Genomic DNA, 288,358 nt, shown 5'->3' on the forward strand with positions numbered 1-288,358 from the left:
CCCTATTCCTAGGGCATACTTGGAAAAACTTTCTAAAAGACATTTTCCTTTAAGAAAAGTATATGTGGTTTCATGGGGGGGACGGGATGTGGGGGGGTTTCTTAATGATTTTCTCTCATGTACTTGACTATCACATGCTCTGACACCTAATTATCTGGCTTTTGAAAACAGCTTTTATTTATAGGGCAGTAAAACAGTGACAAGTTCAACTATGATATCCAATTAAGCAAATATTTTGCTTTGATCCACTGAAGATAATGGAAAAATTTAGGTTTTTTTCTTCTATTATAACTTCTTTTCATCAGTTTCTTGACAAGCAATATCATTAATCTGATGATTTTTTTAATACTGGGATGATAACACTGAATTTTAGAAACAGTTAAACTTTTAAGAAGTGTACACAATTGGATTCTCTTACATGCTCCAATTTTATTCCCACATATTCTGTATTTCATGGCTTTGCTTTTTACTGCCTTCATTATGAGTTAAATATACAGTCAGATTTGTATGGAATTAATATCTAAGTTGCTGCTCCTAACAATTGATCACAATTCATTTTAAATTAGTGAATTCATTTAAATGAATTAATTGGGTCATTATTTATATACAGTTGATTCCAAATTTTATTGAGAATAATGTAATAAAAGATTTGGCCTTGAGAATTATGGCAGCTCCATAACTTAGGACAGAGATGGCCCATTGTCTCTCTTCATATTGCAGCCCCATAATTTCTTCAATTACTACTACTACATAGAAAAATCAACGTGGTAATTAGTGGTCGGCAAGTAAACAAGGGAGGTTGAGTTGCACAGCCCAGAAACAATTGCGTTTTATCATGTGGCAAAAGATATATATAGTTAGAGTGAGGGTAATGTAAAAATATTAACCCAACCCAGGACAGAAGCCAACACTCCTTCAAGAAAACTTTACTTTCCCTTCATCTGACCTCCCTCAGCCTTCCTGATTACTCCAGCTTTCTACAGTTCCCCTTGGCTCTGTATTTATAAGGCATTTACTATAATGTTCTTTAGCCTACATAAGTTGGCCTTTATTTTTCTCCCAAATAAACTCTTTAAGAACAAATACTAAGGACTTCCCTGGTGGCTCAGTAGTTAAGACTTCACCTTCTAATGCAGGGGTGTGGGTTCAATCCCTGGTTGGGGAGTTAAGATCCCACATGCCTTGCAGCCAAAAAACTAAAACAGAAGCAATATTGTAACAAATTCAGTGAAGATTTTAAAAATTGTCCACATCAAAAAAATCTTTAAAAAATAAACAAACATCATTTAAAAATATTTTCTTCTATCTCTTACAGTCAAGCTCAGCTACATGTAGGCAAAGGTAACAGCCAAATAATCTAATAATCAGCATGTTGTGGCAATGGAACAGGCTCTAGAGACCCCCAACTTTGTCAGATGTTGACCCTTTAGTTGCTGGATTGTGAGAACAATTAGGAGGTGCGTGAGTTGGGGCTGGAGTAGTCAAGGACAGTCACAAATCATGTTGGCAGTATTTCAATATCTTAGGTGGACTTTTAACCCTAGATATGAAAAAAGTATTATTGTTATTAGAACTCAGATATCAGACGTCAGCAGCCTGTGACTACAGTCATGACTTCTTTTGATGTTCAAATCATTATGACACAATCCCCCCATGTTGCAAGCCTGCAAAAGCTCAGACTTTTACTATGTTCTTCTCCTCAAATGTCTTTGGACATGTTCAGGCTGGCTGATAGGCTTAGTTCCATGGATTCCCTCCAGGTTGTGGTTGCCCATTGCAGCTAGCTATTGGCTTCAGACTGCTGTACTTCTCCTCTGTAGTCACTAGAAAACTTACTTTTAGACAGCTGTTATGTCCTTTGCACTTTTAGCTTAAGGTGTAGGCCAGGCCTTCCTCATAATTCCACACACTAATGGCTGAAGGCAGCTTCTAGTGCTTATAAGACTTCACAAAAAGTTAAAGGAGACATGGAGAAATTAAAATCTGGAAAATGATATGATTCTTCCCAAAGTCCATTAGCTGTGGACCTCTTCAGTTGAATCTCCAATGGGTCCCTCTCCTTATCTCTGGCTTATTGTAAGGGCCAACCACATCTAATAGGTAGGTTTGAATGAGGTTCTTCTCAAAACCTAGAACTCAATTCTCTAAAGTCAAAGAAAGGAAAGTCCTTTTTTATTCACCTCCAGAGCTGGTATGTCTATCCCTTCAGTGACCTCTTCCTATCCAACTGTAAGACCATTTCTAGCCTCTGCAGTTTTCTGAGTTGAGACCACTTAGTTCTGGATCACCCCACAAGCAGAATGCCAGAAGTCCATTCCAAGGTTAACCTGGGCCCAGCCTTGTTAAAGCCCCTTTTAAAGCTTATTCTACAGCCTGAAAGGGAGAGAAGATAAGGGCTGAACATACCTTCTGCCTTATTATGGTATTTCCCAATTTCCTGTTAGCAAATATTGAGCAAGAGCACATGTGTGCACATCTCAAGAGAGAAAATAGCTTTTGATTTAGGAGAGTTTAAATCCTGATCTGGGAACACAATATAATAAGCAGATGTTGTGATTTACATAATTTTGCAAAATTATGCTCATTTTACAACACCCTAATAAACAGAACAAGATATCTGAGTCTGAAGTGTCTGTACTCGAATTCCTTCATGACCTTCCTTTCTTCTCTAAAATAATAGGAAGACAGTAATCTAAGACGAAAATAACTAAGAACATCCATCAGATTGACCCCTCATAGAAGAAATGGACTGTTTATATCAGTTAAAGTGGATTTCCCAGCTTCTAAACCAACCTTCCAAGAAAATCTTGAGATCTACTCTTTACCTGATATTTTGTAACATTGATGAATTTGATGTTATTTTAAAAAGGTAGAATTACAGAGAAAATTATTAATAGACTTTTTTTTTCTCCCTGAGTAAATGTAACATGGAACTGTGGTGTTTATGAGATATAGATGCCCCTCCCCCCACACCAAAATGTTAAAAAGCATGGAGGTGGTACAATCAAAATAGGAGTTAGAGGGCAGTTGTGAACGGGTACTATTGGGCTTTGTGTGTAGGCAGTGTGACAAGCCTGTGCTGTTTTAATGCCCAAGATGTATTTTATCACACGTATCAGAATAATATTTACAGATATTAATAGGTGTTCCTACTCTTGAAATTCTTTAATTCTTTCCTTCTCTCTTGGGCACCAGGGACAGCTTTCTGTAGGTACTGCCTTTGGGGAAATGACAGACATCTTGGGAATAAGGAATAATTGGCCAGCTTTGATTCTGTAGAACCCACAATAGAAAAAAAACAGTCTGGAAATCAAATATTTCATTTGTAAGAGGCAGGATTTTTGATATTAAAAAAATAAATATGTAGATTTCAAAGAGCCAAATCTTGGAAGACTATATACAGAGTTTTTATTTACTTGTTTTTATTAACAGCTAAAACAAAAGGCAAAGAGAACCTGGAAACTATGGATTGGTGCTTAAAATTTCTGCCCAATCTGTATATCTTCTTTGGAGACATGTCTGTTTAGATCTTCTGCCCATTTTTCGATTGGGTTGTTTGTTTATTTTGTTATTGAGCTGCATGAACTGCTTGTAAATTTTGGAGATTAATCCTTTGTCAGTTGCTTCATTTGCAAATATTTTCTCCCATTCTGAGGGTTCTCTTTTGGTCTTGTTTATGGTTTCCTTTGCTGTGCAAAAACTTTGCAGTTTCATTAGGTCTCATTTGTTTATTTTTGTTTTTATTTCCATTTCTCTCGGAGGTGGGTCAGAAAGGATCTTGCTGTGATTTATGTCATAGAGTGTCCTGCCTATGTTTTCCTCTAAGTGTTTGATAGTGTCTGGCCTTACATTTAGGTCTTTAATCCATTTTGAGTTTATTTTTGTATATGGTGTTAGGGAGTGTTCTAATTTCATACATTTACATGTAGCTGTCCACTTTTCCCAGCACCACTTATTGAAGAGGCTGTCTTTTCTCCACTGTATATTCTTGCCTCCTTTATCAAAGATAAGGTGACCATATGTGCATGGGTTTATCTCTGGGCTTTCTATCCTGTTCCATTGATCTATCTTTCTGTTTTTGTGCCAGTACCATACTGTCTTGATTACTGTAGCTTTGTAGTATAGTCTGAAGTCAGGGAGCCTGATTCTTCCAGCTCCATTTTTTGTTCTCAAGATTGCTTTGGCTATTTGCCGTCTTTCATGTTTCCATACAAATTATGAATTTTTTTGTTCTATTTCTGTGAAAAATGCCAGTGGTATTTTGATAGGGATTGCATTGAATCTGTAGTATAGTCATTTTCACAATGTTGATTCTTCCAATCCAAGAACATAGTATATCTCTCCACCTATTTGTATCGTCTTTAATTTGTTTCATCAGTGTCTTATAATTTTCTGCATACAGGTCTTTTTTCTGCATACAGGTCTTTTGTCTCTTTAGGTAGGTTTATTCCTAGATATTTTATTCTTTTTGTTGCACTGGTAAATGGGAGTGTTTTCTTAATTTCACTTTCATATTTTTCAACATTAGTGTATAGAAGTGCCAGAGATTTCTGTGCATTATTTTGTATCCTGCTATTTTACCAAATTCATTGATTAGCACTAGTAGTTTTCTGGTAGCATCTTTAGGATTCTCTATGTATATCAAAGAAGATATACAGATTGCCCACAAACACATGAAAGAATGCTCAACATCTTAATCATTAGAGAAATGCAAATCAAAACTACAATGAGATATCATCTCACACCAGTCAGAATGGCCATCATCAAAAAATCTAGAAACAATAAATGCTGGGGAGTGTGTGGAGAAAAGGGAACACTCTTACACTGTTGGTGGGAATGCAAATTGATACAGCCACTACGGAGAACAGTATGGAAGTTCCTTAAAAAACTAAAAATAGAATTACTATATGACCCAGCAATCCCACTACTGGGCATATACCCTGAGAAAACCATAATTCAAAAAGAATCATGTACCAAAATGTTCATTGCAGCTTTATTTACGATAGCCAGGACATGGAAGCAATGTAAGTATCCATCAATAGATGAATGGATAAAGAAGATGTGGCACATATATACAATGGAATACTACTCAGCCATAAAAAGAAACAAAATTGAGATATTTGTAGTGAGGTGGATGGACTTAGAGTCTGTCATACAGAGTGAAGTAAGTCAGAAAGAGAAAAACAAATACCGTATGCTAACACATATATATAGAATCTAAGAAAAAAAGGTCATGAAGAACCTAGGGGTAAGACGGGAATAAAGACAAGACCTACTAGAGAATGGACTTGAAGATATGGGGAGGGGGAAGGGTAAGCTGTGACAAAGTGAGAGAGTAGCATGGACATATATACACTTCCAAATGTAAAATAGATAGCTAGTGGGAAGCAGCCGCATAGCACAGGGAGATCAGCTCAGTGCTTTGTGACCACCTAGAGGGGTGGGATAAGGAGGGTGGGAGAGAGGGAGATGCAAGAGATATGGGAACATATGTATATGTATAACTGATTCACTTTGTTACAAATGAGAAACTAACACACCATTGTAAAGAAATTACACTCCAATAAAAGTGTAAAAAAAAAAAAAGGAATCTGCCTGCCAATGCAGGGGACACGGTTTCGAGCCCTGTTCTGGGAATACCCCACATGTTGCCGAGCAACTAATCCTGTGCGCCACACTACTGAGCCTGCACTCTAGAGCCCATGCTCCACAACAGGAGAAGCCACTGCGATGAGAAGCCTGCACACCGCAACAAAGAATAGCCCCTGCTTGCCACAACTAGAGAAAGCCTGTGTGCAGCAATGAAGACCAAACACAGCCAAGTATTAAAAAAAAAAAAGTAAATAAAACAAACATTTTGCGATAATAGAAGATCTGATATGGATGGATATTATGCAATTAGTGTTAATTTTCTCAGATGTGAAAATGGTACTGTGTTAGGAAGGACAAAATCCTCATTCTTAGTTGATGTGCTCTGGAGTACTTAGAGGTGAGGGGTCAGGACAATCTACAGCTAAATCTCAAACAGTTCAGCAAGAGAATAACAAGAGTTTGAGAGAGACAAAGCAAATGTGGCAACATAGTAACGACTGGTTGAACATTGGTGAAGAGTGAACAAGCATTCATTAAGCTATCATCTCAACTTTTCTGTATGTATGCCAACTTTCAAAATAAAGTTGGAAAAATAAAATAAAACAAAACAAAACAAAAATTTCTGCCCAAAAGTGACATAAAAACATGTCCGTTCACATCCCATTGGCCAAAGTAAGTCATGTGGTCTTGTAAAATGGGCATAATTTTGTAGAATAATGCAAATTATAATATTTAATCTTTATGTTCTATAATAGCTTGATCTATAGATTCAGTGAAATCCCAATCAAAATCCTGGAAGGTTATTTTTCAGATTTCAACAAACTGATTCTAAAGTTTATATGGGGAGGCAAAAGACTCAGAATAGCTGAGATGATGTTGAAATAGAAGAACAAAATTGAAGGATTGACACTTCTCAACTTCAAGACTTACTATAACAGTACAATAAGCAATACAGTATTGTATTGGCAAAAGAGTAGACAAATCAATGGAACAGAATAGAGAGCACAGAAATAGGCCTATATAAATATAGTCAATGGAAATTTGACAAAAAAGCAAAGACAATACAATAGAGAAAAGACAACCTCTTCAACAAATAGTACTGGGAAAGCTGCATATCCACATACAAAAAAGGAAGGTAGACACATACTCTACACTCTTCACAAAAATTAACTCAAAATGACCTAAATGTAAAACAAATAAAAAGAAACCTAAAAAATTCCTAGAATATAACATGGAATATCTAGATGACCTTGGATGTGGCAATTACTTTTTAGATACAACACTAAAGGCATGATCCATGAAAGAAATAATTGATAAGCTGGAATTCACTGAAATTTAAAATTTCTACTCTGCCAAAGACACTAAGAGAATAAAAAGACAAGCCACACATTGGGGGAAAATATTTGCAAAAGACATATTTGTTAAAGGACTGTTATCCAAAATATAAAAGAATTCTTAAAACTAAAAAACAAGAAAATGAACAACCTGATTAAAAAATGAGCCAAAAACCGTAATAGAGATCTCACCAGAGAAATTATACAGATTGCAAATAAGCATATGAAAAAATGCTCCATATCTTATGTCATCAGTGAAATGCAAATTAAAACAATGAGATACTATTAAACAGCTATTAGAATGGCCAAAACAGTTGGCAGCATCAAATGCTGGTGAAGACATGGAGCAGAAGAAACTCTCATTCATTGCTGCTGGGAATGCAAAACAGTACAGCTACATTAGAAGACAGTTTGGCTGTTTCTTAGAAAACCAAACATACTCTTACCATATGATCCAGCAATTGCTTTTCTGGTATTTGCCCAGAGGAATTAAAAACTTATGTCTACACATAAATCTGTACACAGATGTTTATAGTAGCTTTGTTCATGATTGCTAAAACATGGAAGCAATCAAGATGTCTTTCAGTAGGTGAATGGATAGCCCAGACAATGGAATATTATTCAGCACTAATAAGAAATGAGCTGTCAATCCATGAAAAGACATGCAAGAAACCTAAATGCCTTTTACTAAGTAAAAGAAGCCAGTCTGAAAAGGCTACATTTTTCATGATTCTGCCTATATGACATTGTGAGAGGAAGAAGGGATGACTAGGCAGAGCACAAAAGATTTTTAGGGCAGTGAAAATACTCTGTGATACTAATAATGGACACGTCATTATAAACCCATTGAATGTGGGTGGACCTTAATGATTAACTATAGACTTTAGATGATAGTGTTGTATTAATGTAGGTTCATTAAGTGTAACAAATGTACCACTCTGATGGAGATGTTGATAATGGGGGAGGCTATGTAAGTGTGGGAAAAGGGACTATATGGGAAATCTTATTTTCTGCTCATTGTTGCTGTGAACTTAAAATTGCTCTGAAAAATAAATTCTATTTTTTAAAAATTACATTTAAATGATCCTCCATAGAGAAGAGAAAGAACCACTGACTGATTGTTTGATTCCCCCCACCCCCCACCCCCCCACACACTCAACACACTTATAACTCAGACACAATGCTTTCTACATGTATTGTATGTCTGACAGGTCGTGGGATTGCTGACGAAGCCACAGCCTGTGAGATACTTCCACAGAGAAATTTCTGGCTGGAACCACATCCAGTCAGCTTCTTTTTCTCTGTTTTAGTCAAGAAGGAAACAACCTGACAAAAAAGGAAAAAAAAAATCATGAAGTCAGAATGACAGGCAAGGAATGAAAGAATCAGGCCAGTTGTGATGAATGAAATGCCCTACTTTTGAGTTTCCATGTAAGAAACACTTAAAATTGATTTTCATTATTTCTTCCAATATTCTTAGCCACTACTGTCTATTTTCTGTGACAGGTTGGATGTCCCATCTCATTCAAATCTCCCTCCCTCTTTTCTCTCCTTCCTTTCCCATTTGGTTAACACTGGCTGTCCTTTAAATATATTTAAATGTTCTTTAATGCAGTCTAAAAAATAACCTATTTGCATATTAATCCAGCAACTACAGAAGATGTCAAAATGTCTACGATGCCTGAGTTTAGCACTGAATATAACACAGACATTTGAATCTTAGACCATGGTAAAATGTGAAGTGACATTTCACAGAAGGAGAAAGCTATTTTTACCTTAGTGTATAGAGATCTCTTTTCAGGATTGTTGCTGTGTCCCAAGGCTTCCCAGATGTGTCCTGGAATCCTGTCAGATGAGGGACCCACCCACTGGAAACATTTCAGGAAGTCAGTCAGCCACTCCCTGGGGCCTTCCTAATGACTGGTCCCCTGTCCAAACTGGTTAACTTAGTTAGACGCAAGGTATACGGCTAATCTAGTAATAATAATTAGACCAATGTCATGGGTTTGATTTTCTTGTTTATTTTCTCGCAGAAGAATCATTTCCAACTCCTTATCTACTTACTTGAAAATATGCACTATTGGCCTAAGGAGAGAAACTAATGCAGTGGGGATATAGATATACAAACTACCTGTTGTCTCTCCCTTCTGGGATACAATGCAATTTTAGTATGTGAGGTGGATTAAGGATGTCTTCTTCATATGTAAGTGTTAGTTTTAATTTAATAGGATGGGAATAGAAGAAGAATTTGCAACAAGATCTGACTCACTTCAGCTGCTGCTGTGCAGTGATGTCAATGACCGTCCATTGCAGTTGTATTCCTGATCATTAAATGTGATCAGTAAGGGTCAGTCAGACTTTTCACTGGACAATGTCAGTGGATCCACATTCTCCTCTAGGAGCACTGGTTGGGTCATCTGCTTCAGCAGGGCTGCAGACTGTGATGTGTGCCTTCTCTTTCTTCAGTAACAGGAGGTTGTTTCCTGTTCGGCAGGCCTTTCTAACTCTTCCAGAGCATGAGCTTGACTCTCCCCCTGCTTCTAGAGTCAACCCTGCTGAAATGCTCCTCTGAAAACCCTTAGACCTTGAGAAGTGGCACAATCTATAAATTAATGTTACCTCCCTTTTTCAGTGACGGTAATATGGCATTTCTCCATGTCTGGACACTTTCATCTGTATCATGAATGGTTAGATTCTAAGTCAAGAGCAGACACAACCCAAAACAATTAACAAATTTCCTCCCTTCAGCTTCTCTGAAACCCTCATAGCAGGAAGTACTTGTCAGGCACTGATCAACATTGGCAAGGAGGATTTGCTGACTCAGGTTTGTGTTCTCTCACATTGCATTCCTCTTGGTGAACTGTCGTCACTCTGTCTGCGACCTGGACTTATTGTTAGAGAGCATTATGGCCAAGACTTGTATCTCAGGGATACAAGGTTACTTTTGAGAGGTCTTCATCAATCTGTTAGCTTTATATACCAGAAAAAAAATCTTTGTTCTGTAGTCATAAAACTTCTGACACAACCACATCACTTAATGATATTTACAGTCAACCATTAAGAGAATCATTGAAGGAGTTCTAATGCCTAGTCTTATGCAAGGTTGAGTCAGGCTAGTGAGTCAAAGGTAAAATAAGAATCAGGAAGTCTAGGGCTTGCTGAATCTGTCACAAATTTCTTTGTGTCTCACTTTTGTAAACTGAGTGATGCATATAATAATTAAGGAATCAGACAAGATGTTGGACTTTTCAGGTCTCTTCCTTAAAAAGATTCAGGTACTTGTAAACATAAGGTATGATTGTGTTTGCATCTTGTCTTATTAACAGGCCCACCACCAAATCCTATCTGATCTCATCGGCCATTTGCCTTCAGTAATAGCTTTACTGCAAGTTGGTACCTTCACCTGCTCTATACCCCTGTGGACCTTTTGAGGAGAAGGCAACCATAGATGTTAGAAACACCAGTCCACCTTTCTCCTTCTCCCACATTTTCATTAAATTAAACAAGAATTTCAAAAGAAGGCCTTTACACAAGCTCTTAAACTATCTGTTTAAATAATTTATTTGATGTTTAGTTTAACCTGATTTCACTTGCTCAAATAATAACGATGGAGGGGTGGGAATAAGGTGTGAAAAAGTATGAAGTTGAAGTTTGGAGGCAAAAATGAGAGAACAGAAGCTTTAGCTTGCTTCATCTATTTGACAAGCTTCTACAACTGCTGGAAAGGCTATCATATCTCTAGGGAACACTGAATTTAAAAATGTCAGTCAGCTTTTCAGTGGGACCAGTCTCTAGAGCGGTGCTATACAATCGGATAGTTACTAACCACACGTGATTATTTAAATTAAAACTTTAAACTTAGAATTAAAAATTCAGTTCCTTAATTGCACTAGTGATATTTCAAGTACTCAACAGACACACGTGGTTTTGTGGTTACAGAACTGAACAGAAAGTTCTTTTGGACAGTGTTGTTCTAGAGAACTTGAGAATCAGGGCTTTCACTTGGATGATAAGTACATCTTAGATAAGTGCCCAAAACTTTCTCTAGAAATATTTTTTTTCTTGAGGTTTTTCTGACAATATTTTTATTTTATTTTATTTTTTTAACTGATCAGGTATTTGTGATTATAAAACATGGGAAAGAAACGTTTTCTCATCAAATTGATAATAGAAATGGGAAAGAGAAAAGTGCTGACATTAATGGAACACCTCTTATGTGTGTTAGACATTGTGCTAGGTGTATTAAAAATCACCTCACACACATGAAAATCACCCCACTTATTATTTTTTTCCATTGGCATGAGAGAACTTTATTTTACTCTAATTATACATAATCACATTATTGATACTCATTGAAATTAGATGCATTGCTATAATGCTGTTAAGGTTTGAGGAAGGAAAGACAAGTGTGTTTTGTATATTTTTTTATTTTTATTATTATATTTTTTGATATCCATCAGAGAAATCCTAAGGAAATACAATTTTGGAATGACCCTCATATACCCAAACAATGGGGTGAATATCTTGATACATACAAACCAGAATTGTTTACATCACATAGTTTTTGTATTAAAGGAAGTAATTTTGGAGATTAAAGACCTGGTGTAAAGAAATAAAGTGTTAAGTGCTACAACTTTCTCTTGTAAACCAGTGAATTACTGAATATCTAATAGTTGAATACTCAGTATGAATATCAAAATATTTTCATGCCAGAAACTTTTGAAACCTGATCAAAAGAAAATCACCCCACTTATACACAGCAGAACTATGAGAGAGGTTTTACAAGTACCTCCATTTTTATAGATGGAGAGAAGACACAAGTCCTACGGTTAATGGTGGAAGAAAAGAAGTACAAATTCAGCTTTGTCTGACAGCAAAGTTAGCCCCCCTAACCAATACACCCACATACACACACACAACACACAATCAGTTTTTATCTTAAACTAAATATTACCCTCATTGTAGTACTAGTACTAAAGTACATAGTACTTTCCAGATCCTAAGTGTGAAGTATTAAATTTGCTTTACATGGCTTGTATGGACCTAAGAACTGAATTTAAAAGAACTGCTATCAAAGCAGGAATTGAACAAGTTTGCCATGATTAAAACTCCCTTTTCCATTTGCAAAATCCTCCCTTCAGGATAAGATGAGAAACATTCAGCGTAAAATGCATGTAGATTAATATAGTCTTCAAAGAGACTGGAGTGAGAAAGATGTAAAAGGGAAAACAGCAAAAAAATAAATGAAAAAATAAAAATCAGCTGTTTGCTCTAATTTCCTGGTAGTGAGGAGCTACCCTGTACTTGTCATGCACAGCTTGAGAAATTCAGTCCTCAAATAAACCAGTTAGGACACACAGGGAAGAAAGACCAACACATCTCAGATGTGTGCGCAGACTCACTTAATTCCAAATGATTAAATGGTTGAGATGAAAAGAGAAACATGTAGCTTGTCCAGCCTATTCTTGTGAAAAAGGTAATGAGAGATCCTTTTGCCATAAGATGTCAGGCCATAGCTCACCAAGAAAGATTTATTTCTGCCGTAGCAGAGAGTTTTTACAGAGTCTGGATGTACCCTGTTTGATTGCTCCGAAGCTCTATTTATCCGGGAGGTATTAGAGCATAATGGTTGATGACCCTGACTCTGGAGCCGGACAGATTTGGGTTTGAATCATGACTCCACTCTATACTAATTGTATGGGCTTGGATAAGTCACTCAACTTCTTTAATCTTTGGTCCTTCTCCTCCAAGGATAGAGAGCTCCCACCTCTCAGGGTGGTGGTAGAAACCAAGTGGGATGCCGCATATATAACACTTGGCACTCTGGCTGCATAAAATACTCAGGGTTAGTTATTTTTATTATTATTATTAGTAGTAGTAAGTCATTCTTATTGAGACTGAACTGCCTCATTTAGCTAGAACTCACTAATCTTATTTGTCCCCCAGGATTTATAAAGAAGAAACCTACTGTACTATATGGTAACCAGTCCAGCACATCAATCAGATCTAGTTCTTTCAACCATTCCACACATGACAAGATTTTCTAATGTGATACTCTTCTGGGTAGTATTTGTACTCATCTCTTGTACATTAATAATTAATATTCATTTAGAAAATGTGATTCTTAAAGTGGAAGCATTTTAGATACAGTGAGACAATGGGATTACTTCCTGGAATTTAGATCGGACACCTTTGTTAATAACAAGTAAGTTTACTTCATTTCCTTTAAAAGTTAGGCATGAGAGAACTTTCCCATTAAGGAAGATGAAGTAGACATACTTTTCTTTATTCCTCCCATTAGGTAGGATTAAAAATAATGGACATAATATATAAAATAAATATAAACAGACTCTGAAAGATGGAGAGAAGTAAGTAGATCAACAAGGGAACATTGGACCCAAAGAATGATGGAGTGGTGAGTTCCCTGGGTTTCTTTTTTTGCATTTATATATCTCAGATTGAGTTCTAGACAAGCTGACAACCCAGAAACGCCAATGGGTGCACACCATAAAAAGCCCCAGTAAAAGACCTCTCTCTCTAGTTAAAGGACAGGGATGACAACAAGGGACCCCTCCCACATAGCTTTAGTCTTCTTGGACTGTAATAACAAAATTCCAGAGTCTGGGTGCTTAAACAAGCAGACTTTATTTCTCACAGTTCCGAAGTCCGGAATTCTGAGATCAGCATTCTAGCATGGTCAGGTTCTGGTGAGGTCCCTCTTCCTGGCTTGCAGAGGGTTGCCTTCTTGCTGTGTTATCACATGGTGGAGAGAGACGGGAACAATCTCTCTGGTGTCTCTTTAGATAAGGACACTAATCCCAACAGCCTGGGTCCCTTGTCCTTGGTCTAAGTACCTCCCAAAGGCCCCATCTCCAAATGTCATCACATTGAGGGTTAGAGTTTCAACATATACATTTTGGAGGGACACAAAATTGGGTTCTTGTCAGGGGAGACCTAGTGGAGAGTCAAAACCTTTACTATACCCAGCAATATTTAGGCCACTTCCACTTTGTGGTGTCAGCAGAGACAGCTTGGGAACCAGTAATGACACATCTTTACCCCTCTCAGCCATGGAGATATCATGCAGTGAATGTAAATGATATTAATACATCAATTAAAAAACAGACATTGGACATAATCAACCAACAGGATCTAAGTAATATTTGTAAAGTGCTTCACTCAACAAGAACAGATAAACATTATTTTCAAATGCCCACAGAACATACATCAAGTCAGACCATATACTGCACCACAAAACAAATCTCAAAAAATTTAAAAGAATTAAAATCATCCACAGTGTATACTCTGACCATGAAAAAAAACCCTAGAAATCAATAACAAAAAGATAACAGGAAAATCTCTAAAGACTTGGGAACTAAACAAGAAATTTCTGAATAATGTGTCAATAAGAAGTCTCAAGTAAAATAAAAAGTATATTGAACTGAATTAAAATGAAAATACAGGGCTTCCCTGGTGGCGCAGTGGTTGAGAGCCCACCTGCTGATGCAGCGGACACGGGTTCATGCCCCGGTCCGGGAAGATCCCACATGCCGCGGAGCGGCTGGGCCTGTGAGCCATGGCCGCTGAGCCTGTGCTCTGCAATGGGAGAGGCCACAACAGTGAGAGGCCCGCGTACCACAAAAAAAAAAAGAAAAGAAAAGAAAATACAACTTATCAAAATTTGTGAGACACAGCTAAAGCAGTACTGAAAGGAAAAATTTTATCCTTAAATACTTAAATAAGGGAAGAGGAAAATATCTCAAATCAACAGTTTAGGCACACATTAAGGGAGGCAAATAAATAAATTTAAAGCAAGAAGAAAGAAGGAAATATCAATAATAAGGATAAGAGCAGAAATCAATGAAATTGGAAACAGGAAACCCATAGACAAAACCATTAAATAAAGACCTTTTTTGTTTGAAAAGATGATAAAATTGACAAATCTGTAGCAAGACTGACAAAGAAAGAAAAAGAGAATACATAAATTACCAATATCAGGAATGAAACTGAGGACATAATTACAGACTATTAAGACATTAAAAGGACAATAAGAGATTGCTACAACCATATCTCTACAAACATATTTGATACCTAGATGAAATCTACCAATTCCTCAAAAAACACAAACTACTATGACTCACCAATATGAAATGGATATTTTGAATAGCCCTATAACTATTAGGAAAATAGAAATTGTAATTGAACAGCTACCCCAAAAGAAATCCATGGGCCCATATGGTTTTAGTGGAGGATTTTATCAAATATTAAATGAAGAATTAACATGAATTTTATAATCTCTTCCAGAAACAAATGAAGAGGGAATGTCTTATTTTATGAGACCAGTATTAACCTGACAAAGACAGCACAAAAAAGAAAACTATATGAAAATAAAAGAGAACAACATCTCTCATGAAGTTAAACAAAAAATCCTTAATAAAATATCAGAAAATTGAATCCAATGATTTGACTAGGTGGGATTTATTTCAAGTATGCCATACTCTTTCCTTCACCAATTCATAGCCTCAGTTCCCTCATACTTCCCTTACTCCCTCCTTGAAAATCTATTCTTAAGCAAAGGCTGAAACCAGTAATGTACTTTGGAGGCTGCATTTAGTCTCTTTTGTTTATGGTCCCTAGCTCAACTGTCATTTCAGCTGTATCTTTGATTCAGGAAGAAATGGTTTGGCTCCCTTGACAAAGGGGAACTCAGGTATAAGTTAAGCAGAGAGAGATGAGTTTTGAGCAAGGGTCCCTCATCCCTTGAGACTCTGGGACTGTCCATTTCAGGTGGCTGGTTCTATTTGAAGAGCCAGGATTATGGAGTCTCCATATTGGCATTCAGAACCTTCTGGGGGCTATGATTTGTCACTTTTAATTGCTGAGTCTATGATACTTAAAATTGCTTTAATATTGTGGTTTGAAATCCATCTGGATTACCTATTCTTTTTAGTCACTTCCACAGCCAAGCTTATGCTTCATAACTGACTTCTGTTGCTAGTACATGGAGGCTTATAAGAAGGCCACAGTTAAAGATAGAGTCAAGCGGAGGGTGTGACTGATGTGGTGAAGTAGGAAGACCCTGAGCTCACTTTCTCCCATGAGCTCACCAAATTTACAGCTATTCGTAGAACTATCTATAAGAACAATCTGAAGACTAGCAGAAAATATTTTCCACAATTAAAGATATGAAGAAAGAACCACAACAAGATGGGTTGGAGGGGCAGAGACACAGTATAATCAAGACCCACACCCCTGGGTAGGTGAAACACAACAGGAGAATAATCACAATTGCAGGGGTCTCCCCAAGGAGTGAGACGTCCATTCCATGAAGTTCCTTAGCTCAGGGGTCCTGAAGTAGGAAGACAAGACTCCAGAACATCTGGCTTTGATGGCCAGTGGGGCTTGCATACAGGAGAGCTGGAGGGCTGTGGGAAACAGAGATTCTGTTCTTAAAAGGCATGCAGAAATCTCACACGATCCAGGTCCCAGTACAGAGGAAACAATATGAAAATAGCCTGGGTTACACCAACTTTCTGACCTTGGGGAGCTTCCTGGAGAGACATCAGGAAACTAAGAATCCCCATGAGGCCATGGATGCTGGTAGCTGTCATTTACGGGGCTACTTCTACCATAAGGACATTGGTGCTGGCAAGCTCCTTTTAGGACTGCTTCCTCTAGCCTGCCAATTCTAAGGGCTTACCTAGCCACCAGCAGACTGGCTTCAATCCTGGGACCCTGCAGTCAGCCAGATGGGACCCAGCCCCACCCACCAACAGGCCAGCAACCACTGCATACACACATGGAAGCAACCTAAGTTTCCATCAACAGATTGAATGGATAAAGAAGTTGTGGTATACATATTCAATGGAATATTACTCAACCATAAAAAGAGTGAGGCCTTGTCATTTGTGAAAACATAGATGGACCTAGAGGGTATTATGCTAAGGGAAAAAGCCAGAGAAAGACAAATACAGCATAATCTCACTTATATGTGAATCTAAAAAACAAAACAAATAAACTAAATGAAAACACACTCACAGAGAACAAATGGGTGGTTGCTAGAAGGGAGGGGAGTGAGAGGTGACAGAAATAGTTGAAGGGGATTAAGAGTTATATACCTCCAGTTATATAATTAGTAAATCACAGGGCTGTAATATACAGCATAAGGAATAAGGTCAATAATATTGTAGTAACTCTTTATGGGGACAGATAATCACTAGACTTAGCTTGGGGATCATTTCATAATGTATGTAAATGACAAATTATTATGGAGTACACCTGAAACTACTATAATATTGTATCAACTATGTTTCAATTAAAACATTTTAAATAATAAATAAATAGATAAATAAACATAGAATCTGGGGGAAATTCTTCTACTCCTTCACTCTGCCTCGTCATTTTTGCAGGCAACATCATGTGATCATTTCATCCTTAGGTGAGATGCATCTCCTAGATTTAAAAAGCAGAAAAAATTCAATAGCCTCACTCTTTGAAGAGGTGACAGTCACTCCAGTGTGACATTTTTTCTTCAAAGACTGAGCTGTTACCTCAGGCTGCCAAGAGTCCTCCTACCAAGAAAAGTGATGGCAGTTGAGTACCTCACGCTCAGCCCTGAAGCACACATCTGCTCATTCTCCCCAAGTACCAAACCCAGCACCTTGTCCTGTCTCTGGTTCATTACGTAGTAAATGGAAATCTGCTTTCATCATCTTTTTCTCTGAGAAGAGAGACAGTCTTTGGGCAGGCTGACTTGAAACTAATGGGATTGTCGTATACTTCTTCCTCGTCAGGAGACAGAGTCAAATTATTGTTTTTTCCAACTCCCTATGCTTAAAAAAAGAAAAGCAAAACTATAAGATAAATAAGCAAATAAAACAATATAACCTATGTAGATAAAACAAAATTCATGTGGTGGTTGGGGGATTTGTGTGTAATTTGTATGTCTCAGTCCTCTATTCTAAACTGAAGAATAATCAGGATTGACTCCAGGCTTTGAAGAGTGAGGGCAGGGTGATCTGGGGAGGGTCACTGTATGACCTCCAGGAGCATAGAGGAAGGAGACGTCTCTGAGGTTCTGGTAGGGCTGCAGGCAACGATAAGGGGAGATCACCTGCGGAGTTTCCTCTGAACCCTGAATGCACATTTCTTAAGGCAAGACAAAGGAAATGCATCACATCTCAGTTTTGAAAATATCTGAGGTTTGGATTTCAAAGCCCTAAAGTTTTTATTTAATTTTATTTTTTTAATATTCAGTTTTCTTAATATGGACAGTTTTTCCCCCTAGAGAACCTAGGTTCCAGTAGCATGAGGCAGAAAAAGACTTCTTTAGAGGGTTATTTCTGCTCTTTTCACCTAGAACAGGGCAACAGAGATTGGGGGGAGGAGGTGGTGGCAGGTCACGTGTAATTCTGATTATTGGACTGATGATATAACAGGCAGGTCCAAGCAGGCATTTTGGGGCTCACAGGTAGAGGTCTCTCGTGGCATCTCACCTGAGTGGCTTGCTGGAAACTTTATCCCCTCCTCTGAGTGCTGTGTTAAGTAATAACCAGGAGCTTGGATGATCACTTCCAGCCATCAAACCCTGACCAGGTGTTTTTTCCTTTTACCATCTGTCTTTGCAGCCTCATCCCCATCTTTTTTGGTGTTCTGCATTCCTTGAATTGACAGGTAGTTTATATATGATATTACAGATAATTTGTTTTGGGGTCTGATCTCAGCTTAAAATTTTGGTTAGCATCTTCTTATATCACCATTTTGGTTGTTTATAGAGGTGATCTTTATTTCAGAATTGCACATACATACTTACATATAATAAATAGGTTCTGACTAATAACACAAGTAATTTTACATCTAATAAGTCTGAGTACTTATTCTGAGTACTCCATGCTCAGAAATGTGGCATCCTTAAAATGTGTCATTGTAGAAGAAGCAGAAGCCTGCACAACTTGAGGATTTTTTTTTTTTTTTAGCCCTCTAAACCACAGCAAGGAAATTTATTTAAAATAATTTATTTTTTTGGTATATACCTTCTAGTTTATACAGTGCTTTCATGTATAGTATATTGACTGTTTTCCCTGAAAAAATCATTGTGGGAGGCAGGATATGTTTACTCATAATTATTAATAAAGAAACTGAGTCTCAGAAATTAAATAGCTAGTCTATGGTTACATTGCTGGAAACTGCCTAGCATACCCAGCTTTGATTCCCCAGGCCAGCTTCTCATTCTGTCACATCTCTTCTACCTTCTTACAGGCATAGACTGTCAATGCATAACTGAAATCAGTTTGGGGGCCATATGGAAGGAAAGGAAGCATAGATCCCTATTATTGCCTTCATTGAATAACTGCTTATGTCTGTGTCCCCTTCCATGTTCCCTGAAGAAAAAGGGAAAAGAAAAAAAAAGGATAGCATTTTATTCATCTCGTGCATGACACACAGTAGGTACTATAAGTATAGAGTTTGGGATTGTAGCCCAGATTCTTTATTACATTAAAAGATTTTAAAAATTAATATATGAATACATACTCATTATAAAAAAAATTCAAGCTACAGACAAGATATATAGAATAAAAATTTACAATCTTTTCTCCATTAAAAAAATACCAGTATAATGTTCCATAGTATGGATGAAACATGATTTAACCATTGAGCTTGCCACCATTTTTTCCTATGTGACAAAAAATGCAGTACATGTGCATTGTGTGACATGCACACACATTTGTGACATTCTCATGTCACAAGAATGTGACATTCCCATGCATTTGTCTTTGTGTACATGTACAAGTATTTTGGTAGATTTCTACAACCAGAATTTCAGGATCAAATAATAAATTCATAAGTAACATTGACAAATAATATAAATTGCCTCTTGAAAAGCTATATCCATTTACAATACCACTCACTTCTCATATCCCTGTGAACACTGGATTTTGTCAGTCTTTAAAACTTCTGTCAATGTAGTCTTGTCTTTCACAGCAATTTTTCCTAAGACCTTAAGCAATGTTTTTATTTTATCCTGTAAGCAAAATCTATAAACTGGGTTTATACATCAAACTTCAGAACAGTATGAAGCTCAAAGAGGGAATGAACGTGAAATGTGATTGTTGCATATTTTCATGGAAACTCAGACTAGAATCACATTCATAAATGTGGCCTAAAGCACTGTTTTCAATAACTCAAAGATGAAATTCTTCCTCTTCCAAGGCTGTTTGTGGGATATAGATTGTAAAGCTTTTAGAAGCATGAAGACCTCACATGTCCCATCTCCATGCCATAGACACACACTCATTAACACAGCATTATGGAGCAGGTGCTGAAGTGGGACTGTGACATCTGACTCAGTTTACTCCGGTTTCTTGTGTGCCCTAGGAATAAGCCCCCATTGTCCATGTGGAGTTTGCTGAGCACTGAGAGTACTCTTGAGAGTTCTTAATAGGACAATGTAGTCCTCTCTGAGAAATGCCAGAGTAGGCTAAAAATGCTGATGTTAGATGAGTACTTCTGCTTCTTATCTGAAAATATTGGTGTTATGTGACCATAGTCATGAGTGGGGCACCATAGCTTGCCCTGAAATTTAATTTAGAAGCCTTCTATGCTGCATAGGATCCTGACGTTCTGCTTCTGCAAAGAGGAAGAAGTGGGGTAAGGGATGTTGACATGTATTTTTAGTATGTATGGTCCACTATTTTGGATTTTTCATGGAGGGAATTTTCTAGCTGTGACTCGATGTGACAGATGGGACTGTGGCTCTAGCCCATTCTCTGACTCGGGTGGATGCAGGGAATGCCCTCTATTATTGCTCATTGAAGAGGCTAACACAAGACAAGTTCTTTTTGTTTTAGCCAATCAGCAGTTATTTATGCAGCATATCTTTTGTGATCAATCCTGTGCTAGATGTGGAAATTAAAGGAAAAATTAAGAAACAACCACTGCCCCAGACTATTTTGCACAAAACAGTTGGTAAACTCTTTAAAATTTTGCTAGAGTGGCTGGTATAGGTCAGAGTTGTTCTTCATCTCCTCTCTCTGGTATTACCATAGCTACCACTCTAGTTTAATTTAGAATTGATTTTCTTAAGTCTGTCGACTCTGTTTGTAGCTTCCTTTTACTCTAAAATATATACACTGCTGCAATATTAATCTGTATGTAACTTCTGTTCCAAAGGCTTCAAAGGCTACCCAGTTACCCACAGTTTAAAGTCCAAATTCTTAACACCTTTAATTCAAGGGTATGCATTATGTGATTCTCACCACACTTTCTAGTTCTTACCTTTTACTACTTTTGTCCTCCAGTTTGTTACTCTTTCCATGTTATCTTCCTTGCAGTTCTACCAACACTTTCCCTCTCATTTTTCTGGAGAGTCCTTACCTGAAGGCTCATCAAAAACATTGTCATTTTCATGAAGCCTTTCTTGATTATTTAAATAGCAATTCTTCCTCCCATTTCTATATTCCTACAGCACTTGGTTTGCAAGTCTCGTGATACCTAAACTCATGCTGCCCTTATGTATAGGCAATGGCGGAGGGTAAATACCCAAAGGGAAAAATAGAGTGTTCTTCTTTGTGTCTTCTTCCCAACAGCAGTGATTGGTATATTCTAAAGAGGAATCTTAAATAAATTAATCGTTTTTAAACTGTAAAAATACAGAAGAGAGAGCTATCATTATAAGTTGAGGTAATTAGAATAGATGTAAACATGAGATTGGATTTTTCAGAATTCCTTATGTGGTCAGCCATCCAGTTTCCCTGTCTGGGAAACCCTGTGGGGTTGTGTTTGAAGTTATTTGAAGTCTTTCTTAAGAATGCTTGGAGACAAGGTAGCCAAAACCTTATTCTACTAAATGTGGCACTTAGTATTACAGCGTACTGGATGGGATCTGTTTGCAATTTGTTTTAGGCCTCAGCACAACTGTATAACATTTTTTGGGTTCATTTAATACAGTGGGGTTTCTCATTTTCAAAGAGACTCACTAAAAATATCAAGCTATTAAGTGTCTACAAGGTGATTGTGTGGTTGTAATTACAAATGTTCTCATGGTAGACATTTAGACAAAGGACCATTCCCACCTTCACAGATCAGATTTTGCTTTTAGCTTTTCCTCCCAGATATAACTATGTTAAGTTTCAACTTTGTCTTTTTCAGAAAAAAAAAAAAAAAGTTCCCATAACATTTACTATTTGTGAAGAGGAGACTTGATGGACTTGAGGGAAGGTTACAGCTTCATATGAACTCCCAGGAGATTTCTCCTCTTCTCCAGTGCACCAAGTTTCAGAGAGGACAACTGTGAACTTCCCATATACTCAAGGGTAGGCATTTTCCAGAATGTTCCCAATGCTGCCCAGAACATTGCTCAAATCAGCAGGAGCAGAAGGCAAGTTAGGGAAAATAACAACATCCAGATGAACCTCTGGATGTCCCTATAAGCCAGGGCACTTGGAGACAGCACAGATTCCTAGTGCACTTCAAGCACACCCCTGCCTCAGGGCCTTTGTATTGCACTTCCTTGTACCTAGAATACGGAGTATTCTAGGTAGAAGGAATCTACCTAGATACTCGGTAATCTACCTAGAATATACAGATACCTGTGTAGTTAACGTTCTCACTTCATTCTGCTCTCTGCTCTGATGTGATCTTATCAGCCAGTGCTTTCCTGACTGACCCAAATAAATTGGCATCCCACTTCCCATCCTACCCTACTTCCAGAATCTCACACTTTATCCCATTTGTCCTGCTTAATTCCTCTTCACAGTACTTACTGCCACTTGACATAATATATATTTACTTTTATTTTTTAATTCTGGATCTCCACCTATTAGAAGCTACACTCCAGAAATGCAGGTTTGTTTGTTTGTTTTCAAATTACTGTACCCCTAGTGTTTTGAACAATACCTGGCACATATTAGGCACTAAATATTTATGTACTGAATGAAAAAACTGTTCTTTAAGGCACGGGAAAATAATATAGCTTTAGTGTTCAAGAAGATCTTAGAAATTTTTTAGTGAAAACCTTTCTCTTTGCAGAGGGAGAAACTGAAGATCAGAGAGGTGGTGTGACCCCCTGAGGCAACACAGTGATCAGTGGTAAAGCTGGTACCTACCCTACAGACCAGACTTCCTCCGGACCACACCCTGCCCCACATGGTTATCCCAACTCCACATGAGGTGCTCTCTCTCATTTTAAACCTTTTGACAAGGAAAATGAAAAGCCAGCTTCCTTTTAAGGAAATATAATCAAGACAGGTGTCGGGGGTTTGTTTATTTGCTAGGACAAAGAGCGAGTCCCACATAATTGAGGACCCAAGGATAAACCTTCTGTATCTCCTCAGTGTATTTAACATACAGTGTTGTTGTTATTGTAACCGAGCAATTGAACAAGCAGGAAACATACTGAGAAAACAATATCCTTCACTGCTTAATAATGGCATATCATTTTGTAAAATGGAATGTTGCAGCATGGTGGCAGCTGATGCCATTTGTTCTTAATGGTGACATTCTGTGCAGTGTAACAACACATCACACATAGTTAACAGATGCTGAGCCCCTCCTAACAGGTTGATAGAAAAGTTTACCAAGAAACATACACTATTCTGAATGGTTTGATCAGATCCGCTCAAACACAAGAAGTTGTGAATGTTTTACAAAATGGCGTTCATTTTACAAAATGATGTATCACATTTTCTTTGGAACTGGAATCAAATTAACCCAGCCCCCTCAGCCCTGATGATGCCTCTGTGAAGCTAGACACATGTGAATTCCTGCATAAACTTTCTCCTTCCTTTTTGTGGTTCTTGGGGACATTTCTGTGCCTGTGATTACCCCCTTCCCTCTTTGTACCAATTCATGTCTTTTCTGTTCTTCACAACCCTATTCAAACTTACATTTGACAGTTGTTTTCCTCAGACTAATTCATAATTCCTTTACATTGCTCCTGCATCCCATTCTCACACGTTCTGTAGCTACTGTGTTCATACTGCGTTCATCCCTATTCTTGTTTGTGAGTGTTCTTTGCTGTCATGTGAGTGCGGAAGGATAAAAGGAAAGGATAAGATAGTGTCCTTCTCTCCAGGAGCTGACAAGCTTCTTGTAAGGGAAGTCTAACAGTCATGAATCAATTAAAGGACAACTAATTGTAAATAGTGTAACATTGATGAGGTGTTTCCCTGTCATGCATGGGAAGGCATATGGTTTTGTAGAAAAAACATGAAATTTGCTGTCTAAATCTGGATTTAAACTTTCTCCCACTACTAGTTGTACAACCTTGGACAAGTTACTTATTCTGAGAAATTAATCTTGGCCTCAGCCCAAGGACCCTTGTTACTGTTGTGCCTCTAGTTGGATCCAGGTTCTCCAGGAGCAGGAGCCGCAGGAGCTTTCCCAATTCTTGTTACCACTGGGTATCCCATGGGGATAATGATGAAAAAGAAACAATTGTCTATCAAGAGTAACCTGAAGGGCACCAGGAAATCCTCCATATTTACAAAAGTTTTTCTCTAGTCAACCCGTGAAAATGTACCCTTAGATATTGATTCCTTCAACCTAGGCACTTTCACCTTTTTGAGAATCCTCTTTTAAAATAAATATGTCCTTGAGTTTTAGAGACTTTTTCTATACACATTACAGGTAGATATACCCATAGCTTGAGGCTTGTTGCCTACTGAGTACTGGAAGTAAGGGATGGGAGTTGGATGATCCAGAAAGGCAAGGAAAAGAAAGTCACTTCTGGTTAAAACAGTTTCTCTCTTTTGCATTCACAATTTTGTTCAAAACTCTTCCTACATATAGGAATTGTTTACAGAGCCACATGACTTGCTTTAATGTCCTTAATTAGGGTGAACAAGAAAAAAAAAATTCTTATGTGTATTTGGGGCTTTGAATTCTTTATTACAGGAACTTTTATTTTTTTAAGTAATTTTTCTTAGAAAGGGTTTAGTACTTTTTCCAAGTTTTAGAAATGTCAGCCTTGCTCAAATGCAATCCTTAATCGACACATGACAGAATCACTTCTAAATATTTACTGAGAGGCCACCTCAGAAAATAACTGGTTACTCTCAACACAAGTTTTGTAAATGATCCAAGACAATCTGCTTTTTCCCTCTGTAAAAGTGTGGGTTTAATACAACACGAGGGATAATGGGGTTCAGTCTAGTATAAAACCAGCACAGGCAAAAGAGCCTGATGCTTTGTTACCAGGAAGAAAATCCTGTCAATCCTGATGATTAAAGTAAACTGAAGATCCACATTTTCACATTGGTGAAATGGCTTATCTGCCTGCTCCTATCATTCTCCACAAGTGTTAGAGTGTGGGCTGAACTGGGAATCAGATGTTTGAAAAGAAAGACACAAATGCAATTTTCTTCTATTGTCGAAATTTCATTGCAAATCTCCCCAAAACAGGTATTGTCCCTGCTGGAGCCAGAAGCCCAATTATCATTTCTAGGGAACAAGAACAGAAGGGCTCAAATCACAGTCCTTTTCCAAACACACCCTCTTTACTTTACCTTGTGTTCTCTACTCTGAAGTTTTTCCCATCATCAACATCTAACATAGTTATTGGGGGCATGAGAGTGCTTGGCTGGGCCCACTATGGTCTAGGAATTTTAAAAAAATGGATCAGCTGGTTGTACATTTAAATAATGCTATATTATTCAGATGCTGTAAAATTTTCACAGCACTCCCAAATGCCTTATGTCATGTATTCCTCCCAGTTGCTCTGTGAGTTAGCCAGGACAGGAAAAAAATGACAGAATGTGGAAGACTGTGAGTAGAGATCATTGTCTTTTCTCCACCTCTCCCCTCTTATTATTATTGAGGAGCCTGAGACAGAGAAGGGAAGTAACCTGTCTGGAGTCACACAGACAGGACTAAAATCAGGTCTCCCAACTCTCAGTCCAGGCTGTTACTGTTGAAATATGAGAGAGGCAAGCAGAAAAACAGGCAGGTGACATATGTATGTAAATAAATTATGTTGATTTGTGGTTAAAGGAAAAAGGAGCTTACTTCAGAAATATCACAGCCTGAGTGGCTTAAACAGCAAATATTTATTTCTCATAGTTCTGGAGGTTGGGAAGTCCAAGATCAGGGAATTGACATATCCAGTGTCTGGTGAGGGCCTGCTTCCTGCCTGTAGAAGGCTCTCTTTTTGTTGCAGCTCTTTCCTGACCTCATCTAATCTCAATTACCTCCCATAGGTCTCACCTCTTAATATCATCACACTTGGGGGTAGGGTTTCAACATTAAATTTGGGAGGGGGCAGGGTAGAACACACATTCAGTCCATAACAGCGACTTCAGAATCTCAGATGAGGAAGGTGAGGGTAGCTTTATATTCTGAAAAAAATTGCCAAATGTTTTTAATCCACATACTCCTCCCCCACTGTAGAGAAAAAAGCGTTTAATCCTTCTGCATTTTAAATGTCTATCCCCAAACATGTAAGGAAAAATGCATGCAGATGTGTGTGGCAGTGGGAGGCAGACTCATGTAAACACCCACTGATCATGCAGTCACAAAGTTGCTGGGTAACTGAGCAGCTCCTTGATGCTAAATTGACTCTATTTAAGGTAGGTGGAGGATCCACCTCCTGGCTCTCCTGGGAGTTTGGGAAAGACAAGACATAATATTTTCCCAGTATTCTCTTTGATTCCTCCTCTCTATGAGCACTTTTCAGTGTAGACTCTGGGTTTCCCCCTTGGCAGACAACACATACCACGTGGAGAATGATGATGTCTGCAGTGAATTGGATTCTTTTATTGGCCATTTACTAGCTCTATAACCTTGTGCAAGTTACTGTCCCAGTTTGTCTTACTTTTTTAATCTGGAAATTTTGGAAGGTAATATTGGGTTGGCCAAAAAGTTCGTTCGTGTTTGTCTATAAGCTATTCCTGAAAACCTGAACAAACTTTTTGGCCAACCCAATACCTTCCTCATTGGGTGGCTTTGAAGAATAAATATGTTAGGTATGTGTAGTGGACATTTGTCATATTTTCTGGCTCCCCAGAACTTTTTAAAACCTTCACTATGTTTGGGGAATGTGCAACCTTATTAGTCCTTCCTCCTAGAGAAGAAGCTAAGAACTCATGTCCCAGTCTTCATGGAAACAAAATCACAAGCTCTATCACTAAACTGTATTCTTGAGACTGATTTAGAAAAGAGTAACTTGAGGGAAGAGGTTACAGTGGGTTCAACTATTTGTTGGCAGGGTTGGTTACTGAGCCTGTCTTTGTGGGTCACTGGTGACTTTAAAATCAAATTTCTGGCCTAAAATTGATATCAGTGCAGGTGATATTTATGGTTTCTGGTGGCTCTTATCAGATAACATATTGGTTAACCTAATATATTCTCTTTTTAACACTGGGTTGAATTATATTTGCCTTGTTCCCTGAAAATGTGTATAGGAGTGTGTGTGTATGTGTGTTCCCTTCTAGAGTCCAGAGACCAGTCCATTTGGATTTATATCAGAGAGTATGATGTTGGAGACTTTCATTGTTTGATTTTACCCAAAAGGAGTCTTAAGAGTCTTTGACTTAAACTGACTGTCTCTGTGGACTTGCCAATTTGGGGTTTCATTTTCTTAATCACTGCAAATTGGATTTTGGTCTCCTTTCCCATGCTGACTTTCAAGGTTTTGAGGCTTTTTTTCTAGAATGATTAGTGTGTATATTCTAATTTGGATCCTTGAATCTACCATTTCACTAAAATTTCTTTATGTGTTTTATAGCTCCAGTGCCAGGACAGTCTCAATTCCCTGGTTCCATCTGCACAGACTTTAATCCCATTGGGGTAAAATCTTCTGTTCTTCTTGGGACCCCTTGATTCAAGTCTATAATAGTGAGCTTTAGGAAGAAATTTGCCTTTATAGACAACTGTGATAATCAAAGCAGTTCAGATCCTACTTGTATGTGAGACAAATATTTCCCTGGCCACCAACCTGGTGCCACTCAAGGTGGTATAGATAATACATCATTCAGTTTAAGTACCTTTTCACATGCTGAACCCTGGAAGTATAAGATGATAAAGCACAGTCTCTGTCTGCCCTCAAAGAGGTCATGGTCTGAAAGGAGAGACACATAAACAAACTAATAATGCAGTGATAGGATGCAGAGGTCTAACCCTGAAGTGCAGGTGTAAAAAGAGGTCAGTAAAGGCTCTCTGGAGAAAATTTTTGAATGTAAGCTTAAAAATAAATAGACATTTGCTAAGAGAAGAAGGGTAGCAAAGATATGTCAGGGAGGTAGAGTTGGAGAGACCAGTATTACTCAAAATGAACAAATATGAAGTGACCTATTTAGCTAGGAAACTACAAGCAGTGCTCAGGATTAAAGCAGAAGGCAGGGAGTGGTCACAGAGGCTAGGGAGTTGATAAGATGATCGTGTAAAGGAGGAAAAGTTTTCCTTTATCCTGATCCTCTTAGAGTTCCTGACTGGGTCTGAAAATTAAACTGACAGGAGAGAAAGCATACAAATTTATTATATAAGTTTTACATGACCCAAGAGTCTTCATAAGGAAATGAAGACCCAAAGAAATGGTTAAACCTGAGTGTTTTTATGTAGGTTTGATGACCAGTGGAAAGTTGAAGAAATATATGGTAGGGCAAAGAGTATGAGCTAAGTGTAATAAATTCAGGAAAACTTAACAAAGCTTGTTTGTTCAGATTTCTCTCCGTGTCTCTTTGTCCTCAGAGATGTTTCCACTGGGGAAAAAATGCACAACCATAAGTTGAGAGTTATGTTTTTTTGGGAACCTTACTGAGGGCTATAGCCTAGGAGACAGCCTTTCGGATAGCTCTGAGGAACTGTTCCAAAGAAGTAAGGGAGGATCCAGGATATACAGGAGTTTTTGCTGAAAAAAAAAAATGTAGCTGAACATCAAAAGGTTATTGCTAATCACAAAATACATAAACCTCAACTTAATGATTTTAGTGCTTTTCTGTATATGGGAAGATGCAAGAGTCTGTGTTCATTGAAATTATTCCTTTGATGTCTTAACTATCTAGGGCCAGTAACCTGTTTTTCTCCATCCTGCATCCCCCTCAGGACACCACTGGGGTGGCTGAAGTGGCTGTTGGCTGAAACATTATTTACTGAAATGGCAGGCAACATTTTTTGTCCACAGTGCCTCCTCTTGGTCATAAATTCAACCAAGGTTTGGGAAGCATTTTATGACCAATTTGTCCCACTGCAATAGGAAAGCTCATTCTTAGACCAGGTGAGGATTCTGTTGATAACTCAATATGTTAATTTTTGGATTAGGCCCTTTTTGATAACCTAAAATTCTCTGGGTCACCTGTCTTACTAAGTCTATTATGATCCAGGAAATGTTTTCCCTTGATGCTTCTTCCCATGGTTAGAGTTACAGTACTAAGATTATTCTATCTACATAGAATACATGATTGACTGTCTCAGGACATTTAGCCATCTATAATTTTGTTGGAGACCTAGTTACACATTTGATAATGCAAGAGACACCAATCTTATAAAATAGACAGAATGTAAGTAATATACTTAATAACATTAATAAAGTCATAGTATAGCAGAGCGAGGCACAAGGCATAAATAATTTGAAAACAACGAGAGGTCAAATTAAAACAATTATTAGTATAACTAGTTGCAATCTGGTTGGTTAAGCCATCACATCAACAGGGGAGCCAGCTGGAGAAGCCAAATTCTGGATAGATCAGGTAGAGAGAAAAACATAAATGTTTCATCACTGTTTACAAAGTATACTTTATCAAATTGTAGGTCACAGTTAATGTAAGAGGAAAGATTTTTCTGGAAAACAAAGATTAAAAGCCAGTATATTTCAGAAAAAAAGTCATAAAATTATAAATCATATTTATCAGTTCTTTAGTCTCATGTAATTTATTAATCAATATTTATTCATTCAACCAAAGTGACAATAAAAGACCTTTAAGGCAAATAATGATCATTTAGAAGGCAGAGAAACTCACACTCTGTTATCAAAAGTAGGTCAACATTCTAAGAAAACGTTGTTCTCTTAACAGAAAGAGAAAACCAAACTCTAGTCCTGCACCAGCCCACCCTCAATAACAAAACTCATTTACCTAATTAAATTCAATCCAAATCCAGCCTGACCAGGAATAAAACTCAGGACTCCCTTTCTACAAACCTTCCTCAACTTTCTGCATCTATATTAGTTTATCTCTTATTTTTCTTTCCCATTTAGAAATAACCAGCTTTAGGACAAAATCACTTTCTTTCCCCTTAACAAAATGCATTTCCATTCCTCCTACCTTCTTTTGCTGAAAACATACGTTCTACTTTCTTTGAATACTGAAATGTTTCTCTTATTATCCCTGTAGCTTTAATTACATATATTATAATTTTAACCCTTAAAAATCTTAATGTCTAGTGAAACCTGAGAAGTGAGTAATTCTGAACTGTTTGTCATGCCAGCATTTCCTGATTGTCAAAATAAGCGTATTCCATAACCTCTAGAAATGTATATCTTCTCATAGCAAAATTTCTTTCCTCAATGTGATACAAAATATATGTCTAATAAACCCAAACATTTTTAGTTTCCCTCTCATAAGAAGACAAGAGGAGGTAAACTTAGACCTGTTTAACAGTTAATGTTCCAGTATTTTATCCTATTCAAAATAATCTGGATATTCAATAAATTCCATAACTTAACTTAACTTAGCAAAACTCTTAAGTTTCAGGTTGCCAAAATTCTGGAGAAACTATTTTGGATAGACATACCCAAAATATAATTATTCTTAAAAAGTTCACCTGAAAAACTCTTATCTCATTTACCTCTATTTTATAACTTATGAAAATATCATCATACAATTTTTTTTTTTTCTAACAAACTCTGCAACAGAAATAACATAAACTTACTGACCCTCAGTAAACCTAGGTATAATACAGGTAACATCATACTGATGACTCCAAAGACATGCTCTCACCAATTAAACCAAAACGTAAGCTAACTTTAATACATATGTATAATGTACACACAGAGACAAACAGACATAACTAGAGATCTCGTAGCTTCACTTTAAAACTTAGGTATTACACTATAAACTTTCTAGTTCATAAATAACTATTGCAATAAGTTAAATGTATTTGCTCAGATGACTAAAGCTTTATTATTTGTGGAAAAGACTTTTAATATTTGTGTTTCTCCTTGGCAAACCCTTAAGGAGGCTATGAATTAGATTTTGGGTGAGGGAGTATTTCCAGGGTTTCAGTTTAAAAAGGTCTCCCCGCCCCCTCCTTTTTTTCTTTTGGTTTCAGGTTCTTAGGCTCAGTCTCAAGTCATTGTGGGCTATATTTACATTTCTGATTTGTAGAGATTTGCAAGACAAAGACAGTTACTTTTAATTCCCCAAAGAACTAGTCTACTTCCTAAATAAAATTAAAAGATTGATTTGCCCAACTACATTTTCTTTAATTTGCTTTTTTGTATCAGTGAGAAGATTTGCAACTAAACTGAAAATCAAGAGTTCTAAGTTCTAGAACTTTAGGGTTCAATTTATCATGCCTTCAAAAGTTTGCACAAGGCATTCAACAAAGTCTCTTTTTCTGGGGGAGTCAGTTAAACCCAGAGCAGAAAAATCTCTATTATTGTTTTTATCAGCCCCTGAATATTATATCCCAGTTTTTATTTCATATTGTGTGGGCTCATGTAACCCTATTGATTTCCTTTAGTATGTTTAATTAATATCACCTGAGGGGCAGATTTATATACCCTGTCTTTTTTTTTTTTTTTTTTTTTTTGCAGTACGCGGGCCTCTCACTGTTGTGACCTCTCCCATTGCGGAGCACAGGCTCCGGACGCGCAGGCTCAGCGGCCATGGCTCACGGGCCCAGCCGCTCCGCGGCATGTGGGATCTTCCCGGACCGGGGCACGAACCCGTGTCCCCTGCATCGGCAGGCGGACTCTCAACCACTGCGTCACCAGGGAAGCCCTATACCCTGTCTTATAATGCGAGGCAGGAGAAGCATTCCCCAGTGAGACATAATGTCTATTCCACAATATAGTTAGACAAAAATAATATAACCACTTTACATTTAAATATACCATTTTTTATAAACTTTCATCTCAATTCGATCAACTTTTATACCTCTAACTTTAGTTTCCACTAAGACCCCATCAACAAGCCTTAGTCTTACAAGGAGTCCCAGAAGCTTTCCTTTTAATCTATTTAATCTATTTTTGTATAAAGGCTTTGGGGTCCCCAGTGAGGAGTTAAGCCAAGGCACTCAGGCCCTTTTCTTAATCTTTTAACTTGGTTAATTGGCCTAACTATTGCCCCAAACAATTTCTGTCTAGGTTCTTCAGTGTAATTTTCTTCCAGCTTAATATGCATATTATATACATATATATGTATATGTAAAATATATATTATATATAAAGGGGTAAATAGAGCAGACTTGTTTGGGGTCCTTTAATGTTAGGGACTGATAAGGGGTCCCTTTAGCCCATCTAACCTTAGGTAGTTTTGTATCAAAATCTTTTGTTTTAATCCTTTTAATATCTGTTTTATTTATCCCATTTCTTAATAGCCATCTAAAGATTTCTATCCTGTTAGGATGAGTCCCTTTAAAATTTTCACCTTTTTGGGAAGAAGTCTCTTGATTTTTCCCTCAGCTTCTTCTTAATCAACCTAATTAACAATTAATCTGATGTTTTATTAGAATGTGTGAGACCCATTGAGGGAAAGCCCAGACCACAAATAAGGCTTCTCAAACCGTTTTTTTGTTTGTTTGTTTGTTTGTTTGTTTTAGACTGAGGGAGTTCTCATGTTAGCCACTATATATATCGACCTTCTATTTATATATATATATATATTTTTTTTTTTCTTCTTTTTTTTTTTGTGGTATGCGGGCCTCTCACTGTTGTGGCCTCTCCCGTTGCGGAGCACAGGCTCCGGACGCACAGGCTAAGCGGCCATGGCTCACGGGCCCAGCCGCTCCACGGTATGGGGGATCTTCCCGGACCGGGGCACGAACCCGTGTCCCCTGCATCGGCAGGCAGACTCTCAACCACTGCGCCACCAGGGAAGCTCAATATTTTGTTTTTTTATAAGTACCAGTAAAACAGCTGGTTATAATGAGAGCTCTCTAAAACTTTACCAGTTTAGAAGTTTCTCTAATTTAAAGGATCTATCATCTGGCCATTGATGGGTAGTATCTTAATAGTGACTCAAACCAAGAAAATGCAAAGGCATCCCCGCAAGAGAATACAAAGGATGTAGCCTTCACAAGATCTAGAAAGTTTTCTCCCCAAAATAGTCTTCTTAGTGTCTTTCAACTGAGAATAAACCACTGAGTTGTTGCAGCAAGGGGCACCCCTTCCAGGGCCCAAGAGTGAACTCTTACCTAACACTCAGAAATGAATTGTCCAAGGAGACACACGTGCTGACAAAGCAAGAGACTTTATTAGGAGGGGGAGCCCGGGCAGAGAGCAGCAGGGTAAAGGAACCCAGGAGAACTGCTCTGCCACATGGCTTACAGTCACTGGTTTTATGGTAATGGGGTTAGTTTCTGGGTTGTCTCTGGTCAGTCATTCTGACTCAGGGTCCCTCCTGGTGGTGCACGCATCACTCAGCCAAGATGGATCCCAGTAAGAAGGATTCTGGGAGGTTATTAGGCCATGTGGACTGGTGTTTCCTCTCTCCTTTTGACCTTTCCCAAATTCTTCCGGTTGGTGGTAACTTGTTAGTTCCATGTTCCTTACCAGGACCTTCTGTTGTAAGATAACTCATGCAAGGGGTTACCATCTTGCTTGGCCAAGGCGGGTGGTTTCAGTCAGTGGTCCCCCTCACAGAGTGTCTTTCAACTGAGCAAAATCTTTCCAGTGTCTTTCAACTGAGGATAACCCAGGTACCTCTTCTTGAAACTAAGTTTCAAGGAAAACCTACTCATCCAGAGAGTAGCTTAACACCACCAAATAAACTTAGGATCACCAGCCAATAACGGGAGATCCAAGACCCAGGAGAGACTCATCCAAATTTGTCTGGACTCTCTGAGAAGGTGGACAGGCACAAAAAGCCTCTGCTGGTACCAAAGGTCTGGTTCCTTGTAGAGTTCATCTGAAGGAAAGAAGTCTGCTCTCTGTCCCTTTGTTGGTCACCAAAATCATTGACTGGAAAAAAAAGTGCAATCTAAATGTTGAGAGTTATGTTTATTTGTGGACCTTACAGAGGACTATCACCCAGGAGACAGCCTCTCAGATAGCTCTGAGGAACTCTTCCAAAGAGGTAAGGGAGGAATCAGGACATATAGGAGTTTTTGCTGGGAAAAAAAAAAAAAAAAAAGTATCAAACATCAAAAGAATACTGTTAATCACAAAAAAACAGACATCTCAACTTCACGATTTTAGTGCTTTCTATGCTTGGGAAGATCCAAGAGTCTGGGCTCACTGAAATTACTACTTTGTTACGCATCTTAACTATCTAGCGCCAGTATCCTATTTTACTCCATCCTGAATTCCCCTCAGGGAACCACTGGGGTAGTTGCAGTGACTGATGGCTTGAAGGCTGGCAACATTTGCTGTTTGTTTGCTGAAATGGCAGGCAGAAATTTTTTGTCCACATAAGGATGTTCCTTTTCTTCAGGTATAGGGAGGGAGGGTACCTCTCACATGAGGGTTTTAACAATTGCTTCAGGGGAAGGTCAGAAAGTCCTTCCTACACATGCCATTTCTCAAATTCCTTCAGCCTGAAATATTCAGTATGCCAAGGAGCCGTATTTTGGTGTAGCATGCCCTGAAACCCATGAGAATGAGGGTCTTTTTTCTGATTGTGGGTACTGATACTGTGCTATGACTGTAGGCCTGAGAAATAGGCCAGGTTAGGATGGACAGGCTGAGGCGACGGGCAGAGTTAAGAGGAGGCAACCATAGCCTACTTCTTGCCCCTGAACTAGAGGTCGACCTTATTGAGAATAGCTTCTTTTCTATTCCACAGGTACCTCTCTAGACCTGGCTTACTGAGGATGAATCCCTTCCCACAGCAGGTATGACCCATTATCCACACCATGCCTTCTCTCCTTACTGAGATAAGAGACCCCTAGGGATAACCCACACCCAAGTCTTCAGCCCATTTGTGTGACTTTGCCTTTTATACCCTGGATAGCTTTTTTTCCTGTATTCTTTTACTCTGAGGATGCAAATATTCCTCATCATCCTTGGGGGCACAGGTGACAGTTCTACCACTAACATCAGCCACTTTCCCTGTAATCAATGTTCTGATCCCCACTCTTGACAGTGTCTCAATGATTTTTTCAGATTCTCTTATGACTGGTTTGAGGGTCTTCTAATACATTATACATTACCCACCCCCCCCCCCCATCTAGGGGATTTCTCTACAATTCATGTTACATTCTTGGCTTTTACATTTTATTAGGATCTGGGTAATCAAGTTTAATCCTCAGAATTTCAAGACTACCAGGGTAAAAATCAACTTTTCAATTATAACTGTGCTTTGACACTTGATTGAGTTCTCACTGAAGGAATGCCTTTGAAAAGAGATCTGGCTCATTATGATTGATAGATGGGTGGAGCTTCTCAGCAATCTACTTCCTTCAGATGTTAATGGAAGGACTGTTCTCTCCTTTCTAAGAATCACTGCCAGTAATTGAGATAATCAGACATTGCAAAGATGGGAGCTGTGAACAAATGATCTCCTGAATGATGGCAGTGGACAGCATGTGGCCTCAATACTTATACTGTGTGACCATGATCATAAAGCTTTCTCTTCTATTTTAAAACAGAAGAAACTATCATCAGTAGATAAAACTGGATTTAATAGCAAGCCACTACAAGCTCATGATTTTCTGAACTGAGTATTTTTCTAACGATAATGAGAAAAATAAATAGCCCAAGTTACTTTTATAGATTGTTCTACTTTGATACCATTTTGGAAAGCAGATCTCACAGAACAATCTAGTAAAATGGATATTGTTACAGGGGAAAATACCACTAAAACCCATCAACCCTAGAATCTTCACTCTTGGCTTAAAATTGGTCAATCCTTTCTGATTGCTTTCCTCATTTATTCCAGATTCCTCAAGGTTAACAGCTAGAAAGGTTATATTGTAATGACATTTAATTGGCATTTTAAATAATGAGTTCATAGTTTAGGTCAAGATGTTTCATAATGGTTGTAATTTGGAAGCAGGCAAAAGCAAATATTATTCTTAACTTGTGGGATAGTGGGCTGAGAACACTTTGTGTCTAAACAGCCTTTCTATGAAGTAGGAATAACAGCAGGAGTCACCATCCCCTCCTTTCTGTAACAATAAAAGACTTTCTACAAATGTTAATCAGGCTCCCAATGGTTCAAAGTTCGTTTAAGATCTTTCACAATTATTTCTAACTCTAGACTCTCCTTTTAAAAACTTTTGCATATTAATAGTAAGTATCCCCACACTTCTGGAGGATATAGTGTGTAAAGGTATGTTCTTTACATCATGAACTCATTGAAATATTAATCCTATACACAATTACAGTTACTATAGCAATCTCACATATGAGAAAATTGAGACTCAGGCATGCGAATAACTTATGCAGCATCAGCCACCGAGTATGTGTCTGAGCTATGATTCAAATGCAGTTCTCATGAACACAAAAGGCTCTTAATTCACAGAACAAGCTTCCATTTTCTAGCAGTACGTTAGTTAGTCTCTGCTATAGTGAGTGTTGCCTGATTTTTCTTAATTAATTTAGGTTTGTTGTCCCAGTAATTACCTTCAAAATCTATGTGCTTAAAAACCAGCTCTAGATTTTTGCCAGCAATTGACATTAAGCTCCTTGAAAACAACTGGATAATACTCTTCCCATGTTTTCTATCCTGGGCTTCATTTTCTCTTTAGTGAGTGTCCTGCACATTCTTGTTAGGACATAGTGTTCTTTAGAGGAAGAGACATACAAAATAGGTGTGGCAATCTCTGTCATTTACCAGTGTTATCTGATCTTAGTTGCTGCAGACAACTAAGATTGTAGCATTACCAGGTATTAGCAGGAACACTACAGGGATTTCTCCATAATTTGACTTGAAAAATCTGCTCAAGTTTATATTTAGATTGATTATCAATAGTAAAGTTAACATAAAGGTATCACACTCAATAACTGGTGTACAATAAATTTATTTAAAAACAAACATAAACCTGAATTTCATTCCTTCTCCAAAAACAACCCTTTCTGAATTAAGACAAATGTTTTTATCTTTTGAGCATATTTTTGTTAACAAGGAATGAATGTAATATTCAGTGGAATGCATTTAATTTATTTTTTTTTCCTTCAAGTTTGAAACACAGGTTGGAAAGGGCAATTGTCACAAGAGGGTTTTTATTTCCAGGACATTGTCTGTGCATTCATTTTAGGAATGTGATGGATCATGTGAAACATTAAAGTTTGTCTGACGGATAAGGTCTAGTGGGAACCCACAAAGCCATTCATGCAGAAATGCTCTGGAGACCTATTTAGACCAACCTTGAATACATTCTATTTCTTTTGTCTTTGCCAAGCTGCTCCTTTTTGAAGCCAGCCTTGCTGTTCTCAAAGAGCTTATTATTAAAATTGAGCTAAGTACAGCCCAGTTTTCACCATCTGTTAGAAGACGGATCACTGCTGGTGTGTTTACAAGCTACCTCATACATTCTTTATCACCAGCATATACTTTAGGAATAATATAGATATATCTTTTCTTGACTACTTTTATTAAAACCATATGGCATTCTGCTTGGTCAACATTTGGTGTAAAGAATCAAAAGGAAAAATATTTAAGTTTTTCCTGGTGACTGATATATATGTATCTTTACAATTTGTAAACAATAGCCAAACCGAGTGACTATCCTTGTGTTATCACAGCATTTTAGCATTTGTGTGTGGTGTCTGGGTTGTAGGGACCTCTTGGATCCACCCATATGATGCTTAGACATCAGTTTGATGAAAAGCTAGCCTACAATATCTATATATTTTGTTATTTTAACAAAAAATATTATGAGTAGTCAACTTTCATTTTTCCAGGAATGTGTTTACAAAAAAGAATATTCCAATCACATGTATAGTCTGCTTAATCAGAATTAACCATTTTATATTTAGATTATCAGTTTCCAAAGAAATGAGGTACAATGAAATCAATGTCCACTAAAATGCTGTGGAATATCACTGACAACATGATTAACATTCTAAAGACTTTCCAAAGCTTTAGGGTCATTCTAAACATAAATTTAATTACCGAGAATATTAGATAGAAAGAGGGAAGATGTGGCAGTTGGGTTTTATTTACTTATTTTATGACACATCCTGGAAGTTTTCTTTTTCCCTTAATGCATTCATCAGATCAAGTTTGTGACTTGATTGTAAAAGCTAAGTTACACAAGAACAAAATCAGATATTTGGTCTCTAGTTCAGGCAGAGATATTGGTGTGAGAAAAATTCAGATTTATCTTAAAATATAGGTGATTTGGAGCCCCTACAACAAAATGTCTTCTTTGATGGTCACAAGTGCTTATGAAAGATAGTAAATATAAAGTTTTCCAAGGACAAACACCAATGAAAACAACTGTTGCTGTTTTATGCATTATCCAGGAGGAAGAGAGAGATACCTTACAATAAGAAATGCTTCTGCTCTCCCCACCCTTACCTCTTACAATGCAATTTAATCAATATTTTAAGGGAACCAGTACCTATTCAGATGTTCAGTTTAAATACATGTTCTGTATAATGTGTTCAAAAGCCTAATGTATCTTTTGGAGTGACCATTCTTTGAATTATCCCAAGCCATTTTACTTCTAGCAATGACAATACTTCACTTTAACTTTAGAAGCATTTTCCCATCCTTGCTCTCGTTAGGTTTTGTAAATTATCTTGACACACTGTGGGATAGAGTTATAATTTCCATGCACTGGTGAAAAAGCAAGCAAACAAAAAATGAGTCTCTGAATTCAGTACAGGAAAGAAATAAGTGTTTGAGAATCCACTGGGTGAGAAAAAGGCATTTTGGCCAGCCAGAGAGAAATAATCACATCATTATCATTTTCTAAATGACCCAAAACAATGAAACAGCATTAAAATGCATTATACATGTGTCTTTTTCTTTAAGCTACATGTTGGGTTTGCTTTTTATTATTATTTTTTCAACAACATTTTAATGAGCAAATATATCAGACACTATTCTCTTCACTGGAATGGTCACCACCTGTGTTGCTGTTTCAGGTGGGAGAGCCCTATTATGGTCACTCATTCCACCCATGAGCACCAGCATGGGGATGCCTCTCCACCATTGCATTGAGGTCCAAGGTCCCCATTTAAATAAAGTTTTTTTAAAAAGAGGCTTAATTTTCCCTGTTGGAAATAGGGAAACGTCTTCTCATCCTTCTCTTTCGTTAGAGCATATACTTTAGAGAACTTGTAAGTTCTTTCTCTGTCTCTGAAATGTATGTAAAATTTTCTAGAAACCAAATAAGCCCCTTGCCAGCTTTATAACCCAGGAGTGTCTTTCTTAAGGGTCTGGGAGATATCTCTTTGAAAAGTAAACATCAACAGAGATAGTACCCCTACTTTTCAGTTGCTGTGGGATGGTAAGAGCCTAACTTCAGTGGGCACCGGGCTCCAAGTTGCAAAACTACCTCCTGTCAAAAAGATATGAGAAGTTTATTTTTCCTTTGTATAAATCAATTAAATAACATGGGTGGTCACTCCAATTACCAGGTAAATTTAGGGTAAGTTTGTGTGTAATAAATGGTACTGTTGTGTCCTCTTATTTGAGGACTAATTATTGTTTATCTAGAGACCATGTAGGTAGTAGGTTGTATTTACCTGGTTACAAATGGGTAAGACTTCTTTCTGTCTTGCAGTCTCTCAGAGAACTGCCTGTGATGTGCATGACATTCTGGTTTAATGCTTTTTCAATAAACTCTTTTCTCTACAACTTTTCTCGAGAGGTTTTCTGGGTTGGGAGAAAATTTTGTTTTAAATTAATAATTTCCCCAAATATTTAACTTGTAACTTTGGGGCTTTGTTAGGAAACATCCTCATTAGATGATAAAATAAGGTCGTGAGAAACAATTCAGGTCAGAGCAAGCACTATTCTCACTCCAACCAAAAGGGGACTCTTGGCTGACTGGGGGAAATTCTGGGTGGAGGCACTAATTCCCACTTAAGTGAAAATGGCAATACTGACTAGCAAGTTCTCCTCAATTCGACCCCTTCCCTGGACATTTAAAAAATGTCCCTTATAGATGACGGCTACTCAGTCTACTTGTCCAGGCAGTTACCAGACTGTGGACTCTATTCTAGGAAAACTCTCCTGGATTGGTTTCCAGACTTCTGGACATGTCCATCCAAGACTAGCACCTATTCCTCAAAACATTCCCTTCTTTACTCCACAATTGCTTTCAAATGGCTTTTCAAAGAGAGTTAATAGTCAATTAACCTGTTTCTAGCACAGGAATAGAGACACAGACATAGAGAACAGACGTGTGGACACAGGACGTGAAGGGGAGGGTGGGACGAATTGGGACATTAAGATTGACACATATATACTACCATATGTAAAATAGACAGCTAGTGGGAACCTGCTGTATAACACAGGGAGCCCAGCTCAGTGCTCTGTAATGACTAGATGTGTGGGATGGGGGAGTGGGAGAGAGATCCAAGAGGAAGGGTATATATGTATACATATAGCTGATTCACTTTGTTGTACAGCAGAAACTAACACAACATTGTAAAGCAATTATACTGCAATTTAAAAAAAAAGATGTTAAAAAAACCCCTCCAGAACTCAAACCCTTAACAGCATGATTTTTTGAGGCTTTACTTTTCAAAATTCAATAGGACCATGAAGATGGTGAGGTGGTGGTAGTGGTGGTGTTGGGGAGGATACGGTGATTTCTCCAAGTACAGATAAATAATAAACAAAATTAAACAACATTGAAGTGTGTATATTTCAAATATATTTGAATTTTCCAACACTTTTTCAAGTGCATTTAGTTTATTACTTCACATTACCTGCATCTGCACCTGTGCTTTGGAACAGAATTTGTGCCTTGTAATTCACCCAGTCGATACATCTTCCCCTCTATAATAGGGCATCTTGGATTCAATGTGATCCTCACAGATTTGGGCATTTCCTTGTCTTGATTCTCTACTACCCCCACCCCCAACAAAGTTACAGCTAAACATTAAAAGGCTCTGAATTATTTAAGCAACTTATATACTGCTTGTGTAAAGTTTCATTTTATTAAATGTTTCTCAGTGTGATTTTTAAATTACCTCCTTTGGCTCCAATGTAATTAACATCTAATAGGCAGGAGAATTTTCCCTTTTGGCATCTACCTCCAGGCTACTTAGCTTCTTCTGGGTTTTGCTTTGGTGTTTTCCCAACTGTAGAATGACACATTCTTCTTAATGTCTTCTCAGTGTCTTCAGTAGGGAACGAGTGATAGTCTTCAATCATGCCACTGTTGAATATTCACCTTGACCATTCTGTGTAATGCTTTTACCTTTTTTTCTACATGCTGTAGCATATACCAGTTATAATAATAATAATAGTGTTAATGTAATTTGCCATTTTCTGAGCTCTAACATTATACAAAGTACTGGAATAATTTTATTTACATTATTTTACACATAAAATGAAATAAAAAAGGTACTATTTGCATCTCTATTATCCAGAAAAGAAAACTGAGGGTGAGTAAGTTGAAGTAGCTTGCCCATGGTCACACTGACTCCAGAGCTGGACCTTTTAGTGATGTTGCTTTACTACTATAGAGTAGATAGTGTTTCTAATTAGTTACTAACCTTATTTTAAATGGATTCAAAATAGCGTAGTTCCTCTTTTAGGAACCAGGAAGCTTAATCAGTATTGCATGGTAATTAAGAACATAGCTTCATTGTCTGAAGGCCTGTGTTGGTTGTTTCTATTACTATTATGTTATTATTAACAAATGAGGGAGTTAAAGATACTCCTTAAGTTTGGTAAGGGAACATTTCCAGTCCAGGACGTGTGTGTTCCTAACACAACACACTCCTTCTGAAGATTTTTGTAACGGAAGCGACCATTTTGTTCTTTGGACACTGTTATTCACAAAACTATCCTAACAAACAAGGTTCATCTATGAACTCAAAATCAGTAGTTTGAAGAACAAAATGAATTCAGCTTGTCTAAAAAAGAGATCAATTTGTAACCAAAGTATGAAATGAGTTCAAAATAATATCATTGCAGAAACAGACCTATGATTTTGTGATAGTGAAATCCAACTATTCTGTCATTTTAGTTAACCCAATTGCCACCATAATTTTTGGTCTTCAGAACTCATTCCAGGGGTCTTGTATAGCAGCCCAAATAACAACCTCAAAGAATAAAATATTTAACTTCCCAGATATTGAACAATACTGAGTAATAATATTTAATAGGCTATTATTGGAATCTGACAGAAAAGGGATATCCATCAAAATGAAAAGATAAAAGGAAATTGGTATAGGTCATGAATACAAGAGATTGACAAACACTCAGGACCTTTATCTATTAGCTCTATGAAAAGTAACCCTGTCTGCCTAATATGGTGGCCACCCCTTAGCAAAATGCATGCTGGATTTGAACTTCAAGATCTCTTAAATACCTTATAGAGTTTTTGCTATACTTCATTTATAAACAGAAAACAACAAGCCTACTGGCCTGGAGAAAAGTTCATTTTTAGCAAGGCTGCTTTTTCATTCATGTATAATACAGTGCCCCAAGACTCTTCTAAACTTTTCCTGGTAGATATTTTCAGAACTATTTATCATGGTCACAACATGAAGTAGTTTCTGATTTATGGAGTGAGCTTCAGACTTTTGGTATTTCCTCTCTTAGCTTCAATCCATCAGAAAGCTGGTCTGCATCACATTTAACATTAATACAGCACTGTTGTTAATGCCCCAATACGCAGCACGCATAACAAGGAGGCCTCTGGAGGATACAGAATGCTCAGAATGTGAGATGGCAGTGTAAGCAGCCTAAACTGAAAGCTTTTTCAAATTTATAGGGTTTTTTTTTGTTTGTTTTTGGAGCAAAATAATGCATGCTGGCAAATTAGAAAAGCTAGAGATTTCATGTATAAATGGAGAATTATAGCAAAACTCTATGATTTTGTATTGTTTGAACAAAAGGCTTTTAGGAGATTTTGGTGAGAGAGAGGAGAGCTTCCTCAGGGGTCTGGGTCAATCAGACCATTTACCTCAATATCATTATAACCCCATTATCTGGCACAGGGCCTGCATGTTAAAGGTTCTGATAAAGACAGGTTGGGGAGGAGGAACCAAGATGGTGGAGTAGAAGGACATGCTCTCACTCCCTCTTGTGAGAACACCAGAATCACAACTAGCTGCTGGACAATCATCAACAGGAAGACACTGGAACTCACCAAAAAAGATACCCCATATCCAAAGACAAAGGAGAAGCCACAATGAGATGGTAGGAGGGGCACTATCACAATAAAATCAAATCCCATAACTGGTGGGTAGGTGACTCACAGACTGGGGAACACTTATACCACAGAAGCCCACCCACTGGAGTGAAGGTTCTGAGCCCCACGTCACGCTTCCCAACCTGGCGGTCTGGCAACGGGAGGAGGAATTCCTAAAGAATCAGACTTTGAAGCCTAGTGGGAATTGATTGCAGGACTTTGACAGGACTGGGGAAGCAGAAACTCCACTATTGGAGGGCACACACAAAGTAGTGTGTGCATCAGGACCCAGGGGAAGGAGTGACCCTGGGGGAGACTGAACCAGACCTACCTGCTAGTGTTGGAGGGTCACCTGCAGAGGTGGGGGGTGGGTGTGGCTCACTGTGGGGACAACACACTGGCAACAGAAATTCTGGGAGTACTCCTTGGCGTGAGCCCTCCTAGAGTCTGTCATTAGCCCCACCAAAGAGCCCAGGTAGGCTTCAGTGTTGGATTGTCTCAGGGCAAACCATCAACTGAGTGGTAACAAAGCCCCACTCACCAACAGTCAAGTGGATTAAAGTTTTACTGAGCTCTTCCCACCAGAGCAACAGTCAGCTCTACCCACCATCAGTCCCTCCCATCAAGCCTCTTAGATAGCCTCATTCACCAGAGGGCAGACAGCAGAAACAAGAACAACTACAATCCTGCAGCCTGCGGAACAAAAACCACATTCACAGAAAGATAGACAAGATGAAAAGGCAGAAGGCTATATACCAGATGAAGGAACAAGATAAAACCCCAGAAAAACAACTAAATAAAGTGGACATAGGCAACCTTCCAGAAAAAGAATTCAGAATAATGATAGTGAAGATGATCCAGGACCTCACAAAAAGAATAAAGACAAAGATCGAGAAGATGCAAGAAATGTTTAACAAAGACCTAGAAGAATTAAAGAACAAACAAACAGAGATGAACAATAAAATAACTGAAATGAAAACTACACTAGAAGGAATCAATAGCAGAATAACTGAGGCAGAAGAATGGATAAGTGACCTGGAAGACAGAACGGTGGAATTCATTGCTGTGGAACAGAATAAAGAAAAAAGAATGAAAAGAAATGAAGACAGCCTAAGAGACCTCTGGGACAACATTAAATACAAGAACATTCCCTTTATAGGGGTCCCAGAAGGAGAAGAGAGAGAGAAAGGGCCTGAGAAAATATTTGAAGAGATTATAGTAGAAAAATTCCCTAACATGGGAAAGGAAATAGTCACCCAAGTCCAGGAAGCACAGTGAGGCCCATACAGGATAAACCCAAGGAGAAACACACCGAGACACATAGTAATCAAATTGGCAAAAATTAAAGACAAAGAAAAATTATTGAAAGCAGCAAGGGAAAAATGACCAATAACATACAAGGGAACTCCCATAAGGTTAACAGCTGATTTCTCAGCAGAAATTATACAAGCCAGAAGGGAGTGACATGATATACTGAAAGTGATGAAAAGGAAGAACCTACAGCCAAGATTACTCTACCCGGCAATGATCTCATTCATTTTTAATGGAGAAATCAAAAGCTTTACAGACAAGCAAAAGCTAAGAGAATTAAGCACCACTAAACCAGCTCTACAACAAATGCTAAAGGAACTTATCTAAGTGGGAAACATAAGAGAAGAAAAGGATCTACAAAAACAAACCCAAAACAATTAAGAAAATGGTCATAGGAACATATATATATATATATATATATAGATAGATAGATAGATAGATAGATAGATAGATAGATAGGTAGATAGATAGATAGATAAATACCTTAAACGTGAATGGATTAAAAGCTCCAACCAAAAGACACAGGTTTGGTGAATGGATCCAAAACCAGGACCCATATATATGCTGTCTACAAGAGACCCAATTCTGACCTAGGGACACATACAGACTGAAAGTGAGGGGATGGAAAAAGATAGTCCATGCAAATGGAAATCAAAAGAAAGCTGGAGTAGCAATACTCATATCAGATAAAATAAACTTTAAAATAAAGAATGTTACAAGAGACAGGGAAGGACACTACATAATGACCAAGGGATCAATCCAAGAAGTAGATATAACAATTATAAATATATATGCACCCAACATAGGAGCACCGCAATACATAAGGCAACTGCTAACAGCTATAAAATAGGAAATCAACAGTAACATAATAATAGTTGAGGACTTTAACACCTCACTTACACCAATGGACAGATCATCCAAAAATAAGGAAACAGAAGCTTTAAATGACACAATAGACCAGATAGATTTAATTGATATTTATAGGACATTCAATCCAACAACAGCAGATTACACTTTCTTCTCCAGTGCACACGGAATACTCTCCAGGATAGATCACATCTTGGGTCACAAATCAAGCCACAGTAAATTTAATAAAATTGAAATCATATCAAGCATCTTTTCTGACCACAACACTATGAGATTAGAAATGAATTATAAGGAAACCAATGTAAAAAAACAAAAACAAAAACATGAAGGCTAAACAATATGTTACTAAATTACCAAGAGATCACTGAAGTAATCAAAGAGGAAATCAAAAAATACCTAGAGACAAAAGACAATGAAAACACGATGATCTAAAACCTATGAGATGCAGCAAAAGCAGTTCTAAGAGGGAAGTTTATAGCTATAGAAACCTACCTCAAGAAAAAAGGAAAATCTCAAATAAACAATCTAACCTTACACCTGAAGGAACTAGAGAAAGAAGAACAAACAAAGCCCAAAGAGCAGACGGAAAGAAATCCTAAAGATCAGAGCAGAAATAAATGAAATAGAAACAAAGAAGACAATAGCAAAGATCAATAAAACTAAAAGCTGGTACTTTGAGAAGAAAAACAAAATTGATAAAACATTAGCCAGACACATCAAGAAAAAGGAGAGGACTCAAATCAATAAAATTAGAAATGAAAGAGGAGAAGTTAAAACAGACACCACAGAAATACAAAGCATCCTAAGAGACTACTACAAGCAACTCTATGTCAATAAAATGGACAACCTGCAAGAAATGGACAAATTCTTAGAAATGTATAACCTTCCAAAACTGAACCAGGAAGAAACAGAAAATAGGAAGAGACCAATCACAAGTAATGAAATTGAAATTGTGATTAAGAATCTTCCAACAAACAAAAGTCCAGGACCAGATGACTTCAGCATCCAACAACATATTAAAATGATCATACAACATGATCAAGTGGGATTTATCCCAGAGATGCAAGGATTCTTCAATATACACAAATCAATGTGATACACCATATTTACAAATTGAAGAATAAAAACCATATGATCATTCTCAATAGATGCAGGAAAAGCTTTTGACAAAATTCAACAGCAATTTATGATAAAAACTCTCCAGAAAGTGTGCATAGAGGGAACCTACCTCAACATAATAAAGGCCATATACAACAAACCCACAGCAAACATCATTCTCAATGGTGAAAAACTGGAAGCATTTCCTCTAAGATCAGGAATGAGACAAGGATGTCCCCTCTTGCCACTATTATTCCACATAGTTTTGGAAGTCCTAGCCATGGCAATCAGAGAAGAAAAAGAAATAAAAGGAATCCAAATTTGAAAAGAAGAAGTAAAACTGTCACTGTTTGTAGATGACATGATACTATACACAGAAAATCCTAAAAATGCCACCAGAAAATTACGGGAGCTAATCAATGAATTTGGTAAAGTTGCAGGATACAAAATTAATGCAAATAAATCTCTTGCATTCCTATACACTAACAATGAAAAATCTGAAAGAGAAATTATGGAAACACTCCCATTTACCATTCCAACAAAAAGAATAAAATATCTAAGAAGAAACCTACCTAGGGAGACAAAAAACCTATATGCAGAAAACTAAGACACTGATGAAAGAAATTAAAGATGATTCCAACAAATGGAGAGATATACCATGTTCTTGGATTGGAAGAATCAATATTGTGAAAATGACTATACTACCCAAAGCAATCTACAGATTCAATGCAATCCCTAAAAAATTACCAATGGCATTTTTTAGAGAACTAGAATAAATTATCTTAAAATTTGTATGGAGACACAAAAGACCCCAAATAGGCAAAGTAGTCTTGAGGGAAAAAAACGCAGCTGGAGGAATCAGATTCCATGACTTCAGACTCTACTACCAAGCTACAGTAATCAAAACAATATGGTACTGGCACAAAAACAGAAACATAGATCAATGGAACAAGATAGAAAGCCAAGAGGTAAACCCATGCACCTATGATCATCTAATCTATGACAAAGGAGACAAGGTTATACAATGGAGAAAAGACAGTCTCTTCAATAAGTGGTGCTGGGAAAACTGGACAGCTACATGTAAAAGAATGAAGTTAGAACACTCCCTAACACCATACACAAAAATAAACTCAAAATGGATTCGAGAACTAAATGTAAGAGTGGACACTAAACAATTCTTAGAGGAAAACATAGGAAGAACACTCTCTGACATAAATCACAGCAAGATCTTTTTTGACCCACCTCCTAGAGTAATGGAGATAAAAACAAAAATAAACAAATGGGACCTAATGAAACTTCCAAGCTTTTGCACAGCAAAGGAAATCATAAACAAGGCGAAAAGACAACCCTCACAATGGGAGAAAATATTTGCCAATGGATCAATGGACAAAGGATTAATCTCCAAAACATATGAACAGCTCATGCAGCTCAATATTAAGGAAACAAAGAATCCAATCTAAAAATGTGCAGAAGACCTAAATAGGCATTTCTCCAAGGAAGACATACAGATGACCAAGAAGCACATGAAAAGCTGCTCAACGTCACTAATTATTAGAGAAATGAAAATCAAAACTACAATGAGGTATCATCTTACATCAGTTAGGATGGGCATCATCAGAAAATCTTCAAACAACAAATGCTGGAGAGGGTGTGGAGAAAAGGGAACCCTCTTTCACTGTTGGTGGGAATGTAAATTGACACAGCCACTATGGAGAACAGTATGGAGGTTCCTTAAAAAAGTAAAAATAGAATTACCATGTGATCTAGCAATCCCACTACTGGGCATAAACCCAGAAAAAAACATAATTCATAAAGACACATGTACCCAATGTTCATTGCAGCACTATTTACAATAGCCAGATCATGGAAACAACCTAAATGCCCATCAACAGACGAATGGATAAAGAAGCTGTGGTACATATATAAAATGGAATATTACTCAGCTCTAAAAAGGAACGAATTTGAATCATTTGTTGAGACGTGGATGGATCTAGAGACTGTCATACAGAGTGAAGTAAGTCAGAAAGAGAAAAATAAATATATTAACGCATGTATGTGGAACCTAGAATAATGGTACAGACGAACCTGTTTGCAGGGCAGAAGTTGAGACACAGATGTAGAGAACAAACGTATGGACACCAAGGGGAGGAAATTGCGGTGGAGTTGGGATGGTGGTGTGCTGAATTGTGCGATTGGGATTGACATGTATACACTCATGTGTATAAATTTGATGACTAATAAAAACCTGTAGTATAAAACAAACAAACAAACAAATACAACTAATACTAAACTTTCTTTGGGTTATTTGTATGGAAATATGTTCATATAGATGCTTCAGACATTATATGAAATTTCTAGAAATCTTATATATTCTGTATAATGTTTTAAGTCATAATTCTAGTTATTAATTTAAAATGTATTTCTCAGAAATAACTAAATTTCCTTGTCAATTGCATTATTATCAACCTTCATCAAATCTTTAACCGTGGTCATTTGTAAGTCTTTTGTCATTTACAGACAGTTCTGGATATACTCTGATGCTTTTGCAAAAATGTTCCTTCTTATAAAAGGGTTTCATCTTCAAGGAATTCATGGAAAAGACTCTGACAATTACAGGTTTCTGGTAACTGACCATACTGCTGAACTGAATGAATAAGCATTTTCAGAACTCTAATGGAAAACTGATGAATTCATAAAAATGCTAACAAAAGATCAAGATGAAAAAAAAAATAATTACATGGGACTGAGTGAACTGATGAGGATTATAATTTTGGGGACTTTCTGCTTGAATTAAAAAAAAAAAAGAGAGACAGGTTGGGTATAACTCAAAGTCACGTCCTTTTGTATTTGCTATACCCTCTAGAACCCTAATTTGTACCACACCACCATTTGACATCTGTGCTACTTTCCTATTTCCCATTTTTGGTAGGGGACCCATGTTATGTCCAAACTCTAGTTGAGGTTATTTTGGCTATAGAAAACCATGAAGCAAGTTATATATTTATAACTGGGTATAAATATACTTTCTGAAGCCTAGCCAAATGCTCGTCATGACATTGCATTACATCTCTGCACATGCTAGATACCAGATGCTCAGTAAATTTGCTGACAAGTAGAGACAGGTGTAATGAAAAAAAAAATGTGGGGCTGTCATGTAGATGCTAGAGTGTTTATAACAAATACTGCCCCCAAATCACTTGGTTATTTAACAAATGTTTACTGAGGACATACTATGTATCAGGCACTAGGCACTGAAACCTAGTCTTGACACTGGGAGCTCAGAGTCTATTGTAGTAACATCCAGATTAGCAAGTAATTATGAGCCAGGATGGTAGAAGCTGTGCTGGAACACCAGAGAACACAGAGGACAGAGCAAACAAATGTTGTGGGAATTTTGAAAGAGATGCATAGAAGGTGGCAAAAAAAAAATTGCATGGAATTGTTTACTTTTTATTAAAAAAAAAGTTTTTGTTGTACAGTATAACACACTTAAAAGTGTGCAGAAGAAAGATGTACTGCATAATGATTTATCACAATTTGAACATTCATGTAAAACAGTGCTTCTCAAACTATCTGTGGTAGACTATTTTTATCCTAATTCATCAGTTTAAAAATTGCAATTAAAGTGAAATACTAAAAAGGAATAGGAAAAATACAGATTTATAAAAAAATATACTTTTGTACCTCAACATAATAAAGGCCATATATGACAAACCCACAGCCAACATCATTCTCAATGGTGAAAAACTGAAAACATTTCCTCTAAGATCAGGAATAAGACAAGGTTGTCCACTGTCAACACTATTATTCAACATAGTTTTGGAAGTTTTAGCCACAGCAATCAGAGATGAAAAAGAAATAAAAGGAATCCAAATTAGAAAAGAAGTAAATCTGTCACTGTTTGCAGGTGACATGATACTATACAAAGAGAATCCTAAAGTTGCTAACAGAAAACTACTAGAGCTAATCAATGAATTTGGTAAAGTTGCAGGATACAAAATTAATGCACAGAAATCTCTTGTATTCCTATACACTAATGATGAAAAATCTGAAAGACAAATTAAGGAAACACACCCATTTACCATTGCAACAAAACGAATAAAAGACTTAGGAATAAGCCTACCTAAGGAGACAAAAGATCTGTATGCAGAAAACTATAAGACACTGATAAAAGAAATATGAAGTATTTCATATGAAATATGAAAGAAAGAAAGATGGTACAAACAGATGGAGAAATATACCATGTCCTTGGATTGGAAGAATCAACATTGTGAAAATGACTATACTACCTAAAGCAATCTACAGATTCAATGCAATCCCTATCAAAATACCAATGGCATTTTTCACAGAACTAGAATAAAAAAATTCACAATTTGTATGGAAACACAAAAGACCCCAAATAGCCAAAGCAATCTTGAGAAAGAAAAACGGAGCTGGAGGAATCAGTCTCCCAGACGTCACACTACACTACAAAGCTACAGTAATCAAGACAGTATGGGGGCTTCCCTGGTGGTGCAGTGGTTGAGGTCCACCTGCCAATGCAGGGGATACGGGTTCGTGCCGCAGTCCGGGAGGATCCCACATGCCGCGGAGCGGCTGGGCCCATGGACCATGGCTGCTGAGCCTGTGCTCCGCAACGGGAGAGGCCACACCAGTGAGAGGCCCGCATACCACAAAAACAACAACAACAACAAACCTAGTATGGTACGGGCACAAAAACGGAAATATAGATAAATGGAACAGGATAGAAAGGCCAGAGATAAACCCACGCACATACAGTCACCTTATTTTTGATAAAGGAGGCAAGAATATACAATGGAGAAACGACAGCCTCTTAAATAATTAGTACTGGGAAAACTGGACAGCTACATGAAAAGAATGAAATAAGACCACTCCCTAACACCATACACAAAAATAAACGCAAAATGGATTAAAGACCTAAACGTAAGGACAGACACTATAAAATTCTTAGAAGAAAACATAGGCAGGGGGTTTACCTGGTGGCGGAGTGGTTGAGAATCTGCCTGTTAATGCAGGGGACACAGGTTTGAGCCCTGGTCTGGGAGGATCCCACGTGCCATGGAGCAACTAGGCCCATGAGCCACAACTACTGAGCCTGTGCATCTGGAACCTGTGCTCCGCAATGGGAGAGGCCACGATAGTGAGAGGCCCACGCACCGTGATGAACAGTGGCCCCTGCCTGCAACAACTAGAGAAAGCCCTCGCACAGAAATGAAGACCCAACACAGCTAAAATAAATTAATTAATTAATAAACTCCTATCCCCAACATCTTCTTAAAAAAATTTTTTTAAAAAAAGCATAGACAGAACACCCTATGACATAAATCACAGAAAGATCCTTTTTGACCCACATCCTAGAGAAATGGAAATAAAAACAAAAATAAACAAATGGGACCTAATGAAATTTAAAAGCTTTTGCACAGCAAAGGAAACCATAAACAAGACCAAAAGACAACCCTCACAATGGGAGAAAATATTTGCAAACGAAGCAACTGACAAAGGATTAATCTCCAAAATTTACAAGCAGCTCATGCAGCTCAATATCCAAAAAACAAATAACACAATCCAAAAATGGTCAGAATACATAAATAGACATTTATCCAAAGAAGATATACAGATTGCCAACAAACACATGAAAGGATGCTCAACATCACTAATCATTAGAGAAATGCAAATCAAAACTACAATGAGATATCACCTCACACCAGTCAGAATGACCATCATCAAAAAATCTACAAACAATAAATGCTGGAGAGGGTGTGGAGAAAAGAGAACCCTCTCGTACTGTTAGTGGGAATGTAAGTTGATAGAGTCACTATGGAGAATGGTATGGAGGTTCCTTAAAAACTAAAAATAGAACTACCATATGACCTAGCAATCCCACTACTCGACATATACCCTGAAAAAGTCATAATTCAAAAAGAGTCATGTACCACAATGCTCATTGCAGCTCTATAATAGCGAGGACATGGAAGCAACCTAAGTGTCCATCAACAGGTGAGTGGATAAAGAAGATGTGGCACATATATACAGTGAAATATTACTCAGCCATAAAATGAAACAAAATTGAGTTATTTGTAGTGAGGTGAATGGACCTAGAGTCTGTCATACAGAGTGAAGTAAGTCAGAAAGAGAAAAACAAATACCGTATGCTAACCCATATATATGGAATCTAAAAAAAAAAAAAAAAAAAAAAAAAAAAATGGTTCTGAAGATCCTCGGGACAGGACAGGAATAAAGATGCACATGTAGAGAACGGACTTGAGGATATGGGGAGGGGGAAGGGTAAGCTTGAACGAAGTGAGAGAGTGGCATGGACTTATATATACTACCAAATGTAAAATAGATAGCTAGTGGGAAGTAGCCGCATAGTACAGGGAGATCAGATCAGTGCTTTGTGACCACCTAGAGGGGTGGGATAGGGAGGGTGGGAGGGAGACACAACAGGGAAGAAATATGGAGGTATATGTATATGTATAGTTGATTCATTTTGTTATAAAGCAGAAACTAACACACCATTGTAAAGCAATTATACTCCAATAAAGATGTTAAATATATATATATATATATATATATATATATATATATATATATATATATATACTTTTGCAAAACCAGTAAAGGTGAACTATTAGAAAAGTAAAAAAAATAATAATAAAAAAGACAAACACAAAATCTACATCCATCATAAAATTTTATTTACAGTTGACCCTTGAACAATTTGTGGGGTTAGGGGCACTACTGCCCACACAGTCAAAAATCCTAGTATAACTTTATAGTCCTTATAGTCTGTCCTCCACACCTGAGGTTCTACAACCATGGATTCAACCAACCTGGATGGTGCAGTACTGTAGTATGCATTTATTGAAAAAAATCCAGGTATATGTGGATCTGTGCAGTTCAAAACCATGTTCTTCAAGGGTCAACTGTATTTAATTATCCTTCAGTAGGAAGGAGCTTAGTGTTTTGGGATTTTGTTGCTTTTTTATTTTTTATTGAGGTATAATTTACATATAAAATTTTGTTAGTTTCAGGTATACAACATATGGATTCAATATACATATATATTATGAAATGATCATTACAATAAATCTAGTTAACATCTATCACCATACATAGTTCCTTTTTTTTGTGATTGGTGCTTTTAGGATCTACTCGGTCAACAATTTTCAAATATGTAATCCAGTACTAACTATAGCCACAATGACATCCCCATGACTATTTATTTTATAACTGGAAGTTTGCCCCTTTTGACCCCCTTCAAAAACCATAAAAATTACCTGGTCAAATAAAGATTCTGAAGGTTTGCTCTCAATTTCTCTACTTATCTCATGTGGATTCAAACACTAATGTTGGCAATTAGAGTTCAATTACTGAAAAAACTCAAAGGACCCAAAATGACAATGCTTGCAAATATACATTTTGTTACAGAAAAGGATACAAAGATACAATATGACTACAGCATCAAAGTAAGGCTGTCTCCCAGCAAGGCATCCAGAGAGGCCAGATAGAGGCTCCAGTTACCTTACCAATGCAGAGCCTTACTGGACACACTTTCTCTACTAGACCATCAATATGGATTATTTTGGATCAGGGAACCCAAAATGGAGTTTCAGCTGGTGCTTCTTATACTTGCTGGTTGTGTAGGCATATTCTTGCTATACAATCATTCCCAATAGCAGAGCCCTCCAGGTGCCACACTGAGACCAGGTACAAATCATCAATCTCAATGTTATCAACGAATAATGCTGACAAAATAGGACAAACTCGCCTTAAATTCCTCAGATCCATGTTTACAAAGCACTACTATTAATCAGTACATTTCATGCCTTGACCAGTGGTCAGTGCCTTGTATGTATGTTAGCAAAACAGCTCCGGCCAATTCCAGGCTTGCTGGAATTAAATTTCACAGCGTAATTCATAACAAACTGTTCATGGACTAGCGCTGCTTTACAGATCATACTTGGAGTGGCACTGATGTATGGATATCCAGGTCAGGAACTAGAACATGACCAGCATCTATTCTGAATTTATGATCATTGCTTTCTTGCCTTTCTTTATAGTTTCACATGATTTTTGTTACTGTGGTTTTGTTTTGTTTTTACATATCATTGGAATAATGAAGTCTATGTTATTTTATGTCTGGATTCTTTCATTCAAAATCATTTTGTAAGATTCACCCATGCTGTTAAATACAGTTGTAGTTTGCTCATTTTCACTGCAGTGGAAGCTGTGCCTTATTTATCCATTTGAATGCTGATGGACATTTGAGTTGTTTTCCATTTTTGACTATTAAGAATACTGCTGATATGATGACTTTTTATATGTTTTCACAATTCTCTTGGGCATATAACTAAAGTAAAACTGTGAGCTAATGGGTTATGCACATGTTCAGCTTTGGTGGTTACTGACAAATAGTATATCGAAGTGGTTGTACCAATTTACCCTCCCACCAGCAGTATAAAATTTCCTTTGCTTCAAATCCTTGCTAATGTTAGCATTGTTAATGTTTAAGTTTTGCCACCCTGGTGAGGGTGTAGTTGAATTTCACTGTGGTTTTAATTGATACTTCTCTGATTATGGAGGAAGTTGAACACCTTTTTATTCACTTTGACCATTGGGGTAGAGGCTTAACCTATTCAAGTCTCTTGCTTATTTTTCTATTGATGCTATTTTTCTTATTGATTTGTAGCAGTATTTTTTGTATTCTGGATATAAACCTTTCTTCAGATACATGTGTTACAAATATATTCTCCCAATTTGCAGATACTTTTTCACTCTTTTAAAGGTATATAACATTATCTGTCATTACTCACCTTGTCTATTGAAGTTTAGAGATCCCTATAAGCAGGACTTGAGACAAGGATTCAAAGGTAAGTTTTTGATTTGAGAGTTGATTCCAGGAAAATTCGTCAAGAATAAAAAAGTGAAAGAAGACTGCTAATTGAAAGTTTACTATCAAGCAATTTACCTTGAAATGTTAATCCCACTGAGGAATTCATGAATAAATGTAGAAAGTGTACATTAGAGTTATCACATCCAAGGGGTAAGCACATTAAGTATTTTATTTTAAATTCTGTGCATCTGGTATTGAGATACTCCCAGGGACAAATTACTTCTAGCCTGCCATGTGAGCAGATGTAATAACCCCAACAGTGCAAGAAAGTGAAGGAATGAAGGGGCTGGTAGTTGCCTGGTGTTCAATGAAGTGCTAAACGTGAGGTGGTATAGACAAAGCACCAATAGCACTTACTATACTTTCTAGCACTTATAGAATTTCTTTCTCTTGCCTTAGCATATTGGCTAGAACCTCTAGTCCATATTGGATAGAAGAAATGATAGTGGTCATCCTTGCATGGATCTTGATCTCAAAGGGAAGGCTTTCACTATTTTACCATTCACAATGATGTTTGATACAGATTTAGTATAAATACCCTTTACCAAATTAAAGAAGTTCTCTTCTATCCATAGTTTGTTTTTGAAATCACAAATGGATGTTAAATTATATCAGATATCTCTTGCATCTAATGTGATGATGGTATAATTTTTCTCATTTATTCTGTTAATGTGGTGAATTACACAGATTAATTTTTAAATGCTTAACTAACCTTGCATTCCTGGAATAAACCCACCTTGTTTGTTTTGGTTATTTTATATTACAGAATTCATTTTGCTCATATATAGTTTAGGAGTTTCACATTTGTATTCTTGTATGAGATTCGTTGTTCTTTTTTTTTTTTTTTATCAAGTTCTCTTATGAAAGTTATGTTGATTTTCTTAAACAATTGGGAAATGTTCCTTCTTTTTTTATTTTACTGAAGAATTTGTATATTTTTGACATTTTTCTTTCCTTTAATGTTTGGAAGAATTTGCTAGTAAATAGACTTTGCTGGCAAAGAAAGATCTAAACTGAGATGCATGAGTTAACCCTATTTCTGACTGTGAAGCAGCCAGAGTCATATCTATAGTAAACCAAAGGCCAAAACTATTTCTGAATAAAAGGTCATTGTTCATGAGTAAATGTCAAAATGCTAATCTTGTTTTGAGCTATTAATAACCTGTTGCATCTGTTTATAACCTACTCATGCTCTAAAATCTAGATATTCTCTTGTCTTGGAAAACACTTCATTATAACTCCAGTCCATACTTATCTGCTTTGAACTAATGTGCTATTGATGGAAATTTAACCTAATGACCTTTCTCGAATTGTTTTAATTTTTTTATATGGAGATATTTTAAATTTACAGATTCAATTTCTTTAATAGTTATATGAATATTCATACTTTTTGTTCTTTTTGCACCACCTTTGTCAAATAGTACTATTTAAGACATTTTTTTCATTTTATTTAAATTTTAAATTTTATTAACAAAGTAATTCATATTCACCTTTTTATTTTTTTGTTTTATTTTATTTTTTTTAACATCTTTATTGGGGTATAATTGCTTTACAATGGTGTGTTAGTTTCTGCTTTATAACAAAGTGAATCAGTTATACATATACATATATTCCCATATCTCTTCCCTCTTGCGTCTCCCTCCCTCCCACCCTCCCTATCACACCCCTCCATGTGGTCACAAAGCACCGAGCCGATATCCCTGTGCCATGCGGCTGCTTCCCACTAGCTATCTACCTTATGTTTGTTAGTGTGTACATGTCCATGATTCTCTCTCGCCCTGTCACAGCTCACCCTTCCCCTCCCCATATCCTCAAGTCCATTTTCCAGTAGGTCGGTGTCTTTATTCCTGTCTTACCCCTAGGTTCTTCATGACATATTGTTTTTCTTCTTAAATTCCATATATATGTGTTAGCATGCGGTATTTGTCTTTTTCTTTCTGATTTACTTCACTCTGTATGACAGACTCTAGCTCTATCCACCTCATTACAAATAGCTCAATTTCGTTTCTTTTTATGGCTGAGTAATATTCCATTGTATATATGTGCCACATCTTCTTTATCCATTCATACGATGATGGGCACTTAGGTTGTTTCCATCTCTGGGCTATTGTAAACAGAGCTGCAATGAACATTTTGGTACATGACTCTTTCTGAATTTTGGTTTTCTCAGGGTATATTCCCAGTAGTCAGATTGCTGGGTCATATGGTAGTTCTATTTGTAGTTTTTTAAGGAACCTCCATACTGTTCTCCATAGTGGCTGAAACAATTCACATTCCCACCAGCAGTGCAAGAGTGTTCCCTTTTCTCCACACCCTCTCCAGCATTTATTGTTTCTACATTTTTTGATGATGGCCATTCTGACTGGTGTGAGATGATATCTCATTGTAGTTTTGATTTGCATTTCTCTAATGATTAATGATGTTGAGCATTCGTTCATACGTTTGCTGGCAGTCTGTATATCTTCTTTGGAGAAATGTCTATTTAGGTCTTCTGCCCATTTTTGGTTTGGGTTGTTTGTTTTTTTGTTATTGAGCTGCATGAGCTGCTTGTAAATTTTGGAGATTAATCCTTTGTCAGTTGCTTCATTTGCAAATATTTTCTCCCATTCTGAGGGCTGCCTTTTGGTCTTGTTTATGGTTTCCTTTGCTGTGCAAAAGCTTTGAAGTTTCATTCGGTCCCATTTGTTTATTATTGTTTTTATTTCCATTACTCTAGGAGGTGGGTCAGAAAGGATCTTGCTGTGATTTATGTCATAGAGTGTTCTGCCTATGTTTTCCTCTAAGAGTTTGATAGTTTCTGGTCTTACATTTAGGTCTTTAATCCATTTTGAGCTTATTTCTGTGTATGGTGTTAGGGAGTGATCTACTCTCATACTTTTACATGTATCTGTCCATTTTTCCCAGCACCACTTATTGAAGAGGCTGTCCTTTCTCCACTGTACATTCCTGCCACTTTTATCAAACACAAGGTGTCCATATGTGCATGGGTTTATCTCTGGGCTTTCTATCCTTTTCCATTGATCTATCTTTCTGTTTTTGTGCCAGTACCATACTGTCTTGATTACTGTAGCTTTGTAGTATAGTCTGAAGTCAGGGAGCCTGATTCCTCCAGCTCCGTTTTTTTGTTCTCAAGATTGCTTTGGCTATTCGGGGTCTTTTGTGTTTCCATACAAATTGTGAAATTTTTTGTTCTACTTCTGTGAAAAATGCCAGTGGTAGTTTGATAGGGATTGCATTGAATCTATAGATTGCTTTGGGTAGTAGAGTCATTTTCACAATGTTGATTATTCCAATCCAAGAGCATGGTATATCTCTCCATCTATTTGTATCAGCTTGAATTTCTTTCATCAGTGTCTTATAATTTTCTGCATACAGGTCTTTTGTCTCCTTAGGCAGGTTTATTCCTAGATATTATTTTCTTTTGGTTGCAATGGTAAATGGGAGTGTTTTCTTGATTTCAATTTCAGATTTTTCATCATTAGTATAGAGGAATGCCAGAGATTTCTGTGCATTAATTTTGTATCCTGCTACTTTACCAAATTCATTGATTAGCTCTAGTCATTTTCTGGTAGCATCTTTAGGATTCTCTATGTATAGTATCATGTCATCTGCAAACAGTGACAGCCTTACTTCTTTTCTGATTTTGATTTCTTTTATTTCCGTTTCTTCTCTGATGGCTGTGGCTAAAACTTCCAAAACTATGTTGAATAAGAGTGGTGAGAGTGGGCAACCTTGTCTTGTTCCTGATCTTAGTGGAAATGCTTTCAGTTTTTCACCATTGAGGATGATGTTGGCTGTGGGCTTGTCATATATGGCCTTTATTATGTTGAGAAAAGTTCCCTCTATGCCTACTTTCTGCAGGGTTTTTATCATAAATGGGAGTTGAATTTTGTCAAAAGCTTTCTCTGCATCTATTGAGATGATCATGTGGTTTTTGTCTTTCAATTTGTTAATATGGTTTATCACATTGATAGATTTGCGTATATTGAAGAATCCTTGCATTCCTGGAATAAACCCAACTTGATCATGGTGTATGATCCTTTTAATGTGCTGTTTGATTCTCTTTGCTAGTATTTTGTTGAGGATTTTTGCATCTATGTTCATCAGTGATATTGGCCTGTAGTTTTCTTTCTTTGTGACATCCTTGTCTGGTTTTTGTATCAAGGTGATGGTGGCCTCGTAGAAGGAATTTGGAAGTGTTCCTTCCTCTGCTATATTTTGGAAGAGTTTGAGAAGGATAGGTGTTATCTCTTCTCTAAATGTTTGATAGAATTCGCCTGTGAAGCCATCTGGTCTTGGGCTTTTGTTTGTTGGAAGATTTTTAATCACAGTTTCAATTTCAGTGCTTGTGATTGGTCTGTTCATATTTTCTATTTCTTCCTGATTCAGTCTTGGCATGTTGTGCATTTCTAAGAATTTGTCCATTTCTTCCAGATTGTCCATTTTATTGGCATAGAGTTGCTTGTAGTCATCTCTCATGGTCTTTTTTATTTCTACAGTGTCAGTTGTTACTTCTCCTTTCTCATTTCTAATTTTATTGATTTGAGTCGTCTCCCTTTTTTTCTTGATGAGTCTGGCTAGTTGTTCATCTATTTTGTTTATCTTCTCAAAGAACCAGCTTTTAGTTTTATTGATCTTTGCTATTGTTTCCTTCATTTCTTTTTCATTTATTTCTGATCTGATTTTTATGATTCCTTTCCTTCTGCTAGCTTTCGGGTTTTTTTGTTCTTCTTTCTCTAATTGCTTGAGGTGCAAGGTTAGGTTGTTTATTCGAGATGTTTCCTGCTTCTTAAGGTGGGCTTGTATTGCTATAAACTTCCCCCTTAGAAGTGCTTTTGCTGAATCCCATAGGTTTTGGGTCGTTGTGTCTCCATTGTCATTTGTTTCTACGTATTTTTTAATTTCCTCTTTGATTTCTTCAGTGATCACTTCGTTATTAAGTAGTGTATTCTTAGCCTCCATGTGTTTGTATTTTTTACAGATCTTTTTCTGTAATTGATATCTGGTCTCATGGCGTTGTGGTCGGAAAAGATACTTGATACAATTTCAATTTTCTTAAATTTACCAAGGCTTGTTTTGTGACCCAAGATATGACCTATCTTGGAGAATGTTCCATGAGCACTTGAGAAAAATGTGTATTCTGTTGTTTTTGGATGGAGTGTCCTATAAATATGAATTAAGTCCATCTTTTTTAATGTATCATTTAAAGCTTGTGTTTCCTTATTTATTTTCATTTTGGATGATCTGTCCATGGGTGAAAGTGGGGTGTTAAAGTCCCCTACTATGAATTTGTTATTGTCGATTTCCCCTTTTATGGCTGTTAGTATTTGCCTTATGTATTGAGGTGCTCCTACGCTGGGTGGATACATATTTACAATTGTTATATCTTCTTCTTGAATCGATCCCTTGATCATTATGTAGTGTCCTTCTTTGTCTCTTCTAATAGTCCTTATTTTAAAGTCTATTTTGTCTGATATGAGAATTGCTACTCCAGCTTTCTTTTGGTTTCCGTTTGCATGGAATATCTTTTTCCATCCCCTTACTTTCAGTCTGTATGTGTCTCTAGGTCTGAAGCGGGTCTCTTGTAGACAGCATATATAAGGGTCTTGTTTTTGTATCCATTCAGCCAATCTGTGTCTTTTGGTGGGAGCATTTAGTCCATTTACATTTAAGGTAATTATCGATATGTATGTTCCTATTCCCATTTTCTAAATTGTTTTGGGCTTGTTATTATAGGTCTTTTCCTTCTCTTGTGTTTCTTGCCTAGAGAAGATCCTTTAGCATTTGTTGTAAAGCTGGTTTGGTGGTGCTGAACTCTCTCAACTTTTGCTTGTCTGTAAAGGTTTTGATTTCTCCATCAAATCTGAATGAGATCCTTGCTGGTTAGAGTAAGCTTGGTTGCAGGTTTTTCTCCTTCATCACTTTCAGTATGTCCTGCCACTCCCTTCTGGCCTGTAGGGTTTCTGCTGAGAGATCAGCTGTTAACCTTATGGGGATTCCGTTGTGTGTTCTTTGTTGTTTTTCCTTTGCTGCTTTTAATATGCTTTCTTTGTATTTAATTTTTGACAGTTTGATTAATATGTGTCTTGGTGTATTTCTCCTTGGATTTATCCTGTATGGGACTCTCTGTGCTTCCTGGACTTGATTAACTATTTCCTTTCCCATATTAGGGAAGTTTTCAACTATAATCTCTTCAAATATTTTCTCAGTCCCTTTCTTTTTCTCTTCTTCTTCTGGAAACCCTATAATTCGAATGTTGGTGCGTTTAATGTTGTCCCAGAGGTCTCTGAGGCTGTCCTCAGTTCTTTTCATTCTTTTTCCTTTATTCTGCTCTGCAATAGTTATTTCCACTATTTTATCTTCCAGGTCACTTATCCGTTCTTCTGCCTCAGTTATTCTGCTATTGATCCCATCTAGAGTACTTTTAATTTCATTTATTGTGTTGTTCATCATTGCTTGTTTCATCTTTAGTTCTTCTAGGTCCTTGTTAACTGTTTCTTGCATTTTGTCCATTCTATTTCCAAGATTTCGGATCATCCTTATTATTGTTATTCTGAATTCTTTTTCAGGTAGACTGCCTATTTCTTCTTCATTTGTTAGGTCTGGTGCATTTTTATCTTCCTCCTTTATCTGCTGTGTGTTTTTCTGTCTTCTCATTTTGCTTATCTTACTGTGTTTGGGGTCTCAAACAGTTCCCGCCATTTTTGATGTCTGTCTCCAGTGGCTAAGGTTGGTTCAGTGGGTTGTGTAGGCTTCCTGGTGGAGGGGACTAGTGCCTGTGTTCTGGTGGATGAGGCTGGATCTTGTCTCTCTAGTGGGCAGGTTCACGTCTGGTGGTGTGTTTTGGGGTGTCTGTGGCCTTATTATGATTTTAGGCAGCCTCTCTGCTAATGGGTGGTGTTGTGTTCCTGTTTTGCTAGTTGTTTGGCATAGGTTGTCCAGCACTGTAGCTTGCTGGTCGTTGAGCGAAGCTGGGTGCTGGTGTTAAGATGGAGGTCTCTGGGAGATTTTTGCCATTTGATATTATGTGTAGCTGGGAGGTCTCTTGTTGACCAGTGTAATGAAGTTGGCTCTCCCACCTCAGAGGCAGAGCCCTGACTCCTGGCTGGAGCACCAAGAGCCTTTCATCCACACGGCTCAGAATATAAGGGAGAAAAAGTAGAGAGAATTAGTAGAAGTATGAAGAAAGAAAGAAGGAAAGGAGGGAAGGAAGGAAGGAAAAAAGAAATAAAGAAGCAAAGAAGCAAAGAAGGAAAGAAGGCAAGAAGGAAAGAAAGGATGGAGGGAGGGAGGAAGGAAGGAAGGAGGGAAGGAAGGAAAAAAGACAGAAAGAAAGAAGATACAGTAAAATAAAATAAAGTATAATAAAGTTATTGAATTAAAAAATACTTATTTAGAAAAAAAAAAAAGGGACGGATAGAACCTTAGGACAAATGGTGGACACAGAGCTATACAGACAAAATCTTACACAGAAGCATACACATACACCCTCACCAAAAGAGGTAAAGGGGAAAAAATCATAAATCTTGCTCTCAGAGACCACCTCCTCAATTTGGGATGATTCGTTGTCTAAAGGAGGGAAGGAAGGAAGGAAAGAAAGAAAGGAAGGAAGGAAGGAAGGAAGGAAGGAAGGAAGGAAGGAAGGAAGGAAGGAAGGAAGGAAGGAATAAAGAAAGAAAGAAAGAAAGAAAGAAAGAAAGAAAGAAAGAAAGAAAGAAAGTAAAGTATAACAAAGTTATTAAAATTAATTATTAAGAAAAAAAATTTAAAAAAAAACATGGACGGATAGAACTCTAGGACAAATGGTGGAAGCAAAACTATACAGACAAGATCTCACACAGAAGCATACACATACACATTCACAAAAAGAGGAAAAGGGGAAAAAATCATAGATCTTGCTCTCGAAGCCCACCTCCTCAATTTGGGATGATTCGTTGTCTATTCATGTATTCCACAGATGCAGGGTACATCAAGTTGATTGTGGAGCTTTAATCCGCTGTTTCTGAGGTTGCTGGGAGAGATTTCCCTTTGTCTTCTTTGTTCTCACAGCTCACAGGGGCTCAGCTTTGGATTTAGCCCCGTCTCTGCGTGTAGGTCCCTGGAGGGCGTCTGTTTTTTGCTCAGACGGAACGGGGTTAAAGGAGCCGCTGATTCGGGGTCTCTGGCGCACTCAGGCCGAGGGGGAGGGAGGGGCACTGCGTGCGGGGTGGGCCTGCGGCGGCAGAGGCCAGAGTGACGTTGCAGCAGCCTGAGGCCTGCCGTGCGTTCTCCCAGGGAAGTTGTCCCTGGATCCCGGGAACCTGGCAGTGGTGGGCTGCACAGGCTCCGCGGAAGAGGGGTGTGGATAGTGACCTGTGTTCGCACACAGGCCCCTTGGTGGCGGCAGCAGCAGCCTTAGCGTCTCCTGCCAGTCCCTGGGGTCCGTGCTTTTAGCCGCGGCTCGCGCCCGTCTCTGGAGTTCCTTTAAGCAGCGCTCTTAAACTCCTCTCCTCGCGCACCAGGAAACAAAGAGGGAAGAAAAAGTCTCTTGCCTCTTCGGCAGGTGCAGACTTTTCCCGGACTCCCTCCCGGCTAGCCGTGGTGCACTAACCTCTTCAGGCTATGTTCAAGCCGCCAACCCCAGTCCTCTCCCTGCGCTCCGACCGAAACCAAAACCCGAGCCTCAGCTCGCAGCCCCGCCCGCCCCGGCGGCTGAGCAGACAAGCTTCTCGGGCTGGTGAGTGCCGGTCGGCACGGATCCCCCGTGCGGGAATCTCGCCGCTTTGCCCTCCGCACCCATTGCTGTGCACTCCTCCGCGGCGCCGAAGCTCCCCCCTCCGCCTCCCACAGTCTCCGCCCGCGAAGGGGCTTCCTAGTGTGTGGAAACTTTTCCTCCTTCACAGCTCCCTCCCACTGGGGCAGGTGCCGTCCCTATTCCTTTGTCTCTGTTTTTTTTTTCTTTTGCCCTACCCAGGTACGTGGGGAGTTTCTTGCCTTTTGGGAGGTCTGAGGTCTTCTGCCAGCCTTCAGTAGGTGTTCTGTAGGAGTTGTTCCACGTGTAGATGTATTTCTGGTGTATCTGTGGGGAGGAAGGTGATCTCCGCGTCTTACTCTTCCGCCATCTTCAAGGTCCCCCCACCTTTTTATTATGTTTGTAATAAAAATATCTCTACACTTCTAAAATTGTTTATTATTTCTTTTTTTCATTGGTGTCACTGGAGCTTTATCAAATTTGTTGGTCTTTTCAAAGAACCATATTTGGCCTTATTGATATTATTTTGTCCTTTTTATTTTATTGATTTATGCTATCTTTTTATTTTCTTCTACTTTTTGGGCTTTATTTTGCTTTACTCAACCCTCAGCCACTCAGAAGAAAAGTGGTCCCAAATATCAGGCGTTGCACTTTGGCCTGATAATTCCTTACTGTCTTGTTAGCATTTCAAAACATTCTGGCAAATGTGTGCAAATTTTAAGTCTTTACTCAGAGACAGAATTGGTACAAATTGTCGGATCTACTATTACCAAAAGTGGAAATCCCCCATTATTTATTTTTTGACATTGTGTCATCTTATGTTTTGTTTGTTCATTTGTTTCTGAAAATTTTCTCAGTGGCTCTTGGATAGAAACAAATTGTACACTTAAAACTGCATTAATCAACAAATCAAACCTCCTAGAGTCAATATAGAGTAGGGGACGGAACAAACCGTCAGGCTGTTAACTTCTTTATGGGCTTGCATCTGTTCTTATGCTCACCATTAAAGTTCAAGAGTACATCCAAAATGCACCAATAAATAAGTGCTCAGTGTGATGGGAGATAAAATATGTGGGGTGAAATAACATTTCTATGTGTTCCTCACTCCTTCCTTACCTTTCTTTTAACATTTCTTGAAGTACTCTTTTATACACCAGACTAAATTTTTAGACATAAGTCACCCTCTATAAACTATAAACAAGAGCTTCAAATACTTGTATATTAAACAAACAACCTCTGGGCTTAAATATGAGAGGAGAAGCTTCAGATGAATATTTACCAGATAAAAAGGCACCAAGACTGAAGTAAGGATAAAAGAGCATAGCTATGGATAGCGGAGGATGGGATTGAGAACTCTGTTTTAGCTTGGGCTCCTATAATGATATACCGTAAACAGAGTAGCTTGAACAACAGACATATATTTCTCACAGTTCTAGTGGCTGGGAAATCCAAGATCAAGGTGTCAGTTGATTCAGTTCCTGTTGATGACACTTTTCTTGGCTTGTGATAGCTGTCTTCTTGCTGTGTCTCACATGGTGGAGAGAGAAAGAAAGCACCTTCTGGTGCCTCTTTTTTATTTTTTTCTTTTTCTAGTGCCTCTTTTTATAAGGGCACTAATCCCCTGTGGGGGCCTCACCCTCATGACCTCATCTTAACATAATTACTTTCCAAACAACCCACCTCTAAATGTTATCACATTAGGGGCTTCAATATATGAATTTGGGGTCACAAACACAAACACCTCTCTATAAGAGAAACTGTGAGATATGCAAGAACCACCTGAGCTAGGGAGCTTCATGGAAGCTGAGTTAGCATGACTAGTCTCTACCATTAGCATCTGGTGAGACTGTCTTGCTGCCCTGGGCTTGCATGTTTTTTGTTCCTCTTGAAATAGTCTTGTCTGCATAGTATGATTCTGCCTTACCAGGGCACAGTGCATCTCCTGTGGATACCTCACATTCCTTAGAATGGGCATTTATAAGACTCCCCACAACCTCAGTAAAGGATAGGGATTTTTGCATCCTTTGATGGCTGTTGTTGGCATTAAAGTAAAATTCCATTCTTGATCAAATTGTGCCACCATAACTAATTTGGAAAAAATTGTAATAGTAGCAGCAAAACATACCACTTCCATTCTATATGTATATAGTTCATACTTTAGTGTTTATATATGGATACATATATATTCATAACTCAAAGTTTTTGCCGTTGCAGAATGGAATAGTTCAAGAGGGAAGATAGATACACACACACAAACACACACAGTCAGAGAAACGTCATTGGGTTAAATGTCCATCAATAGCACAGAAATTCAAAGCAGATGGGGTGGGATGGAGTTTTAAGGGAGTGTTTTTGCAAGGCATGATTTTATCTAGGTCTTGGGAAGGGGGTTCAGATGAGGGTTTCCATACCTTTCACTCCCTATCAGGGAGGAATATATTTCCAAGAAATATCCAGCAGAATTTCTCTTAGATCTTATTGAGGTACATGCCCTAGCCCTGCTGCCAGGCTTGGAAACTACCTACCAGTATTTTAGTGGATGTGGGCATTTCCAACAAGCAAAGAGGACAAGGGAAATTGTGACCAATAATGGAACCATCACATTTAGAAAGACTGATAAAGAAAATATGATCTTTTAATATTCCTCTAGGCTTTACAGTATTTTGAAGGTATCATATCACAGTCACAGAGAAGCAGGGGAAGAGAATGGTTTTGATATTAATGATGATATTAATCATAACACTAATTGCTTCCAGTAATCAACACCTACTGTGTACTAGTGACTGTAGTACTTAATATTCTGTACATGTATTATTTCATTTATTTCTTACCTCATAAGACAGAAAATATAATTCACCTCAGTTTATGGATAAGAAAACTGAGGCTTAGAAAGGTGAAGTAATTTATTCAATATCTCTCAAATGGAAAGGGATAAAATCACATTCAAACTCTAGTAATCTGTTTCCAGATTAGGAGTACCTAATGATTTACCTTTCTACCTCCCTGTGAAATAATTGCATACGTCCAATGAATCAATGGTTCTCTTCTCTTGAAAGGGTTGGAGTGTTCAGAATGGGGTATGGGGCCCATACTGACTATTTGAAGAACTGTTGTGTTTCCACAAGCTGTGTCTGACCCTCTTTATTGCCCAGCACAAGAACCTGGCAGAAGAAACAGAGATAATCTATGTGCAAATCAACTGCTGAGATTTGAGGGCCTCCTGAAGATCTGTAAGTTCTTCAAGGGTGTGAATTCTACCTTTCCTGTTCAAAGTAACATTCTCAGTGCCTAGCAGATCATGTGTTAGGCTTCGAACAAATATTTGTCATTATTACCAGTTGGTATTACTTCTGCTGACCTCATATTGCATGAAATGAAAGATGCAAGCATTTGATTTAAACTTTCTTTTTGTAGTATATTTAGAAATTGCTAGTGATTCTCAAAAAATATTACTAGAAACATAGTAAGTAAGCCAGTTAATAAATAAATTAGTTCACTAGGTCTCTATGTACCTTTTTTTGAGACAGATAGTTAAGATAGTTAAGACTTGATGGGGATAATAAGTGAGGTGGTTATGGAAGTAGAGAAGTATGAGGATGCTTATGGGTAGGGTACTATCCAGCAAGGGTGAATGTGGATAGAGCCTAATTGGGCACCTTGAAGCCTTGGGTTAGAAGGGAGAGATGTCATCAAGAGAAGAGGGAGTACAGTTATTTTATCAGTATTATTTCTGCCTGAACTCATTAAGATGTAGTAGGAAGAATTCCAGATAAAAGTATAGACCCTTAATTTTAGGTATCAGTAGTTTTTAAAAGACTTTGATGAGTTTTCCCACTGAACTAGAATTTCAATTATTCTGCTACATAAGAAGTTCATACCTACGACTCTAATATTCTATGATTCTGAGAGAATGATTGAATTTACCACTTCACAATAACCAGAGATAACAAATGTGTGACAGACACATAGATCACCATTCCTAGCCCTATTCCTGTTGCAGACATCACTTATTAAGTGCTACCTGCTCTCCCACTAAATCAGGATGTAGCCTCAGGAATTACTAACATAGCACTCCAAGAGGCCTCTACTTTATAATCTAAGTTGGCATATAGGGCAAAATATCACTGTCATCCCAGTTTCACAAGCGGTATTTCAATGCTGATATTATTATTTAAATATTTAGGGTACCATTTTAACTTTCTATTGCTATTGTAACAAATCACCACAAATTTAGTGGCTATAACAACACCAATTAATTACCTTGTAGTTCCGTAGGTCAGAACTCCTAAAATCAAGTTGTCAAACAGGGTTGTGTTCCTTCTGGAGACTCTAGAGGAGAATCCTTTCCTTTTCCAGCTTCTAGAGACCACCTGCACACATTGGACATGGCCCTTTCCTCCCTCTTCAAGGTTAGCAGTGAACATCTTCAAATCTCTCTGACTTCCACTTCCATCATCACATTTTCTTCTCTGACTCAGCATCCTTATTCTAATGACTCTCATAATTATACTGGGCCCACCAAGACAATCCAAGATAATCAGCCCATCTCACAATCCTTAACAATCACATCTGCAAAGTCCCCTTTTCTATCTAAGGTAACATATTCACAGGTTCTAAAGATTAGAACATGCACATCTTTGAGAAGACATTCTTTTTCTACCACAGGTGCTTAAAGTTTTTTCAAAGCACTTCTTTAATATGTTCTTTAGATCTCATTGTTTATTCTTTTAAATATCCTCAATAATGGAAATATATGCCCCATAACCAGCTAAATATCTTTTGTAATCACATTTGATAATCAAACTAAGCAAAATTTTGGATCAAAAATAGGGTTTACCTACAAAATAATGAGACAGATTTTCTTTTGGAGCTACTAATCTGGTTCTGAAAATATTTCATAAGGAGATGACCCAGAAATGTAGAAAAGAAAAATGCTATTAAAATAAGAATACAAAATTCCAAAATGGATGTTCTGAATGGCATAATCATGTGGATGTGTCTCTTACCAGTCCAAGCATAGTGCCTGAGTTTCGAGTGGTTGTACTGCTGTTCACTGTAACACCAGCACAGAGCCTGGTTCCTACAAACATGCCAAATGATTGCATGGATAAGATAATGGTATAGATACCCAAATATGTGTTCAAGTGAGTTGACAGATATAAAATTTTGTAAAAATGGAGGTATCTTAATACACATTCCAATATCCTAGGGAATGCCATATTGATATTCAAGCATGTAAATTCTATTATAACAGGGATTGCTTCATTTCTACTGTCTGCTTTGCTATTTTAATCAGATTTAACAGTAAGAAAAATATAGCATCCTTTGAAAGAAGGAATAATGAGTGCAGTTTTTGGTAATTTTAATCACTTGTTAGCTGCTTTCCTGAGAGCCCCATCTGCCCTTCTAGCCCATCTGCTAGTTGTTAACACTTAGTCAGTCACTTGACAAATCCAAAATATGAACTGAGATGGGAGTGGGAAAGTGAAATCATGGTTTCTGATGATTAAATGTGATTGACACACACACACACACACACACATGCACGCACGCACACACACCAAGATACTCCTATTCAGGCTCAGCTTGAGCGGGACCGGGAGCAAATTTGGTCCAGGAATATATGTCAGAACGGCTAAGGGAAGATGCACTGAGGCAGGTATTCATGGTTTTGCTAGGTATTAATTTGTTCAAGCATCAGCGTTTCTTTTTCATAGAAGCTGATGATCAAATTACTTTATTGTTTAATCATCATTACTATAAAAAAGAGACAAAATCTGCTCCAGTTTCCCAATGGAGGAAAATGTGGCTTTTGGAAACGTTAGACTGATTTACTTAACACCGATATTTATCAATATTCAGAACAAATTCTTTAATGGATCGCTTGAATGTATTCAGGAAGACTGTGGAGTCTTCTATTCAAATGGAACATAGTAACTAACCAGGTGAGTCTTTCTTATTTTAGAGCCAAGAAAACCAACATCTAGCAAGGTCAAGGGAGTTACTGTGGGACATTTATAATGATTATCAAACACTGTTTACACAGTAAGTATCCTTTTTTCTGGTGGAGTAGAGAACATCCTTCCAAATTACTCTCAAACCTTCTCCCACTCCAAGACTCTGAGCTATGGGAACTCCACCTGAGAGATTTTCACTTTAGTTTGAAATTTTTAATAATGAGATGGCTTGAACACAATCAATGATGAGATAATCTCTTTGAGGGCAACTCATTTTACTGGACAGTTTTAATTGTTCGAAGTCATTTATCTTTAGAGAAAACTTTTGCCATTTAAATCCAACTCATTACTTATTTGTTAAACGCAGTAGTATCAGTTAAAGTGAGTTGGACTTAGTTCGTGTCACTTCATAGAACAGAATAAAGTCTCTCAACTGGAAGGTGCTAGAAAGCAGAATTTGTCTTAGTATAAATAAGAAAGAGTTCAAAAAGTAGATTGCCAATAGGAGAATGTGTAAATGCTTCAAATAAAGTGACTAGAGTAATAGAGAAGATGTCTTTTGAGGAAAGATGTCTTTTACATTTCACCCAACTTAGATGTTAAAATAAGGAATTACCAAGCATCTACTATGTAAAGTGCACTGATAGATTGTGTGGAGTTTCAAAAAGGAGTGTACAACAAACTTTCTTTCTTAAAATGCTTCAGAAGCCAAAATATAAAAACATGAACATCTACTGTATTATAAGCCTTTTGGAGAATTCATGGTATTTAATTAAGAGGTTGGGATAACCACAAAGAGCAGGAAAAGTCAGAAAAAATGAGGAAAAAAATGAACGGTAAGAAAAAGAGAAATGGGTACCATGAAGCAGATTGAGTGTGGAAGTGTAAATATACACGCTATGATCAGAGGTAAGATTGTCCAGGTTACAGGGCTGTTTTAGAAGAGCTGTGGCTATAATACTGGAAAGGTGATTGTGAATAGATGTGTTATTGCTTGAAAGGCATATTTTGGAGGGTGAACTTTATTCTTACACAGTTGGGAACTATTTTGTGCCTTTACTTGGACAGATAAATAGTACGATGAAAATGGTACTGAAAGGAATAAATCAGGATGTGCTTGAATAATGAAAATCTGCAGGGAGCACAGTGAAATAGGCTGCACTCTTGGAGGAGAATGGAAGAGTTCTCATGGTGGGGAATATGCCGTAGGTCACTTCAACCACTCCAGGCATCAACAATTGCCTTAACACTCATTTAGCTACTTGTCTATGTCAAGTAATGAGAATTACCACTTTAAAGCCTTTAGCAACCTAGCAACCACAGAACCATAAGAGCGTTGTTTATCCTCTCCTTGTCCAGCCTAATCATACATGATTCTGTTGTTTCTTACACTGAATTGGAAAAAAAAATCTGTTGGAATACACAGTAATATTAAACTTTTCAAGCAGACAAGGTTATTAAATGACTTTTAGGTCATGAGAACTCGTTTTCATCACTAATTAGTGTCTGGAATTGTTAGAGGACATGTGTCTTGTCCCTGCACTATATTTAGAGACTTGGTAAATGTTACAAATACAGGAATACATATATATTTCTTTACAACCATCATACTTTCTGAGCATAGGTTAATAAATAGGATTTAGTTACATTTACAATTGCTGTGGAGGTACAAATGTCAGAAACGTTCACATAGCTTTCTAGTTTGGTCAAATCATAACCTTAACCATGATGTTACACTTTCTTTCTTAGAAAATATGTTCCACTTGTTTAATTTCATGTTAATTTTCCTATATTTATAACTTTCTCTCATAGATTGGGTGAGGGTAAACCTGGAATATGATAAATGGTAATGTTTTAGACTCCTGAGCCCTATTTTCCTCTACATGATCTGCTAGTAATATTAATGCCCTATTAAATACATTCCAGTACTATTCTGCAAAATCCAAATTAATTTTGCTATAATCTTTGTTTAATTACAGCATTTAACTTAAATCTTATAGTTGGCTATTCAAAGTGAAAGCTTGTTTGCTTTTAATTTAAAAAGGAAAGAGAATATTAATTGTGCAATTGACTTTTCTTCTGGCCATTGTGATTGCATAGTAAGGCAACTCATTGATGCGATTTCCAGGAAGGTCCAGCTGCCTAACCAGAAATTCTCTCCTACCTTCTTCTTATGATAGCTAAATTTTGGTATTAATCACTCATTAATTCTTTTATTCTTTCCATAGTAATTAAATGACTATTTTGGTCATTGTATGGGCCCAGCTCTTTACCAGGAATTTAGAGGTAGTGAGTATGGAGTAGCATACAACATGTATAAGAGAGAGACCCTAACATTGAGTGGCTCAAATCAAATAGCACTGTAGAAACACAAATTTCCATTTATCATAGAATGCAATGAGTTTTGTAATAGACATGTGATGAGAATAATGGTAGTGTAGAAGAAGAATTAGCTCACTCTGCCTAGGAGAGATTGGAAGACTCCTCAGAGAAGTGTGGGGCATTCAAGGGAAGAAAGGTCACTTGGAAGACATCATCAAGGTAAGAACACACAGATGTGGCAAAATTAGGAATATTCAATGACAGGTGACCGGCTCTTTATGGAGATGAAAATCAAAGGCAATGGAGTGGTGAGCAGGGGAAGTTCGCAAAACAGATAAAGTCCAGCTTGTGGATGTCTTGAATATAATGATTCAGTGAGTTTGTTTTTAGCTGAAAGAGGAAAAACATGCTTCTAGAAAGAAAGAGAGGAATCACAGGTGGGGCTAATTGAGGAATAGAATTGAGGAGTAATATAGTTCTGGTTATAAAAATGGAGGAAGGGAGACAGGAAGGAAAAATGTGAGGTGGAACAGAGATAAAGGTGAATTTTGAGATCATGATAATAGAGATTATTATTTAGCAATGTGTTTTTATACTCTTTAGTAGCCCTCTATCAAGAGGCAAAACCTCTTTGGGTATAACAGGAAGCTCTTTTTAGCAGTAGTTGAGACCAAAACTCTTAAGAATGGTGGGTGGGAAAACTAACTGCCTGGAGCAGCAAGGGTGACACGGAGCCCGGGATGGGGATGTGGCAGGGAAGTGAGAGAGGGACTTGGAAAGGAAATTTTAGGACCTGAAGGGTAAAATTCACCTCTTAAAAAACTTTTTAAAGAGCTGGAGCTGGTTCATAAGATAAAACAGTGTTTACCAAGTGCTTGGATAATCTATACATGAGTGTGTTTATTCTTGTCAGCTCCTCTGAAATGTGATTAGCCCATTAAGCACCACTGGATTACCCCACTAGAAGTCCGTCAGGATGTTTGGGCACTGAGAGAGTACAATAGCCCAGCTTGCCTTAACTGAGATTTCTATTCATACTGGGCCTTTAAAGTATTATAGTGTAATTAGGGAAGCTATTGCACAGATATTTTGGGATGCTGGTGTAACATATAGTTATAGAAATATGAGCAAACAGGATTTAAGAAACTCCAAGTGCACCCTACATCTTATTGGGAACCCCTGGAACTTCATTCAAATCCTCACTAACTAAACATTAGATTTTATATGGTATCAAGAGGGAGGAACAAGTTAGTATGAATAGGTTAATTGTGGTGAAATTTTGGCATGCTCTATATTTGCCACAAGGTATGAATTGGTATCCCAGTTTTGTCAATTGCAGTCCTTAATTTTTTTTTTTTATTTTGTACTAGATTTTTATTGGACTATAATTGCTTCACAATACTATGTTAGTTTCCATTGCACAACAAAGCAAATCAGCCATATGCATACATATGTCCCCATATCCCCTCCCTCTTTAGCCTCCCTCCCATCCTCCCTATCTCACCCCTCTAGGTCATCACAAAGCACCGAGCCAATCTCCCTGTACTATGCTGCTGCTTCTCAACAGCCAATTGTTTTACATTTGGTACTGTATATAAGTCGATGCTACTCTCAATTCGCCCGAGTTTTGCCCTCCCACTCCATGTCCCCAAGTCCATTTCCTATGTTTACCTCTTTACCCCTCTCTGGCAACTAGGTTCATCAGTACCATTTTTATTTTTTTTTGATTCCATATATATGCGTTAGCATACAGTATTTGTTTTTTATCTTTCTGACTTACTAAACTCTGTATGACAGACTCCAGGTCCATCCACCTTACTACAAATAACTCAATTTCGTTTATTTTTATGGCTGAGTAATATGCCATTGTATAAATGTGTCACATTTTCTTTATCCATTCATCTGTTGATGGACATTTAGATTGGTTCCATGTCCTGGTTATTGTAAATAGTGCTGCAGTGAACATTATGGTACCTGTCTCTTTTTGAATTATGGATTTCTCAGGGTATATGCCCAGTAGTGGGATTGCTGGGCATATGGTAGTTCTATTTTTAGTTTTTTAAGGAATCTCCATACTGTCTTCCATCGTGCTTGTATCAATTTACATTCCCACCAACAATGCAGGAGGTTTCCCTTTTCACCACACTCTTTCCAGCATTTACTGTTTCTAGATTTTTTGAAAATGGCCATTCTGACCAGCATGAGGTGATATCCCATTGCAATTTTGATTTGCATTTCTCTAATAATTAGTGATGTTGAATAGCTTTTCATGTGCCATGTGGTCCTCTATATGTCTTCCTTGGTGAAATGTCTACTTAGGTCTTCTGCCCATTTTTTAACTGGATTGTTTTTTTTTTTTTTTTTTTTTGATATTGAGCTCCATGAGCTCTTTGTATATTTTGGAGATTAATCCTTTATCTGTTGTTTGCAAATATTTTCTCCCATTCTGAGGGTTGTCTTTTTGTCTTGTTTATGGTTTCCTTTGCTGTGCAAAAGCTTTTAAGTTTAATTAAGTCCCATTTGTTTATTTTTGTTTTTATTTCCATTACTCTAGGAGGTGGATCAAAAAAGATCTTGCTGTGGTTTATTTCAAAGAGTGATTTTCCTATGTTTTCCTCTAATAATTTTATAGTGTCTGGTCCTACATTTAAGTCTTTAATCAATTTTGAGTTTATTTTTGTGTACGGTGTTAGGGAGTGTTCTAATTTCATTCTTTTACATGTAGCTGTCCAGTTTTCCCAGCACCACTTATTGAAGAGGCTGTCTATTCTCCATTGTATATTTTGGCCTCCTTTCTCATAGATTAGTTGACCATAGGTGCATGGGTTTATCTTTGAGCATTCTAGCTTGTACCATTGATCTATATTTGTTTTTTGTGCCAATACCATACTGTCTTGATTATTGTGGCTTTGTGCTGTAATTTGGAGCTGGGGAGTCTGATTCCTCCAACTCCGTTTTTCTTTCTGAAGATTGCTTTGGCTACTTGGAGTCTTTTGTGTTTCCATACAAATTTTAAAACTTTTTATTCTAATTCTGTGAAGAATACCATTGGTAGTTTGACAGGGATTGCACTTAATCTGTAGATTGCTTTGGGTAGTGTAGTTATTTTCACAATATTGATTCTTCCAATCCAAGAACATGGTATATTTCTCTAGCTGTTTATGTCATCTTTGATATCTTTCACCAGTGTTTTATAGTTTTCTGAGTACATGTCTTTCACCTCCTTAGGCAGGTTTATTCCTGGGTATTTTATTTTTTTTTTGTTGCAATGGTAAATGGGAGTGTTTGTTTAATTTCTTTTCCTGATTTTTTGTTGTTGTTATACAGGAATGCCAGAGATTTCTGTGCATTAATTTTGTATCCTTCAACCTTACCAAATTCATTGCTTAGTTCTAGTAGTTTTCTGGTGGTATCTTTAGGATTTTCTATGTATAGTATTATGTCATTGGCAAATAGTGACAGTTTTACTTCTTCTTTTCCAATTTGTATTCTTTTTATTTCTTTTTCTTCTCTGATTGCTGTGGCTAGGGCTTCCAAATCTATGTTGAATAAGAGTGGTGAGAGTGGGCTTCCTTGTCCCGTTCTTGATCTTAGTGGTAATGCTTTCAGGTTTTCACCTTTGAGTATGATGCTTGCTGTGGGTTTGTCATATACGGCCTTTATTATGTTGAGGTAGGTTCCCTCTCTGCCCATTTTTTGGAGAGTTTTTATCCTAAACGGGTGTTGAATTATGTCAAAATCTTCTTCTGCATCTATTGAGATGATCATATGGCTTTTATTCCTTAATTTTTTAATGTGTTGTATCACATTGATTGATTTGCATATATTGAAGAATCCTTGCATTCCTGGGGTAAACCCCACTTGATCATGTTGTATGATCCTTTAAATTTGTTGTTGGATTCTGTTTGCTAGTATTTTGTTGAGGATTTTTGCATCCATGTTCATCTGTGATATTGGTCTATGACTTTCTTTTTTTGTGATATCTTTTTCTGGTTTTGGTATCAGGGTGATGGTGTCTTTATAGAATGAATTTGGGTATGTTTCTCCCTCTGCAAATTTTTTGAAGAGTTTTAGAAGGATCAGTGTCAGCTCTTCTCTAAATGTTTGATAGAATTCACCTGTGAAGCCATCTGGTCCTGGGCTTTTGTTTGTTGGAAGATTTTTTATCACAGTCTCAATTTCAGTGCTTGTGTTGGTCTGTTCATATTTTCTGCTTCTTCCTGGTTCAGTCTTGGAAAGTTGTGCTTTTCTAAGGATTTGTCCATTTCTTCCAGGTTGTCCATTTTATTGCCATATAGTTGCTTGTGGTAATCTCTCATGATCCTTTTTATTTTTGCAGTGTCAGTTGTTACTTCTCCTTTTTCATTTCTAATTCTATTGATTTGAGTCTTCTCCCTTTTTTTATTGATGAGTCTGGCTAGTGGTTTATCAATATTGTTTATTTTCTCAGAGAACCAGCTTTAGTTCTATTGATCTTTGCTGTTGTTTTCTTCATTTCTGTTTCATTTATTTTTGCTCTGATCTTTATGATTTATTTCCTTCTACTGATTTTGGGTTTTCTTTGTTCTTCTTTCTGTAGTTGTTTTAAGTGTAGGGTTAGATTGCTTATTTGAGTTTTTTCTTGTTTCTTGAGGTGAGATTGTCTTGCTATAAACTTCCCTCTTAGAACTGCTTTTGCTGCATCTCATAGGTTTCGGTCATCTTGTTTTCATTGTCATTGTTTTCTATGTATTTCTATGTATTTCTTTATTTCTTCTTTGATTTCTTCAGTGATCTCTTGGTTATTTAGTAGCACACTCTTTAGCTTTCATGTATTTGTGTTTTCTACAGTATTTTTCCTGTAATTGATTTTCAATCTCATAGAGTTGTGGTCTGAAAAGATGTTTGATATGATTTCAATTTTCTTACATTCTCCAAGGCTTGATTTGTGACACAGGATGTGATCTATCCCGGAAAATGTTTCATGTGCACTTGAGAAGAAAGTGTATTCTGTCACTTTTGGGTGGAATGTTCTATAAAGATAAATTAGATCTGTCTGGACTATTGTGTGATTTAAAACTTGTGTTTCCTTATTTATTTTCTGTTTGGATGATCTGTCCATTCATGTAAGTGGGGTGTTAAAATCCCTTGCTGTTATTGTCTTACTGTTGATTTCTCCTTTCATGGTTGTTAGCATTTGCCTTATGTATTGAAGTGCTCCTATGTTAGGTGCATAAACATCTTTAATTTGTATATCTTCTTCTTGGATTGATCCTTTGATCATTATATAGTGTCCCTCCTTATCTCTTGTAACACTCTTTATTTTAATGTCTACTTTATCTGATGCAAGTATTGTTACTCCAGCTTTCTTTTGATTTCCATTTGCATAGAATATCTTTTCCATCCCTTCACTTTCAGCCTGTATGTGTCCCTAGGTCTGAAGTGGGTATCTTGTAGACAGCATATAGATGGGTTTTGTTTTTGTATCCATTCAGCCAGTCTGTGTCTTTTTGTTGGGGCATTTAATCCATTTACATTCAAGGTTATTATTGCTATGCATGTTCCTATTACCATTTTCTTAATTGTTTTGGGTTTGTTTTTTGGGTCTTTTTCTTCTCTTTTGATTCCTGCTTAGAGAAGTTTCTTTAACAATTTTTGTAAAGCTGATTTGGTGGTGCTGAATTCTCTTAGCATTTGTTTGTCTGAAAGGCTTTTGACTTTTCCGTTGAATCTGAATGAGATCTTTGCTGGGTAGAGTAATCTTGGCTGTAGGTTTTTCTCTTTCATCACTTTAAGTATATCCTGCCAGTTTCTGATGAAAAATCAGCTGATAACCTTGCGGGGATTCCCTTGTATGTTATTTTTTTTTCCCCTTGCTGCTCTTAATATTTGTCCTTTGAATTTATTTTTTGTTAATTTGATTAATATGTGTCTTGGAGTGTTTTTCCTAGGGTTTATCCTGTATGGGACTCTCTGTGCTTCCTGGAGTTGGGTGACTGTTTCCTTTCCCATGTTAGGGAAGTTTTCAACTATAGTCTCTTCAAATACTTTCTCAGACCCTTTCTTTTTCTCTTCCTCTTCTGGGACACCTATAATTCCAATGTTGGTGCATTTAGTGTCATCCCAGAGGTCTCTGAGATTGTCTTCAATTCTTTTCTTTCTTTTTTCTTTATTCTGCTCCTCAACAGTTATTTCTACCATTTCTTCCTCCTGTTCACTTATTCGTTCTTCTGCCTCTGTTATTGATTCCTTCTAGTGTATTTTTCATTTCAGTTATTGTGTTGTTCATCTCTCTTTGTTCTTCTATATCTTTATTAAACATTTCTTATATTTTCTCAATCTGTGCCTCCATTCTATTTCTGAGATTTTGGATCATGTTTACTACCATTATTCTGAATTCTTTTTCAGGTAGATTGCTTATTTCCTCTTCATTTATTTGGTCTTTTAGGTTTTTACCTTGCTCCTTCATCTGTGACATATTTTTTTGCCATCTCATTTTTTTTATTTTATATTTTTTTATGACTGGGATTGTGTTCCTGTCTTACTGATTGTTTGGCCTGAGGCTTCCAACACTGGGGTTTGCAGGCTATTGGGAGCTGGGTCTTGGTGCTGAGGTGAGGAACTCCATGAGATCTCCCTCCAATGAATATTCCTTGGGGTCTGAGGTTCTCTGTTAGTTCAGTGGTTTGGACTCGGAGCTCCCACCGCAGGAGCTTTGGCCCAACCCTGAGCTAGTGAACTAAGATCCTGCAAGCTGCCTGTGGTGGCAAAAAAAAAAAAAAAAAAAAAAAGAACCAGAAAACAAAAAACACAACAATAACAAAGTAAAAAATAAAATTAGACTAGGAAACTAACAGATATGTTAGGAAGAATATAAAAATAAAAAATATACATGAATCAACAACCAGATGGTACTTCAGTTCCACAATAGTAAAGAAGAGGAAGAGGGAAAAGAAAAATAAAAACAAAAATGAGGGGAAATGCCTCAGCTGTGGAGGGCAGGGCCTAAGCAAGGGTGAGGTTTGGGTGGTGGGTGGGGCAATGCTCAAGACCCACAAGGCTGGAAAAGGCCCTAGGGGCTATGTGGGCTTAGGCTTAGACTTATGAAACAGAAGGGGCCCAAGTGTGCCCCCCACCCCTGGTCTCAGAGGGCAGGGAACCTCACCTGGGAGCCCAGCAGGCTTCCTGGGCTTAAGTGGGTGGGACAAATGCCCTTCTCTCCTCTCCTGTTCCTCCAGTCTGGGGGGAGCTCTCCTGCCTTCCTCTCCTGATCTCCCCAGCCTCCTTCCTATGCTCCCAAGGACCTATATGGCCTGGAGGGGGCTTTGGAGGATGGGATACCAGCCTGGGAGCTCAGCAGTATCCCTGTGCCCGAGTGGGTGGGGCAATTGTCCTCTGTTCTTCTTCCACTCCTCCCAGAGGGCCTCTCCCACCTGCCTCACCTGTTCTTCCCTTGGCCTCCTTCCTATGCCCCCAAGGACACATGTGACCTGGATGGCGTTTTGGAGGTGTGGTACCGGCCTGGGGGTTCAGCAGCCTCCCCAGCCCGAGTGGGCCAGGTGATTGCACTCTGCTCCTCTCCTGCTCTTCCCAGAGAGTCCCTCCCCACTGCTTCTCCTGATCTCCCTGGCCTCAGGGACACCCTTCCTTTCTGGCTTCCACTTGTCCTTCCCCCTCAGTTCCCCTAAATCCTACCAGTTCACTTTGGAGTTCCTCCTGTCTCCATGGGCATGAGTCCCCCACCAGCAGCTAGCAGGTGCCCTAGTTGTGGGGAGACACTACCTCCCCATCTTCCCACACCGTCATCTTGACTCTGCCTCCCTAAAATTTTTTTGAAGTAGTAAGAACTATATAAGATAATGTCTGCCTCAGCTTTCACCCTCCATGGTGGGGTTACTTGATGCCTATAGTTTTCAGGCTTGACTTTCCTCTGATGTCTGAAAAAAACCTTTGTAAACATCAAAGAGTTGTACATGTATATAACACATTAATAGTAGTAGTAGTATCATTTTTGTTTGTGAAACAAGTGCCATGTCAAACACATATGTGCTAGAAATTATCAATCTCAGACTTAAATACAAGCAGAATTCACTCATATTCCATATTTCAAAAATCAAGTTTATTTTTATTATAAATGTAATGCCTGCTTATAATAGAGAGTTTACTACATAAAAAATAGACAAAAAGTCATGTTTCTGTCACTCAAAGCCAACACAATCTGATGTGTTTTTCTTTAGAGATTTCCTGTGAAAATGTGTAGTTTGTTTGTTTTACATGGTAGTGATCATACTTTACATCATGTTTAATATAACATTATAACATTTAAATGACTTTTTCATTTAACATTGTAACATAAGGATATTCTTGTGTTATTTTAACCCTCAAGAAACATCATTTTTAGTAACATAAAATTTTAACCACTGAATATGTTATAGTCTGCTTATGTCTCATAAAAAAATATTAAGGGTCTGTGATTTCTGCCATTTTAACTTGCTCTTTTGTGAGAGTCTTTTAATTTTTCTTAAGTTAGAGTATATCTGACTTTACCAGCACAAAACTCAGAATGAGGTGGAAAATTATGGGAAGGGTATGAAAAGAGAGACTCAATACAAACACTCTTGTCAAGTTATCTTGATAGTATAGAAGAATTTCTCTTATTAAGTGGAATTATCTAGATCAGTGAGTCTACACATTTTGTCTGTAAAGAACTAGATGGTAGACATTTCGATCTCTGCAGACCATATGGTCTTTTTGTAAAAGCAACCATGAATGATTTGTAAATGAATAGGTTTCATTTAAAAATAAAAATTCCAATAAAACTTTATTTATAAAAATAGGTATTGGTCTGAATTTGACTCCTGGGCAATAGTTTGCTGACCCTTCCTCCTGGTTATTGTTCTAGATATCTGTATTTTGAATGTGCCATATAGGTCTCAAAATGTGCACTTTATTGTTTAAGGACATAACTATGGTAAAGTACCTAGAGTGACAGTCTTGTTAATCACTTTCCCTACAGGAAAGCATATTACAGATAGAGGTATTCTTCCCATATTCATTCTATAATAACAAATACTTAAGTATGCTAGGTACAGTTGTAAGTGCATTAGATATACTTACTCAATGAAACTTTAATAAAACTATGGAGTTTGTTCAATGTGTTAGGTTCATTTATCTGATCCCTTTGATTCCTCGAAAATCTTTCATCCCTTGCTCCAATGTACATATTCTCTCCTCTTTTTTCGGAAACTAGGCTGTTGTTGGAGAGGATAGCATAAGTCATTTAAACCAACTGTAATGGTAATAGCATCAGGAAACAGTATCTCATGGCATAATTTTCCGTTAATGAGCGATTTGGAACAATCTTTCTTCGTCCCTAATTCTCACCTATAAAATGTGGGACGTGATGAGACGAGTGTTTTTTATGGCTCCCTGTGAATCAGAATAACCTTGGGGGGAATTTTTATCTCTACTTTTTGCATATCTTTAGGACTGAGATCTGGGTATCTATGCTTATTAAGCTTGAATGGATTCTCATCAAGTGGTCCCAGTGGTCCTCAACCTTGCTGCGTACTGCAGTCACCTAAGAAGCTTTATAGATTCTGATTCTTCAATCACACATCTAGAGATTCTCATTTCATTGGTTTGGGATTTGGTCTGGGCATGAGTACTTTTTAAATCTTCCCAGGCGATTTTCTTTTCTCAGTACTGATAATATATGATTTCACATAATTAACTCAAAATACACAGTGAAATATGGCATTTAGATTATGGATAACAGTGGTTATCCAAGGTCATGTTCAAGTTATTGTTTCTTCTGGGCATATCCAAACTTATCCAAATAGTTTTGAGAATGTTACATAACTTCAATCATTGTCTCTGGTCTGGAGCATGGGAATCTGCCTTCAAAACAGAGTCTTCAAGTGTTTATTACCTATACAAAACTTACGTACTGTTGATATAGTAGATCCAATATGAGCTAGGCCTTAAAAGATGTGTTGGAGTTATATAATAGCAGTTAAAATTTATTGAATGCTAGACACTGTTTCTAATGGTTTAAGTGTATTACCTCACTTAATCATGTCCCCCACCAAAAGAATATGAGTTAGGCACTTTTATTATTATCCTTATTTGACAGATAAGGAAACTGAGGCATGGGAACCTAAGCAACTTGCCCAAGATCACACAGATGGTAAGTGTCAGAGTCAAGATCCGGGGCCAGGTAGTCTACTCCAGACCTTATACACTAAACCACTTTTTCTCTAAACAAGAAGGAAGAGCACATCAATTCATGATGAATTACATATAAACGAAATTCATAAATGGCCTGGAAAGTAAGTATTTTTCTTGACATTTTGTTGAAAGGAGGAGAGAATTATGGTTCGGTCCCTAGGCATACAGCTGACCCTGGGGTGCCACTTAGGGATGGAGAAAACATGATAAAAAATTATAGTTCAAGCCCTGATCCTGAAGCCAGGCTTCCCAGGGATGAAGAGGTTAGCAGGTCTGTTGTGAAGGATCCCTGAGCCCAAGGAATATTTAACAAGACTATAGATTATCAAGAGGTTACTATTAACTATGTGACCTATATGACCTATTTGATACTCTTACAGTGGAATCCATCTGGGGGATCCAGATGTAAGCACAAAACCAGAGCAATTTAATTAACTACCCTTCCCACTCTCTTGTGAGGCTAGAATCAGGTAGACTTATGGTAAAGAAAATGTTTTCTTCAGAGAGTAGGAAGTCAATATTTGGTATTTTTTTTTTTTTAATTTTTTATCTTTTTAATATGTTTGTGTTTGTGTGTGTGTGTGTGTGTGTGCGCGCGTGCACTTACTTTCTGTTTCCCTTTTTTTTTTTTCTTTGCGGTACGCGGGCCTCTCACTGTTGTGTCTTCTCCCACTGCGGAACACAGTCTCCAGACGCGCAGGCTCAGCGGCCATGGCTCATGGGCCCAGCCGCTCCGTGGCATGTGGGATCCTCCCGGACCGGGGCACGAACCCGTGTCCCCTGCATCAGCAGGCGGACTTTCAACCACTGCACCACCAGGGAAGCCCTGGAGGTATTTTTAGCTTGAACAAATATTATATTTTTGTGGGCATTCTGGGCATGATCATGGGAAACAATGAAAGGCTGGTACAAGCAGGGCAGTAGCAGAGTATTGAAGATAGTAAGTGGGGCAGAACTGAAGCTGGTGGCAGAAGAGCTGCTGGGACTGTGTCAGCTGGATCAGCATTGCCTTCTTCCTGTGCTGTGTAGCAGCCTGCAGCAATGGCCACGGAATTAATCTCTGAACAGACAAATAAACCAAAGGTGAGACAGAACCAATAAGCTTGACAATGTTGCAGGGCACGATAAAACGTCCTCTAATTTGGTGGTTTGTAAGGACCGTTCCTTCTTGTATATTTTCACTGGCCTCTCAAATACACCCTTCTCAACACTGAAGAAAAAAGCTGTTGTAAAGTCCATATGAAACATGAAGCACATCAGACAGAAATTAGATAGCTAATGTGAAATTTGTGTTACTATTTAGCTGATCTTATCTAATAAGGACCTGTCAACAGGTGCTATCTGTAGCCATATATTGTTTTAAAATGTAGGTCTTGGGTTTCCCTGGTGACGCAGTGGTTAAGAGTCTGCCTGCTGATGCAGGGGACGTGGGTTCATGCCCCGGTCCAGGAGGATCCCACATGCCGCGGAGTGGCTAGGCCCGTGAGCCATGGCCGCTGAGCCTGTGCGTCCGGAACCTGTGCTCCGCAACGGAGAGGCCATAGCAGTGACAGGCCCACGTACCGCAAAAAAAAAAAAAAAAAAAAAAGTGGGTCTTATTATTCTAGTATGGTGAAGCCAACAGATCAGGAGAAAATTGCCATTGAAAAGGGAGTTACTAACAGTTCCCAAGAAGAGGGGGCACAGCATGCCATGCAGGACCGTACAAGGAGGCACCAGGATGGATCAGGAGGCAGAGGGAGCCAGGAAAAATTTGGGCAAGAGCCTTCACTGTGGTTTATGACAGAAGGAATGGGCCAGGCAAGGTAAGCTGACTATTTAGGGTTGACTAAATGAATAATTTCATCTGATTCCAGGGCATAGGGCATGCTCCTAGCTGCCTGATACCTGGCAGTGGGGTGACCAGGTCAGGGAATATTGGTCTAGCATATAAGAGCCCCATAGGGAAAGATGGGGGTTGGCTCTGGACTGGTTCATGTGCATATGAAAAGCATGCTCTGAGTGCAAGTTTACTATCTCTAGGAATTAGCTAGCCCTGGAACGAGCAGTCTCTACAGGATCATCAGGGCTCCAGATGGCAAAATATCAGAAAATATAGAAAATAGAAAGGCATGATTAGTACCTAAATGGTGGGTGCTTTATTTTAGGACTTAATGCTAACAATAACATTATTTGTTGAAAATGACTGAAACTATGAACACTACAGTTGAACCTGGCTTTTTTGCACGGATTTGAATCAATTTATAGAATGGATGGTTTGTCTTGTGTGCAAAAATGAGTAAGAAAGCAGAGTTGACCAACCACTATCCACATTTCAAGGCAACTGGGCTGCTCTTTGCTTTCCTTTGCATACAATAAAGTTGGGTGAACTTCGATACACTCCAGAAATCTAATTCATCCTACTGTATGCTCCAAGTTACCTCTGCCTGAGTTTCTTAATCATAAACACTTATTTTGAATATTAGAGTGCTGATGCAATATAGTTTGTTTTGCTCACAATATATTTTATTAATATCATAAACTAATTTTAAAGTCCTATAGAATTATTAAGAATCTGAAAGAGCCTCTTAATTTTTATGTATAATGCTCTACTGTACTCTAAGAGAAAATTTAAATGGTTAGAATGCTATTTAAAAAAAATGAATCCTCCAGTGTCTCAGGACACATCCTTTGAGAATATCAAGTGTCTACTATCTGTAGTTATACTATTCAGTTACTTTAAGAATTATTTGATAAAACAGACCACAATTATTATAATGTGGGTTTCCTTTTGAGAAATCCTAATTTGAATTGCATTACAAAAGAAATACATACTCTTTGTAGAAAATATTAACAAATAAAACAAACCTCAAAGATAATTACTTCTAAAAATTTGAAATGTATAGTTTTAGGTATAAAATATTTTTATTGAAAACTGAATCACCCCATGGGTGCCTATTATTTGTAACGTACTTTTTTTTTTTTTTTGCGGTACGAGGGCCTCTCACTGTTGTGGCCTCTTCCATTGCAGAGCACAGGCTCCGGACGCGCAGGCCCAGCGGCCATGGCTCACGGGCCCAGCCACTCCGCATACCCGCGTCCCCTGCATCGGCAGGCGGACTCTCAACCAGTGCGCCACCAGGGAAGTCCTGTAACTTACATATTTAATAAGTTGTCATGAATATATTGTTATATCTAAAAATTGTTACTACATAATAATGGCTAATATCCCATGATATGTTTACACTAAGGTTTATTTAAGCAATCCCCTATTGTAGGATATTTACATTATTAAATATGTTATTAATTTCCTTAAGTTATATTATTAGACCTGGGAATGATGAGTCAAAGAACATTCATGTTTTCAATTCTTTTAGTAAAAAATAATAATAATAATAACTCCCACAGAAATTGGTATAATTTACAGTCTCTTCACAAGTGTAGAAGTATCAGTTTGATAGTCAAGAAGTTATTCATTGTTTTCATTTACATTTATTCCATTACTTGTAAATGCTACCATTTTTTTCATGTGCCTATTTTTAGTTTGTATTAATTCATTGGTATAATGCCTGTCTGTATTTTACCCCTTTTGTTTTTTGGTGGGTTTATAATTTTTTATTTCTTAGGACTCACTATCTTTATAACACACTAACTGTAGTAAATTCTGATGCCCTGAATCACATACCCTTGACTTACCTCTGATTTTATCCATAGCTGTGGATAAGAGTGCTGTTCAAGGTCAGATTCTCTGACATGCCCATCATATCTATCTGCCTCCTGTTTTAGGGAATTCTCCAAAGTCTTGCAGACTAGTTGGATGGTGTGGGTTAATCCTCACCCAATGGGAGATGAGAGACAGTGAAGCAATCCTCCAGTCTCCCTACACTGGATGGTTAATTCTGGGAAGCATGTTGCGTTGCGTGCTTCTTAGAGGTCCCACTGGCTACCATGGCCTTCAGCAGTGACACTGATAATGTACCATTCTTTGTTTCCTCTTCTTTCCTGTTTCACTCTTCCCTGCTCTCTCATTCTTTCTTCTTGTCATTACCTCCTACATAAGCTACCTGCACTCAATCCTTGTCCCAGTCTCTGTGTCAAGGGACTATGAGGCTCTGGTATTAATTTTAAATTTCTCTGCAGCTTGGGCCAAGAAAATTTGTTTTTATCTAAATTGGCTTTTTACATCTGTTGATATTTTTTTCTCTAGGGCTCCAGATGTTCCTGTACATCTTGTACAAGTATATTAGTTTCTTCTTGTTGCTGTAACAAATTGCCATAAAACAAATTGGTTTAAAACAACACAAATTTGTTAGCTTCTAATTCTGGATGTCAGAAGTCCAAAATGGGTCTTACTGGGCTAAAACATAAGTGTTGACAGAGCAGTATTCTTTTCTGGAGGCTTGAGGAGAGAATCTAGTACCTGCCTTTTCATTTTATAGAGACCACATGTGTTTCTTGGCTGATGGCCCCTAACTCCATGTTCAAAGCCAATAGCATTTTCTAATCTTTAACTCTGACCCTCCTGCCTCCTTCCTATAAGGACCCTTCTTATAGGGGTTGTGTTTACTTTGATCACACCCATACAATCCAGAATAAATTCCCTACTTTAAGACCCTTCATCTAATTATAACTTCAAAGCCTCTTTTGTCATGTAAAGTGACATATTCAATGGTTCTGAGGATCAGAATGTGGACATCTTTGGGGAGCCGTTATTGTGACTACCATACCAAGGTATGCTGAAACTTTAATTCTTGGCATCAAATTATAGATTACAATTTGTGAAAATTTTCTGATTTGTGAATCTGTAATTGCCAAAATTTACTCTATGAATAGAGTTACTTCCAATGATATTCTTAGAGATCTTGGTTATTTCAACAAGCTCAGCAAAACGCCTGTCACTGTTTGTGGAACAAATGCTCTTCCTTATATGTGGGACTCTGCCCTAACGCCCAGGTCTGTGCTGGGGTGCCAGACCCTCCATTGTAGTCAGCATGTAGTTCTCATTTATAAACTGTGACAGTGGGAATGCTTAAAGTTCATCCTCTTTGGGGGGAAAATTAACATCTTCATTAGGGCCCAAATATACCATTATACTTTCTGAAAAACAAAATTCAGCCCTCTTTCTGGATGATTCATCTCAGAGTTTTTCAGCTTAAATATTTCATATCTACATTAGATGTACGTTAGTAATTGGCTTGGGTGGGATTTGAGGATCACTTGCTAGCTTAGCTTCTTAAAGAAAGTTAAAGTTTTTGATTTTATTTATTTTTTTATGTGAGATTTTTTTTGATATTATTTATGTTTTTACACAGCAGGTTCTTATTACTTATCTATTTTATACATATTAGTGTATATATGTCAATCCCAATCTCTCAATTCATCCTGCCACCACCCCCTGCCCCTGCTTTCCCACCTTGGTGTCCATATGTTTGTTCTCTACATCTCTTGTCTCTATTTCTGCCTTGAAAACCGGTTCATCCATACCATTTTTCTAGATTCCACATATATGCATTAATATACTATATTTGATTTTCTCTTTCTGCCTTACTTCACTCTTTATGACAGTCTCTAGGTCCATCCATGTGTCTACAAATGATCCAGTTTTGTATGTTTTATGGTGGAGTAGTAGTCCATTGTATATATGTACTTCTTTATCCATTCACCTGTCGATGGGCATTTAGGTTGTTTCCATGACCTGGCTATTGTAAATAGTGCTGCAACAAACATTGGGGTGCATGTGTCTTTTTGAAGTATGGTTTTCTCTGGGTATATGCCCAGTAGTGGGATTGCTGGGTCATATGGTAATTCTATTTTTAGTTTTTTAAGGAACCTCCGTACTGTTCTCCACAGTGGCTGTATCAATTTACATTCCCACTAACACTGCAAGAGTGTTCCCTTTTCTCCACACCCTCCCCAGCATTTATTATTTGTAGATTTTCTGATAATGCCCATTCTAACCTGTGTGAGGTGATACCCTATTGTAGTTTTGATTTGCTTTTCTCTAAAAATTAGTGATGTTGAGCAACTTTTCATGTGCCTCTTGGCCATCTGTATATCTTCTTTGGAGAAATATCTATTTAGGTCTTCAGCCTATTTTTTGACTGTTGTTTTTTTTTTTTAATATTGAGCTGCATGAGCTGTTTATATATTTTATTTTATTTATTTATATTTTTAACATCTTTATTGGATTATAATTGCTTTACAATTATGTGTTAGTTTCTGCTTTATAACAAAGTGAATCAGCTATAAATATACATATACCCCCATATCTCCTCCCTCTTGCATCTCCCTCCCACCCTCCCTATCCCACCCCTCTAGATCAGCACTGAGCTGATCTCCCTGTGCTACATTTTAGAGATTAATCCTTTGTCTGCTGATTTGTTTGCAAATATTTTTTTCCCATTCTGATGGTTGTCTTTTAGTCTTGTTTATGATTTCCTTTGTTGTGCAAAACTTTTAAGTTCCGTTAGGTCCCATTTGTTTATTTTTGCCTTTATTTCCATTCCTCTAGGAGCTGGGCCAAAAAAGATCTTGCTGTGATTTATGTCAAAGAGTGTTCTCCTATGTTTATCTCTAAGAGTTTTATAGTATCTGGTCTTACATTTAGGTCTTTAATCCATTTTGAGTTTATTTTTGTGTATAGTGTTAGGGAGTGTTCTAAATTCATTCTTTTACATGTACCTGTCCAGTTTTCCCAGCACCACTTATTGAAGAATCTGTCTTTTCTCCATTGTATTTCCTTGCCTCTTTTGTCATAGATTAGTTGACCGTAGGTATGGGGTTTATCTCTTGCTTTTCTATCCTGTTCCATTGATCTTTATTTCTGTTTTGTGCCAGTACCATATTGTCTTTTTTCCTTTTTTTTTCTTTTTGCGGTACGCGGGCCTCTCACTGTTGTGGCCTCTTCCATTGCAGAGCACAGGCTCTGGATGCGCAGGCTCAGCGGCCATGGCTCACGGGCCTAGCCTCTCCGCGGCATGTGGGATCCTCTAGGATCGGGGCATGAACCCGTGTCCCCTGCATCGGCAGGCGGACTCTCAACCACTGCGCCACCCGGAAGCCCCATATTGTCTTGATTAGTGTAGCTTTGTAGTATAGTCTGAAGTCAGGGAGTCTGATTCCTCCAGCTCCATTTTTTTCCCAAGATTGCTTTTGCTATACAGGGTCTTTTGTGTCTCCATACAAATTTTAAGATTTTTTTGTCCTAATTCGGTGAAGAATGCCATTGGTAATTTGATAGGGATTTAACTGAACAGTAGATTGCTTTAGATAGTATAGCCATTTTCATATTGATTCTTCCAATCCAAGAATATGATATTTCTCCATCTGTTTGTGTCATCTTTGATTTCCTTCATCAGTGTCTTATAGTTTTCTGAGTACAGGTCTTTTACCTCCTTAGGTGGGTTTACTCCTAGGTATTTTATTCTTTTTGTTGCAGTGGTGAATGGGATTGTTTCCTTAAGTTCTCTTTCAGATTTTTCATCATTAGTGTATAGGAATGCAAGAGATTTCTGCGTTTATTTAATATTCTGCAACTTTACCAAATAGACTGATTAGCTCTAGTAGTTTTCTGGTGGCATATTTAGGCTTCTCTATATATAATATCATGTCACCTGCAAACAGTGACAATTTTACTTCTTCTTTTCCAATTTTGATTACATTTATTTCTTTTTCTTCTCTGATTGTTGGGGCTCATACTTCCAAAACTATGTTGAAACAGAGTGGCAAGAGTGGACATCCTTGTCTCTTTCCTGATCTTAGAGGAAATGGTTTCAGTTTTTCACCATTGAGAATGATGTTTGCTGTGGGTTTAGTCATATATGGCCTTTATTATGTTGAGGTATGTTCTCTCTATGCCTACTTTCTGAAAAGTTTTTATCATAAATCAGTGTTGAATTTTGTCAAAAGCTTTTCCTGCATCTATTGAGATTATCATATTGTTTTTATCCTTCAATTTGTTAATATGGTGTGTCACATCGTCTTTTTTGTGTATATTGAAGAATCCTTGCATCCCTGGGATAAATCTCACTTAATCATGGTGTATGATCCTTTTAAAGTGGTGTTGGATGCTGTTTGCTAGTATTTTGTTGAGGATTTTTGCATCTACATTCATCACTGATATTGGTCTGTAATTTTCTTTTTTGCAGTATCTTTGTCAGGCTTATGGTGGCCTCATAAAATGAGTTAGGGAGTTTTCGTTCTTCAGCAAATTTTTAGGAAGAGTTTGAGAAGAATGGGTGTTAGCTCTTCTCTAAGTATTCAATAGAATTCACCTGTGAAGCCATCTGGTCCTGGACTTTTGTTTGTTGGAAGATTTTTAATCACAGTTTCAATTTCATTACTTGTGATTGGTCTGTTCATATTTTCTATTTCTTCCTGGTTCAGTCTTGGAAGGTTTTTTCTTCCTAAGCATTTGTCCATTTCTTCCAAGTTGTCCATTTTATTGGCATAGAGTTGCTTGTAACAGTCTCTTATGATCCTTTGTATTTCTGTGGTGTCCATTGTACCTTCTCCTTTTTCATTTCTAGATTTATTGATTTGAGTTCTCTCCCTCTTTTTCTTGATAAGTCTGGCTAAGGGTTTATCAATTTTATTTGTCTTCTCAAAGAACCAGCTTTTAGTTTTATTGATCTTTGTTATTGATTTCTTCATTTCTGTTTCATTTATTTCTGCTCTGACCTTTATAAATTCTTTCCTTCTGCTAACTTTGGATTTTGCTTGTTCTTCTTTCTCTAATTCCTTTAGGTGCAAAGGTAGATTGTTTATTTGAGATTTTTCTTGTTTCTTGAGGTAGGGTTGTATTGCTCTAAAATTCCCTCTTAGAACTGCTTTTGCTGCATCCCATAGGTTTTGGGCCCTCGTGTTTTCATTGTCATTTGTCTCTACGTATTTTTTGATTTCCTCTTTGATGTCTTCAGTGATCTCTTGGTTATTTACTAATGTATTGTTTAGCCTCCATGTGTTTGTGCTTTTTACATTTTTCTCCCTCTAATTGATTTCTAATTTCATAGTTCTGTTGTCAGAAAAGATGCTTGATATGACTTCAATTTTCTAAAATTTACCAAGGCTTGATTTACCCAGAATGTGATCTATCTTGGAAGATGTTCCATGTGCACTTGAGTGGAAAGTGTAATCTGCTGTTTTTCAATGGAATGCCTATAAATACCAACTAAACCTCTCTGGTCTATTTTGTCATTTAAATCTTGTGTTTCCTTATTAATTTTCTGTCTGGATGATCTGTCCATTGGTGTAAGTGAGGTGTTACAGTCCCTCATTATTACTGTGCTACTGTTGATTTCCTGTTTTATAGCTGTTAGCATTTGCCTTATGTATTGAGGTGCATCTATGTTGGGTGCATATATATTTATAATTGTTATGTCTTCTCCTTGGATTGATCACTTGAACATTATGTAGTGTCCTTCTTTTTCTCTTGTAACATTCTTTATTTTAAAGTCTATTTTATCTGATGAGTATTGCTATTTCTGCTTTCTTTTGATTTCCATTTGCATGGAATATCATTTTCCATCCCCTCACTTTCAGTCTGTATGTGTCCCTAGGTCTGAAGTGGGTCTCTTATAGGCAGCATGTACATAGGTCTTGTTTTTGTATCCATTCAGCAAGCCTGTGTTTTTGGTTGGATCATTTAATCCATTCACATTTAAGGTGATTATCGATATGTATGTTCCTATTACCATTTTCTTAATTCTTTTAGGTTTCTTTTTCTTTCTAGTGTGTTTCCCACTTAGAGGAGTTCCTTTACATTTGTTATAGAACTGGTTTGGTGGTGCTGAATTCTCTTAGCTTTTGCTTGTCTGTAAAGCTCTTGATTTCTCCATTGAATCTGAATGAGATCCTTGCTGGTAGAGTAACCTTGGTTGTTGGTTCTTCCCTTTCATCATTTTAAATATATTGTGCCACTCCCTTCTGGCTTGTAGATTTTCTGCTGAGAAAATCAGCTGTTAACCTTATGAGTGTTCCCTTGTATGTTGTCATTTTTCCCTTGTTGGTTTTAATAATTTTTCTTTGTCTTTAATTTTTTTCAATTTGCTTACTGTGTGTCTTGGTGTGTTTCTCCTTGGGTTTATCCTGCCTGGGACTCTGTGCTTTCTGGACTTGTGTGGCTATTTCCTTTCCCATGTTAGGGAAATTTTCATCTATAATCTCTTCAAATATTTTCTCAGGTCCTTTCTCTCTTCTCCTTCTGGGACCCCTATAATGCAAATGTTGGTGCATTTAATGTTGCCCCAGAGGTCTCTTAGGCTGTCTTCATTTCTTTTCATTCTTTTTTCTTTATTCTGCTCCATGGCAGTGAACTCCACCATTCTGTCTTCCAGGTCAGTTATCCGTTCTTCTACCTCAGTTATTCTGACCTTGATTCCTTCTAGTGTATTCTTCATTTCAGTTATTTTATGTTCATCTCTCTTTTTTGTTCTTTAATTCATCTAGGTCTTTGTTAAACATTTCTTGCATCTTCTCCATCTTTGCTTCAATTCTTTTCCCGAGGTCCTTGATCATATTCACTATCATTATTCTGAATTCTATTTCTGGAAAGTTGCCTATCTCCCTTCATTTAATTGTTTTCCTGAGGTTTTATCTGGTTTCTTCATCTGTTATATATTCCTCTGCCTTTTCATTTTGTCTGTCTTTCTGTGAATGTGTTTTTTTCTTCTACAGGCTTCAGCTTTGTAGTTCTTCTTGCTTCTGCTGTCTTCCCTCTGGTGGATGAGGCTATCTAAGAGGCTTGTGCAAGCTTCCTGATGGGAGGGGCTGGTGGTGGGTACAGCTGGTTGCTGCTCTGGTGGCCAGAGCTCAATAAAACTTTAATACACATTTCTGCTGATGGGTGGGGCTTGGTTCCCTCTCTGTTGGTTGTTTGGCCTGAGCTGACCCAGCACTGGAGACTAGAGGCTCTTTGGTGGAACTAATGGTGGACTCCGGGAAGGCTCATGCCAATGAGTATTTCCCAGAACCTTTGCTTCCAGTATCCTTGTCCCCATGGTGAGACACAGCCACCCCTTGCCTCTGCAGAAGACCCTCCAACACTAGCATGTAGGTCTAGTTCAATCTCCTATGGGATCACTGCTCCTTCCCCTGGGTTCTGATGCACACACTACTTTGTGTTTTCCCTCCAAGCATGCATTCTCTGTTTCCCCCAGTCCTGTTGAAGTCCTGCATTCACATCCCACTAGCCTTCAAAGTCTGATTCTCTGGGAATTCCTCCTCCCATTGCCAGACCCCCAGGTTGGGAGGCCTTACATTGGGCTCAATACCTTCACTGCAATGGGGGGACTTCTGTGATGTAATTGTTCTCCAGTTTGTGAGTCACCCACCCAAAGTTTATGGGATTTGATTTTATTGTGATTGTGCCCCTCTTCCCATCTCATTGCAACTTCTCATTTGTCTTTGGGTGTGGAATATCATTTTAGGTGAGTTCCAGTGTCTTCCTATCGATGATTGTTCAACAGTTAGTTGTGATCCTGGTACTCTCGCAAGAGGTAGTGATCACACGTCCTTCTACTCTGCCATCTTCTAAAGTTATTGATTTTATAAGGTTGGATTGTGTTCTGCCCTAGGCAGTACAGTAGGCTAAGTCTGTGTAATACTGAATTCAGTAACAAAGTTGAGTGGGCTGGAGTCTTAGGGAAAGAGCATCAAAGATAAGTTTGGAGTCTAGCTGTTGTACCCACTGGCTGTGTGTTCTTTGGTAATGTATTTAACCTCTCTGTACCTTACTTTTCTTGTCAAGTAATTTGAGAGGTACAATAATCTATTTCCTGAGGAAGGAGCAATCAGAAAATGCATGAAATAGTATGCACTATGTAGTCTATCATCTGACATAGTTGACGTTTTATAATAATTACTTGGCAATTCTCCCCTTTCCTTCTGACATCAGAATTTTTCCTTTTGTACTGTGTCATTTAAACTAACAGACAAAATGACATCATTTTTTTCCATTTAAAAATTGCTCTCACTTAAACTGTACTTACGTCTTAAGATAACAGCCATTTCTTGTTCCTTTTTCCCATTCATGGTAACATTTTCCAAAGAGTAGTCAGGACTTTCTGTCTCCAATTGTTCTTCTCTCTGTGTCTCTCTATTCCTACCTTAGTGAGGTACAATTTATGTATCATAAAATTTACCCATTTTGCATGAACAACTTGATGTTTAAAGTGAATAAATGTTCATGGAATGATGTTTTTGAGTGAGGGGTCCCTGAGATCAGGCTGAGGCTGAGACTTGCTTGACTTCTTTCTCTTTCTTACCCTGATTCTCCCACTCATTTACTGCTTTCTCCTGGGGACACTTACTTAATAAATCACTCCCACTTGAACCCTTGGCTCTGTGTCACCTTCCAGGAGAATGTAACCTTGACAGATGGCCAAATGTCAGAACTTGTCTCAGTCACAGTCAGGATTTATTTTCTAGGCTTGAAAGGAGCAGGCAGTCATCACAACAGATATGGAAGCAAAGTTAGAGTCTTGAATCAATGTGACATCCAGAGAGTCTTCTGGAGAGATAAGAAGACCAGGGTCTTCAGTGGGCGGTATGAACACTTACTCTGAACAGTGGTTGAAACAGATGACCACTGGCCATGTGTATTATCCAGACCCACCTTCTTTCCTTAGACCCATCACTTTTGTATCCTGGGGACAGGTTCTGTTATTCCATGTCTAGGTCACTGGTGTACTCTGCCCCTATCTTCCCAGGCACAACTTGTGTTTGTATTTGGGTCTTCTCCAAGGACCATATTTTGGCCATACCGGGGAGGGTCCTGGAGTTCTTAGATATTCTTCACTCAAATCCTCTTTCTTCCCCCAAGGCCTGTACTTCCTCACCTTGGACTTAAATGTTACTTACCTACTTTCAGATACCTTGAGAATAAGCTGTGAGATCTTCAGTTCAACCTTATATGAAAAAGTACACAAAGTGGAAGAGGAAGAGAACTTTTGGGAGAAGCACATCCATGAGGGAGGTGGAGAAAGAGTTTATACCCACATAGCATTTGGGCTGTACCCATCTCCATCACTTATGTGGGTATCCTAATTACAACTCAGTAGAGGTCAGGTAGGGGTGAGGTAGGTTTAGTAGGTTTTATTTATCATGCTGATAAAGCATATGTCTTTAAATCATTGTCAGTGAAATTGGATGGGTAGGTATTTAAAGAATAAACTTTAGTTTTATACAACACTTATTCATGGGAAAGAACTAATTCTATTAAGATTTTTACCATTTTTTGTCTGTTGAGTTGTACTTAAAAGTGTATTAGCCAGAGTTAACCCTTTAGGGATTTATATTTTTGATTCTCAGCACTGTTCTGTTTGCATTTGATAATTATTCATTACATCCTTATATTAGTCTGCCTGTATAAAAGTAGCATCTTGTATTCATAAATTGCCGACCTTTAGAGGCAGAGCCCTGTCTGCTAAGTCTCTGACTTGCCAGTTAATAATCATTTGTAAGAGTTTGTCAGCAAAATTGTTAAATTAATGACCGATCCATGTTACCTTAATTTAAACATCCTCCTGTCTGTAAACTCCCTCATTTGTAATGAATTATTTGGGGAGTTAATGGGGAAAGTGAATCAGATATAGCTCAGTGATATGGAGAGTGTTATTCTACTGTCCAGGCCATTCTGTTTACAGTTCAAAAAAGGCTACATGGGTGTATGGGTGGGGGTGTATCAGTGGCATGGCATGAGGGAAAAGGGCAGGCTGATAAAGGATACATCAGTGCTAGGTTGAATCACAGTCACTGGTTTTAATAAAGAATATGAACCAGAAATCTGCCAAGTACTTGGGCAGCGTCTTCCCTGATATTTTCTCTGTTGTGCCTTCAGATTACTGAGCAGTAGCTAATCCAGCTCTTCAGACCATCAGGAGAAAGGACATCCTCTTGTCTGGGTGGTCAGTGCCCAAGACATTTTCTTAACAGATTAGGGTTTAGCCATGATGTGCAAAGGATCCTCTGAGCTCCAAACCTCCTTCCCATGTCACAACATTTTTCTGGAGTCTATAGAGGATGTTGTGAAGGGACAGAAATCCCTGACAAGGCCAGAGCCAAAGGGAATGAGAGAATGTTTCTTGTCACTGCTGTTGTACAAATAAAGAGCCCTGTAACTCCAGTGTCCTCATTAGTGGTGCAGAATATCAGAAGGATCCCAGCTGCTTCCTCATGAGCCTTGGCACTGCCCTCCTCAAATGACAGGGGATGTTTTCTCCTGTTGTTTATTTGTGAAAGGCCTCAGCTCTCTCTGCTGGATGGCAGCCTCACTCTGTTTTGATGTTGTTTTTGTCATTACTTCTTTCTTCTTGGCAACCATTCCTGACACACAGACTCTGAGTGGTGCTAGGAAAAGAACATAGGTAAGACAGAGCAGAAATAAGACTCAATTTTTGATAATCAGGGGAAAATGGAAGAGGAGAGTCTATATTTTTGGTACCTCCTATGGGTTATATATGCTGACAGAATTTTTCATATGTTAACTAGTCTTTATAATAGTTATTATTTATCCCAATATTGTGAGCAAATAAGTACCATGGTAAGTACTTTGTCAATGAACTTACAACCCCAGGTCTTTCTGACTGTGAAGCCCCTACTTACTTACTGTTTCCTGCCATTTCTATGCTCATGTTTCATGCAATCTCAAGTAGAGGGATTCCCTGCCAGATTTGCAGGCAGCTTTGTGGTGGGAAGATTTGTGTTGTAGTGAGCAGCAGATGGGACCTAGAATTAGAAGACTTGGTTGGAATTCCAGCTCTGGCACTTACTAACTTTGTGGCATTGGATAAGATAAAGCAAGATAAATCTGAAAGCAATGGATGCATATAAGATAATCAGTAATTTAAAACAAGGTGCCTTGAATAAGTGAGTTAACATCCTTAGTTTCAGTGCCATCACTTGGAAGTTTTATTCCTGAGCAAACTGAGGTTCAGAGATGCTCATGTACTCATGTACTCAGCCCTTAGCCTTCAGCAGAACTGTCCAGAGAGAAAAATTTAAAGTTGACTTTCTCATTCTCCTTCCTTAATGGTGACATGCTCCTAAGGACCCAAAGACTCTTGTCTTTCTTTTCTCTTACAAGATTTTAGTTTTAGTTCTTTAATTTCCATTGAAATTTGACTTCTTCCAAGGATTATGTATTTTAACAAGGGTTATTGTAAGGAAAGACCTTAGTCTTTAGTCAGCGGGGAAGATGCTGTTAGGAGCAGCAGGCCCTTCTTAGTTTCCCCAAATCATTCCAGGGAATTCAGTACAATGTGAAGACTGAATCTTAATGGCCACTATTTTGATGTCATGCTGAGAACAACTGTCAGCTGAATAATGATAGTATCTAACACTTTTGTGGTGCTCACCATGCACCAGGGATTATTCTTGTGTGACACGTGTGAACTCATTTAATTTGCAGACAGTCCCATGATATGGGTACCAGTATTTATTCTCATTTTACAGAAGATGAAACTTAAGAATAGATAGGTTTAATAACTTGCTTAAAGTTGTGGAGTTAACAAGGGACAGAGGTAGGACTTTACCCAAGTAGCCCCAGTGTATACTGTTCACTGTCTACTCCTCAGTCTTAGAATAAACCAGGATAAATCATTGTATTGCAGTGTTTTATTTTTTATTTTTATCATCAACAGATAATAGAGATAGAAGCATTGAAGAAAACGATACTTGAAGGTGGGTAATCTTCCTTGAAAGAAACTGTAATACAGTATTAATTTATCCCTTTGTTCAACATCCATTCCAAAGAATATTAAGAATAAATATGTGGGGCTTCCCTGGTGGCACAGTGGTTAAGAATCCGCCTGCCGATGCAGGAGACACGGGTTCAAGCCCTGGTCCAGGAAGATCCCACATGCCGTGGAGCAACTAAGCCCATGTGCCACAACTACTGAAGCCTGTGCTCTAGAGCCCACGAGCCACAACTACTGAGCCCGTGTGCCCCAACTACTGCAGCCCGCATGCCTAGAGCTCATGCTCCACAACAAGAGAGGCCACTGCAATGAGAAGCCTGCACACTGCTATGAAGAGTAGCCCCCAGTTGCCGCAACTAGAGGAAGCCCACGCACAGCAACGAAGACCCAATGAAGCCAAAAATAAATAAATAATAAATAAATAAATAAAATTTAAAAAGAAAGAATAAATATGTGGTCCACAATCTCTTATTCATGACGACAAAATCCAAAATACTCCCAAACCCCAAAGTTTTCTTAAATTTGTGACAAAATGGTTTGATAGCCAAACCAGACCTGAACTTTAATGTGACTATTCATAGTTTTTATACCACTTAGTGTAAATATGTATATGTTTCACTGTAGAAAAAATTATTATGTTTGATTATGAGTTACTGTCCCAAATCAAACTTGGTATACTATGTAATATATAGTATATACAAAATACTGTCTTTCTAAAATTGAAAAACAGCCTTTGAAACATAAGTGACCCAAGCTCTTCAGGAAAGGGCCAGTGGATTTGTATAATATAGCATAAAAAATACTGATTAACAGAGCTAATTTCTTCCTGTGTGGTGCGGAGGAGGTTACAGTGTATTTTGTCCTTGCCTACAATGGAATGGGCTGGCTTGGAATCCCTAACTAGCTCTGATTGGAGAATGATGCTTACTCTCTACCATACCCAAATTCCCTGCATACCACAGTTCTTTCACAGGGCTGCAGCTTGAGATGGTAGATTGAAAACTTTGATAGCATCTATAGTAAAGTTGGCAAGATTCCCCTTCTTTGTAGCATAAAGCCATCTGTAAATCATCTGTTCTAGAAATATACTAGGGGTTGATGTCCATCTTGAGAATGTATAATTTGGACTTTTCCTTTTTGAAAATTGCTACATTTACCTCTACTTCCTGAGTTATTTCCTCTTTATTACTTTCATTTTTCCTTACTCCCTCTTTGTGTCTTACCACCTGCTTCCTACTCCTTCCTTCTCCCCACAATCTAGAAGGATGGGAAGAGATACTTGTCTCTAAGGAAGTCAGATAAAACCTGGAACACAAAGGTAAGGGGAGTCTAATGCCAGGACAGACCAGGGGCAGGAGGTAGGAGAAGAAGTTGCAACTAGGACATAAAAGGAGAGAGCATCATCCTTACCCCAGACTCCCTCTTAGCCTCCTATCATTTGAGCTTGTACCCCCATTCTCTTCCAGCAGAATGGAGACATAGACCTGGAATCACAGACACAGAAGCTGATCAGAGAAGTGGTATGAGCACAGGAGAGTTTGGCAGCTGCATGTTTGAGGGAAATTACTCACAGGTAATCATGGATGAAGAAACTTTCTGAATTTCCATGGAGAAAGAAGGATCCTGGTCAGAGGCAGAAAGCTGAGCACGATGCTTCTCTGGAATCCTCAAATCTGGTGTTCTTGAGGGGGCATATTCAACCCTTCCTCCACTGCCCTTCTTTATATTTCTGCATAAGCAACTTCCCAGAGAACCCCTCACTTATATGCATGTAGTTTCTTTATAGGTCCTGGTATACTTACTTCAATCATGTTGGCATTCAATGCCTTGCTTCATGCACAGGCAAGCATGTAGACATGTGTAGGTAAGTCTTGATTTTTATATCTGGCTTGTATAAAGCAGGGGCCACAGTTAGGAGAATGCATCTAGGTTATGAGCTCAGATATGCTTTTTCTGTGTAAGTTTGGGAAAAGTGAGTGGACTTTTTTTTGTTTTGTTTTTCAGGAGTACTCATGTGTTTAATGGCCTGTTTGCTTCATGTGTGGGTCTTCTTTTTGATAAGTACAACTTCTACTTAGGGATCATGGTCTGAAGAATGAGAGTGAGTAGTAAGCTAGAAATATGATATTTTAGTCTGTTTTTTTTTTTTTTCAGATGAACATGATAAGGAGACAGACAATGCCATAACATTATGGGTATAGATTGGCTTCCCTTATTAGCTGCAGTGATTTGGAAACCTGGATCCCAGGCTCTTAGCTGAAGTAACAGTACAAAAAAATATTTTGATATTTGCCATTTTACAATTCTTCAATTATTAATAAAGTTTTTCTTCTTTCAGTTTTATTTGTAAAATGGAAAAAGATATTTGACCTCCAAAAATTTGTTTTTCTTCTAATATTCTGAAATAAAGATCTTAGAACCTGATCTGTCAGTCATCTGGCAAGATTAGAACAAACCTCTACTCAATGTCTTCATCACTGTGGTGACCATATGCCTTGATTTGTTTGGGGGCAGTCCTGATTGATGTCTTTTGAGCTGGAATAATTATTAATTGATCCCCTTTTACTCTCCAAGAAGTCTCATTTTAAATGACAACTTACATGGTCATCCTACTGGTAGCAGACTTTGTTCCTAGTCAGACTCTTTTATATTCTTCACAAATATTATTCCCTAAAAAAAGGCAAATTGTGGATGCTTTACTGAGTCCTATATCCAATTTGGCTCCCTTTTCCTTCCTGCCAAGACAGGTGATAAATAAAACAAATGGCCTCTCAGGATCTGTTGTCAACTTTGCTCCTATCCAGCCCCATTTTGAGGTATTTTTTTTATTCCTGTCCCCATCACTCAGGCCTTGAAAGCTGATAGATTGCTGATTTCTTCCTTGAAACATGACATGATGAATAAGACTGCATACCGCAAGGGCCAAGGGAGAACTATAAGAAGGGACTGTCTTATACAATGGGAAATTATTTAACAAAGTTTGCATGAAGGAGAAATAGGGACCTTCATATAATATGATTTCAGAAGTTCAGGAAAATTATCTTCTCCACAGTTCTGATGGATGGATAGCTTTGAACATTTTTTTTTTTTTTTTCCGGTACGCGGGCCTCTCACTGTTGTGGCCTCTCCCGTTGCGGAGCACAGGCTCCGGACGCGCAGGCTCAGCGGCCATGTCTCACAGGCCTAGTCGCTCCGCGGCATGTGGGATCTTCCCGGACTGGGACACGAACTCGTGTCCCCTGCATCGGCAGGTGGACTCTCAACCACTGCGCCACCAAGGAAGCCCCATTTGAACATTTTTTGAACTGAGGACAAAACATTTACTTTGACAAAAAGAGAACTGGCTTAAATTATAAATGATTCTGTTGGAGAGAATTCAGTGACATCCAAATTGAACCTTTACCCACAGCAACCTAGGTTCCATAAACAGAAATAGAGGACTCATATCTGGGGAGGGCACAACTCCCCTGATAAAGAGACACATCTGAAGTATTGTGACCAACTCTGGGTTTATCATTATCCAGAAATACTAAAAATTCCAGCACAAATTTGGTACTGTTTAAAATATCATCTCTTTGTTAAGGTTTGTTTGTTTTAGTTTTCTAGTTTAGTAGTTAGGTTGCTTCCCTCTCATCACATAGCAGATCTCAGTAAAGTTTTGAAGCTCTTTCAGAGTTTTGAAGAAACAGTGAGAAGGTTTAGGGAAAGGAGGACTGAGAGAGGGTTGCCTCAGTTATGCTTTAGCGACAGATTTGGGTGGCCTAGGAGCAACAGTAGTGCCCAATCCAGTACACAGAACCTCCCACAATCACCTTGATGTGTTTTGCATCTATCCACTTTTCTCTGTATTCTCAATCCTAATAATAAATTTATTGAGCATTTTACATGTAATAACATTTAATTCTCATAAAAACTCTAGGAGGGAAATTCTATCCACATTTTATAGATTATGAAAGTGAAGCTTGGACAGGTTAAGCAAATTGAGCAAGATCACACAGCTAAGGGCTGGAGAGCCAGGATTCAAGCCCACGCTTATGCATTCCAAGTCCACACTCTTTTGTTTTTCTGCCTTTTGTTATTATTTATTTATTTTTCTATTAACTCTTTATTTTTACCTAGTTTCAGGCTTAAAAGTTGTAAGGAAAAAAATATCCTGTATGCCTTTCACCCAGGTTTCCCAAATGCTAACATTTTGGCATACCTATATTTGACTTACCATTTTTGTTCTCTCCATGTATTGCAGACATAATACCTCTTTTTCTAAATATTTTAGTGTGTTTTCTAAAAATAAGGAATTTGCTTATATAGCCATAGTACAATCATTAAAATCAGGACATTCATATTGTTACAATAATATTATCTAATCTGTAAACCTTACTCAGATTTTACTTTTTGTCTCAATAATGTCCTTTGTAGTTAAAGAAAATCCTGGATCATGTTTCACATTCAATTCTCGTATTTTTTCAGTTTCCTTTAATTTGGATCAGTTCCACAGTTTTTCTTTTTATTTCATGACATTAACTATTTAAAACTAATACAGGCCAGTTTATTTTGTAGAACGTCCTCCAATTTGGGTTTGTTTGATGTTTTCTCACAATTAAATTTAGGTTATGCATTTTGGACAGAAATAACACAGAAGTGATCTTGTGTTCTTAGTGTGTTACATCAGGAGACACCTGACATGGATCTGTCTCATTACTGCTGAAGTTAACTTTGATCACCTGAACAAGATCATGTCTTCTAGGTGATTCCACTATAAAGTTACCATTTTTGCCTGTATAATCAATAAATATCTTGTCAGAAGACACTTTGAGGCTCTAAAATTTTCTGACATTCCTCAAATTTCAATTGGGTAAAATTATTAGCATTCATTTATGAGTCTTGCCAGAATCAATTATTATCATGATGGATTCCAAATGTAAATTTTATAATTCCAGCATTCTTTCTAAATTTGTTAGTCATTCTACTATGAAAAGGAACCTTCTTTCACTTTCTCTTTCTTTTCTTCCCCTTCCTTTCTTCTGTCAGGGAGGAAGAAATTTTTCTTTATCCTTCTATGTTCTCTGGCTGGACCACAAGACATTAACAGGAGAAAAACAAATTTAATTTTGTATATATGGGACACCATAAGAATCTAAGGCTCAAAGGACAGTCAAGAAATTGAGGCTTATAAGCTCTTCTGAGTTTAGGAGAAGGGGGTGGGAGTCTAGAACTTCAAAGGGGACAAAAGATAATTCACAAGGAGATGAGGAAGCAAATGTTTGGTAAACAAATGTTTTCCATGCCATGTGGAGAGGTCCTTCTTATGTAAAACAAAGTTATATTTGGTAATAGCTCACTATCTGAATGCTTTTAGGCAGTTAAAGGGATGGTAAAAAGAAAAATTTCCCAAGTCTTCTGTCTCTTAAGAATAAGCAGCCTAAAATAATACTCATGCCAAAGAGACACATCTTTGGGTTGAAATTTTGTTCTCCTACACTTCCTTCTTCTCTTCTTTCCTCCCTTCTCTCCTTCCTTCCTTCCTTAATATTAAGATTATACTCATGAATTCTTATTTTATTTGAGTTACAATCCTTTTATATTCTTAAAAAAAATTTTGTTTGATGCTCAAATTGTCCCAGATTTGGTCAGAGCCCATTCAAGCCCATTCATAGTTTGTTGAAGCTCAGTGCAATGGAATAGGTGTTTTTGTCAAATCCCTATCCCTCTTTTGAGCACTTCCTTACTTTCAAGACATTCTAAGCTCATCTTGCATTTTCGCAGCCCCAGCCCTAAAATCTACCATTCTGCAGGAGGCCCTTGTTCTTATTGGAGAATGTATTTGAAACCTGTATTTGAGCATTAGGTTTGTAGAGTCTGGACTCATAACCATTGTGATGACTAAGCTCTCTTGTCTCTCTTCTATACTCTGATAGAACACTGAGGATGTCCTTGCCTCCACCCTACTCCACTCCAAGTTGTCTTACATGCTGTAGCATTAGTGTTGTTATTTTTGTTTTTTGGTCTTTTGTTTTGTTGTTTTCAAAATGCTGCTATGATCTTGTAAACTGTGTGCTTATAAGACCTTTTCATGGCATCCCATTGCAATGGAAACTTGAAAAATCCTTAACATGCCTCAGAAAACCAGCCTCTTCTCACACTGCTCTCTTCCTTACTGTCCATCTTTTAGGCTCTTTGTCTTTCTTTAAGTTCCCTGAAACTCCCATGTTACTTCCAGTTCAGGATTTGCCTGTGCTCATACCTCTGTCTGAAATGCTTCTACTCCCAACTCTCCACCTAGTCTCTAGTCCTCAGATCCCAGCTTAACTGTCAGTTCTTGTGACTTCAGTCACTCACCAGGCCCTGTTTCTTTATCTCAGTTTGTAATTATGTGATTAATACTGTGATGCTTTAATTAAAGTCTCTTCTCTACTCTCCATTGTAAACTCCATCCTTACCACTGCATCCCTAAACACTGGCACAGGGTCTGCCACGTAATAAGAGTTTCATATAAATTTGGTGATGAAGTATGTACTATCCACATAGAGGCATGGCTTGATTTAAGTATTTCTACATTGGAAATGCCCAAGTTTAGTTTATTTTTATTAATTTTTTGTAATTGTCTTGAAATAGCCATGTAGCTGTTATAATGAGTAGTTTCAGAAATATTTAAAAAATGTAATTTTAAAATTAATAAATAGAGGGAAATCTGATGTTGTGTGTTTTCAGTAATAAGGCAAAAGGAATTTAGCTTAAACAGGCTTTTGATTTGAAAGAGATTAATATTTTAAGTAACAGATCTTTGAGGAAACAATGAGTGGTTCTAAAATAAGGTTTGTAACGGACATAACTTCTCTCTCTCTCTTTTTGAAACATAGTCGATGATACTACTTTATCTGTCATTGATATTAGATTTTCAGAATTATTGTTAGAAAGATCCTAGTATTATTTTAAATCAGTAGCACTGTAAAATGGTATAATATTCTAAGCAACATCAGTGTCCAAAAATCATTGTGATCTCTCTAGCTGAATCATTTTTCCAATGAAAAAATGGTTATCAAGCTATGTCCATACTCTAAGACTCATTTGTTCATTCAGTCTGCTACCTTGCCCAGCATTATGACACAGGGTTGCTGTCAGTTCAGTTTTACCTTAAAACTATAGGAAGGGTAGGTAGTATGTTTGCACTACACTTTAAAAGACTTTTTAAAAAACATCTTATTCCAACACTATCCCTTTCTAAGGCTTTTTAATTTTCTTCTAGGCTAATTTTTAATAGACTAGCAATTCACAGGTGAGAAATAAAAACCCATATAAGAAGTGATTAAAATACAACAGAACATTATTCATTTTCACAATTATCCTGAATTCCCACGGCAAATTACCAAATTTTACAGTTTTGAAAAAGAGAAATGGAGATGAAGTGAGTAAAGAAAAATTTGCATTAGTGATGAAAGTCATACATGTGCATAATATCCATAAGAAATATAATTACTGTAGCCTTACTCATTGGCCAGTGGACATTTGTCTGCTATGCACACAGGTTCTGTGAAAAACCTGGATCATTAGCCAAATGAGGACATTTTATGGATTAGGAGTGTGCTGAGGCATTTGTTTCTAGGCATTGTGACCTCAGTCTTTAAAAAAGTTGGAATAAATTCACCCTGGGACTTGGACCTTCGAAGGAAGCCCTAAAGCGAAGATGGGGATGAATGTGGATTTTACTCAGTTCCTGGCTTAGAATTACTGTTACTTTCAGACACTTTTAAAAGAATTGTAGCAAAACAGTATGTGCTATGCATAGTAAAGTCCATAAAGTACACTAATATTATGAATAAAGCTCAATGAATTTTTACATATATACACTCAGGTATCTATAACCAGAAGAAGATAAGGAACATTTCTAATGCCCCAGAAGGCTCTTCATGCTCCCTTCCTTTTAGTAGCCCTCTTACCCTACCCCATTCCTATCCATAACTACTACTTTTTTTTCATATAATAAAATCATGCATTATACATCTTTTGTGTCCAGCTTCTTTCATTCAGTACACTGCCTATAAAATTGATTCATGTTGTTGAATGTATCAGTTTTTTTATTGTTATACAATATTCCATTTTATGGAAATATTACCATTTGTCCATTTTCTTATTGATTGACATTTGTATAACTTCCTGGTTTTTGGTTATTTAAAATAAAGCTATTATGAACATTATTGTACATGCCTTTTGGTGGCCAAATGTATTCATTTCTCTTGGATATATATCTAGGAGTAGAATTTCTATGACAAAGTATAAGTTAATATTTAGTTCAATAGATACTGAGGGTCTATAAAAATATATTTATACCATTTTACATACATGTAGACAATATGTGTAGTAATTCTAGTTACTACAATCCTTGACAGTATTTGGTATTGACAGTCATTTTAATTTTAGCCATTTGGTGTATAGATAAAGGGTTTTGGGGGGGTAACTTTTGGCTTTGGATTTTAACATAGTCTATGACTCTCTCATTTTAATCCTCAGATGTAGCATCTTATTTAGCTATCTTCATGTCTGGTCCTGGCCACCCTCTTTTATGGCAGTTTTCCTAATGTGCTCCAGTGTATGTTTATTTGGAACTTCATTCTACCTACAACACCACCCTGGCTTTATTTTTCTTATTATCTTTCTATGTACAAAAAGATTTTAGTTATTTGGATATACCTAAAAAATAAGGTAGGACAACTAAAATGTATAATAATCATAAACATTATCACTGCTCACTTCTTTAATTAAAAGGTCATGTAATTTTCATAGTTAAAAAACAGTCATTCCTCAGTATCTGTTGGTTCCATGATCCCCACAGATACCAAAATTAACAGATACTCAAGAACTTTATATAAAATGGCATAGTATTTGCATATCCTATGTGCAAAGTATAATTAAAGTATACGGGAGGATGTGCATAACCCGTGCACATCCTCCCGTATACTTTAAATCATTTCTAGATGATTTACTTATGATACCTAATACAATGTAAATAGTTGTATATACAATGTAAATGCAAGTTAAATCATTGCTGAGGCACAGCAAGTTCAAGTTTTGCTTCTTGGAACTTTCTGGATTTTTAAAAAATATTTAAAATCCACAGTTGGTTAAATTCCCAGTTGCAGAACCTGTGGATATGGAGGGTCAACTGTGTACAGAAAAAACACATAGAGAAAAAAAAGTGCTGCTCCATGCCATTACCACCTGCTCTTGACATGGTCAATTTGAGACAACTAGTAAGAATTAGGCTGATATTATTTATGCAGAGCTAAGTGGAATAGGAGATGGTCCTGAGATGATGGCTAGGCTTTGTGTTACTGATCCAAATGCTTACCCCATGAAAGGAGGTGGGAATATTTGTTATTTTCAGCTTTGGTAGTCAAGTTAGAAAAAAAATAGAAATTACAGTAAGAACTAAGTTAATTAGGATGTATAGGGAGTGGGAAATTTAATCAATTATAGTTCATGGGGAATCAAAAATTTTAACCAGATTAACACACTTTTGTCAAACTTTCCTGTGGGGCATTGCCTTTGTGTTCACATTTGTTTTCTGTCTCAGGAAGAAGAGCCTATTGAACGTGATTAATTTTGTCTCTGCAGACTGGGGAAATTAAAAGAGCCTTGGCGACATCTTAATGGCCATAAATTTTCAGTGTTCTGTACAAAAGATAGAGATAGAAAATGAAGAGTTCACACAGAATCTATAATGACTTGAGGATTTGCACTGGCTTTATGAAGTAAAATTGCTCCATTTGGTTTTCTTGCCTTCTGCTTCTTTCTCTAAACCTGCTGAATTGAAGAAAATACCAAGTCTGTTCACTCTGGTTATTACAGTTCTAATTAATTGAGGCTTTGCCATCACTTGCTAATAATTGTATTTTCCCAAAGTGGAAGGTAGACTGGAAAAAACATAGATGAAAATAATAAATATTACACACAAGAATACACAAAACTGCTACCTTATCATGACTTACTGAAGTTCACTTTATTAAGTAAAATCAACAAGTTTTGAACTAATCTTATCCTGGAACTAAAAGAATTGGTTTGACCAATGAAGTATATTGTTAAGAAAAAAAAATAGATATAGCCTCATCCACCAGAAGGCAGACAGCAGAAGCAAGAAGAACTACAATCCTGCAGCCTGCGGAACAAAAACCACATTCACAGAAAGATAGAAAATGTGAAAATGCAGAGGGCTATGTACCAGATGAAGAAACAAGATAAAACCCCAGAGAAACAACTAAAGGAAGGGGAGATAGGCAACCTTCCAGAAAAAATAATTCAGAATAATGATAGTGAACATGATCCAGGACCTCGGAAAAAGAATGAAGGCAAAGATCGAGAAGATGGAAGAAATGATTCACAAAGACCTAGAAGAATTAAAGAACAAATAAACAGAGATGAACAATACAATAACTGAAATGAAAACTACACTAGAAGGAATCAATAGGAGAATAACTGAGGCAGAAGAACAAATAAGTGACCTGGAAGACAGAATGGTGGAATTCACTGCTACAAAACAGAATAAAGAAAAAAGAATGAAAAGAAATGAAGACAGCCTAAGAGATCTATGGGACAATATTAAACACAAGAACATTTGCATTATAGGGGTCCCAGAAGGAGAAGAGAGAGAGAAAGGACCCAAGAAAATATTTGAAGAGATTATAGTTGAAAACTTCCCTAAGATGGGAAAGGAAATAGCCACCCAAGTCCAGGAAGTACACAGAGTCCCATACAGGATAAACCCAAGGAGAAACACACTGAGACACATAGTAATCAAACTGGCAAAAATTAAAGACAAAGAAAAACTTTTAAAAGCAGCGAGGGAAAAATGACCAATAACATATAAGGGAACTCCCATAAGGTTAACAGCTGATTTCTCAGCAGAAATTATACAAGCCAGAATGGAGTGGTATGGTATACTTAAAGTGATGAAAGAGAAGAACCTACAACCAAGATTACTCTAACTGGCAAAGATCTCATTCAGATAAAATGGAGAAGTAAAAGTTTACAGACAAGCAAAAGCTAAGAGAATTCAACACCATGAAACCAGCTCTACAACAAATGCTAAAGGAACTTCTCTAAGTGGGAAACACAAGAGAAGAAAAGAACTGACAAAAACAAACCCAAAACAATTAAGAAAATGGTCATAGGAATATACATATCGATAATTACCCTAAACGTGAATGGATTAAATGCTCCAACCAAAGGACACAGGCTTGCTGAATGGATCCAAAAACAGGACCCATATATATGCTGTCTACAAGAGACCCACTTCAGACCTAGGGACACATTCAGACTGAATGTGAGGGGATGGGAAAAGATATTCCATTCAAATGGAAATCAAAATAAAGCTGGAGTAGCAATACTCATATCAGATAAAATAGAGTTTAAAATAAAGAATGTTACAAGAGACAAGGAAGGACACTACATAATGATCAGGGAACAAATCCAAGAAAAATATATAACAATTATAAATATATATGCACCCAACATAGGAGCACCTCAATACATAAGTCAATTGCTAACAGCTATAAAAGAGGAAATTAACAGTAACACAATAACAGTGGGGGACTTTAACACCTCACTTACACCAATGGACAGATCATCCAAAATGAAAATAAATAAGGAAACAGAAACTTTAAAGGACACAATAGACCAGATACATTTAATTGATATTTGTAGGACATTCCATCGAAAAACAGCAGATTACACTTTCTTCTCAAGTGTGCACGGAACATTCTCCAGGATAGATCACATCTTGATTCACAAATCAAGCCACAGTAAATTTAAGAAAATTGAAGTCATATCAAGTATCTTTTCTGATCACAATGCTATGAGATTAGAAATGAATTACAGGGGGAAAAAAACATAAAAAGCACAAACACATGGAGGCTAAACAATACATTACTAAATAACCAAGAGATCACTGAAGAAATCAAAGGAGAAATCAAAAATACCTAGAGATAAATGACAATGAAAAAACAATGATCCAAAACCTATGGGATGCAGCAAAAACAGTTCTAAGAGGGAAGTTTATAGCTATACAAGCCTACCTCAAGAAACAAGAAAAATCTCAAATAAACAATTTAACCTTATACCTAAAGGAACTAGAGAAAGAAGAACAAACAAAACCCAAAGTTAGTGAAAGAAACCATAAAGATCAGAGCAGAAATAAATGAAATAGAAACAAAGAAAACATTAGCAAAGATCAATAAAACTAAAAACTGGTTCATTGAGAAGATAAAATTGATAAACCATTAGCCAGACTCACCAAGAAAAAGACGGAGAAGACTCAAATCAATAAAATTAGAAATGAAAAAGGACAAGTTACAGCAGACACTGCAGAAATACAAAGCATCCTAAGAGACTATGACAAGCAACTCTATGCCAATAAAATGGACAACCTGGAAGAAATGGACTAATACTTAGAAAGGTATAAACTTCCAAGACCGAACAAGGAAGAAATAGAAAATATGAATAGGCCAATTACAAGCAATGAACTTGAAACTATGATTAAAAATTTTCCAGCAAACAAAAGTCCAGGACCAGATGGCTTCACAGGTGAATTCTATCAAACATTTAGAGAAGAGCTAACACCCATCCTTCTCAAACTCTTCCAAAAAATTGCAGAGGCCACCATCACCCTGCTACCAAAATCAAAGACTAAAAAAAAAATGAAAATTACAGACCAATATCACTGATGAATATAGATGCCAAAATCCTCAACAGAATACTAGCAAACAGTATCCAACAACACATTAAAAGGATTATACACCAAGATCAAGTGGGATTTATCCCAGGGATGCAAGGATTCTTCAATATATACAAATCAATCAATGTGATACACCATATTAACAGATTGAAGAATAGAAACCATATGATCATCTCAATAGATGCAGAAAAACTTTTGACCAAATTCAACACCCATTTATGATAAAAACTCTCTAGAAAGTGGGCATAGAGGGAACTTACCTCAACATAATAAAAGCCATATATGAAAAACCCACAGCATACATCATTCTCGATGGTGAAAAACTGAATGCATTTCCTCTAAGATCAGGACAAAGAAAAGGATGTTCACTCTCACCACTATTATTCAACATAGTTTTGGAAGTCTTAGCCATGGCAATCAAGAAAAAAAAGAAATAAAAGTAATACAAATTGGAAAAGAAGAAGTAAAACGTTCACTCTTTGTAGATGACATGATACTATACATAGAGAATCCTAAAAATGCCACCAGAAAACTACTAGAGCTAATCCATGAATTTGGTAAAATAGCAGGATACAAAATTAATGCACATAAATCTCTTGCATTCCTGTACACTAATGATGAAAAATCTGAAAGAGAAATTAAGGACACACTCCCATTTACCATTGCAACAAAAAGAATAAAATACTTAGGAATAAACCTACCTAGGGAGACAAAAGATCTGTATGCAGAAAACTATAAGACACTCATGAAATAAATTAAAGATCATACCAACAGATGGAGAGATATACCATGTTCTTGGATTGGAAGAATCAATATTGTGAAAATGACTATCCTACCCAAAGTAATCTATAGATTCAATGTAATCCCTATCAAATTACCAATGGCATATTTTATGGAAGTAGAACAAAAAAATCTTAAAATTTGTATAGAGACACAAAAGACCCCAAATATCCAAAGCAGTCTTGAAGGAAAAAAATGGACGAGGAGGAATCAGACTCCAAGGCTCAGACTATACTATAAAGCTACAGCAATCAAAATAATATGGTACTGGCACAAAAACAGAATTTAGATCAATCGACCAAGATAGAAAGCCCAGAGATAAACCCACGCACCTATGGTCAACTAATCTATGACAAAGGAGGCAAGGATATACAATGGAGAAAAGACAGTCTCTTCAATAAGTGGTGCTAGGAAAACTGGACTGCTACATATAAAGAATGAAATTAAAACACTCCCTAACACCATACACAAAAATAAACTCAAAATGGCTTAGAGACCTAAATGTAAGACTGGACACTGTAAAACTCTTAGAGGAAAACATAAGAAGGACACTCTTTGACATAAATCACAGCAAGATCCTTTTTGATCCACATCCTAGAGAAATTGAAATAGAAACAAAAATAAACAAATGAGACCTAATGAAACATCAAAGCTTTTGCACAGCAAAGGAAACCATAAACAAGATGAAAAGACAGCCCTCACAATGGGAGAAAATATTTGCAAATGAATCAATGGAAAAAGGATTAATCTCCAAAACATATAAACAGCTCATGCAGCTCAATATTAAAAAAAACAAACAACCCATTCCAAAAATGGGCAGAAGACCTAAATAGACATTTCTCCAAGAAGACATACAGATGGTCAAGAAGCACATGAAAAGCTGATCAACATCACTAATTATTAGAGAAAAGCAAATCAAAACTACAGTGAGGTATCACTGCACACCAGTTAGAATGGGCATTATCAGAAAATCTACAAACAACAAATGCTGGAGCATGTGTGGAGAAAAGGGAACCTTCTTGTACTGTTGGTAGGAATGTACATTGATACAGCCACTATCGAGAACAGTATGGAGGTTCCTTAAAAAACTAAAAATAGAATTACCATATGATCCAGCAATCCCACTACTGGGCATATACCCAGAGAAAACCATAATTCATAAAGACACATGCACCACAATTTTTATTGCAACCCTATTTACAATAGCCAGGTCATGGAAGCAACCTAAATGCCCTTTGACAGACGAATGGATAAAACATATGTGGTACATATATGCAATGGAATATTACTCAGACAAAAAAAGGAACGAAAATGAGTCATTTGTTGAGACGTGGATGGATCTAGAGACTGTCATGCAGAGTGAAGTAAGTCAGAAAGAGAAAAACAAATATCGTATATTAACACATATATGTGGAACCTAGTAAAATGGTACAGATGAACTGGTTTGCAGGGCAGAAATTGAGACACAGACGTAGAGAACAAATGTATGGACACCAAGCGGGGAAAGCGGCAGGGTGGTGGGAGTGGTGGTGTGATGAATTTGGCGATTGGGATTGACATGTATACATTGATGTGTATAAAATTGATGACTAATAAAAACCTGTTGTAAAAAAAAATAAAAAAAATGATAAGTAAGTACTAGAGAGGTAATATACACCATGAGTAATATAATTAACACTGTTGTATGTTATATATGAAAGGTGTTAAGAGAGTAAATCCTAAGAGTTCTCATTACAAGGAAAACATTTTTTCTTTTTACTTTAGATGATGGAATGTTTACTAAACTTACTTTGGCAATAATTCCATGATGTATGTAAGTCAAATAATTATGCTGTGTAACTTAAACTTAAAACTTGTATGTCAATTATATCTCTATAAAAGTAGAAGGAAAAAAACAAATAAAAAACAAGAAGAAACAGGCAAAATCTCAAAAAAAAAAAAAAAAAAGAGAAAATAACATGAGATTTGAAGTCCAAAAGTCAGAGTCCAAATTCCAGAATGTGACATTGAGTATGATATTAACTTGTTTTGTGAACCAGTTTCTTCAGCCTCAAAATGAGAAATAGTAACAATACTACTTATTTTAAAGATTATTGTGATAATCAAATTGGACGATATACATAAAATTGTGTGTGACCTGTGAAACCCTATGACAACAAGAGACGTCATTATCGGGGTATAAAATGTAAAGAAACAGGAGTGCAAGTGGAGGTGGAATGGGTGGGGTTAGGGCACAGTGTCCTTACTGTGCTCATTTGACTGATCATATGTACAGAAATGAGATGATGTATCTTTTAGTAACTAGTGAGATGCTTAAAGTTTCCTTAAGCTATTTGATAGGAAGCAGTTGGGCTCATCTTCCCGATTTTATCCTAATTGTTTTTGTTATAATAAATAAACTGAAACTCACCAGTTTTATCTGATGAGGGAAATATTATCTTTAAGTTATCTGGTTAAATATAATTCAGGTGAGAAAAACTGTCCATCAGTGACTTGTTCCAAGGGCTGGGGGAAGTACCTCTATTATGCTTATAGCCTGAAACAGATTATCTGAGCTGTGCAGATTTCCAGAAGTAGAGAGAGGAGGATTTGGTTCACTGAGGAAAAAAACTGACCTGAAAGTCTCAAAATCTGGATTTAAGAAACAAGAAAGCAGGTGACATTGGCAAAGTGGCCTCTCTTCTTTGGACCTCATTCTTATGTGTGAAATAGGTGGGTGGTCCTCACATTCTCCACCCTTGTTTACTCCCCCAGTACATAGCCCTTATGATGTCATTGCTCTCCATTAAAATCTTCCAAGAAGGAATTTAAAGCCATTCACACTAAGATACAACTAACTGATGGGATTTCCCCTATAAAGGGGATGGAGGTTTTAAGCCTAAGGAATGAAGCACTAGCGGTAGATTTCCAGACATTAACCAAAAGGTGGGGGGATTATTTTGGAAGCTAAGAGGAACTTTCCAACATCTTACAATCATAACTTGTTGGTAGCTATGCTTTCTTCCTGTGTTGTCATGTGGCACAAGTGGAAAGATGAACAATAAGGTGGGAGAAGCAATGAGCCTGGGTAGCTAATCATAGTGTGCAGGACCTGTAGAGATGCCAAAAAAGGCAGATGAACACTAGGGAGAAAGAGCTCATCTTCCTGCCCTCCTTGTCTAGCTTGAGCCCCAAATCCCTCTCTATGCATTCCAGGATAGTTTATTTAGTCTAAATATCCCATATTTGAAGCTTACTGCACTTTGTAATTAAGCAGAATTATACAGTTCTGAAGGAGAAAAGGCTTGACTAAGTATGTTTAGTCTCTGGACCACTGGGGAGCTTGCTAGAAATGCAGAATCTCAGGCTCATTTCAGACCCACTGTATGAGAATCTGCATTTTAACAAGTTTCCTAGGTGATTTGTGTGGATATGAAGTCTTGAGGAAACACTGAATCCATATATTGTTACATTTATTCCCCAGTAATTAAAATTGCTGGTGTCATCAAAGGCTCTTTTCCCTAATTTAAGCGGTTCTTTTTGCAATGCTATTTTCATCCTCTAACTTCTAATATACAGTTGTCAGATCCCCCAGGCCTGCTCTGAATCTCTCTGGAGCCCAGCTATACATATTTAGTTCTTTTAATGTTTGCTTGTAAATCAAGCCCTGCATTCCCTTAATCAATCCAGCAACTCTCCCCTGAATTTGCAGCAATTTGTCAACATCTTTTGATATCTGAGGATCTCTAGACCTGAATGTAATTTTCTATGAGGGTACACAGATGTTTTTTACAGTATTTAAAAGTCCTTTAAGATATGTGACCAAGGCTAATAATCAAACAAAGTGAAGGCAGTGTATGTGCAAAGACTAAATCAATTAGAAACCCATTTGACAGTAGCATCATCATCATTATCATCATCGTCCTAACTACAACTCAAAAGATAGACAGTTCTTAAGCTCTTATCATGTGTATATTAGGTACTAAGGATATGAAGAGGTGTAAGACAGGAACCCATTCCATGGAAAGGTGTGAGTCTAGTTGGAGAAAAATATTTTTTCAATAAAATAAATAATAGAAATCTACAAAAGAGTATATACCATGTGCAAAATAAGTGGATGAGAAACAGTGGAGGAAGAGGAATTACTGTGGCCCAACACCCTTAGGAAACATTTCAGAGAGGCCTTAAGAACATGCAAATATCTAGATTAATGGAGAAAGGTAGAAAGGACAGCTGACAAGAGTAAATAAAGCAAAAGTATGATTCTAAACAAAACTTTGACTTTTTTTTTTTGTAGACTCTCCACTTGCTGTGTTCTGAGACTGAACATTTCTTTTCCTCTCTACATTTCCTGTATTCTCCAAGTGTTTTAGTAATCATATATTGTTTTAAAAGATAAAATAAATGATATGTATTTTATGAAGAAGAGGAGAAAATACATGGTTTATATTTCTTTACATCATACTATCTCTTTCATCCAAAAGAAGAAAAAAACTCAGCAAAATAGTGTGCACAGAGGAAAAAATGAAGTCTCCTTAAGCTTCCCTTCCATCCTGTTCAGTCTGGCTGCAGGAAGGGAGAGGAGAACAAATGGCCTCCAATGATGTTTTCTAGTAAAATAATTTGAAATAATATTCAGGATACCTCAGTTCTATAGCTGGTCCTGCTATGACCAAATTATATGATGTTGCATGTCACTTACTCTCTCAGATGCCAAATGGGGGTTGCATTATGATTGTCCCATATTCCCTAAAGACCTTTTTTGGGTGATAAGACCTTCATATGGACTTCCAATATCCCTGATTTAAATCTGTGATATACTGTTATCAAATGACCATATAATTTATTGTTCAAATCCAGACACCTAAGAGTGAAAGGGGCTTTTGTTAATATTTACACCAGAAAAACTGTTATCAACTGGGGCTGTACTGGCTCATCAAGCCTCTTAGTCACCCCAGCTGGTGCAGACCAGACCAGCACTAGAACTCTGTTTTGGGGGAAAGAGAAGGAATTCTTTGTCTACAAAGGAACAGATTGTTTGGCTTTGTGAAACAAATAATTTTATTCTCCAGTTTAAGCTCTTCTGTCCAAAAGCTGTGTTTTGTGTGAAAGACACATTAGTGCATGGAGTGAAACACGAGGATTTGCTAGATATAATGATTTTCTGGTCTCTCCTTCTCACCTCTGCTCTGGCAGGTTGAGTTAGAAATGTTCTCAAGGCCACCAAATAGATTGATGCATATTCTAATTCCTAATGCCTGCAGGGCAATAACTCAGGCCTTGTTCCTTCAGCTATAATAACAAGGTTTATTTTACTGCAGTTTGAAGGCTGTTCAGGACTGCAGTAGGAGAGCATGTCCCCTGACTCAAATAGGCTAAACATCTGTTAAGTTATTCCCCAACTTTCCCCTTAACTTTGCTTTATTGTTATTACCCTCAGGAGGCCACTAAGCAGGAATTTGTGAGAGGAAGAATGTGACATTTGTATCATTATTCACACATTTAGGCAGTTTATTATCTGGAATCTCATCACCCCACACTTCCCAAGGAACTTAATATGAAATAATATTAACATATTAAGCACATAATGTGAGGCTGCATTAATTAATATAATGTTCAGCTCTCCTGCAAATTGTGGTCCAACTGTGCTTCTTTTACTGAAATCAAACAGTATGAGAGGTAACATGGTTGTCCAGAGAGTGACTAGGCATAGAAGATGCCTAAAACAACCTTGCTCAGTGTGAAGAAAAACAGGAATGTGAAAGTTATCTTCTAGAATCAGAAATTCTCCCATGGAGAAAAGGAGTGCATTTGTATGAGTGATGATACAGAAGATAGAATGAAAGGAATATAAAACGTAACTTCCAGGCTAGTAGGCCTGAGGCCAGCCTATGCATATGGAGAGATGTTTCAGAAGAGGCTGTTTATTAGGATGTAGGAGTTTTGCACTGGGTTAGTGCAGATCTGTAAGGAATCTCTAAGTCTAGGATTCTGTAGTGATTTATATACTAACCTTAAGTTATCTAGTTCTCCTCAACTGGAAATGCACTTAAACCTATAGCACTTCCTTGTTACAATGTTAGGTTACTATTCTTACTCTCTACTGTGTAAAGTAGTACTTCATTTTAAATATTCAACAGTGATCCTTTTCAACTTTCAATAGTATTTCTTCTAGTTATAATTGTAATGAGTTTTTGCTTGCCTCCAAAACGTTCCTTTCCTTTTTCCTGAAAGAGATCTGATTTTACTCAGGTTTCTATCTCTTCTGTATTCAGCTATATTACTCAAGAAAATCTAACTCTACACTCTGTTTCAAAGATGAGCTCTGCTTAAAATAATCATGGTGATCTCTTGCCAGTCATTGGTCTAACAATGTACATATGACTCAGTTCTGGCCTGTGAGATTCAAGGAGAAAATGGTTGGAGACCTTTGTGAAGATTCTTGATCTTATGAGGAAGGAAAACAAGAGTTAGTTTCTCTCTCAGAAAGCAAATGAGGAAGCTTGGTCTCAGTGACTTCTGGCATCCATTATAAGGCCATGAAGAAATCTAGCTTGAAGAGAGTTCATATTGAGAGAAGGAAAGAATAACAGAAGTGCAGCTGGAGCCCCAGTTAGGCCAAATCAGAAAGCCACCTACCTCCGAACTTTCAGGAAGCCAATAAAGTTACTGTTTAAGCTAATTTCTACTGCTTGCATCTGAAAGCATCCTAACTGATAATCTGATCCTCTGGGATGAACAGTCGACCAGATCTTTTCCCTAGCTTCCCCTTCAGTAATCTCCCAAACAAACTGTGTGACCAAACTGTATGAACAAGATAGCATCTAGAGGAAGATTAGAGGAGTTGACAACAAGGCACACAAGCCTGCACACAGTGGGAGATGGTGATGACTCAGACATTCTATCTCAATGATTAACTGAGATGACCTCCCTTCTCTTCAAAAGTTTCACAGTTGATCAGAATCTTCAGAGGTGTTTTTTTGGGGATGCTGAGTCCACCATCTCCCCAGACTGCTGGCATTCTGATTAAAGACACCTTTCTTTTCTACCATTTATGAGTATGATTTTGTAAGCAGTGAGCAACATGTCCCAATTCATTCAATAACATACAGACCTTATTTGATTTCTATCAGTTTTTTCACTAATGTCTGTTTTTCTGTTCCAGGATCTTACCCAAGATTACACACTTCATTTAGTTACAATTTTTCTTCAGTTTCTTCCAATCTTGAAGAGTTCTTTAGTCTCTTTGTCTTTTAATATCCTGACATTTTTGGAAAGTGTTGATATTTATTTTTCATGATCATTGATCAAAGCTCTACTCAGTCTTGCCATTTTTGGTGTATTCATGAATGTAAGTTGTTCAGTATTCTTGATGTCTTTAGTAGTAATCTCTCCTGGAAACATTTTTCTTTACAAAAGGATGGCAATCATCACAGTATAAGAGTTCACTTAGAGAATATTTTTAGTGTTATAAACAAAAGGGATGCTGTCTTAATTAATTTTTAAGTCTTATTTCCAATGGTCTTTTTGAAGGTTTTCAGGATTTTTTTTTAAATTTTAGGCCACAAATGTCACACTCAGAGAATATATCTTAAACATTTACTATGAGCAAGGAATTGTACTTTTTGTGAAGACACAAAGGTGGTATGACATAGTCTCTGCTCTCAAGAAAAACAAAACATTGGGCTACATCTTCAGAGGACAGTAAACAGTGATCCTTAGGTTCCTTTTATTTGTTGTGGTCAAACCTACAAACTGTTTTCTTAATCAATATACATATCTGGGCCAGTTTTTTAGGGAAGAAATATTAGCTCAGAAAGGGGGAAGGGTGTCTTTCACCTCATTCTCGAAAAATATATAAAACAGAATAAGTATCTCCTGTGTCACCAGAACCAAGAAAAATTTGCCTATCATGGAAGATTTAAACAGATGAAAATTTCTCCATATATACTCTCCAAGGTTTGAAAAATGTAGTGTCTAATGGCTAGACTGTCAGATTTTCTTTAATGACCATTTACTATGTCATCCTCAAATTGTTGAAATAAGTATGGAATCAACATTATTATAGCCTTTGTAGAGCAAGATATTAATGAAATATAACATGAAATAATGTTGAGCATTCTAATGAATTCTAATTAAAATGAATATGCTATTTTCCTAGAAATAATTGTCAGTTTCTGAAGTTCAAAAAATATTGTAGTTACAGAAATTATAATTTGTTATGAAATAGCAAAAAATGTGTGTTCTTAATCTATAATGCCTTGTAGCCAATGGAGACAGCTTGGGTTGCTGCCATTAATTAAATGTAGGAGCATAGCTGAAGCATTTAATCAATCATAAAGCCACTTTAATGCACTGTATCACTCCAAAGCTGGAGCAGTTAGAGAAGCTGCACTGTAGGCCAGAATACAAATGTGGAACAATAAAAGGAGAAGCAAAAAAGAATGACTTCTTTCTGTGTCAGAGTCTTCATGTTTCAAAATGTATGAAATGGATAAAATTTTACATGCATTATATGAATCATTTTGGCTGCACAGATGTGAAAAAACAACTATCACTTGCAATATGTAGAGCTATGGCCACACGTGTAAGTGAGCATAAACAAGTGTAGTAGTTTGAGATAGAAAATAATAATAATGGATTTTTGAAGAACATTATTTTTAATGAATATTTTATGGTATGTCACTTCTCTTGAAAGTTACTTAATTCTTGCCCAAATGAGCATTTCTAATATCACTAATGTCACAGCTACAGCAAAGGAAAGAAGCTAGTGCCAGAAGAAGAAGGAAGAGGAGGAAAAGAAAGGAAGGCAGGGAAGAGAAGGAAAGGAAGAGGAAGAGGAAGGACTGAGGTGCTATGTAATTGGTATTTCAGATTTGATGTAAGAAAATGGTCAGTCCTGTGAATCACCATGTGACATGGAATGATCTGGGACCAAGAGAAGTAATGATGACATAGAATCATATGACCAAAGAAGATAGAGGGTTCATCTATTTGGATAGCTGGATGAAGGCTTTTCTTGGTCCATTCTAAGGAAGAATTATAGTTAATGTCATAACCATGTGGTATGCATCAATGATACTTTGTATTACATACATATATAACATGTTTGTCTCTCTATCTCTCTATCTTTCTATCTCTCTATATATAACTTTAGTTAAGAATTAAATTGTTTATATCACAATGTGTTCAATTAATTCCTTTGTCATCTTTGTAAAGTCTGGACCTACAAGAATCATTGAAGAGTTGCTGAGGAGACAATTTTGAAAGAGCTGGATCCAAATGACATCTGAAGTGGAAACTGTGGGTTCCAGAACTGGAAGAACAGGGAACTGTTACCCCTGATAATGGTCCCTTCTGTATCATCCTGCAGTATTTACTGCCAAAGTGTCTACCCATCTGTAGAACCAAACTGAAGGTAAGTCTGCGTTCTTAGTGCTTACGTGGAACCTTCTTACCTCCAGTTCTTCTTGCTCATCTTTTAGCCTTAGTGTTTTAGGATATATTTTAGTTCTTGATTAGTTTTTAACCACTTTATTGAGGTATTATTGACATACAAAAAGCTGTACATATACACGTATAAAACTTGATGAGTTTGGACAAAAGTACACATCTGTGAAACCATCACTACAATCTATTCCATAAACATACCCATCATCTCCAAAAGTTCCTTATTATTTTTCATGGATATTAGTTTCGATTGTTCAATGTTAGTCATAAAATAAGCACCTTTAAAATACTTAAAAAATCAACTCATCTGGTTTGAAGTTTTGAGCTGGTACTGAACATGATAAATGGCCACTGTTTTCAAGGAATTGATAGAAGGCAATGTTAATACATATGACATTACCTGATGTAAATGAATTGTGTAAGAGAGCATATAAGTGTAAATTGTGGGATAAAATTACTTTAACAGCTGAGAGAAGTTTGAAGGGAAAAGAGTCAATGAAACCTCAGGTGGTCAGGGGAAACTTCAGGGGAGAGGTAGGATTAAACCTGGGCCATCACGATGGGTTTGATTAATTAAAATAAATGGAAAGATTGACTGAGAGAATCCATAGAGATATCATGAGCTACAGAAGTTTCCCAAAGTTTCCTGTGAAACAACAGAGGGAATAGAGACTTTTAGGGGTGATAAGGAATGTTAAAGAAGATAATAATCTGAGCATAATTGCCACAGAGGCTACTCTTTTCTGAAAAATTTTAGATGAGTACTCATGGTATAGTGTCTGTTAATACATTTCTCTTGATGACACAGGGTAGTTATGCTGAAGAAAATTCCAACAGAATGGGACTGGGGGGACTGTTTTTTTAAGGCAAATTAAGGAATGGCTCTGAAGGCAAACAGTGTTTGAAGACAGTTGGGGTCACGGGGTTGGGCAAGGAGAAGGACTCAGACTGTAGAAGATGGACCCCTTCCTTTATGACAGGCTCTGGCCATCCACATGTATGTTGGCGATGGCTGTCTGTCTCCCAGTTTCTATCGTCTATCTTTTCCTTTTAGAATTAGAACCTCTAAATTTTAGCTGAATATGTGGCTGCCTAAATTAAAGACTAAAATTTCCAGATTTCCTTGCACTTAGGCATAGTCATTTGTATCAGTTTTGGACAACAAGTGTGAGAAAATTCACGTGTTAAATTTCTAGGTCATTCCCTTAATAGAGAGTGAGAGTAACCTCTATGTCCTCTTGTTCCCCTTTCCTATGGGCTGGAATGGGGTGTGATGATGAGCTCTCTTGGACCATGAGGACAAGGCAAAACCCTAGAAAGGGCAGAGCCACAAGGGTCTCCAACTCTGTGTGTCACCATTCTAGGCCTGGGCTAACAGACTTATATGTAAAAGGGAAATGCACTACTCTTTGACTTAAACCATTATATTTTGGGGGTCTCTTTCACTTAGTGATTTCTGACAAGAAGTCTATATTTTGGTATGTGCTTACTAAAGACCTCTTGATTACTTGAGTAAATTAGAGAAAGATTTTTCAATATGCATGCATACATTGTGATCTGATCACATATTCTTGTGAAGAATTTGATTTTTTTCTTGGCCTCAGACATAATTCACTCTGCATGAAGGATGGCAGCTTCATGATTCCATTTATATTTTTACCTTATTTATTCATGTTGATAGTGGAATAAGGTACAATAAATATATGGCTTGCTGCTTCATAGTGTTGTGTGTCACTGCTGTAGTTACTAGAGGAATATAGCTGCTTATTTTATAATCCTTATTTTGGAAGTTCTTTTGAAATTGGGTGTTAAAACATAGAAACACATAACTTCTTTACAAGGGTTATCATGTCTCTACTCTGAACTTTCAAAAGACCAGGAGAAAAGAAGTAATCATTTGCCAGTAGCTGTTGTGTGAGGTCATTCAAGTCAGCCAGGTCATCACAAATGGAGACACAAAGGTTTGTTCTCTGTTGGGTTTCATAATTTAATTTCTCTGAATTCACTGACACCAAATAACTGATGAGCACAACATTTTACAAGCTGTGGCACTGAAGTCAGAGAAGTTACAGGCCAGGGGTTCTCAAGGGAAAAAAGTACTTCTCAAAAGTGAGTTAGTGTTCACTCCTGCTTGGTTTCTTCTGCTTCTGCCACACTCCAATTCCAGAGTCATTTCTGACTGAGGCAAAGGATTAGCAACGGTGCAACCGTGTCCTTCCAGGTCAGCAGGGAAAGATTTTATGACAGCCCTGGACTCTGCAGAAGAGAAGTGTGGTCTCACTCAGCCACATAAAACCACAGTCTTTGAGCTAGTCAGGAGGGAAGAATGTCTGAGAGGGCAGTTCCTGGGTCATCAAATTTTATCAGAAGCAAGAGAAATGGCTATAAAAATAGTTTAATATTTAAAAAAGCAAAATTTCTAGAGTAAAACATTTTTCTTTTCCACTTTCATTCACTGAGTTAATAAATACAATTCTGTTTCTGTTTATTCCTTAACCTTTCTTCCTTTTCTATCTTCCACCATTTCTTCTTCCTCTTTCTGGAGAAATAGCACTTTTAAGGTCATAAGGGTTAAAATAATATGATATGAAGAAATCTAAATTCAGTAACTCAAGAGTGCCGTGGGTTAGAGGAGATAGGCAAGCTTGTCCAGGGAGCAGCTATCCTTTTAGAAGCAGCCCTGCTCAGTCATGACACCAGCAAGATTCCCAGCAAATATTCAGTGACATGCAAATATATCAAGCAGATCTACTAATTTATGTCCATGGGATTTGCAAATTTCACTATAATGTATTCTGAAAATTTTGCATTCTTTCCACAAGATATATTGAACCTCAGGCCCTGGGCTGTGATTGATCCTAATACTAGGGTAATATATTAGACTGTCACACAGTATCTGACAGGCTTTTATTATGCATTTTAAAAGGTTAGCATCCTGGATGAAAATCCTCAAAGGTCATTCCTGGAAAAATAATTTAGGCTTTGAAATTTGATGTGAAATTGAGAGTTGTTTCCACTCACAGTGTGGGAAATATCAAATACAAGGTGTTGGCTCCAGCTGCCTGCTTCAAGATTTGGGGTATCTGTTTGGAAAGAACTGCCCCAACTCAAGGTCATGAGATTCGTTCCCAAGTGGGAGACATTGATTTTCTTATTCCTGATCTATAGTTTTAGAATGCTTGTAACCTAGGCCAGCTTACTCCAAATAAATATCCTTGGAACCAAGAGGACTCCAGAGGAGTGTTGATATACCATATCACCATAGACATTCCTTTGAAAAATTAGGATGTCAGCAAAACTCTTAGATTTTCCCCATATTTCTACCCAATTCCTTCTTCTCTCAGGTCTTTATCAGATGTCCCAATCTTAGAAATTTCTGCAAAGGATACTGGTAATAACACAACTCTGACTGCTAATAGAGGTTTAATCAATGTCTTGAGGATTAAAAGTCCCAAACCTCAAAGGAATAAAACTGCAATGACTGAATAAAAGCTTATTTGGTTAATGTTTTGGGAGAGAAACCAGGACATGGGCCCCATAAATCAAATTGTTGACAGGCTTACATCTAGCCTGGTTGACCTATTTCCTCCCTTGGGGTAAAGAAAACAAAACACTGATAGAAGATTAAGAGTGCCAGCTGCATGAAGGGATATCCTATGTGTTAAAGTATACTTGGATGGCTATCCTGGGCCTCTTCTCAGAATAGTTGAGTTACTTTAGAAATAATATTTCCTTGTTGATTCAAAGGGGACATTAGGGTGGGTGATTTCATGTAGCACTTCAAAGTTGATCTTGTTTGCTTTGGTGTCCTATGGCATATAGAGAAATAAGTTTGGGAATGAGAATGATAGTAAACATAAAAGCCCTGGTGAACTTTCCCTAGTGTAAGCAACTGCATGAGAGAAAAGAAGATGTCTTATTCATGGATAGTTACAGGGAGATGTTGTCCACAACACGGTTGAAGTGATGACACTCTTCACTCAGTATTTTGGGCAGAGCTGATTCTAACTTTGTTCACTGGATATGGTTTTGTGGAACTGCTACGAAGTGTCATTCTTTGCAACAGACGACACTCCAGGTATATGGCAAAATTACACTGTTTTATTTGGGCATCATCCAAATTTTAGGAGGGTGAAATGAAATGATTTGGAAAAAATTAGATATTTTCCCCCACTCCATCAGGTACAAACTTATAAAAATAAAGTTGTTTGTTGGAAAATATATGTATCAGTGTCTTAGAATACTATGAGGAAACTTTTCAAATTATATATTGTCAACTTCAGTAAGAGAGAACTAACAGAAAACTAAGCAGCAATATTATCATTTCATCTAGAAGGGGAGAACGCCAGAGCCTACAGCTAGAGCTACCACTTTTAAGGTATAAAGGAAACCAGGCTCTCCTTCTGTGGTATGACATGAGAGGTGAAGGTAAGATCTCTTTTGGACCATAAGAATTTGTGAGTTACAGGATGTTAAGATTATAAGGATCCAACTGAGTTTCAATCATAGGATATTGGCATGACATTAAACACATGGAAATAAACCAGGAACACAGCTAGACACATTCAATCCATTTTTAACTTCCATTATTATTATTGTTACATCAACAAGATTTCTCTGTGCACATCTCATCCTTTGCAATTGCCATAATATTTTGTCATTATTTACTTATGTACCCTTCTCCTTACTTGACTGCAGATCCCTAAATGTAGGGACTGATCTTGAATAAGATAGCTCTTATCATTCTGTACTTATGTAAATTTGGATATTGGATATAAACAGGTAAAGCAAGTTTTATTTTGTATATGGAAATTTTCATCTGCAGATGTTTTTCTCCTTTCAGAGAAAGGTAGCAGTCATGGTAAACCTAATACTCCAGGTAAAATAGTAAGTAGGTTTTATCTCAAAACTAATCAAAACATCACTGCATACAGGTAAATGTGACTGTGGCAGCTCCTGAGATAGGTGCACCACTCCTTGTACCATGTGTTTCCTGAAGCTAAATGCTTCATTTGTTGGACTCCCTGTAGCTCAGATTGTTGTGATCTGATTCAGCCAAGCAGGTGCACCTGGATGAATCCTGGAAGGCAGATGTAAGCATCAGAACACAATGATGTGCAATTTTTTGTAAAGTACATTGGTGGAGTCCCTCATTTTTGTTGTTGTTGTTGTTTGTTTGTTTTGCAGTAGTTGTAGTGGAGGTTCTAGAGTTTTGGGTGTTAAGCAGTAGGTGGCACTATCAGTGGGATTCTCACTGAATACCTCTGTGATGTGGATGGGTATCTCTTTTTATTAAATTAAAGTATGAATAGATTCTGTCACCTGAAAGTAAGAACACTGACTCACAGAGTAATTGGGACCAGAAGTGGTTGCAGATAGCAGATTTACAAAGGAAAGGCAGTCTGGAATGAGCTCTCTGATTTAGATGGGGAAGGAGCCAGTTACTGTTATAGGGTGGGGCACTAGTATTATTCTGTGTCACCCAGTACAAAGTGTTATACTTGTTATCATTTGTGGCCACCAGAAATAAAAGAATGATTTGAACAGATTGAAAGAACCCTGCAATAAAACATAATAGAGAGCACAATTATAGTGGAAAATACTGTCTACTTCTAACTACATTGAAGAGGTTCAAGAGAAAAAAATTGTAGATTCAAGGTTTAAAATTCTAGACCAGTTAGAGAATCAGGGCATTTAAAAGCCCTACTTAAAACAATCTCCTATAGTTCCAGGGCTGATGTGTGCAAAAACAGTCACAGAATCTTATCATGTGGGTTGCTGAATTAAAACATAGATTAAATTCACAACTTCACTAGATCCTCAGATAAAAGGTAAAGCATTGGTTGGTAAAGAGTTGGACCCTGAAGGACTGGAATTGGAACATTTGGGAGAATTTGAACACCTCTGACTCCTCCAAATAGACTAAGCTATCAGAAATATTCCCTCTCTTCTGTTAGGTGAGGCCAACTGTGGTGCATGAAGACATTGTGTTGACTTCAACAGAAAATGATGCCAGGTCTCCTCCCGCCCCACTGGACTGCTCCATGTGGCATCTGGAGTTAGGTCCCCGTATGCTCTTGGGGATCAATTAAAAATCTAACCTAGATGTTGACTTATACATTTCCATATTTTACATCCACAAAAAATCTTGGGATATACATATGGGAATTGGTTGCAAGGGTGTTAGACAAGGGAAGGAGCAAAGCATTTTAGATCACGTTGAATTTGTCAATTTTGGTGTACATACAAGAGATTATGGATTTAATATACTAGAACAGACTAGCTCAAGTAACTGAAAGTGGATTTAATTATTTTCTTGGACTGTTGACTAAAACTGGATTCAGTAGTAACCTAAGCCAAAAGAAGCAAAGATGCCAGAAATGCCTTGTTTTAATGTACAGCAAGGAATCCAAAATCTTAAGAAGTCATGAAATTTTGGAGTGGCTTTATCATGTATGACTGGTCATTCTTCCAAAACATGTCCTGCAAGACAGCCTACATGATGTTTGTTATTGATGAGGGACACACCAGAGACTTTAAAGTACTTCACTGGTTGTCCTCTGTAAACTGGGATAAAAGTGGAAAATACAACCATTTAAATGGATTCCTGATTTCAGTGAGAATTCTGGGTACTCAGAGTAGCAGAGGCAAATTATTAGCTATTAATACACGGGAGCAAGATTACCATTGAAAGCAGCAAGGCCATAATCAGTAATCAGAATAATTTGATCCATGTGGAATTTTGACAATGGCTAATTGATCATGGGTTTCCTAGAAATGAAACAGGTAGACATTCTACTTGATCTGTACACCTGAAAAAAATAGTTCAGGGTTTAATGAATAGAAGCCTGACTTGAATCACACTGTAGACAGTTGCAGCCCTTCAACCAGCTTACAAACATGATCTAACACCATTTTAGTGAAGGGGAAGCTGGACATGCTTAAAGAAGATTCCTGTATATACATTCCAAGTATTTACTTCAAATTTTTCTCCTAACCGTCCTCAAATAGACCTGTGGCAAATTCAAAGTTAACTATACCTTGACTAGGAAATACCTACTATTTGGTATTATTAACACTGGCTCTATGAAAATACTACTCTCTAGTAACTCTGAACTGTACTGTGGTCTGAAGGTCAGAGTTGAGACTTATGACTATCAGGTGGTAAATAGAACTTAGACCTGACATTATCCCAGAGTAGGCCCAGGGTGTCCACAAACCCAATGTGTCAGAATAGCCTTCCTGCCCTTCATCCCACTTTGTCACTTATCCATCTTGCTTCTCATGCATCATGATAGTTTGTCTTCAGATCAAACAACTTTTCTTCTCAGAAGTTGCCAGTCTAACTTCATTGTCATCTTTCTTACACTTTGATCCTGTTACCCTTTGTTGCCTTGATTTCTGACCTTTATATAATTTACATCATAAAATTCCAGAATTCAGGGGATTAGGGAACTGAAGGAAGATACAAAGAAATGTTAAGCAGACAAAATCTGAATGATAAGATTATGAGACTATAGAGAATAATAATTTTTATCCTGAAACAATAGTCCTTTAAATATCTGAAGACAGCTTTCATTTTCCTGAGTCTTCTTTCCCCAGGTTGAACTGCCTCAATTGTTCCAAAGACTCTTTGTAAGGCCAAGTTTTGATTTATTTTTATTAATCTATTACTCCTTTTGTGGGTGGGCACCCATTTTTTATGTGAACAAGTTTACCAGTTATGCTAACATCAGCATGGGAAAAAAAACAAGATTATTCTCTCCCTGTTCTAATCTCTATATTTTTATTGAGTGTCCAGCTTTTTTTTTTTTTTTTCGGTATGCGGGCCTCTCACTGTTGCGGCCTCTCCCATTGCAGGCTCCAGACGTGCAGGCCCAGCGGCCATGGCTTACGGGCCTAGCTGCTCCATGGCATGTGGGATCTTCCCGGACCGGGGCATGAACCCATGTCCCCTGCATCGGCAGGCGGACTCTCAACCATTGCGCCACCAGGGAAGCCTGAGAGTCCAGCTTTATATTACCTTTTCTTCTTTTTTTCAGTAATGTTACACTTTGTACCTATTTTGTCCAGATGAAACTTCTAATGCTTTTTTACCTATATCTTCCTTTAGCATCCTTGTGTGGTTTTGAATTCCTTCTGCCCGACTAATATTGTTATCATCCATAGTTTTGCTTTAATCTATGGGATATACCCTTTATCAGAGTTAGTGGTAAATTCCCCCTACTCTGACCTCTCCTCCAGTTCTGGAATTATACCATGATTACTGGTTTACAACCTGAACTTGGCTCAATCTTCTGTCCACACCTGTATGATTCTGCTTTGCCTCTCTTCTGTCTGCACTCTATCTGCAATCTTACTTTACACCTATATCTTGGTACTAACATATACTTATTTTAGTTTTCTTGGGAAGATGTTTAGTTCCTCCTGATCCTGTCTGAACACTAACAAGAGAGTTCCCTGCCTTTTTCACCCCATAACTTTCAGAGAGTTATTTCGACATTTGACAGCTATTATGTTGGTAGTGTGTTTCTTTTATTTCTTCCTTTGACTTAGGTAGAACTCTATAGAGCATTTGAGACCCCTGAATCAATGGTCCAGATCTTAATTTTTCACTAACCTTGACAACCGTCTCATATTTTCCCTTCCTCATCTGGCCCAGAGCTAACATGCTTCTCCTTTTGCTGGAACATGAGGAACCTTGGTATTCTGTAGGCTGACAAGGTGAGACAAAAGTGAATACAGTCTGGCCTGATAGGGATGTTGTCAGATGCAATCAGCCCCACTAGAAGTATATTTGCTCAGAGAAGTGTGGTCCTGAATGCTCCTCCAGCTGCTGTCTTTCAGTCCCACAGCTGTACACTGGCTGCTCCAGGCTGGTGGTAGGGCTAGCAGAGCTTGGCTGTCATGGATATCTCAAGATAATTCAGAGAAAAAGCCCAGCAATCATTTAGCAGAGGGTATTATACAAGCAGACTTTCCCAACACCATAAAGCTGTAAACATAGTAGAAAATTAACAAATATGTATTGGAGGTCAGACAGGAGGCATTATGCCTTTGGAAAATTACCAAAATGTTGAATTATAGTTGCCCTATTTCTAAAAAAGGAGTGAGCAGTGTAAATGATTATTTATTTTGCAACATTATAACTTTAAAGCCCTTGTGTTGTGGAATCTGTGACTCACAGCTCCTTAAGGCCTATAGTATCAATGCTAAAATGGGAGACTATAAAATAATTGTACCAGTTAAACTTACCAGAATTTTCCAAATGCTCCAAAATATTTACTTCAGAAGACTACTCAACTATTTTAGAAAACATTGCTTAACATATCCAACTCCTAGTAAAATCAAAACAAAACAAAATAAAATTTTAGCAAGCATCACTCTACTCATGTCTTCAATGTCCACTCACCACCAAGTTTATAAGTTTACCAATTAAGGCACCTCCCAAGTTAGCCTCAACTCACCTTCCCTCTCTTACTCTTCACTAAGCAGTTTCAGCACAGCGAAGTTAACTCTAACACTGTAGAAAATGTAGAAGCAAAACCTAGTTCTGTCTCTCACTTTTCCATGGCCTTAGAAAAAGTGTCTCATATATTATCATCTATTAAACGGAGATACTGGTATTCTCCTGTTTCACCATTATAAGTATTAAATTTGATAATATGTAATATGTGTGGATTGACACAGTTGACTCCTAACAAGCGTTAGATCACTTTCTTGTGTATTCCTCATACAAATTTTCTTACTTCTGCCATACTCACTGCTCCTAGTGTTTGGAATGTTCACCCATTTTCTCTCTGCGTACCAGATTCTAATCAATTTTCAAAGACTAATTTAAGTTAGACTTGCTATGTCCCCTCTGGCCAGAGAAGTCTCTATATATCTTTTATCTCTGACCAGAAAAGTCCTTATATCTCTTTAGCACTTGTAAAACTAATAATTTATTTGCCCTTCACTGACCCATGTTATTAAGTAAAAACAGAATTTCTCATATGTATTTATATTGCCTGTACTTTCTAGTAAGTTTTCATGCCTAAAGGGAGATAGTGCAGTGTAGGTGAAAGAGCAAAAGCTCTGGCATGCAACAGACCTGATTTCTAGCTACAAAGTTCCTGAAAGATGACATGTTTACAGAGATAGACAGGCAGATAGGTAGATAAATGTTCTGCTTCCCCTATTACATACATATCTGGTTATTAATTGTAGATATGCAGTTTTCTTTATGTGTATAGGTAAGATTGAATAAAGAAGGTTATAGGTAAATCAAAAAGTTCTTGTAAAAGTCAAAAATGAACTAAGAAGAGGAAGTACTAGCTGCACCAGTAGTCCTTCAGAATAAGTGAGATGGTGTTTAATATGATGGATCAAACAAGAATCCCAAGAAAAGAACTGACTGCAGAAATTATTTCTTGAATCCTTTGGGTAGGTATCATCCTCTCCTGCCCTCACTCTTTGTATCTAATTCCACACCCAAAATATGTTCTAAATCTACTTTTCTCCATTTCCTCAGCCACCACTCTAAATGAAGCTGCTCCCTCAATCACCAGAATTATTGTGTAATCTCTTGTCTGATCTTTCCATTTCTATTCATTTCCCCGTAGAATACATTTTCAACACAGTGACTTTTAAAAAATATAAATCAAATTGTGTCACTACCCTAATAAATGTCTAATGGCTTCCCTTTGAAATAAAATACTTTAATCCTTCCATACAAATCTTTTTTTTAATAAAAGATAGTACTGGATGTGGATGTCTGGCACATAATTCTCTGGTAGAACAGGTCAGTGCTTGCGATTTAAGACATGTCCAGGGGGACAGTGGGAGGTTAGCCGATACTGCATTTTGCATTAAAAAAGAAGTGACATTCTAGGCACTCAACATGGAGGAAATTTTGTTTGAACATAAGCCATATGTGAATAGTTACCAAACCAGAATGACAAAGGGATTTCCACAAGCAGCCCTTTAACTTGGATATCCTGTCTCAAGTCCTTCCCACTCTGTCCCTCAGTCATGACTAGAAAGAAAGAAGCTGAGATTTTATTTATGTCTCGAAAAGGCAGGAATGAAAAAATAATGCAGTTTAGTGAAACTTTCGGGGGAATATGTATTGCTTTACCTTGTTTGTATAAAGCTTTCTATTAATTTCCCAGGGGAAAAGAAACCCTGTGAGAGCTGAAACCCTTTGGCTTGCTGAGTTTATAAACTGCTTTTATTTAACCTAAATAATCCCCGATAACATGCTAATGGTATCAGTTTGGATTCTGTGCACGCTTGTATCCCTCTCCCACTCTCCAAACAAGAAAAATCTTCTTTTTTAAATTTCATTTTTTAAATTTTTAACTTTTTATTTTAAATAATTTAAAAATGAGATGAAAATTTCAGTAACTATTCAGACAACTTCTATTTACCCTTTCTTTTTTAATTTTTGAATTTTATTTAATTTATTTTTTTATACAGCAGGTTCTTATTAGTCATCAATTTTATACACATCAGTGTATACATGTCAATCCAAATCGCCCAAATCATCACACCACCAACACAAACTCCCAAGGCTTTCCCCCTTGGTGTCCATACATTTGTTCTCTACATCTGTGTCTCAACTTCTGCCCTGCAAACTGGTTCATCTGTAACATTTTTCTAGGTTCCACATACATGCATTAATATATATTTGTTTTTCTCTTTCTGACTTACTTCACTCTGTATGACAGTCTCTAGATCCATCCACGTCTCAACAAATGACCCAATTTCATTCCTTTTTATGGCTGAGTAATATTACATTGTATATATGTACCACAGCTTCTTTATCCATTCGTCTGTCAATGGGCATTTAGGTTGCTTCCATGACCTGGCTATTGTAAATAGTGCTGCAATGAACATAGCAGTGCATGTGTCTTTCTGAATTATGGTTTTCTCTGGGTATATGCCCAGTAGTAGGATTGCTGGATCATATGGTAATTCTATTATTATTTTTTTAAGGAACCTCCATACTGTTCTCCATAGTGGCTGTATCAATTTACATTCCTACCAACAGTGCAAGAGGGTTCCCTTTTCTCCACACCCTCTCCAGCATTTGTTGTTTATAGATTTTCTGATGAGGCCCATTCTAACTGGTGTGAGGTGATACCTCACTGTAGTTTTGATTTACATTTCTCTAAGAGCAGCTTTTCAAGTGCTTCTTGGCCATATGTATGTCTTCCTTGGAGAAATGTCTATTTAGGTCTTCTGCACATTTTTAGATTGGGCTGTTTGTTTCTTTAATACTGAAATGCATGTGCTGTTTATATATTTTAGAGATTAATCCTTTGTCCGTTGATTCATATGCAAACATTTTCTCCCATTGTGAGGGTTGTCTTTTCGTCTTGTTTATGGTTTCCTTTGCTGTGCAAAAGCTTTTAAGTTTCATTAGGTCCCATTTGTTTATTTTTGTTTTTATCTCCATTACTCTAGGAGGTGGATCAAAGAAGATCTTGCTGTGATTTATGTCAGAGAGTGTTCTTCCTATGTTTTCCTCTAAGAGTTTTATAGTGTCCAGTCTTACATTTAGGTCTCTAATCCATTTTGAGTTTATTTTTGTGTATGGTGTTAGGGAGTGTTCTAATTTCATTCTTTTACATGTAGCTGTCCAGTTTTCTGAACACCACTTATTGAAGAGACTGTCTTTTCTCCATTGTATAACCATGCCTCCTTTGTCATAGATTAGTTGACCATAGGTCTGTGGTTTTATCTCTGGGCTTTCTATCTTGTTCCATTGATCTATGTTTCTGTTTTTGTGCCAGCACCATAATGTCTTGATTACTGTAGCTTTGTAGTATAGTCTGAAGTCAGGGATTCTGATTCCTCTAGCTCCATTTTTTCCCCTGCTTTGGCTATTCAGAGTCTTTTGTGTCTCCATACAAATTTTAAGATTATTTGTTCTAGTTCCGTAAAAAAAATGCCATTGGTAATTTGATAAGGATTGCATTGAATCAGTAGATTGCTTTGGGTAGTATAGTCATTTTCACAATATTGATTCTTCCAATACAAGAACATGGTATATCTCTCCATCTGTTGGTATCATCTTTAATTTCTTTCATCAGTGTCTTTTAGTTTGCTGCATACAGGTCTTTTGTATCCCCAGGTAGGTTTATTCCTAGGTATTTTATTCTTTTTGTTGTGATGGTAAATGGGAGTGTTTCCCTAATTTCTCTTACAGATTTTTCATCATTAGTGTCTAGGAATGCAAGAGATTTCTGTGCATTAATTTTGTATCCTGAAACTTTATTAAATTCATTGATTAGCTCTAGTAGTTTTCTGGTGGCATCTTTAGGATTCTGTATGTATAGTGTCATGTCATCTGCAAACGAACATATTTTTTGGTTGTCTCCTTCATTTTTTGATGGGTGAGGCTGTGTTCCTGTCCTACTGGTTGTTTTGTCTGAGGTATCCAGCACTGGGGTTTGCAGGCAGTTGGGTAGAGCTGTGTCTTCATGCCGAGATGTTAATCTCCAGGAGACCTCACTCCAATTAATATTCCCTGGTATCTGAAGTTCTCTGTTAGTCCAGTGGTTTCATCTTGGTGCTCCCACCACAGGAGCTCAGGCCTGACCCATGTCTGTGTACCTAAATCCCTCAAGCCGCACAGCAAGGCAAAAAAAAAAAAAAAAAAAAAGAGCCAAACAATAACAAAGAATAAAAAATAAAATAAAATTAGAAAAATAAAAATTATATTAGAAAAAATATAAATGAAACAAGAACAACAATAAAACAGAACCACAATAGCAAAGCAAAAAAAAAAGGGCTGGAAAAGTCCTTGACTGTGTGAGACAGTTTTAGGTGGTGATGGGGCTTAAGTGGGGTCAGTGCCTAGGGGGGGGCAGGGCCTAGGCTCAGGATCCTTGCTGCTCGAAAATGCAGTGGGGAAGGACCTAGTCAAGGGCAAGTTTTAGGTGGTGAGGGTTGGCTAGGCTCAGGACTCAGGCAGGCAGATAAGGCCTTGGGGGTTGTCGGGCAGGACTTTGGCTCAGAGTGGCCAAAGGGGGCCTCAGAGTTTGGAGCATCAGTCCCAGGACCCCAGCAGGTTCACTGGGACCTGAGTGGGTGGAAGAAATGCCGGCTGAGTTCCCTTCCGATCCTCTGATCCTCCAAAGGTCTCTTCCTGTCCCCGTTGATCCCCTAGTGGTGAGTGGGCCCCTCTGGGTGTGGGAAGCCCTCCCCTCCCCCAGTTTCCCCTCAGGGCCTCTGGTCCCATCTCTCCTCCACTTCTCCTCTGCACTCCTCCCCATGTCCTACCTGTTTCTTAGTGTTTCCTCCTGTCCCCTTAGGTGTCCGAGATCCCCCACCAGTGCCTGGTAGGTGTCCTAGTTGTGAGGATATGCGAACTCCATGTCCTCCTAATCCCCAAAATTCTTTCCTTGACAGAAATCCAGAATTCTTGGGATCTCAGTGACCCAACAATCCTACCAGGTCCCTTTCTAGGCCTTATTATCATTCACATTTAAAAATGGCTTCTCTTCTAGCCAGAACCTGTAACTTGGAATATCAACACAATATTTTATGGATGCACTATAATAAATAATGAGGGGAAAATGCAAGCACAGAGCTACCCTTCAAAGACCACAGGGTATAGGTAAACAAGCTGACTTATAGAAAGAGAGAAAAATGGATATAAAAAGAGAGAATTTCTTAATGAAATGTGGTCATGAGACCAGAATCACCAACTATATATTACTGAATGAATCCAACATTTCCTAATTAATTGTGTATATCTTTTTAAAGAAGTATAATTAAGAAATGAAGCATGAAAATAGTGTAGAACTGTCACTGTTGAAATAATCTTCCTTTTAAAAAAAATTACAGAATACTTTTGTACAATTTGTTTCATAAAGTTGACTAAATCATGTTGAAAGCAAAGCATATCAATAAATACTTTGAACTTGTATTATGTTTCCAATTCTGGGATAGAAAATAGAGTAAATAGAAGAGGAATAAAGGTATTTTCTTTGCTTTGCAGGAATTTGTTGTCTTGGAAAGAAAATATGTCTATAAAACAAGACAGGGTAGCATCAAATGCTAGAGTTTTCAGAATAGCCTTCAAATGCTCAGCATTTTACATTTGTTGGGAGTCATATTTATCTCAAATAACTTTCAAGGTCTTAGAAAAACACTAAGGTAGGAATGATGTTACTGTGGTGTTGTATCAAAATGTACCAGTCTGCTTCTGTTCAAGGACAGGTACAGTATGGCTCCTACAGCTATGGGTCCAGGCTCCTAAAAGGATCACACAGTTCCTTTCCACCATTTGCATCTAAAAGTATCTGTTCTGAAATATGTTGATTTGGAAGATTTATGCAATCATCTGATTTAAAAAATTGCAAATGTTTTTCATTTTCAGTGGGCTTTTAAAAAAGAATGTCAACTGAAAATTATTTTCATCCTATCTCCAGCAATTTTACTCACTATATCTAACTCTGATGGGAACCCCCAAGATGTGGTGTGAATGAAAACTTGACCTAGTTACATTATCATCTGTCTTTATGTCCCTTGTTCAGAAAAAGAAGGGATTTATAGCAGACAATATCTAAATTCCCTTCCTAATCCAAATTCCTCTCTTAAAATATCACATATTTGGGGCTTTCTCCAAATGTCTTAATGTTTTTTCATGTTTTTTTCATCCATTAATGTATTTTATAGTTATGGATATTCTCATCATTCCCTGTCTCTTAGACATAAAATTCTGAAAGATTCAGAAGATAGCAAGTGTGGTAACAAACTAACCATTCAGAGTTCAAAATAACACTAAAACATAAATCCAAATTCAAAACTCAAAAGGACTCTGTTTTTTAAATGAATAAGATAGAATCAATCAACCTATCATCTATCTATCTATCTATGTATCCACCTATATGACATACATACATATATCTTATGATTCTTACTTGCCTATATAAGAAAATTAACATTTTAAAAAATCTGAAGCAATTTGTCATTAAATATTTGGCTCCCCATCCCCCAATTTTCTGGTCATCTGTCTTCTTAACCTTCTCCCATATTTTTCAGCACATATACTCATTTCCTTAAATTTTTCCTTTCACTTAATGACATCATGCATGATCTACCAGTCTTTCATGCTAGAAATGTTCTAGCTTACTTTGATTACTTACTTTCTTGTTCAATTGCCATCAGATTCCACTGATTTTAGATCAGATCATCATTATCAGTGAAATCTTCTATATTCATAAGTAAATTCCACTACTAAGTAGTTCTAGGCCTTGCAAAATTGCTTAACTTCTCAGTGCACTGGCTTCCTCACTCTAAAATGTGGAAGGTTTTAGTATCTGCTCCATTAGATTAGGATGAAGAAAAGATGAGATGATGCAATAATATAGTTAGCAATGTCTCTGGCACATATTAAGGTCAATGCTAGCTATGATCATGTTACCATCATTTGCTGGACTATTTAAAATACCTTCCTTTATCATCTTCTTGGGATCAATGTTTGAATTGCAACTTTTCTTCCTGAGGGAAACCAGAATTATCTTTGTAAAATCAGTTTCTAATCAGCTACTATGATTTAAAATATTCAGCACTTTTCATTGTGTATAGAATAAACACTACACTCCTCACCAAGGTGTGGAGACTAATGGAAATGATGTAAACTAATGTTCCAGCATTACCTTCAGGTAAGGCTTTGCATCATAGATGATGCTGACTTGGACACATGACAGGCAAGACTCATAGTCTCTAAGGAACCCACACTCTGTGCTGTGACAGCACTGAGTCCTGATGTACCTTCTTGCCTCTGCTTTTTGCTCAGTCTTCCTTCTTCTTGTAACATCCACTTGCCTCCTTTGCATGTCTAGTGAATGTGAACTTGTCCTTCTAATGAGTTCCACTTATTCCATCCTTCCTTCTTTCCACCTATGCATGTGACCTCTTCATTTTGAAGCCTTTCCTATGATCCAAGTGTATGCAGTCTTTTGCCTATTAATGTTCCCACAGCACTTTATGTAGGTTTCTAATATGACACCGAACACACTGAAATGTTCTTGGTTGGTTATTTATGCATATGCTCTCCACCCTCCACTCGGCATTATAAAGTCACTGAGAACAATGGTATTGGCTAAGAGTGGGGTGAGAGTTGGGAGGGGATGGATCTAGGCTAAATACTGTTCCAAGTGTTTTACTTATGCTCTCATTTAATCCTTACCATGAGGCTATAAGGATTAATGAGCCTGAAGTAACTTTAGGAGGCAAAGTTACTTGTCACAATTATGGACTTTAAAAATGCAACATAGCTCTCAACTGAGGGTAATTGTGCTTTCAAAATCACTGAATGTACTAAACAAGTAAATATAGCTGTCTTTTGTTTTAATACTGATAATTTTGTTTATTTCTTATCTATTTTTTCCAGTCTTATTGAGATATAATTGGCATTCCATCTATAGATTCAATACAATTCTATAAAAATTCCAATGATATTTTTTACAGAAACTGAAAAAAATTCTAAAATTTGTATGAAACAACAAAAGACCCTGAATAGCCAGAGCAATCCTGAGAAAGAAGAGCTGGAGGCTTCATGTGTTCTGATTTCAAACTATATTACAAAGCTATAGTCATAAAAATATAGTCTATTTTTATGGTACTGGCATAAAAATAGACACACAGATCAATGGCACAGAATCAAGAGCCCAGAAAAAACCCTCACATATGTGGTCAATTAATATTTGATAAGGGAGCCAAGATTATTCAAATAAGAAAGGATAGTCTCCAATAAATGGTGTTGGGAGAACTGAATAGAAAAGCCTTTTGGATGATTCACATCCCTATTTGTCTCCACCAAGAATTGGCCTCTTTATCCTGATGATGAAAACTTACATTTAGAGTAACCCTCTGAACAGGGCACTGTTTCTCTATATCATCCCCAGAGGTCCAAGATTGCATATATCTTGGCTCTGGGCTACTTTGGAGGAAGACGTTAAAAATCTTTTATCATTAACCCCCTTTAACCAGAGAAGTTATACTTTTGTTTGTCATATGGATTGAGGTTCCTTGGGATTTAAAAAATAAACAAACTAAGCAGCTTAAAATGTTTTAAATTTGCTGATCTACAGCATCTTTAAACCCTAACATATTCCCCAGAGTAAACTTTCACCAAAAGCCTCCCACAAATAAGCAGTAGTTCAATTTTTACTTTAGCTCAAATTTAATTTGTCATGCCAAACTATTGTGAAAAGCAGAGAGGATAAAATCAAAGTGTTGCAGGATGAAGAACTTTTCCGAATTCCAGTTTCACTGAAGGTTGGCCTTGGAGCTCTGAAAACAATATCTGCAGGGCTGAGAGGAAGAAAACCCATTCACCCAGACCACAATTTTGATTTGAGAGATAACTGCATCTCAAACCCCATGGCTTTCTCCTAAGTGGGGCCACAACTGAATGCAGCCCTTGTAGCTTTCATGATGAAGAGGACCCACTCTCTGGGTCTATTTTTATGGTTTCCACTCCCTTTGCTGTGGAAAGTTTTTCTCCTTAATAAATCTGAATAAGTGTGCTATTTCCCATCCTCGATCTGAGGCTTGGTTCAGAAAGGAATTTTGCCTGTCTATGGGGCTGAGCTGCCCTGCAGACAGTGTCAGTAGGAAATGTCACCTGCTGATACCCTGCTGAGAAGCTAGTTCAGGCCAAAATGTGTTCAGCCCCTCCTCAGGGGCAGAGACATTGAAGTTAAAAGCTACAGCTGTGAAGAGATGGCGGTGAGCATGTTGGGCTTTCAAAAGAGCTCTGGCTGGGGATGAAAATCCTGCCTATGGTGACAGAATTTATTTTCTGAGCAAAAGGAGTTTTTAAGGACAAATAGAAAAGGAAATTGGAGTTGAAACTCCCCTGCCTCTATAATCCAACCCTATCTTACATGTCTAACCTTATTTTTCTTAATGTGTATCCTCATCTCTGATCTTTGCCCTGAGAGTCTGTATACATTTCATTCCTGTTTGAAGGGCCCCCACTCTTCCAACCTTTCTACCAGTAAGCTAAAGACTTGGTGGATATTTGTGCCTTGATTTTGTTGTTGGTGTTGTTTAGTTTAGTTTTTTTTTTTTTTTTTGCTTTCAGAGGCAAGGTTATTGATTTGTTCTGCTTTTAAACATCTACCGTCTTCAGGTCTTTCCTTTATTATTAATATTATTGTTTATGTTTTAATGTGAATGTTTATGGAGTCACATGGCCTAGGAGATATGAAACTACACAGTTCATGAAATTCATATTGTAGGACCCACTAGGTCCCTAAGTTGAAAATATAGCTGATAATGCACAATTGCTTGTTTGTTCCAGAGAACTGGTAGTTTATAGAATCTTCTTGTCAGCGTGGAAGAGACAGTTATTATTTTTCCAACTCCCTGAGATGATTAATGAATAAACTCTTTTGTATTTAAAAAAAGACTATCTTCACTTTATTAATGGGTGCAGATTTTGCTATTTTTTATGGCTGCATAATCTTCCATTGTGTATGTATACTACAATTTCTTTATTCATTCATCCACTGATAGACACATATGTTGTTCCCATATCTTGGCTATTGTAAGCAATGCTGCAATGAACGTGGGGGTTCATATATCTTTTAGAGTTAGTGTCTTTGCTTTATTCAAATAAATGCTCAGAAGTGGAATTGCTGGATCATATGGTAGTTTTAGTCTTACTTATTTGAGGAACTTCCATATTGTCTTCCATAGTTACTGCACCAATTACATTTCCACCAACAGTGCACAAGGGTTCTCTTTCCTCTACATCTTCACCAACACTTGTTATCTCTTATCTATTTGATACTAGTCATTCTAATAGATGTGAGGAGATATCTCATTGTGGTTTGATTTGTATTTATCCGATGATTAACTATGTAGAGCATCTTTTCTTGTACCTGTTGGCCATCTGTATATCTTCTTTGGAAAAATGTCTATTCAGATCCTCTGCATATTTTTAAATTGGTTTGTTTGGTTTTTGCTATTAAGTTGCATGAGTTCTTTCTATATTTTGGATATTACCCTCTTATCAGATATACAAAAATTCTCCCATTCAGTAGGTTTCCTTTTCATTTTGTTGATGGTTTTCTTCGCAGTGCAGAAGCTATTTAGTTTGATGTAGTTCTACTTGTTTATTTTTGTTTTTTACAGATTTGAGTTGATTTTCTAATAATGGAGATGGTTAAATATCTTTTAAGGAAGACTCAGTCTCTCACCCAGTTCTTTTTGTAATCAATACCTTAAATTTAACTGAGTGACTGGAATTTGCCAAAAAATGGGCAAAAGTAGAGAGGGGTATAGTGATGAATCTGAACCAATCTTGGTTAGGGTTCCAACAGTAAACATTCAGAGAAAGTCTCCACAGATAAATAGTGAGTACCAAGGACTTTGAGGAGTATGCAACATGGACTTAGTCAGAATGATTGGTGTTGCCAGCAGGACTCATGTTCTTGGAAGAAGGCATGAGAACAAGGATGGGATCCAGTTCCAAAGAAGTGAGGGTACATTTAGGGCCTCACAATAAGTACATATGCCCAGGGTAATGAAACAGAGACACATTTTTTAGGGCTAAAGTATAAGAAAGATTGTCATCACATTAGGAGTTTCCACATACTCACTACTTCTTCTCACTACTTCTACTACTTCTTGGCATTGTACAGTCCTAGAGAATACATGGTACAGTGACATATTTAATCTCACAAAAAAGAAAAATATTACAATTTGACTTTGATTAAACTAGTATTTCCTAGACTCATCTTTAGCCATGGATGCTGTGTGTGTGTGTGTGTGTGTGTGTGTGTATGAGATATAAATATTAACAGCTCATATAATTAATATGCAACTGAGTATATTATGGAAATGCTGATCTAGAAGATCTGTGTTTTACCTGCATTGTGGTCTGGACCTAAAATTCTCGCCCCTTAAGGGGATCTGAAAGTCTTCAGCTATTGCAGTGCTCAAGGGGCAAGAGACTTGTTACATAATTTGAGTTAAAGTTCAGAGATTGCAGTGTTCAAGGGGCAAGAGACTTGTTACATAACTTGAGTTAAAGTTCACATACAAGGTATTGACATACACTGAGAAAATATGAATAAGGGAATTAAAAGGTGATGGAGAGAAGGCAATATTTCTCTATTAATACATTGAATGGGGAAAGTTAGCAATTATAGTTGGATGTTGTAGGAAAGAGGAAACATGATTTTGAGCATGGAATGATGAGTATAAAATTGTACCACTTGTAATGCCAAATAGGACGGACTGGAAGAATAGGAGGTGGTAGGTTGAGGAGCCAAATGATACACTATTGCACTTATGAAGCATGGGATGATATTGGTCTAAACTTGGGTGATCATATTGTGAGTGGAACTGAATATAAGAAGGAATGAATATAAGACCGGATATTTTATCTATCATGACAGTTGAAAGAAAAAGAGAAATTAAAGACTATTTTGAGATATGGAGCCCCAGTGCTGGGAGAATTGTGGAGGTTCTCTAACAGAAATGATACTGTTCAGTGGGCTCCCAGGACATGAAAAGTCATATGTAAGGGATAAAAGGGCTGGTGGTGGAAACTTCTGTAAGAAGATCAGCAGAGATAAATAAGAATCTTATTAAATAAGTTCAGCATCACAAGCAAAATTAAATGTGTGTGCCATCTATATAAAAGTCACTTATAAATGATATTTGTTGGTTTAGATTTTTCAAGTTTATTTTTTTCTATGACAAATTATTTGTGTTGGCCACATGTCTATATCATGGAGTGAGAACTTTAGTCAGCTTCTTCTTTTGTATTTTAAAGTAAATATCTTTTTCTTTTATATCTTGGTAAAGGCCAAAGAAGAAATTTGGAAATTATTTTCAGAAATTCCTTCTACTTTTCTGGGGGTATGGTTTCAAAAATTTTAAAGGAATGTGCCATCTTACAGATCTTTAAACAACTAATGATTTTTTAATATAATTACATCCTACTTGCATAATTAATAAACTTAAAACTTATAAATATAACAAATTAGATTTTCCCAAATATTCAAACATTAATTGAGAACATAATTGTTCCAAATCTTAGTACATCAGATTTTCTTAAATGCTTTAAACTGCTTAAAATATTAAAAAAATGACTAGATAAAATATTTGAAAACCAATTTTAGAGGTGATAATGGAAATATAGCCATTTGATTTATTTGTCACAGAGTTTTGACAAGAGGGGCATCTATCAGATGAGTGGGGATTCTGTTCTACTGAAATACGTAGGGGCTTCCCAGGCACTGGCCAGAAAATCTGCACTCCAATGCCTTCTCCACACTGATAGTAGGCTCCAGAGGATATATTAAGTGAAATTTGTGCTATAAGAAGTCCCAAAAGTAGGGTGAAGATTTTTTTTTTTGAATTGAATTTAGTCAAATAATTGGCTAGTTAAGAGTTAACTTTTTCTGAACTGCTAAATATCTGATTATTTGCAGGTATACAGGTATTTCATTTTTTGTTAAAAGCAAATGGTCATTTGATTCACTGTTATTTAATTTATTTTTTTCCAGTTTTATTAAGATATAATTGACATATAGCACTATATAAATTTAAGGTGTACAGCATGATTTGGCTTATGTACATCATGAAATGATTATCACAATAAGTTTAGTGACCATCCTTCGTCTCATATAGATATAAAATTAAGGAAATAGAAAAAATATGTTTTCCTTGTGAGGAGAATTCTTAGGATTTATTCTCTTAACTTTCACATATAACATACACCAGTGTTAATTATATTTATCATGTTTCACATTACATTCCTAGTACTTTTTTATCTTGTAACTGGAAGTTTGTAACTTTTGACTACCTTCCTTCAAGTCCCCCTACCCCCACCTCTGGTAACCACAAATCTGATCTCTCTTTTTTTTTTTAATATATCTTTACTGGAGTATAATTGCTTTACAAAGTTGTGTTAGTTTCTGCTGTACAACAAAGTGAATCAGCTATATGGATACATATATCCTCATATCCTCTCCCTCTTAAGCCTTCCTATCCCACACCTCTAGGTTGTCACAAAGCATCGAGTTGATCTCCCTGTGCTATGCAGCAGCTTCCTACTAGCCATCCATTTTATATTTGGTAGTGCATATATGTCAATGTTGCTCTCTCAGTTCTTCCAGATTCCGCTTCCCCGCTGTGTCCTTGAGTCCATTCTCTACGTCTGCGTCTTTATTCCTGCCCTGACACTAGGTTAATCAGTACCATTTTTTTAGATTCCACATATATGCGTTAACATACGGTATTTGTTTTTCTCTTTCCAACTTACTTCACTCTGTATGACAGATTCTAGGTCCATCCACCTCATTACAAATAACTCAATTTTGCCCTTATTATGACTGAGTAATATTCCATTGTATATATGTGCCACATCTTCTTTATCCATTCATCTGTTGATGGATAGTTAGGTTGCTTCTATGTACTGGCTATTGTAAATAGTGCTGCAAGGAACATTGTGGTACATGTCTTTTTTTGAAATATGTTTTTCTCAGGGTATATGCCCAGTAGTGGGATTGCTGGGTCATATGGTAGTTCTATTTTTAGTTTTTTATGGAACCTCCATACTGTTCTCCATAGTGGCTGTATCAATGTATATTCCCACCAACAGTGCAGGAGGGTTCCCTTTTCTTCACAGCCCCTCCAGCATTTATAGTTTCTAGATTTTTTGATGATGGCCATTCTGACCGGTGTGAGGTGATACCTCAGTGTGGTTTTGAATTGCATTTTTCTAATGATTATTGATGCTGAGCACCTTTTCTTGTGCCTCTTGGACATCAGTATGTCTTCTTTGGAGAAATATCTATTTAGGTCTTCTACCCATTTCTTAACTGGATTGTTTGGGTTCTTTTGATATTGAACTTCATGAGCTGCTTGTATATTTGGAGATAAATCCTTTGTGAGTTGATTCATTTGCAAATATTTTCTCCCATTCTGAGGGTTGTCTTTTCATCTTGTTTATCATTTCCTTTGCTGTGCAAAAGCTTTTAAGTTTCATTAGGTCCCATATGTTTATTTTTGTTTTTAATTCCATTACTCTAGGAGGTGGGTCAGAAAGGATTTTGCTATGATTTATGTCATAGAGTGTTCTGTCTATGTTTTCCTGTAAGACTTTTATAATGTCTGGCCTTACATTTAGGTCTTTAAACCATTTTGAGTTTATTTTCATGTATGGTGTTCGGTGGTGTTCTAATTTCATTGTTTTACATGTAGCTATCCAGTTTTCCAAGCACCACTTATTGAAGAGGCTGTCTTTTCTCCATTGTACATTCTTGCCTCCTTTGTCAAAGATAAGGTGGCCATATGTGGGTGGGTTTATCTGTGGGCTTTCTATCCTGTTCCACTGATCTATATTTCTGTTTTTGTACCAGTACCATACTGTCTTGATTACTGTAGCTTTGTAGTGTGGTCTGAAGACAGGGAGCCTGATTCCTCCAGCTCTGTTTTTCTTGCTCAAGATTGCTTTGACTCTTAGGGGTCTTTTGTGTTTCCATACAAATTGTAAAATATTTTGTTCTAGTTCTGTAAAAAATGCCATTGGTAATTTGATAGGGATTTCATTGACTCTGTAGGTTGCATTGGGTAGTATAGTCATTTTCACAATGTTGATTTTTCCAATCCAAGAACATGGTATATCTCTCCATCTGTTTGTATCATCTTTGATTTCTTTCATCAGTGTCTTATAATTTTCTGCATACAGGTCTTTTGTCTCCTTAGGTAGGTTTATTCCTAGGTATTTTATTCTTTTTGTTGCAATGGTAAATGGGAGTATTTCCTTAATTTCTCTTTCAGATTTTTCATCATTAGTGTATAGGAATGAAAGAAATTTCTGTGCATTAATTTTGTATCCTGCTACTTTACCAAATTCATTGATTAACTCTACTAGTTTTCTGGTGGCATCTTTAGGATTTTCTATGTATAGTATCATGTTATCTGTAAACAGTGACAGTTTTACTTCTTCTTTTCCAGTTCGGAATCTTTTCTTTCTTTTTCTTCTCTGATTGCCATGGCTAAAACTTCCAAAACTATGTTGAATAATAGTGATGAGGGTGGGCACCCTTTTCTTCTTCCTGATTTTAGAGGAAATACTTTCAGTTTTTCACCATGGAGAATAATGTTTGCTGTGGGTTTCTCATATATGGCTTTTATTATGTTGGAGTAGGTTCCCTCTATAGCCACTTTCTGGAGGGTTTTTTATCATAAATGAGTGTTGAATTTTGTCAAAAGCTTTTCTACATCTATTGAGATTATCAAATGGTTTTTATTCTTCAATTTGTTAATATGATGTATCACATTGATTAATTTGCATATATTGAAGAATCCTTGCATTCCTAGGATAAACCCCACTTGATCATGGTGTATGATCTGTTTAATGTGCTGTTGGATTCTGTTTGCTAGTATTTTTTTGAGGGTTTTTGCATCTATGTTCATGAGTGATATTGGCCTGTAGTTTTATTTCTTTGTCACATCTTTGTCTGGTTTTGATATCAGGGTGATGCTGGCCTTGTAGAATGTGTTTGGGAGTGTTCCTCCCTCTGCTATATTTTGGAAGAGTTTGAGTAGGATAGGTGTTAGCTCTTCTCTAAATGTTTGATAGAATTTGCCTATGAAGCCATCTGACTCTGGACTTTTGTTTGTTGGAAGATTTTTAATCGCAGTTTCAACTTCAGTACTTGTGATTAGTCTGTTCATATTTTCTATTCCTTCCTGGTTCAGTCTTGGAAGGTTGTACTTTTCTAAGAAGTTGTCCATTTCTTCCAGGTTGTCCATTTTATTAGCATATAATTGTTTGTAGTAGTCTCTCATGATCATTTGTATTTCTGTGGTGTCAGTTGTTTCTTCTCCTTTTTCATTTCTAAACCTGTTGGTTTGAGTCTCCTCCCTTTTTTTCCTGATGAGTCTGGCTAATGGTTTATCAATTTTGCTTATCTCTTCAAAGAACCAGCTTTTAGTTTTATTCATCTTTGCTATTGTTTTCTTCATTACTTTTCATTTATTTCTTATCTAATCTTCAAGATTTCTTTTCTTCTGCTAACTTTGGGGTGTTTTTGGTTCTTCTTTCTCTAATTGCTTTAGGTATAAGGTTAGTTTATTTGATATTTTTCTTGTTTCTTAAGGTAGGATTTTATTGCTATAAACTTCCCTCTGAGAACTGCTTTTTTTGCATCCACTAGGTTTGGGGTCATCGTGTTTTCATTGTCATTTGTTTCTAGGTATTTTCGATTTCCTCTTTGATTTCTTCAATGATTTCTTGGTTGTTTAGTAGCATATTGTTTAGCCTCCATGTGGTTGTATTTTTTACAGTTTTTTTTTTCTGTAATTGATATCTAGTCTCATAGTGTTGTTGTCAGAAAAGACACTTGATATCATTTCAATTTTCTTTAATTTACTTAGGATTGACTTGTGACCCTAGATTGGTCTATCCTGGAGAATATTCCATGGGTACTTGAGCAGAATGTGTATTCTGTTGTTTTGGGATGGAATGTCTTATAAATATCAGTTAGATCCATCTGGTCTAATGTGTCATTTAAAGCTTGTGTTTCTTTATTTATTTTCCACTTGGATGATCTGTCCATTGGTGTAAGTGGGATGTTAAAGTTGCCTACTATTTTTGTGTTACTTTTGATTTCTCCTTTTTTGGCTGTTAGCATTTACCTTATGTGTTGAGGTACCGCTATGTTGGGTCAATAGATATTGACAATTGTTTTATCTTCTTCTGGGATCGATCCCTTGATCATTATGTAGTGTTCTTCCTTGCCTCTTGTAATAGTCTTTATTTTAAAGTCTATTTTGTCTGATATGAGTATTGCTACTCCAATTTTCTTTTGATTTCCATTTGCATGGAATACCTTTTTCCATCCCCTCACTTTCAGTCTGTATGTGTCCCTAGGTCTGAAGTGCATCTCTTGTAGACAGCATATATATGGGTCTTGTTTTTATATCCATTCAGGCAGTTTGTGTCTTTTGGTTTGAACAATTAATCCATTTACATTCAATGTAATTATCAATATGTATGTTCCTATGACAATTTTCTTAATTGTTTTGGGTTGTTTTTGTAGGTGTTTTCTCCTAGTGTTTCCTGCCTAGCAAATTTCCTGTAGCATTTGTTGTAAACCTGGTTTGGTGGTGCTGAATTCTCTTAGCTTTTGCTTGTCTGTAAAGTTTTGGATTTCCTTGTCGAACATGAATGAGATCCTTGCTGAGTAGAGTGGTCTTGGTTGTAGGTTTTTCCCTTTTTTCACTTTAAATATATATTGTCATTCCCTTCTGGCCTGTAGAGTTATTGCTGAAAGATCAGTTGTTAACCTTATGGGGATTCCTTTGTATGTTAGTTGTTGCTTTTCCCTTGCTGCTTTTAACCATTTTTTCTCTGTGTTTTATTTTTGTTAGTTTGATTAATATGTGTCTTGGCATGTTTCTCCTTGGCTTTATGCTGTATGGGACTCTCTCTTCTTCCTGGACATGATTGTTTCCTTTCCCATGTTGGGGAAGTTTTCAACTATAATCTCTTGAAATATTTTCTCAGACCCTCTCTTTTTTTCTTCTTCTTCTTGAGTGCCTATAATTTGAATGTTGGTGCACTTAGTGTTGTCCCAGAGTTATCTGAGACTGTCCTCCATTCTTTTCATTCTTTTTTCTTTATTCTGCTCTGTGGCAGTTATTTCCACCATTCTATCTTCCAGCTCACTTATCTGTTCTTCTGCCTCAGTCATTCTGCTATTGATTCCTTCTAGAGTAGTTTTAATTTCAGTTATTATGTTGTTCATTACTGTTTGTTTGCTCTTTAGTTCTTCTGTGTCCTTGTTAAACGTTTCTTGTATTTATTCTATTTCTGAGATTTTGGATCATTTTTACTGTAATTACTCTGAATTCCTTTTCAGGTAGTTTGCCTATTTCCTCTTCATTTATTTGGTCTTGTGGGGTTTTATCCTGTTCCTTTGCCTGTAAGATATTTCTCTCTCTTTTCATTTTGTCTAATTTTCCATATTTGTGGCCTCCTTTCCCCAGGCTGCATTGTCGTAGTTCTTCTTGCTTCTGTTCTTTACCACTGGTGGTGCGGTTGGTCCAGTGGCTTGTGTAGGCTTCCTGATGGGTGATACTAGTGCCTGGCTTCTGGTAGGTGGAGCTGAGTCTTTTCCTGTTGAGCAGGGCCATGTTGAGTGGTATGTTTTGGGTTGTCTGTGAGCTTAGTAAGACTTTAAGTAGTCTGTGTGCTGATGAGTGGGTTTGTGTTCCTGTCTTGTTTGTTGTTTTGTGTGAGACATCCAGCACAGGGAGCTGCTGGGAGTTGGGTGGAGCCAAGCCTTGGATTCAGATTGAGGTCTCCATGAGAGCCCTAAGTGATTAATCTTCCCTGATGCTAGGAATTCTCCAGTGGTCCAGAGTCCTGGACTCGGTGCTCACACCCCAGAACCTCAGGCCTGGCTTTCCACTGAGGACCCAAGACCCCCAAGTCTCTCATCCCAGCAGTAAAAGGGATTAAGAAAAATAAACTAACAAAACCCCAGCCAAATGGTAAAAATTTAAATAAAACAAACACAAACAGAAACAACGAAACACACACACACACAGCAAAGAAGCAAAAACAGAACCGAATAAAAAAGCAAGAGAACAACCACACAAACAAAAGAACCCAAGAACAAAATTTAAAAGAAAACTGACAAAGCCAAAATGCAAAACAAATGAGAGTGCCAACTGAAGAATGGAGCAAAGAAACAAAATAAAACAACAAAAATGATAAAAAGAAAAAAAAAAGAAAAGAAAAAGAATAAGCAGAAAGAAGATAGAACAGAAAAGCAATATAGAAATAGACATAAAAAAATAAAATAGAAAATATATTAAAGAAAAGGCAAAACTCCAGAGAAATGGTAAAAACAAAATCAAACAAACAAAAACAGAAACAAGGAAACACACACACATGTAAAAGAAGCAAAAACAGAACCAAATAAGACAGAAAGCAAGAGAACAACCAGATAAATAGAAGAACTCAAAAACGAAATCAATTAGGATTTCAACTAACAAAAACACATAACAAATACAAAACCAAAGCAGTGTGCCAACTGAAGTATAAAACAAGGAAACAGAAGAAACCAATAAAAATGGTTAAAGAAAATTAATAATAAAATAACATAAAAAGGGAAAAATCACAGAGGAACTGAAAGCAAAGTAAAAATAGAAATATAAAAAAAGATATATTAAAGAAAAAGAAGAGGGCTTCCCTGGTGGCGCAGTGGTTGAGAGTCCGCCTGCCGATGCAGGAGACACGGGTTCGTGCCCCGGTCCGGGAAGATCCCACATGCAGCAGAGCGGCTAGGCCCGTGAGCCATTTGTGAGCCTGTGCTCCACAATGGGAGAGGCCACAACAGTGAGAGGCCTGCGTACCGTGTACCGCAAAAAAAAAAAAAAAAAAAAAAAGGGAAAAGAACACAGCAAAACAGAAAAGCAAAGTAAAAACATAAATATTTAAAAAACTAAAAAATATGTTATAAAATACAGAGATCCTAAAAGACTAAATTTAAAAAAAATTACTAAAACTAGAACAAACAAACAAATAAAAAAAGAAAGACAAAAAGGCAGAACCAAGAACAGAATTAATAAAAACATAATAAAATTAATAGTAATAATTATGTTTCCCTAGGGTCTCTGCTGAAAGTGTCCTTGCACACACTGTGAGTCACAGCCCACTTCTGCCTCCCCAAGAAGGTCTCCTCTGCCTCTGGGCTGGTCTCTGGACCTGCTGTGTGCCTTGTGGGGACCCCTCAGACTCTGATCTGGCCCATTTCCTATGTGTACTTGTCCCCAAAGTCCACAGCTGTCAGAGTTACACCGTTTTCATTTGTGGAAACACTCATTGTCTACTCAGATATTCCATAGATCCGGGGTATACCTAGCTGATCATGGGGATTTAATCTGCAGCTTGTACAGCTGATGGAAAGGTTTTCAATCTTCTTCCTTAGTCGCCCCACCCCTGGGGTTCAACTTTGGTTTTATCACCACCTCTGCATGTGGTCTACCCACAGGAGTCTGTTCCTGAGGTTGCCTTGGAACTCTTGGTTCTGTCCCAGTGATGAGAGGGCACAGAGGTAGTATGACTGCTTGGATTGTGGGAGCCGTGGTGACACCAAATGTGCAGGGAAGCTGGCAATCATGGGTGCAAGAGAGATGGCCCTAGTGAGGGCCTTTTCTGGTGCATGGTATAAGGCACATGAGGGCAAGCCCTTGCTGGGCTTTTTTTAAATTACCCTGCAGCTGGTGCATTAGGGCCCACTCTGAGGGGGCTTTTTTTATTGCTTGGCAGCCAGTACCATTGTGTGGGGAGAGAGAGGCTACAGTAGTGGCTCCTCCCCTGCGTGTGACTCAGCAGTAGCACCCTGCTTCCATGGCAGTCTGGTCTTCCTCTGTAGGCATTCCCTGCTGTGTATTTCCTCCCTCCCATCCCCTTAGTCTATCTCTCCACAGCCAACAGCAGTTCTTGCTCTGGGCCTGTTCTCCAATCCCCATGCTCCAGCTCCCAGCCCCCTTGCACACCTCTGAACACACATCCCAGTCTGGGACACATAGGGCCACGGTACAGACCATCTGTGTATTTCTAATTCTGTCCCATCTGCCACAGATTGGCCACTTCACTCTCTTCCAACAGCTTCAAGTGCTTCCCTTCTGTACCAATCAATTCCCCCATCAGAGAGAGCATTTCCCTGAATTTAGGAATCTCTCCTCTGCTTCAGCTCCCCCACCCCAGGGTTCAGGTCTCATCCCACTTCCTCTCCTCCTCCTTCTCCCTTCTTTTTTCTGTCCTACCAAGTTATGCAGGAATCTTTATAGTCCTTTCCAATGTCCAAGGTCTTCTGCTAATTTTCAGCTGGTGTTCTGTGAGAATTTTTGCATCTATAGATGTATTCCTGATGCATCCGTGGAGAGAGATGAACTCCACATCCTCCTACTCCTTCCATCTTGAATCTTCTTCAGTTATTTTAAAACATACTTGAATATGCTTAGAATGGGTCTGTGATTACAAATTGTATAAATTATGAATAGTAAGTTAGAGAATAGTTAAAAGTCTCCCTTCCAACAGAAGCATAGTTAAAATAATTTAAAGATTGAAGTTCAGTATATATTCTTGCTTTGCTTACCATCAAAAGCCAAAGTCTATGGGATTCTCCCACATTTAGAGATTGGAAAAATTAGGAGAAACCAACAGAGGAAACAGAGGAGTAGCCAGTATAGTACCAACATGAGGTAAACCAAGAGAGAGTGATGTCTTAGGAACTAAGTGAAGAAAGTACTTCCACAAAGAAGGAATGAGGCACTGTGACAAATGCCACAGAGAAGTTATGTAAGATGAGAACTAAGAACTGAAGATGAAATTAAGCAACATGAAGATCATTGGCACAGTTGGCAGGATCTATTTCTGTGAAGGGGTGGGGATGAAAATCGGACTGAGGATGGTTCAAGAGAATATCAAGAAGAGGAAATAAAACAATGTATAGACCTCCCTTTCAAGGAGTTTTACTAAAGGAGAGAAGAGAACTCAGGCATAAAGAGAGAGATGTAGGATCAGGAGAAGGTTTTTGGTGTCATAATGAGCATGTTGAATTACTGGTGGAAACAATCCAGTAGAAGGGTAAACATTGTTGATATAGTAGAGAGAGGGAGTGATTTCAGGAGCTAAGCCCCTGAACATCTGAGTTGGCTTAAGATAGAAAGCACAGACGATCTGCTCACTGTTTCCTCAAGGCAGCATGCATGGGCACAGGTGTAGAAAGACTCGTAATTTCAAGGGGGGTATGTATGGAAATTTTTTTCTTATTGCTTGTTTTGTTTGTTTGTTTGGGATTTTCCCCCACTGAAATAAAGTCAACAGCTAAGATTGAGATGTGGAAATGTTATTAAAGAGACATCAGAAGAAAGAAAATATGTTAAATGATTATTTAGGAAAATGAGTCAATTCCCAGCTTTACCAGACTCTTCTCTTGATCCTTTAGGCATCTCAGAGTAGTGTGCAATATCTTGCTGGCCCAGGAAAAGCCTCCTCTTTTTGTCTTTGGCTACTGTGCTATAAGGAATAACTTTCTCTTACAACAATCTGTATAGGGGTTAGATTGAGAGATGTGGATACCCTGGGTAGGCTAGTATCTGGGTGTCCTTTCAAAATGATTTTATCTAAGTAGTGAAGGTGAGACAGAACTTTAATGCATCATATAAATTGGCTCCCTGGCAGCTGGCTAGCTGGTTCACTCCTCAACTGAGATCTGACCAGAATGAATGCTCATAGTGAGAGATGGTAAAAGTAGCATATTGGGCACATGAAAGTTGGAAGTAGCAGTGCGGCAGGAATCAAGTGATGTGGATTCTGGCTTGGGCCCTGTTATTACTCATCCTTCTACCTGCATAATGTGAGAAAGTTACTTGTTCTTATGGGCAATTCTGTCTCATCTAGAGTTGGATTAGATCATCTTTAATAGAAGTCTAAATTCTAAAATAGGTAAGTAATTCACATTACCTAAAGAGATTAACTAAAGGAAGAGGGAAAATAACACATTGTGGAACAATGTTGCTTATCATTTCTATCTGAAATAAATGTTGAGATCATTTATCAGACTGCCTGCTCAGAACACCCCTGATACACTAGCTCATTTAGCAGATCCAGATCCTTTAGATAGCCTTCAGGTGTCAATGGCCAATCCCCTCTGAGATCTATCTAGCAGAAATGGGAGAGAGGAAAATCTCATCTGTCCCTACGTTATTCTTTCCCAGAAGGACAGTTTTAATCTTATATTCTTGACCTTTGCCAGATTCAGCACTCTCTGGTTTCTCTGACTATCCATGGAATTAGGTATGTACATACACACACACACACACACACACACACACACACACACACACATCTGTTTCCTGTGCATCTGCCTCTGTCCCCTCAGTGTACCTTTCAAAGGGTATATAATACTGGTATCATTAACATGTTACACTGTAATGAATTGGATTGAATTTATTAGAATTCATAATGTTCCTCAGGACCAGGCATGTTCTGGTTAATGAGTAATAGTAACATAAGTGACCTTGCCAGACCCTAGCACAAGTAGAAATTAACAAATGCGTGCCACTTGACCTGGATTTTTGCCACTGAGCCATATTTTATATCTTTACTGGCTCAAAATGAGTGTCCTGCCTAATAGTCCAGGTAAAGGTTCTGTGTTAATGTACCCTTTTCCTTACGCCCCGTCCTACCCAAACATAATGATTCTTGAACAGCACATTTTAGCAAATAAGGGAATAGACTATCTTTAATTGTTTGGGCATTCAGGAGAATGTTGTTAAAGACCAAATTTGGGGGCAGGCAGAGCTAATTCCTTAGTGATTTTTCTGCAAATGAACATTGGCTAAGTTACAACAGATTAATGTAAAATTAAATATTACAGTAAGTCTATTATCAAAAGAGATCACGATGATGAATGGCCTATTTAAATGAGACCCCCAGAAGGAATTAGAGCTGAAACCTATTAATCCCAGTCAGTTTGCAAGCTTCCATTTTTATGCAGATTAAACTATATTTCAGGTTGATAAATCAGCATGATGAACTCTGTGACAAGAACCAAATTTCTTTTCCGTTCTTTATTTTATTTCCATGTGGTCAGTGCCACAGCTGAGTGGATGCAGCTCAGAGAGAATATCCAGCAATGGGCAGCAATGATTAAGGCTACAGTGGCAGATGATTGTTTGGTTCACATTGCTTGTCTGACTTACTTTTCTTTAAGAATGACAGCCAGTGAATTTAGGCCTGCTAATAATTATAGTATTATGTGCTCATTGTGTTGGCACCTCATGCTCTCTTTGTTCCTGCTGCTTTTACTTAGGAATCTACTTGTCTTTCCAAGATTTTTTTTTTCTCTTTGTAAAAGTCCTGGTGTCACTAATGTATTTTTTTCCTCCATAAATTAAGCAAAATCCAATTAAATATTTCTGGAAAAATCCATGTGTTTTATGTAGAGTTTCATTAAAACAGTTGTGAACCTAAAGCACATAAATTCTTTTATTTGCCCAGCTGAAAATGGTTGACCCCCGAACATGTGATGGACTGGAAGGATGGATAATGCAGCCAAGAGTAAGAGCAGCTAGTGTAGCCCTACACTAACCAGTTCTCTGGCCTTAGACAAATCACTAAAATTAAAACATATAACACAGTGCATCGTTCATGATAGGCTCTCAATGAATATTTAGTATTCAGTGGAGTGAACTTAACTTCTCTGATCCCAGACTTCCTTCTAAATTAGGCAGCATATCTTGCATGGATGAAAAAGTGTGACAACTGCAATTGGCCTACTTGCCTTGGAAAATAAGCCTGTTTGCTCTCAGTGGTGTCAATAAATGTTCTGGATGGACAGCTACTTGGCTTAATTCAATATAATTTAGTGTTTTAAAGTTTTTGAAAATGTTTTTATCTCTCCAATAGCTGGGTATTCCTTGCAGACTAGGAAGAGTAAGAATCCTTATTTGCTTGATGAGGAAACACAAGGGCAAATATGACTGGATTCTCCAAAGTGACAGTTGATCCTTACACCCTCAGGACTAGATCTCAGATCTCCCATGACTAGACCACATTCTGTCCTGCACCACTACTAACACAAGTTGTAACTGTTTCCTTGCACAACAACTTAGAGGGTGATACTATTTCATGAAAAAAACAAAAACAAAAACAAGAGAACGTGGCCAAGCAGAATTACCCTGTAGGTCTGAAGGTCATGGACACCTGGAAGTTGAAATCCAGGTTTGCCATGGTGCCCCTCACCTCATTGTTGCTTGGCTGCACTCCTTGTCACTTACTGTATTGCTGACTGACCCACTGAGCAGTGAATGTGTTGGGGAGGGAAGGAAATTGGCTTAGTCCCCAGAAGTATCACGTTGTGGTGTGGCATGACCCAATTATGTCATGAGCAGTAAGTCTCACAGAGGGAAATACCCTGGAACATGGCCGGGACAGGGAAGAAACCACATGGTTTGTGAGTACTGGATGCTCTCACTGCAGCAAGAAGTAGCCTCCTAGCTGTGTGCCATCTTGGGAGCTGACATTATTGCCAAAGCTAAGAGCAGGCCTGCTTGTATGCATAGGAGGTGACTCTCTGAGGACTATTATAACTCTTCCCACTAAATATACTACATCCATGTGACGTGGGTAGCTGAGAGTCCTTTATCAGGGAACAAAGACTCGATTTTATAGCTGGAAGTTAGGCTTAAAGTGCAAGATCCCTGTATGGAAAATATGTGGGGTTTATACTCATTTATATCAGGCAATTTACATAACTGATTATACTTACTTCAGAAGGAAGGTGAATATTGGGATTCCCATGCACACAAATGCACACATGCATTCACCCCCACCACCACACACACAGGCACATACTTTTACGTATTCCCTTAACTTCTCTTGAATTGTTTCTTCTGCCTAGAATCTTAGCATAGATAATTTCTAGGCACTTTTCAAGACAGGGATCCAAGCTTACCCATTTTGTACAGCCTTCCTTGATTCCCTGCCTGAGTTAAGTTTATCTTCCTCCTCTGGGTAGAATACCCCACACGTGCTGCCACTGTGGCATATATGACACTATATTTTAATATACCATTCTTCTCAGGCATGCTTATAAGAGATACCATTATGGGAGCATAAGTTTATTTTTAGGTTTTGAACATTTGTTTTTAATTTATTAAATTTATTATTGTTAAATATTGTTACCAGAACAACATTTTTAAGGCTAATGATAAAGGGATATAAGACATCTTTATATTAATTAATTGATATTGTTTTTATTCTACATTTATTTCACAATGAGGTTTTTATAACATTGTTCTGAGTATTGATGAGATTGAGGTCCAAGTGCTGTCATGCTACTCTGAGCCATTTCCATAATGCAAGGAAAATATCTCAAACAAAAGGAACTCATGAAAACTTATCAGTGGGATAGAAGGACTCTAAACTGAGAGCAAAGTTTTCCTTTTTCCCCTGGGTCAGAGGTTGTCTGGATCCCTTCAGAGATTCATCCAGACTTCCTGATGGCCTGCAAAAGCCAGATTTAAATTAAGAATATTCATAGTATAGCTATTGCAGTGATAAGTACAGGGAAGAGACAGCTCTTGAACTGTGTATAGATGGGGTAGACATTCCAGTATAAGGGCAAGGAAAAGGAATGGCCACTGGAAGGGAAGGGAGATAAGCTCATCCTCCCAAAGAAGTCATTATCCTGTCCCTTGGCAGTTGTATCTATGATACCCACTATCTTAGTGGCCCCCTTCTTCCTAAGATAGCTGGATCTATGTCCTGCAGGTACAAAGATTCGGCTGGTCTTATACCTGGGTACCAGTTCCTTCCCAAATTGTAATTCTGAAATTCCTAGGCGTTCAATGTCTAAACCTGACCACATTGCCAATGCTAAAGTAACTAGTCATAATTGATTTTCCTAGTCCTCTGACCTTACTCCAAACCTGCTAATCTATTAGCCAGCTCATTACACTGCCATCCTCACTCTTCTCTGGATAGTAAGGCACTGTATCCATACTTCATGCATATTGTCCTAGAATGGATGTGTGAAATAAGGTCCTTGACTCAAATGTAGTGTCGATGAAAAAAAAAAAAAAAACTCAGTAGTTGATTTGAGAAAGAAATGGAACATTTTATTCAAGTCAACCAGAGGATTATAACCTGGAAGATAGTCTTTCAGAAAGCTCTGAGGACTGTTCCACCCATTAGAGGTCAAAGCACACTTATATAGTTTTTGAAACAAAGGGTTATACGTCAATGGTGTATTATTTACAGTTTACACAATCCAAATCTATGCTTACAAAGCAAGTAGTTGGTTATGGGTTATCATGGCTCCTTAAGAAGGAAGATTAAGAAGGAAGATTATTTCCTAAGGAGGTCTGATTAATGTAGATGAACAACGCACACTAAAGGAGAGGGAGGAAGCCCAGATGGGCAAAGAAAAAATTATATTTCAACCTTTCTTGTCTTATTATAAAATATGAATTTTATTTTATCAGTAGTAACCCAAAAATCCCATTCCTGGTACTCATGTCACTTGACTGTACATGCACATAGATTTTGGAAACCCAAATCCCACCTGGTTCTGAGTTTTTGTTTTCTCACCTCCTTCACTGAGTTTCTGATCCATGCCTTAGCCCACCTTTCTGAACATCATGCCTGGTCTATCAACATACATGTTTTTTCTTAGAAACCCATCTAAGTACTATAACAACCAGTGAAGGAGAGAATGAGAACTGGTGAGAAGGATGGGACTCAGAGTATGAGAACTAATTTAGAATTGACTATGACTGTTTCCTAGATGCTGAAAAACATATACTTGTTTTCTGCATTTTTTATGTTTCTGAAATCAATGTATCCTATAATTAATAATTATATCTAATATATAATTTTTTTTCCTGAAAAACTTTTATTGAATCAGTATGTTGAATCAGTACTGGGTTTTAAGAATGAAGGAGTATGATATTTCTGCAAATATTTTGGTTACATTGATTCTCTAGCCCTAAGGAGTATGTTGTACAGCTGGGAAAGCTGAAATGAGTAGAAACTAAGAAAATCAGGGGTCAGTCAGGTAGCCTGGGGCCCAGTTTTGGTTTTGACCTCCAATTCTTTCATAACTATTTACCCTGAGCATCTGGGTCTCCTTCCTGGAGGAGCATCTTGCATGCCCCAGGCTGCTTCTTTGTGTTTGAAGTTGGTGTTAGTGTAAGCTATGTTTGAATTCAATATCCTGCTTTCTTATGGGGAGCTGAGCCTTTCTAAGCACAGGTAATTGAGCACCAATTATTATATTATTTGCATTTTTTTTCTTACTTCCAATATGCCAGAGTAAGCACTTTGTATACATTTTATATTCTAGTTCTCACAACAAACATGAAGTAGTAACCATGATTTTTCTCAGTTTTACAGACAAGGCAGCACGTCATGAGGTCTAGAGATGCTCAGTAAATTACCTTTTTGCAGAAGAAATTTGTAAGGAATTTAACTATATCAGTCTGTAAACTATATCAGTCCACCTTATTGAATGGTTTCTACTCACAATAGATTTTATACTACCTAAATTGAATATTGTTAAGATGGATATACTCTCAATCACTCTCGTATATGCTTGCTATGTATAATATTTATCAGCGACTTCACTGAGGCAAGCTGAGATTAGGAAACAGGAGGAGAGGAGACAATAGCACCTGGGGGATGGGGAGCAAATATTAGACCAAGGGGAAGGGTTCATTCCAGAGAGCCTACACCCTTCAGTACTGGCTCACAAGCCATAGTACATACAGAGAGGAGACAGAAGCCCCTAGTGCCTAAAACAGAGGAACAGAGAGGGATTCTGGGAGGTCATCTAACAGTTTTCTTGTCTTGAGACAGCTCCAGATTTAAGCTATTCTGAAAGCATTTATGTGGAATTGGAAATGAAAATGTAGCTTCTTAGTCTTTAGTAGAAGACAAATAAAATGGGGGTCTGTGGGTCAATTCTGAGCAAAGTGTCTTTTTAAAAATGCATCACACCAAGGGGTGAACACATAGTTGAAATGGTTTAGAATGCACACAGAGGCTCTGTACTTTGACCTTGACTAATACCAGAGAATGCAAATCTCCATGGCAAGAAAACTACACCCAAATCGACAATAAAATAAAAGGAAAATGAGAAATAAATGAACCACATTTTGGTATTTTTGTAATAGATCCCTGAGATTGATGAGAGAAAAAAACATATGAATTCATCCTGGAATGCTGAGATCCATAGCATATGTACAAAATGTAAATGCCATTCTTCCTCACATTTTTTTATGGGCTGTTCCACCATTGTGCTTCATAAAAGAAAATGTGTTTGGGGAGAAAGAAAAAAGCACCACTCTAGGATCTTAGCTGTGCAACACTTTAATTCCGTATTACAGTGACAAACAGAGACTACAGCTGATGCTTTTGAAGTTACGTTTAATCTAAGAAAAGATTCATAATCTTTTAAGAAGACTTCTGGATGGAAAACCTGTATCAGATTTTTTTTTAATCTTCTGAACTTCACTGCATAACACATTTGGAGACAAGGGAAATGGAGAGCATTATTAACTGGAGAAAAAGTGATGACTTCTTTTTTGTTTATTCTTAATAAATCATGTGCTTTCAGCTAAAATAAATGGTGGTCCGTGTTCATAACTGTTTCACACTTCATGTTAATTCTTTTTGTTGTTCCTCAGCTCCATGTGGGCCAGGTTCTTTATGAACATTAACTTTTATTTTTCCATGAGGTGATCTAGAGTTCTGGATAATGAAAATTATCCCCTTAAACCGGGGTTGAGAAAATGGTTACAGGTGAGGTGCTTTTCCTCTGGCACTCTGAATATGTAATAATTATAGTTGACACTGGTCTGAATTGCAACTATATTTGTGGGGAGACTTTGCCCAGTTGTGTATTGGTAAATGTTTAACAATGAGTTTTCCACAAAAACCAAAACCAAACAAACAAATAAAACCCTGATTATTGGGTTTGCCAATTCCATCGCTGATTTCAACCTACCACTCTTTTAACGATTGGCCCAAAATTTCCCCAAATTTTACCAACTGGCAGCTATGTGAGTTGGCGTTGACACATCACTGACTTTACCTCTTTTAATTAGCCTTTCCTCTCTAAAGCTTGTCAATCAAAATTGGGTTAGTCGTTCTAATAAGCAGCAGTCATCACCACTACCACAAAAATACATTAAGCATTCAGGACTGAATATTGAGCCCTGCAACACATCACAAGAGATTCTACCCTAGGCTTACTGTTTATGTCCATTTGAGGTTCACAGAGAAGAGCGTGTATCAAAACTGTAAGTCAGTTCTCATTCCTGGATGGCTGTGAATACTATTCAATTTATTCCCTTCCCTTTCATTAGTTTGTCAAAAAGAAAAAAAAAAAAAATCCAACCAACTTTCATTTAAACAAAAGTGATTTATTACTTTTAACCAAATGTCTCTGTACTTTGGCAGAAATACTGAATGTGTCCATCATTGTACGGTTCTAGCCTCTGAGTGTCTGCTTTCTTCATGAAATGCTTTATCACACTTTTCACCTGTCACTGATGCCTCTCCTTCCTGGTCAGCAGCCAAAGAACACAAGGTTTATACTCAGCTGGCGAAGCAATCTGTAGATTTTAGCTATGATGTTTCAGACCCCAGTTAGTCTTTATTATTTGGTTTGTTTAGGAATGAAACTCATGTGCTCAATGGCCACTCAGTGATCAACTAGGGTAAATAATATTGATGCTCTTCTAATTGCTAGGCAGTGCAGAGGGAAGTGACAAGTCTGTTCATGGCTGGACTTTAGGCAGCTTGAGGAGGTGAGTGCAGTTTGGGAATGGTGGCTGCTTGGTCGGTGTCAGTACTATAATCAGGAAGAGAAAAATTTAGGGAGAAATTGGAGGGTTAAGATTGCATATATTAGCCAAAGATAATGTAGTCAAGGCAAAAACTGCATCTCTAGTCCTAATTATTATTTGACACACTTTCCCATTATCTCTTAGCCTTGGAATCGGGGTTATTTCCCTGGTAAAGAGCCAAAATACCAGGGTATATGTAAGCACGGTGTATACATATCATCCTGATAAAGTGACAAACTTGTCTTGGTTTGTTCAGGGTTTTAGAACTCTGGATACCATGTCCTTGGAACCTCCTCAGTTCTGGTCTCTGAGTATCCAGAAAATAACACTCTCATTGTAAGTTTGTGTGTGTATGTGTGAGTTTATTGAATTAGGTCTTCCAAACTACTATACTACATATCCATTAATTGACATGTTGGAGTGTACAAATGTTTAATCACATATTCTCCGTCTGGTTATGCTCTCAAGTCTAGATATTTTAATCCACAAAAAAGTCACAAGAGGCTGGTTCCCTGAAATCAAAGTATAATAGGCCACTATGTTGTTTTGTACATCTTAACAGACACATCAAAAATAACATAAAATGTCATGAAGTGACAGTTCTTGGAATTTTGACAGAAATAGATATTAAATGTACTGTTCAATAAAATAAAGAGATTTGCCTTTTCATTTTTCATTCATCACTTTTTCATTTTACGATCAGTTTAGTGATTTTTTGAAAAAGAGTGTGCAACTGCAATTAGACAGATTGGGTCTTAAATTTTTCATCTTCTACTTGCCCAAGTCATTTACACACTTAAGCTTCCATTTCTGCTATAAAACCATTCTTTGCAGGGATTTTATAATATTTCAGTGAGGTAATATGTGTAAAAAATCTGATCCATAGTAGATGCTCAATAAATATTGGTTCACTTCCCTGATTTTTTTTTATTAGTACTATTTTGACCATATCCAGTATTCTAGTCTCCCTCTCACAATTTGTTCATAATGATTAATGATGGTTTTGTAATCACATGTGTCAGCAACTGCTGTGGGAATTTGGCTTATGACAAAGAACAGCAATTCATACGGTGAAGCTTCCATTCCCACAACACTGATACACGATGTGCTCATGAACAAATGTATCTGGTTACTGTCTCATATGAGGCTGAAGATGAATGCTCATGTAGTGCTTAATATAAATGAAAATATATTTACTTGAGATATAAACAAAACTTTGATGAGGATAATGAATCCTTTCATGTTCATTCCACACTGTTTTTGAATAGTATTTAGATATCTATACTTCTTTAAAAATTGACTCTAATCATAGTAAACTAAGTCAAGCTGCCAGTCCTGATTGATTGGTTATTTGACTGAAGCTAGCTTGAATTAACTCTCAGCACATGTAGAGTCAGTAATGGAAATTAGTGTGGAATAACTAAATATAAATACTAAATATAAAGAGGATTTTGAAAATATGTTTAAGTTCATACAAAGCTCTCATTTTGCAGATGAAAAAATTAGTGTCAGAGTGGTGGTCTCAAAATCACACAGAGAATTAGCAACAATTAGGGAAAAGATTAAGACTCCTGACCTCCCAGTCAAGACTCTGTCTACCACATTGACTATTTTAAGAGAAAGATTCAGAGAAGGGCTTGAAAGCAACGTCTTTTTCCAACATTCAGGACACATTGATTTTTTTAGAGAAAATATATTTTATTTTATTTATTTATATTTAAGAATTATTAAATATAGGGACACTGATGAGCCAAATGGAGGGAAAGCTCTCACATTCCATCTTGAACAATTCCACTGGAAATTTACTCTGCTAATCATTTTTCAGGGGCTGTTACCCTGGTCAATTGGCTGCTCACTCCTTAAATGGCATGATTGGGTGATGGATGTCTCTCTTAAATCTTGACCTGTTACCCTAATTGTCAGCTGTTGATAACTGTTTATATAAACACATCCAGAGAAATGGGAAATGGCCTATTGAGAAACATCAGGATAAGAGCACTTTCCTGAAGAGAACCAAGAGGATCACAGCTCTAATGACATCTGTCATTATCTTAAAAAGTGACTCTGTCATGAATATTGCTCTTGGACTTACTACCAAATTACAGGAAAATAATTTTACAAACTTAATTATAAAGGAGATTGTCCCACATCTCCTCAATGTTAGGTATGACAAAATTGCAATGATACATGAGAAAATGTAGCGAAAGGATGAAGGATTCATTTCTGAAGCACTCGATAGGAAAAATAGACCAATGTGGACTTTAGAACTGGTCAGGTACTGTTTTCTCTTCTGTTCTTCTTTTTATTTTCTTCAGGTACAGAACTCCAGAGTGATTTTAAATCTACTAATACTGAAGGATGTCTAAGGCTTGTAGATGTTTAGGGTCTGTATGATTTGGAATGTCAAGCTCAGATAAGGTGAAAAGGAGAGCTGTCTGCTTAGAAAAGGCTTAGGAAATCAAGGTTTAAAGGAACTAGTTAAAGGGTTTTTTAGGTTCTCATTAGTTTGTTATGGAGCATTTACTGTGTACCATATACTTTGCTAGGCACAGGGTTGGAATATTATATAAGTTAGCTATTACTGCTAAGCCATTCCCAAACTCAGTAGCTTTAAACAATTATTTATTATAGCTCATATGTCTTCAGGTCAAGAAGAGGTTGGTTGATCTGCTTGGGCTCAGCTGAGCAGCAATTCTTCAAGCCACAGACGTGTCTGGGCTTGCTCCACACTATACTCTTGGCTGAGGGACCCCTCCCTCTATATTTATTCTTGGGCTCAAGTTGAGGGTGCAGTGTGACTGCCTGACAAATCTCTTCTCATGATGCCAGATGCACAAGAGGGCAAGCAGAAACACAGAAGACATCTTAATAGACATTGAAACATGCACAAATCACCTCCATCTCATTTTATTGTCTAAAATAATAACTTTGGCTAAGTCCAAAATGAATGGTCTTAGCTGTAACTCTATGGGAAGAACTGCAAAGTCACATGACCAAGTTAGGGAGACAGAGATCAAGAGTTGGTGCCAATAATGTCACCTACTACAAATTATCTGAAGATACAAAGATGAGTAATATGTAGTACCTATATTCAAGGAAATCATAATATTGTAAGAGATAGAGAAGCACACAAGTAATAATTATATAGATTGTCAGGTGCCTCAGAGGTGTATACAAGATATGTGGGCCAGATATCTAGTGTAGAAAATGTACTGTATATGTGTTTGACCACTGGGTAAATAAATGAATAACAGAGATCCAGAGATCCAAGATCTGCTTGTATTACTCAGCCATAAAAAGAAATGAAACTGAGTTATTTGTAGTGAGGTGGATAGACCTAGAGACTATCATACAGAGTGAAGTAAGTCAGAAAGAGAAAAATAAGTACCGTATGCTAACACATATATATGGAATCTAAAAAAAAGAAAAATGGTTCTGAAGAACCTAGGGGCAGGACAGGAATAAAGACGCAGACATAGAGAATGGACTTGAGGACACGGGGAAGGGGAAGGGGAAGCAGGGACGAAGTCAGAGAGTGGCATGGACTTATATACACTACCAAATATAAAATAGATAGCTAGTGGAAAGCAGCTGCATAGCACAGGGAGATAACCTCGGTGCTTTGTGTCCACCTAGAGGGGTAGGATAGGGAGGGTGGGAGGGAGAGGCAACAGGGAGGAGATATGGGGATATATGTATATGTATATCTGATTCACTTCGCTATAAAGCAGAAACTAACACACCATTGTAAAGCAATTATACTCCAATAAAGATGTTAAAAAAATAATGGTTGTATATTTGGTACAGATTCCTTTCTTTCCTCCCTCCCTCCCTTCCTCCCTCCCTCCCTTCCTCCCTTCCTTCCTTCTTTCCTTCTCCATTTCACTTTTATTTCCTGTCTTCCTTCCTTTTTTTCGTCTATTTCTTCTCCTTCTTCTAGTTGATCCACCTCCTCCCCCTGTTCTTCCTCCTCCCCCTCTACCTTCTTTTTCTTCTTCATCTCCTTTTTTTTTCTTCTTCTTTTGCTGTAGATTTTGGAAACCTAAGTATGAGAAATAAGGGGACTTGGGATCCTAATTGACTGCTCCAAATTTTCCTTTTTCCATATGGCCAGTATACATACAAATTATTTGAATGAGCAAATAGTTGAAAAGCACCTTTAAGTCAAGATATATGTATTTAAAGTTCATATGTGATGTATTACAGATATGTTTTCCTTCCTAATTATGATCTGGAAAATTTGCATTCTGCAGAAACTAGACAACATATCATGGGGCAGTTATTCTTGAGTTCTGCCTCTGCTGACCTTTTCCCCAGAAGACACTGAGATGAGTAGAACAAGGATCCCATTGTCTCCTAGATAGTAATTCATCTGTGTTCTCATGGCTCCCTTCAGAGGTTTGAGCTTCTTTACAATTTATAAGAAAGAAGACTTCACAAACTCCTTTACTAGCCAACTTAAAGGCAGGGCTGACCATCTGTGAGGGAAGAGTGCATGTTTAACTATGTAAAGTAATATAGGAAGTTTTTCCTGATCAAAGCTTTATTCATCACTTGCCTGTCACCAATGTCTAATAAATTCTTCTAAAGAACAGGGGCTGTCAAACTATGACCAATGGGCTGTATGACCCAGTGCCTGTTTTTAAATATAGTTTTAATGGTACACAGTCACATTAATTCATTTGCTTATTGCCTATGTCTATTCTTGTGCTGTGACAGCAGAGTTGAGTACTTGCAACAGAAACTATATAGCCTGCAAAGCCAAAAATATTCAGTATCTGACCATTTACAGACAAAGTCTGTTGACCTCTGTGTTAGAGACACATTCCTTTGAACTTAATTTTATTATCCAGTTGGAACATAAATACTGGGGAAGAGTTTTCATTACTTATGAGTAGGGGAAACTGTAGGGAATACAAACACTCTTAGGAAAGAGTGAGGCACAAAACACTTCTTATTTTTAATATAATTTGACTTTTCCCCTACTATACATTCAAATGTGATATTTCTCACCATTTCCTTGTTGTGCCTATTATTTCTCAGTACCACCATTGTTATTCAAGTGATATCAGGTTGAGGGCTCTCAGCATAAATTGCTTTCACATGAAGGTGGTAAGAAGTGAAAAGAGCTGAGCTTCTTTTGAATTTCAGTAATTTCACTTGACAGTGATGAAAACTTGAGCAAATTACTTAATTCCTCTGAGGGCCAGATTCCTTATATTGTTGTTATTGTCAATTTCACATTGTTTTAGAAATTGTTCTCTGTTAAATACTATAACATATGAAACAAGTAAAGAAATAACTTCATAAAGAATAAGAAAATATATAACAGAATTGAGAAGAAAGAATATTCAAACATAGAGACATGAAAATTAACTGTCAACTTTAGAGATGAAAAATACAATCAGTAAAATTTTAAATCCTTTTAATTGAATATTTGTTAGTATTAAAAATAATTAGCTTCAGATATATAAACATACATGGATTTAAAGAAATATAATGTTGAGTGGAAAAGAATTACTTAATGATATATACTCTATGCTAATTATTTGTATAAAGTTTGATAACAAGCAAAAAATATTATATATTTTAATCTATTAATACATATACGATATAATATTTTCTTACTTAAAAGTAATAAGAGATCTGAATCAATGGCAAAACACTATAATTTCTTAATGTTTTCCTCAAACATTTTATTTTGTCAAGTGGTTAGTGTTGGAGGAATGGATTGCTTATTAATTGGAAAGACTTAGTAGTCTTATTGGAAAGACTGCTGAACTGAATGTGTAGAGACCTGAAGATTTATATCAGTTCTGTCACCAGTGGAAAGTTTGATAGTGGATGGTAGTAATTATGATTCTTAAATGCTTTACTATTTCTAAAGAATTTCATGGATTATCTCAGTTAATCCTCAAAAAAGCCAAATAAAGGGGATATAATTTACCATTTTATTGATAGTAATGCTGAGGCTCAGCTATATTTTGTTCCGAGTCGACATTTGCCAGACTTAGCAAATATAAATGCAGGATGCCCACTGAATGTGAATATCAGATAAACAAATTTTTTTTAGGGTAAATACATATTAGTGATTTATCTGTCAACTCTGTAAGTATCACACAACTGCAAATGACAAAAGTAGTCCTGTCATATTAACCACTGATTGCAGGTCCAGATTCTCTCTACCTTAACAGAACTGTTTCTTTGGTCATCCATTCAATGTTTATTCTTTAATACAATAAATATTTATTGAGCATCTAGTTTTAAGTAGAGAGTGGCATGATTTTATTTAGCTTCAAGAAAGTCACTCAGATGACTAAATGAAGAATGGATCAGAGAGAAAGATGAAGTCTGGGAGACCAATGAGGAGGCTGATGTTGGGTGGATATTAGCACAGATCACCCAGAAAGGGAAGGTAGGAAGCAGAACAGGGTTTTCCTAGGGGAATCAGAACATAATAAAAATGAATTTTATGTGTGTTGAACTCATAGAACACAGAATACTGAAGTAGGGAAGTCCAGTAGATAGTGTGAGTAATGAGTATGAAGATTAAGGTAGAGACTTCAATTGGAGGGGTAGATTCAGGAGTCATTAACATTTGGCTGGTATCATGTTTCAGCTATGTGCCAGATACTGTATATTACAATAAATTGCCTTGTCTTAGCTCTCAAGGAACTTGCTTTTAGTCCAGTGAAGGAAGCAGATAAATAAAAAGTTAGTTAGAATACAGTGACATGGTCAACATTGAAAGGATACTTAAGGTTCTCTGGGATCCAGAGGAAGAAATGATCTCTAACTTGAGTCTAGAAAGGAGAGTGGGAATTGGTTCAGTGCTAAGTGGTAGAAGAGCAGCACAGGCAGAAGGCCCAGAATTAGTAAACACTTGGAGGTAAGAAAGAAAGCACAGCACTTTAAAGAAGTTCCTTATGGATGGAGAATAAGAGGTAAAGTGTTAGTAAAATGACATGAACTGAAGACGTAACCAGGAATCCATTGTGAAGAGTGTTGTTAGCCCTACAAAGGACTTTTACAGTCATTAAGGGATCTTTATCAGGGAAGTGACTGATCAGATTTGGGTCTCAGAAAGATCTCTAAGGCAGTGTGAAAAATGGGCTAGAGGGAAAAAAGCAGAATTAAGAGACACTAGACAAGGGACTGTTGCAATAATCCAGGCAGGAAATGATGACAACTTGAAATAAACATTTTGAGAGTTATTTAGTGGGTACAGTCAGTAGGATAGGTAAATGAATGAATGTGGAGAGCAAGAAAGAAACATAATTCAAATCTGAAAATCTGGTGACTTGAGCAACCAGAAAGAAGATGGTGGGGCCATCCCTGAGATAGTGATACCATATACTGGAAGAGGAACAGATCTGGGAGAAGAAAGAAGGATATGGTTTTGAACATATTGAGATTGAAGTATCCATGAGAGTCACATGGTGTCAACTGGATACATGAGTCTGGAATGTAGTAGCGAGAGATAGGTTGAAGCAAAGAGTTGGGAATTATTACTAATCTTTAGGTGGGTTTTAAAGCTGCAAAAGTAGATGAGATTTACTATGAAGAACATGCAAAGTGAGGGAAGAAGAGGTCCTCAGGCAAAACTCTGACGAATGGCAATATTGTAGGTATAAATAGAGAAAAGTAAACTTCTCCCTTTAATTAAAGTTGGAGTAGAGGAGTCATCTAAGTAGGAAGAAAACAAGAAGGTTGTGGTGGACAGTTGAGTCCATTCTAAGTTGGAATAATACTGGGTAGATGTGATAAAAGGAAATGGGGTAAAAATTACAAAATTACAGTAGGATGGTTGAAGAATCAGAAAATGGAGAGTAGGGTGGACAGTCAAAGAAAGAAAGATAGGAGGAAATAAATAAAAAAATAATAGGGGTAAAGGCTCATAAACTCCCAATGAGGTCAAAACAAAGTTGAGAGAAGTAACTGCCTAACTACTAAAAGTGTAAAAGTTGTGTTCAGGGTGTGAATTAATTAATTAATTTATTAATTTATTTATTTACTTATACATGTAAAAATTACACAAATAATGTATAAATAGACTCTTGTTCCAAGTATTTTGGGGAACAACTAAGTCATACACCTGAAACTAATACAATATTGTATTTCAACTATACTTCATTAAAATTTTTTTAAATTTTAAAAATTAAGTAAAAAAAAGAAATTCAGAGGATATAAAACTACAGAGAGTAAAATACTGAAGTGTCTTCTCATCTTCCCCATCATCAAGCTCTTTCTTTCCCAAAATAGCCACTCTTAGCAGTTTGGTGTTTATTCTTTTGGAAATTTTTCTATGCATTTACATATATTCATATATACATACATATTACATGGTTGCACATAACTTATTTTTTACAAAAATACATCATAATACTCTGACTGACTTTTTCAATTAACAATGTGTCTTAGTGAACTTCCATAGTACATTTATATCTACCTCATTTGTTTAAATAATTGCATGATATTTTGTATTCCACAATTACAATAATTTATTCAACAATTTTCCTATTATTGGGTAATTGGGTTATTTGAGAATTAAATTTTAAATCAGATGTTTCAGAAGTGGAACAACACTGGGCAGTGACAAAGTCCAGGGTGAGAGCATAGGAGTGGATAGCATAAATAGAGATGGAGAGACGGTGATAAAAATGCAGTGGAGAGTACTGTTTGTCTGATGACTTAAAACCAGGGGTACTGAGGGCACCCAGGGTGAAGGCAGAATTTGGGATGGACCAAAGGAGGGTGAGCTCTGAATTGTATCGAAAATTATGTGATTTAGGTGGAAAGAGCCACAAGACTGGCATTAGCAAGTAGTTCTCAATGTTGGTGGTTCTGAGTCCCTTAGGATTTAATATGAGGTATGACATTTATTTAAATGGATTTGTTTCTTTGCTGTTCCTATTCCTTGCTGACTAGACAGCTTTCCTTGGAGCCTCTCATCTATTTCTATGCAATTCCATTTGTTATTCACAGAATCATTTATTTTCCTGTGTAGTGTTGCCTCCTGAGGTTTCCTTTTTCTGAGTCAATAGAGTTGAGAACTAGTGTACATTTCACAAATATTGCTGGGAAGGGACATGGGGCATGAGTTAGAAAGATATTTCCCTTTCACTAAAGGATGTACCATAATAATTCATTTCTTTTATATGAGTCTTAAAGAAGGCAACTCTCAGATTAAACGTAGGACCATTAAAACACATACCTATGCATATTACATCAGGCAGAGCTGTGTTCAGTTCAGATCAAATCATAAGCAGTTATTGAGCACCTATTGTGAGCCAGGTACTATGCTGGGCTGTCTAGGAGAAAGGAAGAAACATGAAATATAATTTTGCTTTTAAAGTATTTACAATTAATTGGGGAGAGCAGAAATAAGCATGCAGAAAATAGGATTAAAATATAATATTTCTCAATAATTAAAGAAAAGGTGTTGTAAAGTATAACTTGATTAATGGAAAAATGACTTATACAGACAGGAATTGCCACAGACTTTGAAAGAAAAGTGAGATATTTCAGGCTACAATAAAAAGGGAAGACTTTGAGGGAAAAAGTTCATTTGATCTTAGATCTTAAATGAATATTTTAAAGTGTATGCAGATTTGAATATACGGACAAAATTAAGAAGGTAATATGTAAGATGACTGAGAATGATCTGAACAGAGATTAGGGTAGCAAAATGCATGGCATGTCTGTAGTAATAGATAAATGAATAGAAACATTAGGAGTTAGAGCCAGATGATGGATATTATAGAAGCTAAGCTTAAGGAGTTTGGACTACTCCACAGGACAGGGGCATATTTAGAACTCTGATATATGGAGACATGTTGAGTAATGATACAGAAAGAGAAAAGCAAGGAAGAAAGGAGACCATGAGAATGATGTGAATGCAGCAGAGTCCAAGTCAGTAGGTCTGAACATATGCAGTACCATAGGAATAGGATAGAGAAACATTGGGAAGAAGAGAATTGGCTGAGTCACAGGTGCCAGGGCTCTTCCTGGTCCCCACATATGTTTATCTCAAGGCCGTTGCACCAGTTGAGTCCTCCACCTGTTTTGCTCTTCTCCCATAATACTGCAGAGTTGGCTGCTTGTTTTCTTTCATGTTCTCAGAAAGCTCTTTCTATAAGTGCTCCAGGAGCTTTCTCTTACATTATATTACCTTATTCTCATTGTAAAGCTTTTCATTATTCCAAAGTATCTTACTCATTATTCATTCACTCATTTATTTGCTTGCTTATAATCTGACTCACTTGATAAAATGTAAGCTCTTCAAGCAGAGGCCTTGGCTACAATGGTTCATGGCTATAATCTACAGCACCCAGATGCTGTATGTAGTAGATGTTTAATAAATGCTTGTTGATAAAAGAATGGCAGAGAGAGAAAGAATGCAATGGTGTAAACTTAACTTCTGGAGTCTGTTGCCCACATTATTATAATGTATAAAGCATGATAGTGAGTTTATGCTTTAAGGATTGCAAATCGAGGTTTTGGTGCCAGTGACTATCAGAAATGTTACCCCCAGGAAATTAAATGTTATGTCAGAAAACAGATATAAGAATCTTTGTCCTCATATCCTGAGAGTCTGTAAGACTAATTAGAAACTCCTTCCACTCCATTGAAAGTGTTTCCTACAGGTTCTAATATACCAATAATATCTCCAAGTCCCCCTTCCTTCCAATGCCTACAATCTATGATTTTAATTTACTGAATTCATAATCCAAATCAATATTCTTTTCATATAAGTGCCCAGCTAGGGTAGCCACACACTTATTCCACTGCAACTTCCAATATCTAAAATATTTTTGAATGTTACCATAAGGGCCAATATTCATAGCCTGTTTCAAGAACCACATAATTAAATATACCTCATATATTTTACACTTTTTTTTTTTTGCGGTACGCGGGCCTCTCACTGCTGTGATCTCTCCCATTGCAGAGCACAGGCTCTGGACACGCAGGCTCAGTGGCCATGGCTCACGGGCCCAGCCGCCCCGTGGCATGTGGGATCTTCCCGGACCGGGGCACAAACCCATGTCCCCTGCATCGACGGGCGGACTCTCAACCACTGCACCACCAGGGAAGCCCTACACTTTGTTTTTTGTTTAAAGTTTTATGATTAGGAACCACTAATTTTTTAAGATGATCTTTGAGATGCTTGCTAAGGTTGAAGCAGATTTTTCCTATGTAATCAAATTTTTTACGGTGAAAAATCAGAGGAATAAACTGAACTTCATGTTAATCTACTCATTTGTGGTTAAGTATTGACTGACTCAAAATAAAAGTCTGAAATTTATTTGTATCCCTTGTGCAGGGTAAAAATAATATTTTAAATAGAAGGCATCTGAAGCATTTCAGCAAACATGTGTTTCAGTCTGATGAACAGCCTCTAACAGACCCATATATGGAAGGATTATAGTTAAAGGACATCCATACCCCTCAAGGGGAAGTGAAGAGCATAGGTTATCCTGTCTCTGCAACAGTTGGAATAGATTCCTTACATGAAGGTGGGAGAGAAAGAGCAGCAAATGAGTTGAGGTGACTATTAGTGATACAAATTGCTACTTTATCTAAGTAGTACTCATTTATGCTTAGATAGAAAAGCCAGAAACCTAATTATGATTGAAAAAAGGATATGGTTTCCTGCTCCAAAAAGATTTTGTTTTTATTCATTCACTGCTTTCAGAAATATTTTCAGCAGCAGTCTTAAGCATGTCATGATGATGTTAAAAGAAGGCTTAACAGTCCTATTAAAGTGTAACTGTGACTTAAATCCACACAAAGCTAAATATGATTGGTCTGAGAATCTCCCCTGGGAGCATTATTTGAGGAGTATGAGGGGAGGAGGAAGGAAGAAGTAGTCCAGTGGGAAGAGAATGTGGATAAAGCAAACCTGGGGCTTCCAAAAAGAGCTATGCTCAACTTCACAATTTTACTCCTACACCTTGATCAAAAGTCACTTTCTTCTGAAAAGAAACTCTGGAAACCAAGAAAAATGAGTATAGCAGTGGTTCCATTCTCTACAAAGTCCTACAGTCCAGCTTTGAGAAAATTCTCTTGATCTGGAAACAAGTTAGATAAAAATCCCATGGGGTAAAGCTATTGTGACTTAATTATGGGCTTTCTCTCCTACAGGGGCCAGCCACCAAAATTTATAATAGCACAATCAGCCCATCTATTGTGGTCCACATCAAGACATGTCTCAGTGGACTTGGCATAAGTATCATTACTATCAGGGGAGGAATTGGTGTCCTTTAGAAATCGAGGACTCCTCAGCCTATCAAACATAGACATAAAGAGAGCTACAAGGCAAAATAAGTTTATCACTTGACCCTATTATTTAATCTTCTGAGGTATTTATAAATAACTGAAGTTTTCTCTGTGTGACAAGACTAGGATTTTTCTAGTTTACATAACATCAAAGGGATTTGACTCTAATATTCCCTGCGGAGCTCTGGCTTGGTGTCTCTGGATGGTGTTGATAACATTTTGGAGACTTATTCAAGGAATATCCCTCAGCCTATTCCTTCAGAGAAGGCATGATCCTTATCCTATTCTACTGATATTACAAGGGAAATACCATCCAATCCAGTGAACTATTAATAAATGACACTGATTAAATGCTAGTTGATAATGATGATGTTAGACTTACTTTATTCAAAAAGGAAATATACATATATATTTCAAATTATATTCATCCTTGAGCAAGGGTCTTCCTTGAAAATGAAGGTGTCACATTTTTCTCCATACTCTGTAAAATAATGCTTTTATTTGAGAATGAGATTATATCACCAATGTTTACATTTAGTTTTAATTAGCAATCAATTCTGATCTGCAAAATGAAATGCTTTAGTAAAAGAAATGGAAAATTTTAATTGTCAGTCTTGGTGCAAAATATTTTTTTTCAAACTGCATGGATTAGAGAAGTCTGCTGAAACATAAATTTTTAACTTCTTATCCAAGCCATATATCTCTTTTCAATCTCTAGGATTCTTGAACTTTAGTATGTGCTGGATTTACTCTTGAATGCTCACAATCACTGTTGCTCTCCTCCAAGCTCCCCAAGCCACAAATGAGATGGACAGTTGTCATGTGTGATTGGGAAATTTTCTTTTACTGGCTGGAGTTGTGCAGGTTAGAAATAACTCTTTCCAAAGTAGTCTGGAAATAATTCTAAAACTTGGGCAGAGAGAGGGGAACATGAGGTTGCATAGTGGGGTGTCTGAGCATAATGGACAGAGGAAAGGTGGCGCACAGACGCATTTTATCCTAGGAAAATAAAGTAAAGCAAATTTAGTAAAAATAAGTTCAATATTTGTTCAAGTGTATCTAAAAATAAACGGGAAGAAAGTGAACATTTTACGCCTTGTAGTTAAAGAGAATATGATTAGGACTGTCTAATTTTCATTTTCTTCCAATTAGCCTGCATAATAGGCAGAGGAATCAGCAATTCATTCATTCCTTGGGCAACTATTCATTGAGCATTAACTATGTGTCAGGCCCTGCGGCAAGATATGCTATTCAAGGCAGAATCAAATTCTGTCCTTATCTGCAAGGAGCCCCTAGCTTGAAGAAAAGAAGGTGCACAGAAGACATGATAACTGAAGTGAAGGATGAGTAGGAGTTTATCGAGCAAGGTGGGAAGGCTATTCCAGAGCGTGACAGATGCATAGACATAGGCACTATGCAACAGGAGTGTTTGAAGAGGCTGTGGAAGTCTGGTGTAATTCTAGTAGGTGTCCTTTTGGGGTCAGTGATGCATTTTGAGGTTCAAAAGGTAGGCAGACACCAAGTCAGGAAGACTATTCTTATGAGACTTAAGGATTTGAGCATGATACAGTTATCAACAGTATCAAGTGAGACAACTCTTCCTAAAATCACATTTTTTGAAGACTCACAAATGATACAATAGCTACTAAATGAGAAAATATATAATGATACAAAGCAATGATTTATTCAACACTGCACTTTAGGAATTTGTCTTTTCTTTTTCTTTTTTTTTTTTAACATCTTTATTGGAGTATAATTGCTTTACAATGGTGTGTCAGTTTCTGTTTTATAACAAAGTGAATCCATTATACATATACATATGTTCCCATGTCTCTTCCCTCTTGCATCTCTCTCCCTCCCACCTTCCCTATCCCACCTCTCTAGGTGGTCACAAAGCGCCGAGCTGATCTCCCTGTGCTATGCGGCTGCTTCCCACTGGCTATCTATTTTACGTTTGGTAGTGTATATATGTCCATGCCACTCTCTTACTTTGTCACAGCTTACCCTTCCCCCTCCCCATATCCTCAAGTCCATTCTCTAGTAGGTCTGTGTCTTTATTCCCATCTTGCCCCTAGGTTCTTCATGACCTTTTTTTCCCCTTAGGTTCCATATATATGTGTTAACATATGGTATTTGTTTTTCTCTTTCTGACTTACTTCACTCTGTATGACAGACTCTAGGTCCATCTACCTCACTACAAATAACTCAATTTCGTTTCTTTTTATGGCTGAGTAATATTCCATTGCATATATATACCACATCTTCTTTATCCATTCATCTGTTGATGGACACTTAGGTTGCTTCCATGTCCTGGCTATTGTAAATAGAACTGCAATGAATATTTTGGTACATGACCCTTTTTGAATTATAGTTTTCTCAGGGTATATGCCCAGTAGTGGGATTGCTGGGTCATATGGTAGTTCTATTTTTAGTTTTTTAAGGAACCTCCATACTGTTCTCCATAGTGGCTGTATCAATTTACATTCCCACCAACAGTGCAAGAGGGCTCCATTTTCTCAACACACTCTCCAGCATTTACTGTTTGTAGATAGGAATTTGTCTTTTATTAATTGCAACCAGAATATTTACTGAACACTTATATTGTGCCACTCACTGTGCTGGGAAAGGGAGATGCACAGACTAGAAAAGACAACTGCTGTTCTTAACTTGCTTAGTATCGAGTGAGGGAAACAATAGTTAGCAAACCAGAGCAACACATTGTGGTAATTCATATAATGGAGGCCCCTATAAATGTAAGAGGAATTAAACAGATGAGAGGATCCTAAGCTTTCTTGGAGGTGTCAGGGAAAGCATCACTGAATAAGTCTTAATTTACCTTTTGAAAAAGGAGTAGAAATTTTCCAGAAAGAAGCACTGCTGTGAAGAAAGGTAGAGGGCATTCCAGGAGGAGGTAATAGCTTGTACAAAGGTATACAAGTAGACAAAAGCAAAAATAAACTTACTGAAACAGAGGTCAAAGGACTAAGAAATTATGATTGAGAAGTTCTCCTTTTTATCTAATTCAGGAAATGGAAATAAAAGTAGTGAATTCTCCAATTGTGTAAGGAGTGGGAAGATCCTTGACCATCTAGTTTGGTGTTAGGACTCCTGAGCATAAAAACTTTTAGTTAGTATGTCCAGTTATTACTGAAATCTACAGCAATTCTCTTCTTGGTTGAAACATCACAGTTAAAACAATAGAGGAAGCAGCTTTGTAGAATTAAACAATATCATAAAAATGGGAATAAAACAAATTATATATGCTGCTAATTTGAAAATACAGATCAGAGAGAAAATATCAAAATGATAATATCTGCATTTTAAAAGTGCTATTTATCACTGCTTTGCAACCTACTATTATTGGACTATTACCTTGATTACTAAACTTTTCAATTACATGTTGTATTAAGCTTTATAATGTCATTAATTAGTTCACTCACATAAAACCCAGTGAAGAAGCAGAGGGATTTTATTACCTACTGTTTCACAGATGAGAAAACAAAGGCAACAAGGTTAAGTGGCTTCCTGAATTCCTCCTGTTGGTTCTGGGATCAGCAGGATGGGAGTCGGTCCTCCTGATTGCCCGCCTGGCTCAGCTCCCTCAGTTCTGCTCCCAGCCCCACTCTTTCCACCAATTGGGAATGGGTGTCCCTGGTGTTCTTGAAAGTTAATGATATTCAGGGCTACAAGAAGTATCTGTCACAGCCTATGTTTGTTTACTTGTGGCAGCTAGCGACAATCTGCTCTGGAGATGATGGTATTAGTCCCTCCTTTGGAAATGTTGACCTCTAGGAAGTAAAGCATTTTCAAAGGCCCAGGTTCTTAGGGAAGGAGAGCAGACAAATGAACTGGACCTTGGGTCCTCTGGAGAGGTGGGGGCGGCTGCATGTCACACACGAAAGGAAGGAAGCAAACTGAGTTGTTTATTCTCTGTTCTTGTTGCCTCTCCTTTTTCTCCATCCTCACTTTTCAAACCAAGCTTCCCTTTACCAGTCAGAGCTCCCATAAGACTATTAAAGAGGCTGCTGTATAGTCAATGTGGTCTCCTGGACATTGGTTTTCTACTCAAATGACCAAGAATGGCAGTTTGGAGGACAAGGCTATCTCCACAATTGTTGAGCATCAAGGGGCTGACTGTGGCATGAAAATGGCACTGAGGAGTCATGAGAGAGGAAAACCACAGGACCAGACAAGGGGCAGGATATGAGAAAAGAGTTGCATGGTGACAAGGAATGTCACTAGTGACTGCTTTGTGGGAATGTTCTGCTCCTTCTGAGATGACGTATTTTTACTTGAGCTCTGTCCGGTATTCTCATGCTTGCAAGGAGACCCAGCCAGCCTATGAAATGCAAGAAAATACTTTAATGTATCTGTACACATACACAAACTCAAAGGCATTATTATTATTTAATTTCAGCATATGGACCATCTGTCAAGTTCACTTTGTCTAGTACCTGGCTTAGAATGTTCAGTAATTTTTAAAAAAATTTGTGAAATTCAGTAGAGTTATTTTCAGTCCAGTTCAAGTTCAGATGATTGACTTACCTGACTAACTACACTCCTTAGAGAGTTTTTCCTTCAGATAAAACATTTTTAGCAAAGTGACTGAAAGTTGTCCTTCAAAATCTAAAGAACCTGGGTAGGTGAGGCAAGCTGGTAATAAATTGCCTTAATAGATGTGAGGCATTATAGATTTTATCTTGGGGATTTAAAAGTTGTCATAAAAATGGCACTTACATTCTAATTTCTTGGGGGTTGTTTGTAAGAGTCTTGTAAGTGTTCCCTTGGGAATTAACCTATTCACATTCAGGCTTTAGTACAGGAATGTGGTTAGCTGATTCCTCTTAGAAATGTAAATGGATTCAAGACTTACACATTTTTATGGTACTAGGAAAGCAGCACCCCTTTTCTATCACCCCCAGCATAGAAAGCAAACAGTGATGGTGTTTGATTGTTATTCTGTGTGTATACCTTGAGTAGGCAGCAAGGCCCATTCATTGTGAAAAAATGCCTCTCAGGGTCATTAATTCCATTCCTTCAGGTTAATGTCCTACTCCTGAGGAGAATGCAATCATGAGGTAGTTACTAGGCTGTCACATAAAATGGTATCATTCACTGTATGAACCAAGGAGAGACACTGGGCCTACCTTTGAAGGAGTGGTGGAAATGCTTAATGGAATGAGCTTGGGCTTTGAGGTCCTATAGAGTACTGGGCAACTTTGGGCTAGTTGCTGAGGTTTTCTGAGTCCAGTTTTCACATTTGAAATATAAGGAAGACATTTACTACTTTGGGGAGTAATGATAAGGATTAAAATTGCTCATGCATGGGTGGTATAATGTCAGGCACAGATTCTGAACCAATAAATCCTCTCTCAAATCCCAAAAGGTATTAATTATTAACCCCTGTTAAAAAAATCAATGACACTAGTTAAAGACTATTGCAATAAGTACAGGGACCATTGTGATGGGTTTTTGCAGTGGGGGAAAGAGAGCAGGCTCAACTCAGAATGCAACATAGGCAAGTGGTAATTTATAGACGAGGAACAGGATGGGGGACCAGTGCACAGAAAATGGCTAAAAGGAAACATCAACAGCAAGGGAGAATTCTGGCTAAACTGACCTGACAGGATTCCCATTGAAGGGAGGCCAGGTTGATCAGCCATCACCTGTGGAGTGGTGGAGGGTGAGGAACCTGATCACATATGGAGAGTGGGGGTTCTGGTTACAGTGATTTAGCAGGATTCTTGCTAAATTAAACCATGCAGAAATGAACACAGAAGTCCCCAAATCAGGCCTAGTTGGAAAAGAGTTTGGAGTTTGGAAGATCCTGAGTAGAGCTTGATCTATGAGAATCTTTGTCACTATGGAGGTTACATTTGTTTATGATTGTCAAGGCAATGACAGGCTCTGACAATGGAGGATAGAGGTAAAGACAGACCCAGAGCTAAGGGAATTGCCCTGAGAGGCAGGCCTGTGAGTCAAGGCTTGGACTTCCAGGTGGCCTGTTTGTGGCAGGGGTGGGTACAGCACAAGAGAGAAGAGCCTCTACTTCCTTGCATTTTTGCCTGGACCAAGTCAAGGAGCTTAGAGACCTCCTGCCCCTGGAACTGCTACAAAATTGCTTAGAATTTTGGGACTCTAGCTGGATTATAATTTAAAAGTGGTGGCCTCACTTGGACCACTTACTAGAGGAAATTAATCTTTTGACTGAGAGTTCCATTTCCCAAATTTAAAATAAAAGCAAAGAGTGGGACTTTTTAAAAGGTTTCCAGGAAAATATAATTGTTGTTGCTATTGTTTTAAAAGCAAGACCAGCCAGATGGATAAAGATGTATGGGTTAATTGCTGAATCTGTATCTCACTTGCATCTTTTGTGTGGCAGATATGAATGGTTTATAGGTAATGGGGTCCTCACAGGAGAGTTATGGCCTAATGGCCTGACATTTGTAAAGTTGTAAAATGTAGGGGGAGATTTAACAAGCAGAACGAGCTTCCCTCCTGCATATTAACATAATTATGCACCCATGAACATGTCTAGGAGTAAATAATGTGTTTATAGCATTAGGATTCTCCAAAGGATATTCAGCAGACATTGCAATTTGCATTTTAATTTTCTCACAAGAAAAATTTTCTATTTGTCTTGAAACTTCCGGAGCTCTAAACCTTTTTAGCTCTTCCTGTGGTCTCTGCCTTCTTGCTGTGTTATGTAGCAGTGCTGGCAGAACTAATGGTACACTCAGATTCCAACCTCTACTGTCCAGAATGGAAGCTGGGGTGGAGGGTGGTTCAGACTTTCAAACATGGAGATGCTGCTGCCCTGGGAGGCCAGAGTTTCTGTAAAACTATTAGATGTGAATGCCCGCATCCATATTTCTGACTATCAGTTTGCCTGTAATATTTGGCTTTTCTGTTCCTTGCCTAACTTCCTTTTCTAAAGTCTTTGGGGGACCCAGAAGTCGGTTAAAATAGCTTAACTCTAGAAATATTTTTATTTAAAGTATGAGAAGAAAGTAACATTTTGGGGCCATTAGCAGAAATGAAACAGTTTAGAGAGTCAGTTCTTTCACAGGTACCTGGTTAGGACTTCAGTGTATCCTTTTGGGGGATACAATTCAATCTACAACACTTCAGTAATAAAAATAAATTCACCATATACTTCCAGTATGAAAAATAAAAGTTGTGAACACATGCCCAGCCATTGTGTAGCAGCAGCACATTTTAGAGGAGATGGTTATGTAGCTTGCTGAATTTTAAGCTATTTCAGGAGGCATTTTCTTTGCTAGAGAACAGTTGCTTAAGGTCTGAGAAAAACAGGGTGAAATAATTCTCCAGTCCCTGATAAATATGGACTTCATCCTCAATCTTCACTGTGTCTTTATTTTCATCCCTTAAATGGACATCCTTCCACCCAACCCCCTTGACCTCCTACCCCCATTCTGTTTTCATATTTTATTATGAATTTAAATTTCTGGATCTTCCCACTCCCTCAGGAGTAATTTGCCATTGAAAGCCACATTTCTTATGAAAAGAAAGACTCTGTCCTTCCTCAAAAAGAAACGTAGGTATTAGTTATCAGAGTACAGATTAAAAAGGCATTTTGAAGTAAGAAACTTGTTCTGCTGCTCTTATCATCATCACAGATGCCGGATCTGAATAATAAACCTTCATTTGTGCCTGGATACCACACTCACAGTTATGTAACCAGACTTTCTTCTTTGCCTGAATGTCTGAGAGATTTGCTTTCTTTTATCTCATATCTGTTTGAGATAAAACCCAGGATATGCAATGGAAGGAGGGCAAAAGCATAGATGATTCCATAGTTAGGTACTTCTAGCTCCCTCTTGTTTCTCAAGACAGCTTTCTTTTTTCTTTTCTTAAAGAACAGTTCTTGTTCTACTCATGGGGTACAACTGGGACATATATTCCAGTTGTAAGAGTATATATCCATTGAATGAGCAAAAGCATGGAATAGAGAGCTGCCTTGTTTGCACTCAAGAATCCTACATGGAGGTTGGTTCAGCGGAGAGTAGTATATCCTCTCATTCTCTTAAAATTCCATGAAAACAAAGGCCATTCTGACAAAAGTTCCATATAACAAAGCTGTGTCTTTGTTTCAGAACATAAGCCTATAGTGAAAATTTGCTGATCTGGTTATAATTCACTACAATGAAAATCACAGGACAGATGATCAGAAGATTTTATTCTTAGTTCAGTACATGAAGCAGCCAGTGTCTATAGCACAAATCTGCTTGTGCTCTTGGTGCTGTTTCACCACAACAGTAAACGATCCTATGGCTCTTCACTGCCCTCTTTTTTTAACTATCATATTCATTCTTCTTAACACCTCACAACCCAGTAGAAAATTTGCCCAAATCCTCTAAAATCACCACCCCCTGCAAAATTTGACTCCTAAATTTGGTTACAATAATGTTTATATCTTATTCACTCACATGGAGGCACAAAAATACATTCCTTTTTTTACTCTTTTGTTTTGGGGAAGCTCCCACTAATGTTCAGGACAGTATACACACTAAAGATAGAAACATGAATGTTGGTCCCTGTCTCTCAGGAGCTCCCTGTGTGAGTGGATGGGGTGTGGTGCATAGTATGAGGAAGAAAAATGGAGAGATGAAGTGTAAACAGGATTAAATGAATGGTGTAATGAGCACAGAAAGTAGGGAATATTCATTGTGTACTAAGTGGGTCAAGAATAGCTTTCAGAAGACATGGACATAGACTGAAATGAGTTATGAAGAATACTTTGCATATAACCAAGTCAAACTGTGGAATGGCGTTTTGGGAAATAGCACATGCAAAGGGTAGGAAGCTGTACTCAGGGGCTGGCAAGTGGTGCAGGTTGGCTGTGAGTAAACATTCAATTTATTGATTGATGTTAAGGAGGCCTCATTCTGGTCCAATTCTTGCTTAACAAAAGAATGTGAATGCCCAGTGGGGTTGATTAAAACGGGTGTGGAATATGTTGCATGCAGAAATGTGAATATACATTATGGAAGGTTGCAGTACATTCATATATTTAAAAAATAGAAAGAAAAACCTGGTCTTCTGTGATGAACTATGTCACATCCTTCCATTTAACATGATTAAACACAATATTTAATAGTTCCACAGAGCTTTCTGTGCTAATTCATACCTCCTGGGTAGCCACCATCTCCTTTTATTCTACATATTGTGGTACAAGACAAAACAGCAATATGACATCAGCTATAAAAGAGAATCTGGGAAAAATAAAATAAAAGCACACAATACTGTGATTATTTGAATTCAGGACTGTGAGACCCATTCTATACAGATGTGTTCCTCTGTTTTTCTTTCTGTGAGAGGTTCCTGCATGTCCAGTTAACAAATGGATATACTTGGGTGCTCTTAGGTGCTGTCTGTTGCCAGCACTGTGCTCTGCCTCTAAGTTCAAGACTGAATTGCCAGCAGCTTGATCTTTCCACTGCCCACTGTGTCTCCTAGTCTTTGGGCAGTGAGAATGAACTTCAGGGGTGTATGTTTGTGTGTGGAGGGTGAGGACAGAGAATCCCAGAGGCTTATTACCAAATGAACCTGAAGAGGAGGTCTGTGTTTAATTGTCCTTGTAGAGTGAGTCAGCCAGCCTTAGACCTGCTGGGTGGAAAAAAAATAGAGTGTGAGAGGTGGCATGAGGGGTGCTGGAAATCTTCAGAGAAGCACTTTGAAGGTTAAAATAAAATATCCTCTTCATAAATCAGAGAAAAGACCACCTAATGTGTAGATACAGTCGTTTTTTTTTCTGTTTTTTTTTTTTTTTGTATTGTTTTGGTATTAACTTTGCCTTGTATATTTGGGAAGTTTCTGAAGAAAATACGTTCCAGAGGCATATGTGTATAAATATTCAATAGATATGTCCAAGTTTTCAATTCAGTTTCATTCAAAATTCTCTGTGCTTATTAAACTTCTGCTATGTGTTCTTCATTACGCTGATGGAGATACAAGAGGAGAAGGTGCTGTGCTTATACTCTTGTTGGGGAAAATGAGAGTGCACACAGGAAAGTGTATATTTGACAGTGTGGTTAGTAAATTCAGTTCAGTGCTCACTCAATAAATTTGTATTATTTAAGTTTTAATTTTAAGTGCAATGTAAGGAAGAACATGACCTTTGCCACTTTCTGCCTGGTTTCTTGAGACTCTTTGAGGCTACATTTCTTCATTCGTACATGATAGAAAGCATCTCATCACATTCTAATATGATGGTGGCAACTGGTTCAACACACATCACAAAATGGGCACTTGATAAATACTAGTTTTTTTTCATTGCCCTGTGACTAAGCCCCTACATGGAACTCTAAACTTCCAGGGACTGAATTTCTTGACCTGAGCCCCAGGCTTCCTGGGAACAGGCTTCTAATAGAGACAGTTCCACTGCTGTAGAGTCACTTCCCTGCTTTAGCTTCTATGAGAAGAGACATACTGAACCTTAGAATCAGTGGAGAAGAGGTATAACGTCCCAGGGTCACCATTTGCCTCCATTTCTTGACATGTGCATCTGGAAAGTCCTGATTCATGGTCTCTGTTATTCCACATGATTTCCTTTTTCCAAGATACCCACTTCTAGAAGATGCTCCTGATTAATGCTATTTCTTCTTGCCCATCATTTCAACCCTAACATTGGCAATTCAATGGTTTGTCTTTTTATATCTTTGTTTACATTCAAAGATGAGTTTATTACTAGCTCACACTGTTTCACGTGTGTGTGTGCATGTAACATAGAATAATAGTACTAGTAATATTTGTTTATGTACCACTTTGAAATTTTCAATATATTTATGTTTCCACTATCTCACCTATTCTTATAATGCCTTTAAGAAGTGGGAGATGGGCTTCCCTGGTGGCACAGTGGTTGAGAGTCCACCTGCCGATGCAGGGGACACGGGTTCATGCCTGGTCTGGGAAGATCCCACATGCCGTGGAGAAGCTAGGCCCGTGAGCCGTGGCCGCTGAGCCTGCGCGTGCGGAACCCGTGCTCCACAACGGGAGAGGCCACAACAGTGAGAGGCCCGCATAACGCAAAAAAAAAAAAGAAGTGGGAGATCAGTTAGAATTGTATTCAACTATAGAAAATGATGCAGCAGCTCAGATAAGTGAGGTTATTTGTCCAAGGTCACACAGCTAGACTCAGTTTAGATTCCAGATCTAATCATTCTAAGTTTAATGTCTCTTTTCTGCACAATTATTTAATTTATTAAAATAATTTTCAATAAGGTTTTATTAAATAAAATAGGTCAACTTATTTGGGGATGCTCACCTTGTAATGAAGACTTGCGTGCTTTACACCAGGGGAGTCATTTCACATGTAAAATGTTCCAGACGCCATAGCAACCCATAAATGGGATAATGGCAGTGGAGTGTCCTGTCCTCATACACTTGGTCTGTTGCTTATGCCACTACTAGCCCCGCTTATAATATCAGCTGATTTCAATCATGTGTTCATAACTATTCCATAAAAGAGTATACTATGTGCTAGATTTATAGGCAGGATTTCAGTTAATCTTCATAAGTAATTTACATGCATGATTTTAGTTAAAGTAGTTCTGTGAGGTCTATTAGTATCTCCATTTTTAAAGTGAGAAAACTGAGACTGAGAAATGTTAATCAGACGTCAAGCAGCTGACATTAATCTTTTCATACAAGTTTGACTTAATCAATGCACATAAATGCTTGTTACACTTCTGGCCTCAATTCTCACTTCAGTAATTAGCAGCAGCCCAGAGCTGGGGTACATTGTTTAAGGCTGTTTCAGAATCATAGTCATCCCACCCTCTCTGCTAACATTCCCTTATTTCCTGTTGTCTTTCTTTATTGTCACCTGAAGCAGTCATTAGTCCCCGTGCTAGGAGCCCCCTGACCGCTTCAGAAGTGCTGCATGATGACCTTGTCTCCTGGGACTGCCGCAGCCCGCTCTGTGATGGGATCCACCACTTACCTCAGTCCTACTTTCCCAGTCCCGAAGCAGAACATGAAGCACCTGGAACCCTTTACTGGTGCACTTTACTCTGAGGTCAGACTGTTAGCCACAGCTGAGTGGTTCTTTTTGGCAGCAGCTCCTGCAACCAACTTCATGCCTCCCCAGTACTCTCAGCTTTTGCTATATTTAAAGCCACCCTTTTTTTTATGTAAAAGAAAAGTGACATCCTCATGGCAGAGTCTGTCTCTGACTTAACCAAAGCAGACAACCTCTAACTAGAGGGCAGGACTTACATGCATTGCTCAGCTGCAGTGCTCAATTAGTCTTTGAATATATATATATATATATATATATATATATATATATATTTTCCCCCTCTATTTTCTCCTAACACACTGTTAAACATGTCAAACACAGAGCAGCTTTCTGATGTGGACCCTGGCTCATTAGGCCCCAGCTGAGATCATTAAATTCTTTAAGGCCAATGGAAAGGGCAAATTTATACTTCCTTTGATAGAGCTCATCTTAAATTTCCTCCCTATTGTGAGATGGATAGTTGGTGATGAATCAGTGATATTTCAGACCCCACTGGGAGCAGACTGGCTATTCATAGGATTGAGATTCCTAGGATAGAACAGAAAATAAGGAGCCATTGAATGAGCATACATTGCTGGTGTTGCTTCCTGCCATGGGCTAATTTTAATGGCATTATTTTTTTCCTGTAAGACAGGGTTTCTCTATCTTGGAACTACTGACATTTGGGGTCAGGTAGTTTTTTATTGTAGGTAGCTGTCCTATGCATTTTAAGATGTTAACAACATGCCTGCTTCTAGCCAGTAGATACCAGTGACACACCCTTTAAGTGGTGAAAAATAAAAATGTCACATGGGGCAAAATCAGTTGAAAAATAATGTTTTAAAATATTCCAGGAGTTTGTCTCCTGCAAGTCAGCTCTTTAGAGAGAATCCAACCAGAAATATAACTTATAAGATAGTGGACATAAAAGCATTAGATAGTTGTCTCTAATATGGCCAGACGGCAAAAGTGTGAAAAGGGGAAAGTGTGTTTACAATGGCTTCCAAATTCTGTTTTGTTTACTGTTCCTTCCACTCCTAAATCCCTTTCTATGCTGCTCACTGATATTTACTGTTCAACTTCTATCTTGTAACATGTAAGAGTCCTATTATAGGTGGGACCAAAGTTGGATCTCCTGGTGACTCCATACATTCTCATGACTTTACTTTTCTTTCCAGAATACCTATGAAACATTACTTTTATGTGTTTTATTTTCCAAGGATTTTGTAGGCTAGAGAAACAATGCACATACTCATAATCTTGTATTAATAGTTAAAAACCCTTCAAAATTTTTGTGTATACATATATGTATGCTTTCAGTATATAACAACTAAAGAAATGAATCATGAGGGATTTAGACACTATAAAGGATTTCAGAGCAGTTATAAAATTAGAAAGTCTTCAAATCACACCTCTACCTAATTATGAGCCTAGCCTTTGTTCTCAGAGTAAAAAATTGGGGTGCCTTGAACGGAGAGAATTTCTTTACTTATGATCCTATGGGAGAGTGTTCTTCAAACTGTCTTCTGTAATATCTGTAAATTTTTTTTTATAATGTGTGCCCTCAATGTATGTATTATTTATAAATAAGTGATCTTTTAAATCATACTAAATATTAAGTTATTTTTTTTTAAAATAGATACTTTTATAAGTTGAAATTATATTTTCTTTCTATATTACCATAAAGTCATTTTATTACTCTAAGGCAGCTTGGATCCATATCATGGAAACCGCTTCTTAGTCTTCCATGCATGAGCTTCAGGGGACTTGAATCTGGACACATAGTTTTGTGATCTTAGGCATATGGTACACTTTTCTGCAGAGAGGTCCATAGGGTTCATAAATTTTAAAAAGAGATCCTTAATCCAAAAGATGGTAAGAACCATATGGTAGTCTTTGAGAGTAATCAAACATTCATACAGTGAGCTGTGATAGTCTATGCCTTTTTTATGAGGATGCAAAGATACAGAGCAGCCTTCTCTTTAAATACTGGTCCTTCTTTGTCCCTTGATCCTGAATCAGGGGAGTTTTCTCAGTCCCCACCATCCCTCTGTGGCAATCGTGAGCTAAATCTTTGAATTTTAATTTTGCAAAAAAACAATAACCTGGATTTGGAGCTAGAAGGGATTTTAGAGATCCTCTCATCTTCCTTTCTGTTTTTAGAGATGATAATAGCAGAGCACCCAAGATCATCCAGGTCTTCTCTTTATGTCCCTATGTGCCACATAGCTACTCCCTGAAGGTTATTTTTATAGTTAATTCATAGTACAACAGTTTTAATATTAAAAAACAAAAAAATTACAATAAATCAAGGACCTCTAGTATGTAAATGTTAGCAATATTTAACACATTTCTAGAATTCATCTTGACTCTCACCCACATCTGAGCAACCAGACAGAGCCACTGAAACAACATCCTCATCATTAAGATGGATGCAAGTGTTTGAGAGGAAACAAATTGAAAGGGTGAGTAAACCTCCAGTATCTTGAGGAGCTAAGGGAACCCTATTTCTTTCAGTCTGTGATGTGGCTGTTTAGGGATGTCACTGAGAGTGTGTGCATACACATCCCACATAAATATGCACTAATATATCAGAATGGTTTTAAAGTTAAAAGAAATGGGGAACAGCATAAATAACAGTGCCTTTTCCTGGACACTGTCATTGCATAATCATATGACCTGGAGCAGAAAGAATTTCTGCTTGTTTCTGAGGCCAGTTGCTCATCTCTAATGTTTCAATCTCTGTCCTCACAATAGGAGACTGTGGTTGCTGTCGTGTCTGCTTCTCCTCTGGGGCAGGAAATTTGGTGGTGATATGTGTGATCATGCATCACGGCTGTGCTACACTTCACTCTACTCAGAAGACCATTGCCCCACATTGCTACAGCTGGTCCAGACATCCCCTCCTGGGGCTCAGAGCTCATGCTTTCCTTCTTCCTTACAGCACTGCTCATGCTTAGGACAAACTAGGGACCACTGTGTGTAGCACTTTTCTTACTGTACTCCCAGGAGCCTCCATCAGGCCATGATACTCTTATCTGATGTACATTGGGATTCTGAGTGAGCTTGTCCAAAGTCTGAAAACTAGTGATTTAGTCCACTACTCTCATTACCCAGAGAGGGACAGTGATTTGTCTATAGTCTCTTCTATGGTCACTCCTCTATAGTCGCAGGGAATTCAAGTTCAGCTTCCCATCAGGTCTTTATTCTGTTAATTCCCACAGCCTTTCTCTGTATTTTCCTATTTAAATTTGAAGCAAGAGAGTGAGTTTATATCCCAGATGTCCAATCCTGGATTCCATAATGAGAAGACATGAAGTAGATCGGAATCTGGACCTCAGCCTGGAGCCAAGTCCAGCAAATGCTAACAGGACTTAGCAGAGTGAAGCCAAGCAGTAACAAGCCTAAGGATCCATGTGCAAGAAACAAGTGTTTATTGTTATAAGCCTTGAAATTCTTTCTTCTTCTTTTCTTTTTTTTTTAATGTAACATAACATCCATGAAAACTGACTAATATAAGCACTTACTGTATGTCAGACACTGTTCTGAATGGTGGAGATTCAGTATTGAACAAAACAATCAAATCTCTCCCCCAGAGAACTCATATTCTCCCTCTCTCATTTCTGTGTGTGTGTGTTTATGTGTATGTGTAGTATAATATATGTTCATAAGTGAGTGTTTTCTATATAATGTATGGATATGAATTTGTTCAAATGCCTGTGGGCATGTAAGAAACTATGTTAAATCATATGTCAGGAGTAGTTGTCTCAGGGTAAGGGAGGGAAAACAGCAACTGAAATGCAAAATAAGTTTCTAACCAGGTCAGCCAACCTCCAAAACTTGTGCTCTTCCCTCTACACTACAGAGTTTTCACTGCTGTCTTTTTACACTCTTCTGACTTAGGACGCCACTCAACCAATCTCTCAGGTCAGGGAAACAATAAAGATTTTTCCATTGAAGATGTTCAAGAAGTGTCCCTCCCTTTCCCACATGGCAGCAGGAGCAACAGGGTCAGCTCACAGTAAAGAAGAGCAGGAACAGCCTCCACCTAAGGAGAAAATGCTCCCACGTTGGTTACCCCACTTGTAGCAGCGTGGATTATCAGAATTGATGTTTCATTACCAGGTAGAAGAAAAACTTTTGCCTTATACAAGTGTCAACCTAATAAGGTCTTAACACAGAGATGAAGAATTTCATTCCCAGGAAGCTGGTAAATGTGCATAATTGTGTGTCCCTGAGAACAGTTGTAGGTCAAGCAATGTCCTTCTACTGATTAAGCAGGTTTCAGTCTACTTGTCTTTATTTACACAGTTTCAGAATTGCCACATCACCCATAGTATTGCAATCATGCATGCCCTTATAGGTTTACTAGTAACAATTATGTAAATACATTTTCTATAGTTTGAATTCTATCTTTCTCACACTTCAATATACTCAAAACACATGCACACACGTGTTTATCTCTGTAGAGCACACTATACTTTTTTTAAATTAGTATTTTAGTTTTGGCTGTGTTGGGTCTTCGTTTCTGTGCGTGGGCTTTCTCTAGTTGCAGCGAGCGGGGGCCACTCTTCATCGCAGTGCGCGGGCCTCTCACTGTCGCGGCCTCTCTTGTTGCGGAGCACAGGCTTCGGACACGCAGCTCATTAGTTGTGGCTCAAGGGCCCAGTTGCTCCGCAGCATGTGGGATCTTCCCAGACCAGGGCTCGAACCCGTGTCCCTTGCATTGGCAGGCAGATTCTCAATCACTGCGCCACCAGGGAAGCCCCACGCTATACTTTTTGACCATTTTTACACAGATTACTTCATTTCATCTTCATAGCAGCCTTCTCATGTCAGTTGAACAGGGGTTGTTTTGCAATTCATTAATGAGCCCAGAAAGTTCCAGTACCTGGCCAGGCGTGACACAGCTTCAAAAAGAAACCTGTTTTCCAACCCCACTGTCTGGTATTCTTACCATTTAAGAATGCTTAGCAACCACTTCTTATTCCATTTTATGAATATCTGAAGACTTTAATGATTTTTAAACCACAGTTTCCTAAAAGGAAGAGAGAATTGCTGTTTTATAGGTAAAGAGCACTGCAGAACAGCCTCCCCTATTAGGGCTGGGAATTATGAACTTGGTCAGGGTCTAAAATAAGAAAACAGAAAGGATAAAACTCCAGTCTGTAGGGTGGCAGGCTAGTCATAGATTTTTATTGTGGGGGCCTAGTGTAGAACCAGGCCCAGAGTGAATAATTACCACGTTTCTATTGAGTGAGTGAATAAGTGTATGAATAAGTTTTCTAATCTAACAACACATTGAGGTAAACAAATCCAATCTAAGCCTTGTGGGGTGCATACCTAAGAAAAGAATGTGTTATTTGAAATAGGACAAATGCCCTTTTCTAGAAACACAAATATCTCCAAGGAGTAATCCCAACCAGCCTCTCTATTTCCTCACACTATCTCCCCAGCATCTGACAATCTGTTAATATGCCATTTCTATGGTCAGTGGTGACTTTTCTCTCTTTGGGGTCTCTTGGATCTGCCTTCTTCTCTCCAGCCCCATTGCTACCACCCAAGTTCAATCCTTCGTTAGGACACACCTGGACTACTGCTGTGGCATGACTTAACCACACAGCCTGCCAGAGCTTGTGAGCTACTTCCCAATGATGAAGGTTGCAATTTTGTATCTGTTCATTGGGATATAACATTTTTGCCTTCTCTGAACTCATTTGTTAGACATTGTTCAATCTACAGGTTATACTGGTCTGCATTTGTTAAACCTCTTTAGTGATTCTGAATTTACTAGAGCAAATGAGAGGGAGAGCAAGTCAGAATGTTTTGATGCCAGCTTGGTTCCCACCATTTATTAGACATAGGTCTATGTACAGCCAATGAATCTCTCAGGAAAATTGAAGATCAGGTTTGTGGTATAGGAAAAAAGTATCCAAGACTTTTAAAACTGTAAAACTCCTGTTAAATGTAAAATAAGTTACTATCTATTGAGCATCTATGTATATGGCAGGCAATTGTGGTTTTAAAAACTATAATCCTTATAAAATCATAAAGTGAGATTTCCATTTTACAGATGAGGAAACAGAGCTCTTTCACAGAGTGTTCACCCAACTCTACAATATTTGGCTGTAGTGATCATGATCTTCCATTTGTTGAAAATATGACTCTTCTCAGGAGCTTCAAAATCTCCCCATTGAACAACTAATCCAAGCCAAGCTTCTTAGTTTGACATTGCAGACCCTCACATCAATGTTTGCAATCTTCTATGCCTGACTTCTGAAGATTTCCTGGTTCTGAAGATTTCCCTTAGTTCTGGTTACAAAAATTTCTTTATTGTGTCATTCCCCTCCAAGCCAAATCTAAAAATATTATAAGCCCTTGCCTAAGACTTATGTTTTTCTTTAAACCTTCACAGAATAAAACCTAGTCTGGCCTCTTACTCAGAATAGAAGTGCCATGAGAACTCAGCTAATTCACGTGACATGCTGTTGTTTAAAAAGTTTCTTAGAATTGTCCTCTGTTTTACGTGTTTATTCACATTTTCCAAACTAAACTATAAACTATGAAGAACAGGGGAAATAACTTATTTTTAAAAAATTTGCTCAACTCTTTGCAGAGAACTCCCAATTTCAGACAGCCTTGCTCAATGAATTATTTATCTGAACATATCTTAAAAGACAGATTTTTCTTTGACTCTTCTTTGGTGATACCTACTTGCTCCCCAAAGCTATTTAATAGTAACACTTTAAAATATTCCACATTCAAAACCCTTTTTTATATAATTGCTTAACTCAAGCTCACAATCTCTTCATAAGGCATTCCTATTTTGCAGATGAAGAAACTGAAGTCCAGAGGCTAAAGGGAGTGCCCAGGGTTTAACAGAGTTAAAGAGGAAATGGGAACTGGAACAGAGGTCTTCTGATATCCAGTCCAAAGTGCTTCCCTCCACCCCATGACAGCTTTCTACCTTCCATTGTATTGTATTCCTATGGAACTCTGTCCATTTTTACCTTTCCATCTTATCATGCTCTAACATAATAAAAAAAGTGATTTATACTGACATACCAGATTCCACAAATTTCCTAGCAATAAAGACCTATTGAATTTGGAATTTATAATTTTGATGAATGAAACCATTGTACCCTTTTGTGTGGACAGGGTTACAAGAAATGTTTTCTAACCAGCTTGGTGAGGCACGGTAACCTGGCAGGGCTCATATGTCATCTGTTATTTATGACTTTTAGACCCAAAGCTGTCATTTTGTGTCCTGTCCCTTCTTCTGTTCCTTTATAAAGGTGCAGCTCCGCAGTGAGGATGCATTATCACTCCTTCAAGCCCATCTACCAGCTCACTGAAGTACAGTCAATGGCTTTTCAGATGCATGTGTAGTATATTCACAGACATCAGCGGAACCATTGGAAAATTACAGGCCTCAATAAAACCCACATGTCCCTGAATTTGGCCTATGCACTACAGTTTTCAATTTGCTTCATCCATTATTTCTTACAGGTGTGCTCAGGGTTATGTGATTTGATCACATTATACATTTAACATTTTCCTACTGACCCCAACATTACGAGATATGTCAAAGATAAAGTGTTTCCAAGTGTCATTTAATACTAAGGAATCTGAGAAGTAATAAGAAACTTTTTTTTAATATGTATGTAAATATTCAAAGCTTTTGTTGTTTTTTTTGAGTAAGGTGAAACTTACCACAATACTGTTCTGGAACAACAACGTTTTCTGAGTTATCTGAGTTAAATCAGGTTAAGATTTCTGGAAATTTAATTTTAACCAGGTTTTAGTCACTGATGTAACTAAGCAAATAATATATATCAATTAAATATAATCTAAAATGTAAATACGCTTATTTGTTTTAAAAATATTTCCATAGATGTCCAATAGAAATAGAATTTGAGTCACATATATAAGTTTTTCATTTTCTAGTAGCCACATTTTACAAAGGTAAATAACAATTGTAATTAATTTTAATAATATATTCTACTTAATCCAATATATCTAAAATATTATTTCAACATGCAATCGATATAAAGATACTGAGATATTTTAAATTATTTTTCTTTTTCTTCCAGTAAGTTTTCAAAATATGGTATATATTTTATACTTAAAATGCACCCAATATGGACTAGCCATCTCAGTGGTATGTTGGAACAAGCTTGCACTGGATTTCCAGAGCTGGGTATTAAATTTTCATAAATTAAAATTGTCCACTGTAAGAATATTTATTCCACAGAAATCTTCAATCACTGCAAATTTTTTGGAGGGTGGGGTAGAGTGGGGAGCTTATTGTTATGCATCCCTAGATAATGACATTATTTATATATTTGATAGACATGTTTGTTAAGCATGTTTAGACCTCTCTTTAATTTGTTCTAAGTATGGTGATAGGATGGTGATTTTCATATTGGGCACTACTTGGAAAAATACCAGAAGAGAGAAAAAACAATAAAAACAGTGACTCATCAGCTAATAGTTTTGAGACTCCATAGCCAAAACTGGCTAACTACACCCCTCTTCCATTCAGTTCTTGGTTTAGGCTTGGGGAAAGGATTGCTTCTTCTGACTAGTGAAAGAGATTAGCATAAAAACATGAGCAAGATATGAACTTTCTTATATATATCATAAGTAACAGTTTTGTTTTTGTGGGAAAATAGAGATTTTTATATTAAGATACTAGTTTATGTATCTAACCTCATTAAGGACTATTAAATGTCATTTATTAAAATGCACATAATTCATTAACTTTTTAAGATTACCTAATGTACTTCTAATATGTTAAATTTATTTATTTATTTACTTTAAAATATTTATTTATTTATTTGTCTGTGTCAGGTCTTAGTTGCAGCACACAGGATCTTCATTGTGGCATGTTTAGTTGTGGCATGTGGGATTTTTAGTTGACGCATGCGGGATTTTTAGTTGACACATGCGGGCTTCTTAGTTGAGGCAGGCAGACTCAGTTGCGGCATGCATGTGGGATCTAGATCCCTGACCAGGGATTGAACCTGGGTGCCCTGCATTGGGAATATGGAGTCTTACTGGACCATCAGGGAAGTCCCCTAATACGTTAAATTTAAAGGATTAAATCTAATTTTAGTGGAGGAGGATCAAGGGATAAGCATTCTAGGATGTTTCATTATAAAAGACTCCAATGTCTATAACAAATATATACTCTTCCATAAAAACAATAAGAGCTTGCTTTTATTGGGTGTGTAACTATGTGCCAGGCATTTTAAATATTTATTTCAATTGATTTACATAATGATCCTAAGTGGTGGTTAGTATACAGATTCTAAAGAGTAGGAAACTAAAACTCAGTAAAGTTAGTGGGTTTGAAGTCAGCCATCTGGTAAATGGTAGACCTGAGCAGTGACCTAAGGCCTTTCTTATTCCAAAGTCTGTGGTTTTTCTCTGGGTCATACTAGCTCCCTAAATTTCAACTCAAGTTTACTGTATTTTACTCAGTGTTTTTCTTTCTGGGGCAATGGAACTAACGTAAGACTGGAAGCATCATGACCTTAGAAACAATAAAGCCTCTTTTGTAAAAATGGTAAGAGTGGTATAGAGCTGAGGAAAAGAACAAGCTCAATATGTCTACTAGAAGATAAGCTTTATCTTTTTCACCCTACCATACCCAGTAAATGCCAATACTAGTATCCTATGTGTACTAAATACACATACATAAAATGAAGTTGTGCTCTCATAGAACAGAAAAACGAAACAAAAGAAAAAGCAACAATAACAAAAAAGTCCTTATTCTCCAAGTATGATAATGGAAGGTGGCATTTCCTGAGCACTTACTATGGGCCAGACACTCTTCTAGGTGTTTCCCTTGTATGGACTCATTTAATCCTCATCAATTGCATAAGGTAGGTATAATTGGTATTCCTATTTTACAGATAAGAAAAGCTGAGGCACATGGAGAATAAGAAATTTTCCCATGCTACTAATAAGTAGTAGAACTGGGATTTAAACCCAAGCAATCTGGATCCATAATGCATACTCGCAGTTACTACAACATATGGCAGACAAGCCACAGGCACCTCAAATGTTAAAAAATAATAAATAATGAACATATTGCTCCAAACTGACTATGAAAAAGAGATGTATATAATACCATAAATCAGGTCAGTGTTGATTGCCAAATTAGAAATAAATTACTGCAGAGGGAGAAATCACTTCCTACTCTCAAAATGTGGAAGGTGGAGAAGTTGAGATTTAAACAGGCCATTAAACTTATAGGATTTGCATAAACAGAGAAAGACGAAAGTATATTCTATCCAGAGAGTACAATATGAGCAAATACATGGAGAACAGTTCTAAGTCAATATATCAGACTGAAAATTTTGGAAATGTGAGAGTGGTCAACAGCAGTGGAAAGGTAGTTATAAGCAATAACAGGCTTACGTCTGTCTCCTGTGCAGTGGAGAATTCATTTTTTCACACATTATAAACTCCTGTTTGTGGAACCTTCATTTCAGGCACTGTGAGGATAGTAACACCTTCCCTGAGGTGTTAACAGTCCAGTGTGCTATAAGACCAATAACCATAATGCCCATCAAGCGAAGCATCGTAGAGGAAAAGAAGGAGAATATGGAGGTAAAAGGAGGAGGATGTTGTATATTCTGCTGAAGACAGTAGGAAAGGCTTTAGAGGTTATGATTTATTTGGAGGATAGTATTTGGTTTGTTTCAAGCATAATAAATTATGTGATGAGGAACAGTGGGTGGTCAGACTAGAAAGGTCATTTGAGGTCATAGTGTGGAGAATATTGAATGCTGGTTGTAAGGAATTTATACTTCATCAGTAGGACGTTGTCAGCAGGCAGCCCTGAAGGTTTTAAGCTTCAGAGCTAGAATTACATTTCCAATTCAGGAAAAGAAATCTGACAGTTATGAGTGGAATAAAGTAGGCTGGAATTCATGTTGGTGGTTATTGTAGAAGATTGAGCTAGAGATAATGGCGCTCTGAGATGAGATAGTGACAATAGACATGGAAAGAAGAGGGTGTGTAAAAGTGTTTTGGATACTAAAAAAAATTTGTTCCTAGTATAAAAAGGAAAAACCCAAGATTTGAGAGCAGGGAAATGGCAAGATCAAAATTATATGACTTTCCAATTCTCTTATTCTCTCCTGCATCAATTAATATGTTCTGAGTTTCAGAGAAAGCAGGTGTGGTGAAAATTTAAGAGTTTAGGGGTATCAGATAGTATCTGTAAGATTAGCCTTCTTTTGAGTAGGTGAAAAGTTGATTGCTTATTGCATAGAGTTGGGAACAAGAGAAAGGCATTCTCCCATTGTATAGTGTGAGAATAAATTAAATACTTCTTTTCTTAAAAGGTGATTTCACTGTATGCATTACCAGAAATGCTACAAATAATTATATTCATTTATTTTCTTGGTCTAATCTAGACATAAAAATATATCTAAGTGTAGATCTCATGTCTAGATAAACTACATATCACTACTTCTTCAATTATCTGTGGTTAGAGCCCTTTCTTTTTAAAAAAAAAAATTCTGTCCAACACTGAATTGTATAAATTCCTGTAGAAATAAAATGAATAAGTAACTGACATATATAACATGATAGAGGTGCTCATTTTCTCTACAATGGCAAACATATTACAATATATAAATTATGTTAACATGTATATCTTACATTTATGTAATTTATATGTCAAATGTATTTCAGTAAAAAACTGACATAAATACATACTCCAATTTTTTAATTATTTTATTCAACAAATGTAAGAATACCATCAAATTGCTACAACAATTTCTAAATGCCTATTGTCAATTTCTGAGCTTCTCTTGTCATACCAGTAACAAACAGCTCAGGTGCCAGCACCTGTTTGCACTGCCCATGTTTCAAATAACACCGGTCTGGAGGATCACGTCTACAATGTGATTTCAAAGATTTCAGGAAGGCCCAGAGATCTTCTTCTCTCCTTTTCTAATCCTCTACTTCTACTTTGCCTATCTCCTGCATATTTGGGAGAATACTTAAAATTATATTTTTTTCATCTATATTTTTTGCTTAAGGATTAAATGCAAATACACAGACATTTACAATAACCCATACTTGCGCTATCCTCATATACATCTCACTGAGGAGAAGTGATAGAAAGAAAACAAAACAATCCCACTACTCTGCACGAACCTGCTACCCAAGCCTGTGTTCCTTGTTCAACGTCTACTAAATTATCTTTCAGCCTTTTCCTTCTTATGCCATTTCTATTTAGCAAGCTCCTTCTTCTTCCCCATTCACTAGAATTTTATTCTCCTTCAACTCCTATGTCAAGTTCTGGCTCCTTCATTAATATATTCCTGACCATTGCAGCCCAGAGTCATTTCACTTTTCTCAGACATTTTTGGATTAACTGACTATACTCTCACTTGGTATTATTTATAATTTATTGGCTCTTGCCTTTACTTGCTTGAATATTGTTTTCTCTGTTTTAAAAATGTTTTATATATTACCTACACATATTTGTCTTGTTTTCTTTTTATATACACACAGATGGACAGGGAAACAGTATTAAGAATAATTCAACCACCTTTATTAAAAACACCTGGTAAAAAAACCCCACAGCATCTAACAAGCCCTTTGTGTGCATCCCTAATTGCATCATCCTGTTTCTACCCTAGAGGTGACTGCTATCCTGACCTTTGTGATAATTATTCTTTGTTCTTTTGGACAGCTTTTCCACCTATGAAAATATTTACAAATAAATTCCTAAGTATACATAAATATATAAACACATCACTTAAGTATTATGTGTATATTTCAGAATCTAAATATCTATACACAGATGTATGTATATTCCTGATATTATATAAATATACATATATATATAATAGTTTTGCCAGTTATGAACCTAATATAAATGGAACCATGCTGTACATATTGCTTTTTCCTCAACATTGTATTTATTATATTCATCCACATTGATCTGAGTAGCTTAAGTTGGTCATTCATTTTCACTGCTTTATAGAATTTCTTTGTATAAATACATTTATTATCTATTATGTTGTGGGTGAATTTTTGGCTGTTTCTTAATGTTTGCTGTAGTGAACAATGATTCTGTAGACCCATGTTCAATTTATTCTAGTACATAACTATAGTAATGATTCTAGAGTTTATACCTAAAGACAGGATTGCCAGATGGTTAGGCATTGGCATGTTCCACTTTACTAGGCAACACCAAACTTTTATCACATTGGTTTTACAAATCTTTAACTCTTCCAGCAGTGTATGACAGTTCCCATTGATCCATATGCGAGCCATCATTTGACGTGATATGTATTACTAGTGTCCATCAATATTTTCAGTTCACTTCCTCTGTCAGAGATAACATTCCCTAACCTCTTTGAGGTTAGCCAAAAGCATGAGACCTAGTTTGTCCTTTCTTTGAACAATAATGTTTATTTCTAGGTGGAAGTATTTAAGACCTTTTAAGTAATTCTCCACATTCTCTTCCTGCTGCATCAAATGCAGATGACAGTGTCATGGTAAAACTACTTTTAGCCTTGTCCCCAATTTATTATCATGTGCAGAACTCTTAGTCAAGCTCCTGTGTGAACTTAGTACATGATTAAGAAATAACCTTTTATTGTTTGAAGCCAGAGGATTTTTATTTTTAAATTACTGCTTAGCCCATGCCATCCCAGTTTAACACGCACTATTTTGTCAGACTATAATTTTTGACAGCCTGGTAATTGTGTAATGGTAGCTCACTGACAATTTAATTTGCATTTGTCTGATTATTGTGCGTTGGTATTTTTCATATATTACTGTTTATTTGAGTTTCTTCCTCTGTAAATGATCTTCGATAACTTTGTTCCTATTTTTCTATTAGCTTCTTTGTATTTTTCTTACTGATTCATAAGATATCTTTATATGTTACAGATAATATCCTTTGTCAGTATGTGCTTTCAATTTGTTTTATTTTTTTTTCATTTTATGATGTATTTTGAACTTTAGAGAGTCTTAACTTTGAAATTGATTAATCAATCAATCTTCACCTTTATGGGTACTGTATTTTGTGTCTTGTGTAGCCTTTCCCTATCCCAACATTATGAAGATATTCTGCCCCTTTCTCTTCTGAAGTTATTGAAGTACTGTCTTTTAGGTTGAAATCTTAAGGAATCCATAACTGAATTTTATATATCATGGGAAATAAATATGTAAATGTATTTTATTCCACAAGAATAACCAACTATCCCAGCACCACTTTTATATAGTCTATCCTTTCTCCATAGATCTGCATTACAACCTCTGTCCTAAAGCTCATCCATGTCCATACTTTACATCAGTCTGCTTATGGACTATCCATATTTTTCCAGTGATCTACTTGTCTATCAATCAGTTCCATACTACCTTATTTACTATGGCTCTATAATAAATCTTGATGTCTAATAAGATGTCTCCCATCCTCAATTTGTTTCTTCAAAATGTTTTGACAATGCTTTATTACTTAATTTGACAAATATCTAAATTAGCTTGCCACATTCCAAAGTAAAATCTGTGGGAAATTTCACTGCATTTATAGATCAACTTGGGGGAGTTCTGACCCAGGATCCAGGAACATAAACTCTAACTCCATTTATTTAGGCCTAGTTTAGTATCTCTCAGTCATGTTTCATAATATTTTCCATAGAGGACTTGTAAACCATTTGGTAGATCTGTTTCCAGGTACTTCATATTTTTGATGATATTGTAAGCAGCAGCTTTTAGATTTTTTAAATTTTTCTATTTGTTTTTGACATATAGTCTTGCACTTTATTTTCTTGTGGAATAATTTTGTGTCCAGTAATCTTGTTAAACTCTGTTACCAATGCTAATATTTTTCCTATGATTTATTTTTGATATTTTAAAAAAATAACAAACACATCATTACCAATTATTGTTTTCTGTCCTTTACAAATTTTATATCTTTTATTATTTTTTTAAAATGCATTATTATGCTGACAAATAAAAATGATGATAAAAGGCATACAGAATTTCCCTGAAAAAAATGCTTTAAATGCAGCAATATAAATTATTGTATTTATTTTAAGATTTTTTCCTTTTTTTATTTACCTTTAATTTTTTCTAAAGATACTTATACCAAGATAAAGAAATTTTCTTCTTTTTGTAGTTGGCCCAAAATTTTTTTCATCATGAATATATGTTGAATTTTATTAAATGTTTCTCCAATATTTATTGAAAAAGTCCTATAATTATTTTTCTTGGATTGTGTATGCAGTGATTTATGTTAATTTCTAATGTTAAATCAATCATTAATTATAATGATAATCCAACATGGTCATAAATTTTATCCTTTTATAAGTTGTTATATTCAGTTTACTAATATTTTGCCTTAGTTAATTTTATATATGTTCATGAGTCATATTGGGCTATAATCTTTCATTCACATAATCTCCTTGCCAAGTTTGGTATCAAGCTAGTTCTCAATAGGGACTGTCTTTGCACCCCTGGGAACATTTGGCAATATCTAAAGACAGTTTTAGTTGTCACAGTTTGTGAGGAGATGCTGTCTAATGGGTAAAAGTCAGGGATGCTGCTAAATATCCTTTAATGCACAGGACAGCATGCCACAACAAAGAATTATCTGACCAGAAATGTTAATGATACTGAGGTTGAGGAACTCTGTTCTAGCCTCATAAAATTTTATAATATATCTAAAATTGGAATTATTTGTTTTCTTAATGTGTAGTATAATTCATCAGTGAAGATATCTGGGCACAGGGTTTTTTCTGTGGGGATATTTTGACCTTATGTTGCTTTAGTGGTTTTAGAATTTCTAATTCTAATTCTTTGTGTGTGTGGGGGGGTCAGTAAATCATGTTTTCCTGATAATTTATTTTATCCAATATATAAAATTTACTGGCTGCAGTTGTTCATAATATACCTTATAAATGTTGTCATGTTTGTGTGAACTAATTAAAAAATATATATTTGTAGTTTCTTAAGTGATAAGAAAAGGAGGAGCATCTCTTGTTCTAATATTTGGTCTTTGACCCTGTCCCTAACATGGGGCTCCTAAAATTCTTGTAAATCCCTAAGTGATAGGAGCACTAGGAGCATATTTTATTCTAATAAGGAGACTCTGGGTGGGCTCCTGGTGGAGGCTGGTAACCAAAAAGACCAAGTCATGATCAGAAGCTTAGAATTTTCAACTGTACCCAACTCTTCTCCAGAGAGGGAAGAAGGGCTAGGAATGGAGTTAATAATTGATCCTGCTGGGAGATCAAGATGACTGAGTAGGAGAATACAGACCTTACCTCCCCACATGAACACATCAAAAATTCATCTCCTTGTGGAACAATCCTCACTGAAATCTTCCTGGAGACTGACAGAAAGACTTTTACAACTAAAGCTGTAAGAAAGAGACACACAGAATCAGATAGGAAGGGGAAAGAAGCAGTCAGGTTAAACTTGTGCCTCTGTGAAGGGGCACAGAAGAGAGGGGTATTACACAGGTTTGGAGATCTTCCCTGGGGAGTGAAAAGTTCAAGTCACATGTCAGATGCCCCAGTCCCTTTAGGGGAATGAGTCCTCTTAGCTGGTTTGAAAACAAGTGGGACTAATAAGAGGGCTGTAAGAAATTTGATTCCACTCATGAAGAGAGAATAAACATTTGCTTATTCCTGAAAAACAGGTAGAGGAAGCAGATTGAAACTGCTGGGAATCCTGGCTGGTTTCCTGTGACCACACTGGATTGCACCACAACCTGAGCCCAGAGCTCATTCAGACCAGCTTGCTCCATGATGCAAACTCCACATAGGGGTAAGGGCTACTGTGGCCTAAGAGAATGCATGGTTGTGAGAGATGGAGCTGACTCAGACATGGTATAGCATCTTAACAGGGCAAGAACAATCTCTGCAAGAGCTTACAGAGGCGGCACAAGGGGTATGATCTGGAACTCTGACTGAGATCAGGATTGCTTCAGCCCACACCAAACATCATGCTGAGCAGTCACTCCAGGCCCTCTTGCTCCAGCAATGTTCCCCTCTGGGGTGAGGATGCTGGTGCTGGAGAGGGGAGAGCATGTACTTAGAGGGAATGGAACCAGCTCAGACCTGACCCTCAGGTTTTCTGCTCCAGCAACTTGGGGCCCAATCCCATCCCCAAAAGAGTGATGTTGTTCATTGAGCAAAGAAACCCTGACTCACACTGGCTCTCTGGCTCTACCCTCTCCATCACCATCCCCACCTCCTATTAAGGTAATAGATGCCAGTACATCCTGTAGGAAGACATGACTTGTACTCCCATCAGATCCAGCTCTCCCACCAAAGACACTGGGCATATGCAGACTGTATAGGAACACTCCTACACAAAGACACCCCTTCAGGAATGAAATAGGTGGCATTTTCACCTAATTTCATAGAGACAGAAAGTTAAGCAAAATGAGAAGACAAAGGAATTTGTTTCAATTGAAAGAACAAGAAAAATAACCCTGAAAAAAGAACTAATGAAAGAGAAATAGCAATTTACCAGATAAAGAACTCAAAATATAGAGAGAATTCTGAAGGAAGCAAGAGAAAAACAAAGAGTCATATAAAAGAGAACCCCCATAAGGTTATCAGCTGATTATTCTGCAGGCCAGAAAGGAATGGAATATTGTAGTTAAAGTGCTGAAAAGGGAAATCCCTGCAACATAGGATACCCTACACAGCAAGATTATGATTTAGAATTGAGGGAGAGATAAAGAACTTCTCAGACAAACAAAAAATAAAAGAGTTCATCAATACTAAACCTACCGTAAAGCAAATGTTTAAAGATCTAGTCTAAGAGGAAAAGAAAAAGCTAAGATAAGAAGAATCTATAGGAAAGGGAAAGTCTCCCTAGTAGAGGCAAATATATAGTAAAGGCTGAGGATTAACCATTTAAATAAGCTAGTATGAAGATTAAAAGACAAAAACATGTAAAATCAACCATAAACACAATAAACACTGAAGGGTTAAACATGAAGATGTAAAATATAACATCAAAAGAGGGGGGAATAAAAAAAAGTATATCTGTTAGAATGTATTTGAACTTAAATGACTACCAGTTTAAAACAAATAGATATAAGTCAAAATATATGAACCCATATTAACCATGAATTAAAAACCTGCAGTAGAGAAACAAAAACTAGAGAGAAAGGAACACACGCATAGCACTAAAGAAAATCATTGAACTACAAAGGAAGGAATTGAAAGAAGAAGAAAGGAAGAGGTAAGACCTACAAAAGTACCAAAAAAACAAGAAACAAGATGTCAATAAGAATATACTTATCTATAATCACTTTAAATGTCAATGTATTAAATGCTCCAATCAAAAGACATTGGATGCCTAATTGGATAAAAGAAAAGCATGACCCATCTGTATGCTGCTTACAAGAGACTCACATCAGAGCTAAAGACACACATAGACTGAACGTGAGGGGATGGAAAAAGATATTTCATGCAAATGGAAATGACAAGAAGGCAGGGGTAGCAATAGTCATATCAGACAAAATAGACTTTAAAACAAAGTCTATTACAAAAGACAAACAAGGGCATTATATAATGATAAAGGGATCAATACTTATATGCACCAAATACAGGAGTACCTAAAAATATATAGCAAATGTTAACAGACATAAAGGAAGAAATTGACAACAATATAATAATAGTAGGGGACTTTAACAACCCATTTACATCAATGGACAGATCATCCAGACAGAAAACCAATAAGGAAGCAGCAGTCAAATGAAACTTTTGACCAGTTGGACTTTATAACTATATACAGGACATTCCATCCAAAAAGAGAAGAACACACGTTCTTTTCAAGCACATAAGGAGCATTCTCCAGGATGGATCACACACTAGGCCACAAAACAAGTCTCAATAAATTTAAGAGAATAGAAATTATATCAAGTAGTTTTCCAGCCACATGGACATGAAACTAGAAATCAACTACAGGAAGAAAAATGGGAAAAACACAGACACATGGAGACTAAACAACATGCTACTAAAAAAAAGAAAACAGGTCAATGAAGAAATCAAAGAGAAAATCACCAAATACCTCAAGACAAATGGAAATAAAACATAATTTTCCAAATATATGGGATGCAGCAGAAGTAGTTCTAAGAGGGAATTGTATAGTAATACAGGCCTACTTCAAGAAGGAAGAATAAACTCAAATGATCTAACTTATCTAAAGGAATTACAAAAAGAAGAACAAAGTCCAAAGTCAATACAAGGAAGGAAATAATAAAGATCAGAGAGTATCAATAGATAAGTGGATAAGGAAGATGTGGCATATGTATGTACAATGGAATATGTATATAAATATGTCAGAATTTAGTTGAATTCTTGAATTCTTGACTTCCCTGGTGGTGCAGTCGTTAGGAATCTGCCTGCCAATGAAGGGGCCACGGGTTCCATCTCTGGTCAGGGAAGATCCTGCATGCCACAGAGCAGCTAAGACTGTGCACCACAACTACTGAACCTGCATTCCAGAGCCCACGAGCCACAACTCCTGAAGCCCGGGTGCCTAGAGCCCATCCTTTGCAACAAGAGAAGTCACCCCAATGAGAAGTCCGCACACCGCAACAAAGAGTAGCCCCCACTCACCACAACTAGAGAAAGCCCACGCACAGCAACAAAGACCCAACACAGCCAATAAATAAATAAATAAATAAAATAATTAAAAAAAAACCAAACCAACCTGCAAACAGATCCCTGGAATCAGACCTTCTTTAAAAAAATAAAAGAGGTGGGAAATTTGCACATATTTGATGACCAGAAGTTTTCCCTTTGAAGATAAGATTCACACAGAAAAGAAAGACATAAGGAAAAATTGTTTTGTTTTGTTTTTCCCTGCATAGAAAAGGAGAAAACTGAGCTCCTTCTTAGCAGTTTACAACAGCTATTGTAATGTCTCATTTTTTATTTCCCAAATTCTCTTACATGTGTCTTTTATGTTTTTTTGTTTGTTTCTTTTGGCCAATCACACTGAAGTTTTTCTGTTTTATTCATTTTTTTAAAGAACCAGCTTTGAGCTTGTTGGTACTTCCTGTTACATGTTTATTTTCCATTTGTTAACTTTTGCACTTACCTTTACTTATTTCTTTTCTACTACTCTTTTTAGGTTTATTTTGTTGTATTTTATTCAGTTCTTAAGATAGACAGTTCGTTCACTAGAGTTAGATTTTTATATTTCCTAATATAAGCATTTTAAGGCTATAGATTCCCCTATTGATTTTTTTGATAGTTGCATACTACTTATATTTATAAATGTTCAGTGTGAACTTAGAAATTATTGCATGTAATATTCTATAGCAGTAGGTTTGGTGTAGTAATCATACTGTGAAAATCTATATTGTTAACTCTTTTTGTACTGATTACTGAGGGATGTGTTATAATCTCTTATTATGATTGTGAATTGTCTTTATCTTTTTGAAGATATCTCAATTTTATCTACACATGTTGAGACTGCATTATTAGTTACTTATTAAGCTTAAAATTATGTGTTATTGATGAATTTAGTCTTTTACTATTATGAAGTACATATATCTAGTGAAGCTTTTTGCTTAAAGGTATATTTAAGGAGGTGGGACAAAATGATGGAGTCAGAAGAATCTGGGTTTGCCTCTTCTCATGGACACACCAAACTTACAACTACATATAGAGAAATTATCTCTAAGAATGACCTAAAAACTGCAGAAAAAAAATTTCACAACAAAAGATAAAAAGGAAAAGCCACACTGAGGTGGGTGGGTGAGAAGGAGACATAGTCTGGCTGGGACCCACACCCTCAGTGCTACAACGCACAGACAGGAGGGATATCATAGTCTCAGAAGTACTCCCTGAGGAGTTCAGGCTCTGAACCCCATATTAGACTCCCCAGCCAGGGGACCTACATTGGGAAAATGAGGCCACACAATATTTGGCTTTGGTAATCAACAGGGCTTATGTCTAGGAGAACCAGAGGGCTTCAGGAAACTGAATCTTTTCTTAAAGGGTGCATGCAGAACTCACTTGTTCAAGTCCCAGCACAGAGGCAGCAGTTGGAAAAATGCCTAGGTCATATGTGAAGGAGATTCATTAACTAATTTTAGACCATGAGGGCATGCACCTGATGGGCAGGGATTTGGTAGAACTATCTCTGGGTACAGAGGAGCTGTATATACTGGACATTCCACCCCAAAACAACAAAATACACATTCTTTTCAATTAAGCATGAAACATTCTCCAGGATAGATTACATGGTAGGCTACAGAACAAAACTCAATACATTTAAGAAGACTGAAATCCTATTGAGCATCTCTTCTGACCACGACAATATGAGCCTAGAAATCAACTACAAGAAAAAAAACAACAAAAACAAATAGAGTCAAAACAACATGCTACTAAACATCCAATGTGTCATTGAAGAAACTGAAAAATACCTGGAGACAAATAGAAATGAAAACACGATGTTCCCAAATGTATGGGACACAGCAAAGGCAGTTCTAAGAGGGAAGTTTATAGAAATACAGGCCTACCTCAGAAAGAAAGAAAACCCTCAAATAAACCTTACACCTAAAGGAACTAGAAAAAGAACAAACAAAGCCCAAAATTACTAGAAGGAAGGAATTACTAAAGTTCAAAGTGGAAAGAAGTGAAATAGAGACTAAAATAACAATGGAAAAAATCAATGAAACTAAGAGCTGCTTCTTTGAAAAGATAAACAAGATTGATAAAACTTTAGTCAGACTCATTGAGAGAAAAAGAGAGAGGACCCAAATAAAATCAGAAATGAATGGAAAGAAGTTACAACCAACACTACAGAAATACAAAGGATCATAAGAGATTACTATGAAAAATTATATGTAAAAAACTGGACAACCTATAAGTAGATAAATTCCTAGAAATATACAATTTTCCAAGACTGATCAGGAAGAAACAGAAAATCTGACCAGGCAGATTACTGGGAATTAAATTGAATCAGTAATCAAAAAATTCACAACAAACAAAAGTCTAGAAACAGATAGTTTCACAGGTGAATTCTTCCAAACATTTAAAGAAAACTTAATACCTATACTTCTCAAACTATTCCAGAAAATTAAAGAGGAAGGAATGCTTCCAAACTCACTATGTGAAGCCAGCATTACCCTGATACCAAAACCAAAGATATTGAAAAAGAAAAAAAAAAGGAAAAGAAAAAAAATTACAGGCCACTATCCTGATGAACATGGATGCAAAAATCCTCAACAAAATATTAACAATCTGGTTTCAACAGTACATTAAAAGGTTTCTACACCATGATCAAGTAGTGTGAAAAATTTTGTGTGAGGTAAAATTGGAAAGGTAGTTTAATTAACTTCAACCTCAATCTTTGAAAGTTTCCAAATGTTTTGTTCTTTTTAAATTAGAGGGTGCTTATTTAGAAATATTAATTACCTTTGATATATAAATATATTAAATCATTGAGGGTCTGAAAGCAGGGAAATTTATTGTGAAACAGATACTAAAATCAGGGCTTAAGGTGGTTAAGAACAGGATCGAGGCACTTGTAATAAAAGTGGAAGTAAAGGAATGGATTCAGGACATACTGTGATGGAGCACATGTCTTGAGTCCTGATTAGATGTGAAAAGTATAAAGACAAAAAGTAGCTAAATTAAACTCTGGTATTTTTCAAGATAGTAACTAGAAGCATTTTCACAACTAGTTTCACAACTAGAGAACAGAAACTTGGAAATATTTTGGAGGGTGGATATAGATACAGAGATAGAGATAGGTAGAACTAGAGATGCAGGGAGAGAGAGAGAGGTTGTTTGAGTATGTATTGGGGAAGTAGCATGTTGAAGAGGTATTGGTTGATGTTATGGGTCAATAGTTGACAAAATTGTCTGCCTATCAGAATAATTTGCATTGCTCTTTAATTAATAAACCATGGACCACACCTCTACAGAGTCTAACTCAATAGGTCTATATATGTTTAAAATATACACATAATAAATCAACCTAACAAACAAAAGCTTCCCAAGGGATTCTGAGGGGCAGTGTCCTTGCTAAGTTATATGACATTTTTGTGGAATTAGGGAAAGGTAAACCTCCCATCCCTCCCCAAGGCAGACTCAACCTTCTGCCAAGGTGCAGGACTAGGTGAGTACAGTATTGACCAGATTTCAAGCCCCACTCACCTCCTTCTTGACTAGGTATTTTTGTACAGTACATTTACTATACAATCAAGGGCATTAGCCCTGCTCATGGGCAACTTAGAGTTGGATCTGTTTACATAAAATCACAGAATATTAAGGGGTCTCAAATATAAATATCTCCTGTGCATTCCAATCTATCAGTCAGAGCCCTGGGATTAAATTCACACTAGCAGAGGAAAGTTTTAAATGCCTTTTTCCATGTCACTGTGCGCATTTCCCCTAATCTATCTTTGTCTTTTCTCATAGACTATCTCCTCTCATGCAGTACTCTGACCACTCCAATTGCTAGTCTATAGCTCACGGTGTCCTCAGATACCACCTGGGAATGATATCTCACTCCTGTCAGCCATTTATCCTGGGATTAACCTCTCTCAAGAGATGAAGAGGAATTCATTGGTCTTATTTAAATGGACTTGCAAAGTTAGCTTATCATATTTTGTTTAATTTGTAGGACATCATCAATGGATTACTTTGTCAAGTGCATGCAAGCTCAGCAGGAATTATGCTCTAAGTGATTTACTAACACTCAGTGCCAGTGACAGCAGTGATACACTGCTGTGCTTGAGGGTGATAAAAATGGCCTGTGCACCAACCAGACAGTTATGCTGCTAAATCATGGAACATCTTTAGGTAAACATCAGAAAAAGAATTGCCTTACATTTGCAAGTAAATGATAATGCTTACATTTGTTTCTAATAAAAACTACCTTCTCTGTGAGAGAATATGGATCATATGGACACCTGTGTCATGTCATGAGGTTTGTTTGAGTTTTTCTAAGTCTACCCACATTTTCTTTTATTAAGGCCTAAATTCTGCCTTAATTATTAATTCCTGGATCATAAACAGTCCCTAGATAATTTTGCATGTGAGAAAACTAAGGTTCAGAGGGCTGAAGTTGCCAAGGGCCACATAGCTCTTTGTCCACAAAACTAAGGCAAAATTCCTGAATTCTTGTTTTATGTGTTTTCATTATGACATGTTGCATTTGGCTTAAGCATTGCTCTTGCCAGTATTCTATTTCACAATTAAATAATTTCAGGAGAGACTGTATAGTAAGTTCTTAACACTTTAGTATGAATGAATTATTGCTGCAAGGTAGTAGAAACCAGGGTAAGATATTATTGGATCTTAAGAAATGAAGAGAAATAGAAAGTGATAAAGGAAAATGAAGGTTGAGGAAAGAGAGGTTAAAAGAAAAGCCTTGGAGTAACAGAGGGAATTTTTGGCTGACCTAATTTTCAATTTTGCCTTGGACCTGTATGGTTTTGTAAAATATAAAGCGTTGTTCATTTAACTGATTGTTTCCCAAGACCAGTGTATTATCACTGTGTTTATTATCTGTGAAGTTCCATGTTACCAGTTCATTTTATTTCTATCCCTTTTATTGTGAAGAAGGCAAACAATTGTGCTGTCATCAAAGTAGGCAGCACCATCTGCAAAATTGTTCTGCTCCCATGTGTAGGGTATTGGTGCTCTTTTTAAAAGACTTTAAAATCAGAAGAGACTGCTACTCATCACAAAGAGAAATTCTTTAGTTCTTTATTCCCCACTATACTTTCTAACTTGCCACTGTAATCTTCATATAGCTGAAGGAAGCCAGGCATGAAATGGTGTTCTATTTAGTTTAATGGTTAACAGACTGCTCCAACAGCTGCATTCAGTGCATCACCCAATGCTGAAAGATCTGATAATTTTTAATAAGGAGAAAAACTATTTGGTGTATAACACTGTATGGCAGAAATATACTTGACCCTCTTTTTCTCTTCATTGTCACAAAATATATTGGACAGGGGCACTTCATAATAGTGCTTTTCTAGCTTTTGCTTACACAAAGCAAGGAGCTCATGGACCTACGGAGTTCAAAAGAGAGTTAAAATTACAAAATTTCCTATAGATTTTGAAAGATCTTAGAAGTTCTCTAGTCCAAATCATTTTATTTGTCAGTTAAATAAATCAAAACCAGAAAAGTTGAGTGGCTCCAATAAGTCAGTTAATGCATAGCTTCTTTTTTCTCTCCTTCCTTTTTTCCTCCTTTCCACATTTTTTCCTTTATTTTTCCTTCCTCCTTCCCTCATTCTTCCCTTCCTTTCTTCTTTTCTTCTTCTCTTCTTATCCTTCTTTCCTTCCCTATTCCCTTCCTGTGTATCTTCTAAGTGTCACAAGAAGATTATGTTTGATACCTCTCTCTTTCAATCCTATACTTGTAAAAACAATCTTTATTCAATATGAAAGACTGCTTCTCCCCACACTCACGCAGTGGGTATTTTCTTGATAGGCAAAATGTCCTTCTCTTGGAGAAAAAAGAAAATTAATATGTAATACTTGATCTCCTCTCTTATTATTATGTTTCCTAGTCCCAAGAATCCTAACCTTCAAAGCCCTCAGTGCAACATAGTTCAATTTCAATATTCATTAATTAGCTAGATGAAGAAATAGTTTTATCTAAAAGTAATTAATCCTTTATCTTTCATCTCATAGGATTAAGGATTAAAGACTCTAAAAAAAGGTTATAATTATTATTGATCATTTTGACTAAAATATGAAATACCTTGCAAATATGATAATTACACTCATTTTTCAGTTGTCTCACATTATCATCTCATGTGAGCCATATACCCTCTGTACTAACATAGAGAATATATCGTTATTTAAATTTTATAGATGGTAAAATGAATTTCTGAGATTTCACATGACTTGGTCAAAGTCACATGGCTTATAAGTATTAGAGTCATGACTAAATAACAGATTTTCTAACACCCAGCTCTATGTTTTTCCCACCATACCAAACCATTTCCACTCATGATAGTAGGGAGATGAACCAGAAAAACTGGACTGAGGAAGAATTGTGGGGAGAGTGAGACTTGGGAAAGCATAGCAGAGGAGAGCAGAGGAAGGTAGAATTTGCACATTTTCCTGCAGGCTCATGTGGGATGCTAGTGGGGTGCCAAAGTCATGGAGAAACACCTGGTTCATGAAAAATAGACTCCTCATCCTTAGGAAACTGCGGGCTGGATCAGACTGGAAAGTTGAGATCCAGGGTTGAGGTAAGCACCAAGGACATCTCCAAAACAAGCTAAGAATTGAGGCAAAGGTCACACAGAATACAGCAAAACTGATCTGATAGGAAAAAATAGTAACTGGAACAAATAAGATTATATACTACTACTGAAAATTTTATGATTTTTGATCTTAAAGAGATAGTCTATCCACACAAACTTCTTTTCTTTTTTAGTGTTAAATTTATTCTCTTCTTTTGTATAACCTGAATGCATCATCAATGTGCTTTCAAGAGTGATTAAGGTCAGTCCTATTATCAGATACTTCTCATTCTAGGGCTCTGTGTCAGAAACTGTATGTGGAGCAAGATACCATAGCTTGGGACTTAATAAATATATAGTTGATTTTGCATTGGTATCTTATAGACAAATATTTTTTGAATGTAAAATTTACTCCAAGAACAATGGTATGTCATGTTTCTATTTAAGATGTTAATGACAGTTCACTTTACTTGGAGGGGCCATTTAACAAGATGGTCTAAAAGATATGTCTTGAGCTGCTTCTATAAGTTTATGTAAATTTATTGAACATAAAATAATTTATTTTTCCAAAAGATGTAATCCCCTTTAAAGTAATTATCATGGGAGATAGTAAACAAATCCAAACAATACTCCTATTTTTTGAACTCTTTTGTATACTTTTAAAAATTTACCATAGTGCTTTATAGGAGTTTGAATTAGAGCAAATGCCCCCCAAAATGCTTGTTTATAAGTATCATGTATACCATAGATTTATGACTAAGAAATAGAAAATAGAAATAATCCTCCCAAGGAACTATGGAGACTTTGATTCTTGTTTATCTCCTTTGATGTAAGTCAGGGACATAGTTTCCGATCCAAGCTTTTTCATTAATTAACTGTGTAGCTTTAGGCAAATGTCTTAACCACTCAGTTTCTTCATCTAAAAGGTTGGATTACATGACTTTTCAGTTTCCTGCTAGCTATATCAGTTTGTATTTCTATTATCTACATGGTGCCAAATCCAGCATCAGGTTCTCTTAGGGAAGGTGTGATCTTTAAAAGGTAAATCATGAGTAATAAGGGACATTTGCAAACTTCAATTCCAGTGAACAGAATGAAGTTTTTAGACACAAATAAGTGTCTAATTGTACATATTTATATTCTCTTGGGTCTTCAGGAAAGAGCATTGCCAAGCCAAATGCCACAAGCCTTGCCTGAGATAAGTGGTCAAGAAAAAAGTCAGAAGGCAGAGAAAAGCAAAATGAATGAGAATGAGAGAGTGGTTAAAGAGTTACAAATATTCAGAAGAACTAGTCAAACAAATGACACAGACATATCTTTAAACAATTATGGGTAGATTCAAATAAATATAACATAAAAATCAGCATAATGAGGATAACAACTTCTGTGTAAATTTGTACATTTTTTGACAAGTAGAAGTAATTGAGAATGGACACCTGAGAATGGAATACAACAGATATCAGCAGAGGTCACCATACCCAATGAGAATGAAAAAGAATCAGCGCAATTACCCCCACATTTTATGGGACGTCACATGTCTTTCTAAGACTTTGGTAAAATCCCAGGGTCTTGCAGTTTCCTAATCATTTCTCGTCTCAAGTCTTCCCTCCATCCAGGCTTAGACCACTTTATAGCTTCCCTCCCATGGTAAATCTCTGTCCTATGCTGTAGGTTGACCCAATATTGAACTCAGTATCTTGATGTGATTGTCTACCAAAGCTACTCTATGAAATGTCTGTGAATGTGCAAAATATCTGGGATAATGTTGGATGTTTACAAAAAAAAACCCAACAACTTGTAATTGAATCTTGAGCACCCTGTTGTGATGCTTTTGGGCCACGTTATCATTTGGAATTCTCTTCTGGTCTCCTTAAATATAAATTGGGCACTTTCACTTAGGCAAGACCTTTCCCATTCAATTCCCCATCCTCTAACTAGGTCCACTGAAGATGTGCTCTGCAGATTGTACCCTTCATGAGGTCTGTGGTCGGGTTTCCCAATATCAAAAAAAGCCTAGTACTATGTTTAGAGAAGTTGATCAATAACAGTATTAGCTGAGTAAGCAAAATAATATCTCAGACTGTTGAGTCTGGGTAAGTTTTTGACTTTACCTCTTGCAATCTCTACAACTGCACATTGTTCTTAGACCATGAAGCTATCACAATACTTATTGTTTGAAAGTTTCCCCTCCAATCACACATACCTTCTATCCAGAGACATCTTTAAGCATGGAGACTTCAACACTGATATGAAACTAAACACAAAGCATATGGCTGGTAAACATTACCTATCTGCAGAGAACAAGGAAGTAATTTAAAATCTTAAGTTTCTGTCAAATAAATATTAGGCAAAGTGCCAAAGTACTTTTGCATCCATTGAAGGAAGACTATATATCAGGAATGGCACTGACAGCAGAAATAAATACATGAAGCTATCTACCATTATCACTAAATAATTGTTTATTCTTTAAAATGGGCTTGCAATGTTGCATTATTTCTTAAAACATCATCCCATAATCTCAAAATCCAAACTTGCAAATTTCTAGGAGTTGTCAAACTGCTGTGCTGATTAAATGAGAAATCTGAGCATTTGTATGCAAAAAATTCCCAAGGCCATACTCAACTAGAAGGAAGAATTAGAAGAATAATATGACGAAGGACTGTGGTTGAAAATTATCACTAGGAAAGTGGATATGCTCAGGCTAGGAAAGGGAAAAGGATAAAAACCATGTAGGGAAGGATGTTCATGTAGGAGAATCAAAGGTTTAAGTGCTGTGCTACCAGTGCAGAATCACAAGTTTGGGAGAAGGGTGATGATGAAAATAAGCTGGCAGGAATCAGAGAGCAGAGGGTGAAAGAAGGATGGAAGAAGTGAAAGGTGGAGGAGGGAGGGAGGATGCTGAAGGGTGGATATGATTCTGAATGAGAATATAATTACCATGTAATTGTTCACAGCACCCCCTTTCTCAAAATGAATCTGAGGTTTCTATCTGCTTAAGTTCCCCTTCTTCTCATGCTAATCCCCACAAATGTTGCCAACATGTCTTCCTTGCCCCATTTATCTTTCTAAGGAGAGTTCTCTGTACAAGACTGAATCTTCTGACTTCAGAGATGAATTTTTTTTTTTTTTTTTTTTTGCTGTACGCAGGCCTCTCACTGTTGTGACCTCTCCCATTGTGGAGCACAGGATCCAGACGCTCAGGCTCAGCGGCCATGGCTCATGGGCCCAGCCGCTCCGCGGCATGTGGAATCTTCCCAGACCAGGGCACGAACCCGTGTCCCCTGCATCGGCAGGCGGACTCTCAACCACTGCGCCACCAGGGAAGCCCAGAGGTGAACTTTTAGAAGAAAATGATTAGTTTGATGGAAGAAGCTTGAGAGAAAGCTGAGATTCAAGGAAAGGCTTGACCTGTATAGATTTTTTTTAGTTCTTCTAAAGAAAGCTAAAAAGAAGGAGAAGGAAATTTAGCAAGCTGCATGGGAAGGAAGGCTTTAATTTAATTTTGGACTTTGTTTTCTTTAGCATTTCATTGTGAAGGTTTAAAGAGGTAGTTGTTGGATCATGAGTTGCAGAATGTAAGGAAGGTAGACTTAAGAGTCCACAGAATTTTAGTAAGTGCTGCCCGTGGATTATTATTTAAAATATCATTTTGCTGCTTAGGAAATAATAAGCCAAAATGTTCAGTTATTTTGAAATGCCTTTATTTGTTGGATTTTGTTTCTTGGTTTAAGAAGAGGTGTAACCCATAGATCTCAGATCTATCCAAATTGCATTTGGAGTAGAGTGTCAGATCTTGGTGCATGCCACTTAGTTTCTTCAGTTGGAAAGACCAAAAGAGGGGTAAATGATACTGGAGGTCTTCTTTAGTTGGACCATGAAGTGAATAGAAAACATACAATAGCTTTAGGCTACCATAATCTTACCTGTGAAAGCCATGAGCCTTAAGTGAAAACAGGACTTAGAATAGAACAGCTGGACTGCTTGTCTTCTTACACACTTGGAATAGCTTTAGTATTTTTTAACCCTGTTGTTGATGTCTGTGGTCTTAACATTGCAAGGAACACTAATAATAAGAAACATGAGTGGCATACCTGTGCTGTTTCTCATGAGCTGGGATCAGGTTTTCACTTGGCAGAGAGAAAGGACAGATTTAAAATGATTAATATTGACTAGGGATAAGGTTTTGTATTCTAGCAAATGCTCTTTAAAAGTGTCTACTTATATACCAAGGATCGTGCATTTCCTATAGAGAAGGTATGTATTTCAAAATTATAATCATCCTTATATATTTGCTTAGTTTTCCACAATATCATTTTAATACCAAACATTCTCCAAAATTACTAGGCAAATATGAGAAAGTCAAAATCATAAGGCTTAAGCTAACTTAAATAAAAAAAAAATCACCATTTTGCAGGTTTAACTGGAAATTGAGAAAATTCTAACAGGAAAACTACCAATCTTTAAGGAGCAATTGCTACCAAAGTGTGCTCAATTTATGTCATGACGATTGCTGTATCATCTAATGGACATTGCATTTGCCATTTAATTTTTTTAACATCTTTATTGGAGTATAATTGCTTTACAATGGTGTGTTGGCAGCTGCTGTATAATAAAGTGAATCAGCTATACATATACATATATCCCCATATCTCCTCCCTCTTGCATCTCCCTCACACCCTCCCTATCCCACCACTCCAGGTGGAAAAAAAGCACCCAGCTGATCTCCCTGTGTTATGTGGCTGCTTCCCATTAACTATGTATTTTACATTTGGTAGTGTATATATGTCCATACCACTCTCTCACTTTGTCCTAGTTTACCCTTCCCCTCCCCATGTCCTCAACTCCATTCTCTACGTCTGCTTCTTTATTCCTGTCCTGCCCTTAGGTTCTTCAGAACCATTTTTTTTTCTTAGATTCCATATATATGTGTTAGCATATAGTATTTGTTTTTCTCTTTCTGACATACTTCACTCTGTATGACAGTCTCTAAGTCCATCCACCTCACTACAAATAGCTCAATTTCATTTCTTTCTATAGCTGAGTAATATTTCATTGTATATATCTGCCACATCTTCTTTATCCATTCATCTGTCGATGGACTTCCATGTCCTAGCTATTGTAAATAGTGCTGCAATGAACACTGTAGTACAAGAATCTTTTTGAATTATGGTTTTCTCAGGGTACATGCCCAGTAGTGGGACTGCTGGGTTGTATGGTAGTTCTATATTTAGTTTTTTAAGGAACCTCCATACTGTTCTCCATAGTGCTTGTATCAATTTACATTCGCACCAACATTGCAGGAGGGTTCCCTTTTCTCCACACCCTCTCTAGCATTTATTGTTTGTAAGTTTTTGATGATGGGCATTCTGACCGGCATGAGGTGATACCTCATTGTAGTTTTGATTTGCATTTCTCTAATGATTAGTGATGTTGAACATCCTTTCATGTGTTTTTCTGGCAATCTGTATATCTTCTTTGGAGAAATATCTATTTAGATCTTCTGACCATTTTTAGATCGGGTTGTCTGTTTTTTTTTTTGTTTTTTTGATATTGAGCTGCATGAGCTGCTTGTATATTTTGGAGAATAATCCTTTGTCAGTTGCTTCATTTGCAAATATTTTCTCCCATTCTGAGGGCTGTCTTTTCGTCCTGTTTAAGGTTTGTTTGCTGTGCCAAAGCTTTTAAGTTTCATTAGGTCTCATTTGTTTATATTTGTTTTTATTTCCATTTCTCTGGGACGTGGGTCAAAAAAGATCTTGCTGTGATTTATGCCACAGAGTGTTCTGCCTATGTTTTCCTAAGAGTTTTATAGTGTCTGGCCTTACATTTAAAAGGTCCTTAATACATTTTGAGTTTATTTATGTGTATGCTTTTACGGAGTGTTCTAATTTTATTCTTTTACATGTAGCTGTCAAATTTTCCCAGCACAACTTATTGAAGAGGCTGTCTTTTCTCCATTGTATATTCTTGCCTCCTTTATCAAGGATAAGGTGACCATATGTGCGTGAATTTATGTCTGGGCTTTCTATCCTGCTCCATTGATCTATATTTCTGTTTTCGTGCCAGTACCATATTGTCTTGATTTCTGTCGCATTGTAGTATAGTCTGAAGTCAGGGAGCCTGATTCCTCCAGCTCCGTTTTTCTTTCTCAAGATTGCTGTGGCTATTCAGGGTCTTTTGTGTTTCCATACAAATTGGGATTTTTTAAATTCTAAGTCTGTGAAAGATGTCATTGGTTGTTTGATGGGGATTACATTGAATCTGTCAATTGCTTTGGGTAGTATAGTCATTTTCACAATGTTGATTCTTCCAATCCAATAACATGGTATATCTCTCCATCTGTTTGTATCATATTTAATTTCTTTCATCAATGTCTTATACTTTTCTGCATACAGGTATTTTTTCTCCTTAGGTAGGTTTATTCCTAGGTATTTCATTCTATTGTTGCAATGGTAAATGAGAGCGCTTCCTTAATTTCTCTGCCAGACTTTTCAACATTAGTGTTAGGAATGCAAGAGATTTCTGGGCATTCATTTTGTATCCTGCTACTTTACCAAATTCATTGATTAGTTCTAGCAATTTTTGGTTGCATCTTTAGGATTCTCTGTGTATAGTATCATGTCATCTGCAAACAGTGACAGGTTTGCTTCTTTTCTGATTTGGATTCTTTTTATTTCCTTTTCTTCTCTGATTGCTATGGCTAAAACTTGCAGAACTATGTTGAATAAGAGTGGTGAGAGTGGGCAACCTTGTCTTGTTCCTGATCTTAGAGGAAATGCTTTCAGTTTTTCACCATTGAGAACAATGTTGGCTGTGGGTTTGTCATATATGGCCTTTATTATGTTGAGGTAAGTTCCCTCTATGCCTACTTTCTGGAGAGTTTTTATCATAAATTGTGTTGAATTTTGTTCAAAGATTTTTCTGCGTATATTGAGATTATCATATTGTTTTTATCCTTCAGTTTGTTAATATGGGTTATCACATTGTTTGACTTGTGCATAATGAAGAATCCTTGCAATCCTGGGATAAATCCCAGTTGATCATCGTGTATGATCCTTTTAATATGCTGTTGAATTCTGTTTGCTAGTATTTTGTTGAAGATTTTGCATCTATGTTCATCAGTGGTATTGGCCTGTTGTTTTCATTTTTTATGCCATGTTTTTCTGGTTCTGGTATCAGGGTGATGGTGGCCTCGTAGAATGAGTTTGGGAGTGTTCCTCCCTCTGCTATATTTTGGAAGAGTTTGAGAAGGATGGGTGTTAGAGCTCTTCTCTGAATGTTTCATAGAATTCACCTGTGAAGCCATCTGGTCCTGGGTCTCTTTTTGTTGGATGATTTTTCATCTCAGTTTCAATTTCAGTTCTTGTGATTTGTCTGTTTATATTTTCTATTGTTTCCTGGTTCAGTCTCAGAAGGTTATGCTTTTCTAAGAATTTGTCCATTTCTTCCAGGATGTCCATTTTATTGACATACGGTTGCTTGTAGTGATCTCCCACGATACTTTGTATTTCTGCAGTGTCAGGTGCTACTTTTCCTTTTTCATTTCTAATTCTATTGATTTGAGTCTTCAGCCCATTTTTCTTGATAAGTCTGGCTAATGGTTTATCAATTTTGCTTATCTTGTCAAAGAACAAGCTTTTAGTTTTATTGATCTTTGCTATCATTTACTTCATTTCTTTTTCATTTATTTCTGATCTGATCTTTATGATTTCTTTCCTTCTGCTAACTTTGGGTTGTTTTTTTTTTGTTGTTATTGTTGCTGTTGTTCTTTCTCTAATTGCTTTAGGTGTAAGGTTTGGTTGTTTATTTGAGATACTTCTTGTTTCTTGATGTAAGATTGTATTGCTCTAAGTTTCCCTCTTAGAACTGCCTTTACTTCATCCCATGGGTTTTGGGTCATCGTGTTTTCATTGTCATTTGTTTCTAAGTATTTTTTTATTTCCCCTTTGATTTCTTCAGTGATCTCTTGATTGCTTAGTAATGTGTTGTTTAACCTCCATATGTTTATATTTTGTACAGATATTTTCCTGTAATTGATGTCTAGTCTCATAGCGTGGTGGTCAGAAAAGATATTTGATATGATTTCAATTTTCTCAAATTTACCAAGGCTAGATTTGTGACCCAAGATATGACCTATCCTGGAGAATGTTGCATGAGCACTTGAGAAGAAAATGTATTCTGTTGTTTTTGGATGGAATTTCCTATAAATATCAGTTAAGTCCATCTTGTTTAATATATCATTTAAAGCTTGTTTTTCCTGATTTATTTTCATTTTGGATGATCTGTCCATTGGTGAAAGTGGGGTGTTAAAGTCCCCTACTATTATTGTGGTACTTTCAACTTCCCCTTTTATAGCTGTTAGCATTTGCGTTATGTATTGAGGTGCTCCTACGTTGGGTGCATAAATATTTACAATTATTATATCTTCTTCTTGGATTGATCCCTTAATCATTATGTCATGTCCTTCTTTGTCTCTTGTAATAATCTTTATTTTAAAGTCTATTATGCCTGATATGAGTATTGTTACTCCAGCTTTCTTTTGATTTCCATTTTCATGGAATATCTTTTTTCCATCCCCTCATTTTCAGTCTGTATGTGTCCCTACATCTGAAGTGTGTCTCTTGTAGACAGCATATATATGGGTCTTATTTCTGTATCCATTCAGCCAGTCTATGTCTTTTGGTTGGAGCATTTAGTCCATTTACATTTAAGGTAGTTATTAATATGCATGTTCCTATTACTATTTTCTTAATTGTTTTGGGTTTGTTATTGTAGGTCTTTTCCATCTCCTTTGTTTCCTGCCTAGAGAATTTCCTTTAGCATTTGTTGTAAAGCTGTTTTGCTGGTGCTGAATTCTGTTAGCTTTTGCTTGTCTGTAAAGGTTTTAATTTCTCTGTCAAATATGAATGAGATCCTTACTAGGTAGAGTAATCTTGGTTGTAAATTTTTCCCATTTATCGCTTTAAATAAGACCTGCCACTCCCTTCTGGCCTGAAGAGTTTCTGCTGAAAGATCAGCTGTTAACCTAATGGGGTTTCCATTTTATGTTATTTGTTGCTTTTCCCTTGCTGCTTTTAATATATTTTTTCTTTTTATTTAATTTTTGATAGTTTGATTAATATGTGTCTTGCCTTGTTTCTCCTTGGATTTTTCCTGTATAAGACTCTCTGCTCTTCCTGGACTTGATTCACTATTTCCTTTCCCATATTAAGGAGTTTTTCAACTATAATCTCTTCAAATATTTTCTCAGTTTCTCAGTCTCTTTTTTCTCTTCTTCTCTGAGACCTCTATAATTTGAATATTGGTGCATTTAATTTTGTCCCAGAGGTCTGTGAGACTTTTCTCAATTCTTTTCATTCTTTTCTCTTTTCTGCTCTGTGGTAGTCATTTCCACTATTTTATCTTCCAGGTCACTTTTCCATTTTTCTGCCTCAGTTATTCTGCTATTGATTCCTTCTAGAGAATTTTTAATTTCATATATTGTGTTGTTCATCATTTTTCATTTCCTCTTTAGTTCTTCCAGGTCCTTGTTATACGTTTCTTGTATTTTCTCATTCTATTTCCAAGATTTTGGATCATCTTAAAATCTACTCCCAGCCACCACCCACCCCAGTGAGTGAGCAGACAAGCCTCTCGGGCTGGTGAGTACTGGTCAGCACTGATCCTCTGTGCAGGGATCTCTCTGCTTTGCTGCCTGCGCCCCTATTGCTGTGCTCTCCTCCATGGCTCTGATGCTTCCCCTCTGCCCACCTCCAGTCTCCACCAGTAAAGGGGTTTCCTAGTATGTGGAAACTTTTCCTCCTTTACAGCTCCCTCCCAGAGGTGCAGGTCCCATCCCTATTCTCTTGTCTCTGTTTTTCCTTTCTTCTTTTGCCTTACCCAGGTATGTGGGGATTTTCTTGCCTTTTGGGGAGTCTGAAGTCTTCTGCCAGTGTTCAGTAGGTGTTCTGTAGGAGTTGTTCCACATGTAGATGTATTTTTGATGTATTTGTTGGAAGGAAGGTTATCTCGAAGGAAGGTTATCGCCATGTCTTACTCCTCTGCCATCTTGAATGTCCCCCCCACATAATTTGTTTTATCTTTCCTGGCTTTTTTTCTTACCATTTGTCAGCATTGCTATGAAATATATACATAAAACACCATTTTCTGCCACATTTCTTCAAAAAATATTTAATGAGTTTTTGTCATTGCCTATAGGATCTAACCCATCACTTGGTTTTTATAAAAGTCTTCAGAAAATTATTTCATTTTAGATATCATCTTTTTATGGGTTACATTAGTAAGGTTGGTACAAGTCCAGAAAAAAAAGCTGACCTGGAGGGCTTATTCAAAATAATTTAATCCTTTAACCCAAGGAGAAAATATAATTTCCTATGTCAATTTTAAGTTCCCTCATGATTGCCCTCTGACTACATCCTTCTTGCCTTATTTGTCAGCCATTACCCACTCCCACTGCTGGTACTTTGTCCAGTATGTGGAATCACCCATGTTCTCTCTTGCTTCTTGACTATTGCACATACTATACTTGGAACATTTTGTCCCAAATTTGTAGGCCAGATCTCTTGTTTTAGCTACATTTTACCCATCTTTTAGGTAACCAACCAATTTCCCCATTCTCTGGGAAACTTTTCTTGGATACTTGAATGTGGATAAGTCCCATGCCGTATGTTGCCATAACATCTTGTCCTGCTTTTATCATATATAGATATTGTCATACTTCACTGTAATTGTTTCCAATTATCTGCCTTCCAATAGACTGTAAAAATCTAGGATTATGTTCATCTCATTTATCATTATATTTCAGTGCCTCCCATAGTTCCTTTCCTACAGGATTCGTATGAGCACAATTTGAAAAATGAGGCTATGAAAGGTGATGTTTTGTTAAAAGCAGATAGAAGCACCAAAGATCACAGTGATGAATACAAATTAGTACCAAAACAATTTTCAAATTTGTGTCAGAGTGGAAACTATGATCATGAGTAATATACAGTGGCTACCCAGGGGATCAGACCAAGAGGGAGGGATTTTGCTAAACTGACTCAGTGGGATTCTTGCTAAAACTGGGCTGAAGGGGCCAAGAACAGGACCCAAGGTGGGGGCTTAGTCAGAGAGAAGACAGAAGAGTCTGGCTCAGGTTTGCTCAAAGGAGAGTCCTTGTCACCTCAAGCATGCAATGAAGTGTGACAGCTGTGATAAAATCGAGCCAGAAGGATGTCTTGAAACAACTGAGCCTAACGTGAAAACCAGAAGGGGAGCAGTGCATGTTAGAATAGCTGCCGTTTCCATGGCTTGGACATAGGGTGTTGGGGAGAGGGTGACTGGAGCTGGAGAGACAGGTAGGGTGATACAGAGTGGGACCCTGTCTTCAGGCTTGTAATATTGTATATATTTCAAATGTACAATAGCATTAAGAATAAATTAACTACCTCAAGGCTGCATAATAGACACTGAGTAGAGGACTTTCAGCTTTATGTCTTTGGTTTGAATCTATCCCTAGTTTAAGACTGACTGAAAGTTGTTATCCTTTGTCAACTGTTTGGTGACTTATGAAATGAGTTATTAGTCTTAGTCAAGTTCCGTAGTCAAAAAACTTCACAATTGATGATCTTTGGGAGCTATTGGAAGTTAAGAAACAGGGTGAGAGATTGACTTGGTCATGAAAACTGAATAAGTGTCTCTCTGGTCCACTTTTTAAACATACATTGAGGCTTAGAGTTTTATCCTTCTTTAGAAGAGAATGATGTGTCTCAAGAGTTGCTGATTAGACACCTTTCATTAACATAACATGATGGAGACAATTTATGGCTTTTTCTTCTAGCTAGGGAAGCACAATTATCTCCAATTTCTTTCTTCACATAAAGAGATATCTGAGGGCTTAGTCATCTCCAGGGTAGGATGGTTTTTTTTTTGAAAACCTCACAAAGTACAGAAAAAACACAGAGATTCCATAGCCTTTCTTACTATTGTCTCTATAAGGGCAAGAACATGTTGGAATCAGATTGTTATTTTGATCTGTCTAGAAATAACATGGTTTAGTAGAAAGCATCCTTGTCATGTGGAATTTTTTCTGTTTGGTTTTTAGTTCTTGCTCTGCCTCTATCTGTAAAACACTGTGTGCATTTTTACCCTAATCACAGGGTTAGTTTATTTTGATATTAGTTTAAATGACATCCACTTAAGAAGGTCTTTCCCCACCTCCTCTTTCAGTCTCTTTTCATCTCCTTGGTTTTGTGATTTTTGTCTGTGTTTTAAATAAGATGTCTTAGCCCTAGCAATTATTTTACTTATCCGTGTACTACTTGGACTTTAATTTTGTACTTTTTTGTTTACTTTTTTCTTGTTCTATTAATGTAGAACCTAATCTCCATAACAGAAGAAATTCTATCATGTTTAGCACCATATCTTTAGAATGGTTTCTGGCATACAGTAAGTTCTAAATAAATATTCAAGGCTTGCTTGACAGATGGAGTGAATGATTTAAGGGGATGCAGTATATTTGGAGGAGAATATAGCTCCAGGAAAGGAAAGCTAATAGATGCCATCCAAGGATCCTCAGCCAATAGAAGGTTCTAGGCTTGACTTTGGTACCACAGTGGAGATTAGGTCTTAAGTAAGCCAATAGGGAAAACACCAGAGTGAAGTGTCAAAGAGGAGGCTCAATTCAGTAACTGGGCAAATATAAGTGTGGCTTGTCAGTAAATGTGCTGTAAGGGCTTGATATTCTGACAAGAGTTTGCCTTGGTCAGGTGAGGCTTAGATGCAACACAAGAACCCAGCAGGCAGACCAAGGTATAAATCCAAGGATCAAGTAAAGATGAATATAAGTGGAAAAGAGGGCAGGGAGCATTACTCTCTTGTCTAATTTGGAATCCTGAAAATGTGGTTTTATGCCAAGCATTTAAGAAGTGCTTAATAAAATTAGGCAAGACATGTATGTGTGTCAAATGAATGAATGAATAATTAACCTATGTATGTAAAAACAATTACCGGGATTCCCTGGTGGCGCAGTGGTTGAGAGTCGCCTGCCGATGCAGGGGACACGGGTTCGTGCCCCACCGGTCCGGGAGGATCCCACATGCTGTGGAGCAGCTGGGCCCGTGAGCCATAGCCGCTCAGCCTGCACATCCGGAGCCTGTGCTCCACAACGGGAGAGGCCACAACAGTGAGAGGCCCGCGTACCACAAAAAGAACAAAAACAGAAAACAATTACTGTAATGTCTGGTATGTTAGTCACTTGTCTTCCTCCCCCTTTTCTTTACCTTTATAAGTTGTAGCATGGTGGAGGTGATGCTACTTTGAAACTTGTCAGGTATGCCTGTGGGATGGCGGTGGGATCTTGAGGGACTGACAGATACTGCTGTGTGGAAGTTGGGAAAGACAAAGATGATGGGGAAGAGAAGCAGAGAGACAAAAACTGACTGCTGCTGTAAGTAGCCTCCCTAAAGAGAATATTAATATTGTCATTACTCAAGTGACATTTCTTCAGGAGTATCTCAGTAACATGAGTTAGATTAAGCTTTATATAATTAACCCTAAGAAATTATCTTTAATCAAGAATCAATTCTATAATTTGCTTTCCCCCTGATCTCTCTATTTCTTCCCATTCTTTTTGACACTCAATCCTATTTTATACTAGATTAATATCTGTTGAATCAACTTCCCTGGCTATCTAAATGACATTTGCTCTAAAGGAGAAATAGCAGTCTTAATTCCCTTAGTATACTAGTTTTCTAGGGCTGTAATAACAAAGTACCACAAACTGGGTGTCTTAAAACAGCAGAAATGTATTTTCTCACAGCTCTGGAGACCAGAAGTCAGAAATCAAGTTTTTGGCAAGTCTGTCCTCCCTATAAAAAGTCCAGGAAAGACTCTTTCCTCTTCCTAGCTTCTGGTAGTCGCTAGCAACCTTTGACACCCTTGGCTTATGGATGCATATCTCCAGTCTCTGCTTCTGTTTTCACATGGCCTTCCCTATGTTACTCTGTTTCCAAATGTCTCTACTTTTATAAGACTCTCATCCTAATCCGGTATGACTTTATTGTAACATTATTACATCTGCAAGGACCCTGTTTCCAACTAAAGTCGCATTCGCATGTGAATTTTGGGAGGATTGTATTGAAATCAGTACATGTAATGAGAGGGGAAGTACTATTATGGGATACTCCCAGGCTTAGGCCCTTATTGAGAAAGGCCTGGGGAATTTTTCACATTGATTTGTTTTACAGATATTTTTTCTAAAGGAAATGTGTCTTAATCTTTTTTATATTCTTCATTCTTACAAATGGTTTTATGCACAGTGTGTATTTACTGAATAAACAAATTTGAATAAATGAATACTATTAATAATCTTCTTGGCTGCCCATCTCTGTGGCTCACTAACACCACCAATGAAGCTTTGTATTGACTCAGGGGCTAGGGTAGGAAGTGCCTGGATTCAGATGCCTTGGTCTCCTGGGCCTGCCACACTTTGTTTCTGATATGTCTGTCACCTGGTTGATATGTTTATGATTCCTTTTAATACTTGAATTTTGAGACAGTGCTTTGAGAAACAAAGCCTGCAGTATGAGGAATTATCTGTTCAAAACAATGTTACTGAAATATTGGACCTTAAATTAACTGTTTTAAAATCATATTTGTATAGATAATCTACTTAATATAAGAGAGAGTCAATACAAATAGCTGTTCTTCAGTTGATAACTAGCTTTTTGGTTAAACTCATCAGTATTCCTTTTCAAAAAAATATTTAGACAGTGTAAATCCAAGCCTTAAAACAAATGAGCTTGTAGAGAGAGACAATGTTACATTTGCATGACACTTTCTAATTATCTCATTTGATCACTGCAAGGTAGGCAAGACATGGATAATTTTCTCCACTTAACCAAGAAGGAAACTGAGGCTCAGAGAAGTTAAGTAGTCATATTAAAGAAAAGAAGGAAATAATGAGGGTATGAGGACTTCATGTCTTCATATCCTAGTCTCTTTCTCTTTCCAGAATACTACCATGCTTCTCATCACTTGGAGTATCTGAAAGGTTAAATTAGGTTACACTGTCAATTACTACTCAGTCTGAAGAAGTTATAGCTCACATCTACATTGTTCATACAATGGATTTTGCTTAGGAACTACTACTAGACTTTTTTTCTTCATGTTCAATTAGTATTAACATAATTTTCTTTTTTCAAAGTCTTATTTTATTACAACACAAATAAAAGCATAATATTAAAGAAGAAGAAAGACCTGTGTAAAGAGTATCAGATCTATAGGCTGACAGCTTGAGATTAAGTCCTGTGTGATTTGGTATGAGCCACTGACCTTCTAGGGAGCTCAAATGAACTCCAATGTGGACCTCTGCACTTGTTGACCTTGTGATATTTCAGTGTCTGGTTGGAGTTAGGGGGAAAATATCTTGTGGGGGGAATTTGGAAACAAATTGGTCATTCTGGTTGCTTTACCAATTATACTTTGCCCAGCACATGAAAAATTTTGGGCCTATTGATATTTGCTATGACACTTAAATGTTCAGCACAGTATTGATTCTAAATGTCAAGCCCTCTGCTTAGGTGATATTTCTGTGTGAAGAGCAGATTACCACAGAATATTAATTGAACCCTTTAAATACACACTTATGCACAAATACACACATACACATACACACATACACACACATTCCTATATGCACAGTACCAACACCCAGCAATTTAAGTGCACGTTTAACCAGAGTCCATTCTCAACTTTAACAGAAGCAAAATAGCTATGTTTTAAGCATTGCTAAATAGTTTGCAGTGAGTTTTCCACCAAAATACATAATTTACTGCTGAAAAATAAGCTTACATGGTTTGAAGTGGTACCTGGGACAGTTAATAACCAGATAGGAACAATGATGAAATAGAATACTAATCTGAGAGAGAAAATATTATATTATCATGCACTAAAGGGAATAAATGAAATGTAATTGACTTACTTAGTGCAGTTGAATAAAACAAGGTTTTGAAGAAAATTTCTAAGGTTTTTAAAGCATCTACAGAAAAGTTGATAAGAATGATACACTGTTTATTGGTAAAATCTAGAAAAGACATGTAAGTTGATTAATGTTAGTCTATGTTGTAAAATATTCATAATATTCTGTAATTAATTGATTATTTGGCATCTTGGAAGCAGAGCCAAACTAACAAACAAAGTTGTTTATATTTACAGCGTCTCGTGTTTTCAGTGACGCATAAATTCCATAATAAAAATTCTCACCACAAACTTCAATATCTGTGTTTTTTTCTTGCCCAATAGGGTATGCCTTCTACCTGACAATTTCCTACAACTGTAGTAATTATGTCTCACATCCATGCTTTCCCCTCACTTCTTCTGTCCCCTGAACAACTCTGGTCCTTCTTCACATGGCTCTGCATGGTGCAGTGTGCCTCCTCATCTTGGGAATTGTAGGTAATTGACACATCTTTTAAAGGCACTGATGGTTCTGTGTCATTAGTCATAACTATAAATTAAATCCTTGGTACATTTAAAACAGTTGTTTTGAGAGTTCAATTTTAAATGATTCAATTGTAAGCTTGTTCATCTTTTTTGAGAGGTATATATATATATATATATATGCATATATAAACATATATATAGATCAATAGGTACACAGATAGATATATTAAATCATTTTATCACATAATTCTAGAAGTTTAGTTTAAAATTAGCAAGAAACTCTTTAACCCACACTCACTTGAGAAATGCAAGGTCTTTATATAAATGAACAAGAAATATCTGATCAAAATTAGAAGAATATATTTTATGATTTAAAAAATAAGCTATAAATTTCTTGCTGATACTCAAATCATATGAGAGGTCTTTCTTAACTCCAGTCTCCTCTGATTCTGAAGTGATAATCAACATCAGGATGTCTTGAAGAATGGATTGGAGGAACCAAGATGTCAGAGTAGAAGGATGTGCTCACACTCCCTCTTGCAAGAACACAAGAATCACAACTAGCTGCTGGACAATCATCAACAGGAAGACACTGGAACTCACCAAAAAAAAAAAAAAAAATACCAAACATCCAAAGACAAAAGAGAAGCCACAATGAGATGGTAGGAGGGGCACAATCACAGTAAAATCAAATCTCATAACCATTGGGTGGGTGACTCACAGACTGAAGAACACTTATACCACAGAAGTCCACACACTGGAGTGAAGGTTCTGAGCCCCATGTCAGGATTCCCAACCTGGAGGAACAGCAAGGGGAGAAGGAATTCTTAGAGAATCAGACTTTGAAGCCTAGTGGGAATTGATTGCAGGACTTCAAAAGGACTGGGAGAAACAGACACCCCACTCTTGGAGAACACACACAAAGTAGTGTGCACATCAGGACCTAGGGAAGGAACAGTCACCCCAGGGGAGACTGAACCAGACCTACCTGCTGGTGTTGGAGGGTATCCTGCAGAGGTGTGCAGTGGCTGTGGCTCACTGTGGGGATGGAGCCGCTGGCATCGGAGGTTCTGGGGGGTGCTCCTTGGTGTGAGCCCTACCAGAGTCTGTCATTGACCCAACCAATGAGCCTAGATGGGCTCCATTGCTGGGTTGCCTCATGTCAAACAACCAAGAGGGAGGGAACCCAGGCCTACCCATCAACAGTCAAGTGGATTAAAGTTTTATTGAGCTCTGCTCACCAGAGCAACAGTCAGCTCTATCCACCACAAGACCCTCCCATCAGAAAACTTACACAAGCCTCTTAGATAGCCTCATGCACCAGAGGGCAGACAACAGAAGCCAGAAGAACTACAATCCTGCAGCTTGTGGAACAAAAACCACATTCAAAGAAAGATAGACAAGATGAAAAGGCAAAGGGATATGTACCAGATGAAGGAACAAGATAAAACCCCATAAAAACAACTAAATGAAGTGCAGATAGGCAACCTTCTAGAAAAAGAATTTAGAATAATGATAGTGAAGATGATCCAGGACCTCAGAAAAAGAATGGAGTCAAACATCGAGAACAGGCAAGAAGAGTTTAACAAAGACATAGAAGAATTAAAGAACAAAGAAACAGAGATGCACAATACAACAACTGAAATGAAAACTACACTAGAAGGAATCAATAGCAGAATAACTGAGGCAGAAGAACGGATAAGTGACTTGGAAGACAGAATGGTGGGATTCACTGCTATGGAACAGAATAAAGAAAAAAGAACAAAAAGAAATGAAGACAGTCTAAGAGACCTCTGGGACAACATTAAATGCAAGAACATTCCCTTTATAGGGGACCCAGAAGGAGAAGAGAGAGAGAAAGGACCAGAGAAAATACTTGAAGAGATTATAGTTGAAAATGTCTGTAACATGGGAAAAGAAATAGCCACCAAAGTTCAGGAAGCACAGCCAGTCCCATACAGGATAAACACAAGGAGAAACATGCTGAGACACATAGTAATCAAATTGGCAAAAATTAAAGACAAAGAAAAATTATTGAAAGCAGCAAGGGAAAAACGACAAATAACATACAAGGGAACTCCCATAAGTTTAACAGCTGATTTCTTAGCAGAAATTCCACAAGCCAGAAGGGAATGGCATGATATAGTTAAAGTGAGGAAAGGGAAGTATTTAAAACCAAGATTGCTCTACCCAGAAAGGATCTCATTTAGATTTGATGGAGAAATCAAAAGATTTACAGACAAGCAAAAGCTCAGAGAATACAGCACCACTAAACCAGGTCTACAGCAAATGCTAAAGGAACTTCTCTAAGTAGGAAACCCAAGAGAAGAAAAGGATCTACAAAAACAAACCCAAAAAAATTAAGAAAATGGTCATAGGGGAGACTTCCGGGAAGATGGCGGAAGAGTAAGACGCGGAGATCACGTTCCTCCCCACAGATACACCAGAAATACATCTACGCATGGAACAACTCCTACAGAGCATCTACTGAACGCTGGCAGAAGACCTCAGACCTCCCAAAAGGCAAGAAACCCCCCACGTACCTGGGTAGGGCAAAAGAAAAAACTAAACAGAGACAAAAGGATAGGGACGGGTCCTGCACCAGCGGGAGAGAGCTGTGAAGGAGGAAAAGTGTCCACACACTAGGAAGCCCCTTCGCGGGTGGAGGCTTCGGGAGGCGGAGTGGGGGAGCTTGGGAGCCGCGGAGGAGAGCACAGCAACAGGGGTGCGGAGGACAAAGCGGACAGATTCCAGCGCAGAGGATCGGGCCGACCGGAACTCGCCAGCCGAGAGGCTTGTCTGCTCGCCCGCCGGGGCGGGCGGGACTGGGAGCTGAGGCTCCGGCTTTTGTCGGAGCGCAGGCTTTTGTCGGAGCGCCGGGAGAGGACTGAGGTTGGCGGCGTGAACACAGCCTGCAGGGCGTTAGTGCACCGCGGCTGGCCGGGAGAGAGTCCAGGGAGAAGTCTGGAACTGCCGAAGAGGCAAGAGACTTTTACGTCCCTCTTTGTTTCCTGGTGCACGAGGAGAGGGGATTAAGAACGCTGCTTGAGAGAGCTCCAGGGACGGGCGCGAGCCGCGGCTAAAAGTGCGGAGCCCAGAGACAGACATGAGACGCTAGGGCCGCTGCTGCCGCCACCGGGAGGCCTGTGTGCGAACACAGGTCACTAGCCACACGCCCTTCCGGGGAGCCTGTGCAGCCCGCCACTGCCAGGGTCCCGGGATCCAGGGACAACTCCCCCGGGAGAACACACAGGCGCGCCTCAGGCTGCAACTTCTCGCCGGCCTCTGCCGCCGCAGGCCCGCCCCACACTCCGTGCCCCTCCCTACCCCCGGGCCTGAGTGACCCAGAGCCTCCGAATCAGCGGCTCCTTTAACCCCGTCCTGTCTGAGCAAAGAACAGACGCCCTCCGGCGACCTACACGCACAGGCGGGGCTAAATCCAAAGCTGAGCCCCTGGGAGCTGTGAGAACAAAGAAGAGAAAGGGAAATCTCTCCCAGCAGCATCAGAAGCAGCAGATTAAAGCTCCACAATCAACTTGATGTACCCTGCATCTGTGGAATACCTGAATAGACAACCAATCATCCCAAATTAAGGAGCCCTGTGGATGAAAGGCTCTTGGTGCTGCAGCCAGGAGTCAGTGCTGTGCCTCTGAGGTGGGAGAGCCAACTTCAGGACACTGATCCACAAGAGACCTCCCAGCTGCACATAATATCAAACAGCAAAAATTTCCAAGAGATCTCCATCTCAACGCCAGCACCCAGCTTCACTCAACGACCAGCAAGCTACAGTGCTGGACATCCTATGCCAAACAACTAGCAAGACAGGAACACAACCCCACCCATTAGCAGAGAGGCGGCCCAAAATCATAATAAGTCTACAGACACCCCAAAACACACCACCAGACGTGGACCTGCCCACCAGAAAGACAAGATCTAGCCTCATCCACCAGAACACAGGCACTAGTACCCTCCACCAGGAAGCCTACACAACCCACTGAACCAACCTTAGCCACTGGGGACAGACACAAAAAACAACAGGAACTACGAACCTTCAGCCTGCAAAAAAGGCGACCCCAAACACAGTAAGATAAGCAAAATGAAAAGACAGAAAAACACACCGCAGATGAAGGAGCAAGATAAAAACCCATCAGACCTAACAAATGAAGAGGAAATAGGCAGTCTACCTGAAAAAGAATTCAAAATAATGATAGTAAGGTTGATCCGAAATCTTGGAGATAGAATGGACAATAGAATGGACAAAATGCAAGAATCAGTTAACAAGGACCTAGAAGAACTAAAGATGAAACAAGCAATGATGAACAACACAATAAATGAAATTAAAAGTACTCTAGATGGGATCAATAGCAGAATAACTGAGGCAGAAGAACGGATAAGTGACCTGGAAGATAAAATAGTGGAAATAACTACTGCAGAGCAGAATAAAGAAAAAAGAATGAAAAGAACTGAGGACAGTCTCAGAGACCTCTGGGACAACATTAAACGTACCAACATTCGAATTATAGGGGTTCCAGAAGAAGAAGAGAAAAAGAAAGGGACTGAGAAAATATTTGAAGAGATTATAGTTGAAAACTTCCCTAATATGGGAAAGGAAATAGTTAATCAAGTCCAGGAAGCACAGAGAGTCCCATACAGGATAAATCCAAGGAGAAATACGCCAAGACACATATTAATCAAACTGTCAAAAATTAAATACAAAGAAAACATATTAAAAGCAGCAAGGGAAAAACAACAAATAACACACAAGGGAATCCCCATAAGGTTAACAGCTGATCTTTCAGCAGAAACTCTGCAAGCCAGAAGGGAGTGGCAGGACATATTGAAAGTGTTGAAGGAGAAAAACCTGCAACCAAGATTACTCTACCCAGCAAGGATCTCATTCAGATTTGATGGAGAAATTAAAACCTTTAGAGACAAGCAAAAGTTGAGAGAGTTCAGCACCACCAAACCAGCTCTACAACAACTGCTAAAGGAACTTCTCTAGGCAAGAAACACAAAAGAAGGAAAAGACCTACAATAACAAACCCAAAACAATTAAGAAAATGGGAATGGGAACACACATATCGATAATTACCTTAAATGTAAATGGACTAAATGCTCCCACCAAAAGACACAGATTGGCTGAATAGATACAAAAACAAGACCCATATATTTGCTGTCTACAAGAGACCCATATGCTAACACATATATATGGAATTTAAGAAAAAAAAAATGTCATGATAAACCTAGGGGTGAAACAGGAATAAAGACACAGACTTACTAGAGAATGGACTTGAGGCTATGGGGAGGGGGAAGGGTAAACGGTGACAAAGCAATAAAGAGGCATGGACATGTATACACTACCAAATGTAAGGTAGATAACTAGTGGGAAGCAGCCGCATAGCACAGGGAGATCAGCTCGGTGCTGTGTGACCGCCTGGAGGGGTGGGATAGGGAGGGTGGGAGGGAGGGTGACGCAAGCGGGAAGAGATATGGGAACATATGTATATATATAACTGATTCATTTTATTGTGAAGCTGAAACTAACATACCATTGTAAAGCAATTATGCTCCAATAAAGATGTTTAAAAAAAAAAAAAAAAAGAAAAAGAAAATGGTCATAGGAACATATATATCAATAATTACCTTAAACGTGAATGGATTAAATGCTCAAACCAAAAGACAAAGGCTTGATGAATGGATACATAAACAAGAACCATATATATGCCGTCTACAAGAGACTCACTACAGACCCAGGGACACATACAGACTGAAAGTGAGGCGATGGAAAAAGATATTTCATACAAACGGAAATCAAAAGAAACCTGGAGTAGCAATACTCATATCAGATAAAATAGACATTAAAATAAAGATTGTTACAAGAGGCAAGGAAGGACACTGCATAATAATCAAGGGATCAATCCAAGAAGAAGATATAACAATTATAAGTACATATGCACCCAACATAGGAGCATCTCAATACATAAGGCAACTGCTAACAGCTATAAGAGAGGAAATTGACAGTAACAAAATAATAGTTGGGGATTTTAACACCTCATTTACACCAAAGGACAAATCATCCAAAATGAAAATAAATAAGGAAACAAAAGCTTTAAATGACACAATACACCAGATAGGTTTAATTGATATTTATAGGACATTTCATCCAAAAACAGCAGATTACACTTTCTTCTCAAGTGTGCATGGAACATTCTCCAGGATAGATCACATCTTGGGTCACAAATCAAGCCACAGTGAATTTAAGGAAATTGAAATCGTATCAAGCATCTTTTCTGACCACAACGCTATGAAATTAGAAATGAGTTACAGGGAAAAAAATGTAAAAAAACCTAAACACATGGAGGCTAAACAATACATTACTAAACAACCAAGAGATCACTGAAGAAATAAAACAGGAAATCAAAAAATACCTAGAAAAAAAATAACAATGAAAACACGATGATCCAAAATGTATGGGATGCAGCAAAAGCAGTTCTAAGAGGGAATTTTATAGCTATACAAGCCCACCTCAAAAAACAAGAAAAATCTCAAATAAACAATCTAACCTTACACCTAAAGAACTAGAGAAAGAAGAACAAACAAAACCCAAAGTTAGCAGAAGGAAAGGAATCATAAAGATCAGAGCAGAAATAAATGAAATAGAAACAAAGAAAACAATAGCAAAGACTAAGAAAACTAAAAGCTGGTTCTTTGAGAAGATAAACAGAATTGATCAACCATTAGCCAGACTCATCAAGAAAAAGAGGGAGAGGACTCTAATCAATAAAATTAGAAATTAAAAAGGGGAAGTTACAAGAGACACCACAGAAATACAAAGCATCCTGAGACTACTACAAGCAATTCTATGCCAATAAAATGGACAACCTGGAAGAAATGGACATATCCTTAGAAAGGTATAACCTTCCAAGACTGAACCAGGAAGAAACAGAAAATATGAACAGACCAATCACAAGTCTTGAAATTGAAACTGTGAATAAAAATCTTCCAACAAACAGAAGTACAGGACCAGATGGCTTCACAGGTGAATTCTAACAAACATTTAGAGAATAGCCAACACCCATCCTTCTCAAACTCTTCCAAAAAATTTCAGAGAAAGGAGCACCCCCAAACTCATTCTGAGGCCACCATCACCCTGATACCAAAACCAGACAAAGATGCTACAAAAAAAGAAAATTACAGACAAATATCACTGATGAATATAGATGTAAAAATCCTCAACAAAATACTAGCAAACAGAATCCAACAACACATTAATAGGATCATACAACATTATCAAGTGGGATTTATCCGAGGGAAGCAAGGATTTTTCAATATACATAAATCAATCAATATGATACACCATATTAAAAAACTGAAGAATAAAAACCATATAATCATCTCAATAGATGCAGAAAAAGCTTTTGGCAAAATTCAACACCAATTTATGATGAAAAGTCTCCAGAAAGTGGGCATAGAGGGAACCTACCTCAACATAATAAAGGCCATATACAAAAAAACCACAGCAAACGTCATTCTAAATGGTGAAAAACTGAAAGCATTTCCTCTAAGATCAGGAACAAGACAAGGATATCCACTCTCACTACTATTATTCAACATAGTTTTGGAAGTCCTAGCCACAGCAATTAGAGAAGAAAAGGAAGTAAAAAGAATACATATTGGAAAAGAAGAGGTAAAACTGTTACCGTTTGCAGAAAACATGATACTATACATACAGAATCCTAAAGATGCCACCAGAAAACTACTAGAGCTAATCAATGAATTTGGTAAAGTTTCAGGATACAAAATTAATGCACAGAACTCTCTTGGATTCCTATACACTAATGATGAAAAATCTGAAAGATAAATTAAGGAAACACTCCCATTTACCATTGCAACAAAAAGAATAAAATACCTAGGAATAAACCTACCTAGGGGACGAAAGACCTGTATGCAAAAAACTATAAGACACTGATGAAAGAAATTAAAGATGACATCAACAAATGGAGAGGTATATACCATGTTCTTGGATTGGAAAAATCAATATTGTGAAAATGACTAAATTAGCCAAAGCAATCTACAGATTCAATGCAATCCCTGTCAAGTTACCAATGGCATTTGTCACAGAACTAGAACAAATCAACTTAAAATTTGTATGGAGACACAAAGGACCCTGAATAGCCAAAGGAGACTTGAGGGGAAAAAAAAACCTGGATGAATCAGACTCCCTGACTTCAGACTATACTACAAAGCTACAGTAATCAAGCCATTATGGTACTTGCACAGAAACAGGAACATAGATCAATGGAACAAGATAGAAAGCCCAGAGATAAACCCACACACCTATGATCAATTAATCTATGACACAGGAGGCAAAGGTATACAATGGAGAAAAGACAGTCTCTTCAATAAGTGGTACTGGGAAAACTGGACAGCTACATGTAAAAGAATGAAATTAGAAAACTCCCTAACACCATACACAAAAATAAACTCAAAATGTATTTGAGACCTAAATGTAAGACTGGACACTATAAAACCCTTAGAGGAAAACATAGGAAGAACACACCTTGACATAAATCACAACAAGATCTTTTTTGATCCACCTCCTAGAGAAATGGAAATAAAAACAAAAGTAAAGAAATGAGACCTAATGAAACTTCAAAGTTTTTGCACAGCAAAGGAAACCATAATCAAGATGAAAAGACAACCTTCAGAGTGGGATAAAATATTTGCAAATGAATCAGTGGACAAAGGATTAATCTCAAATATATATAAACAGCTCATGCAATTCGATATTAAAGAAAAAAACAACCCATTCCAAAAATGGGCAGAAGACCTAAATAGACATTCCTCCAAAGGAGACATACAGATGGCCAAGAAGCACATGAAAAGCTGCTCAACATCACTAATTATTAGAGAAATGCAAATCAAAACTACAATGAGGTATCACCTCACACCAGTTAGAATGGGCATCATCTGAAAATCTACGAACAACAAATGCTGGAGCAGGTGTGGAGAAACGGGAACCCTCTTGCACTGTTGATAGGAATGTAAATTGATACAGCCACTGTGGAGAACAGTATGGAGGTTTCTTAAAAACCTAAAAATATAATTACCATATGATCCAGCGATCCCACTACTGGGCATATACCCAGAGAATACCAAAATTCAATAAGACACATGCACCCCAATGTTCATTGCAGCACTCTTTACAATAGCCAGGTCATGGAAGCAACCTAAATGCCCATCGACTGATGAATGGATAAAGAAGCTGTGGTACATATATACAATGGAATATTACTCAGCCATAAAAGGGAACGAAATTGAGTCATTTGTTGAGACGTGGATAGATCTAGAGACTGTTATACAGAGTGAAGTAAGTCAGAAAGAGAAAAACAAATATCGTATATTAACACATGTATGTGGAACCTAGAAAAATGGTACCGATGAACCGGTTTGCAGGGCAGAAGTTGAGGCACAGATGTAGAGAACAAATTTATGGACACCAAGGGGGGAAAACCGTGGTGGGGTGTGGTTGGTAGTGTGCTAAATTGGACCATTGGGATTAACATATATACACTGATGTGTATAAAATTGATGACTAATAAGAACCTGCTGTATAAAATAAATAAATAAAATAAAATTCAAAAATTAAAAATAGTAAATTAGAATATCCTACAAATATGAAATGCGTTCTTTATTTAGCACCTTTTTTCTTTGTCTTTCTGGTAGATTGCCCCCTGTTTTTCTTAAAAGTGGAATTGCAAAGCAGCCTTCAGATGTTTGCAAGGAGAACATGGGACATATTGTGCGAAAACAAAGATATCCACCCAGAAACATGCTCTACACCCCAAAAGCATACCATCAGTATTATCTCTCTTTGTTTGAGATACTGTGCCATAAACCATGGTTTGAAATTTTCAGTTCCTCTAAGCTGAGGCAGCAATATTCAAAATCTTCAGTGGATTTGATATAAGAAATACCAATGCAGACATTTAATGGAAAAAATGCATTGTTATGATTAGTGGACCATCATCTAGAACAGCGATGTGAATGAGTTTCACCACCAGAGCACCAAATTCACTCCTTGAAATAATAACACACAAAACCGTGGGCTGATATTGAGTGTTAAGTGTGTCCTTTTATGTTTCTTCATGAAAATGAGGATTAACCATGGTTTGCCAAGGATTTATAGGATAATCTTGTTTATAACTTCAAAAGGCACATTAGATGTGATAAAGCCAGATAGCCCAGCACTCTTATCTGCAATGTTATCTTCTTTGGTGCCTACATGCATCTGATGCACTTACGTTGTGGGGCACTTTAATAGATCACACTGTCAGTAAAAACGATGGAGTTTTAAAGGCTGTATTGGGGCCTGCTACGTATAATCCAGTACAGTGGGTCTGATCCTATCAAGTGCATAAGATACTCTGGAGGTTATCAGGCAGCATGTGGAGTCCCCCTGAGCTCACTTGCCCTGGTTCTGTGTGATTCCAAAGTCCAAAAGGCAGGGGTATCTATTCCACCATCACCAAGACAATGCGAGCAATACTGTCAATGAAATATATTTCCTTCTTTTTAAAAGGCTGATAGATGCTGTTACATGAACCTCCCAGTTAGTTGTTGTTTAAAGAGTTATTTGTTGGAAGGAATTTAGTTTTTTTGCCTTAAGAAGTGAATATGTTTGTAGTTCCAGCTGTCAGAAAATACATCATATGGATGTCATTAATATCGTGGTCCTGACTCAAAGAAAATGGAACCCTTTTCTCTCAGTTTCTTCATCACTCTTGGTAGTAGGTACAATTCCAAGTCCATGAATTCAGCTTTCAAGAAATATGGCTTTCGTTTATTTTCTTAAATCAATTTAATTTCCAAACCTGACTTGCTGAGGTTGGTGGGAAATTTTACATTATGTCATTTGAGTTTTATGCCTCAGTTTTACCAAGGCTTATACCAAAGTTCCATGATTTTATGCAGAGCTAAGGCTCCAGGGAGGCCCATCTCATAATTGTCTTTTTTGTCCATGTTGGTTAATTGTGGAGATGGCTCTTGACTTAGCCCTTATTGTCCTTAAGTCTTGAATCATCCTCTTTCTGTGCCTTGAAAAGGATTTGGCATTTTTGGTGAGGTCTGGGGTTTGCTTTGTTCCAAGGACCCAGAGTCTTCTAAGTCCTTCCCTCCTCCCCAAGGATATTGCCAAGATTAAGAGAAGGAATCTGCCTCACCAGGCACCTGGGGTCCTTTATCTTCAATTCTTAGAAGTTACCCTTCTCTCCTCAAATCCAATATTAGTTTTCATCAAAGCAAATGGCCCCTTAGGCCAAAGAAGTAAATCCCTGAGGCCATTAATTTAAAGATCCAAAGGTCTCTACAATATCTTCTTTCCAGGACACTTGGAATAATCATCTCAGTGATTGTGGAATTTTTTGAGAAATGGAACATAGGGAAGGAAGTATCTTCCCAACAAATTTTTCCTTCCACTCAGTGACAAATCCCCTTGACTACAAGTCAACTCCACATCGCCACAGGTTAAGAGATAACAGAACTTGAAGCTGTTGTATAGAGGGGTGGATATGGGGAAATAGTATAAAAACAACACTGGTAGTGCATATGCATCCTGCCACACTCTTCATGACAAAACCACCCCCTCTGTTCCAGGAATGCAACTTTGTAGTTAAATTTTACTTCCTGGATGACCTCCTGCCAGTTTCCTCCTAGGGATCCCTCTTCCCATTTTTTCCATCTTTCCCTCTCCCCACCCACAAGACCTCGTACTATTTCAATTCCTCATTGAACTGAATGTCCTGGAGTTGAAAATCCTTGAAAAGAGAAGCTTGGGTCTATAACCCAAATGTTTGTTCATGTTGGTTGCCTCAAGGCAGGGATATTTTCTTTTTTAGTCTGTTCAGTCCCAGTGCATGTCCTCTTTTGTTGAATGAATGAATTCTACCACTACTCAGAGGTGTCATGCTGAGCCAGTAAGCGTTCATTATTTCACGAGGCTCTTTTGAAACATCTTTGCAAGATCCATATCTTTCAGTTTGTATAAATTCAATTTCTTGAGGGCAATTTATTTAATGAAAGGTCACATTTTCTAAAGTCTAACTGGGAATATGACTGCCCTCCTATAGCAGCTAGGCTCTAATTGCTGCACATAAGTAAACATCATCTGAAATAGAGTCATCTTATAACTCTAGATGCTACTCATTTCCAAACTGCCATGGTCATTTATTACTAATGACATGAATCTGTAGTTGACTGAAGCTGGCAGTCATGTTCCTATGCAAGCAGAATTTCAAATTGGCTGTGTGCTTTTGGGAAAACAGCCTATACTTATGTGCTTCATGTCTTGATCTAATTTCCATGTCCTACAGGAAATCTTCCTATGTCACATTATGATCCATTTGTTGTCCATGTAACAAATTCATATACAGTTCTGTATCATTGTCATATACTGCTACTTAGATTCTTATACATCTACGTCATGCATCTTAAGAGATAAATGAGGTCCTTTAGGAAAGCAACTGTCTCATATTTGAATTATTCAAAGCCATAAGCACAGAAATTTGACATTGCTGAATGTCTAAAAATAACCAATCAACCTGTATAAGGGATCATCCAATCCAAACTGCTCAGTTGACAATGAGAGAAAAACAGGGTATGGAAGGGACCAAAGAAGAAAATAATTTACTCATTTTGTTCATTGCCTGCATTTCTTCATTTCCAGAAGTCAAGTATAACTATCCCTTACTGACAAACTCAGCCATGCCATGTACAGTGATATTGTGCTTGTTGTAGATTAGAATAAATTAAAAAAAAAATTATGGCACAGAATTCACTACATTAGCAGTTCAACCTTAAACTGGAACGATTCTAATCTAATATATAGATTTTTTTCTTCCAGGTTTATTGAGATATAATTGACATACAGCACTATTTAAGTTTAAAGTACACAGAATAATGATTTGACTTACATATATCATGAAGTGATGGTCACAAATTTAATGAACATCAATCATTTCATATAGAAACAAAATTAAAGAAATAGAAAAAAATTTTTTTTTGTAATGAAAACTCTTAAGATTTACTCTCTTAACAAATTTATATACAACTTAGAGCAGGGTAAATTACATTTATCATGTTGTACATTATATCCTTAATATTTATTTATCCTATAACTGGAAGTCTGTATCTTTTTACTGCCTTCATCAAATTCCTTCTCTCCCCAACCCCATGTCCAATAACCACAAAGCTGACCGCTTTTTCTATGAGTCTCTTTGTTCTTAAAGTATGATTACCCACCAACATTAAGTTAATTCCTGCTACACAACATAATGACTTGGTATTTCTAAATGATCACCATGATAAGTCTAGTTATGATCTGTCACCATACTAAAATATTACATATCTATTGACTATATTTTCCACACTGTACATTTAATACTCATGACTCATTTGTTTTGCAACTGGAAGTCTTTACCTCTTAAATTCCTTCACCTATTTCTTTCCTACCCCCAATCCTCTCACCTCTGGCATCTTAGGGTTCTGACTGTTCATTTTTTTGTTTGTTTCTTTTATTTTTATGAGTGTGTGTGTGTATGTTTCTGTCCGTGATTTTGTCTGTCAGGTTTTGCTTTTACCATTTGGTTTGGGGTACTACTTGTTTGGCTTTATTTTTCCTTTTTTTTCTTCCTTTTCTTCTGAGCTGTGTGGCTGGCAGGGTCTTGGTTCTCCAGCTGGGGGTCAGGACTGAGCCTCCAGGGTGGGAGAGCTAAGTCCAGGACATTGGACCAGCAGAGACCTCCCAGGCCCAAGTAATATTATTCAGCAAGAGCATTCCCAGGGATTTCTGTCTCAACAAATAGACCCAGCTCCACCCAACAGCCAGCAAGCCCCAGTGCTGGATACCCCATGCCAAACAAATAGCAAGACTGGAAAACAACACCACCCATTAAAAGAGAGGCTGCTTAAAGTCATACTAAGTTCACAGACATGCCAAAATACACCACTGGATGTCACCCTGCCCACCAGCACCAAAAAGAAAATATCCAGCCCCAATCTCCAGAGCACAGGCACCAGTGCCCTCCACCAGGAAGCCTACACAAGCCACTGAACCAACCTCACCCACTGGGGGTAGACACCAAAAACAATGGGAACTATGAACCTGCAGCCTGCAAAAAGGAGACCCCCAAAACAGTAAGTTAAACAAAATGAGAAGACAGAGAAATATGCAGCAGTTGAAGGAGCAAGGTAAAACCCACCAGACCAAACAAATGAAGAGGAAATAGGTAGCCTACCTGAAAAAGAATTCAGAGTAATGATACTAAACATGATCCAAAATCTTGGAAATAGAATGGAGTAGGTACATTTAGAAACATTTAACAAGGACCTAGAAGAACTAAAGAGCAAATACACAATGAAGAACAACACAATAAATGAAATTAAAAATTCTCAAGAAGAAATCAACAGCAGAATAATGGATAAGTAATCTCAAAGATAAAATAGTGAAAATAACTGAAACAGAGCAGAATGAAGAAAAAAGAATGAAAACAACTGAGGACAGTCTCAGAGACATCTGAGACAACATTAAATGCACCAACATGTAAATAATAGGGGTCCCAGAAGAAGAAGAGAAAAAGAAAGGGTCTGAGAAAATGTTTGAGGAGATTATAGTTGAAAAATTCCCTAAGTTGGGAAAGGAAAAAAATCGATCAAGTCCAGGAAGTACAGACACTCCCATACAGGATAAATCCAAGGAGAAACAAGGCAAGACACATATTAATCAAACTATCAAAAATTAAATACAAATAAAAATATTAAAAGCAGCAAGGGGAAAGTAACAAATAACATAAGAGGAAATCCCTATTAGGTTAAAAGCTGATCTTTCAGCAGAAATACCACAAGCCGGAAGGCTGTGGCAGGATATATTTAAAGTGATGAAAGGGAAAAACCTACAAAAAAGATTACTCTACTCAGCAAGGATCTCATTCAGATTTGATGGAGAAATTAAAACCTTACAGACAAGCAAAAGCTAAGAAAATTCAGCACCACAAAATCAGCTTTACAACAAATGTTAAAGGAACTTCTCTAGGCAGGAAACACAAGAGAAGGAAAAGACCTATCAAAACAAACACAAAATAATTAAGAAAATGGTAATAGGAACATACATATTGATAATTACCTTAAATGTAAATGGATTAAATGCTCCAACCAAAAGACGCAGACTGGCTGAATGGATACAAAAAAATGACCCATATATATGCTGTCTACAAGAGACACACTTCTGACCTAGGGACACATACATACTGAAAGTGAGGAGATGGAAAAAGATATTCCATGCAAATGGAAATCAAAAGAAAGCTGGAGTAGCAATACTTATATCATACAAAAGAGGCTTAAAAATAAAGACTATTACAAGAGACAAAGAAGAACACTACATAATGATCAAGGGATCAATCCAAGGATAAGATATAACAATTGTAAATATTTATGCACCCAACATAGAAGCACCTCAATACATAAGTCAAATACTAACAGCCATAAAATGGGAAATCAACAGTAACAAAATAATTTTAGGGGACTTAAACAGTCCACTTTCACCAATAGACAGATCATCAAAATGAAAATAAATAAACACAAGCTTTAAATGACACATTAGAGCAGATGGATTTAATTGATATTTATAGGACATTCCATTCAAAAACAACAGAATATATTTTCTTCTCAAGTGCACATAGAACATTCTCCAGGATAGATCATATCTTGGGTCACAAATCAAGCCTCAGTAAATTTAAGAAAATTGAAATCTTATCAAGTATCTCTTCCAACCAAAACACTATGAGGCTAGATATCAACTACAGGGAAAAAAAAATGTAGAAAAAACAGACACATTGAGGCTAAACAATACACATCTAAATAACCAAGAGATCACAGAAGAAATCAAATTGGAAATCAACAAATAACTAGAAACAACTGACAATGAAAGCACAATGACCCAAAACCTATGCAGCAAAAGCAGTTCTAAGTACATAAAAATTCACCAATTTTGATAAATCTTTCTCAAGTGCATGCTGATATGACAGCTGTTACATACAATCTAACAAAATTGTTTTGAATGACTTTAAAGACAACTAAGTGCTACTAGAACCATCTTACGGAAAAAACGAACAAAGCTTTTTTGACCAACCCAGTACCTCCTGCTTTGTTCTTTTTTCTCAAAATTGATTTGGCTACACAGGGTCTTTTGTGTTTCCATACAAATTTTAGGATTATTTGTTCTAGTTCTTTGAAGAATGCCATTGATAGGGACTACATTGAATCTATTGATTGCCTTAGGTAGTATGGTCATTTTAATGATATTAATTCTTCCAATCCATGAACATCGTATATTTTTCCATTCGTTTGTGTCATCTTCAATTTTTTTTTAATCAATGTCTTATAGTTTTTCAAGTATAGGTCTTTAATTCTTTAGTTAGATTTATTCTTAGATATTTTATTCTTTATGATATGATTGTAAATAGGGTTATTTTCTTAATTTCTCCTTCTGATAGTTCATTGTTAGTGTATAGATATGCAACAGATTTTTGTATATTGTATCCTTCAACTCAACTGAATTCATTTATTAGTTCTAATATTTTTAGTGGCATCTTGAGGATTTTCTAAGCATAATATCATGTCTTCCAAATTTAGTGACAGTTTTATTTCTTCCTTTCCAGTTTGGATGCCTTTTATCTCTTTTTCCTTGTTTGATTGCTGTAGCTAGGATTTTCATACTATGTTAAAATGGGCGAAAGTTGGCACATTTGTCTTGTTACTAATTTTAGAGGAAAAACTTTCAGCTTTTCAATATTGAGTATGATGTTAGCTGTGGGATTGTCATAAATGGCCTTTATTATGTTGAGATATATTCCCTCTATGCCAACTTTGGTGAGAGTTTTATTATGAAAAGATGTTTAATCTTGTCAGTGCTTTTTCTGCATCTGTTGAGATGTTTGTGTGACTTTTATTGTTCCTTCTGTTAATGTGGTGTATCATATTGATTGATTTGCAGATATTGAACTATCCTTGCATCTCTGAAATAAGTCCCACTTGATCATGATATATAGTTATTTTACTACATGTTGAATTTGGTTTGCTAATATTTTGTTGAAGATTTTTGCATCTATGTTTATCAGTGATATTGGCCTGCAATTCCTTTTTAATGTGATATATTTGTCTGTTTTAGGTATCAGAGCAAAGTTGGCTTTGTAGAATGAGTTTGGAAGTTTTCCTTCCTTGGCAATTTTTGTGAATAGATTGAAAAGGATAGGAGTTAACTCTTCTCTAAGTGTTTTGTAGAATTCACCTGTGAAGCCTTTCAGTCCTGGACTTTAGTTTATTAAGAGTTCCTTTTATTACTGATTCAATTTCATTATTAGTAATCCATCTGTTCCTATATTCTATTTTTCCTGATTCATTCTTGGGAGATTTTACATACCTAGGAATTTATCCATTTCTTCTAGGTCATCCATTTTATTGGTGTATAATTGTTCATAATAGACTCATGATCCTTTGTATTTCTGTGGTGTCTGAGGTAATTTCTCCTCTTTCATTTCTTATTTTGCTTATTTGGTCCTCTCTCTTTTCTTCTTGATGAACCTAGCTAAAGTTTTATCAGTTTTGTTTATCTTTGCAAAGAATCATCTTTGGTTTCATTGATTTTTTTCTATTTTTTAACTTCTTTATTTCCTCTGTGATTTTTATTATCTCCTTCCTACTGCTGAATTTGGACTTTGTTCTTCATTTTTTAATTCTTTTAAATTGTAGGTTACGTTTTTTATTTTATTTTATTTTTCTTCTTGAAGTAGGCCTGTATTACTATACACTTACCTCTTAGAACTGCTTTTGCTGCATCCCATATATTTTGAAAAGCTGTGTTTTCATTTGTCTCAAGCTATTTTGTGATTTTCTCTTTGATTTTTTCATTGACCCGTTTTTAAAGTAGAATGTTTTTTATTTCCCAAATATTTGTGTTTTTCCCTTTTTTCCTGTAATTGATTTCTAGTTTCATGCCACTGTGGCCAGAAAAAAATGTTTGATATAATTTCTATCCTCTTAACTTTGTTAAGACTTCTTTTGTAGCCTAGCTTGTTATATATCTTGGAGAACATTACATGTGCACTTGAAAATGTATTTTGCTGTTTTTGAAGTGTCCTGCAGAAATCTATTAAGTCTACTGGTCTATTGTGTCATTTAAGACCACTGTTGCCTTACTGCTTTTTTGTCTGGATCATCTGTCCATTGATGTAAGTGGGGTGTTAAATTTCCCTACTATTATTGTATTATTGTCAATTTTCCCTATTATATCTGTTCGTATTTGTTTTATATATTTTGGTGCTACTCTATTGGGTACATATATGTTAATGCGTGTAATATCCTCTTCCTGTATTGACACCTGTATCATTATATAGTGCCCTTATTTGTATTTTGTTATAGACTTTGTTTTAAAATCTACTTTTTCTGATATTGGTATTGCCAACCCAACTTTCATTATGTTTCCATTTACATGAAATATCTTTTCCCATCCTCTCACTTTCAGTCTGTGTGTGTCTAGACCTGATATGACTCTCTTGTAGGCAGTCTATATATATGTCTTCTTTTCCTATCCATTCAGTCACTCTAAGTATTTTTATTGGAGCATTTAGTTCATTTAAATTTAAAGTAATTATTGATAGGTACTTATTACCATTTTGTTAACTGTTTTTGAGGGTTTTTTTAGTTCTTTTTTATTCCTTTTTTCTTCTTTTGTTTTCTTCCTGTGATTTGATGACTATCTTTATTGTTATGTTTTGAATCCTTTCTTTTTTCTTTGTGTGTGTCTATTATAGATGTTTTGCTTATGGTTACCATGAGGTTTATATATAGCAATCTCTAATATATTAGACAACTTTAAGTTGCTGATCTCTTAAATTCAAATGCATTTTAAAAACCCTGCATTTTTACTCCTCCCCATGTTTACTTTTTTTGACATCATATTTTACATATTTTTGTTTTGCATTTCCTTTACTTATTGTGAATATAGGTGCTTTTCTAATTTTTGTCTTTTATCCTTCCAGTAGCTTTATGTGTAGTTGATTTACTAACTTTACTGTATGTTTCCTTTACCACTAATACTTTTGTTTTCATAATTTTCGTGTTTCTAGTTGTGGCCTTTTCTTTTTCACCTAGAGAAGTCCCTTTAACATTTCTAGTAAAGCTGAATTGGTGGTGCTGAAGATTTTTAGCTTTTGTTTGTCTTCAAAACTTTTTATCTCTCCATAAAATTTGAATGAAAACCTTGACAGGTAGAGTATTCTTGGTTGTAGATCTTTCCTTTTTGTTATAGAGTATATCCTGTCTGGTCTGCAGATTTTCCACTGAAAAGTCAGTTGATAGCCTTTTGGGGGTTTCGTTGTAGGTGGCTTGTTGCTCTTCCCTTGTTACTTTTAAGATTCTCTCAGTATCTTTAATTGATGCCATTTTAATTATCTGGATGTCTGTTTCCCTTCCCAAGTTATGGAAGTTTTCAGCTATTATATCTACAAATATGTTCTCTACCCCATTCTTCTCTTTCTCTGACCCCTATACTGTTAATATTAGCATGTTTAATGTTTTCCAATATGTCTCTTAAACAGTCTTCATTTCTTTTTATTCTTTGTATTCTTTTTTGTTTGTTTTTCTGTTCAGCTTAAGTGATTTCCACTATTCTGTCTTCCAGCTCACTGATCTGTTCCTTTATATTATCGAATCTACTATTGATTCCTTCCAGTGCATTTTTCATTTCAGTTATTGTATTCTTCACATCTGTTTTGTTCTATTTTTTTGTTTTCTAACTATTTGTCAAAAACCTCTAACTCTGTTCATCTAATCTTCATCCAATTTCTTTGAACATCTTTATGATTATTACCTTGAATTCTTTATCAGGTAGATTGCCTATATCCACTTCAGTTGGTTCTTCTTCTGGGGTTTTACCTTATTTCTTAATATGGAAGGAATAATAATTCTTTTGATGCCTCAGTTTGCCTAATTTGTTGTTTTTATCTTTATGTGTTTGGTAGTATTTTCCTATTTCTGATCTTATTGAAGTGTTCTTTCATAGGAGATATTATATGTGTCCCAGAAGCACACTCCTCTCTGGTCACCAGAGCTATATGCTCTAGGGATATCTCTTATGTGGGCTCTGTGGGTACTTCTGTTGTGGTGGGCTGACTACTCTGGGCAGTCTGATAGGTGTGGCTAACCTCTAGTCCAGCTAGCTGTTAGGCCCTGCTTTGTGTGAAGGGTGCAAGCCACTGGTGGGCAGTGCTGGGTCATAAGGCTACTCACTGCTGGGCCCCCAAGGGGGGGTCCCAGGGTTAGTACCGGACCACTGCTGGATGGAGCGATGTTCTGGGAAGGGTGATTGCAGAGCCAAGGTCCAAAATCTAGTTTTGGCCTGCTAGTGGGTGAGGTCAGTTCTTGACACAGCTGGCTGTTGAGTTTGGGTGCCCCATTGTGTGAGGCTGCATCCTCCAGGTGGTTGGTGAGGGTTTCAATGTGTCTCAAAACTTGTGTTAGCCTGATGGTGGGTGGGGCTGAGGTTCAGGAGGTTACAGGGTTAGTACTGGCTTACTGGTGGGTGGAGCCATGTTCCCTGGTCTCTGGCTGCAGTGTCCTGTGGATCCCTAAGCTGATGTCTTCCTGATGGTGGGTGGGGTCAGATCTTGGGACAGCTTGTGAAAGGGCCCAAGGTGTCCTAGAGCTGATCTGTTGGGGGGCAGGACTGAGTTTCAGGGCATCATGGGGCTGGTGCTAGCCTGCTTTTCGGTGGGCTGTGTCTTGATTCAGCCAGCTTACAGGGCTGCGGTAGTCCTGGGGCTGTTGTTTGCCTGCTCTCGGATGGGGATGGGGCCCAGGGGAACCTGGGGCTGGGGCAGTTGCATGTCTAATCATGTGTGAAGCCAGGTCCTAGGGCTAGTGCTGTCTCACTTGTGGGCAGAGCCATATCCTGGGACTCTGACTGAAGGCTCCTGGTGTAACAAAACTGATGCCTGCACGTTGGTGGTTAAGGTCAAGGCCTAGGGAGTCCTGGGACTAGTTCCAACTCACTGGTGGGAAGATCTGGGTCCCAGGGCCACTGGTTCAGGGATCTGGGGGTCTGGAACTACTGCCAGTACACTGGTATGCAGGGCTGGGACTTGGGTCCTCTGGTTCACAGAACCAGGTCTCAGGGCTGCTGTTGGCTCAGGGGCTCTAAAGGCATCAGGCCTGCTACTGGGTAGGGTTGTATTTCCACCTAGTTAGCTCCTTGGCCTGAGGTATCCCAGTACTGGTGCAGACAGGCTGGTGGGAGGAACCGACTCCTCATGCTAATAAGCTAGAGGGAAGATTTCAATTGACTAGCCAATGCCAGAATCTCCGTGGTAGAATGAGCTCCCCCAAATGGCTTCTACCAGTCTCTATATCCCCAGGATGAGCTCCAGTTGTCTCCTGACTCTCCAGGAGACTCCCTGAGGTCAGAAGATTGATCTGACCCAGGTTTCTTTCAAATTACTGTTTCAACCCTGTGTCCCAGAGAATGTGGAATTTTGTGTGCTCCCTTTAACATTGGAGTCTCTATTTCCCACAGCCTCTGGCTCTCCTGAAACTAAGTTCTGTTGACCTTCAAAGCCAAGTGTTCTGTGAGCTTGTCTTCCTGGTGCAGGACTCCCAAGCTGGGGAGCTCAATGTTCCTTAAGGAAAACCTCTGCAATTGTAATTATCCTCCCATTTGTGTGTCACCCACCGGGAGTTATAGGTGTTGACAGTAGTGTGTCTCTGCCTCTCTTACTCATCTCATTGTGGTTCTTTCATTATATCTTTAGTTGTAGAAGATCTTTTCTGCTAGTCTCCCAATTTTTCTCATCATTAGTTTCTTTGTAAATAGTTCTAATTTTGGTGTGCCTATGGGAGGAGGTGAGCTCAGTGTCTTCTCCAAGTTCTGTGAGCCACTCTAGCAAATTAACCAAACCCAAGGAAGGGGTCATGGGAAATGGATTTACAGCCAGTTGATCAGAAGTACAGGTAAAAATCTGGACTTTCATTTGGCATCAGAATTGGGGTGAGGGCAGTCTTGTAGGACTGACCCTTTAACTTATGGAATTGGACACTATCTCCACATACTGTCAGAATCGAATTGAATTTTAGAACACTCATCTGGTCTCAGAGAATTTCTTGGTAGTGTGGGGGAAAAGCCACATCTTGGAATTGGGAGGAGAATCATTAGAGACACAAAAAAATCTAGTCAGGGACACAGAGTGTAGGCAGAAAGATATAGAGTGACCAGGAGAACTCTACATTTAAGAAACAAACCCCATACAGACTGCTGGTTTCCAGAACTAATTCCTGCTGTTTCTGGTCATGAAGAGTGGATGAGCAAAAACAAAATAGGGAGGGGTAAGATACCAGAACAGTAGTTGATTGGACAAAAGACAGGTTTAGGATCTTCACACATCTGCTTTCTCTCTGAAACACTATTCCCTTTGGCTCTTTCCCATCCTCCAGAGAGGCTCTGTCTACCACCAATCTAAAATAGTTATCTCTCTCCCTATTTGTCTTTCTCAGGACACCTGGTTCTTTTCCCTGTGTAACCTATCACAATATGTGTCTACACATTTATCCCTATTTTTTTGTTTATTCCTTGTCTTCCCAACTCAAATATAAACTGTGAAGTTAACATCTAGTTCTGTTTTCTTCACAATCAAATGCTCAGGGCCTATTTATAAATATGCATTGAATGCATAAATGAATAACCAGGATTCAGACATAGGGACAAAAGACATCAGCCCATATAATGTATTGAATCCAGAGCTGAGGAGGAGACGTCAGAGAGGAAAGATCACTTAAGTTGAATTACCACATTACCATTATTTAGCATTGATGAGCTTCCCAGGGTCTCTGGTACTAGATATTATAGAAATGTAATGAAGACAGAAGATAGACAGGTTTGCAAAATCCCTATGAAAATGTTATAAGTGGAAGGAGATTTGTTCCCTGATATAAACTCTTTCAAAATTCTGCTTACTAAAGTGCTGTTATATAGAATGTTTACCAGAAATGGACCTATATTTACCTATTCTTTTCAATGAAACATTTTTGAAAGCACAGAATTAAAATTTTAATGGGTTTAACTTATTCCACTTATGTATATGTGACATGAAGTTTTAAAAATATCATATTCTTTGTATCTGCTCATCAGACATAATACACACACCCACTATAGCCTCTCTCTCTCTCCTCCCCTCCCCAGTGGCCCTGATCATTTTTACTAAAAAACATTCACTCTGCCAATGAGAACTCCAGGAACCTCTAATAAGGAAGACACAAGATAAAAATATAGATGGTTATTTTTCCAAGAGATGGGACCCCTGTCATGAGAAGCTCTGCAGGCTGCCTCTCCTTTTATGTTTTAATTTGGTTGTTAATAAAGAATAGTAAGACATTGAGCTGCCTGCCTCTCACAAACTCAAACTCCTAAACACAGGTGAGAGGGAGGGAATGATAGCCCCATACAATGTGTGGAGCTAAGAAAACAGTATGTAATAAACTTCACCCTATATGGAGGCACAGTGAAAACAAGGTGCCTCATTAAAGTGTTGCCTGCAATATGGTGTCTCATTCGAGGTCTAGGACTGCAATTGGCAGGTTTGTGCAGATCCTATTTATTTATTATTGACATCTGCTTTTACCTTCTACTTTCTCAGAAAGTTTCTCTTTTTGCCACCCCACAAAACCATCCTCTTTTCTTTAGACAAAGACCAGAGATAAAAAAAAAAAAAAGTTGTAACGAAAGAAATAGGTAGTGTGAGCCCTTACACTCATACTGTCACTTTATAAAATCAAACTAAGTAATGACTGAGTAACATTTCAATAGATCACTTATCTACTTTCAGATATTTTTAAAATAAATTTTATTGGAGTATAGTTGCTTTAAAATGTTGTCTAAGTTTCTGCTGTACAGCAAAGTGAATCAGTTATACATAAACATATATCCAATCATTTTTTTGGATTTCCTTCACATTTAGGTCACCACAGAGCATTGAGTAGAGTCCACTGAGCTATACAGTAAGTTCTCATTAGTTATCTATTTTATAAATAGTATCAACAGTGTATATATGTCACTCCCAATCTCCCAATTCATCCCACCCCCTCTTTCCCCACTCAATGTCCATATGTTTGTTCCCTACATCTATGTCTCTATTTCTGCTTTGCAAAATAGATCATCTATACCAGTTTTCTAGATTCCACATATATTAATATCGTATATTAATATATGATATTTGTTTTTTTCTTTCTCACTTACTTCACACTGTATGACCATTTCTAGGTCCATCCACGTCTTTACAAATGACCCAATTTTGTTTATTTTTATGGTTGAGTAATATCCCATTGTACATATGGGCCACATCTTCTTTATCCATTCCTTTGTTGATGGGCATTTAGTTTGCTTCCATGACCTGGCTATTGTAAATGGTGCTGCAATGAACATTGGGGTGCATGTTTCTTTTTGAATTATAGTTTCCTCTGGGTATATACTCAGAAGTGAGATTGCCAGGTCATATGGTAGTTATATTTTTAGATTTTAAGGGACATCCACGTTGTTCTCCATAGTGGCTGTATCAACTTATATTCCCATCAACAGTGCAAAATGGTTCCCTTTTCTCCACTGTCTCTCCAGCATTTATTGTTTGCAATTTTTTTTTTTTTTAATGATGGTCATTCTGACTGGTGTGAGATGATACCTCATTGTAGTTTTGATTTGCATTTCTCTAATAATTAGTGATGTTGAGCAGCTTTTCATGTGCCTCTTGGCCATCTGTATGTCTTCTTTGGAGAAATACCTATTTAGGTATTCCACGCATTTTTTTGATTGGGCTGTTTGTTTTTTTGATCTTGAGCTGTATGAGCTGTCTGTATATTTTGGAGATTAATCCTTTGTCAGTTGCTCCATTGTCATATATTTTCTCCCATCCTGAGGGTTGTCTTTTCATCTTGTTTATGATTTCCTTTTCTGTGCAAAAGCTTTTAAGTTTAATTAGGTCCCATTTGTTTATTTTTTGTTTTATTTTCATTATTCTAGGAAGTTCTATTTCATTTATTTCTTCTCTGATCTTTATGATTTCTTTCCTTCTACTAACTTTGGGTTTTGCTCTTGTTTTTCTTCTTCTTTCTCTACTTGATGTAGGTGTAAAGTTAGGTTGCTTACTTGGGATTCTTCATGTTTCTTGAGGTAGAATTCTATTGCTATAAACTTCCCTCTTAGAACTGCTTTTGCTGCATCCCATAAGTTTTAGGTAATCGTGTTTTCATTATCATTTGTTTCTCTTTTTTTTTTTTATTTGCTCTTTCATTTCTTCAGTGATCTTTTGGTTATTTAGTAGCATATTGTTTAGATTCCATATGTTTGTTTTTTTTTTTTACAGTTTTTTCCCTGTAATTGATATCTAGTCTCATAGCATTGTGGTCAGAGAAGATACTTGATACAATTTAAATTTTCTTAAATTTACCAAGGCTTGATTTGTGACCCAAGATATGATCTATCCTGGAAAATGTTCCATGAGCACTTGAGAAGAAAGTGTATTCTGTTGTTTTTGAATGGAATGACTTATAAATATCAATTAAAATTCCTTTTGTTTAATGTGTCATTTAAAGCTTGTGTTTCCTTGTTAATGTTCATTCTGGATGATCTGTCCATTGGTGAAAGTGGGGTGTTAAAGTCCCCTACTACTTGTGTCACTGTTGAGTTCCCCTTTTATGGCTGTTAGCATTTGCCTATGTATTGAGGTGCTCCTATGTTGGGTGCATAAATATTTACAATTGTTACATCTTCTTCTTGGATTAATCTCTTGATCATTATGTAGTGTCCTTCTTTACCTCTTGTAATAGACTTTATTTTAGTCTATTTTGTCTGATATAAGGATTGCTACTTCAGCTCTCTTTTGATTTCCATTTGCATGGAATATCTTTTTCCATCTCCTCACTTTCAGTCTGTATGTGTCCCTAAGTCTGAAGTGTGTCTCTTGTAGACAACATATATACAGATCTTGTTTTTGAATGCATTTAGCCAGTGTGTGTCTTTCGGTTGGAGCATTTAATCCATTTACATTTAAGGTAATTATCAATATGTATGTTCCTATTACCATTTTCTTAATTGTTTTGAGTTTTGCAGGTCTTTTTTCTTCTCTTATATTTCACACCTAAAGAAGTTTCTTTAGCATTTGTTGTAAAGCTGGTTTGGTGGTGCTGAATTCTTTGAGCTTTTGCTTGTCTGTAAAGCTTTTGGTTTCTCCATCAAATCTGAATGAGATCCACACTGGTTAGAGTAACCTTGGTTTATCTCTTTCATCACTTTAAATATATCCTGCCACCCCCTTCTGGTCTGCAGAGATTCTGCTGATAAATCAGCTGATAATCTTATGGGGATTCCCTTGTATGTTATTTGTTGCTTTTCTCTTGATGCTTTTAAGAATTTTTCTTTGTATTTAGTTTTTGTTAGTTTGATTAATATGTGTCTCAGCGTGTTTCTCCATGGGTTTATGCTGTATGTGGCTCTCTGCACTTCCTGGACATGGGTGACTATTTCCTTTTCCATGTTAGAGAAGTTTTCAACTATAATCTCTTCAAATATTTTCTCACACCCTTTCTCTCTTTCTTCTCCTTCTGGGGTTCCTATAATTCGAATGGTGGTGCATTTAATGTTGTTCCAGAGGTCTCTGAGACTGTCCTCACTTCTTTGCATTCTTCTTTCTTTATTCTGCTCTGCAGCAGTTATCTCCACCATTCTCTCTTCCGGCTCACTTATTCATTCTTCTGCCTCAGTTATTCTGTTGTTGATTCTTTCTAGTGTATTTATTTATTTATTTATTTATTTATTTATTTATTTATTTTTGGCTGTGTTGGGTCTTCACTGCTACACACAGGCTTTCTCTATTTGTGGTGAGCCATGGCTACTCTTCATTGTGGTGTGCAGACTTCTCATTTCAGTGGCTTCTCTTGTTGTAGAGCATGGGCTCTAGGCACACGGACTTCAGTAGTTTTGGCTCATGGGCTCTAGAGCATAGTCTCAGTAGTTGTCAGGTATGGGCTTAGTTGCTCCATGGCATGTGAGATATTTCTGGACCAGGATTGTACCGATGTCCCTTGCATTGGCAGGCAGACTCTTAACCACTGTGCCACCAGGGAAATCCCCTCTAGTGAGTTTTCAGTTTCATTTTTTCTGCTGTTCATCACTCTTTACTTGTTCTTTAGTACTTCTAGGTCTTTGTTAAACATTTCTTGTATTTTATCGATCTGTGCCTCCATTCTATTTCCCCAATTTTGGAATTTGGTCTTGTGAGTTTTTACCTTGCTCCTTTGTCTGCAATATATGTCTCTGTCTTCTCATTTTGTCTAACTTACTGTGTTTGAGGTCTCCTTTCCACAGGCTTCAGTGTTGTTGTTCTTCTTGCTTCTGCTCTCTGCCCACAGTGAGTGCAATTGGTCCAGTGGTTTATGTAGGCTTACTGGTGGGAAGGACTGGTGCCTGTGCTCTGGAGGGTGGTGCTGGATCTTGTCCCTCTGATGGGCAGGGCCACATCAAGTGGTGTGTTTTGGGGTGTCTGTGAGCTTAGTACAACTTTAGGCAGCCTGTCTGCTAATGGGTGGGTTCGTGTTTGTCTCTTGCTTGTTGTTTGGCATGAGGCCTCCAGCACTGGAGCATGCCGGCAGTTGGGTGGAATTGGGATTTGGAGTCGAGATGGAGACTCCTGGGAGAGCTCTCACAGATTAATGTTCCCTGGGGCTTGGAATTCTCTGGCAGTCCAGTGCCCTAGATTCAGCATTTCCACCCCAGAGGCTCAGACCCAACCTCCCGCTGGGGAACCAAGACCACACAGGACACATGGTACAGCAAAAAAAAAAAAAAAAAAAGCGGGGGAAGAAAACACACAGATATGCAAAACCCAAGACAAATAGCAAAGACAAAAACAAAGAAACAGCAATAACAACATTTTTTTTAAAAAAGAAAACAAATGAACAGACAAATAACACCCAAGAAAAATGGTAAGAGCAAAACCAAACAAGCAAAAATATAAACTAACAAACAAATGCATACAAAAAAGAAACAAAAACAAAGAAAACAAAAAGCAAGAGTGCAACTAGTCAAAAAAAAACCCAAAAATGAAATCAAACAAAGACAAAACTAACAAAAACAAGAAACAAAACCAAAGCAGAATGTAAACTAAGAAAAAGAAAACATAAAACAAACACACAAAACATTTAAAAAATTAAAACCAAAACAGAAGACAGAAAATAAAACCAAAACAACAAAAAGTGAAGTAAAAATAAAAAAATAAAAAAGATTAATTTTTTTTAAAAAATTAAAAAAAAATAAAGATAATAATAAAAAACATCAACAGAACAAAACATAAAAAGTAATAGTAATAATAGTATTTTTCTGGAGTCTCAGCTGTCAGTGTCCTTGACCCCACCATGAGCCACAGCCAACCTCCACCTCCCCAAGAGACCCTCTGATACCTCTATGTAGGTCCCTGTACCTGTAGTGGGCACTGTGGAGGCAGCTCAGACTCTGACCTGGCCCAACTCCCATGTGTACTTGCCCTAATAGCCATGACTACTAAAGCTAGACCTGTCTTAGTTGTGGGAACACTCGTAGTTCATTCAGATATTCCATAGATACAGGGTTTACAAAGTCAATCACAGGGATTTAGCCTGTGGCTTGTGCAGCTGCCTGGAAAGATTTTAATTCCTCTTCCTTAGTACCCCAGCCCTGGGGCTCAGCCGTGGTTTTAGCCTCACCACTGCATGTGGGCTACCCACAGTGCTCTTCTCCTGAGGCTGCCCTGGAGCACTCAGGTCTGCCCCAGTGAGGACAGGGCATGGAGGTAGCATGGCTGCCAGGGTTGTGGAAGCCCTAGCAGTGACAGGTGTGCAAGGGGGTCAGTGGCCACGAAAGATTCAGTCTTGTCAGTGAGGAGGTGTGTGGGGAAGCTGAATGCCATGGGTGTGAGAGATCCAGCCCTAGTAGGAGACTTTCCTAGAACTCAGGGACCATAATGAGAGGATCAATGGCAGCTTTTCCTAGTGCCTGCTGAAAGATATGCAAGGGCCAGCCATGGTGGAGGCCTTTCCTAGTGTTTGGCCACAGGCATGTGAGGGCCAGCCCTATTAGGGGCTTTTCCTAGTGCCTGGAGACAGGCACACGTGTGCCAGCCTCAGCAGGGACCTTTCCTAGTGCCTGATGGCAGGTGCATGAGGGCCAGCTCTGGCAGGGCCCTTTCCTAACACCTGGGGGAGAAGGGGCTGGTGCATGGGAAGAGAGAGGGTGCAATGGTGTCTCCACCTCTGTACGTCATTCAACAGTGGTGGCACTTAGCTTCTATGGTAGACCGGATTTCCTCTATAAGCATTCCCAATTGCAGATTTCCTTCCTCCCATTCCCTCAGGCTGTCTCCTTACAGCCAACACCAGTCCTCTCTCTGGGTTTGCTCTCCAATCCCCATGTTCTAGCTCCCAGCACTCATGCACACTGGTGGACGCATGCCCCAGTCTGGGACCCTCAGGGTTGTGGCATGTACTGTCTGTGTAGGTCTCACTCTGTCCTGTCTGCTACAGACTGGCCTTTACATCCTCCTCTGACAGCCTCAGATGCTCCCCTTCTGTCCCAACTGATTTCCCCATTGGTGAGGGAGATTCCTCAGATGTTAACCTCCCCTCTTCCTCAGCTCCCCCTAGGGGCACAGGTCCCATCCCCTTCCTCTCCTCTTCTTTTTTCTTTCATCCTACCCAGTTACTTGTGGATCTTTCCTGTCCTTTCCTGTGTCCAACGTCTTCTGCTCGTGTTCAGTCAGTGCTCCCTGAGAATTGTTCAATCTGTAGATGAATTCTTGATTCATTTGTGAAGAGAGATAAACCCCGTATACTCCTACTTCTCCACCATCTTGAAATCCTTCTACTTTCAGATTTTAATGAGACTAAGTTCTGAATTTTACTATTTGTACCTCAATCCAGTACTTGCCTTTGTGGAAAAATACCAAAGAGATAGGGATAATGATTGAACTTCTTAATGGTCCTGGAGCAGTAGTCAGGTCTCCCATTCTCCCTCTTCCATTTTTCTAAAAAGAACCATCAGGTCCAAGAATGAGTAGCCAAACTCTATAAGTGGCTTCCCCAGAGAAGGGACTCTCTTCTCACATTCTTGGTCAGACTTTGTCCAATCTTCTTCCCATACACACATTGCTTGATTATTGATACTTGCAATTTCATTAGTCAAAACATCTCTATTTTGTTTGTATAAATTATCCACTAAAAGCTGCTCTTAGATACACATGCCTTAATGTAAATGAATTCCTAATGTTTCACAAAAAGCTGGTCTATGAGATAGGGGCTGTGGACACTGACCATCATAAGAATGAGGAGAGGACAGAAACCCATAAAAAACATCAGAGATAAGAGTGATGGAGAGCTGAGAGGCTGTCAATGTCAACAAAGATATGGACTTAATTCACTATTTTGCCAGACACACTCTTCTTTTATTCTAAAATTCAAATTGGGAAATTTCCACCAGAACCACTTGTTCAGTGCTGCTTGTTGAAAAATATATACAGATATTAGTCCATGGCTGTTGCTGGCTAACATGGAGTCAAAGAAGGAAGAAGACAGTGAAGGACACAGTAGGAGATTCATTACAGGATGATATATAGTGTGGCATTTAGATTTTGTTTTTAAATTGGTTTACAATGCTTCATGTTTGTTTTTTCTTTCTTCTTCTTACTTTCACACTTTTTTCCCAAATATGCTAACACAGTGTCCACCAGTCTTGATCTCCCTAACTGTTAAGGTAAGTGCATAAGAATCAGAGATTTAAAAAAAAAAAAAGTCTCTAATATATGAAATTTAGGAGCATGTGCCAGAAAAGAAGTGACCAGGTTTTGAATCAGTCTGATATCCCTGCAGCATCCTCAGATTGCCTTCTGTTTCATTCTTAATTCCTTTAACAACCCCCACCTATTTCCCAGTGCCAACTTTTTCCTCATAGTAGCAGAGCCTGGGAGATTATATCCATTAGAAAGGAAAATAAATTTCATCCTTCAACAAAAAGTTGATGCAAGAGCATCAAATGCAAATAAAACTGGCAAAAACTGGCAAAAACTGGCAAAAACTGGCAAAAATGTCTCTCAAGTCACTGATCAGTTAAAAAAATAATTAATAGGTGAAGAGCAAAATACCATTTTCAAATGGAAATATTGAAGAAAGATCCTGGATGTGAGGAGCCAGCATCATAACTGTGCTACTAATTACAACCCTGGTCTTCAGGTAGTCACTTATTGGAGAGGGTAGGGCATGGTCAGGCTCATGTACTCTCATGAAGTAGAAGAAGATAAATGTACTCTAGAGTCTGTTTTCTTTTTTGTATGATTTCATGAGTTTTCATTGGAGAATAGCATTCATTTCTGTGGGTTCCACCAACATTCCAAGACCTGGCACCCCTTGTCTCTCGTGTCCTTGCTTGCCTGTTGTGGGATAAATTCTCTGTAACACTCCCTAGCTGTTGCAGTTGGAATTCACTCCAGTAGTAGCTGTTGCTACAAAAATAGTAGCTGCTAACAACTGAAAGAACTATCTCTCATTAAGATATTCATTGTATTGAATTCTTAAATATGATTCTGAGGAATGATTTTTGAGACAGCGATCAACAGTGGAATAATTATTTCTGATCAGAGACCATTTCCCCTTAAATCACATCAGTTCCACTTCCTGCTAAAGCCAATCATGCTTAAATGACTCAGCTAAATTCATCCCTTGCCCCCATTTAACCAGCCTTTATTTCCTCGTTTGTTCATCCAAATATGTTAATGATTACTCATGCACAGTGTTCCCAGTCATACATGTGCTTGGTATGCAGGAGAGAAGATACAATTCCTATCCTAAGGAAACTGCAGGTTTCTAACAACTAGTCTCTTCTGAAAGTGAAGAGGAAATTTAATATTTTCTGATTTGACCTCTTTGATCCTCCAAGTTGTCAGAAAATCATGTATGGAGGGTGGAGGAAAAAAGAAAACGAAAGGTAACATAGAGTCAACAAAACATTTTTTATTGAGTGTGTAGGTTCACTGGTGACTCATCCTGCCTCTTAACTTGTGAATTAACAGATGGTGACTTTGGTCAAAGGCCCAGCTGGAACACTTTCCTTGGCCCTCTGAAAGATTGAGCTTGATCAAATACTGACTTGTATGTCACTATCTAAGTTCAGGGAAGTTCTTGGATTAAGGTAGGCCTTGAAGAGTTAGATTAGCACCAGGCTAAAAGGAGGGCATTCCAAGTGGGCCAGTGGGAACATCACATGTGGAATTCAGTGTTGCACAAATGTGGGAAGAGACATATGGTTAATGAACTATTTCATCTGGAGAATGTAGGACTCTAACCTCTGTGGGGACCAGGCAGATCATATAAATGATTAAAGAGCAGAGGATAAGAACTAGAGGCTAACTGGCCCATACCAGAATTTGAGCTCACCATGGAGGAAGTGTTCTATTGGTCAAGAGAATTTAGAAAGTTGCTTTTTGTCTTTGTATGTGTATAATCTTCCTATTTAAAATGGTGATCATGTAGTTCTGTTTTTATACCCTTGTGGTGCAAACATAAGACAACTGCTGCATGGATGTTTTCTAAACACTACCAGTTTGTTATTTTGTGTCTTCACAAAGGCATTAAGATTAGACTGACAGACTTTTTAACAGTTTTTTAAAGATGTCTTTCAAGGGGGTTAAAAAATTCCAAGTAGAGAGATAAACTAGAATGATGCTACTTGGAATTTATGTAAAAAACGATAAAACAGAAAACCAGAGAGAAATCCCTGAGAAGAAATTGTTCTATTGAGGAAACATCTGACATTTATTATGGGTGATATTTCCACAATTTACAGTGATTAGCTTTGAGGTAGAAAACAGAGACATATCAGGCTATTAAGATATGTTAAAGGGCTTTTTCTCCCTTTATTTTTCTAAAAAGTGCCAAGTAATTTTATGATGTCCATAACTTGTTTATGCATTTCAGAACATTAACCTCTTGGGAAAAATAACGTTTATTTGGGTGAAGTTGTAAAATGCACATATTGTATCCGAAAACCTAAACGTGACAAGTTGTTTGTATCTTTTTTTTAAATCAAACATTTCTGAAGAAAAATAATTCTCATTTTTATAGCTAGAAACAAGGTATCACAATGAGGATAGTGCTTTTCAATTATGAAAAATGATGCCAAGAATGACTGGAAAAGATAAATTCTCCACACACGCTCACAAAATGTTACAAATTTTATGCCATGTGCATCTATTCTCCTAAGATGGCCTTAAGTTACAAGAAAACATATGTTTTCCCACAGAGGATAGAGTCCAGACTGCTTGAGTTAAATATCAGATTTTGCTTTCTACAAGGTTCCATAGTTATAAATATTCACTATAGTGCCATGAAATCACACCATAAATCTATGTAAACCAACTCCTTTTATATTTATTATTTGGGTGCAGAGGAAAAGCTTAGAATTAGAAGCAGCATCTACCTAGTCTGTTAAGAGGGAAAAGCTTGTAATAATTTTTTTAAGCAAACTCAATTTGGCATATTATATATAGTGGGAATGTATTAACCCAATTATAATAGCCATAACTGGAAGATGTTTCTTACCTGATAAAGAAATTATTTAACTGCTAATTGGTTTATCTATGAATTCACATGGTATAATTATCTTTATTGCAAAGATATCAGACAAATTTAGCTGTATTTATTTTGTCAGTCAAAAATCTCAAAATTTGGGATACTATGGAGATACATAATAAAAGTGTAGGATATGGTTGCTACCCTTAGGACCAGCTTCCCAGTAAAACCTTATTAAAGTAGTTTCCTTGACTACCCAGGTTCTCATTCAAACACCTTGTGTGTCTTTGGGACAGTCTCATTCTTTTCCCAGATTCTCTGCAGGAGAGAACTTATCGCAAGATCACTCATTCATTTCCATTATACAAATTGCTGTCCAAATAGGCTTTCAAATTATCACTATTGACCAAACATTATTCAGTCAATTAGAAAGAAATTAAAATTTTCATTCTGACCAAATTGAGAATTATAACCTGGGAACAGCATCTCAGAAAACCCTGAGAACCAATCCTCCTGTTGGAAGTCAAAGCACAGTTATATGAGTTTTTTGAGATGGGAGTTGTACATTAAATAATGTATCATTGATAGTTTACACAATCCAGATCTAAGCACCATCATGGCCCCTTATCCAAGAAGGAATATTATCTTTTAAGGAGTTGTCTTTTTGGTGCTAGGAGAATGTTGCTTTTTATGTGGATGGAGGAGATTTGGTCAATGCATAATGCAGACACACAGTACACCACTGTGGGGAGAGATGGGGCCAAAGGACAGATAAAATCTTTTATGTTTAAATTCTTCTTGTTTTACCTTAAAATATGAATTTTATTTCACAATATTTATACTTCAGTGTGAGTTTGTCACTCCCATTTCAAGGTATGTTTCTAATTGTGTAATGAAAAGCTTTGGTTTATGGAAATGGAATTTCAGTCATTAAAAAAAAGAAAAAAAGGAGGAGGAAGAATTGCTACAAGATGGCAGAATAAAAGAACGTGAGCTCACCCCTTCTTACAAAAACACTAAAATCACAAGTAAATGCTGAGCAACAATCAACAAACAAAATGATAGAACCTACCAAAAAAGATATGCTATAAACAAAAACAAAGAAGAAACCACAATGAGACAGTAGGAGTGGCACAACTGTGATAAAATTGAATCCCATATTCACTGGATGGGTGACCCACCAACTGGAAAATAATTATATTATATCACAGAAATTCTCCCACAGAAGTGAAAGTCCTGAGCCCCACATCAGGCCTTCCAGCCTGAGGATCTGGCAATAGGAGGAAGAGCCCCCAGAAAATCTGGCTTTGAAAGCCAGTGGGATTTGATTGAATGAATTCCACAGGACTGAGGGCAACAGAAACTCCACTGTTTGAGGGTTCACACAAGGTCTAGTGTACACCAGGACCCAGAGGAACAAAGCAGTGACTTCATAAGAGACTGGGCCAGACATAGCTGCTAATATTGGAGGTTCTTCTGTGGAGGCAGTGTGGCAGATGTGGCTCACTGTGGGGACAAAGACACTGGCAACAGCAGCACTGGGAGGTAGTCATTGGTGTTAGCCCTCCTGGAGGCTGCCATTTCCCCAAGACCTAGCTCCACCCAACAGCCTGTAGGCTGCAGTACTGGGACAATTCAGGCCAAACAACCAAGAAGGTGAGAACACAGCCCCACTCATCAGCAGGCAACTGGCTGAAACTATTTCTGACCATGGCCCTGCCTACCAGAGGGATAGGCTCCACCCGCAACTGAGCAGGAACAAATTCATCCCATCAGGAAGCCTGCACAAGCCTCTTAGACAAATTCATCCACCAGAGGACAGACAGCAGAAGCAAGAAGAACTACAACCATGCAGGCTGTGGAACCAAGACCACAAACACAGAAAGTTAGACAAGATGAGATGGCAGAGGAATATGTCCCAGTTGAAGGAACAAAATAAAGCCCCAGAAAAACAACTAAGTGAAGAAGAGATAGGCAATCAACCATAAAATGACAGTGAAGATGATCTAAGATCTCTGAAAAAGAATGGAGACACAGATTGAGAAGATACAAGAAATGTTTAACAAAGACCTAAAAGAATTAAAGATAAACACAGATGAACAATACAATAACTGAAATGAAAAATACACTAGAAGGAATCAATAGCAGAGGAACTGAGGCAGAAGAATGGATAGGTGACCTGGGAGACAGAATGGTGGAAATCACCACTGTGGAACAGAATACACAAAAAAAGAATGAAAAGAAATGAAGACTGTCTAAGAGACCCCTGGGAAAACAAATGCACCAAAATTCACATTATAGGGTCTCAGAAGGAGAAGAGAGAGAGAAAGGACCTGCAAAAATATTTGAAGAGATAATAGCTGAAAACTTCCCTAACGTGGGAAAGGAAATAGTCACCCAAGCCCAGGAAGCACAGAAAGTCCCAGGCAGGATAAAGCCAAGGAGGAACACATCATGATGCATAGTAGTAAAAGTGACAAAAATTAAAGACAAAGAAAAAATATTAAAAGCAACAAGAGAAAAGCAACAAATAACATACAAGGGAACTCCCATAAAGTTATCAGCTGATTTCTGAGCAGAAACTCGGCAGCACAGAAGGGGGCGGCAAAATATATTTAAAGTGTTGAAAGGGAAGAAGGTACAAGCAAGAATAGTCTACCTAGCAAAGCTCTCATTCAGATTTGATGGAGAAATCAAAAGCTTTGCAGACAAGCAATAGCTAAGAGAATTCAGCAACACTAGACCAGTTTTGCAACAGATGCTAAAGGAACTTCCCTAAGCAGAAAAGAAAAGGCCACTACTAAAAACAAGAAAATTAGAAATGCTCACATGTAAAGGCAAACATAAAGTAAAGGTAGGAAATCATCCGCACACAAATCAATATCACACCTAGCAATTCTGAGAAGAGTGCACAAATTCAGGATATTGGAAATGCATTTGAAATTAAAAGAGCAGCAAATTAAAACAATCTTCTTTATATATATACTGTTATATCAAATCCTCATGGTAAGAGCAAACTAAAAATCCACAATAGAAACACACACAAAAAAGAAAAAGTAATCCAAACACAACACTAAAGTGAGTCATCACATCACAAAAGAATAAAAGAGGAAGGGAAGAAAAAAGACTTACAAAAATCTACAATACACACACACACACACACAAAGATCCAAACAAAAAACTAAAGTTAGCCATCAATGCACAAGAAAAGAGAACAAAAGAGAAAGGGAAGAAAAAAGACCTACAAAAACAAATCCAAAACAATTAGCAAAATGGTAACAAGAATAAATATATTGATAACCACCTTAAATGTATATGGATTAAATGCTCCAACCAAAAGACATAGACTGGTTGAATGGGTACAAAAACAAGACCTGTATATATGCTGTCTACAACAGACCCACTTCAGATCTAGAGACATATAAAGACTGAAAGTGAGGGGATGGAAAAATGTATTCCATGCAAAAGAAAATGAAACAAAAGCTGGAGTAACAATACTCATATCAGAAAATGTATACTTTAAAATAAAGACTGTTACAAAATACAAAGAAGGACACTACATAATGATTGAGGGATCAAACCAAGAAGGTGATATAACAATTGTAAATATATATGCACCCAACATAAGAGCACCTCAATATATAAGGCAGATACTAACAGCCATAAAAGGAGAAATTGACAGTAACACAATAACAGTGGGGGACTTTAACACACCACTTTCATCAATAGACAGATTATACAAAAAGAAAATCAATAAGGATACACAAGCCTCAAATGACACACGACACCAGATGGACTTAATTGATATTTATAGAGCATTCTATCCAAAAGCAGTAGAAAACACATTCTTCTCAAGTGTACATCAAACATTCTCCAGGACTGGCCACATGCTGAGCTGCAAAGTGAACCTCGGTAAATTTAAGAAAATTGAAATCATATCAAGCAAGTTTTCTAACCACAATGCTATGAGATTAAAAATCAACAACAGGGGGCTTCCCTGGTGACGTAGTTGTTGAGAGTCCGCCTGCCGATGCAGGGGACATGGGTTCGTGCCCCAGTCTGGGAAGATTCCACATGCTGCGGAGTGGCTGGGGGCCCATGAGCCATGGCTGCTGAGCCTGCACATCTGGAGCCTGTGCTCCACAACAAGAGAGGCCACACAGTGAGAGGCCCACATACTGCAAAAAAAAAAAAAAAAAAAAAAATCAACAACAGGAAAAAAGCTGTAAAAAACACTAACACATGGAGGCTAAACAACATACTACTAAACAACCAATGGATCACTGAAGAAATCAAAGAAGAAATCAAAAAATACCTACAGACAAATGAAAATGAAAGCATGACAATCCAAAACCTATGGGATGCAGCAAAAGTAGTTCTAAGAGGGAGGTTTATAGCTATAAAATCTTACCTCAGGAGGCATGAAAAAATCACAAACAACCTAACCATACACTTAAAGCAACTAGAGAAGGAAGAAAAAACAGAACTCAAAGTTAGTAGAAGGAAAGAAACCATAAAAATCAGAGCAGAAATAAATGAAAAAGAGATGAAAAAATCAATATCAAAGATCAATAAAACTAAAAGCTGGTTCCTTGGAAAAATAAACAAATTTGATAAACCTTTAGCCAGACTCATCAAGAAAAGAAAGGAGAGGGCTTAAATCAATAAAATTAGAAATGAAAAAGGAGAAGTTACAACTGACACCACAGAAATACAAAGGATCATGAGACTACTACAAGCAAATATATGCCAATAAAATAGACAACCTGGAAGAAATGGACAAATTCTTAGAATGGTACAATCTCCCAAGGCTGAACCAGGAAGAAGTAGACAATATGAACAGACCAATCACAAGTGCTAACATTGAAACTGTGATTAAAACTCTCAACAAACAAAAGTGCAGGACCAGATGGCTTCACAGGCAAATTCTACAAAACATTTAGAGAAGGGCTAATACATATCCTTCTGACACTGTTCCAAAAATTGCACATGAAGGAATACACCCAGACTCATTCTATGAGCCCACTGTCAACCTGATACCAAAACCAGACAAAGATAAAACAAAAAATGATAATTGAAGGCCAATGTCACTGATGATCATAGATTCAAAAATCCTTAAAGAAATACTGCAAATCCAAATCCAACAATCATACACCATGATCAAGTGGGATTTACCCCAGGGATGCAAGTATTTTTCAAGATCCTCAGATCAATCGGTGTGATATACCACATCAACAAGTTGAAGAATAAAAACCATATTATCATCTATAGATTTAGAAACAGGCTTTGGCAAAATTCAACATTTATTTATGATACAAACTCTCCAGAAAGTGGGCATAGAGGGAACCTACTTCAACATAATAAAGGTCATATATGACAAACCTACAACTAACAACATACTCAACAGTGAAAAGCTGAAAGCATTTCCTCTGAGATCAGGAACAAGACAAGGATGTCACTCTCACCACTTTTATTCAACATCGTTTTGTAAGTCCCAGTCACAGCAATCAGAGAAGAAAAATTAAAAAAAAAAATAGAATCCAAATTGGAAAAGAAGTAAAACTTTCACTGCTGATGATGTGACACTATACATAGAAAATCCTAAGATGTCACCAGAAAACTACCAGAGCTCATCAATGAATTTGATGAAGCTGCAGGATACAAAATTAAAGCACAGAAATCTGTTACATTTCTATACATTAAAAATAAAAGAACAGAAAGAGAAATTAAAGAAACAATCCCATTTACCATTGCATCAAAAAGAATAAAATACTTAGGAATAAACTTACCTAAGGAGCTAAAAGACCTGTACTCTGAAAACTATATGAAGCTGATGAAAGAAATCAAAGATGACACAAACAGATATACCATGTTTTTGGATTGGAAAAATAAATATTGTCAAAATGACTATATTATCCAAGGCAATCTACAATGGCATTTTTCACAGAACTAGAAAAAAAAATCTTAAAAGTTTTATGGAGAAACAAAAGATCCTGAATAGTCAAAGCAATCTTGAGAAAGAAAAATGGAGCTGGAGGAATCAGGCTCCCTGGCTTCAGACTATACTGCAAAGGTAGAGTCATCAAAACAATATGGTACTGGCACAAAAACAGAAGCATAAATCAATGGAACAGGATAGAAAGCCCAGAAATAAACCCACACACCCCTAGTCAATTAATGTATGACAAAGGAGGCAAGACTATACAATAGAGGAAAGACAGTTTCTTTAATAAATAGTGCTGGGAAAACCAGGCAACTACATGTCAAAAAATGAAATCACAACATTCTTTAGCAACATACACAAAAATAAACTCAGAATGAATTAAAAACCTAAACATAAGACTGGATACTATAAAAATCTTAGAGGAAAACAAAGTGAGAACACTCTTTGACATAAATCACAGCAAAATCGTTTTTGATCTGTCTTCCAGAATAATAAAAATAATAACAAAAATAAAAGATGGGACCTAATAAAACTCAAAAGCTCTTGCACATCAAAGGAAACCATAAACAAAACAAAAAGACAACCCACAGAATGGGAGAAAATATTTGCAAATGATGGGATCAACAAGGGATTTGTCTCCAAAATTTACAAACAGCCCATGTGGCTCAATATTAAAAAGACAATCAACCCAATCCAAAAATGGGCAAAAGACCTAAATAGATATTTCTCCAAAGAAGACATACCGATGGCCAAGAGAGACATGGAAAGATGCTCAGCATAGCTAACCATTAGAGAAATGCAAATCAAAACTACAATGAGATATCATCTCACACCAGTCAGAATGACCATCATCAAAAATAATCTATAAACAATAAATGCTGGAGAGGGTATGAAGAAAAGGGAACCCTCCTACACTGTTGATGGGAGTATAAATTGGTACAGCCACTATGGAGAACAGTATGGATGTTCCTTAAGAAACTAAAAACAGAGCTACTTTATGATACAGCAATCCTAATCCTGGGCATATATCCAGAGAAAAACATGTTTTGAAACTATATATGTACCACAATATTCATTGCATAGCTGTTTACAACAGCCAAGACATGGAGGCAACCTAAATGTCTATTGATAGATGAATTGAATTGATAAAGAAGATGTGGTACAGTGGAATATTATTCAGCCATTAAAAAGAATGAAATGGGGCTTCCCTGGTGGCGCAGTGGTTGGGGGTCCGCCTGCCGATGCAGGGGTCGCGGGTTCATGCCCCAATGCGGGAGGATCCCACATGCCGTGGAGTGGCTGTGCCCGTGGGCCATGGCCACTGAGCCTGCATGTCCGGAGCCTGTTGCTCCATGGCGGGAGGGGCCACAATGGTGGGAGGCCCGTGTACAGCAAAAAAACAAACAAACAAAAACAAACAAACAAACAAACAAAAAGAATGAAATGATGTCATTTGCAGTGTCATGGATGGACCTGGAGATTATCATACTAAGTGAAGAAAGTCATACAGAGAAAGAGAAATATCATATGATATTGATTATATGAGGAATCTTACAAAAAAAAAAAAAGATACAATTGAACTTACTTACACAACCGGAACAGACTCACAGACTTAGCAAATGAACTTATGGTTACCAGGGTGGAAGGGTTAGAGGTAGGGACAGATTGGGAATTTGAGATTGACATGCACTATACTTAACACTATATTGACACTACTATATTTAAAATAGATAACCAACAAGGTCCTATGTGTAGCAGTTATTATATTTTGTAATAACTTAAGTGGGAAAAGAATTTGAAAAATAATAGATGCACGTATATGTATAACTGAATTACTCTGCTGAACGCCTGAAACTAATACAACATTTTAATCAACTATGCTCCAATATAAAATACAAATTAAAATAATAACATAATAAAATAAAAATAAAGAGGAAGATAATATATTGGGGGTAAAAATAATACTTTTCAAAGTCCCCTAAAACCACTAAAAAATGTAGCTATTATATTATTATCATGTCATCCCCACTTGTCCTCAAGGAGCATGCAATTTAGAGATATGATTGATGTATGTAAAATAATTTTCAAACCAATTAATACATAATTAATTGTTGACTCTGTTGGGGAGGAAGAAAACTTTGGAAGGTTCTTCTGGCTGGTCTAAATATTAAATTGACATGAGAGAGATTAACAGGAAAAAATCAAGCAAAAATTTAATAACAAGTAAACATGGCAGAGACTCTAAAAAGCTGAGTAACTCACCAAAATGGCTGAAGTCCTTGCTTTCAGTACCATCTTCATCTAAAGACAAAGGGGTATAGGGGTTTGGGATGTCAAAGGGGAGAAGGGAAATTGATATGGAAATAGAAAAGCCAATATTTTGTAAATAAATGTTTGCTGGGTCATTCAGAGACAATAGGACACAGAAAGGAATTTTAGCAAACAGACTTTGCTATGTTCCTCTCTGTTCACCACACTTAGTTCATACTGCAGTTATCTACCGTGATAGTTCTACTCTTGGAATAGGCCCTCTATTTAAATTATTCAGGCAGTTTAGACAGAGGTCAGAGTTTCTTCCTGAGTCTTTCTTTGGGCCTTGATCATTTTCACCTCAAAATAATCTCCATGCCAGAGACACATGAATATTGAATATGCTTTGGACCAATTTTGTTTCCATTCTTTCTAACCCCTTATGTACCAAGTCCTTCAGGCTCCCTCAGTTTTCTCTGAAATATCTGTATTGTCTTTGAATTTAGAAGCTGTTAGAATCAGATCTAAGAAGCCATGACCATGTCTCACTTAGGCAGCTGTAAATGAATTCCATTAATTTATTAGTGAATCCTTGCACATTTCACTAAGCAAGTTCCAATCAATTTGAGAATGTTCTTCCAGGAAAAAAATGTCCAGACACTAAAACAGACATCTGGAGGATATGTTAACTTTATTTTATTAAGTGACTTCACATGTCTTTTATACCATTATTTTAGTGTGGGATTTGCAAAACTAAATCCTTCAAGTAGCAAGTGTATCTATATTTTCAGGTGTCATCAACAGTTAGGACAGCCACTGGAATCTTTTAAGAACACAAATGAAGAAGACTGAGTTGCTTTTTCCTAGGAGTGAAGCAGGTTTTATATTGTATTTCAAGATATTTTAACTCTGTTGTTTCTCAAGAATGTTTTGTCCCTGCCTTGCATTCTGTGTATACAAACATGAATATGTGAGACTGTATCTCTGACACTTCAACTCCACCCCATCTCTTTCTGTCTCTGTTTCTCTTAGTTGAAGAGAACTCCCATGTTTCTCATGTTAATAAATAAGACAAGCTGTTAGTCTTTATCTAATTACTAAACAAATGTTGCTTAAAGTAACAATAATTGGAACTATACACCTTTAAATATATTAACTAAAATGGAAAAATATTTTTCTATTTTTTGTGCATTTTATTATTTTTTTATACATCTTTATTGGAGTATAGTTGATTTACAATGTTGCTTTAGTTTCTGCTGTACAAAAAAGTGAATCAGCTATCCTGACACCATACAAAAAATAAACTCAAAATGGATTTAAGACCTAAATGTAAGGCCAGAAACTATCAAACTCTTACAGCATAACATAGGCAGAACACTCTATGACATAAATCATAGCAAGATCCTTTTTGACCCACCTCCTAGAGAAATGGAAATAAAAACAAAAATAAACAAATGGGACCTAATGAAACTTCAAAGCTTTTGCACAGCAAAGGAAACCATAAACAAGACAAAAAGACAAACCTCAGAATGGGAGAAAATATTTGCAAGTGAAGCAACTGACAAAGGATTAATCTCCAAAATATACAAGCAGCTCATGTAGCTCAATATTGAAAAATCATTTTTTCTTGTTAAAATTTAGTTTTTTTGAAAATTTGACCAAAAAATTAGGTGAAGTAAAAACAACAAAGGAACTCAACATAAGACAATATATCTTTAAGACTGAATCAACTCTTCTTTGTAAAATTTAATCATGAGCATTTTATGCTCATGAGTTTAAATAATTTAATTTAATTATCAGATTATTTAATTAAATTTAATTATTTAGAAATTTAAATAATAAAAAAAGTTTGTTCTGTAGGAAATTAATAACTGAAACCCATAAACTCAATTTAATTCTGTTTGGAAAATACTCAAGGAAATTTCATTAATATTAGTAAAATTTACATGAAAATATCTTTACAACATCCTTAGAGTCAAAATATGAGCCCCGGTAGAGTGGATACCCTTAAATCCAACTTGAGATGGATTACAGATTTAAACATAACAGGCAAATAAATAAAGCTTTTATAAGAGAACTTAGGAAAAATATCATCAAGACCTCATAGTAGGTAAAAATTCTTAAACAGAATAGAAAAAGTCCTAATTATAGGAATTAAAAAAAAATATGTTCATCAAAAAATATCTCTAAGAGTGAAAAGGCAGTCCAATAGGAGAGGAAGAAGATCATTGAAAAGAATATGTTCAACAAAGGATTCATAACCAGAATATAGAAAGAATTTCTAACCATCAGTTTGAAAACTCAACCCAATGTAGAAATGAACAAAAGTCTTAAACAGGCACCTAATAAAAGAGGATATCCAAGTGGCTGATAAACATGTAAAAATTAATCACAGGGAAATAAAAATTAAAACCATAATGCAATTTACCAGAACTCAGCACAATAATTAAAGTGAAATGTAGAGACAATATCAAACTGCTGACATGGATATGGAGTAACAATCTCTCATGCATTGCTGGTATAAGAGTAAATTGATACAACTGCTTTGCAAAATAGTTTAGAATATCTACTAAAGCTGAACATATGCACACCTTCTGACCCAACAAGTCTACTTGCATACCCAAAAGAATGAGCTTCTATCTATCAAAAGATATGTGAGAGGGAGGGCTGCCCTGGTGGCACAGTGGTTGAGAGTCTGCCTGCCAATGCAGGGGACACGGGTTCATGCCCCAGTCTGGGAAGATCTCACATGCCGCGGAGCGGCTGGGCCCATGAGCCATGGCCGCTGAGCCTGTACGTCCAGAGCCTGTGCTCTGCAATGGGAGAGGCCACAACAGTGAGAGGCCCGCATACCACAAAAAAAAAAAAAAAAAAAAAAAAAAAAAAAAAAAAAAAAAAAAAATTCATGGGAAATAAAAATCTGGGAAAAAAAGAAAAAAGATATGTGAGAGAATTATTGACAATGACACTATTTATAATTACTTCAGAATGAAAACTACCCAAAAGACTATCAAGAATTAGAATGGGGCTTCCCTGGTGGCGCAGTGGTTGAGAGTCTGCCTGCTGATGCAGGGGACACAGGTTCGTGCCCCGGTCTGGGAAGATCCCACATGCCGCGGAGGGGCTGGGTCCGTGAGCCATGGCCGTTGAGCCTGCGCATCTGGAGCCTGTGCTCGGCAACGGGAGAGGCCACAACAGCCCACGCACTGCAAAAAAAAAAAAAGAATTAGAATGGATAAATATATTATCATATATTCACAAACAGCATACTATATAACAACTAAAATGGATGAGCTCTGAATACATGAAACATTGTGGATGAACCTCACAGGCATATTATTGAGTGAAAGTAATTCTATAGGATTAGAAGTTAGGATAGTGGCAAAGTTAATCTATAGGATTAGAATTTAGGTTAGTGGTTTCCCTTAGTCTTGGTAGTGATCAGGAGACATGGACATGGAGGTGCCTTCCACAGTCTGACATGTTCTGTTTCTTGATCTGTGTGACAATTACATGTGTGTTCACTTTCTTGAAAAGTATATGAGAATGATTTCTATACTTTTCTTGGAAATTGAGTATGATTTGAGTACTTTTCTTGTATTCATGCTATATCTCTAAAGTGGAAAACAAAACAAAACGTACTGAAATTAATATATTTTAAATGTCCCCTCACTCTACCCTCCAATATCTGTCCTAGGAGAAAATAAGAATAAATATCTATAATCCCTGAGAAAGAAACATTCTATAACAATTCCTCTCCCTTCCCAATTAAGGTAGATGCCTGGAGTCTATAATGGGAAGTACATTAAGTTGAACTTATTTTTCTACTAAAGAAGGAAAATGTTAGGGAGAAGCGTCTGTGAAAAATTTCTGACATCTTCCCAAAAGAAGAAGTGCCCTGGAGAATGTGTGTCCTGTAAGAAGATCTCTTTTATTGTCATGGCAAGGAGAAAGGGGTGAGTGAGGAACTCCAGAAAGACAGTTGCAATACTCCCTAAAGCTAGAAGTCATTGAACCATTGCAAGGCCAGGAAAGGGGTAAGAGGGAGAGATGTACAAAGAAAATTTCCTGTGGTAAACTTTGAATAGTTAGAATATGATGAAAAGAGATCTAATATCCTTGGGTGGAGAGCTGCAAAACTGCAAAAAGTTATGAAGAAGGTTGTAGTGAACCACTCCTAACTGTCCACTGAAGACAATTTCCAACGGCCATAAAGTCAAACTGTATATTCTAAAATATTTACATCTGAAAATAAGGATTTATAAATTATGTGAAGCATATACATGAGCACCCAATCATATTCTTAAAGTATAACTTTCCCATTTGTTTGTAGAATGACTTGGTCTCCAAGATTTGCTTTTTACAGTGGTTGGCACATGAGAGCCTTTGTATACCATCCTGAGAATCCAGGGTTTTGGCCACGTAGGAATCTTACCATGATGCATAGTACTTTCTGAAAAAAGAAACTATCAGAACAAGTGAGTTCTTGATAGAGAGTTTTCCATAGGAACCTAATCATATATTTTTTTAATGACTAGAATGCAAAAACAATATTGAAACACTTGATATAGTCCATTTTCATTTATTGACAGTATCTCATTCTCTTCTAAATTCCTCCTTCCCTTTTGTGATCTCACTAACCTAAGACAGTTCTAATGCCTACTGAGTGGAAAATTGAGACAATTATTCAGATAATTTAGGCTAAAATAATAGCATACAGCATAGTTGACTGATTGTATTATTTTTTACAATATTGATTTTATTGATAATAATAAATAACTGAATAACTTTAATAACTGTTCACTTGATCTTGAAATTCACACACAAAGACAGCTTCCAGTGATTATCAAACAAAAGATGAAATTTTCAAGTCTTTTTGGAGCATTCAATTTCTTTTTGTCCTATAACATGACAGTGAGGCTTTATTTTCATGACCCTGTCAATCACTGCATTCAGAGGCAGGCTGAAATTTTTCTTGAAGCTCTTGCCCTTTCTAGACAATGAGGAATTACTTGACCTGAGCCTGATCAATGTTGTATCAGAAGAGATATTTGTGAAAACTAATGATAACCTCAGGTGTGCTTCAACATTTACATTTCCTACTAAATTAATACATCCTCCTGAAAAAGCTGGATATGTGCATATTTAGATAATTTTTATTAGCTAATGAATTAGAATACAGTGAAAGTGAACACCTTCCAAATCACTAGTTTACATACTCAATTAAAACTCTGTAACTTTCATTTAATATGCAAAATAATGATCTTGCGATTTGGGGATTAGAGGACTTTTGTTAGGGAGCTAGAAAATACTGATATCATGAGCTTCTTTTACAGATTTTGTGAATCATATATATGGAAACAGTTGTTCTATATGTTTTAAAGGTTTGGGACAGAGAAAGAGGGGCCCAGGCTTTGGGAAAAGTGACAATTTTTCAAATCTCCTCCACTTATATGTTAACTTTAGTCTCCAAAAAAAAAAAAAAAAAAAAAAAAACAAACCCTGAAAATGAGGTCCTGTCTCCTTGATCAGGAGATAAAAAATTCTCCAGGAGTTATAGATGGGGACATGTGTCAGAGACCACATTATAAGTTGGGGATAATGAACCCCTGTGTTTTGCCAGAACTTCTCACTTAAGAAGAAATGTGTCTGTACTTGTTCAAACCTTTCTTGGTATTTTTTAATGCTTTAAAGTATATTCAGTGTATTTAAACACATGTTTTTAATTCCTCATTGCTGTTCCATGAGTTAGGAAGGTTAGCTTACAAACTTCATTTTTAAGTGGAAATACTGAATTCCAAGTGACCTGAGGGCTCAAGACTCTGTGTCCAAAGTCACACAGAGTAGAAATGGTAACTCTTGACCAGGTACTGCCTGAGTCTCCTTGGGCCTGCTGTCTGATGTCTTAACAAAATGCCAAAGTGTGACTCACTCCATGTAGTCACGTGTGGCATTATATGAAGGAAAGAAAAACAATGAGTCTGGAAGTGGCGAGGCCTTGCTTATTCTGTACTCACCATTTCAGAGTCAAGGGCACATCTCATATATTTTCTTTCTCAACTATGGTTATGGATATTGATGTGAAATGGTTTTGTGGTGGTAGTGGTTGTGTTTTTAAAGTCATGTTCCTTTGTGGCCTATAAAATATGCAGAAACATATATTTTTGATATATACAGATAATAATACAACTTACATGTGTCATGTTATCTTTATCCTTGTGATTACTTGACTGGATGAATTAGAAATTCAATAAACCAGATTAAGAAAAATTAATTGTCAAAATATATTTGTTTAGCACCTGGTTCTGTGTTACATACTGTGCAAGATACAGAAAAATCTGAAATATGGTTCCAATCCTGGTACTGACCATATTTTATGAGGTGAGATATTCATGCATGAAACCAAGAACAAATGAAATTCCAAAATACTTTGTTGACAGTAAGGATGAAGTGAGAAATCAGTATGATAAGAACCACTATCAGATAGAGGCTAAATGCAGGAGCCCTGGAGCTGGACTGTCCAGATTCAAACCCTAGTTCCACCAGTCACTAGCTCTGTGGCCTCACTTTTAGCCTCCCTTTACCTCAGTTTTCTTATGTGCCAAATAGAGATAATAATGTCAGCTATTAGAGCAACTGTGAAGATTAAATTAATTAAAATATATAATAGAGAAATCAAGATGGCAGAGGAGTTGGAAGGCGTGGAGTTCATCTCCCTCTACAAATGCATCAAGAATACATCTACAGATGGAAAAACTTCCACAGAACACCAGCTGAACAGTAGCGGAAGACCTCAGACACCAGAAAGGACAAAAAAGATCCCCACATAACCAGGTAGGATAAAAGAAAGAAGGGAAAAAGAAGAAGAGAAGAGGTGGGATGGGATCTGTGCACCTGGGTGGGGAGCTGAAGCAAAGGAGATGATCCCACATCTGGGGAAGCTCCCTCACTGACAGGGAAATCAGTTGAGACAGAAGGGGAGTATCAGAGGAGGGCTAAACGACTGGCCTTTGGCAGACAGAACAGAGTGAGACCTACACAGACAGTCCATGCCACAGCCCTGCATGCCCCAGACTGGGACGTGTGTCCACTGGTGCACATGGGCTGAGAGCTGGAATGTGGGGATTGGAGAGCAAGCCCTGGGGAGGACAGCTGTTGGCTGTGAGGTGACAGCCTGAGGGGTTGGGAGGGAGGTAATCCACAATGAGGAATTCTTGTGGAGGAAACCCAGACTGCCATAGAAGAAAGGCACCACTGTTGAGTGATATGCAGGTGGTGGAGCTGTCATTGCAGACTCTCTCTCCCCACACGTTGGTCTCCTGTCCCACCAGGCATTAAGAAAAGCCCCTACCAGAGCTGACCTTCTTGTGCCTGCCACGAGGCACTAGGAGAAGCCCCCACCAGGGCTGACCTTCTCACACCAACCACCAGGTGATAGGAAAGGCTCCCACTAGGGCTGCATTGCTCACAGTTTTCCATGCACCTGTCACCACCAGGGCCCTAACGACCCCAGCAGCTGTGCCACCTCCACACCCTGTCCTCACGGGGACAGATTCAAGTGCTCTGGGGCAGCCTCGAGAGCACACTCCTGTGCATGGCCCACACACAAAGGTGGGGAGAAAACCACAGCTGAGCACCAGAGGTGGGGCGACTAAGGAAGAGGAAAAAAAATCTTTCTGTACACAGACGACAGATTAACCCCCCACAATTGGCTTGGTAAACCTGCATCTATGGAATATCTGAATGGACAACGAGTATTCCCACAACTGAAACTGGTCTAGTTCTAGTAGCTATGGACTTTCAGGACTAGTACAAATGGGAATTGGGCGAGGTCAGAGTCTGAGCTGCCCCCACTGTTCCCACAGCAGGTACAGAGAACCTACATAGATGTATTAGAGGGCCTCCTGGGGAGATGGAGGTTGGCTGTGACTCTTAGTGGGAGGAAGAACACAGACAGCTGACACTCTAGGAAAATAATTATTACTATTTTTTAATGTGTTGTTTTGTTCTATTGTTGTGTTTTTTTAAATTTGTTGTTACTTTTATTTTCATTTAGTTTTTTAAATTTTTTAATATATTTTTATTTGTTATATTTCTATTTCTACTTTACTTTTTTTGTTCTGTATTCTTCCTTGTTTTCTTTCTTTGTTCTAATTTGTTTTTATATTTTATTTTGTTCTGTTTGTTCTTATCTCTTTTTTTTGTCATTTTTCTATTGCTTTTTTTTTGTGTGTGGGGGGGTATGCGGGCCTCTCACTGCTGTGGCCTCTCCCTCTGAGGAGCAGAGGCTCTGGATGCACAGGCTCAGCGGCCATGGCTCACAGGCCCAACCACTCTGTGGCATGTGAGATCTTCCCGAACCGGGGCACGAACCCGCGTCCCCTGCATCAGCAGGCAGACTCTCAACCACTGCGCCACCAGGGAAGCCCTCTATTGCTTCTCTATGTTTGTTTTGTTTCCTTCATTTTTCCATTCAGTTTGCATTCTGCTATTTTTAAAAATTATTTTTCATTTTTGTAAATTTTGTGGTCAATTATTTGATTTCATTTGGGATTCTTTTGATTGGTGGTTCTCTTGTTTTTCGTTTTCTCTATTTTTGGTTTTTATTTTGTACGTGAGTGTTTTTCCTTCTTGTTGTTTTTTTGTTTTTTATTTTGTTTGGTTTCGCTTTTATCACACGTCTGGAGTTATGTATGTCCGTTTGTTTGTTTTTATTTTATTTTATTTTTTTAACATCTTTATTGGGGTATAATTGCTTTACAATGGTGTGTTAGTTTCTGCTTTATAACAAAGTGAATCAGCTATACATATACATATGTTTCCATATCTCTTCCCTCTTGCATCTCCGTCACTCCCACCCTCCTTATTCCACCCCTACAGGCGGTCACAAAGCACCAGGCTGATCTCTCTGTGCTATGTGGCTGCTTCCCGCTAGCTATCTACCTTACATTTGGTAGTGTATATATGTCCATGTCTCTCTCTCACTTTGTCACAGCTGACCCTTCCCCCTCCCCATATCCTCAAGTCTGTTCTCTAGCAGGTCTCTGTTTTTATTCCTGTCTTACCCCTGGTTCTTCATGACATTTTTTTTTCTTAAATTCCATATATATGTGTTAGTATATGGTATTTGTCTTTCCCTTTGTGACTTACTTCACTCTGTATGACAGACTCTAGGTCTATCCACCTCATTACAAATAGTTCAATTTTGTTTCTTTATAAGGCTGAGTAATATTCCATTGTATATATGGGCTACATCTTCTTTATCCATTCATCCAATTATGGATGCATAGGTTGTCTCCATCTCGAGGCTATTGTAAATACAGCTGCAATGAACATTTTGGTACATGATTCTTTTTGAATTATGGTTTTCTCAGGATATATGCTCAGTAGTGGGATTGCTGGGTCATATGGTAGTTCTATTTGTAGTTCTTTGAGGAACCTCCATACTGTTCTCCATAGTGGCTGAACGAATTCACATTCCCACCAGCAGTGCAAGAGTGTTCCCTTTTCTCCAAACCCTCTCCAGCATTTATTATTTCTAGATTTTTTGATGAGGGCACTCTGACTGGTATGAGATGATATCTCATTGTAGTTTTGATTTGCATTTCTCTAGCGATTAATGATGTTGAGCATTCTTTCATGTGTTTGTTGTCAGTCTGTATATCTTCTTTGGAGAAATGTCTATTTAGGTCTTCTGTCCATTTTTGGATTGGGTTGTTTGTTTTTTTGTTATTGAGCTGCATGAGCTGCTTCTAATTTTGGAAATTAATCCTTTGTCAGTTGCTTCATTGGCAAATATTTTGTCCCATTCTGAGGGTTGTCTTTTAGTCTTGTTTATGGTTTCCTTTGCTGTGCAAAAGCTTTGAAGTTTCATTAAGTTCCATTTGTTTATTTTTGTTTTTATTTCCATTTCTCTAGGAGGTGGGTCAAAAAGGATCTTGCTGTGATTTATGTCATAGAATGTTCTGCCTATGTTTTCCTCTAAGAGTTTGATAGTTTCTGGCCTTACATTTAGGTATTAAATCCATTTTGAGCTTATTTTTGTGTATGGTGTTAGGGAGTGATCTAATCTCATACTTTTACATGTACTTGTCCACTTTTCCCAGCAGCACTTATTGAAGAGGCTGTCCTTCACTGTACATTCCTGCCTCCTTTATCAAATATAATGTGACCATATGTGTGTGGGTTTATCTCTGGGATTTGTATCCTATTCCATTGATCTGTCTTTCTGCTTTTGTGACAGTACCATACTGTCTTGATTACTGTAGCTTTGTAGTATAGTCTGAAGTCAGGGAGCCAGATTTCTCCAGCTCCGTTTTTTGTTCTCAAGATTGCTTTGGCTATTCGGGGTCTTTTGTGTTTCCATACAAATTGTGAATTTTTTTGTTCTAGTTCTGTGAAAAATTCCAGTGGTAATTTGATAGGGATTGCATTGAATCTATAGATTGCTTTGGGTAGTAGAGTCATTTTCACAATGTTGATTCTTCCAATCCAAGAAGATGGTATATCTCTCCATCTATTTGTATCATCTTTAATTTCTTTCATCAGTGTTTTATAATTTTCTGCATACAGGTCTTTTGTCTCCTTAGGTAGGTTTATTCCTAGATATTTTCTTCTTTTAGTTGCAGTGGTGAATGGGAGGGTTTTCTTAATTTCATTTTCAGATTTTTCATCATTATTGTAGAGGAATGCCAGAGATTTCTGTGCATTAATTTTGTATCCTGCTACTTTCCCAAATTCATTGCTTAGCTCTAGTAGTTTTCTGGTAGCATCTTTAGGATTCTCTATGTATAGGATCATGTCATCTGCAAACAGTGACAGCTTTACTTCTTCTTTTCCGATTTGGATTCCTTTTATTTCCTTTTCTTCTCTGATTGCTGTGGCTAAAACTTCCAAAACTACGTTGAATAAGAGTGGTGACAGTGGGCAACACTGTCTTGTTCCTGATCTTAGTGGAAATGCTTTCAGGTTTTAATCATTGAGGATGATGTTGGCTGTGGACTTGTCATATATGACCTTTATTATGTTGAGGAAAGTTCCCTCTATGCCTACTTTCTGCAGGGTTTTTTTTTTTTTATCATAAATGGGTGTTGAAATTTGTCAAAAGCTTTCTCAGCATCTATTGAGATGATCATATGGTTTTTCTCCTTCAATTTGTTAATATGGTTTATCACACTGATTGATTTGGGTATATTGAAGAATCCTTGCATTCCTGGAGTAAACCCTCCTTAATCATGGTGTATGATCCTTTTAATGTGCTGTTGGATTCTGTTTGCTAGTATTTTGTTTAGGATTTTTACATGTATGTTCATCAGTGATATTGGCCTGTAGTTTTCTTTCTTTGTGACATACTTGTCTGGTTTTGATTTCAAGGTGATGGTGACCTCGTAGAATGAATTTGGGAGTGTTCCCCCCTCTGATATAATTTAGAAGAATTTGAGAAGGATAGGAGTTAGCTCTTCTCTAAATGTTTGATAGAATTCGCCTGTGAAGCCATCTGGTCCTGGGCTTTTGTTTGTTGGAAGATTTTTAAACACAGTTTCAATTTCAGTGCTTGTGATTGGTCTGTTCATATTTTCTACTTCTTCCTGATTCAGTCTTTTCAGGTTTTGCATTTCTAAGAAGTTTTTCATTTCTTCCAGGTTGTTCATTTTATTGTCATAGAGATGCTTGTAGTAATCTCTCATGGTCTTTTTTATTTCTGCAGTGTCAGTTGTTACTTCTTTTCATTTCTAATTTTATTGATTTGAGTCTTCTCTCTTTTTTTCTTGATGAGTCTGGCCAATGGTTTATCTATTTTGTTTATCTTCCCAAAGAACCAACTTTTAGTTTTATTGATCTTTGCTATCATTACCTTCATTTCTTTTTCATTTATTTCTGGTCTGATTTTTACGATTTCTTTCCTTCTGCTAACTTTGGGGATTTTTTTGTTCTTCTTTCTCTAATTCCTTTAGGTGCAAGGTTAATTTGTTTACTCGAGATGTTTCCTGTTTCTTAACTTGAGCTTGTATTGCTGTAAACTTACCTCTTAGAACTGCTTTTGCTGCATCCCATAGGTTTTGGCTCATCGTGTCTCCATTGTCATTTGTTTCTATGTATTTTTTGATTTCCTCTTTGATTTCTTCAGTGATCACTTCGTTATTAAGTAGTGTATTGTTTAGCCTCCATGTGTTTGTATATTTTACAGATCTTTTCCTGTAATTGATATCTAGTCTTATAGCATTGTGGTCAGAAAAGATACTTGATACAATTTCAATTTTCTTAAATTTACCAAGGCTTGATTTGTGACCCAAGATATGATCTACCCTGGAGGATGTTCCATGAGCACTTGAGGAAAATGTGTATTCTGTTGTTTTTGGATGGAGTGTCCTATAAATATCAATTAAGTCCATCTTCTTTAATGTATCATTTAAAGTTTGTGTTTCCTTATTTATTTTCATTTTGGATGATCTGTCCATGGGTGAAAGTGGGGTGTTAAAGTCTCCTACTATGAATGTGTTACTGTCGATTTTCTCTTTTATGGCTGTTAGTATTTGCCTTATGTATTGAGGTGCTCCTATGTTGGCTGCATAAATATTTACAATTGTTATATCTTCTTCTTGGATCGATCCCTTGATCATTATGTAGTGTCCTTCTTTGTCTCTTCTAACAGTCTTTATTTTAAAGTCTGTTTTGTCTGATATGAGAATTGTTACTCCAGCTTTCTTTTGGTTTCCATTTGCATGGAATATCTTTTTCCATCCCCTTACTTTCAGTCTGTATGTGTCTCTAGGTCTGAAGTGGGTCTCATGTAGACAGCATATATATGGGTCTTGTTTTTGTATCCATTCAGCCAATCTGTGTCTTTTGGTGGGAGCTTTTAGTCCATTTATATTTAAGGTAATTATCGATATGTATGTTCCTATTCCCATTTTCTAAATTGTTTTGGGTTCATTATTGTAGGTCTTTTCCTTCTCTTGTGTTTCTTGCTTAGAGAAGTTCCTTTAGCATTTGTTGTAAAGCTGGTTTGGTGGTGCTGAACTCTCTCAGCTTTTCCTTGTCTGTAAAGTTTTTAATTTCTTCATTCAATCTCAATGAGATCCTTGCTGGGTAGAGTAATCTTGGTTGCATGTTTTTCTCCTTCATCACTATAATATGTCCTGCCACTCCCTTCTGGCTTGCAGAGTTTCTGCTGAAAGTTCAGCTGTTAACCTAATGGAGATTCCCCTCCATGTTATTTGTTGTTTTTCCCTTGCTGCTTTTAATATGCTTTCTTTGTATTTAATTTTTGACAGTTTGATTAATGTGTATCTTGGAGTATTTCTCCTTGGATTAATCCTGTGTGGGACTCTCTGTGCTTCCTGAACTTGATTAACTATTTCCTTTCCCATATTAGGGAAATTTTCAACTATAATCTCTTCAAATATTTTCTCAGTTCCTTTTTTTTTCTCTTCTTCTTCTGGAACCCCTATAATTCGAATGTTGGTGCATTTAATGTTGCCCCAGAGGTCTCTGAGACTGTCCTCAGTTCTTTTCATTCTTTTTTCTTTCTTTATTTCATTCTTTATTCATTCTTTTTCTTTATTCTGCTCTGCAGTAGTTATTTCCACTATTTTATCTTTTTCTTTATTCTGCTCTGCAGTAGTTATTTCCACTATTTTATCTGTTCTGCCTCAGTTATTTTATCTGTTCTGCCTCAGTTATTCTGCTATTGATCCCATCTAGAGTACTTTTAATTTCATTTATTGTGTTGTTCATCATTGTTTGTTTCATCTTTAATTCTTCTAGGCCCTTGTTAAATGTTTCTTGCATTTTGTCCATTCTATTTCCAAGATTTTGGATCATCCTTACTATCATTATTCTGAATTCTTTTTCAGGTAGACTGCCTATTTCCCCTTCATTTGTTAGGTCTGGTGCACTTTTATCTTGCTCCTTCATCTGCTGTGTGTTTTTCTGTCTTCTCATTTTGCTTATCTTACTGTGTTTGGGGACTCCTTTTTGCAGGCTGCAGGTTTGTAGTTCCCATTTTTTTGATGTCTGTCTCCAGTGGCTAAGGTTGGTTCAGTGGTTGTGTAGGCTTCCTGGTGGAGGGGACTAGTGCCTGTGTTGTTGTGGATGAGGCTGGATCTTGTCTCTCTGTTTGGCAGGTCCACATTTGGTGGTGTGTTTTGGGGTGTTTGTGAACTTATTATGATTTTAAGCAGCCTCTCTGCTAATGGGTGTGGTTGTGTTCCTGTTTTGCTAGTTGTTTGGCATAGGGTTTCCAGCACTGTAGCTTGCTGGTCATTGAGTGAGGCTTGGTGCTGGTGTTGAGATGGAGATCTCTGGGAGATTTTTGCCATTTGATATTATGTGGAGCTGGGAAGTCTCTTTTTGACTAGTGTCCTGAAGTTGGCTCTCCCACCTCAGGCACAGCACTGACTCCTTGCTGCAGCACCAAGAGCCTTTCATCCACATGGCTCAGGATAAAAGGGAGAAAATGTAGAGAGGAAGAATTAGTAGAAGTAGGAAGCAGGAAAGAAGGAAAGAAAGGGAGGAAGGAAGGAAGGAAGGAAGGAAGGAAGAAGGAAAGAAGAGAAGAAGGAAAAAAGGAAAGAAAGGAAGGAGGGAGGGAGGGAGAGATGGTGGGAGGAAGGAAGGAAGGAAGAAAGGTGGGAAGGAAGGAAAAATGAAAGAAAGAAAGAAGATAAAGTAAAATAAAATAAAGTAAAATATAATAAAGTTATTAAATTAAAAAAATTATTAAGCAAAAAAATTAAAAAAAAAAAATGGACGAATAGAACCCTAGGACAAATGGTTGAAGCAAAGCTATACAGACAAAATCTCACACAGAAGCATACACATACGCACTCACCAAAAGAGGAAAAAGGGAAAAAAATCATAAATCTTGCTCTCACAGTACACCTCCTCACTTTGGGATGATCCATTGTCTATTCATGTATTCCACAGATGCAGGGTACATCAAGTTGATTGTGGAGATTTAATCCGCTACTTCTGAGGCTGCTGGGAGAGATTTCCCTTTCTCTTCTTTGTTCTCAAATCTCCCAGGGCCTCAGCTTTGGATTTGGCCCGCCTCTGCATGTAGGTTGCTGGAGGGCGTCTTTTTTTCCCTCAGACAGGACGGGGTTAAAGGAGCTGCTGATTCGGGGGCTCTGGCTCACTCAGGCCAGGGGGAGGGAGGGGCACAGAGTGCGGGGCGAGCCTGCTGTGTCAGAGGCTGGCGTGACGTTGCACCAGCCTAAGGCTCACCGTGCGTTCTCCCGGGGAAGTTGTCCCTGGATCCCAGGGACAACTCTCCATCTCAACTCCAAGACCTGGCTCCACTCAACAGTCTGCAGGCTCGAGTGCTGAATGCTTAACCCCAAACAACAATAAAGACAGGAACACAAAGCCATCTAACAGCAGATAGGGTGCCTAAAGTTGTACTAAGCCCACAGACACCCCAAAACAGACCCCTTGACATGACCCTGCCCACCTTAGGGACAAGACACATCTCCACACACCAAAGGTCAGGTATGAGTCTCTCCCACCAGAAAGCCTGCACAAGACACTGGACCAACCTCACCCACTGGGTGCAGACACTAGAATCAAGAGGAATTATGACCCTTCAGCCTGTGGAAAAGAGACCTTAAACACACTTATTTAGACAAAATGAGAAGACAGGGAAATATGTTGCAGACAAAGGAGCAAGGGAAAAACACACGAGGCCAAATAAATGAAGAAGAAATAGGGAATCTACCTGAAAAGCAGTTAAGACTTATGATAGTAAAGATGATCCAAAATCTCTAAAATAGAATGGAGAAATACAAGACATGTTTAACAAGAAGCTAGAAGAACTAAAGAACAAGCAAACAGTATGAACACAAAATAACTGAAATTAGAAATACACCAGCAGGCATTGATAGCAGAATAACTGAAGCAGAAAAACAAATAAGTGAGCTGGAAGATAGAATGGTGGAAATAACTGGAATGGAACAGAATAAAGAAAAAAAGAATGAAAAGAATTGAGGACAACCTCAGACAACATTAAATGCAGCAACATTTGAATTATAGGGGTCCCAGAAGAAGAACAGAAAGAGAAAGGGCTTGAGAAAATATTTGAAGAGATTATAGTTGAAAATTTCTCTAACATAGGAAAAGAAATAACCACCCATGTCCAGGAAGTGCAGAGTCCCATATAGCAAACCCACAGAGAAACACGCTGAGACACATATTAATCAAACTAACATAAATATATGTTATATATTTGAAAATGAAGCAACTGACAAAGGATTAATCTCCAAAGTATACAAACAGCTCCTGTAACTACATATCAAAAAAAAAAAGCCCTATAAAAAATGTCTAAATAGACATTTCTCCAAGGAAGACATACCGATGGCCAAGAAACACATGAAAATATGCTCAACATCACTAATTATTATAGAAATGTAAATCAGAGCTACAATGAGATATCACCTCACACTGTTCAGAATGGCTATCATCACAAAATCTACAAACAGTAAATTATGGAGAGGGTGTGGAGAAAAGGGAACCCTTTTACACTGTTGATGGGAATGTAAATTGATACAGCCACTATGGAGAACAGTATGGAGGTTCCTCAAAAAACTAAAAATAGAACTATCATGTGACCCAGCAATCCCACTTCTGTGCATATCCCAGAGAAAACCATAATTCAAAAAGACACATGCACCACAGTGCTCATCACAGCACTATTTACAATAGCCAGGACATGGAAACAGACTAAATGTCTATCAACAGAGGAATGTATAAAGAAGATTTGGTACATATATACAAAGGAACACTACTCAGCCATAAAAAGGAACAGAAATGGCTCATTTGTAGAGACATGGAGAGACCTAGAGACTGTCATACAGAGTGAAGTAAGTCAGAAAGAGAAAAACAAATATCCTATATTAACACATATATGTGGAATCTGAAAAAATTGGTATAGATGATCTTATTTACAAAGCAGAATTAGAGCCACAGTCATAGAGAACAAACGTATGGATACCAAGGGGGAAAGGGGAAGTGGGATGAATTGGGAGATTGGGATTAACATATATACACTATTGATACTATGTATAAAATAGATAACTAATGAGAACCTACTGTATAGCATAGGAACTCTACTAAATGCTCTGTGGTAACCTAAATGGGAAGGAAATAAAAAAAATAGGGGATATGTGTATATGTATAGCTGATTCACTTTGCTGTACAGTAGAATCTAACACAACATTGTAAAGCAACTGTACTCCAATAAAAATTTTTTAAAAATAAAAAAAATGAATAAAATATATAATATTCTCAAATAGTGTGTGCCTAATACTTGTTGGCATTTATTATGGTCTTGGGCAATCCTAGAGGTTTTATGCAGGAGACAGGTCTTGTAATAAATCGTATATAACAAAGGAATTTGAATGGAAGAGGGACTGGATTCTCAGGTTAGCAATGTGAATATATAACTGTAGTGGGAATGTAAGTAGCTAGCTCATGGGTTAGTGAGAAAACCAGGTAATCTGGAACAGAAGAAGCAGGTAGAGGGAAAATAGTGCTACTCAGGTAGGGAGGTGTGGAAGAACTGGCTAAGAGATGAATTCATGAAGAGCTGGTCTGAGCTGGAATGTGTGGTTATTAACCAAAAACTTCCTGAAAACTGGAGCAGAAACTACTCTATCACTACTTCCCAGGTTCTCATTGGATTCAAGGTCATTTGCTTACAAAGATAAGGCTGGCTGCATGACCTCTTTTATAAGTGTAGACTTAGTAGCAAGTTATC

Source organism: Grampus griseus, assembly GCF_964374135.1.
Source record: "Grampus griseus genome assembly, chromosome: 12".
NCBI lineage: Eukaryota > Metazoa > Chordata > Mammalia > Artiodactyla > Delphinidae > Grampus > Grampus griseus.